The sequence below is a fragment of the Nomascus leucogenys genome, chromosome 3, assembly GCF_006542625.1.
Source record: "Nomascus leucogenys isolate Asia chromosome 3, Asia_NLE_v1, whole genome shotgun sequence".
In the NCBI taxonomy this organism is placed as follows: domain Eukaryota; kingdom Metazoa; phylum Chordata; class Mammalia; order Primates; family Hylobatidae; genus Nomascus; species Nomascus leucogenys.
In genome coordinates this window covers 25,448,714-25,737,071 of record NC_044383.1, presented here as the reverse complement: position 1 = coordinate 25,737,071, position 288,358 = coordinate 25,448,714, and the positions used below count along the sequence as shown (strand labels likewise).

The window sequence follows — 288,358 nt, the reverse complement described above, 5'->3', positions numbered from 1 at the left end:
AGCATTTGACCTTTCCTCCCTCAGGTGAAATGAGTACTGAGGAGAAGATAAATCTCCTCACATTCCATTTCCGGATGTATGTTCCTCCTCTCACCCACCACTCATACTCTCTCACCTTTTTGACTTGACACAAACTCCTATCTGGAGGATGTAATTTACTCTTAAGGAGTTGAGCGGCATGAGACTGGCAAAAAGTAAACAGTCTGATAAGTTCAAGAGTGGCAAGGATAAGTGGAAACAGATTTAGCCATAGATATACCTCTGTAGCATGACTTTGGATGGTCATAGCTAGAGATAGTCCAACAAGGCTAATTTCAGCAGTTCTACTTCTTGGAATATACCCTAGACAAGGAGGATACACATTTCATAAAGAAGTATGTATAAAGATGTTTACAGAGGCTCATAAAAGATAAAACAGTTTTATCTCCCCCAACTTATTTCCCCTTCTAAACCAGCACTCAGGTTTCCTTCAGTTCTTACTTCACACAGGGTACAGGCTTGTTGAGTTTGTGGGTTAGGAAGCCCAGTCCTTCAATGAGAATGCTGATGGGGTTCCTATGAGTTTCTGTAAAATCAAATTCCCATAGGTTCTTCTTTTCATTATGCTTGTCTGGTCAAGGATGAAGCTGGCTTAATCTTGGCCAGCAAACAGTATCTTCATTTGCAGGACTTTGACACTTCAGTGAAGTGAAGAATGAGCAAGTGAAAAAAATGGTTAAAATTTATTTTAATTTATGTAGGTGATATAATTGAGTTGTTCTTACTTTCCTCCTTCTGGTCTAATTTCTATTTTATTTTATTTTATTTTATTTTATTTTGAGACAAGATCTCACTCTCTCACCCAGGCTGGAGTGCAGTGGTGCCAATAGGGCTCACTGCCGCCTTGAACTACTTGGCTCAAGGGATCCTCCTGCTTCAGCTTCCTGTGTAGCTGGGACTAGAGCACACATTACCACACCTGACTAATTTTTTAATTTTTTTGTGGAAACAGTGTCTCACTTTGTTGCCTAGGCTGTTCTCGAACTCCTGGGCTCGAGCAATTCTCCTGCTTCAGCCTCCCAAAGTTCCGGGATTACAGGCATGAGCCAATGCACCTGGATTAATTTCCTTTTTAAATAAGAAAAATTACAATAGACTTTTGAGATACCAGAAGGCCATCTAAATAAATACTATAAAAAAATTGTTAGGATTGATTTCAGTTACTTATGTCTTGTGTTAGTCTGTTGTTGCATTGTTATAAAGAAATACCTGGCCGGGCTCGATGGATCACATCTGTAATGCCAGCATTTTGGGAGGCCAAGGTGGGTGGATCACTTGAGGCCGGGAGTTCGAGACCAGCCTGGCCAATGTGGTGAAACCCAATCTCTACTAAAAATACAAAAATTAGCCAGGTGTGGTGGTACACACCTGTAATCCCAGCTACCTTGGAGGCCGAGGCACGGGAATCACTTGAACCCAGAAGGTGGAGGTTGCTGTGAGCCAAGATAACACCACTGCACTCCAGCCTGGGAGACAGAGTGAGACTCTTTCCAAGCAAAAAACAAAAACAAAACAAAAAACAAAAATACCTTAGACTGGGTAATTTATAGAGCAAATATTTTAATTGACTCATGATTCTGCGGGCTATATAAGCATGGCTCCAGAATCTGCGTCTCGTTCTTTAATACTTTCAGTCAGCTGAACTCTCACATAACCATACTGAAGTCACTTGTTCCCTTGCCACAAATGTGAGCTGCACCAGCATCTGAACATGTTGTTTATGTCCAGAAAATGGGCCAAGCCCTCTTTATCTCTTTGTCTGTTTATTGAGACATGTTCATTGTCTGGGCTATCATGAAGACGGGACTATCCTGAAGCGAGCTATTGTGAAGGCTGGGAGCTTCCTGTTCCAATACCAGGTAGAGAATCTGCAGTGAAGCTATGTCTGAGGGCCATTATTTTCTGGGGACCTAAATATGTTCAGGTCCCTCTTACCTACTCCATTCAGGTGCTGTATAGCTCAGTTTCTATTTCCCACTGCCTTGAGAGCATTTCTTTCTTGTGTCAAGAAAAAAACTTTTATTTATCTATTTTTTTGCCAGCTTCCTTTAATTCACTTCACCTCTTTTCAGTCACTCTTCTGCTTGACAGATTTAGGCTTTCAAATACAAATGCTAGGATCTGTGGCACCCTGCTTCCTACATTCCCACAGGAAGAGAAAAAAAAAAAAAGGAAGAACATCAATATCCCAAAGTGATATGCAGTAACACACTGACATATACACACATACATATGCATAAGTACACATACATACACAAATACATACACTCTCTTTGGCAATTCTGAAATCATTTCATTCATTTGCTTACGTTACTTCAGAGGTCATATTTTGAACTCAAATGTTTATTGTTCAGATTTATAATGATGTTGGACTGCTCAGTGTTTACCCAGTAAACTTTCAAGAGAGTTAATAGTTAATCCCTTTTGTAGCTTCTTCAAAGTTATTTACTTGTTGATTTGGTGAAGATATCCTATTTACTTGTCTTTATGGCATTTCATATGAACAATTATATTTTGGCAATGGAAGAGTTTAAGTGTTCACAAAAGTAAGTGATTTGCCTGAAGTCACATAGCACTACATCTGGGCAACTTTTAAAACCTTCATACAGCTCCCATAGCACATTTTATTGTGATTAGTTCAGAACACACATGTACACAGGCACACACACACACATATACGTACACAACACAGAGTGATCCTTTTATCTTGTACTTAGCAATCTTAGGTTAAGTGACAGAATATAAGGGACTGAGCTGATACATCTATGAATCTCATTTTAGAAACACCCAAAATATCCTTGCTGCACCCTCCAAATAAACATTACCAGGATATTAACCACAGGGTTTTTGACTTGGCGATATTGATGCCTAATTTCAAGCTTGTCGAAGGAAAAAAAATGAATACATGTGATCACATTACTGAAAATGCATACATGAGAAATAGCTGGACTCGAGTTCAAATTATGTATTTAAGAAATAGAGAAATATATCTCTATGCATTCTCTCTCTCTCTCTCTGTCTCTCTACCTCCTGCTTTCCTTTGTGACATTTTCATTCTCTGGCAGGTCCTTTCCTCTTAGTGGGAAAGGCAGTGATCCTTCCATGTCTACATGACAACGAAAAGCGCTTGGGATCTCAGAAGAGCAGAGGTCCTGTCTCTCCTGGTATCTAAAACTAACTCCTAAAAGAGGGCTCTGATTGCCTTCTTTAGGAGACAGGCTCTTTGATTGACTGCATTTCCTCCTTCATTATATTACATCAGAGAGGAGCCTTTCCCAAAATGAAGGAATGCCAGAAAGATAAATGAGTAAAATGTATTTGACAATGACTGACATTCAGACTGGAGTTTGAATTACATTCTAATTCCTTCCACAAGTTTGGATTAAATCCACAGATTTAGATTAAAAACACACAAAGAAACAAGTGAAAAAAAAAACACGAGAAAGAGTGCACCCACTACTAACTAAAATTTTATACTACAGTGATAGCGGGAGTAAAGCAAGATTCTAGGAAACATGAGGATTCAGAGAAGCAAACAAAACCAGCTAATTCCTGTTTCAGGCCCTATATGTTCAATCTTCACAAACAACCCTTTGACATTCATCTTACATAAAAAGAAAACAGCCTTAGAAAATAGGTTTATGGTTCTCAATCCTCGTTTCTTTGCTTGTTTTTTTCCTTGACCCAAATATAAAGGATAGCAAGCATACCATCAGTCATTGAATATCTAGCAATAACTCTTAATGCTGTGTGTGTGTGTGTGTGTGTGTGCACCTCTGTGTGTGCACATGTATGTGAGTTTGAATGGGGAGGGTTAGATTAGTTTTTGTCATGCAACAAATCACCCGGAAGTCAACAGCTTAATGACAATGATTAACTTGATTCATGATTCTGTGGGTTGACTGCGATCCATTAGCTAGGGGTTGGGTTATCTGGATGTCTCACAGTTGCTGTGGACTGTTATATGGGAATCTCAATTCTTCACATGGCCTCTCATTCTTTTTAAGACTTCTCTGTGTGCTGGTCACAGGGCAGTGCCTTTCTTGTGTGCTGTTCACAGCACAGTGCCCAAGACCAGGAAGGTAAAACCTGTGAGTCCTCATAGGACTTAGCTTTGGAAGTCTCCTAACAACACACCAGCCAAAATCCACTCATCAAACAAGTCATGAGTCCAGATGGTTTCAAAGTTTAGCAAGTGGACTCTACCCCTTTGGCGTGGTGGCGGGCGCCTGTAGTCCCAGCTACTCGGAGAGGCTGATGCAGGAGAATGGCGTGAACCCGGGAGGCGGAGCTTGCAGTGAGCCGAGATTGCGCCACTGCACTCCAACCTGGGTGACAGAGCGAGACTCCATCTCAAAAAAAAAAAAAAAAAAAGCAAAGGTACATTGAAGATGGGGATCAACTAAGATGGGAAGAAAATGTGCTCATATTTTGCAATCTATCATACATCCTGAGGGTGGCTGCATCAGAATTCAAGATTCAGGCAAAAAGTGCTTTGAAAACACCCTCCTCATTTATGCTTATCATGTCTTAGACGTCTCCTAGATCTTTAAACCTATATATTTCTGAGATAAATGTCATGTTCCAGCCATCAAACAACACTGATATTCAGTTAGTAACCATCAATGAGCCACCCAGTGGTCAGCCATTCTGTAAATTATATTTGCAGAAACTCAGTTTTTAGCTTAACAATAAATCTATGTATCCATCTTATTTTAGACTCTTGGCACATCAATTAGCCTTGAGATTGAAAGAGTAAACACAAACATAATTTATCACTTTGTCAAGTTCAACAAACATCATGTTGTTTTGCTCAGAACTCCTAATGTAGATTCATGAATTTACAAATCTGACAATTATTTATTAAGTCTATTTGCTAGCCCAGCTGGCTTTGTTTTTTTACCCAGAGATGTTAAAGTGAATAAGACAGGAATATTTTTATTCTTGTTAATCTCACAGTCTAGTTGTAAGGTGAAATAAAGTTATTAATAAAGTACTATGGAAAATGAGGTTAACTATATGAGAGGTTAACTAGAGGGTTAGATGTAGGCAACATTTTTTGAAAGTTTATCAATTTAAAGCTTGTCACCCCAACCTGGGCAACATAGTAAGACCTCATCTCTACAAATTGAACCAATTTAAAGTTTGTAACCCCAACCTGGATGACAAAGTAAGACCTCATCTCTACAAAAAATAAAAAATTGGCTGGACATGATGGCATGCACCTATAGACCCAGATACTCACAAGGCTGAGGCAAGAGGTTCACTTAAGCCCAAGAGGTTGAGGCTGTAGTGAGTTATGATCATGCCACAGCACTCCAGCCTGGGCAACAGCACAGCACAATATCATCTCTCAAGAAAAAGAAAAAAAAAGAATTAAAGTTAAAGTGTGTAACCAGTTTGTCATTCTGTCATTTAAGCCCTAGGCTATGCTTTTTTAAATTCCCCCCAACCCACTCCTTTTTTTTTTTTCTACAGTTTAAAAAGTCTAAGTTAAGCTCACAGACATTAAATAAGGTTTTGAAGAACATACATAGCTAACAAAGTCTGCACCCAATATTCAAAATTTAGAGGATCTGACTGCAAACCCCTTATCTTATACAAATTGTATACATGTTAATAATCTGTTTATAATTTGGTGTTTTTGCATTAGTTATCTCTTGCTGCATAACAAATTACTGCCAACTTAACAGCTTAAAACAACACAGGTTTATTGCCTTGTATATTCTATGGATAAAGAGTTCAGCCAACATTTTAACTAGGTCCTCTACTTCAGGGTCTCACCAGACTGCACTCAAGACATTGGCCAGAATTCTCAAGATCACTCAGGTTATCAGCAGATTTTATTTTCTTGTGGCTGTAGAACTGAGAGCTTTAGTCTTTTGCGGTCAGCTGGAGGATGTCCCCAGGTCCTGAAGGCTGCCTACTATTGCCTCCTATGTAGCCCTCTTTATAGGAAGACCGTGGCAGCTTGCTTCTTTGAGGCAAGCAGGGAGCAAAAGTGAGTCAGCTAGCAAGAAGGTCTTATCCAATGGAACATAATCACAGAAATCACAGAAGCGAACTTCTATCACCTTTGCCATTTTCTATTCTAGAAACAAGAAACAGAGTGCCTACAATCAAAGGCAGGAGGTTTTACAAGATGTAAACCCCAAGATATAGGGTTCATGGGGCCACCCTGAAGTGTGTCCACCGCATTAGTGGCAAACATTAGCATTGAATGGGAACTCACTCATGGACTTATAAGCTTATGATTCTTCAGGTGCCACAGGGAATGCACACGCATGCACATGCACACACACACACATACACAAATACGTATATTCACATAAATGCACAGCCTTTCCTAAACTTCAGGAAAAGTATTTCAGTCCCAGCACCAAACTGTGTACTTTCAATCAAAAGGAAACAGTCTCTATCTTCACTCTCTTTAGTCAGCAGAAATGTAGTTGGGGGAAAAGAAGGCTGTTAAAACAGAAAAAAACAAACAAACAAAAAGCCCAGTTAATTATATTTTCCTTAAAATTGAAAAGCAGAAGGACACACCTTTTATCATGGATTTCTGCAGGCTGCAAAACAGTCCAAAATAGATACACAGCCAATGGCCCCTGACAGAATTCTATCAGGAAGGCAGCCCTGCAGCCCATTACAAGTTTAATTAGCTGGGCATGTTCCAGAAAATGGAAAACTAAGATGAAGACACCTCGATGGGCATCTCCAGGGTTTCAGTCACTCACCAGAGTTCTCTCTGGTCTCAGTATCTTTTTCCACCTAAGAAGAGAAGGCTACTCTTTGGAAGTAAGGAAATCTGTTCCTCTCTAGTGATTGGGCCACACCAGCACTAGGCTCCTTAAGAATAATAAAAAATATGATGAGACAATGGGGAAAAGAACAAGATCACTCAGCTACATGCCCAACACTGCTTCTGGATGACAGAAAAATCAGCATAGCAGTGAATCACAGTGTCTTGGAACATGGACTTTGGGTTCCGGCGTACCTGAGTGAAAAACTTGGTTTTCCACATTCTAGCTGTTTGATCTTGGGCATATTACTTAGCTTCTCTGAGTCTCAGTAACGTAATATTGGAAGTAAGAGACAAGTGAGTGCTTCATATATGTGAGATTTTATGCTAAGCACTTTTCATTTATTGCCTCATTTAGTATTCTCCATAACCCTATGAAGTAATCCTTAATCACAAATCTTCAAATTATCAACAAGTCTGATGACTCAAGGTAGACTAAGCAAAAATAAAGTAAAATATTAAAATTAAAGTTAAACATAAAAGTAAAAATAATGTTAGATCTACTGCCTGCTCCCTCTCTCCTCCCCTGACTTTTTGTGCCTTGGATGGGATTCAGTCTCCTGTTCCTTAGACATGTTCCTTCATATGATAAGGAAGATGGACAAACAAGGCTGCAAGAGTAGTGCCTATGACTCCAGTAGAGAAGCCCCAAGGAAGAGCATTGGTTGGTCTTTCTTGGGTCACATGTCCAGCATCACACCAGTTACTATATTCTTGGCAGGCTTGTCCTGAGTCACTTACAAAACCCTAATTTCTAGGAAGTGGAGTCCTTCGATTGAGAGATCCAAAATAATAGAACTGATTAGTGAAAGAGAAACATACAAAAATCCAATAACTACCACAGGAGGTATATTTATTTAGGTATTTTATGGATAAGAAAACTAAAGTTTAAAGCAATTCAGTAACTTATGGAAAGTCATCCATATAAGTGAGAGAGCAAAATTTGACTTGAGGCCTGATTATATTTACAACCTTTTGGAAGATCTAGCATTAATGTACTGTGTGTTGAATTCAGGACAACCTAAGAATAGTAAAGGTGTTTCAAACTCTTCTCACCAACTCCAGGAGTGAAACATATAAGGAGAATTTGAATGGAATGAGAAATCTTATAAGGATTTGAAGAAGGATGTAGGACCGGCTGAGTGGAAAGGGGAGGGAGATGCTATTTTTCTTAATCAGTTTTAACAACAACAACAACAACAACAACAAAACATTTTGTTCAGAGCTTTACTTCCAGTTGAAATGTTATGGAATTTAGGCTTAAAGACAAGTGAGTTGACATTTCTTCCAGTTGAACTAACACAAGGCTAAGAGCTAATGAGAAGTGGGTTTCAGTTCAGGCTCACCTGTCTCATCTAGAAAGTAAAAACACTAATGCCTGCTGTCCTACTTTCCAGAATCTTGGAAGATTCAAACTGGTGAAGATATTTCAGTGTACTGAAAATCTAAAAACACGATTCAAATGGAGGATGGTATTATCATAATATGTGCTTCCTTCCATGCATGATATGTGCCATTGTTTACTAATACCATTTCTAAAATCAGAGAGAAAACTATTCTTTGTCCCCATAGTAGTTTTATAACTTGACAACAGAAGAGGTGAATTTTGAACCAACAAATTTACCTATTGATTTGTATTCTGTTCCATTATTTTTATTTTTATTATCTATTCTGCTGAGCAAATCTGCCTTAACTAGTCCTATAGAACAGAATTCTTATAGATTAAATGCTGCACCCAATCAAAGGCTTTGCTTTAATCAAAATTAAATCCATTTTAAAAAATATTTATTACTCTTCAATAAACAGGGACATCCTGTTGGCCTTCTCCATGTGAGTTCTTAATTTGTATTCCTTGGCACCACTGAAGTTTTTTTAGCATTAGCTAAGCAGTCCTTTACACTTTTCCTGGTAAAAAATCTCTCTTTCTCCCAAACATCTCCAATCAACTTCAGAGCTCTCTCCCTATGTAATCCTAGATAAGCACAGGGCATTGATTTATACTGTGTCTTCATCCTCTGCCATGGAGAAACAAAACAAAATGCTATATCCTGTGAATAATTAACTTAGAAAACAAACCCAAAATGCAGCAGGATAAAGCAATGGAATTCTTGCTTCATCTTATTCATCTTGACAGTTTCAGGAATCCAGGTCTAATTGTGCTGCTATTTAAGCTGAAGGCAGAAGCTGGCACAAAAGAAAAGACATATCATTGTCAAAGCAACCCCCGCTGCAGCTGAAAGACTATTAAATTTAGAAGGGCACCAAGTCATCTTTCTTTATCTTGGCAAATTATTGATTGAAGGGGATTCCCCGAGTGACTTTGCTATATGTTGTATTACCATTGAATAAATCAATAACCCTCTCGCAGCTACCACACCAGGACCCAATGTTTCCATTAATGTCCCCTTGAGTGCATGCTCCAGGTTGACCTTTGGTCTCAGGTGAGTGCTCCCTCTGGGCAGAGTCAATGGTTATGTGGAGCTCAGGATGTAGAAAATGAAGGGGGAAGGTTGTCCTTTTCCTTTCACTCAGTCTCTTTTCTGGGCAGAAACTTGGGATAAAAAATAATTAGAAGTATTCTAAGAAGGTGAGATAGAAAAATATAGGAAATAAAAACAAAAGAGTCTAAGTAGTAAATGAAAAGATAGAGTTTGAAGAATACTGCTTAAGACCTATGAAGTAACGACCAACACACTAAAGACAGAAATTATTAAAATCAAAAGCCAGAAATTATTAAAATAAAAGCTTCCAGGGAGATGGTCTTCAGGCAAGGAACAATGAGGTAAAACATTGTCACTTTTCATTAAAATTTAACTGAATTTTTTAACCATGCCATGTATTACTTTGATACATGTAATTCATAAAGATACTATAAAATAAGGCTATAATTTAAATAATTGTATATAGAATGTGGATAAAGTTCATTAACAATATAGATTTCTACTCATTTTCTAACTGGGACACTGTAGTATTAGTTTAGTGCAAAAGTAATTGCAGTTTTTGCAATTGAATGTAATGATAAAAAACACAATTAGTTTTATAATAAGTACTATACATTATTTTATAATAATACAAGTATATTTTATAATATGATAATGTAATATAGTAATAAGGATAGATCAATGTTTATTTTAGCAATAATAAGGGGAGGTCAATGTTTATTGCTCCATTTGTCCCATGGAAAAAATGACATTCAAAAATATTAGGCATTCTCCCAAGATCACTCAGAAGTCAGGAGCTTGGGAATAGGAAGAGAATGCAGGTCCTTGACTCTGATGGTATTTTTCTTTCCATCCTTTCTTCACCAGATAAAAGGACTGTTCTCAAGGTACCACTCACAGGAGCTAAACAATTTTAAGCAAAGTGACAGAAATTAAGGAAATTGGCAGAAAGAGAAAGCCATCTTACTCAGGGAGATACTGACCTATAATTTGGAATAGTTTGAAAATACAATCTGATTCAAAATAATTTAAAATGATGTGTAAATATGCCATTGAGTCATACAGGTTAAGAGACATTAGATTTCAGTACGACACAGCCCTAACCCTGTATGGGTGACAAATGTGCCATTCCATTCATCATCTCTAACAGAAAGAGAACACTGGAACTAGTGAACCGTTGTTAGATGGTTAGGTAGTGAACCAGAGTTAGATGCATTGTGGTGACGGTGAGATTTAGGGAGCAACAGAGGCAACAAATATATATGTCTCTGTAAAGCGAGGTCAGAGGTAAGGAGTAAGAAGAATGCAGGCTGGTTCATAACTTGTGCAGATTAATAGCAGGGACAGACACTAGCAGTCACAACTGCACTCCTATCATTCATCTCAGCTCTTTTGCTGGGGAAAAGGAGGCATCTATTCCATTCAGGGCTTCCCTGATTGTCTTGGTTTCTGTGAAGTGTAAAGCAGGTTGCAAGGAGCTGTCTGCAGTGATGCGTGAATGCTGTTTTCTTGGAGATTAATTCAGAATGTGTTTGTGCATTAGTCTCTGTCTCTCTCTTTCTCTCTCTCTCTCTCTCTCTCTGTGTGTGTGTGTGTGTGTGTGTGTGTGTGTGTAAATGAGCCTTTTATGGAAAAAGTCAAGGTTTAAGAATTTTGTGCTGTGTGTCTGACCCCTACCTTCCTTCTGTGCATCTCTGCACCAGTCCTGTCCTGGATTTACTTCTATGCATGTTATACTTAATTATTTTTACGATGGCTTCTGATGAAAACATGATATAGAAGTAGAGGGTGACCTTGAATATGCCAAAGTTTGCCATCCTATTGTTTGATACAGTGAAAAGGAAGGAAGGAAGGAAGGAAGGAAGGAAGGAAGGAAGGAAGGAAGGAAGGTAGGGAGCTAAGATTACACAGGAGAAATAAGAAAAAAGCTAATGTCTTTATTATCAATATAGCACACGGACACACACAAACATATCACGTTCCATGTTTGAATCTCCACTCCCAAGAGAAGTGGTCTGACTCTCCTTTCCTGTGGAGGACTCAGTTAATCACCAGCCTATCAACCCATGTCTGGTATCCATAATCCGTGGTTCTAAATCATAAGAGGGACTGTGTGTGTGTGCATGTGTGTGTGTGTGCATGCATGCGTGCCTGCTTAAAGTAGCATTCCCCTATAAAATAAGTCACCACCCCTTTGTATTTTGGTAACTACTGTCATTGCTATTCACTTGGAACCAACACTAAAAACTAAAGAAGGCCAGGGAAAAGTTCAGTAGTTTTCAGGGAAAATGTCAGAGGTAATGAATAAAACAAGCAGCTGTGCACTTTTCATCAAGAATCTATCTGGAAGAAGGAAACACCACAATTATTCCACACAGACAGCCCCTTCCAGACTAGCAGCACTTTTCTCGCTTCTCCAGGGATGGTGTGGAAGACAGAGCTATGCAAAAGCAGTCTGAGATGCACCACATAGGGTGGAGAGATATGGAGGAGTGGACAGAGAGCATGAGCCAAAAGGAAAGAGAGGCAGTTAGAGAGTGCACGGAGAGACAGACACCAACTGCACTGCTGTAGACAAAGACAAACGCAGACCCAAGCCCAGGAATGCAGGGAGCCCAAGTTAGGACAGCTTCAGCTCCCTCAGTCATCTTTGTAACACCTTCCTGGTTTTGGCAATATCCACAGTCCCTCAGTATTATTATTATTGTCTTATAACATTTTCTTTAAATCAAATCCATTAAAATATTTTATGTGTTGTATTATAACCACCTATGAAAAGCCAGTATCACTTTTACATTTCAGTTTTATTAGGTCACATGCCTCATTCTTATAAATGCTTTTTCTGATCACCTATCTAAACCAACGTGATCGCCATTTGTTTCTAGTCTTTATCTTGTTTCATTTCTCTCCATAGCTTTTGGAGTCCATAGTCCATAGTGTGTGTGTGTGTGTGTGTGTGTGTGTGTGTGTGTGTATGTGTGTGTGTTCATCTCCCCCTTCGAATAAAAGCTCCACTAGGCAGGGACATCACTGCTGTACCCGAGGATCAAGAACAGCTGCACATAATAAGTCAGCTATAAATATCGATGACATTAATGAATGAATGATCAAGATAACAACATTACAAATTGTATGATTGCTTTCTAAGTGTTGCTACCCATGGGGGATGGGGAGATCTGAGCCTGAAGTTTCTTCTTTATGCTGAAAAGAAGAAAGAAAAGAAAGGGGGTTGCTGGGTGCAGTGGCTCACGCCTGTAATCCCAGAACTTTGGGAGGCCAAGGTGGGCGGATCGCCTGAGTTCTGGAGTTCGAGACCACCCTGGGCAATATGGTGAAGCCCCATCTCTACATAAACAATTAGCCAGGTGTGATAGCTCATGCCTATAATCCCAGCTACTCTGTAGTCTGAAGCATGAGAATCACTAAGGCCCTGGAGGCAGAGGTTGCGGTGAGCTGAGATGGCGCTCACTGAGCAACAGAGCAAGATTCTGTCTCAAAAAAATAAAAGTGGGGGCGGGGGTTACATAAAGGGAAGAAAAAAATAAAAGTTTAGCAAGTGTTACAAGAGCATTGAAGGATAACAAAAATGAGACTCAGTTTGATCTAAAAAACAGGAATTTTAAAAGTAGCAATAATCAAAGTCAGTCAAAACGTGTGTGTGTGTGTGTGTGTGTGTGTGTGTGTGTGTGTGTGTGTGTGTGAGATATAGTGCCGTGTTACATGGTGGTGATGTGGTGGCTCTGTTCCACCTAAAACCACTTTAAACTCCACCTTAAATCGCCTGCAAGATGCTTGCAAAAAACTCTGAAAAACACCTATGCAGTGGTTAAGTACATAGATGGGCCCCAAACATAAAGCTGAACTTAATATTGGCTCATTCATTCTGTAAACATGTGTTAAGCATCTGCTGTGTCTGTCAGGTACTGTTCAAGGTGCTAGGGATATAATTGTATAATTGTGAAAGAATAAAAGAAATTTCCTCCATGGGTCATTTTATATTGTGATAAAATATATCTTTAAAAATTACCACTTTAACCTTTTTAAGTGTATAATTAGTGGCATTAAATAAACTCACTATTTTGTATAACCACAGCTATGATTTATTTCCAGAACGTTATCATCATCCTAAGCAGAAACTCTGAACCCATTAAACAATTCCCCTTCCTCTCCCATCTTAACCTCTATTCTACTTTCTGTCTCTATGAATTTGCCTATTTTAGGTACCTCATATAAGTGGAATTATATGATTTTTGTCCTTTTGTGCCTGATTTATTTCATTTAGCATGTTTTTTTAAGTTGTATCCATGTTGTCACATGTATCAGCGTTTTGTCTCTTTATGGTTGAATGATATTATATTGTTTGTGTATAGCATACTTTGTTTGTTCATTCATCTGCTGATGGACACAGAGTTCTTTCCACCTTTTGGCTATTTTGCATAATGCTACTATGATCATTGGCATACATGCTTCTGCTTGAGTCTATGTTTTTCATTAATTTGGTATAACTACTTCTTTCATGGATCTTACAGTTTAACAGAAAATACAATCAGATAAATGGCAATTTGTGAATACTCTGCTACCAAGACACATACTCCATGGTATAGGAGCAGAAAATAGCCAGAAAAAAAACAAAACAAAACAAAAACCTATGTGAAGGGAATTTTAGCAGGAAAAAAAGGAATGGCACAGGTGAGAATTCTAAACTAAGAAGATGTACAGCCCATTAGGAAACAAAGAGAAAATCAGGAATGTTTAGAATGAGTGGTAGCATAGGAAAAAATAGGATTATAAGGCAGGCAAAAACTGATTATACAGGGACTTACAGATCATATAAAATTTCACATCTTCCAAATACCCACATCATCCATTGCTTCCAAACGTTCAGTTTTATTAGGTCACATGTCTCATTCTTATAAATGCTTTTTCTGATCACCTATCTAAACCAACGTGATCACCATTCGTTTCTAGTCTTTATCTTGTTTCATTTCTCTCCATAGCTTTTGGAGTCCATAGTGTGTGTGTGTTCATCTCCCCCTTCAAATAAAAGCTCCACTAGGCAGGGACATCACTGCTGCACCCGAGGATCAAGAACAGCTGCACATAATAAGCCAGCTATAAATACTGATGACATTAATGAATGAATGAACCAGTAAGTGACTAAGCTGGCCCTTTCATTTACTAGCTTTACGATGTTGAGTAACTTATTACCTTTTCTAAATTCAAGTACCTCTTCTGTATAGTTTTGTGAATGAAGTAAATGCCATAGTACAGGGCCTGTAATATACCAAGTGCCCAATAAACATTAGTTCATAGAATTTAGAGAGAGGGAGACAGGTGGCAAAAGAGGGAGGGGGATAGACAGAGAAAATAAAGCAAAACAAAGCTACCCATCCAGCATTTCCATTGTGGTGGGTGGCCCTCCCTCATTTTAGACTCACCTGTCACAAACAACAGGAAGCCAAACAAAACAAAATCCAAAAAAGCAAATTTTAGACTTTTGATTCTCCTTCCAGGAAAACAATAAAATCAAGAGAATGAAGCCGATACTGAAAAAATTATAATTTAGACTTTTATTTTATAGAATTAGTATCCATCAGTCTGGTTATGAATTTTGCTTTACCATGCTATCTACCAACTTCTATACAGAGTCAGTTATATGAGAGCATGCGTGTGTGTTTGTGTGTGCTCTGTAGTCAAAGACATATGTTCACTGAGACATGAAATATATGATACATGTAGAACAACTATAAACAATAGGGGCGAAGTGAGTTTTTTAGCCATTCTCTGGATCCCTCACAGTTCTCCCGGAGATTAGAATCATCAGGGAAATCAGAAAACAGAAAGGTATTTTTTATTCCCCAAACAAAACAAAACAAGACAAAATAAAGCTTCACTCCTGACTCTTGGTGGTTGAAAGCAAATGTATAGACAGTACTGATGCTTGTTCCTAATTTAATGAAAAACGAAAATCAATAATACAGCACTAGTCAACATGGAGCCTGAGTGTGAAAGCTAATCTCATCATGAGGTGTTAAACACATGGAAAAGTGGGAATAAGGGATAAGGCGTTTTAACTGTAAATTTCAGCTTGGCAGTGATAGGCGATAATGTTCACCCACAAGGAAAGGCTTTCATTTCATACCTGTTTTGTGGAGCTGGTGATAATTCTGAGGGAGGTTGAAAAGACTGTGACTTATTTTGCCAACTTCATAACTGCTCTTGGATCTGAGGAGCAGAGGCTCAAGGCTCCTTGTAGAGTCACGTGTTGATTTTCTAATTTATTTATTTATAAGTTATATATTTCTGTTTATAATAAGAATTTGCAATGGCTTAAAGCATGCCTTTACTTCTATACCTGCCAGGGCTGTGTTTTATCATTCTTCTGGCTTTGGGAAAAGAGAGCTGGTTCTGTTGGTGTTGCAGGGAAAAAAAAAAAAAAAAAAAGGTCTGAATATGGGTGTGGTGAGGGGAAGGAGGAAAGGATTGTCAGTTAATATATCAAAATGGAAAATGGAAAACCATTTACTTTGAGTATTTTGTTTATTTAGATCCCATTTAAAACTTCCATTACAGTGCACAACACTTACATGTGTGCTATGATCACATGGGAATCTTGTTCAAGAAGCAGCTTCCTAGGCCCCAACTCCAGACCTTCTTTTTCAGTGAGTCTTCTATCAGGTCCAGGAATTTAAATATTTAATTAGCAACCGAGGCAAGTTTGCTGGGTTAGAAAACATATTTTGAGAAATGACACAGTGATCACTCTCTCTGATTGATTTATTAATATTCTGTGCATGACTTGCTGATCAATTCCTATTCCTTTCTTCCAGTGACCTGACTCCCATTTCTACCCTCCTAAACCCATTTTTAGTTCATTCTGGGAAGTTAAACTGGTAACTAGTAGAGAAGTCTCCCTGTAAGACTACAGTCACCTCCCCTGGTTCTGCTAGTAATTAAGAGATAGTGGTAGAAGTAACAGACATAGACTTTGAGAATCATTACAATCTTGTTTATTCATCCCAATGATTTGAGAAGCTCCATATTACAACCTATTACAGACTCCCCTTAATGGTTGAAGGAACTAATGTGTAGAGAAGCGAAGGGACTGGGCCAGTGTTATAGACAGGAGTAGAAGAGGTAGGAAGAGTACAGTATGTGGGTACCGTTACATATGGTGTTTCTTGAGAAATCAGTGATCATTAGGAAGCTGACTGTGTTAAATCACATGCCCCTGGGGAAAAAATAACAACAAAAAAAGTCAAGTCTTGTCACCACCGTCAAAATAGGAAAGCCATTTCAATCTAAAGCATGAAACAATCAAAGTGAAAACATAAGCGTCTGGTTTCTCTTTTATCCAGTCAAGTTATGTGGGAGTGGTGTGTATGTGTAAGAGACTACAAGAAAAGGAGATTAAAGACTTTTCCCTGCAGAGAACAAGCTGAGTCAGTGCCGATCAAAGGCTGACATCAAACATACGGCCTCAATAATTGAACCTGCTGTCTGTAAACTCTCATTAGCAAGCAGGAAAGATGATTATTAATTTCTCAGGTAACATATTAACTTTGCCTCATCCTAATTTCTAGGCCTCAGACACTTTCTACCACGTCCTTTCGCTGCTTTTCAAAATCAATTTGCAATTTAATGGGGAGTGTGTGTGTGTGTGTGTGTGTGTGTTCATATAATAAAACTCGAGGAAAGGAGATCCATGTCTTTTCCATGAAAAGAACAAGCGGGGCAGGTGTTAATCAAAGGATGATATCAAACATATGGCCTCAGTAATAAAAACTGCGCTCTGTAAACCCCTTTTCAAGAGGAAGCTTCATTGTGAGTTTCTCAGGCCATGTGTGTTACCTCCATGTTATTCTAATTTCTAAGCCTCAACATATCCTTTCTTTGCCATCTCAAATTCAATTTGCAATTTAATGTCATGGGGTCTATCAAATGGTGAGGTCTTCCATGTCCTCAGTCACATAGAACAACAAAGAGCATTTTGTGCTGGAACCTTACCCATAAAATACAAATGACATTAAGTCATCAGAATGAAAGAAAATCACATTTCATAAATTTAAGTTTAATCTATATGCAAATTTAGCCAACATTCTTTAAAGAGTAATAATTCATAAGTATTGATGTTTACACTGCTTGGCAATTTTTTTATTAGTTTAAGTAATGATCTAGATACAAACCACATTCTTTTATTTTACAAAACAGGCATTTGGTTGTCTGAAGAGATACAGAAGAGAGACCAATCACTTACTTTCAGACAGACAAAACCACTGAATCCTTTCCTGCGCCATCGAAGAGCTTTGATACCAAGGAGAAAGCTACCAATTTTCGCTGATTTATAATACGTATTTACTCAGAAAAATTTAAGATTCCTCCTAATTCACACTTTTAGTAATTATTCTACTTTAAATAAAAAATAAAAAATAACAACCAGAAACAATGAAAAATTGGGATTGTTCAGATAGTTATATTCCAAGAACCAAACAAAATATCTTTTTATTCATTGTATCATAAGAGTCTAGCATATTGATTGTGATGGAGAGACCCTCGCCATCAATAGGTTTCGGATAAATATTGCCTTAGACAGAAGTCTCATGTTTAAAAGCACCTATCAGAGTAACACCAACTGCCATTACAAGTAATTTCCAATATTTCCCTAACATATTAGAAGCTTTTTTCCTCATTTGTGTGACAGCAGACTATCCTACCATCAGCAAGTCCATGCCCTCAATTCCTTTCACCTTATGGCTACGGCTCCCCCTAGTGCTCATTGTTCTCTGCTTCCATGAGCCAAAGGGGAAAAACAGGGTGGAAAGGACACCACTGCTTCTTAGAAGTCTTGGCCCAGAAGTAATAAACATCACTTCCGTTCATGTCCACTGCTGAGTGCTAGTCATGTGCTCACACCCCATACCCAGTGTGCTTTCTGGCTGGCCACCTGCTTCCCAGAAAAGTAACATCTTAAGGAGGACTGCACATTTTCATGAACAACCAGACCTGACACAACGAGAATCCCAGGATCTTGTCTAATAATAACCACCTTCAAGCCTGGCAGTGGATCAGCATCACCAGAACCTGGAGAGTTTATTCAGAAATATAGATTTGCTGTCCTCCGAACCAAGACATTGTGATTTAATAGGTGTGGTAGAGTCCAAGATTATCCTGCCCAGAGCCACTGAATGCTAATTAATCATCTATCTCCAGTCTGAAACACCACCAAATCCACACTGAAATGCTCACTTTGCTCTGTAACTCGATGTCAACATCAAAATCCTGTGTTTGCTGTTCCTGAATCTACATTTTAAAAAATTATCTGGAAAGCAATCATGGCTACACCAGCCTTTTTTGACTGTTTACTAAGTGCCACTAAGTGTTCCAAAGCCTTTATATGTGCTAGCTTACTTGGCTTAATTCCTTATGTCCCTATTTTTGTATTTAAGCTTCAAGAAACCCAGTTGAAGTAGGTATTATTATCCCCATTTTCTAGAGAAAGATATAGAGGCACAGAGGCACCAAGTTGTGCAAATTTATTCTAGAAAGTGTCAGAGCTGATTCAAACCGAAGCAAGCAAACTCTAGAGCTTTTGTCTTCCTCACTTCACTATAACCAGGTGATTCTGAGGGATGTTAAAGTCTGAGAACTATTGAGTCATGAGAGATATGCAAGTACTTCTGATATAAGTAGTGTTAAAAAAAACACTTGGAGAAACACTGAAATAAGATTTTTAAGTGTTCTTCATTTTTGCTTTCAAACTCAGTATAGATATCTACTCTGAACTCTGTATCTGTACATTCAAATACCTTTTCTACATGTCATAATTCAACTCTTCATGGCCTAGAACAAACTCAGAAACTCCCTGCTAATTTATCTTTCTCCAGCACTCTCTCCTTCAAAAAGGACACAACCTTTCCCACAGGTGAACAGGTCTGAAAATCTGGAAATCATCCTCACATGTCTTTCCTGCATCACCCATTTTGCTGGCATCATGAGTGATTCCTGACACTCTCACCTGCTAAATCTGTCACTACTCTGCTCTTCTCTTCTGCAGTCCTTGCTATTACCATCTCCCCAGGGCTTTGGCAGCAGCCTGGCATCTTGTCTCCCACTTTTTGTCCCCAAGCCATTCTTCATATTGTGGAAAGAGTGATCTTTTCAAACCATGAGAGATGAAACCCCAGATCCTTAATATTTCCTAGAAATAGTAAGTGGCTCTGATTACTACATGGGCCTTAGCTCAGGCCATGGTCCCCAGCCCCCATATTCCAGGCATGTTGATCTTCTTCCTTCAGTTCTAACTCCACTGTTTCTTTGTCTTCAGCTTTTCACATGGGTCCCTGTGCTTGGAATGCTCCCCTCAGGAGAGCATTGCATAAGTAACTTCAGGACTCTAAGCCTCAGTTGTCTCATCTATAAAATGGGTATAGAACTTTGGAACAGAATTGTTAAAATCATGAACTAAAATGTATATAGTCAATAAATTTTAGTTTTTCTGCATACGTTCAGGCCTTTTTTCATATCTTCCAATAATCTTCATATTAAAACATATCAAATGATGTTTCTTTTCACTCTTTTACTAGCAGCAATTTCATGAAATCTCAAGGTTAGATATGTCCCTTAAAGAATTTATCTTATTTCAGAAATTTATTAAAATAAAGTCATCACATATCTTGCTGGGGAGCGCTTTCCCTGCAGTTTTTAATTACTGTCTGGTTAACAATATCCTTTAGAATGTTGCATCTTTTACAAATGTAGGTGATGGATGGCTATAATTTTCCAAATTACTACTTTGGTCTACAACCCATTTAATGAGTTAGTAAAAACAATTAATGGAATTTATGTACTTACTTGGGCTCTGACAGGGAGGAAAAAAAGAGAAGATTCCAAATAAATGAGCAAGTAAAACAGCATTAATTAGCATCTAATTTGTAATGACAGAGTTCAGTGCTCAATACTTTAAAAATTAATTGAACTTTTATGTTGATGTGTAAGGTGAAAGCATACCCAACTTCTTAAGATTAATATTATCCTCATAAAAAAACTCTCAAGAATACTGATTATTGAAGGAACAAACATATAGCCAAGGGTTGTCAGCAGTATGAGCCAGCAAGAAGGAGGGATGGTATAGCATTAAATACATGCAAAAGATGGAAGGGCAGTGAGGTTCTGAATAAAATGTCCACAGAAATGAGGGTCCAACCAAACATATTGGTTATTGCATTATTATGTTAAGTCTAGGACTAATACAACTTTTGTTAGCATGTAAGTCATAATTTATTTAAGAAAATAAATGAATATTTGAAATAGGGATTGAAAAGCTTTTGGCATGTAATGGGTAAATTTGGACAAGACATCTTAAAAATAATTGGATAATAACTATTGAAACTCTACATTCTGGAGCATAGTAAATTCTTTTTGGGAGAGGTTGGAGTTTTATAATTCTCAGCTGCATGCACTATGTATAGTTATAGCCAGTCGATATTATAGTTTAGCACGAGGGGTATCATAGGCAGATGAAGTGACAAGGGAAGGATTTTAAGCAGCAGGAGAGGGCTTCAGCTGTCATCTATGCAAATCTGCATCCATCGCAGCTCTGCCTCTTGCTGTACAGATTTGGAAGGAAATTCAACCTTGCTCAGCCTCAGTTTCCTCATTCATAAATTGGAGATGTTATTACCTGACTTACAGGGTGGCTGTGAGGTTTATAGAAGGCAACTATGCAATATGGCAGAAGCGGGATTCAAACTTCAGCAATTTGAATCCAGAATCCACACTTTTAATGGGGTTAAGCTAAACTCATCCTTATTCTGTTCCTATGTGATTCTGATGCACAAAATGAGTGCTCAACTAATTGTAGTTATCAGCATACAAAATAAATATCTATTTGCATATTTTAATATTTGGTTAAAGCCAGTTGAGATGGTAAATGACAGACTTTGGCCTAACGAAGCTTACATGGGGGCTAAAGTCAGCCCGGGGGGCCAGGTGGGGAGCAGGTGAAGTTGTAGGGGAGGCAGGCATGGATTCCAGGTGGGGTAACATACCTGGGCTGTGGGCTTTTGTCTGTTAGCTGCTGCGTCTTTCACCAGCAATGGGCAGCCTTTCAAGCTGGCACTTGTAGTGGGGGAGTCACTGCCTCTCAGCACTGCCAGGCTTGTCCCACCTCCTGTGATGGAGGTAACTCTCCCTATCATGTACATCTTGAAAAGAAAGTATGTTTTAAAAACTTACTTTCCACATCTGTAGTCCCAGCTACCTGATGGGCTGAGGCAGGAGAATGGCGTGAACCCAGGAGGTGGAGGTTGCAGTGAGCTGAGATCGCGCCACTGCACTCCAGCCTGGGCTACAGAGCGAGACTCCGTCTCAAAAAAAGAAAAAACTTACTTTCCTTCTGATGTAAGTGTGAATAAGCTTGTGCCTAAAGAAAATTTTGGTAAAAAAAAATAAATTATATATATATATATATATATATACATATATATTATTTTAAATGCATTAAAGAGATTACTACTGCAAAAATTCCTCTAATAAAACTTTTATAACACAATCTATTGATTATTATAAAATATGTAGGAACTCTTCGGGGGAAGAATAATTGAAAAGATCTGCCTACTTTAAAAAGTTGTTGCATTTTGTCTATACAATAATCATTTCTTAGCACCTACTCTGTGCCAGGCCCAGAAGATGTAAGAATGACTGTGTCAGACCCTCTCACTGCCACAGAGAAGCCATCTGTGGAGCAGACAGATGGGGCTGGGGACAAGTAGGTGTCCTGAAATGTATTAGGTGATGAGGCTGAAGCCTGCACAGAAGGTTTTAGGGCACTAGGGGCAACATAGAAAAGATGAGCGCTCAATTGTATTCAGATGAAGGAGAATCAGAAGCAGTTTTACCTTAGAGTGATGATTGCTTGAAACTTTGAAGAGTATGTATTTTCTGGGGCAGCAGGAAAGGAGCAGGATTTCAGGCTAAAGACACTACACAGGGCAGCAGGTCATAAAATAACCTGGAAGTTCCTTATCCATTCTAACCTTCAGTTCTGCACTTCTCATTCTGCACAAATGAGAAAATACAGCACAGTGGCCAAGAATTAGTTCTATTGCTCACGTCTGATGGAAAGGCTCTACCACCTACTAGCTGGGTGAGTTTGCACAAATTAATCCTCTAAGCTTCAATGTCTACATCTGTATTTACAAATCCCACAGGCTTTTCCTTCCTATCTTTCTCTTTCCAGTCTTTTCCATTCCCTTCCTCTGGAGATTGGCAGCATGTTGACTAAGGAAATGAAGGGAATTGCAGAGGCAATAGTGTCAAGGTGGGGTCTTGAGAAGGCTGCAGAAGTGAATAGGTGAATAATCAGGGTCCTCAGAATGAACAGGCAGAAATAGTGTGCCCAGGAGCCAAGGTCAATTGGAATTACAGCATAGCTGGAAATTTGTTGAGGGTGGAGGAATTTGGGGAGAGAGAGAGAGAGATTAAAAGGTATAGGTTGTGAGCAAACACTGGCAAATGAAAAATTGACAATTCTAGATTAAGGAGATACATGACTTGTTTGTACTCTTCTTGTAACTTCTTTATAAGTTTAAATTTATTTCAGAATGACATTTGAGGAATACGGATAAAGAGTATTCCTTCAAGTTTTCCATAAGTATAAAATTATTTTACATAATTTTTAAAAATCACACCTTGCCCCTGCGGCACCTTCATTCCTATTCAAATTCCTTCTACAGGACTATATAATGCTTTAATTTCTCTTTAAGTTTCTGTTTTCTCCCACCAGAATGTAAGTTTGTGACGCTGGGGATATTTTTTTCAATTTTCTCGGCAGCCATGCTGTATACCCTACAATTTGAACAAAGCTTTGCAATAACCGGCATTTACAAAAGGCTTCTAATGAATGAATGATTGAATGAATAAATGGATAAATAAGTCTATGATAGGGTGATAATTAGGAGCTGAGCATATGTGTACACTATTTACACATGTGACACACTTAGCATTATATGTTAAATGCTCAATAAATGTTTTGTAATAAATAAATAATATAAATAGATATTAAATGCTCAGGAAATACTTAGTAAAATGTTTTCAGTAAGTAAACTATGGCTATAGTTTCTATTGGGCAATAGTAAGAGATTAGGCTGAGGTCAGGCCACATGAAGAAAGAATTCATGGGTCATAAAAAGAAATTTACATTTTATTCCATAACCAGTGGGAAGGGACTTAGCCAGATTTATTTCCATAAGTTTCCCCAAATTGTGTCCCTCAAAATTTATATGTTGGAGTCCTATTCCCAGTATCTCAGAATATGGCCTTATTTGGAGATAGGGTCTTTACAGAGGTATCTAATTAAAAAAGGGGGCCCTAATCCAATATGACTGGTCTCTCTATAAAAAGGGGATATTTTCAGACAGGCTCACATGCAGGGAGAATGCCATGTGAGTAGGAAGACAGCCATCTATAGGCCAAGGAGACAGGCCTGGAAGAGATTCTTCACTCACAGCCCTCAGAAGGAACAACATCACCAAAACCTTTATTTCAGACTCTTGCCTCCAAAACTGTCAGACTACATGTTTCTGTGATTTAAGCTACCCACTTCTTGGTAGCCCTCAGAAAGTAATACAATTCCTCTGCCAGTCATTTGGCAATAAAAGGAGGGATGATTAAAGCAGGGCAAGTCACTTTACCCTTCTGATCTCTCATTTTCTCATGTGTAAAATGGAGATAATATCCACTAAGCATATCTCAGGATCCCACATGAAAGAAAAAATGTCAAAATGTGTTAGGCAGAATGATGATAAATATAAAGGAATATGAAAATTAAGGCACAACAGGCACAATAAGGTAAATACATAGGAGTTCTTTCAGATTTAGGAAAGCTTCTTTGAATATTCATCACAAGTAAGCCTTTCTGATCCAAAGGAAAATGTTGTAAATAACAAATTATCACCCTGTTTCTAAAGAGAATTTCCATCCTGTGTGTCATTTCCAGTTGCTAATGGACCCATTGATGGAGTGTGAGGAGGGCAAAGAATGATAGCTCCATAGTCAAAATGGCGTTCGTCTTCCACAGAAACAATGAAATGAGAAAAAAGTCTATCCTGGAAAATAACTGGCAGTGAAAGTGGGGACTGATCATCTTACAGAACTGTGAACACAGATGACTGAAAGGTCAATGGATAAAAGAAACTGCCCAGGAGATGGTTTCCTGGAGAATACCCTAGTGGTAACAGCCCTAGACCTAGTGAACTTTGCTGTTCACAGAAATGAATGAACGTGGCACTTACAGACTAAGGTAGCTCTAACAGACCAGTGCTTTAATATCCATTTTTAAAATTAAAGTAATGGATAACTGCCCCTTTCCCAAATCTATAAGCACCTTACAATTAAGTCTTTAATGGAGGTTCAATAGCCAAATAATTTGTCTTTAAGGAAAATAAACTGTTGACAGTTCCCTTTAGGTTGTGTGTTGTTAGCTTTCACCTAAATTATCACCTTGCAGAAAGGGTAGGTCAGTTGGAAATTTTTAAAGGGGTTGTGCTTTACCAAGTTGTTCTGAGTCAAAGAAAAAAAAACATGGAATAATATACTTTGTCTTGAGGTTATTGTTGTAGTTGACTATTTTTAGTGAAAACATTGTAAGGCAGAAATAATCATCATGTCCAACTCACAGGCTACTTATGTGGAATAAATAAGGGTATGCACAAGCAATTCTTAGTACAGTGCTCCGCACAGCATAAGTTCTCAAAAAGTAAGTCAATAATAACAATGATAAATGGAACACCAAGATTTATTCAACAGATATTTTATTAGCATCTAAAGTTTGTAAGGCACGGTGATTAGCGTGGTCAGAAAGAATAAATCTCTGCCTTCGAAAAGCATGCACTAGTTTCCTGATTTTAGGAAGCAGGATTTAGAAGTTCATACCTGTTCATGTTTAGGCGCTTGCTTACTAACCCAATGTTTGCCATCTTGCTTTTTTCTTATGCACTTTTCAGTGGTCCCGTCATCTGTAATTAAAATAGCCCAGACTAACAGAAGGCATACACTGGCCTTACTACCAAGGGGATCAGCAGCAGCAAGACAGACGGCATTGAATTGGAGGGAGGTCAGAAAATGCATCCTGGAGGAGGTGGCATTCAAAGGAGGCAGGGCTTTCATAAAGAGGTATCAATGAAGAAATGGTCTAGGCAGAATAAGCAGCATGGAGGAAGCCATGAGACTGACCCATGCCTCCTACAGATGTTTGTATGACTGACTCTCATCTTACTGGTGTCAGCTGGGATTTCATCTCCCCAAGATAGCCTTCTTTGACCACCCTAATATCCTGAGTTACACTCCACCATATTTTTTGATTTACAGACTTCATAGCACTAACATCCTCTGAAATTCCCTATTTGTTTGTCAATATGTTTATGATCTGTTTCTACCTTGGTATATGAGCTACATGAGAACACTGCCTTTGTCATCTCACTCCCTCTACAATCGCCACTGCTCACAAAGTCCACAGCAAACATCCGTTGAAAGGAAGAGGTGGATAGGCAAAGAAAGGCAGAAAATAAAGCTAGAGTCAGAAGTTAGAGGCTTTAACTAACCCAAAATATGCTTCCTTTGTATACCAAAAACACAATCCATAAAAGAAATAATTGATATTATTTCTGGAGTATATTACCATTAAACATTTCTGCTCTTCAAAAGACACTATCAAGAGAATGAGAAGATGGGCCACAGTCTAAAAGAAAATATTTGCAAAATACATCCAGTGAAGAACTAGTACCAAAATATGTAGAATGCTTAAAACTCAAAAACAATAAAATGAACAACCTGATTAAAAAATGAGCAAAAGACCTGAATAGTTACTTCACCAAAGGCGACATACACATGGCAAGTAAGCATATGAAAAGATGCTCCACACATCATGTGTCATTAGGGAAATGTAAATTAAAGCAATAATAAGATACCATTACTTACCTACTAGAACGGCCCAAATACAGGACACTAACACCACCAAATGGTGACAAAGATGTCAAGCAACAGGAGCTCTCACTCCTTGTTAGTGGGAAGCAAAACGGTACAGTCACTTTAAAAAAGAGATTGACAGTTTCTTACAAAACTAAACATACTCTTACCATACAGCCTAGTAGTCTTGCTCCTTGATATTTTCCCAAACGAGTTAAAAACTTATGTCTACACAAAAATCTGCACACAGATGTGTATAAGCAGCTTTATTCATAATTGCCAAAACTTGGAAGTAGCCAAGATATCTTTCAGTAGGTGTGTAACTGAGTACCCTCATTTTTCTAAGAAAATGAAAATGAGTTATTTTTAAAATTATGTTTTCTTTTTTTCTCTTTCCTCCTTTCCTCACTTCCTACTTAACTCTTCAGAAGTTCAATTATAACCTTTATCTTCCCTTCACCAGATATTCCTTATAGGGCGAGCTTACCTAACTATTTGCTTACTTAGAAGCTCCAGAGCTGGAACTGTCTCTCACCAGAACATTGCCTCAAGAGACAACAATCAATGTACAACCTAAAGTATGGTCTCTGTGAAACTCTCTCCCACCTAGAGGGTATCTCAAGACAACAGCCACCTTACAACCCTGTTTCTACCCACGAAAGCTCCAGCTTGACCACCCAGTAGATAAGTCATGCAGACCCCCACTTGCTTGCCCCTTCCCTGCATGCTGTCCATGCCTTGTTTCCTTTTAAAAGGCCCTGCTTTCTGCCCCAAAGTGGAAGTGGTACCCTTAAGGCAGGAGGCTATACTTCTTCCTCTAAGCTAGCTTTAGGATAAAAAATCATTTTCTTCGTCTCAGACCATGCTCTTGTTGATTGGACTCTGTAAGCAAGGAGCAACCGAACATGTGATTTGGTTACAGGGGCAGTGAACAATAAATGATTGTACATCCAGACAATGGAATACTATTTATTGCTGTAAGGAAATGAGCAATCTAGCCATGAAAAGACATGGAGGAATATTAAATGCATATTAGTACTAAGTGAAAGAAGGCAATCTAAAAGTGCTACATACTGTATGATTTCAACTATATGATATTTGGAAAAAGTCAAAACTATGGACACTGTTAAAAGATATATGGTTGTCAGGGGACAGTGGGAAAGGAGTGATGAATAGGTGTAACATGGAAGATTTTCAGGGAGCGTTAACAAAAAGAGTCAAACTCTGTAAAATATTTGAGGGAAATTATTCTTAGCCAAATATGAGTGACCATGGCCTGTGACACAGCCCTCAGGAGGTCCTGAGAACTTGTGTCCAAGGTAGTCGAGGTGCAGCTTGGTTTTATACATTTTAGGGAGGCGTGAGACATCAATCAGATACATCTAAGAAATACTTTGGTTTGGGTTGAGAAAGGTAGGACAACTCAAAGCTGGAGTGTGGGGGGTGGTGCTTCCAGGCTATAGGTAAATTTAAACATTTTGTGACTGACAATTGGTTGAGTTTGTCTAAAGACCTGGGATCAATATATAAAGGAAATGTTCAGGTTAAGATAAGATTGTGGAGACCAAGGTTCTTTTGAAGTCTTATAGTAGCTGCCCTGAAAGACAATAGATGACAAACGTTTCTAATTTTCTTATCTTTAAAAGATGCTAGACTCTTACTTAATCTCTCCAGGATTGATAAGGCCTGGAAGAAAAAGATCTAACTATGTTAATGGAGATTCTTTACAGATGCACATTTTTCCCCACAAAGGACAGCTTTGCAGCACCGTTTCAATATACGGCAAAGAAACATGTTTTGGGGGTAAAATATTTTGATTTTCTTCCTTGTCTCGTTTGTAATGTTATTCTAGTGTCAGGTTGGAACGTAAGTCATATATAGGGTTAGATAAAACCCATCTGATGATAATTGATGGTTTGTAGGGCATGACTCCCCAGGCCCCTTGGATAGGAATTTGGGCAAGATGAAATAATCAGAGCTTAGTTAGTCCTCAGGAGGGAAACTATTCTGTATGACAGTGGGTATATATGTGATATGTTTTGGCTCTGGGTTCCTACCTAAATCTTATCTTGAATTGTAATTCAAGTTTCCCCATGTGTCAAGGGAGGAACCTAATGCGGGGTGACTGGATTGTGGGGGAGGTTTCCCCCATGCTGTTCTCCTGATGGTGAGTGAGTCTCAGGAGTGCTGATGGTTTTACAATGTGGCACTTCCTTCTGTCATTCACTCCCTCCTGCCACCTTGTGAAGACTATGCGTGCTTCCCATTTTCCTTGCGCCATGATTGTAAGTTTCCCAAGGCCTCCCCAGCCATGTGGAACTGTGAGTCAGTTAAACTCCTTTCCTTTATAAATTACCCAGTCTCGGGTATGTCTTTATAGCAGTGCAAGAATTGACTAATACGATACATCATTATATATTTGTCAAAACTCATAGAAGGTACAATACCAAGAGTGAACTCTAATATAACGATGGATGATGGTTGATAATGATGTGTCAATGTAGGTTCACTAATTGTAACAAATGTGGCACTCTGGTGAGGATGTGGATAGTGAAGGAGGCTGAGCCTAGGCATACAGGGTTTATAAAACCTCTATACTTTCTGCTCAATTTTTCTGTGAACCCAAAACTTCTGTAAAATATAAAGCCTATTTAAAAAGGAAAACACATAACACCACCACCTTAGAGGCTTCAGGACCGAGACTTGATTCAGAGAATAATAAGGATCTGGGGGTTTTGAGACAGGGAGTAGAATTTTCAAGCCTAGAAAAGACATAGCTTTGAGGAGATTTGAGCGTATGGAAGAGGCTGACTGTAGGCCTGGACAGAGGGTGGTGAGAACAGTAAGGTCATTGCAAGCATCTGAACATGGAGATCAAGTTTATCTAATTTAGTGCATGTTCTACGGGAGCCTAAGTCTTTCCTCCTACATGATGTCCACACCAAAGATAACAGCGACTGATTTATTTTTTTTTCTCTCAGGACTAGCTGCTCTGTAAAGACTCATTTTTTCAAATACAATTTTTAAAACTAGAAAATACTGTCTTCTACGTGAATCTACAATTGCGATTTTCCCCCAGGTAACAGCCTTGTGAAAAGATCTTGTCGATGGTTGCTTGATCAGACAATGAAAGCATAGCAACTTTCAAAGTTTTACAACAAACTGCAGCTTTCCACATGCTTTCCTACTCCAGGCCTCAAAATGCCCTGGGCCAGATCTTGGCAGCCTTATCTCCCCTTACACAGACTCATTTCTATTCCAAGTTCTGCTGCGATCATGTTATTCAGTTTTTTCTTTTACATGCTTTTATACTTAGTAAAATTATAACACTGTGTGTATTTCTGTACATTTTTATCCTTTCAAGGTTTTCAAGATTTAGCTAACTTGATGTGTTGTATGATATTTATTTTTCCCCGTTATTATTTTTAATTTTATGAATACATCACAATGTATCTTTTTTTTCTGTTGAGGATCATTTAAGATGTTTTCAAGTTTTTCCCCCAATCCTATACAATGATATCATGGACATTCAAGTTTTCATCCTGTTTTGCACACATGTGAAAATTCCTTCAAGATACATACCTAGTGGTAGACTTGCTTTGTCAAAAGGTATGTAAATAATACAATTTATTAAATATTGCCAGTTGTCCTCCAAAGAGAGCATCCCTGACTCAAACGCTGTGTGAAATTTACAAATTTGCAATGTCCTTGCCCAGCCCTTAGGAGTCATTTAGCTTTAGATTCCTGTAAGTACGATGCTTATGGAATGATGTCTTCCTAAGATTTTAATTTACATTTCCCCGACACTATGTTAGATTGAGCAGGCTCTCATGTATTTATTGGCTTTTAACTTTTGTAAATGGCATTTCCATACATTTGGCCCATTTTTTTCACCAGATTGTTTATCTCATTTTGATTTGTAGGCATTCTCTGTAAATTCTGGATACTCATCTTTTGTCAGTATTATGCATTGCAAACATCTCCTCAAAGTCTGTTCCTTGTCTTTTTACACTGTTTATGATATATTTGGATGAACAGATGTTTCTCCATTTAATGAATTCAAACTTACCTACTTTTTCCTTTATGGTTTGTCCTTTCCTGTGTCACTTAAAAAAGAAAATTCTTCCAAATCTAAGCTTGTAAATATAATGTCTTACATTGTATTCTAAAGGTTTAAAAGTTTCACTTTGAACAGTGAGTCTTTTGTGCATCAGAATTTAATTTTGTGTCAATCTTTTCCTCTTCTTATGGACCTTTCACTCAAGTATCCTTAAGTATCCTCTTTCACTGCCTTAGTCAATCTTGACTTGTTATAAGAAATCTTTATTTCCTTTATGAATCCATCATTTAACACTCAAATTCTTGCTGACTTCTTCCTCCCTAGACTGCTAACATATCTGTTGCTGAATTTGTAATTATTTTTTATCTGAATACTGAGAATGTACATAGATCCCTTCAGTGGCCAAACAGTTAACTTTCATGAGAGAAACAGGTCAGAATGGACATAATGAATTGCGAATGGTGGAATGGGGTGAACAACAGACACACAAGACCTCCCTAAAGGTGAGGCTGCTCCCCAGACCTGGCCAATTATTGCCGGAGGAACTATGGACCCAGATTTGCCAGATCTTTTTAATTTTGTTTTTAAACAAAAACCAGGAATTTACATTTTAAAATAAAATCTACTAATTTCTAAAGTTGGCAACAATTTGAAATGGTAATATGAACAACATGAAGATCTAAGATGTATAGCCTAACACAGTGCTTATTGACTTTTTTCATTATCACCTCCCTAAGAAACCTTAAACATCTTTTTATCCCAATCATTTACCCTTAGAATTAAATATTAAAAAATAAGATTGTATCAGGAAGGGTTGAAATTTGGAGAGAGAGCCACAAATCACTGTACCATCTAACAATCTGTTGCCCCTCCAAGAACCAATTCTTGCCTTACTGAGAATGTACAGCCTAATGGTTTCTAGTTATTACATAATATGTAATCATCATTTTTCTTCATAATTAAGGCATGAGCTCTTTGGAACAGGTCTCTCACTCTAATCCACAAAGAGCCAATCACAGAGCCGAGACTATGATGCATCCTCAAAAACCGTGGAACAACAGGGAAGTTCATAATCACACTCAGATTCTGGGAAAAGAATTTACAGGAAATTCTACAACATGATCAATATGATCTACAATGTGATCGTTTATCATTCTAGTCAAACCCCCACTTTAAGAAAATGGCAAACAGATGAAACTTCTCCTGGAGTCAAGGCTGTACCACTGCTCTTGGGATTGGGATATAGTCCCCTCCAAGAGCTTTCTGAGATACCACTAACCCCAATGCCAGAGAAGGAAGTGTCACAGTCCCCAGAGAAGGAATAAAGAAGTGGGAGAAGTAGGGAAGGCCTCTGAGCCCATTCCTTTCTAGGAGAATCCAGACTCCTTTTGAGTAAGCTCAACGCATGGCCACTGCAGTTTTAGCTCAGCCACATTTCTTAAGCTTCAGTTCCTTCACCGAGTCCAGTTTACGTATAGCCCATGGAATGGTTCAAAGGCTTATTTCTCGGGTCCAATCAATCCTAGAACAGGGATCAGAACATTAGATTCAAGATTTGTGTGTGCCCCCAGGAGCCTGGGACAAAATAGCCTCTCTGCTCTTCAGTTTTCTTGTATGCAAAGTAAGAATAGCCATAAGATCAATCCCAAGCTCAGTGTTTGCAGAGATCAGTGTCATACAGTTGCTGAAAGCACAGATTCGGAGTCCGTCAGACATGTATTTGACTTTAAAACATGTAACTTAGTAGCTGGATGACCTAAAAAATGTTATATAAACCCTCTCGGCATTAATTTTGTCAAATGTAAAATGTTGATAATCACAATTTTTATTCACTTGTTTGCTCTGAAGATCAAATGAGATTACAGGGAAAAACTTTGTCATATGATTAACTGAGTTAGTTACAAGAAAACTTACTATATTATAAAATACCAAAGATATATTATTCATTATCATTATTACAGACTGTTTTGTTCTGCTGTCTTGAGCTCTATCAGCATCCAAAACCAGTGAAATATTCTTAACCTGCTATGCAAATTTCGGGGTTCCCATGAGAGGCATATTTCAGCAGAATCTCCTTTTTCAATAAAATGTGTATAATTTCTCTCTTTGAAGGTTATAATTCCAACCCTGCCTTCTACATCGTTCTCCTGGGCAAGGAGCCAAGGAGGTTGCAAGCAAGCGTGACAAAAATATATCCACTGATAGGCAGCAAACAACACCACAATGCTACTCTAAGAGCCTAAAGACCCTAAAACTTCCAAAGAAGAGTTCCTGAGTGTGTGTGTCTCCTCTTATGTTTTTGTTTGTTAGATGTCTATCTCAGTGATACTTTTTCTTCTTACTTTTTCAACATCCTTATTTAGATATAATTTACAAATCACAACATTCATTCTATGATTATTTATCTTTTTGTAGAGTGTTTCAGATGGTCTGTGCGCATCAGACTAAGTTTATACAAATTTCCTTCAGAATGTGTACAAATATATATATGTTTGTTTCTCTGTATACCAGTACCTAAGTCTGTATGGACCTGTGTCTGTAGATCTCTGGATCTCTTTCCTATGTGTGATCTCTGTGTCTGTGCGGATGTGTATTACTATGAGCATGGTGTTTATTTCTTTGTGTCTTGTCTATGTTTGCATTTGTCAATGTCCATATTGGTTCTGAGTACTTGCATGAATGTTTGTGTTAAAAAAGACAAGGCCGAGCAACTTTAACTGGGACCATTACTGTTACTAAATTGTTTAAATAGGCCTGGTGGAAAACATGGACCAATAATTTTGAATTCTGATTTTTTTCACACTAAGACCCATACCTTACTTAACTGGGTTTAGGCCACCCTAGTCATTAGCATTTTTAAAACATTGCAGGTGATGAGTCTAATGCACAATTCTATACCAGTAAAATTACTAGAGCACTGCCGTCCTTTTGGAAATCCGCAACCTGCTTTCCTTAAATTTGGTATTAATTACATCACAGTGGGGAGAGAGGTTAATCTGAATTCTTTATTGGATGTAAAAGAGAACTTATCCTCTCCTTTCCTGTGGAGCAGGGTATTAGCCCAGGGGACTGAAGCCTGTAAGATAATGACCCCTAAATTAACCTATGAAAACAGCTGAAAAGGAATTCCCCTCCCAGCCCAATCCTTCCGTTCCAGCAGATACCTGTTTCCTTTTATGAGTACATCTGTCTAATTCTGTCTAATTAAGCAGATGTATTGCTGCCTTAATTTCCATATAAATTCTTTAGAGCCTCTGAGGGGGTTTGGTAAACCCAAAGAGGATTTATTAGTATAATAAACAAAATGTTTTATTTGCGGGGGAAAAAAGCACATTTGCAATATTCCTTCCACGGTGAGGGTCAGGCAAGAGAAACGATCTCAGTTAAATACAGAATCTAAAAAAGTGAAACTTATAGAAGCAGAGGGTAGAAAGGTGGTAGCCAGCAGCTGCAGGGGCACTGGTGGGATGGCCAAAAGGAACAAGCTTTCAGTTACAAGATGAGTAAGTTCTGGGGATCGAATGTACAGCATGAGTACCGGTACACTGGGTTAATTTCATTGTGATGATCATTGTACAATGTATATAATATCTAATCATCACATTGAATATACATAATCTTTGTCAATAAAATATTTTAAAATTTTTGAAAAAGAGAAAATGCAAAAGGTGGTGCAGATTAGAGATCTAAAGTTAAGGGAGGGGGAGAATCCAAGAAGAAGGAAAAAGAAAAATAAAACCTCAGATATGTAAAACTTGAAAGAAAGGGACACCCATGGACAATCAGGTAACTTTATAAGCATTAGCCGGGGAAATGGGCCCCTTCCTTCAGGCTGCAGACTCCATTTGCAGTACAGATAGGAGGAGTCTTTGGAGTGAGAGACTATCTGGGTGCTGACTTTTTACTAAACCTACCACCACCAATCACACTCCGTGGAGATCTCTCAGACACTGAGGATTTGAATTCTGACACTCATGGTGATGAAGAGTCAGTGGATAGCAGACTTTCACTTACTGAGGCAAGAAAAAAATTAAAATTCCCAATATTCTCACTATCCACTACAGCATCTAGAAGTTTACATGACACACAGTAAATGCTCAGTAAATATCTGAGAAATAAATTGGGGAGAGGTCTGGTTTCAACAATCTGCCCTATCTGAATAGGCTGCACAGAGGTATCTGTCTTTAGCAGAATGAAAGCGAAAGAATCAATGAGAAAATTCTCTTACGTCTCTAAATTTCTCACAAGGGGACTATTCTATGAAATAAAGTAATTCTAGAAAGATGAAAAACTTAATAAGATAGAGTTAGAAGTAGGGACTATGAGTCAGAGTTTATTAGCTTGATTTAATAATGCCCATTTTTATAGAAGAACAAAGTAAGGAAACAGCTTTATACCACAACTTACCTAGAAACATCAGCCATATTTTAAACAATACTTTATAGCTTCTAAAAATAGCTCAGATAAAGGGGTTTGGGTGGATAAAAATAACAACTATCACATATTGGATTGTCCTTATGTACTAGCACTATGATTAACACAGAAGGCCCATTTCACATTCCCATTTGGCTCAGTAGGTTGGTTTAGTAGAGTCATAATTTTATAGGTAAGAATGATTAAAATTCAAGAAGTTAAATTTACTTGCCTAAGGTCACATGACTAGTGAAAGATAACTGAGAATTCTAACTCAGGCCAGTTGACTCTAGAACCCATATAATTAACCACTACCCTCTGACTTTTCTTAACCTCAACAGTATCAGGTGCCAAACATGCTTACAATCACTGAGGTTCTGACTGACAAAACAATTACCAAATGTGGTGGAGAAACTTGAATGGAAACTACTTAACATGCATATGATCCATCTTCCTTAAACAACACACATTAAGATACTTCAGTACAGTGCAAGATATATACTGTCTCTGTATGTATCTTTGGGAATACCTTATAGGAAAGTTATGAAATTACTTTGCTTGGCAAGTTTTAAGATAGGAAAGAATGTCTGTCCCACAGAATTTTATAGCTGCCCTTGGGACTAGTAGGTTCTATTTCTGTCATTTTTTAATTGAGTGACCTATAGACCTGAATACATTTGTCCGGTAACAAAACTAGTCAATAAGATTAGGATGAGAATCGAGTTCTGCGAACTCCTTATCTACACATCTTTTGATGATATCAGCTGTTTAATCTTCCTGAGAACTCTTTAGAGGCAGGAAGACAGATTTGTTGACTTCACTGACTTTGACTGGACTAAAACATCCCTTGGATATTTCTGTCCATTGATCCACAATAAATCCTTAATAGGAAGACTATGTCTTCCTGAAATGGGAATTAAAAAGTTCCTTTTCTCTGTACCTTGGCATTGTTAACATGGAAGACAGAGGTACAACATTATTCAGTTTTATTACTTAGAATGAATCCTTTGGGATAGCTTTTGTTATTTTGACCTCTGACTTAGATTGATAAACTTCTGAGGCATTGGGAGGGATACTTGTACTCTAATAAAATCAAATCTGTGTATCACAGTCTGCAAGAATTCAAAACAAAAATCAAACAAAATTTTTTCTAATTTCGTTTTCCCCAAAACCTCCCTGAAGAAATCAAGATTTTAGAGTAGTATGTAGTATTATGCAGTCTATTAATCAATCATTAGAAATTAGCAAAAAGAAATTGCTAAATTGATTCTACTTTCAATGAGATCCAGCTTTCGTCTCAGCACCCCCTTGTTTAATATCACTGTGGCTACTTAGCTTTAAAATGGAACTTCAACTTATTGGTGCAAAATTTCCCTTGGAAAGAGGAAAATAGAATCTTAAGACAATGAGGATGAGAAACAGCAATTTCTAGGTTAAAACTTGGCAGGTTGTAGAAGATACTAATCTGAAAGTGACCATTTGATTAAAAAAATCAAGAACTTGTTCCAGAGGCTGGGGGGCACAGAGAATGAAGAAAGTACAGTAGAAATGAAGGAACAGAGGCAAGATCTAACAGAGAAATTTTTTGCAATTCAAGATACCTCATTTTTATGTTGCTTTTCATCTCCAACTACACTGTCAGGATTCACAGAAACTTGAAGTTTTTTATTCCAAATATTACTTTTTTTTTTTTGAGATGGAGTCTCCTCTGTCGCCTGGCTCATTGCAACCTCCACCTCCCGGGCTCTAGCAATTCTCCTGCCTCAGCCTCCCAAGTAGCTGAGATTACGGGTGCACACCACCATGCCCAGCTAATTTTGTATTTTTAGTAGAGACATAGTTTCTCCATGTTGGTCAGGCTGGTCTCAAACTCCCGACCTCAGGTGATCCGCCCACCTCGGCCTCCCAAAGTGCTGGGATTACAGGTTTCAGCCACCACGCCCAGCCCCAAATATTACTTTCTAATTATGTTTGTCACATTTCTACCAAGTAGTTCTTTAGCCTATGTTTAAATAGCTCCTGGAATGTTAAATATATGGCCTTGGTTAGCAGTTCAGTCCTTCTTTAAATGTGATGAAGTTTCTTCTTCATAAGTAAAAATGTTAAGTGGAAGTCTCAACTATTTAAACAAACATGAAACATTTTTACTACTAATCAGATATGTGCAAATTAATTAACAGCAAGATATAATTTTACAAGAGGCAAATTAGCAAACTATATTTCTCAGTGATGATACCCCATGCAAATTCACAACTTTTCTTGATCCTATCAGGAAGATGGAATTGCAAGGCAATAAGCTAAAAAAAATGTCTAAGGAGGGGAAAAAAACTGCAAGGAAAGACAAGATGCAAACACTGACTTCAGTAAGGTAGACACAAGCGGACACTGGTAATAAGAGTTTGGTTGAAAATTTGGTAGAGGACAGGTGTGTACTGGTGATAAAGTTTAATGTCCCTGAGGATGAAATTCAAGATGTCATACCCTCTTTGGGATTTTTTTATGTAGTTACCCCAACAAGAGCTTACAAAAAAGACTGTAGTGAGTCCTAACAAAATGTTTCTGGAGGCACAGGTTTGGGGAAGGGAATAGTAACCACTGCCAGAGAATCATGCAACTCCATTGGACACTGTTCTCCTATCTGTTATCTGAGTCGTAAAATATAATGGGTTGAATAGTGACCTCTCAAAAGATATATTCATACCTTAATTCCCAAACCTATGAAATTAAGTCATATGACAAAAGGTATAATTAAATTAAGGGTTTTGAAAACAGAACTTTATCTTGGATTATCTGGGTGGGTCCTAAATGCAATAACATGTTCTTATAAGATAGACACATAGAGGAGAAGATAGAAGAGAGGGTAATATCAAGACTGAGTTAGAGATAGAGCTACGAGCCTAGGAATGCCAGGGCCATCCCTAAACGTTGGAAGAGGTAAATAGTGGATTTTTTTTTTTAGAGTACCCACAGGGAGCACAACCTTGCTGGATTTTAGACTTCTAGCATCCAGAACTGAGAGTGATTATTTTGTCTTAAGCCACAAAGTCTTTGGTAATTTTTTAGAGCAGCCTCAGGATACTGATTCAGAGAGTAACAAACTGTGGCAGCTTAAGGACACTAGTGAAAACCTATTGCAGCTGGAGGAGGGAAACAGATTAAAAAAAAAAATCTATCCCTGGAGTAAGGTTGGGAAAATGCCAAATCTAGATCTATAGCCATGGAGTATCAGGGGTATTGACAAGACCACACACTCAGGGCCACTGTGCCTGCTAAAACCAAGATGTAATCAGAATAACAGGTAATATCCTGCATGCCTCTTGCTAGGCTAACAAGATTCAAATCGTAAGAAACTGGAAAATAATGTTGCACAGGGATAGGAAAGGGACATGAATATGAAGAAATATCCTTTCAGAGGCGGAATACAAAAGCTCAGTGTGATGCAGACTATGAGAAAAACTATCTGACAAATAAGCCCCTACTCTAAACACAAAGTTTTGCTAGAGGAATTTAAAGCCTGTGGCCCAGCGAAGATAATCACATTAATAAACTTCAAACCCAGCCCAAATCCCAACTAAAAAAACTCAAATGCTTACACTAAAGTCCTACCAGGAAGAATGCTTTGGCCATTTTTAGACATATAGCTAGTTACATAAGTCTCTACTATTCTTATCAAGATACTCACCTTTCCACAAAAATATGGTATATTAAAAATAACACACAAATATACAACATAATTCCAAAGACAAAGCAATCAGCATTAGCAGAATCAGATATGACATAGATGTTGGAACCATGCCACAGCTTCAAAACAACCATGACTAATATGCTAAAGGTTCTAAAGGAAAAGGTGAACCACACACAAAATCAGAAGAATTTCAGCAAGAACAAAAAGGAAACTATAAGAAACATTCAAATATGAACAATTCAAGTGAAAAATACAACTGAGAAGAGGACTGCTTTTGATAGGTCATCAGAGGACTCAGTAGGGCTGAGTAGAAAAAAATCAATGGCTGTAAAGTTAAAGACATTTAAGTAGCTTGAGGAGAAGCCTGGCTGCTCCACCCTAATCTTATTATGCAAATGAACTTTCCCCTTGGCCCATGCCATCTTGTCTGCTCCTTACTGTACACCTGGCTGGCAGAGAAGGGAAGATGGAGCTGCCATTTTGGACATGATTGGTGCAGCTGCTGGCATCTATGTCTGCAGCTCGACTTTACAGGCTGCTGTTTGTTAGAAAGGAAAATGATTTGGGGCTGCCTTTCATTAAAAGGAAAACCTTACCGAGGACTTCCATATCCTCACTATCAGCCAAAGTAATTTCTTCTTAACTCCTGTATCAATAATGATTGGAAACTTGGATCTGCACAATAAAATGGCCAGCATTGTAAATGAAATAAATGAAGATAATATAAAACTCATTTTTTTAAATTTGTAATTGCTCTAAAAGATAACTGGTTATTTAAAGCTAAAATAGGCCGGGCGCGGTGGCTCACGCTTGTAACCCCAGCACTTTGGGAGGCCGAGGCAGGCGGATCACGAGTTCAGGAGATCGAGACCACAGTGAAACCCCGTCTCTACTAAAAATACAAAACAATTAGTTGGGCGTGGTGGCGGGCACCTGTAGTCCCAGCTACTCGGAGAGGCTGAGGCAGGAGAATGGCGTGAACCCGGGAGGCGGAGCTTGCAGTGAGCCGAGATTGCGCCACTGCACTCCAGCCTGGGTGACAGAGCGAGACTCCGTCTCAAAAAAAGCTAAAATAATGGCAGTTAATTTTGTGTTTTTAATGTATGTAAATGTAAAATATGTAGTAATGATGGCACAATATATGAAACAGAGGACTGGGAATATACTGCTATGAGCTCTTAAACTATATGTAGAGTGGCACAATGTTATTTGGAGATTGATTCACATTATTTAGAAACATTAAAAATTTATTGAGCAGGAAGGATGTGTGTATTTATAACATGTTAAATATTTGACAGCAATGACACAAATATAGGAAGACTTGAGGCTACATAATTGTATGTTTCTAAAATTACATATTAAAACTATGTAACATTATATGAAGGTAATCTTCAATAATTTAAATCCTAGGAAAACCATTATAATTTTTAAAAAGGTTTTAATAAGTAAATAGCAGAGAAAAAATGGAATCATAATATATTAAATAATGCAAGAAAAGACAGAAAAAGAAGGAAATAGAAACAAAATTAAATGGAACACATACACAAATAAATGGCAGATTTTAGTTTAGTTTTTATCAATAATTATATTAAATGTGAATAGTCTAAACATACTATTGAAAGGGAGAAATCATAAAATTGGAAAGAAAAGCAAGACCACATAAATGTCATACACAATAATCCCGTTTTAAATATAAAGAAATGTTTTCCAATTGTATTTCTTACAAAAAACTTCAATCGAGAATATAGAAGGTTTCAACTCAAAATAAGACCAATAGCCCAATAAAACATGGGCAAAATATCTAAACAGACAGTCCACCAAAGATAATATATGAATAACAAGTAAGCATATAGTAATATGATCGACATCATTAGTCACTGGAGAAACACAAATAAAAACGACAATGAGAGGCCACTCTAAACCTACTAGAATGGCATAAATGAATAAATAAATAAATAAAATTTAAAAATGATAATAGCAAATACTGGGAGTAAAAGGAGCAACTGGAACTCTCATACATCACTGGTAGGAATATCAAGTGATACAGTCACTTTGGAAAATAAAATAGTTTGGCAGTTTTTCATAAAATATGAACATACCATGTGTCATAGATATTCTACTTTTAGTTATTAACAGGTGTGAACCCCAAAAGTCTGAGACACGTCTCAGTTAATTTGAAAGTTAATTTTGCCAAGGTTGAGGATACACACCCATGACACAGCTGCAGGGTGTCCTAAAGACATGTGTCCAAGGTGGTCAGAACCCAGTTTGGTTTTATACATTTTAGGGAGACATGAGACATCAAATCAACATATGTAAGATGAACATTGGTTCAGTCTGGAAAGGCAGGACAACTAGAAGCAGGGAAGGGGACGTCTAAGTCATACGCAGATAAGAGACAAATGGTTGCATTTTTCTGAGTTTCTGATTAGCCTCTCCAAAGGAGGCAATCAGATATGTATTTATCTCAGTGAGGAGAGGGGTGACTTTGAATAAAATAATTCAAAGCTTAGGCAGGTTTGGCCTAGGCAGTACCCAGCTTGACTTTTCCCTTTAGTTTAGTTTGGAGCCCCAAGATATTTTTCTTTCACATGGTAATCTACCCAAGATAAGAGAGAGGTATCTACACACACACACACACACACACACACACACACACACACACACAGACACAAATGCCTACAGCAGCTTTATTCAAAAGTGTCAAATTTTTAAAACACTTAGTATATTTCAAGCAGTGAAGTACCATTGTATACCCATATAATGAAACACTACTGAGCCATTTAATAAAAAGGAAAATAAATAAGAGAGATAGTTAAGTAAACAAAGAAGCAGTTCTTATACAATGATATGATAAATCTTTAAAACATTTTGCTAGGTTGTAAAAAGCAAGAAGCAATAGTCTACTTCATGTGATTTCTATTTGCAATGACCAAAATCACACAGAAAATAGATCAACAATTGCCAGAAGTGTGGGTATAGTGTGTTGTTGACTAAAACGGAGAAGCACAAAGAACTTCTTGGGATTATAGAACTGTTCTACATAAAATTGTGTTGGTAAATATCTAATTTCTGGTAGAGTTTTTTGGGTGTTTTCAAATGGTAGAACTATATACCACAAAGAATGAATTTAACTGTTTAAATTTTTAAAAAATTGACAGGGATATGGAGGGAACTCAAGATAGAATGTAGATTGTAACAAATGATTCTGAGTTATCAATGAATCATCTCACTCCTTTGAAGAGGATGGACCTAATAACCATTTTCAAGGCTATTTTGATTGGATGCTGTAAGACTTAAGACAAAGAAAAATCACAAACACTGCATGTGGTTGATAAACTTGTTTAAGAGCAGGCAAATCTATATGTACAATAGTGTTGTCAGAGAAACCATCAGAGAAAGAAGTTACAAATAAGAGTGAAGACTAGAGTAAATAAAACCTCCTTTGCTAGATCGGGATCAGATGTTATTATGGCCTATTTAAAATATATATGCAAAGAGACAAAAATAATTATATATATATATGTGTGTGTGTGTGTGTGTATGTGTGTGTTTGTATGGGTTATTATACATTCACGCATTTCCTAGCTCTGTTTGTTGAAAGAACGCAGGAACTGTGACACCACAGTAGCATTGAAAATACCAAACACCTAGGCCCTAGTTTATAAATACCATGCCCCAATAAAACAGCTTACTAGGAGAAGTGATTGTTTTCAGGACTGAGACAGGCAAAACCCAATGTGACATAGGAGCATCTTGCGGTACCTAAAAGAAAGCAAGCCTCTCCACCATGTGCCAAATAGAGTGGGTACATATTGAAAGGAGCTAATGTGCAAAAACTTCAATGGTCACAGCAAGAATAATATTAGCAACATAAATAATGATAGTATTGGATCATAATCAAAGAATAATATAAATATCCATGAGTCCATGCAAATGTAACTACATAACTGAATTAATAAGTGTGAGTGTGGGGAAACAGTTCTTTCTTACAAAATAATCTCAATTAATAAATGCACTAAAATGAAAAAACTAGAAAATCACCATTACAGCACCATAGAAATATTTGGTTTGGTTTTGAAATACATGGATTTAAGGTTTTTGAAACTGACAAGAAAGATGCAAAGGCTATTCATATAGTTTCGTACTATCCAGTGCCTCCAAAACACTCATTAATTACAGGAAAGTAGTTATTACAAAAGTGGGGTTAATACCCTCTCATATCATGCCCAGAGGTCTCATGACCTTTACATAATGAATCATTTCTATCTAATTTCAAAAAATATCAAACTCAAGTTGAAAAATATTCTACAAAATAGCTAACCAGTATTCTTCAAAATTTTGGGGCTTATGAAAAAGAAAAGTTTAAGAAAATGTTTCATATTGGGGGAGACTATGGAGACATGACAACTCTATACATTTGGAATTCTGAATTTTATCTTGGTACAGAAGAAGGATTTTCATGTAAAACTGGTGAAATCTGAGTAACTCTAGTTCAGTAAGTGGCATTTCTATCTGTTAACTTCTTAATTTTGATAATTGTAAGATGGTTATATGTAACACTAAAATTAGGAAATGTTGAATAAAGAACATCTGGGAATTTTTAGTACTATTTTGCAACTCCGCTCTAAGTCTAATGATCTCAACATAGAAAGTTAACAAATATATAAAGCACAGCCTTATCATTTTTAGAAATTTTTAAAAAATAACTTATGTAACACTCAATATATTATGAAAAGTTAGGAAAGTAGGTGGGTAAGTGGAAATGGAAAATAAGTAAGTAATTAGGTTAGGCAAGGTGAGTTGGTTTGAACAGGTAATTAGGAAGATAAGTCTGTAGATAGCTGGATTGAGCCTTTGGACCTTCATTCTACCACTCTCAAACCCCCTAACCACAGCCATAGTTCATCCATGTTTTAGACAAGATACAAAGTGGAGAGGGCCACAGTGAGACAGGTTAAGATTTGGGAACCTGAGTACATGATAACTACTGGAAGGCAGAGTTAAGAACATCGACTACTGTGTCAAAACTGTCCATAAATGAAAGCATGCCAATAACATGCCTTACAACACAGTTTTCTCAATAATACATCCCCATGATCCCTAATTCTAGAGCTCTGTATGGAACCCTTGACTTTACATAGTAATTCTTAGCCCCAAGGACTCTGTAATCTAGCTTCTAGAAATGTCCTTGTCAGCCGAGATGCTCAGTTGTTTCTATACAGAACTTAGTTAGCAGCAACCAGAATAAGAAGAGAGAGGGGGTTGTGGAAGGGAAGGAGGAAAGAAAGGGGAGAAAGAGAGAGATGGGGAGAGAGAGAGAGAAAGAGAGAGAATGAACAATCAACATAACTGAAATGTTCCTTCAAGGACTCTGAACAACTGATTTTAGCAATCCTATTTGAAATGATTCCAGGAAATTTAAAACTTTAGCCAACAATAATTACTTTTTAAAATGAGTAATGATCCTGATGTATTACCTGCATTTGTACAGTACATGTTGTCCAGTTTTTTCTTTTGCACAGCTTTATAGAGGTATGATTGACAAAATGATATATAAGGTGTACACTATAATAATTTGACCATGAAATAATTACCATAACCAAGCTAATTAACATATCCATCACCACATAGTTACCTATTCTTTTTTTTTTGGTGAGAATACTTATGATTTCTCTTAGCAAGTTTCAAGTGTACAGTAATTATTGACTGTAGTCACCATACTATGCATTAGATCTCTAAAAATTATTCATCTTTTAACTGAAACTTTGTACCCTTTGACTAAAATCTTCCCATTCCTCCCACTCCCCCAGACCCTGGTAACCACTATACTACTCTGTTTTTATGGGTTCAACATTTATAGATTCCTAATGTTGGTGATAATATGTAGTATATCTCTTTCTGCGTCTGGTTTATTTCACTTAACATAATGTCCTGTTTCACCCATGTTGTAGCAAGTGGTAGAATTTCCTTCTTTGTTAAGGCTGAATAATATTTCATTGCATGTTAAGGCTGAACAATATTTCATTGCATGTATACCCACGTTTTCCTTTTCCATTCAACCACTGATGGACACTTAGGTGGTTGTTGTATCTTGGCTATTGTGACTAATACTTCAGTGTACACAGAAGTGCAGACATAACTTTGAAATACTGACTTTATTTTTATTTTTGGATATACACCCAGGAGTAGGATTGTTTTATCATATAGTAATTCTATTTTTACATTTCTCAGTTACTTCCATACTGTTTCCCATAATGGGTGAACCAATTTGTATTCCCACTCAGAGTATAAAAGTTCTTTTTTTTTCGCTACATCCTTGTGAATACTTGCTGTCTGACTTTTTGATAATAGGCATTCTAGCAATTTTGAGGTAATATTTCATTGGAGTTTTGATTTGAATTTCCCTGATAATTCATTATATTGAAATTTTTTTTCATATACCTGCTGGTAATTTGTACATCTTCTTTGGGAAAAAATGTCTATTCAGATTCTTTGCTCGGTTTTTAATTAGGCTGTTTGTTGTCTTGTTTTGTTGCTATTGTGTTACATGAATTCCTTATGTGTTTTGTATATTAACCCCTTATCAGATATATCATTTGGAAATATTTTTCCTTTTCCATAGGTTGCCTTTTCCTTTTGCTGATTGTTTTAAGCCTTTAACTAGACTAAAATAAAAGAGTTGAGACCCAAGTAAATAAAATCAGATAATGGAAGAGGAGACAATACAATGAATTAGAAATAAAAAGGATTATATGAAAATATTATTAACAATTGTAGGCCAGTAAGTCAGATAAACTGCAAGAAATAGACAAATTTTTACTTACATACATCCTACCAAGACTGAATCATGAATAAATAGAAAATGTAAACAGACCAATAATGACTAAGATTTAATCAATAATCAAACATCCACCAACGAAGAAAAGCCCAGGACCATATGGCTTCACTGGTGAATTTTACCAAACATTTAAAGACAACTTAATGCCAATCCTCACACTTTTTCAAAAAATTAAAGAGGGGGTAACATATCCAAACTCATTTTATGAAGCCAACACTACCCTGATACCAAAGCCAGATGAAGATACTACAAAAATAATATTTTAGGCCAATATCTCTTGTGAACATAGATGCAAAATTTCTCAACAAAGTACTACCAAACAATTCAACAGCACATTAAAAGTTCATACATCATGATCATGTGGGATTTATCTTTAGGATACAAGGATGGTTCAACATACAAATCAATAGATGTGATTCACCATATTAACATAATATAAATCATATGATTATCTCAATAGATACAGATAAAGCTTTTTAACAAAATTCAGTACACTTTCACGATAAGAACTATCAACAATTTAGGTGTAGAAGGAATGCACCTCCACATCATAAGGAACTTTTTTTTATATTTCTTTTTGCTTTTATTTTTTTAAAACATCACAGGCCTTACTGTGGTGCCTTTGAGGAACATAGGTAAGTTTCTTATGAGCCGTTTACCTGTTTGATTATCATACAATAAAAAATAAGTCAAAGAGAAGTCACAAACTATTTGAATGTTGTATAAGTTAGTAGAAGTTATCAACTCACTGGCCATTTCTCTAAACATTCAAAGAAAGAGATTGGATAAAGAGAATGAAGTAAAGGTGCTTATATCAAAGAAAGAATGAAGTTAAATGTATACATTGAACATGTTGGCCTCACCTTTACAACGTGGTCACAAGCCATCTAAACACAATCAATGCAAGCAGAAATGGAAGATCTGGTACTCAAGAACTCTAGCTCCTCTCAGATGCACATCTTTTACTAACAGTATTTTCCTTTTGTGTCATTTACCATAACTGAGTCACCTGGAAACCCTTAGTTGCAAAGAAAACTATAAAAGGGGCAATAACATTATTGCAATTAACACTACCCACCCTGCCACCGTCTTCCCCAGAAAAAAAAAAAAATACTGTCAAGAAGAAGCACTGTTAGGTAGAAGGACTACTGTGTAGACTATAACCAAGAGTGTCTTCGAAAGCTATTTATTTTGGCTGAATCTTTTCATCCTTCTAAGACTGTTTCTGAAAGAGACACCAATATGCAAATTGTAGTCATGTCATGAACCCTCAATACCATCTCTCTTTAAAGATTAGGTATGTGCTCCCATCCTAGTTATCAGATTGAATCAATCAGCGTTAAAATAAGCTATCTGAGTCAGCTTTCCTAAATGTGCTTCACTGAAGATTAGTCCTAAAATAAAGCCTAAGAGAAAGACATTGTTGCTCTGAACTATATCGGGGATTCTCTTACACACAGTGATATGTCAAAGGCTCTGAACAAGTTCTGTTGTTAAAAATATTTAATACGATGTTTTCCAAATGACAAAACATAGTTTGTGTAATACATGTTACCATTTCCTGTAATTAATTTGGACAACATTGATTAAACGATTTTCCTTCTCTCATAAACTTGGAAAACCAATCCTGATTTTCTACACAGATGTTTTTCAATAAATCCACTGATATTTCAGCTTATTTCTAACAGTGCTGCTCTTCAAAATTGTTCATGTTTTTCATTATTTTTTAGTTCAGGCAATTGTATGAGGTTGGAATGAAAAAAGGAAATTGCTCTTTTCTAGTTAACAAGTCTCTGGCAGAAACCAATAGGTTTTTACCAGGTAAACAAATTTAAAAATATGACATCTTGAAAAATGGAAAAAGCAAATAATATGTGATGACATTTAGAGAGATTATAAAAAATTGGAAGCAATTTTTGGTGTGATTATTCAAATAAAAATTTCATTAATTCATTGTAAATACAGCCCTGCTTTATACCATAGCTCTGTTTCAAGAAAAGAGAGAAGCCATAGACTTAATGTTTATGATGCTATTTGTTTTATTTTATGCATTTCTCCCTCTTCCATCCTACTTCAACTTTTATTGCATAGTGGCCTCGAGTAGTTGAACCCAAGCTAAGTCAGAGTCTAAATCTAAAGATAGGCTACGTTTTGGCGTTCAGTAACATTGATCCTAGTGCTCATGACCTGACATGTTAGCCGACATAAACTGAACATTTCAAGGGGTGAAGGAGGTGGGTAATGTGATCATTAGATGGTGCACATAAGGAATGATCACAGTCAACACAGGCCAGTTAGACAAACACTTGGTCAAATGGGAAAATGAGAAAGTACTAAGAAACTAACACAATCACCACAAACATCCCCTCACACTCCAAAGACTCTGAAGAAGATATAACTTTGATATCTAATGAATTACCCAACAGTAACAGGTTTCAATAATTCACAATGAAATGCCAGAACTTTTCACCATGCTTGGTAACCTTCTCCCCACAAATACTAATTTCAAACCCATTGGCTGTCAAGAGAGTCAAAGTCTTAGGACCTAACACCATTTTACTGTAAATCCTGACTGTAAAAAGACAGGCATATCTGAGCTTTAGAGCTCATATTTCTATAACACACACACACACACATACACACAGAGATGCTTGCCTTGTTTTCCCTCTTTCTCTGATGGGGTGCATCCTCAGCTTAACACTGAATGTTCTAGGCTAAGAGGACAGCACAAACAAGGATAGAAAATGTGGAGCCTCAGAGAAGTCTAGTGAACATATGTCTGAAAGGGAAATCCTGCAAGTAATTTAATGTAATTCTTACTTAGAAGTGGCCGGCATTCTTGTTCAATTCTATTTTATGAGAATTTCCACATTCATGCAGATGCATCTAACTGTATATTATCAAATGCAGGCTTAGAGTATCGATATCTTGGTAGACTCCCTTCCGTATTTTAGGTCTTCCACATCTATTCCTTCCACAAAGTTTCCCCTTGCACTCTTAGTCCTTGCCTCAGAGAAGTTAACAGACTTACCTGAGAATTCACAGCTATTAATTAGTAGAGCTCAGATTTGAACAAAGGTCTAACTCCAAATTCATCAAAGCTCTGAACTCTCTCTAACAGCAGTTACATTCTGACTCACCCATAGTAGGAGGTGGACTTGCAAATCCTAATCCAGATAGTCTTAGTGTAGGGTCCACACCCTTAAAGACTTCATTTCTGTCATCTGCAGAGAGAATACCAGGATTGTTGGTCACACTCTGGTTAGAAAAATCAATGTACTTTCCTATAATCTCAACTTTTTAGCCTAGAATCACTGAAATATTGATGAAGTGGAAGAACACTGTGCAGAAGATTTGAAGAAAAAGGTAATTGAAGTATCTCACAGTAACATCTCCACAGACGACCAACTAGTGGCTTTATGTGCAGTTTCAAACCAACATTTTGGACATGCCCCAAGCAAGTGATTCTATAAAGTGAGATTCAAAGTCCAATCAAACGTATGAGGCAGCTTACATATTGACTTTACCGTGACATGTTTGTGTGAATAAAGCGTCAGGAAAATAACTCCTCTTGCATTCATTTCTGACAAGCGTTAGCTTTCTAACAAGTGCTAGCTATTTTCTGGAAGGCACAAGATGCTAGAAAATCTTTCTTCAAAAGAAATTGCAATTTCTTTTCTGCTTAGGGTGCCTAAGCCACTCCTCAGGCCTGACCTAGGGTCAAAACACACTTTAAATCAAAATCTACAGAGGACATTTTATCTTTTGCACATTCTAGGGAAGTTAGCTGTTAGATTTGCAAATTAAAACATAACTAAAGTGTGGATTTAAACATTTACTCAGAATTGTACTCAGGAATTTGATTCCGTTGCTGCCATCAAATTTGCTGTCTCTGCAATATCCAGAATCTTCAAAGAACTCAAATTTACAAGAAAAAAACAACCCCAACAAAAAGCGGGCAAAGGACATGAACAGACACTTCTCAAAAGAAGATATTTATGCAGCCAAAAAACACACGAAAAAATGCTCATCATCACTGGCCATCAGAGAAATACAAATCAAAACCACAGTGAGATACCATCTCACACCAGTTAGAATGGCCATCATTAAAAAGTCAGGAAACAACAGCTGCTGGAGAGGATGTGGAGAAATAGGAACACTTTTACACTGTTAGTGGGACTGTAAACTAGTTCAACCATTGTGGAAGTCAGTGTACAATTCCTCAGGGATCCAGAACTAGAAATACCATTTGACCCAGCCATCCCATTCCTGGGTATATACCCAAAGGACTATAAATCATGCTGCTATAAAGACACATGCACACATATGTTTATAGCGGCACTATTCACAATAGCAAAGACGTGGAACCAACCCAAATGTCCAACAACGATAGACTGGATTAAGAAAATGTGGCACACATATACCATGGAATACTATGCAGCCATAAAAAATGATGAGTTCATGTCCTTTGTAGGGACATGGATGAAACTGGAAATCATCATTCTCAGTAAACTATCGCAAGGACAAAAAACCAAACACCGCATGTTCTCACTCATAGGTGGGAATTGAACTATGAGAACTCATGGACACAGGAAGGGGAACATCACACTCTGGGGACTGTTATGGGGTTGGGGGAGGGGGGAGGGATAGCATTAGGAGATATACCTAATGCTAAATGACGAGTTAATGGGTGCAGCAAACCAACATGGCACATGGATACATATGTAACAAACCTGCACATTGTGTACATGTACCCTAAAACTTAAAGTACAATAATAAAAGCAAACAAACAAAAAAAAACAAAAAACACACAAGAAACCATTGCTGTTTCACAGAAAAATGACTTAGCAGAAAATTTCCATAATGCTTTCAATTATTCATCATCCCTCTGGCATCACCTCACTTAATCTTTACCATAACACTCGACGCATCCATTAATTAACTTTTAGAAGAATTGAAGTGCTCTGAGGATACTTTTAAACAAAAAAGAAACGTGTGGATCAAACCAGTCTTCTCAGTGGTGAATTGTAGCTCACTATTCCAACTGTGCTCTTTCGTGCTCATTTTGCTGTAAAGCTTTCTCACTGAACTTCAGAACCAGCTCACAAGTTCTCTTCCCCTATCCTGAAGGAACTCCTCTCACCTGTAAACTCACATAACCCTTTGTTTATTCTTGTCTTGCGTCGTTGTTAATCTGCCTTGCTTTAGAAAAACTTATTCTAACAGCCTACAGATTCCATGAAAACATACTGGACTATATTCATCTTTGTGACCTCCACCATATCTAGAAAGAACCTGATTCATAATTAATATATTCTTACTAAATACAAACATGTTTCCAAAACCCAGTACTTTGATAGCTAGTTCCATTTAAATGATCAAACACCACCTAAACATTCTGAATCGTTAAAAAAAAAAGGAATAATAAAAGTTTAAACTTCAGTACCAAATAGACTTAGACTTAGATTCAGCTCTGAAAATTACTACCTGAAACACAATGGGCAATGTTTGCAAGCTCATTAAATTTCATATTTTCCTTTTGTGAATGGGGGATATTAGTGCAACATAATTCTCAGGGTTATTGGGAAGAAACACAATGCCTTCCATTACAATAAATGACTAATACATGTTCACTATTTATATTTGGCTAAATGTATCAGGGCTTCCTCTCACTGTCCCCCCATCTCCTCTGCAAATTGAGCACTTTTGCTTCCAGTCGAGATTACTAATGTTCAGCAGCCACCCCTGCCTTCTTCAGTGACAACCACCTCTGTTGAATTCCTCCCAAGGTTACTAACAGCTCAAGCAAAAAATGTTTGGATATCTAATATTCTGCAAATACTCAAATCACCTCTTGAGTAAATCCCAGTCCCTGTGAATGAACCTCCCCTGGAGATTAAGCAGGCATTTATTTGAGGGAGAGGGCTGATTTGATCTTCCTTGGGGAGATACAAAATTGAGAGAATGGAAAGGGATTTTAATTGCAGAAAACACACGCAGAGCTTCAAAAACTGATGCCAGAGTCCTTCAAAGCTGTTTATGCTTCTTTACACATTCATTTACTTTACCAAAATTTTACTTTTGGCAAATCCAGGACTTTTCCACTGTACTGGGCAAGCATTTAAATCAACTGTTTCTACTGTAAGCAAAAGTCAGCAGAGGAGGAAAGAATGCAGAGGAAAAATTGCTGAACTCTTCCTACAAAATGGAGGATCAGGACCAATATATGCTGCTTATAAAAGCAGTGACCCACAGGGTTCATGCCTGGAACCCTTTAATGAGGCCATTGAAGACACATAATCCAGATATACAAAAGTAATTACAAACTGACTGGAGTCTCTTCATATATATATTTTAAAACCTACTACAATAACTCCTCCTGCACTCTCCTTAAAACCCCATTGAAAAGCTACTAGCCCTATAAAACTACATAGCTTTCATAACTCTAGTTACCAATGAAAAATATTAGACATGGAGACTGCTGTTATTTTACTTTATCCCTATTGTCATCTTCCCTTTCCCTTTCTCCAAATGCTTCCTAGGAACATGAGAGAAACAAAAAATTCCTCTGTAAACATCATGGGAAAATAGGAAAAGCAAATTCTGAAAATGTCATGTTAATAAATATTTTTCAGCACATACAATTAAAATGTAATACTTGACTAATATTGGGATATTTTTATTGCCTTGTTATCAACTTTCCTCTTAGTCCAGCAACAGATTACCTACAAAAAACACTCACATATATTAAGAATTCTTTGTCTTTTATTTTATCTCAACTTCCTTTCAAATAGTAGTACCTGAGACTTAGAAGTCTTTACCCTAATTTAATGTTGACCTACCAAGAAGGATATAAGAGTTTGAATTTAGAGAATGAACAAGTGGCGGGGGGGTGTAAAAGTTTTCCTTTTATCGAAGTGCTGATAGTTGTTTAAAGAACACTAGTGGACCATTTATTTTAATAGCTTTTCATTTCCTGTTTCGGTTTGTAATACCTGTGAGACTTAGAAAATAAGTGCTATTCTAGACAAGTTTCATTTGGTAAACATTGATCCATTTGCTTTTATTCTGATTAGAGCTAAAATAAACTGTTCTCTCTCCCTCTTTTCATTCTGTGTCATCCCAGTTGGAAGTCCTGAGCTGAGCCATGGCTTTCGTTCACAAAGTGCTTTCAGCACAAGCACCGCAAGATCCTTAGGTGCCCCACTTTCTTATTTCAGCAAAGAGCAAAAAGTGAAGGTTTGTGTTGCTTCCTCTTGCATGGAAAACAACAAGCCTATTTTAGAAAAGGAGAAAATCTAATCCTTTTGAGGGGCCATATAACTCATGGATAAAGTGTTCTTAACAGTTTTCTGACAGACCTCACTTCAAATCATGGGCTGATCATTTGAGCCTGAGCAACTGACCTCATTTCATCAGACCAGTTTCTCCATCAGTAAAATAAAATTAATAATAGTACTCTCTTTAGACCATCATTATGAGGATTCAATATAATAGTGTTTAATGAACAGAAGATCTAGGAAAAGTCATATTACCTCACTACCTATGGATTCATTTCACATATGGTACTAGGAAAAAAATACGACTGGGAGTTATTATATATACTTCCCCAGACCAATGTTATATTTCTTAGAGATGCATCAAATATAGTCTTCTGTGTGTGTTAGGGGTAGAGTGAGTGAAGGGTCTAGATAAAATACAAATGACTTGATAATTGTTGAAAAAGAGATAAGGTACATAGGAGTTCGTCATATTATCTTATTTTTGGATAAGTTTGAAATATTCCATAATCAAAATATTAAAACAAACAGAAGGAAAACAAAACTCTTGGGATGTTGGTCCCCAGGACTGTGGGAGAGGCAAAAAGATCACAAACTTGGTTTTTCTTGTATGCATACATTCCTTGTATTTTTGTCTAGAAATAGCTTATCCTCATTCTTGCCTGTATTTCTGCCAGAACATGTTGCTGCGTATGTGCTTTTTAAGCATCTCTAAGAATATACTTGGCAGTAATATTTCCCCTTAAAGAAGTGGGAGGCAGAGGGCGTAGAGGAATCTTGATTCCCCAAGGAAAAAATTGTCTCCTTGGTTATTAACATGAGAGCTGCCCCAGGTTGCCAGGAGATTACAAATCACCTCTCTGTTTTTTTGGGGCCCTTGAGGGAAAGGAGGCCAGGGAAACAAACTCACTGGGAATAGTACGTGGCATCCACAGAAGCCATCTGGAGATATACTCGTAAAAAAGGCTGTATTGAAAAGAATATGGCAGCAGCTTCTGCTCTTCTTCTGGAATTGGCTTCCAACCTTCTTCATTTAACCTCCTTTAGCCCAAAGGGCACCATAGGCTGAGAATCCCAAAGGCTTTGTTTTGACGTGAGGCATTAATCAGTGTTATGATATAGTTTCTGCATAATGGGGTGCTTTCATGTCAATCAACCACTGACTCAGACTTCTATGACTATGAAAAATCCAATATGTCTACATTTGTGTGGTTCATAGTTTGTTTGATGTCTGTCTTCACTGAGAAAAATTATGACAAAAAAAATTTTTACCCCTCCTCCCCTTTTTAAAGGGGTTTGGACAAGAACTTAAAGAAGACATACAAAAATAAGGCTGAACAAGTCTTGGTCCCAGCAAGTAATGGTGTATTCATTATCTACTTCTGCATAACAAATACCCCCAAACTAGCAACTTAAAACAACATTTGTTATTTTCTCACAGGGGCTATGGTCATCACTGGATCACCTGAGGGAGGTTTCCCTTCCAAGCTCTCACATGGCTGTTGTTAACATTGAATTCCTCAAAGGCTGTTAGACTGAGAACCTCAGTTCTTCACTGGCAGCCTACCCTAGATTGCTATAATAAGTCAGGTGATTGTTTTCATTAATTTTTATTTTTGTCTTTTCTTCTTGATAGGGTGAAAACCACAAGTTTATTGTAAAATTCAACTTACAATATTTCTACTTGGGAAACCTGCACACCCCAGCCTCAAAATGCCTCAGTGCTACACTGATATGAGTTGCCTGGCCAACCTCTACTGATCCATCAGATCTCAACTTAAAAGGCCTTCTCATAAGATTAGTTAGGGAGGAGTCCCTCCTTTTGAATTGTTTGAAATAGTCTCAGAAGGAATGGTACCATCTCCATCCTGATACCAAAACCGGGCAGACACAAAACAACAAAAAAAGAAAACTTCAAGCCCATATCCCTGATAAACATAGATGTGAAAATCCTCAATAAAATACTGGCAAACCGAATACAGCAGCACATCAAAAAATTTATCCACCACAATCAAACTGGCTTCATCCCTGGGATGCATGGCGGTTTAACATACACGAATTAATAAACGTAATCCATCACATAAACAAAACCAAAGATAAAAACCACATGATTAGCTCAATAGATGCAGAAAAGGCCTTTGATAAAATTCAACATCCCTTCATGTTAAAAACTCTCAATAAACATATATCGAAATAATAAGGGCTATTTATGACAAACCCACAGCCAAGCCAATATCATATTAAATGGGCAAAAGCAGGAAGCATTTGCTTTGAAAACTGGTATAAGACAAGGATGCGCTCTCTCACCACTCCTATTCAACATAGTATTGGAAGTTCTGGCCAGGGCAATCAGGCAAGAGAAAGAAATAAAGCGTATTCAAAATAGGAAGAGAGGAAGTCAAATTGTCTGTCTGCAGACGACATGATTTTATATTTAGAAAACCCCATCCCCATCATCTCAGCCCAAAAACTCCTTATGTTGATAAGCAACTTCAGCAAAGTCTCAGGATACAAAATCAATATGCAAAAAATATAAGCATTCATTTCCACCAACAATAGACAAGCAGAGAACCAAATCATGAATGAGCTCCCATTCACATTCACTGCAAAGTTAATAAAATACCCAGGAATACAGCTAACAAGGGATGTGAAGGACCTCTTAAAGGAGAACTACAAAACACTGCTCAAGGAAATTAGAGAGGACACAAACAAATGGAAAAACGTTCCATCCTAATGGATAGTAAGAATCAATATTGTGAAAATGGCCATAATGCCAAAAGTAATTTATAGGTTCAATGCTACTCCCCTCAAACTATCATTGACATTCTTCACAAAATTAGAAAAAAACTACCTTAAAATTCATACGGAATCAAAGAAGACCCCATATACCCAAGATAATCCTAAGCAAAAAGAACAAGCTGGAGGCATCACACTACCTGACTTCAAACTATACTACAAGGCTACAGTAACCAAAACAGCATGGTACTGACAAAAACAGATACACAGACCAATGGAAGAGGATAGAGAACTCAGAAATAGGACCACACATCTATAACCACCTGATCTTTGACAAGCCTGACAAAAACAAATAATGGGAAAAGGATCTCCTATGTAATAAATGTTACCAGGAAAACTGACTAGCCATATGAAGAAAATTGAAACTGGACCCTTTCCTTATACCTTATGCAAAAATTAACTCAAGATGAATTAAAGTCTTAAATGTAAAACCCAAAACCATAAAAATTCTAGAAGAAAACCTAGACAATACCATTCAGGATATAGGCAGGGGAAAAGACTTCATGATGAAAATGCCAAAAGCAATTGCAACAAAAGCCAAAATTGACAAATGGAATCTAATTAAACTAAAGAGCTTCTGCATAGCAAAAGAAACCATCATCACAGTGAACAGAAAACCTACAGAATGGGAGAAAATTTTTGCAATCTACCCATCTGACAAAGGTTTAATTTCCAGAATTTACAAGGAACTTAAATTTACAGGAAAAACACAAACCACCCCACCAAAAAGTAGGCAAAGGATATGAAAAGATGCTTCTCAAAAGACATTTATGCAGCCAATAAACATGAAAAAAAGTTCAACATCACTGGTCATTAGAGAAATGCAAATCAAAACCACAATGAGATGCCATCTCGTGGCAGTCAGAATGGTGATTATTAAAAAGTCAAGAAACAATAAATGCTGGTGAGGCTGTGGAGAAATAGAAACACTTTTACATTGCTGGTGGGAATGTAAATTAGTTCAACCATTGTGGAAGACAGTATGGTGATTCCTCAAGGATCTAGAACCAGAAATACTATTTGACCCAGAAATCCCATTACTGGATATATATCCAGAGGAATAGAAATCATTCTACTACAAAGGCCCATGCACATGTATGTTTATTGCAGCACTATTTACAATAGCAAAATAATGGAACCAACCCAAATTCCTGTCAATGATAGACTGGATAAAGAAAATGTGGTCCATATACACCATGGAATACTACACAGCCATAAAAAGGAATTAGATCATATCCTTTGCAGGGACATGGATGAAGCTGGAAGCCATCAACCTCAGCAAACCAACACAGGAACAGAAAACCAAACACTGCAAGTTCTCACTCATAAGTGGGAGTTGAGCAATGGAACACATGGACACAGGGAGGGGAACAACATAACACCAGTGTCTGTTAGGGGTTGGAAAGTGAGGGGAGGGAATTAGAGGTGGGGTCAATAGGTTCAGCAAACCACCATGACACACGTATACCTATGTAACAAACCTCCACGTTCTGCACATGTATCCTGGAATTTAAAGTAAAACAAAAATAAAATAATTTTCTAAATGCCTTTCTTGTGTGAAGATATTTTTGCCTCCCTAAACTAGGTTAGTGTCCCTGTGGTTCAATCTCATATTACCTTTACCTCAACAAGACACTGATCCACTATAATTGATCATTATTTAAGGTATCTACATCTGCAAAATTGTAAGCTAAATGTCAGGAGGACCATGTCTGTTTTGCTTTCTCTTATATTCTCATGGTGAAGTAGTGTGAGCATACAGTAAACTCTTTTTTATTGCTTCCCTGATAACTATTAGCACATATTGAGCACTTCCTATGTTCCAGGTAGAGTAGAGAAGGCCTAAGTTCCTTTCTGACTGTTATTGTCTATAACGGAAAATTTTGTTAGGTTTGTACCACTTTGATGAGCTTAAGAAGTATTTGCACATCCAAATGATGAAAAACAAACATTGCCAAAAGGTACGGTCTATCCAAAGAACTACAAAAGACGTTACGATTTACAGTCTTTGTTTCCTAAACCCAACACCATTGGTAGTCTGGTTCATTGACCTGTCTTCTGTACTGTTGAACAAATATCACCACCTTGGCCCCAGGAGCTGCTAAGTCTGGATGGGTGTAGGAAGCAATGGGCCTCTATCTGACTAGAGTGGGGAAGGGATAAATTAAGTGGTGGTTTTATAGCCCTGTTAGGATTCTGTCTTGCCTACCTATGGAGTGTCCTTAACAAAGAAGAGAGGATGCCTTGGGAAGAAGACCAGTCTCCTTGGGCTTCCTTAACCCTGGTTTATGGCCCATGGTCAGAACATGAACCTGGGACATTTTATTTTAGAAGCATGATAGAGGTGAAGCCTCTGGGTGGTAGAAAGACACAGCTAATATCTTCTCTTCCCAGGACTTCCTGTTTATGTGTGTCTATGAAAACAAGCATCGAACATGAAATTGGAGTATGTGAATTTTAATCTTCCTGCTGCTCTCTAACTGGCTGACTTAGATCAAGTAACCTTTCCTTTCTGAATCTCAGATTTTTCATCTCCCAGATAAAAAACTTGGGCTGGACAATTGTACATCCTCTTGTAGTTCAGGTGGTATAATTTCCTTTAATCCATGACATAAATGATTCCTGCTGTCTCCACTGCCTCCTCATCATGACGTACCCTTCTCAATACTTCCCAGTATTTGGCAGTCACATTCCAACCAGAGAACATCAAGGCAGAATAATCTTCTAGCACAGAAGGTGGTGTTCATATATGCCATCTGACCGCCAGGAAGCCTCTGGTAACTTTTCTAGCACAAGGGAATGATTTATCCACACTCTTTCCCTGGATCCTATATTGGGACACCAGCACTCACTTCTGTTGAGTCTCTGTTTCTCCAGAATCACGTACTTTCTATCCTGGAATCCAGAAATAAGGGAACACGGACAACTCCTCCTTCCACAAAGTAGATGCTCAGTAAATGCTTATATATGAATTTTAATAAAATAATACAGGATGAGTGGTAGAGGAACAAAGTTCCATTCACTGTCTCCTTCCCTCCTTGGCTCTGTGAGAACATTCCTCATCACGCTCTTATGATTTGAGAGGCAAGGTCTCCAGAGTTGTAGAATGATACCTTGCACCGGAATGCTTTGATAACAGATTTTAGTTTTAGCAAACTAAAAATGAGTATATGGATATGTTTTACTGATAAAAATTAAACATAAACTACTATGTACTTTTTGTGTTATCTAAATTGGCAACCTAAAGATATAAGGCTCAAGAATGCAGAGCTGAAACTTTCTCATATTCTCCCTTGTCTCCCTGTTCTGTCTTTCTTTCACTTTTTAAAACGGACTAAAGCCCTCGACCTGTTGGTTTTTCCTTATTTCCAAAAACGATCAAAGACTGATAAAAATGCTAGGGAAGGAATATTTGCATTTTACTGTAGAATTCTCCTTCCTCAGAATCTCTAAGCCTTTTGTCTGTACCTTTCTGAAGATGCAAAAAGTCACACTGTGGCATTGCCTTGCCCATGCCCTATTGGAGAGGAGAGGAAATCAAATCCACGCCTTAGAGTTGCACCAGCCCTCTCCAAAATGTACTTTTCCTGATTTTTAGAAAAAGAGAGAACCTTGAATTGCATGCATATTGTATAGAGAAAATGCCGTCTTTTTTTTGTTTTTTTTGAGACAAAGTCTGGTTCTGTGGCCCAGGCAGGAGTGCAGTGGCACAATCTTGGCTCACTGCAAGCTCTGCCTCCCGGGTTCACGCCATTCTCCTGCCTCAGCCTCCCAAATAGCTGGGACTACAAGCGCCCACCACTAAGCCCCGCTGATTTTTGTATTTTTAGTAGAGATGGGGTTTCACTATATTGGTCAGGCTGGTCTCGAGCTCCTGACCTCAGGTGATCTGCCCGCCTCAGCCTCCCAAAGTGCTGGGATTACAGGCGTGAGCCACTGTGCCTGGCTTGTCCTCCTTTTTAAAGAAACAAAAAAGTCAATAAACACCAATGCTCTGAAATTTTTTGAAGAAGGGAACAAGTTTAAACTTTTATATAACAGTGATTACCATAGACTAGAGGTTTGGTGTGAGGATTCTGGTCTAGAAGGTCCCTATTCCTTAAGACCATCTGTCCTCCTAAAGGAGAACAGCAGGGCTTGAGTTTTGATGGTGGCCCTCACAGAGACATGCAGCATGTTCAATGGCTGGGAGAAACATCGTCCTCTTCTCTAGGTGGCAGCTGCTCTAATGGAAAGAACACCGGATTGAATCTAACCAAACCAGCCATTCAACTTGCAAAAGTTGTGCAAAGGGAAACAAGAGTGCATGCTTATCTTAATTGAATGTTGAGTGTTGTGAAGATGAATTTGCATGATGTGAATGTGCTTTATAAATTATGCGTGGGAAGATAAATGGGGGTGTTTTAATTGCTTTCAATTTACATGATTATCAGCACTGAGAACTGACTATATGTCAGGTACCGTATTATTCACTGCATATATCTAAACCCACTTACTCTTCTCTGAAACATTGGGAGACATGTATTATGATGCTAATGCTACAAAGGGAGGCAAGGAGGACTCAAGCCCACAAAAGTTAAGTAACTTCACCACTATTCTATGTTGTCACATAGAAATTCTGCAGCTCACTCTCAACTCTCTGCCCCAATAGTTTAAATTGCAACAGCGATTCATCTCTTTTCCTTGTTTTCTTCTGTCTTCCATGTAACGCACATAGGACAAGGGACAACCTTTGACACAGAATCTTAACTTTCAGTAAAGTTTTAGCTAATACCCCTACCATATCATGCAGATTGACTACCAATGTCTCTCTCTTGGGTCTCAGCTGGCAATACACTGTCTGCCCCGTGAGATGGAAATCCAGGACTAGGAGTCATGAAGGGAGCAATGTGTTGAGCCAAAAGGTGACATTTTATGTGGTCCCTTTGTGGGTTGTAACTACATTCCCTTTAATGCCCTTTTATTTCTCACTCTTAGAGGTGTGGGGGCAAGAAGCGAATTAATTATAGTGAGCCACTATTCCTGCCTGCTGACAGAATGTTGCTCATAAACTATGGGCTGGGAATAGATGTCCCTATAAAAGCATAAAATGAGAGGCCACTCCTCCCATAGAAATGACTGAGGATGGGCAAGTCTCTACTTTTGTAGAAAAATGCTCAGACTCCTGAAAAGGCGCTTTCTTTCTCAATCTGTGGCCACAGTTCTTGAAATGACAAGGTCATCAGATGTTCTAAAGTACCTGCTCAGGTGCATATATAGACCCACCTTGTATACATGCCAGGCATAAATACATGTGTGTACACAGACATATGCATTCACACACACACACACACACACACACACACACACACACACACACACCTGAAACTCAAGGAGGAAAGAATCAGGACTTATTATATTGCTGGCCCTGAGTCTGACAGACTATTCTTCAAATTCCAAGTCCATTATAAGTTATCCACATTCTTTGTAAAACTTGTACATTAATAGCTTTAGAAAAATAAAATAGAAATAGATATGTATGTAAAAAGTGACATGTTTATAGTGTGTCCTTTTTTCAGCTTTACTGAAGTATAATTGACAAAAATTGTATATATTTAAGATGTACAACTTGATTTCTAACACATGTATACATGTGAAATCAGCCACACATTCATATCAGCATGATTCTAATTTCACACTTTCTCTTTGTAATAAATAAGCACTTTGGGGAACATAATTCAAAATTTTGTAAAAATCCAGTAAAGATTTAAAAGCCCTAAAAGACTCTTTTGAACATAAAGCGATGAACATGGGGATAACTTTTAAAATCTCTTCATGTGAATATAATATACAGCCACTTTGAGAACTATTATCCCAGATGAACTGACTTGGGAAAATGTCTATGCAAGAAAAGGAATTGTATGCAGACTATAATTGCATCACCAAAAAAAAAGAAAGAATGAAAACATTTGCCAACCCAGTCATGTATACAAACATAAAAAACATTTTAAAACTCTAAATTATAGGAATTTGATAATGCTGGGTATTTATAAACAAATAAGTGTTTATTGCATTCTTCCCTATTTTTTCTTGTATGCTTATATTACTTAATAATGATATTTTAAATAATATTTAAAATCTATATAAGAATTAAAATCTTAACACCGGATAGCTCCCAGTAGTAAAAATAGAAAATAATGATCATTTTTAAAATTTTCACACTTGTACATGTTTCAATTTATTTCAAAATGTGAGTACTCTTCTTGGAAAATGTTGAATGCTGAACGTAATACAATATTTAAAAAAAAACTGATAATGAAATTGTCTCATGCAGTTAGCTTATGAGCTTTCAGTCAATATGCTATTGCCCATTCCTACCTGGCTGCCTCATGCTAAAGTGACCCCTATGGGTCTTCTTAGTTTTTTAAACTTCTCTTAGTTGATTTTAATACAATATCTCATAGTTGTAAGGCTTAGGAAGGAAAGGATACAGGTAGTGGGACGAATGTATATCTCCTAGACGTAAAAGGAGTCTCTCTCACCGCTCCAGTATGAGGCCTGCTTTAGGGAACATCAGTGCTCCATTACTTTATCATTGTTCATACCACACGCAAAGAAATTCAGGAAGAATTCTTTAAACCTAGTCAATGGGAAGATGAAATAGAAGAGCTGAGTCCCAGGACAGATATCTGAAACAGATCTCAAGAGTCTTCATTATGCTACCTAGAGGGAAAAAGGAGACTGTATAGTAAATAAATACATTCAAATTTTATCAAAACGATTTCCCGATCTCAAAGAAATAGCAAAAACAATATATTTAAATTGGTTAAAAAATGAGCAAGATTGTGGGATACTGGTATACTCGGCAGCAAAGTAAATTGTTTCCATAATTCGAAAGGACAGTCTGACCAGGTTACAAGAGCCATAAAAATAGCTTCGACCCAGTAATCTACTGCTGGGAATTTTCATAAATAAAAATTAACATTAAAGCAAACAAAATAAGTCTAACATCTAGAAGTTGCTCAAATGCCAGTAGGAGTTTGTAAGGTAAATTTCAGTGTGTCGGCTCAATAGACCATTGTGTAACTGTAATAATTGAACTCTCTGAAGCACCATGATTATTTTTGGAGAAGTTGATATGAAATCATTGGGGCAGAAAAAGTTCTTAGAGAAAGATCTTCATGGTTTAGGATGCTCAGTATCAATTTTGGAGCTTCCCTATGCATATCTTAAGACCTGAAATCTCAATTGCTCTTTCAGACCGTGCTAGAATCCAGGCTTGGTTCTCATGCTTGCCTCTCCAAGGCGTGCTCTTCACCAGCTTATTATCAGCCTGAATTTCTGAGAAATCTTCCATGTTCCTGACCTGGAGAAATTCAAATAATCTAGAGCATAAATTGTTTTTGGAAGAGCCAGTCCCTGTCAATCCTAGCCACTTTTCTCCACCTGCTTTCCTGTTTGACAAAAATCACTAATAGATAAAATAAGTGTCAAAAAAATGCACTAGACAGAGCCAAGTCAGCAAGGAAAACTCTACCGAAGACAATTGCAATAGGCTAGAGAGATTGAAAACTTTCTGTTAAAATGAAAGGCAGGAAATTTTAGGGGCTGGGGTGAGCTAGTGGAAAACTACTAGAAGGCACTGGGGAGAAGGTTGTCCGATGCAATTAGACTTTCTCTGTTTGCTAATTTCTGCTTATTAAAGTTAGGCTCTTACTCTCCAACAAAGACTGGGAGATAGGGATTCTGTCTTTTCTTGATGAATATATTTTAAAGGGATAGCCTCCAGGTCCTTGAGAACGACATTCTTGGATTGTATGACTGGTGAAAGCCTGAAAGAAGAATTACATATCAAAGGGGAAGAGAAAGAATTTACAATTGCAAATTTTCTAAGGTAGTCCAAGAAAAGGGAGGTCAGGGGCTCATTGACAGGAGGATTATGCAGAAAATGAGGGAGAAACATGTCTAAAATTTAGTCGAGCTAAAAGAATGTTGAGCCAATCTTGGTCAGGAGAAAACCACCATGAGAGGGCAGCTGGCTGATATCACGCTTGTCTGGGAACCAGAAAAGAGTCCCATCTTTTTAGACTGCCTTGTATTCATAATGGTACCATGAATGACATCAATTTAATATTTTATCTTAATGTCTGGTCAACTTCTCACCAATTACGTCTGCCACAGGTCATGTGGAAGCAGAATCTGGGAAGCTGACAATTTTCTGGGGAGGTTTCTCAGAATCAAGTCCTGTAAGGGAAGTAAGGAGAAATAGAGAGGTACTGCAACCTCAATTAAAGTCTCAATCCATCAGCCAGGGGAGTTTTGGAGCTAGTAAGGCCCTGTAAGATTGCATCTTATTAGGAATTAGGTGCCTAGGCCTTTATATGGAAAGCGTAATGGAGTTAGGTGAGGCCACTCTACAGCCAAGGACAATTGCCAGAGGGAGAAACTCAACTGAAAGATATCAGCTGCCACCCCTTCTAGCAACTGACAGAATGAGTACCTTGGTCCTAAAATGGAAGAATCTGCATTCCATATCACAGTAACCTATATCTCAGCTCAAATACCCCTTCTTAGAAGAACTCTCTCTGATCATCCAATTTAAAACATCCCATTCAGACTCTTTTATCATAATTATGAATTATGCTTTATAATTTTTATACTTATCACCTGAAATTATATTTATTTTTATTAATGTTTACAACATTTTTATAAATGTTTCCTTTAGAATGTAATCTCCATATACACAGAGACCTTGTCTATTTTATCTCTGTATTCCCAACACTTAGCAAGGCTCATGACTTGTAGTAAACAGTAATATTTGCTAAATGAATAAATGTATTAAATATTTTCCATGCATTAACAATTAGGAACCTCTGTGAGAGATTTTTGACCTTGTCTTATTGGAAGCTCATCTCTGAAAAGCTCTGGTTTTGAATATGTCCATCTTCTGAAGATTGTCTCCTTTACAGCTTTCTATAGATCATTCCTATTCATTGGGGAACAAAATTTTATTTTATTTTTTTCACTGTAGCACTTACAACAATTCCTGGCATTTAGTTAATGCTCTGTAAAGATTTGCTGAATAAATAAATGAATGAGATAATAAATTAATCAGCCTTAGCTCTGCCCATTGAAGCTGTAGGAAATAAGTCTGAAGCTCTTTTACATAACAGCCAGGTTTTCCCTGAAGCTCCTGGCCAGTTCCTACTTCTCTCTCTACAAGACAGACATCTAAGGTATCTATTCATTCTTTAGAAAAATTGTTTCCACATTATTTCAACATTCTCTCTTCTCTGTGTTAAAATCAAGGTGTTCTGGTGGCATACTCAAGTTTTATGTATTTATTTTTTTCCTCCACTACTAAGACAGAAGATTCTTTGGAACAGATGCTGTGCCATATTCTAATCCCTGCTCTACCTAGTGCAACATTTCCCAACAGTAGGTGCTCAGTAAATATTTGCAAATGAAGTTTTAGCCACTTTCAAGATTGCAAATTGAAAAAGTAAATCTAACTTAGCTGACTGGTTAAGTTGTTGTGACTAAACCTCTTCTTCTCCCAGGGTCTAATTAAGGTTTCTGAAAATTATACTAATTCTCAGGAGACACAATGCCTTAAATTCTAATAGTAACCACTTTTTTATAAGGTGATTTATTTTTGCCCACAGATCTTTTAATTTGTATAGTAAGTAATAAGATCTATAAGAGAAAATTAGAAGAATCAATAGACAAAGTTAAAGAATGTGGGGGAAAGAGCATGAATTTGTTCTAAATGTGTAAATAAAACAAAAGAACATAGACTGGAGAAAGTTAAACTCTATAGCTTAATTACTAATACTCTGCATATTTAATGCAAATGGCCTCATTCCAACAACTCTAAAAATAATTTGAACAATGTATTACTCCATAAAAAAATTATGTCCCCATAGTCACCACTAAAACTTTTTTGTTCTAGGCTTTCCTGTTTATGCATTAATTTACCCTATATATCAGAAATTGTGTTTATTGCCAGATATTCAGTCACAGATGAGACAAACATATCTCTGAATTCTTGGAATTTCATTCTCACATAGAAGATAGACATTAAACACAAAATTACACAACCAACTGAACACAATGGTAATGCATGTTTGTTAACTTCAGGCATATAATGTCTTGGAATAGTATCAGTCTGTCATTTATTGAATGCCCACTGTATGGGCAGTATTTTGAATAATGGCTTATTAATTTCATGCAACCCTAGCAAGTGACTATTAGCTTTTTCATTTTATAGCTGAACATACTGATCATCAGAGTGTAATGAATAATATTGATAATATCATTTAAGACGTATTGATCTTTTTTGATAAGGCAGACCCCTATCTACACTATTTTATTTATCTTCAATGGACACCCATGAGAATGACAAAGCTCAGAGAAGTCAAAGTGCTTTTTCAAGATTATCTAACCAGCACTTAGAAAAGGAAAAATTTAATTACTGTCAGACCCTTGTTCTGAACCCCAAGCTGTGCTAAAGACAGTTGAGCAAAATGAGTATTAGAGAGGTAGAATCTCAGGCCCAGGATCATATATATAAAAGATGTAAATCCAGCATGCTTGACTCCAAAGTACATGCTCTTATTACTAAACATGAAGGATTAATTTCACTCATGTTGTAAATTGGGGCCTGAGGGTATTTTGATTTAGGCCAGTAATATACCTTCACTTTCCAAAACAGAGCTAGCCTTGGCCCTCAGGCATGGGAGAAAATGGACATCACTGCATCCTGCTCAGTCACTGCTACTCGCCAGGATAAATTCCCCTCTCTTTTCTGCTGATAGTTCTGCCTCCCTTCTCTCCAGTTTCTCTTTAAAACTCCTTACCTCCACTGAGCCTTCACTCTCATTATATCCCAAAGCTGCTGAGCTCTCTCTACTCTGCATCCTCTGAGCATTTACAAACTCCATGGGCACTGCATAAAGCTGCATCTATTTATGTGCTGCTCTGAGAATGTTCTTAAGTCATTTTCATGAGTGTGTGCTCTTTCGTCTCAATTCAGCTTTATGTTCCTGCAAGGCAGGAATAGAGGCCTTTACGGTTTTTGCAGTGGCTTCCACAGAGCCTGATTCAATTCTTGCTTATTGGGGTTAACTAAATCAAGCCACCCTCCTCACTCCCTTGAACATACTGATGCAAACTGTATGGTGAAGAACAGGATAGGGAAATCAGAAGAGAAAGTGAGCATTTGCAGAGCTGTTATTGTGGGGACAAAACAAGTATTTTCAGACAGAACACAAGATAGAAAATGTGGCATCAATTGGGAGGAGTCAGACATAGTCTCAGAGGGGTATATGGTAGTGAGATAATCCTTCCATTTGAAGGGTAGAGGACATACCAGGGCAGATATGGTGAAGATAGCATCTGTGTGGAACTGTAAAGGATGGTAACAATTGGGAATTTACAAAGGGGTGGACATTGAGATAGATGGAACAAAAGAAACAATGGTCTTCTTAGAGTAATTGTGGTCAGACACGAGAAAGAAGGTAATGGTCTATATAGCTGAGCTCTTGGGTGCAGTAGTATATGCAGAGGAGAAATAATATTTGAAAATGAAATAGAGTCTCAATAGAGGAGAGCTTGAATAGCAGGAGTTTAAAATCTAATCTGTAGACAATGGGGAACCATAGGAGTTCTTAGTGTCAAAGAGTGACATGAGCAGTGCTTTGCCATCAATAATAGATTTTGGGGGGCGTTTGCAGGCAAGGAAACTAGTTAGGAAATTATTCTAGTAGACCAGAAAGAAGGAACAAAGATATAAACTGAGGTAAGAGTGGTGTGGAGGGAAAGGAGAGGATTTGTGAGGGCTCCACAGAGGACAAACACACAGGACTAATCACAGATTCTTACGTGGGGGCCGGGAAGAGGGAAGAATAAATCCAGGGCTGAAATCTCTAATCTGGTGAATGAGAATAGTGATAATATTTTGTGGGTGCTCACTCTGTCCCAGGCACTGTGCCAAGCATAGGGTACATGCCTTAGCTCAATGAATCTTTGTAACAACTGCTTTAAAGTTGTTAGAAACTATGAAGGTACATACTTCTATAAATCTCATTTTATAGTTATAGTAACCAAGGCAAGAAAAGGTAAAACAACTTGTTCAAGTACACTCAGCTAGCATGTTAACAGAGCTGGAGTGATGAACCTATGAGGTCTGACTGCTCAGCACAGACCCATGAAGCTTAACCATTAGGCTCTACTGTAGTGCTGAACACAGAAAACATAAAAACACAGACCACAGTGAGTGTGGGTGAGCAAGTAAAGGGTAAGAGGATGAAAGTATCCCAAGAAACATCACTGGAAATAAGAAGAGACTGTGGGGAGAATGAGTTTGCATTAGACTCAACAAGGAAGACACAGGGAGGAAATAGATCCATTTATTGAATGGTAACTGCCAAAAACTGCTCAACACACTTTAGATACATTTTTGTTAAACCTTTCTAAGTATATCGTGTGGTAGATGCGATTATTACTGCGGCCTTTTAGAAGATGAAGGAATTGAAGATCAGAGTGATCAAGTAACTTGCCTAAGAACACACAGATCCTACACAAGAAAAGCAAGAGTTGAACCCAGGGATCTATGTTAAAGCCTACATACATCACCATTATACACACCATGCCCAATGTGACAAAGGGTCGATGTGAACAAGGACTCAGGAATGGCCATTTATGTGGTCACTAAAACATAAGGTTGACTAATTTATTCTTCAATCTGATAAACTGTTTAGAATTTAAAAACGGGCCTATTACTATGAGTGCCAGAATGACAGGCATATGCTGTCACCATCCCAGGTGAATTAAGATGTATGGATGCCCTACCAGGAGGACCTGGGCATCCTTCAAAAGTACAGTATTAGTAGAACCTTCAGAGTGGAGGCCGGATAGCAGTGGGTCCAGAAGACAATTGGAGATTAGTGAAAAAAATTAAGAATTACTTGGATTCATCAAACAATATGAAGAAATAAAGAAACTAAGTAGAGGGGAACCCTGGGCCTGTCCGACTGTGGGTTGGGCTGGCACAATGACACATTATGGGCACTCAATAAATACCTAATGATACACTAGCAGGGATGAGGAAAGAGGCTGCTCTGTTAGTTTTGCTTTGTGTTCATTTACCTTGTTCATTTTCTAAGACAGAGGGATATTGAGCATATTTGTAGGCAGAGAAGAGAGGAGGAACTAGTGAAAAGAAAAAGATAGCTGATGCAGTGAGGGGAAAATAAAACAAGAAGGGTTGGGGAGTTCCACATGTTCAAGAAGAGGAATTTGCCTTAGAAAAAGAAAAAAATTATTAAAGAAATAATGCAATGTCTTGGACATGCACAAGTATGAAGGAGACAATTATCCATTAAGAAGTGCTCAGATCCCTGGGTGAGGATGAAGTGATGGCAACATCCATCTAAGTCTTGCTCATTGAGTGTAAATTACATGTCTGCTGAGCACCCTGCACCTGGGTATGCATCTTAAGGTAAGTCAGGCCCTTCCTGGTAGGGACAACTCAAGCACAGTGACGATCTCAGGATGAGAAAGCCTGCAGCATGACAAGGTCCCAGGATGCAGCTGAGGAAGCCTGGACTCAGTTTCCAGTTGGATCCCTATTTGCTGCGTAACTTTGAACAAGGCAGTTTTCTTCTCAAGTCTTCAGTTTCCTCATCTATCAAAAGGGAAACTGAACCAGTTCAGTGGTTTACAAATGCCTGTAGGTCCATATGGGGCTGTGATGGCATATCTTTTTTAAAATTGTAATAAAATAGTATAGCAAAATGTACACCTAAAATAGTGTACAACTTGCTTAATTTACATAAAATGAAAAGATGTATGTAGTATCGTCTGTAACACACACACACACAAAATTACTGGGACCCTAGAAATGCCCCTTCCCTTACTTCCATACACCCTCCATCTACTACTTGGTAACATCCCACTACCCTGACTTCTATGAGCAGAAATTAGCTTCACCTCTTTATCTTATTTTTAGAAATTGAACCATACAGTTTGGGTCATCTTGTGTCTGACTTCTTTCACTCAGCATTGTTTGTGAGATTTATTCATATTGCAGAGTACAATGCTGTATATTATACTCTATTGTATAGTATTATGGAGTTCAATGACGTGTTTCGAAAATTAGGAAAAGTTTAAATTGAAGTGTATTTTATTTAAAGGTAAATTTATTCAAAATAAATTATTTTATTTTGATTTTAGATTATATTCTTTCATCCTTTTTGTGATAAAATGCTCTGTCTTTATTTGAAATCCCTTGTTAATTGTTGGAAGTTTCATTTCATCATTCTATTTACTTTTATTTTGTCTTAACTTTAATATGCTAACTTAGCAAATTCAGCTCCATATTTTATTATTCTAAAAAATTTGACTGGGCTGTGAAGTCCCCAAGCTTAGGTTCCATGGGACTAGAAGGTCTCTACATTTCTTGGCTCTTTTTATAAGACAGCTTAAGCTTCTGGCCTTTTGTTACAACCTCCTTTGATAAACAGCTCATGTGCACAAATTCTAAGAGGTGGCCAGAAAAGCCACAAAGACCAATTATTGATTCATCTTGAGGGGGATATTGGGAGGGGAAGGCTTTTTTTTAATGCTCACAATTAGCAAATAACCATATCAATTCTTTCAGTATTAAACTAGCTTAGGTCTTAGCAGAAGCCCTTGAGAATTGCCAGAAAGCCTGGACTAGAAGAGGACATGTGACCCCCACATAGGAAAGGACGAGAGAACAGAGATATCAAGCATAAGACTGTTCCTCAGACACTGTGCCCCAGTGGAATTCTAGAAAGGGGAAGATGTTCCGTGGGCTGGTGGTCCTCTAAGAAAGCCTCATTACCAGAAGTAGGCTTTAAAGAGGATGTAGGGACTCCTAGCAGGCACTCAACTAGCAAATATGATTTATTTAATCCTTTGGAAAACAGGATAAAATCAACCACTCTAGTCATGGTTGCAATACTATGTATTGTTGGAGAAAAAGATCATATACATGCTCACATACACCAAGAAAAGGGGGAAAAAAAAAAAAGAGGATTCCTCTTTCGGTTCTTGAGAGAGAACTGTCTGGTTGAAGTAATGGGATCTGTGATGGAATCTTTCATCAAGATCTATTGAAGAGAGGAGCTTCCTGCTGGCAGAATTCAGAATTTGCTTCCCCACAGGAGTGCAATTACATATTCAGCCTCTTTCGTAGAAGAAAGCAATTATGGGACAACTTCACTTTTAAACAAAATCGATTTGAGGTTCTATTTTGCATTAGTGGCTGTAAAAAGAAGCAGCACCTGAATTAGACAATACATAGTTACTCTTTTACAATTGATGTAAGACGCATTGTAAATGAAGGTTTGCAGAAACCTGTGTGTTATATAAGGCAACACACACACACAGTTGTTGTTTTTACATTTGCTTAAAGAAGAAAACTTTTGTTTCCGCCTGGTGAGCATTCAACACCTCCCTATCTCTGTTTTTATAGCATTTACATCCCCTGTTTTATTTTATTTTTTCAGCACTTTGCATCTTGAAGCTAAGACGTGTATGAATCATACTGTCCTTTTGTAGAATCTTAGCTGTGGCTCCTGCTGCCCCATTCCCTGGGGTAATAACTTTCTGTAAAAATCTTTTCCCACCATTAAAATATATGTATTTATATGTATATGTATTTATATATACATTATATATAAATATGTTGTACATATATACATAAAAATACATAAATATATGTATATGTACACATAAGATATGTGTATATAAACACATATTTAAATAGTGGGAAGAGATTTTTACAAAGTTATATCATTAGCCCAGGAGATGGGGCTAATATATACTTATATATATATTTTTAAATATAAATCATTATGTATTGATATATATTCACATGTAAATCTTTATGTATTGATATACATTTATTTATAGGTAAATCTTTACATATTGATAAGTATATATAAATCTATCTATTGATACATATTTATATATTTGTTTATATATGAATCTTTATATATTTTCACATATAAATTTTATATTGCTCAATTATTACTAATATTATTTTACTTTGAGGTATAATTGATGAATAATTCTATATTAAAGGTATACCATATATTTTCATGCACATATATATCACCATATAAAGGTAAACATACAAGGTGATGGGTATGCTAATTAGCTTGATTACACATTTTATTTTTGATAAAGATAAGTACAATTGGTTTCTGTGGCTTGCAAACAAGAACAGTTTCTGAGGCATATGGCATGGGACCAACATATACCAAATACATCCTAATTTTTCAATGACAAAGAACGCATTTTCTTTTTTAGATTTCCGTATTATAAATGGCATAAAGCAGACGTATAGCTTTAAAACAATGAGTTGTTCCTGCCTGACATTGCCAAAGGCAGGAAAAACAATTAGATGACCTCAGAGCCCCAGGGTTCAAAGCTAAGTATGATGTTTCCTGAGGAGAGACAGATGGAAACACCTTAAAAATCTCCTAGAGTGGGTATGGTTTCAAACAATAGAGTTTTGATATTGAAATACAAGAATAGAAGTTACTCTGATGTGTTTCTGCTGTAGAATTTTCTATTACCAATGTCACTATTGTAATTTCTACAACAAAGGAGAGAATGTTTTTTAACTAACGAACATTGTCTTCACATGGCAATAAGGGGACATATCTTCTAATTAGCTTCAGCTCTAACTCATATACACTTGCTCTCTAATCCCAAATGCCATAAAGGAGAGAGTGGAGCCCAAGAGAGGGAGAGAATACAGATGTGTGTTTCTTTTTATACTCCCAGAACATTTCATCCACTGGGGCCCAGACTTACCCCACCTTTTGCCATTGGACACTTGATGTCATGTACCTTAAACTCTACTGTCTCAACCCGAGAAACCCTAAACAACCTCCCGAATATGATTTTGTGTGACTGCACATAGTTTACTTCATAACAGAACCAAGATGCCCCTACCTCTTCTAACACCTCTAGCTCATCTGAAGAGTCTGTCTGAATCTGAAAATGACCAAAGCCCAGCTGAGGAAGGCTTCCACTGGACAGACGCAAAGAAGCCTGTGGAGTCAGACTGCTGGGAGTTGAATACTGTCTCTGCCACACAATAACTGTAAGGTCTCTGTGAGTCCCTTAATTTCTCTGTGTCTCCGGTTTCCCCAGCTCTAAATGTAAAACAGAGCTATTAACAGCACCCACATAATAGGTCTGATGTGAGTGGTAAATCAAATGCCAAATGCTCAGCCCTTAGAAGAGAGCTTGGCGCATTAAAAACTATTCAATAAATATTCACTAATATGTTGCTTTAACACATGACCTTTGTGATCCCAAAATCCACACTCTCTCACCCCGCTAGGTCAGTACCTCTGCCCTCCCAGGGAACCATAAGGTGTCTGGGCAGGAAATCAAAGCTGGATCTTAGGCAAAGAGGATAATTTAGTAGATTGGTTCCCAAGCCTGATCATTAATAAGGCAAAGGTCCTTTCTTAGACATGGACACAGAAGAGTAACAGGAATTTCTTGGCAAAAATAAAATTCAGAATAAGCTCATCACTCAACTATGGAAGGCGAATTCCTCTTGACTGAGAACTACCCCCTCGTGGCTTTCATTGTGTAAGTGACAATCCAGATCCCTGTGGTGTCATCATTGTCAAACACTTTGGGGACACTCATCTTTGCAGTGGCCTTCATCTAAAAAAGGTACTTTTGGGGATTTTAAGATGTAGAGTGTGTGTGTATATATATATATTTTCAGGTTAAGGTTATTTGGGGCCAAATATAGGTCTCAACTTGGAGATTATTTTTGGTTTAGAATGATGAATAGCAATGAAATGACATTATTTTCTTCTAATGCCTGTAAACTGCCATTAAAAGTATAAATGCCAAATATTAACCTCATTTTCCTCACCCTATTAAAAACTATGAAAGATTGAAATAATGGAATAAAATATTAACTTGTCTCTAGGTAGTGCACAAGCCCTGAAGAAACATAAAAAGCAAAACATGCAATGAATACGTTTAATTGTAGTATTTAAAATCTCACTGGCTGTGTCCATATCATTTATGGGCAGTATAATTAAACAATATCCTAATTCAGCATAAAGAGACTCTAGGGACCATATTTTATCCCTTCAAATTGCAAGTGTGAAAGGAAGGCTTGTTTCTCAAGCCTTTGTCCTTGTGATGTTTTGGCAACTTGGAAGCCTTCATGGGTGTCTCAAACTTCTTCTCTGGTCACCTAGGAGATCAAAGAGGACAGCACTTACCTGCTTTAACACAAGAGACCATTCACCATACACTATCTAGCAACCCTGTTTTTCATGGACCCCAAATTCTGATTTTGCATTGTATCAACGTGACAACTTTTATTTCTGTAGCACAATGGTTCCAAGGAGCCAGGTTTCAGCTACACTCACCAATCACAAGTATCTTGTGGAGTACTGATGAAATTTTCTATAAGCAGAATTTTTATATTGTAATGGCTTTTAATTCAGGATGCATCTGATAATTGATGGAATATAGCAGTCACTATTAGCTCTATGTTAGTTATAGTGCTATTGTATGAAAACTTTCTGTAGAAAGCTTCTGGGAAAAGCAGAATGGTACCATTGTCAAAGCTTCTTAGTTTCACTGAAATATGAGTGTATATAGCTAACATTTATTGATCACTTTCTATGGGATGGTGTAGCAGTTATCTAATGGCATGTTAATGATGTGCAACCAACTACCACAAAATCTGTGTCACACAATAGTCAATATTTATCATTTCTCATGAATCTATGGGATAATTGAGCAATTCTGCTAAACTAGGCCAGACTTAGCTGGGCTCACTATGGGTCTTCAGTCAGCTACAGGTTGCATAACTGTTTTTGCTGATCTTGGTTGGGCTCCAGCATGTTTGGAAGTTGGCTGGCTCTAGGCTGGTTGTATGGGACACCTTTGCTATCTTCTTGTGATCTTTAATTCTCAGGCAGGTTAGCCTAGGCTTGTACTTATGGTAGCAGAATTCCAAGAGAAGGTGGGCTGATACAAGTAGGCTTTTAAGCTTCTGCATGAATAATACCTATTAACATCCTACTATCCAAAGCAAGTCACTTGCTTGGGACCAGAGTGAGCTTTAGAAACAAAACTCAAAAGCTTTTCAGCTCTTTCTCTGAGCTTCCTTTGCCAGAGTATAACACTTGGCTGGAGATGAACATCCACTGCCCTCTTTAGGTAGGGCGATCATTTTGACCCTGCCTAACTTATGAACCTTACCTGCCTGACATTTGTGGCTTCATAGACTATGAATATTATTTAACTCTTAATATCTACACCTTTAACTATCATTGTAATTAACTATAGTAGAGCTTTGAAAATAGCCAAACATACCTTTCTGTCAAACCCACTCATCCTCCAAAGATTCAAAAATACTAGAGCTATTGTCAAAGGTCTGTCCAATTGCTCATGTAGAATCCACGTGGGAATTCCATTTCATTTCCCCCCAACACTGGAAACTTACCAATTGTTGAAGAACAAGACTGAAATCTTGCTTAAGATTGGTGATTACAATCTCAGTTCCATTTAAACAACACATCACAATTTTCTATTCTGAATCAATTTAATAAAGGATGGCTGATAATTGTTGGAAGAATTCTTAGTGCTACACACTAATTCTTGGTCTTGTACATAACACTTTAAGAGAAAGTTAAAGTGGTGAGACAAAGTAATAGAATCTACTAATCTGGATTTATTAATATTTTATGACACTAACCTAATGGCCATTTCTCCAAACACTTTAAAAATTATTTATATAGAAGTAAGGAAGGGGGCCGGGTGCAGTGGCTCACACTTGTAATCCCAGCACTCTGGGAGGCCAAGGCGGATGGATCACCTGAGGTCAAGAGTTCAAGAACAGCCTGACCAACATGGTGAAATAACGTCTCTTCTAAAAATACAAAAATTAGCTGGGAGTGGTGGCACACACCTGTAATCCCAGCTCCTCAAGAGGCTGAGGCAGAAGAATCACTTGAATCCCGGAGGTGGAGGCTGCAATGAGCCGAGATCGTGCCACTGCACTCCAGCCTGGGTGACAGAGCAAGACTAGCTCAAAAAAAAAAACAAAACAAAAAAAAACAAAAAAAAAACGGCTGGGCAGGGTGGCTCATGCCTGTAATCCCAGCACTTTGGGAGGCCAAGTTGGGCAGATCACGAGGTCAGGAGATCAAGACCATCCTGGCTAACACGGTGAAACCCCGTCTTTACTAAAAAATACCAAAAATTATTTGGGCGTGGTAGTAGGCAGGCGCCTGTAGTCCCAGCCACTCCTTAGGCTGAGGCAGGAGAATAGCGTGAACCCCGGAGGCGGAGCTTGCAGTAAGCCCAGATCGCGCCACTGCACTCCAGCCTGGGGGACAGAGCGAGACTCCGTCTCAAAAAAAATTCCTGAATCATCTCTTTGAGATCTTGAGTATTACAATTTTATTGTGATTTTCAGTCATCATTGGTTTGTCTCACCCAGATTGGTGGGGACCAGTTTGCTCCAGGTTTGCTGCAGCTATAGAATCCCGTGACTCCTGACAAAATGGTGGTCACAGATGAGATTTCTTCCCACATCAGGTTCCCAGATCTCTGCCTACAAAGTGTGGTCAAAGCAAGAGTAGTAGGAGTTTGTCTTTTTCCCTTTCTAAATTTGAACTAGCAGGAAAAAAACGTGTATGAACTAGTTCTTGTTCACACACATATATCAACGTGGTTTTTTTTTTTTTTTTTTTTTTTTTTTTTTTGGCGGGGGTATGAGTACTCTTGTTTTCTGACCCCTTCCCTCCCAGAGATGGTCATTTTTTTTCCTCTCCCTCTGAGGAGAATCAGAGGGTAAGAACACAGGCATAAGGCTTATATAAGCTTATTATTTGAGCTGGCCTCACAGCCAGGTAAGTTCACAGTTCTCACTAGAGTGATGTCTGTTTAGACAAACTTTGCTGTAGGTCTCTGAGACCACAAAAAAGTATGAGGTTCTCCTTTTATCTTGTTTTATGTCCTGAGAATCTGGCTATTTGACCAGTGAGAACACTGTCTTTGGTCTCTGCCAGCTGGCAGGCAAGTGTGCCGTCTTGCGTCGGACAGCCCGTTGAATAGGCTGGAAGTTGCAGACACAAAGTCACAACCAGCAGTATCTGTTTAATCGTGACAGTGCTCAGGTGAGTTTATCTTAATGAGAGGTCCCAATCCATAAGGGCCTTTGTTGTCTCAACCTTCAATTGCTTGGTAAGCACTGAGAAAGTTCAGTCCCAGTAGCGCCTTATTGGTGTCACCAATGACACATAATGGTTCAGTGACTGGAGGCATCCCAATTTTCTGTGGGAGACGAGACACCGTTTTCACAAATACTATTCTTACCACCTCTGGCAATGAAGGTCTTTGCTTTCTTAGTTTATCTCTGACAGTGAACTTTTTAGATCACGGGGACTGCATTTTCGGTACCTACTTTAGGAACACTATTTCCATCATGGTATTCTAAACCTGAAGTCTTTTCATGAAAAGTCTTATGGCTTTGAGTTGCTTCTAGAATAAATAAATTGGTTAAATTTGAAAAAAGTTGTAGAGAGCTCTCACCCTAAACAACTGTCTTATTGGTACATATGGAAAAATCAAATTGAAAAGACACAAAGAACCATAACAGATTGCCTTAGAGACTTCCTTAGCAATATTAAAAAGGAGAAATCAGATTTAGAACAAAGTTAAAATTCTTTAAACCGACCATAAATTCCCCTTCTCTGCCCTCATTACTTCCCGATGTCCATGTTCCCGACCCTCTAAAAGCTCATTTGGATCTTTGGGTCTCTAATTTAAAACTCATCTTCTCCAAATTCAGCTCAATTTCCTCAGTAAATTCCTTCAGCTCAAGAGAGAAACATTTGTAAGAATGTATTTGAATTATGACTCTTGGTTTTGGAGTACCCATTTGTTACGCATTCTCTTTCTCCAAAGGAGAGCTGAGATCTTGGCTTGGCCTTCTGCCTGCCAGGGGTATGTAGGTTGGGAGCTCCCAAGAATATGGTCAGAAAGAAATGTTGTTTGCACCCCATTTGCACGTAGTATACCAGCTGTTGCCAGCTCACAGAGACATTGTCTAAGTCTTTCTCTTGTATGTGTTTGAGTGACTAACTCTTGGAAGAACTGTATCATTTTACTTTTGCTTTGAAGATGGGTGTGTCTGTGGTTCAGGACCCATAAAAGGCTTATTAGTTTTAGAATTGAGTCACCTGTTAGGTATACCTTTGTTTTAGAACTTTGGTTTATATTCAGAGTGTAACAATTTTTTAAGGCTTTCTCTCCTAAGCTAAAATGGAACTATATGCATAGAAAGAAAAAAAGTTTACGAAAACATTTCAAAGATGAACAGTTCTAAATATAGAATAAAGGAATCTTTTGATTTCCATCTTAGTGAGAAATCTTCTCCCTGATGTAAAGAAGCAAGTTGAAGATAATGCAGGATGGATGAGTCAAACCCTTGATATTATTTAGGTTGCAACCCAATTCTCTGAAGAATTAAAAACAATTGTCCTTGTTTTACAAATTGAGTCTTTACAAAAATAGAAATGTGCCTCTAGAAGAAATTCAAAACTCACCTATCCTTCTTACTAATTCCCAAACCTCATCTATGTATCTCAAGATGCTTCTAGATACTTTAGAAAATCAAGACATTGAAAATGGAACTGTCCTGCAATTAAGAAGGAAAAGTTTAAATAGTAATTACCCTAGACATCTGATAATAGGCAAATATGCTTCCAGAAACTTCTTGGTAAATGTGCATTATTCCTCTGTGCCCTTGAGATGTCTTACCCAAGAACCATTACTTTTGAAATGCAAATTTAAGAAGGATAATTCTCAGATAAAAACAAAGGAAAGAAAATAAAAAACGGAAGAAAGAAGGAAGGAAGAAGGAAGGAGGGAAGGAGAAGACTATTTGGAAACCAGCAAATGAAAACTATTAAAAGCTTTAACCAACTGAGCAGGTAACCTTACTTGGTTCCATATGCCATATTCGTTAAGTTTTGAATTACTATAGCTGACATGGGGCTAAAGTTTAGAGTGAAAGCTGAGATATCTGTTCTGTCTGTGTTCATGGATGGCTACATATATATATCTATATATCTATATATATGTTATGTAATATATTTTTCTACCTCCAAATGACCTCTACTTAATTGCCTTAAGGAAAAATAAGGGTTTAAAAATTATTCTGGCAGAAAAATAGATCTCAAATGTTTCTCAAATTCATGTTAACTTAGTAAACTTTGGTCAATAAGAATGTCATTGGCTTAATTAAAACAACATGTCTTTAGAGTTGTTAGCATTAAATATGATGTGGATACACAACTTTTATTTTCATTAGATGTTTAAAATCCTAAGATAACTGGTTTAACCTAAGAACAAATGCACAAGAAAAAGTGCAGTGTCCATTACTTTATGTATATAAAGCACAGCCAAAAAACAAAAGCCCAATTATTTAAACTTTTTACATTCCTGATTTTGTGATACTTGCCTAAATGCAGGTGCTATAAAAATAGTCAACAGGGAAATACTTGAGATGATGACTAGCTTTGTCTAATGTATCATTTAAATTTCATAAGTAATCTAAGCATAATTGCAAGGAACAAGTGAATGAAATAGATGTAAGTAGAATAAAAGTTTATAAACTTTTAGACAATCATGTTATAATATGTCTACTTAAAATGGCTTCCCAATCTCTTTGGTAACTATACCCTTAGGTGATGGATATTAATTGAATGTGTATATCATTTCCAAATAAAATAAAATACTGAAATATTAATTGCTGAACACAAGTTTCAGTTTATTTTGGCTTCTTAGAGTTTATAAAAAGAAAAAAAATAGTTGAGTCTCTTAGTAAATATGCTCTGTTTCATATTAAAAAATTGTTCTGAGGAAGCATGTGTTCCTAGAAATTATAAAATGTGTGTATTCAGACCATTTAAAATTTCTTGTTCCTAGGTTTTCACAGGAAAATGGGTTACTAAGACTTAAAATTCTAATACGTAAGTCAAACTCCTAGTAATGAGGAAAACAAGTGTATACAAAATGTACAAGGGAAGTAAGATGTTGTAAGGTATGAGGATGAGATTTTTTGCTGAGAAAAAAATTTCTGTCTAGGTAAGAGATTTTGAAAGGTTGTTTAAGAATGAATAAGGAAGAATGAATAAAAACTGAATAGATATAGAAAATTTGAAGGGGTGATAAAGGGAAAGAAATTTGAGTGGTCAAACTGACTAAAATGGAAAGAATTTATTGTAAGTTTTTAAAAAATAGCAATTAAGGCTACTTTTATTACTTTGATATTAAATCAAAGTAGAGATGTAAAACTAGAATTTGTCATCCCTATTAAAAGCAAGATATTCTTGGAATACTGATAAAATATAGCAAGTAAAATTTCTTTTCCTTTTGATTGTTCTTAAGGAGGGTGGGGAAAATTCTGTGTTTTGTCAAAATAACTTTGCGTTTCATGTTTTAATTATTATATCTTTGATGATTTAAGACAATCAAATATTCAATATTAAAAGAGCTAAGGTTTTTTTCTACAACTGTTAATTTTCTGTATTTGCCTTTGAAATCTTGTGTCATTTTAATTTCATTTTATCTAAAACTACGTTAATTTTCTGTATTTGCCTTTGAAATCTTGTGTCTCTTTGATTTTATTTCAAAGTGTTCTGTGATCCTATTTCAAATATTTTAAACCTTTTGATATTTTTGAGAAACTCCCAATAATTCACTTTAAAATTAAGTCTTTTTTGACCTTGAATTAGTTTGAGATTTTGTAAACAGGCTTCTGAGATTTGTCAAGATAATTTTTTTCTTTTCTTGTAAAAGAGACATGTTAGGCTAATTAGGTTTATTTGATATGTTAAATTATATGGGAGGCATTGTCAAATAAGAAACGATGTTTAACTGATATTATATCTAGAAAACACCATTCTCTCAGCCCTAAGGCTTAAGCTGGCAATCAACTTCAGCAAAGTCTCAGGATACAAAATCAATGTGCAAAAATCACAAGCATTCATTTACACCAACAACAGACAAGCAGAGAACCAAACCATGCATGACCTCCCATTCACAGTTGCTACAAAGAGAATAAAATACCCAGGAATACGGCTAACGAGGGAAGTAAAGGACTTCTTCAGAGAGAACTACAAACCACTGCTCAAGGAAATCAGAGAGGACACAAACAAATAGAAAAACATTCCATCCTCATGGATAGAAAGAATCAATACTGAGAAAATGGCCATATTGGCTAAAGTAATTTACAGATTCAATGCTACTCCCATTAAACTACCACTGACATTCTTCACAGAATTAGAAAAAACTATTTTAAAATTCATATGGAACCAAAAAGGAGCCTGTATAGCCAAGACAATCCTAAGCAAAAAGAACAAAGCTGGAGGCATCAGCTACCTGACTTCAAACTATACTACAAGGCTACAGTAACCAAAACAGCATAGTGCTGGTACAGAAGCAGATGCATAGACCAATGGAACAGGATAGAGAACTCAGAAATAGGAACACACATCTACAACCATCTGATCTTCAACAAACCAGACAAAAACAAGCAATGGTGAAAGGATTCCCTATTTGATACATGGAACTGGGAGAAGTGACTAGCCATGTGAAGAAAATTGAAACTGGACCCCCTTCCTCATACTGCATACAAAAATTAACTCAAGATGGATTAAAGACTTAGATGTAAAACCCAAAACTATAAAAACTCTAGAAGAAAATCTAGGAAATACCATTCAGCACATAGGCACAAACAAAGATTTCATGACAAAAACATCAAAAGCAATTGCAACAAAAGAAAAAATTGACAAATGGCATCTAATTAAACTAAAGAGCTTCTTCACAGCAAAAGAAACTGTCATCACAGAGAACAGAAAACCTACAGAATGGGAGAATATTTTTCCAATCTACCCATCTGACAAAGGTCTAATATCCAGAGTCTACAAGAAACTTAAATTTACAAAAGAAAAAACTAACAACCCCATTAAAAAGTGGGCAAAGGACATGAACAGACATTTCTCAAAAGAAGATATTTATGCCACCAACAAACATGAAAAAAAGCTTGACATGATGGATCATTAGAGAAATGCAAATCAAAACCACAATGAGATATCATCTCACACCAGTTAGAATAGTGATTATTGTTTTTTTTGAGACAGAGTCTTGCCCTGTTGCCAGGTTGGAGTGCAGTGGTGCAGTCTTGGCTCACTGCGACCCTCCACCTCCCAGGTTCAAGTGATTCTCCTGCCTCAGCCTCCCAAGTAGCCTGGACTACAGGCACACATCACCATGCTTGGCTAATTTTTGTATTTTTAGTAGAGATGGGGTTTCACCATGTTGGCCAGGATGGTCTCTTGACCTTGTGATCCACCTGCCTTGGCCTCCCAAAGTGCTGGGATTACAGGCATGAGCCACCGTGCCTGGCCGGTGATTATTAAAAAGTCAAGAAACAACAGATGCTGGAGAGTCTGTGGAAAAATGGGAATGCTTTTACACTGTTGCTGGGAATGTAAATTAGTTCAACCATTGTGGAAGACAGTGTGGCGATTCCTCAAAGACCTAGAACCAGAAATACCATTTGACCCATTAATCTCATTACTGGGTGTATATATACCCAAAGAAATACAAATAATTCTATTATAAAGATACATGCACATGTGTGTTCATTGTAGCATTATTCACAATAGCAAAGACATGGAATCAATGCCCATCAATGATAGACTAGATAAAGAAAATGTGGTACATATACACCATGGACTACTGTGCAGCCATGAAAAAGAATGAGGTTATGTCCTTTGGGACATGGATATAGCTGGAAGCCATTTTTCTCAGCAAACTAATGCAGGAACAGAAAACCAAACACATGTTCTCATTTATAACTGGGAGCTGAACAGTGAGAACCCATGGTCACAGGGAGGAGAACACCACACACTGGGGCCTGTCAGTGGGAGGGGGTAGGCGGAAGGAGAGCATCAGGAAACATAGGTAATGCATGCTGGGCTTAATAACTAGGTGATGGGCTTATAGGTACAGAAAACCACCCATGGCACACATTTACCTATGTAAGAAACCTACACATCCTGCACATGTACCCCAGAATTTAAAATAACAAAATAGAAAATTAAAACTGGAAAAGAATGATATTTAACCTTCTTTGAGTTATATGTATATACATTATTAATATGTGTTCCAGAAATTTTGTAAAATTCCTAGAAAACTGATAAGTCCTGGTAAATCAATCATAATCGCAGTTATTATTTTTAAATATTATGTTACAGAGATAACCAAATTTTATTGTCAATTACATTTTAATAAACTCATCAGATCTTTAACCATGTCTATTTTTAAGTCTTTTGTCATCCACAGACATTAAGTATCTAAAATCCAAAAGTGCTTTATCTTCAAGAAAATTCATGGAAATGACTGACAAGTACAGATTCCTGATAATTTTAAGATCATACCATTGGACTGGGTATGACTATCCAGTGCTCTAGTGAAGACATCGACAGGTTCATGAAGCTGTTAACCCCACATCAAGTAGAACAAGAATTACATGGGTCTCAATGGACAGACAAAGATAATTGTTTAATGACTTTTGTTTGAAACATTGCTCATTCTTTAAATGTTTATTTTTCCAGATTTAAGAAAACCCTCCTTTTTTTCTTTCAAGCTATCTATACCATATAGCAATTTGGTAAAGTACAATTTTGTGTATAAAAATGGAAACATTTACTTTTCCCCCAACTTGATCTCTCCAGAATTTGGACACTCTTCATGAATATTTTTTTCTTCCCCCAATGGCAATACAGGCATTGCATAAGCTTAAAAAAAAAAAAAAAAAACAACAACAAAACTTGTTCTTCTTGTAACAAAACACAATTGGAAACAGTGGTTATACTACCAAGGCTTTGACTGTGATGTCTTACTTTCTGATATGAACAAACCACTTTAAGGAAGTAGGGTTGACTTCATGGGGCCAATAAAGCCTATGGGAAATAAATGGTGTGGTACCTTGAATACATGGTTCACGTGGTTGCTTGAGAGATGGGAAAGGAATGTCACTTACTGGCAGGCCCAGGAACCTCAGGATACTTGAGGAACTACAAAGAGAGGAATTCACCCCTATCTATAGGTATTACAGGCACAATTTGATGGTGAGTCCTTGGTTTGGCTTTTTAGTTCTGAGAAGCTTTTAAAAGCCCAATCGGAAATTTCTTATTAAAAGTTCTAGCAAAGCAGACTTAAAAGAGCCTAGGAAGAGGCAGAACAAGGTGACTGAATAGAACCCTGCAGTGATCATACCCTTGCAGAAACACCAAATTAAACAACTATCCACACAAGAAAGCATCTTCATAGGAACTAAAAAATCAGGTGAACAATCATAGAACTTGGATTTAACATCATAGCAAGGAAAGAGGCGCTGAAGAGGGTAGGAAGGACAGTCTTTAATTGTTAACACCACTCTTTCCCCATCCCCCAGCAGTGCAGCACGGCATGGAGAGAGAATCTGTGCACTTGGGGGAGGGAGAGCAAAGTGGTTATGGGATTTTGCATTGGAACTCAATGCTACCTTGTCACAGTGGAAAACATCACAGAGCAGAATTGGGCTTTACCCATGGAGGGACTATGTAGGCCAGCACTAACCAGAGAGGAATCATCCATCCCAGTGATCAAAACCTGAGTTTTATCATGCCCCACTAGCATGGACTAAAGTGATCTAAGGTCTTAAATAGGCTTGAAAAACAGTCCAGACCACAAGGCCAGAAATTCCTGGGCAAGTTTTGGTGCTATGCTGTACTCAGAGCCAGTTGACCTGGGGTACATATGACACAGTGAAACAACAACTGAGGTAACTAAGGAAGAGTTGTAATACCCCTCCCCCAACACCAGGTAACAGGGCTCACAGCTCCAGGAGGGAGTCCTTCTTGAGGAAAGGAGAGGAAGGAGTAAAGAGGACTTATTCCTGCAACTTGGATACCAGCTCAGCCACAGTCAAAGCACCAAAGCAGGGTCCTAAAGTTGTCATTCCAGGCCATAGCTCCTGGACAACATTTCTGGACCTATCTTGGCCAAAAGAGAACCCACTGCCCTGAAGATAAGCATGCAGTCCTGCCAGAATTTACTATCCGCTGACTAAAGAGCCCTTAGGCATTAAATAAATGGCAGTAACAGACAAGCAGCAGTTGCCACAGGCCTAGGGCAAGTCCCAGCATTGTGCTGGCTTCAGGTATGACCTAGCACATTGCCAGCTGTGGTGGCCATGGGGAGAGACTCCTGATTGATGAAAGGAGTGTATGAAAGACATTGTCTTGCAGCTTGGGTACCAGCTGAGCCACAGTAAAATAAAGCAACAAGCAGACTCCTAAAGTCCCAAGTTTCAGGCCTTAGCTCATTGGAGGGCATTTCTTGACCTACCCTGAGCCAGAAGGGAACTCATGCCCTGAATGGGGTGAATCAGGCCTGGAAGGACTTATCACTTGCTGATTAAGGGGTGCTTGGGCCTTCCAAAAAAAAAAAAAAAAAAAAACCCAGCAGTACCCTGATTGTAGTTACTATGGGCCTTGAGCAGTGGTAGTCATAAGCAGTGACTTCTGCTTGAGGAAGGGAGAGGGAAAAATAAAGAGGACTCTGTCTTGTAACCTGGATACCAGCTCTGCCTCAGTAAAACATAACAGGCTCCTAAAGCTCCTGATCCTGGCCCTAGGCTCCTGGATGCCATTTCTAGACCTACCCTGGGCCAGATGGGAACTGGCTGCACTAAAAAGAAAGACCCAGTGCTGGCAAGATACATTATTTGCTGACTACAGAGTCCTTGGGTCTTGGAGTAACATAGTGGCAGCCAAGAAATAGGCATGCCAGGCCTGGGGCAAGGACCAGTACTGTGCTGGCTTCAGGTGTTACCCAGCACAGTCCTAGTAGTAGTGGCCACAGGAATGCTTGTGTCACCCTTCCCTCAACTCCAGGCAACTCAGCACAGAAAGGAGAGATTCTGTTTGGGTGGAAAGTAAGGGAAAAGAACAAGAGAGAGACTCTTCCTGGAAATCCAGGGAATTCTCCACAATCTTACCCCAGACCACTAAGGCAATAACTCTACAAGTCTGTAAAAATTACAGCATTATGGGGCCTGCATGCAGTGCCCTCGAATGCACAAATGGATGCAGTGACCACAGATTTAGACCACAACACTCAATTCCCTTTAATACTTGGAAAGCCTACTCAAGAATGATGGGTATAAATAAGCCCAGACTGCAAAGGCCACAATAAATGCACGATTTTCAGTCCCAGACATCAATGAACATACACAAACATCAAGACCATACAGGAAAACAAGACCTCACCAAATGAACTAAATGAGACACTGATGATCAATTCCAGAGTAACAGAAGTACATGAATTTTCAGACAGATAATTAAAAGTAGCTTTATTGAGGAATTTCAATAAAATCCATGATAACACAGAGAAGGAATTCAGAATCATGAGATAAATTTCACAAAGACAGTGAAATAATTAAAAATAATTAAGCAGAAAATCTGGAGCTGAAAAATTCAATTGACAAACTGAAGAATACATCAGTGTCTCAACAGCAGAACTGAACGAGTGGAATAATTAGTGAGCCTGAAGACAAGTTATTTGAAAGTAGACAGAATAGTCAAAAGAAAAAAGAATAAAAATAAACCATGCATATAAGATATAGAGAATAGCCTCAAAAAGGCACATCTAAGAGTTATTGGCCTTAAAGAACAGGTAGAGAAAGAGACTGAGGTAGAAAGTTTATACAAAAAGATAATAACAGAACTTTCCAAGCCTAGAGAAAGATATCAATATTCAAGCACAAAATAATTATATAACATTCAGATTTAAGCCAAATAGACTACCTCAAAACATTTAATAATCAGACTATCAAGGTTAAAGAAAGAATCCTAAAAACAGCAAGAGAAAAGGAAAAAACCACATAAAGGAACTCCAATATGTCTGGCAGCAGATTTTTCACTGGATATTTTACAGTCCAGGAGAAAGTAGCATGATATACTTAAAATGTTGAAGTAAAATATATTTATCCTTGAATATTATATACAGTGAAAATATCCTTCAAACATGAAAGACAAAGATTTTCCCAAACAAAAGCTGAGGAATTTTGTCAATACCAGACCTATCCTACAAGAAATATTAGAGGTAGTTAATCAGAAAGAAAAGGACATTAAAAACCAATAAGATATCATCTGAAGGTACAAAACTCACAGGTAAAAGTAAGTACACATAACAAATACAGAATATTATAACACTGTAATTGTGGTTTTTAAACTACTCATATCTTGAGTAGGAAAAGAGGAGCCTATCAAAAATAAAAACTAAAACAACTTTTTAGACATAGACTGTATAATAAAATATAAATATTTTAAAAAATAGGGGTGGAGATAAAGTGTTGTTTTAGTTTTCTTGTTTGTATGTTTGTTTTGCAATTACATTTAAGTTGTCATCGGTTTAAAATAGGTTATAATGTGTTAATTGCAATCCTCATGGTAACCTTAAATGAAAAAACCAACAACAAATACACAAAAAAATATGAGGTAAGAAATTAAAACATATCACTAGAGAAAATCACTTTCACAATAAGGCAAACAGAAAGAATAGAAGGAAGAATGATAAGATCACAAAATAGCCAGAAAACAAACAGCAAAATAGCCAGAAAAGAAATAACAAAATGACAGTAGTTTACTTATCAATAGTAATGTTGAATGTAAATGGCATAAACTCTCCAATCAAAAGACAAAGAGTGATTGGATTAAAAAACAAGACGCAATGATTTCTTGCCAATAAGAAACACAATTCACCTATAAAGATACACATAGACTAAATATAAAGGGATGAAAAAAGATAATCCATGCACATGCAAACCAAAAAAGATCAGAAGTAGTTATATCAGACAAAATAGATCTCAAGACAAAAACTGTAAAAAGAGACAAAGATGGTAATTATTTAATGGTAAAAGAAATAAATTCAGCAAGAGGATATCACTATCGTAAATACATATGCACCCAACACTGGAGCACCCAGATATAAACAATAAATTTTATTGATACTAAAGAGAAATAAATCTGAACACATGGATAGTGGGAAATCTTAACACCACACTTCCATCACTAGACAGATGATCCAGACAGAAAAATCAACAAAGATCCATCAGACCTCATCTGCACTATAGACCAAATGAACGTAATCAATATTTACAGACTATTTCATCCAATGTCTGCAGAACACACATTCTTCTCAGCACAGGAACCATTTTCAAAGATAGACAATATGTTAGGCCACAGAACAAGTCTTAAAATATTCAAAAAATTGAAATAGTATCAAATATATTTTCTGATCACAATGGAATACGAGTAGAAATCAATAAGGAAATTTGGAAAGCATATGAACATATAGAAATTAAACCATAATAATCCTGAATAAACAGTAGGTCAGTAAAAACTTAAGAAATTTTAAAAATTTACTGAAACAAACGAAAGTGGAAACACAAATAGCAAAACCTACGGGATACAGCAAAACAGTACTAAGAGGGAAGTTTGTAGGAATAAGTGCCTACAACAAAAAGTAGAAAAACTTCAAATAAACAACATAATGATGGATCTTGAAGAACTATAAAAGCAAAAGCACAACCCCAGATTAGTACAAAAAATAAATGTAATAGCATAAATAAAATTCAAATGGAAAAATACAAAAGATCAAAACCTGCAAACCTTTATCAAGACTAACAAAAAAAAGAAAATCCAAATAAATAAAATCAAAAATGTAAAAAGACATTGCAAGTGATATCACAGAAACTCAAAGAATTATTAGAGACTATTATGAGCAACTATATGTCAGTAAGCTTGAAAACCTAGAAGAGATAAACTCCTAGACAGATACAGCCTACCAAGATTGAAACCCAAAATGTCAACGGACAAGTAATAAGTAAAGAGATTGAAACCATAATAGTCTTCTAACAAAGGAAATAACTTTACCTGATGACTTCACTCTGAATTCCACAAAACATTTAAAGAACTAATGCCAATCCTACTCAAATTATTCCAAAAATTAGTTTGAGAATATTCCATCCCAGGAGAAGGGAATACTTCCAAAATCATTCTGTGAGTCCAGTAATTCCCCTTATACCAAACTCAGACAGACATATTACAAAACAAGCAAACAAAAAACAACTATAGGCCAATATTGCTAATGAATATTGATGCAAAAATCCTCCATAAAATATTAGCACACCACATTCACCAACATACAAAAAGATTATTTATCATGCCCAAGTAGGACTCATCCCAGGGATGCAAGGATGTTTTGACATATGCAAACCAATCAATATGATACATCATTTCAAAAGAATAAAGGATAAAAGCCATATGATCATTCCAATCAACGCTGAAAAGGCATTTGATCAAATTCAGCATCACTTTATGAACAAAAAATGTCCCAGAAAACCAGGTGATATGGCTGGATTTTGTGTCCACACCCAAATCTAATTTTGAATTGTAATCCCCATAATTCCCACGTGTTAAGGGACAGAACACATGGAGATAATTTAATCATGGGAGTGGTTTCCCCTATGCTGTTCTTGTGATAGCGAGTGAGTTCTCATGAGATTTGATGGTTATGTAGGGGGCTCTTCCTGCTTTGTTCGTCACTTTTCCTTCCTGCCGCCTTGTGAAGAAGGTTCCACTTCACCTTCTGCCATGATTGTACGTTTCCTGAGGCCTCCCTAGCCATGCTGAATTGTGAGTCAATTGAACCTCTTTCCTTTATAAATTACTCAGTCTTGGGCAGTTCTTTATAATAGTGTGAAAATGGACTAATACACTGGGTATAGAAGAAACATAGTAAAAGCCATCTATGACCAACCCACAGCTAGTATCATATTGAATGGGGAAAAATTGAAAGCCTTTCCTCTAAGATCTGGAAGAAGAGAAGGATGCCCATTTTCACCACTGTTATTCAACACAGCATTGGAAGTCACGGCTACAGCAGTCAGACAAGAGAAATAAATGACTTTCAAATTGGGAAGGAAGAAGTAAAATTATCTTTGTTTGCAGATTATATGATCTTATATTTGAAAAAAACTGAAGATTCAATCAAAAATTATTAGAACTGACAAATTCAGTAAAGTTGCAGGATACAAAACCAACATACAAAAATCAGTAGCATTTCTATATGCCAACCGTGAAAAATCTAAAGAAATCAAGACAGTAAGCCCCTTTACAATAGCTACAAATAAAATAAAACACCTATAAATAAACTCAACCAAAGGAGTGAAAGTTCTCTACAATAAAATCTTTAAAACTTTGATGCAGGAAATTGAGGAGAGCACAAAAAAATGAAGATATTCCATGTTCATGTATTGGAAGAAATCAATATTGTTAGTGTCCATACTAACCAAAGCAAACTACAGACTCAGCGAAATCACTATCAAAATACCAATGGACATTCTTCACAGAAATATAAAAAACAATCCTAAAATTTATATGGAAACATAAAAGACCCAGAATAGCCAAAACCATTTTTAGCAAAATAAACAAAACTGGAGGAATCACTGTGTGTGACTTCCAATTATGCTACAGAACTATAGTCACCAAAACAGCATGGTACTGGCATAGAAAACACATACGGACACATAAGATAATGGAACAGAAAAGAAAATCCAGAAATAGATCCATATATCTGCAGTGAACTCATTTTGAACAAAGATGTCAACAATATACATTGAGGAAAGGACAGTCTCTAATAAATGTTGCTGCAAAAACTAAATGTTCATATGCAGAAGAATAAAACTATACCCCTATCTTTCACCATATAAAATTTAATCAAAATGGATTAAATATTTAAATCTAAGACTGGAGAGTATGAAATTACTAGACAAAATCCTTGGGAAAATTCTCCAGGACATTGGTCTGAGCAAATATTTCTTGAGTAATATCCCAAAAGCACATGCAAATAAAGCAAACATGGACAAATGGGATTAAATCACGTTAAAAAGCTTCTGCACAGTGAAGGAAACAGTCAATAGAGTGAAGAAACAACCCACATAATGGGAGAAAGTTTTTGCAAATTATCCATCTGACAAGGGATTAATAATCAGAATATACAAGGAGCCCAAACAACTCAATAGGAAAAAAATCTAATAATCCAGTTAAGCAATGGGTAAAAGATCTAATATACATTTCTCAAAAGAAGACACATAAATGGCAAATGGGTATATGAAAAGGTGCTAAACATCACTGATCATCAGAGAAATGCAAATCCAAACTACAATGAGTTATCTCACCCCAGTTAAATTGGCTTTTATCCAAAAGACAGGCAATAATGAATGCTAGCAAGGATATGGAGAAAAGAGAACACCTGTACACTGTTGGTGGGAATGTAAATTAATATAGACACTATGGAGCACAGTATGGAGGCTCCTCAAAAAGCTAAAAATAGAACAAAACCCACTTCTAGGTATATACCCAAAAGAAAGGAAGTCAGTGTATGGAAGAGATATGTGTACTCCCATGTTTACTGCAGCACAATTCACAATAGCCAAGATTTGGAAGCAACTTAGTGTCCATCAATAGAAGAATGGATAAAGAAAATGTGGCACATACACAAAATGGAGTGCTATTTAGTCATAAAAAGAATGAGATCCCGTCATTTGCAGCAACATAGATGGAACTGGATGACATTATAAGTGAAATAAGCCATGCATAGAAAGACAAACTTTGCATATTTTAACTCATTTGTGGGAACTAAAAATTAAAACAATTTAACAGATGGAGATAGAGAGTAGAATGATGGTTACCGGAGGCTGAGCATGGCAGATAGGGATGGTGGGGGAGTGGGGATGGTTGATAGGCACAAAAATATAGTTAAATACCGTGCATAAGATCTCATATTTGATAGCACAACAGGGTGACTACAGTCCAGAATAATTTGTTGCACATTTTAGAATTGAGGGAGTGCAAATGGAATGTTTGTAACACAAAGAAATAATGAAAGCTTGAAGTGATGGATATCCTATTTACCCTGATGGGTATATTATATATTGTATGCCTGTATTAAAATCCCACATACCTAAATACATAAACTTACTACGTACCCATAAAAATTAAAAATTTAAGGAGTAAAAAACTTTATATTGTTACATTAAAAAGCCTATATTAAACAATCACTATTCTTGCTTCTTTTATGTAAATAATAAGGCCAAGTTTCATGAGATTAAAGTTACCTTGCAAACAAACTAGTCTTACTGTGATTATCTTTGACAAAATTGGGGGTGACTATTGAGGGAAATTTTGCTTCAGTATAAGCCTACCTATATTGCAGCTATTAATATATTTTAATCCTGTTCTTTGAGGTTTTGTTCTTCAGCCTTTTAAAGTGGACTGGATCCTGAATTTCTCCAGTATTTGCCTAGAATTCTTCAAACATTTACGTTTTTCTCCCGCCTTTCTCACTTAGTATGACTAAGAACAAAAATCACCCTTTTCCTGAAGCCCTGCGTGCTGAAGTTGGATGACTTGATATGAACATTACAGAGATCACAACTTTTATATGGAAAACCTTTGTGCCTGTTGCCCTGTGGGCCAGTCAGACATCACCAGAGACATTTAGACACCAAAAGATACTTTTAACCTACAGTTCAGAAGTCTTGACTGGCTGCCCTTCAGACTCAGAAACATGATTTATAGTCTGCTCCAATTATTAACTTTCCTTTTTTGTTGTTGCCATAGAAATGCCTCTTCAATGGGTTATTAGATACTTTACCAACTCAGTTTCTGGATTTTAAAACTTCTTGGGGAAATTTCAGATGGAGTAATGCTGAGGCTCAGGAGACACCAAAGTATGAACATACCCCAAAATATGATGATAGGGGACCAGAATATGCCACCCCAAAATATACTTATTTGGCAATTTTGAGCTGCTTATTCTGGTAAATGGCAGGTAGAGGAGTATCCCTGAAAAGCTGTCCTATTTTAAAATAAATTTATATCCATAAAGGAAGTATATTTGTAAAAGTACCTGTATTAAAAAGAGGACTGCTGAAGATAACTTTTACTACCTGAAGGATTTTTTTAATTGCATAAAATGATAACCTTTATTCACCAAACATTTCCTTCCCTCACTCTATGACTTATGTCACCACTAACCATCCCTCAGAAGCCCAAAGCTCCTATCTGTTGCTCAGGATGCTGTAGAAGCTTCAATCGTGACTTTTAAGGCTCATGTTCTGTGGGACCCCTGTGCATACATACATAATTAAATACAGTTTTATTCTGGTTAATCTTTCTTATGTCAATTTAATTTGTAGCCCAAAGAACCTGGAAGGATAGAGGGAAGCCATTTTTCATTCCACTATACTGCTACAATTTCCCACTCTGAATCATGTGATGAAGGATAACTGATAATTGTCAAGGCCAGGCATGGTGGCTCATTCCTGTAATCCATGCACTTTGGTAGGCCAAGGAAGGTGGATAGCTTGAGTTCAGGAGTTTGAGAGCAGCCTGGGCAACATGGTGAAACCCCGTCTCTGCAAAAAGTGCAAAAATTAGCTGGGTTTGTGGCATGCATCTGTAGCCCCAGGTACTAGGGAAGCTGAGGTGGGGGGATCTCTTGAGTCTGGGAGGTGGAGGTTGCAGTGAGCTATGTTAGCCCACTGCACTCCAGCGGCAGCAACAGAGTGAGACTGTCAAAATAATTGAGAAGCCAGAACCCTCAGTGCTAGACAGGTACTAATTGCTGAACTTGTATATAAAACTTAGAAAGGAATAAAGTAATGAGTCAAAGAAATAGGATTTGCTCATCTGGATTTATTTTATGACTTTAATGACCATTTTCTCCTTTTTTTGGAAAAATTATTTATATAAAAATGAGGAAGAACATTTCTTTCATGTTACATTTTTATTCCTGAGTTATCCCTTTGAGATCTTGCTTATTAACAATTTTGTTGTGATCTTTCATCTTCATGGGGTCACGCCATTTAGTTTTTATTTCTCTGACTTAAATGTTAACTGATGGCAAGGTCCAGGCTGAAAGCTTCAGACAAGTAGGGTAACTGGACATTTTTTGTTTCTTGTGCTTAACCAGCCTGCCCTGCAGCCTGCCTTTGGAAATGGCAGGCTTAACAGCCTGGTGAGCGAACAGCAGAGTTGCTTTCACACTTGAATTATGATCTGTTTAAACTTCAAATCAACTACCATTCAGGGCTCACATTTCTTGAACATGTGGGATAGGAGGAGTTTCAGAATAAGAAAATTGCCCAAGCCCAAAGGGGAGGTTTCCAGGTTTCTGAAGGAAGTACAAACAAATTATGGATCAGTCTTTAAAAATGTTCGAGGAGAAGCCTCCCTTAGTGTAACCTAATGAAATAAATTAGAGGTATAAGCGAGTAAAAATAAAAAGTATTCTAAAAATGACCTATCATGTATTGAAATTTAGGCTGCTATTCTGAGACATAACTTTAAAAGCTTCCCCAGGTTGGCTACAGATATAGCCCCCAAACTGGTAAAGTTTTAGGGTTCTACTCTGCTATTTCACTATTTAGTACCTCCATAAAGGCTATAAGACCTAAACTGGTACTCCTGCTTTACTATTAATAGATAAACAAATGCTTCTGGAATGAATCAAGTGACTAACTCAGATTAAAAGAATTCCTTATTCCTGGACTCACCTGTTGGCTTGGCCCTGCCCTTTTGACTTCTGGGAGTTATTTCCTTTATATATGGAACTTATGACCACCTACCTTGCTCTGCCTTCAGAATTTTTGCCTCTGATCCCATCTTCCTATTTGAGTCCTTTTTTTCTGGTCTGTGCTGACTGTGACAGCCCTATATGGCTCTGTTCTTACTTGGAACGCCTACCTGTTCATGCAACTATGCCCCCCAGGTCACTGAGTGTTCCATCTCTTTGACACCAACACTCTTTACAGAATGGGTTTTTGAGACCTGTTACCCTCTGCACCTGACTGACATCCAGACTCTGGAGTGACCAGCTTTTTTTGTGAAGGGTTCCATGGATTTCTGGTGATGTGACAAGAGGTTAACTTACTTGCCTCTCTTCTCCTCCATGGGAAAACTGGGCAAATGATAAAACAATCTGTTTCTCTTTTCTTTCATGCTTCAGAAAACGAAGGAAACTACTGGATATTTGCAATAGGCTAATGGCCCTGAAGTCCATCTACAGGTCTTCAGTGGTGGGATGCTCAAACTTAATCCCTTCAATGGAGGGATGCTCAAACTTAGCTGTGGCTCCTGCTGATGAAAGCCTGGTTTCTTCATCTCCTACTCATAAAATCCAACAACTTCACAATACTTAGGGAACGAAGGATAGGAATGCCTCTTGCAGGTGTCCGAGCGAAGAAAAGAATAAAATGTTTTCCCTCCTTCCCCAGCTTTATTGAGATATAATTGACAAATAAGATTGTACATATTTAAAGTGTACAATGTACTAACTTATATGCATATACATTGTGAAATAATTGCAACGATCAAGGTAATTAACACATCTCTCTCCTAGTTATCTTTTTGGTGAGAATATTTAAGATCTTAGCAAATTTCAAGTATAATATTATCTGTAGTCACCATGCTATATGCTAGATCTTCAGAACTATTCATCTTATAATAATTGAAAGTTTGTACCCTTTCTCCTACATCTCTTTCCATTTCCGTCACCCTTTGTGCTTGGCAATCATCCTTCTATTCCACGCTGTTTTAAAGAGTTGGAGTTTTTTTGTTGTTGGTTTTTGGTTTTGTTTTGTTCTGTTTTTGATTCCACATACAAGTGATACTATATATTGTCTTTCTCTGGCTTCTATCTCTAAGAATAATGTCCTTCAGGTTTATTTATGTTGTCAAAAAATTACATATTTGCTTTTTATAAAAGTAATATTGCATTGGGGCGTATGTGTATAAAATAATTTTTTTTATCTATTCATCCATTGATGGAGACTAAGATTGTTTCAATATCTTGGCTGCTGTGAATAATGCTGCAATGAACATGGGAGTGCAGATGTCCATTAGGGAAATTAACTTCATTTCCTTTGGCTTTATATGAAGAATACAGAGAAGTGAGACTGTTGGATTTAATGGTGGTTTCTTTTTTTCCCCCCTATTTTTTTAAGGAATCTTCATGCTGTTTTCCAGAATGGCTATACCAATTTACATACCGAACAGTAACACAAAGTTTCCCTTTTCTCTACATCGTTGCTAACATCTGTGTTTGATAAAAGCCATCCACACAGATGTGAGACTATCTCATTATGGTTTTGATGTGTGTTTCTTTGAGTAGTAATGCTGAGCACCTTTTCATGTACTCATTGACCATTTGTATGTCTTCTTTTAGGCAATGTCTATTAGGTCCTTTGCTTAGTTTCTAATCAGATTGTATTTGCTATGGAATTGTATGAGTATCTTACATATTTTGGAAATTAACCCATTATTGGATATATAGTTTGCAAATATTCTCTCCCATTCCATAGGTTGCCTTTTCATTTTGTTGTTTCCTTTGCTATGCAGAAGCTTATTAGTTTGATAAAGTTCCACTTATTTATTTTTACATTTGCTTCCCTTGTCTTTGGTGTCATAATAAGTTATAAAAGGAAATAATTGACAAGACTAATGCCAAGGAATTTTTCCCCTATGTTTTCTCCTTGGAATTTCACATTTTTTCAGTCTTAAAGTGTTTAATCAGTCTCGAGTAAATCTTTGTAAGTGCTGTAATATAGGGGTCCAGTTATATTTTTGGTATGTGGAAATCCAGTTTTCTCAACACCATTTATTGAAGAGACTATCCTTACTACATTTTGCATTAGCTTCCTGTCAAAGATTAGCTGACTATATAATTGTGGGTTTATTTCTGAGGTCTCTGTCCTGTCTCAATGATCTTTGTGTCTGGTTTTATACCAGTACATACTTTTAAAGTTACTACAGCTTGGTAATATGGTTTGAAATCAATAAGTAAAAGATAACCAGCTTCCTTCTACTTTCTCATTACTGCCTTGGCTACTCAGGGTCGTTTGTGCTTCTATACAAATTTTCAGATTTTTTTTTTCTGTGAAAAATGCCATTGGGATTTTCATAGGGCTTGCATTGAATCTGTAGGTCCCTTGAGAAGCATGGACGTTTTAGTAATATTAATTCTTCCAATTCCTGTGCATGGGCTGTTGTTCTATTTACTTCTGTATTCTTCAATTCTTTTCATCATCACTTTATAGTTTTCAGTGTAAAGATATTTCACCCCCTTGATTATGTTTATTTCTACATATTTTGTGGTTTTTCGTGCTGCTGTAAATGGGATTGCTTTCTCAATTTTTCTTTCAGTAAGTTTGTTATTGTGTATAGAAATACAACTGATTTTTATGTTGATTTTATGTCTTATAACTTTACTGAATTTATTAGTATTAACAGTTTTTGTTTGTCTTTAGGGTTTTCTACCTTTAAGATCATGTCATCTGTAAACAGACAATATTACTTCTTCCTTTCCAATTTGGATGGCTTTTATTTCTTTTTCTTGCTTAATTTTCTAGGACTTACAAAACTATTTTGAATAGGAGTGGCAAGAGTGAGCATTCTGGTTTTGTTCCTCATTTGGGAGGAAAAGCTTTTAGTCTTTTACTATTGATGATGGTATTAGCTGTGGGTATGTCATACATGGCCTTCATTGTCTTGAGGTCCATTTATTTTAAGTCTAATTTATTTAGTGTTTTTATCATGAAAGGATGTTCAATTTGTCACGATTCTTCTTCATCTATTAAGGTGACCATATGATTTTTATAAATTGTTTGGTAAATATGGTGTATCATTTTATTGATTAGCATATGTTGAACAATTCTTGAATTCTAAAAATAAATTTCACTTGATCATAGTATAAGAAACTTTTAATGTGCTGTTGAGTTCTGTTCTCTAGTATTTTATTGAAGACTTTGGTATACATGTTCATCAGGGATATTGGCTTATACTTTTCAGGTAGTATCCTTGTTTGGCTTTGGCATCAGAGTAATGCTGGCCTTGTAAAGTAAGTTTGGAAGTGTCCCTCTTGAATTTTCATAAGGACTTGAGAGAAATTGATGTTAATTCTTCCTTAAAAGTTTGATAGAATTCAGCAGTGAAGCCATTAGGTCTCGGGCTTTTCTTTGTTGAGAGGTATATGATTATTGATTCAGTCTTGGTAGGATGAATATTTCTAGGAATTTATCTGTGTCTTCTAGGTTATCCAATTTGCTGGTGTAAAATTGTTCATAGTAGTCTTTTATGATCCTTTGTATTGTGATGGTATCAGTTGTAATATCTCCTTTTTCATATCTGATTTTGTCTCTTGTTTTTCTTGCTAAAGTTTAGTCAATTGTATTTTTTTTTAAATGCCATTTCTTAGTTCCATTTATCTTTCTATTTTTTTTCTAGTCTCTATCTTATTTGTGCTCTGAATTTTGTTATCACCTTCCTTCTCCTGGCTTTGTGCTTATTTTTGTTCCTTGTGGTATAAAGTTAGGTTGTTCATTGACTTTTTTTTTTTAGTGTAACTATTCATTGCTATGAATGTTTCTCCTAGAACTACTTTTGATACATTCTGTAGATTAGAACATTGTGTTTCCAATTTTGTTTGTCTAAAGGTATTTTTGATATCACTTTTGACTTATTCTTTGATTCACTGACTTTTTCAGGAGTATCTTGCTTAATTTCCACTTATTTGTGACAATTTCTATTTTCTTTCAGTTACTGATTTCTAGTTTTATGCCACTGTACCTGGAAAAGACACCAGATATGATTTCAGTCTTCTTAAATTTGCTAAGGTTTATTATGTGATGTAACATATAATCTATCTTGGAGAATATTCTGTGTGCAGAATATTCTATTGCATTGCTGTTTATTTCTGCCTTCCAACCCGCTAATATTTGCTTAATGTATTTAGTTGCTCCAGTGCTGAATGTATATATATTTATAATATCCTGGTAATTAATTGACCCCTTTAGTATTATATAATGATCTTTTTTGTCTCGTTATAGTTTGTGACTTAAAGTTTATTCTGTCTGAAGTATCTCTCTGCTCCCTTTTGCTTGCCATTTGCATGAGGTTTCTTTTTCCATTCCTTCATACTCAGTATATACTACTTTTCCTTATAGCTGAAGTAAGTTTCTTGAAGGCAACATATAGTTCAAAGTTTGGGCTTGTTTTTTTTTGTTGTTGTTTTGTTTAGTTTATCCATTTATCCACTCTGTTTTTTGATTGGAGAATTTAATCCATTTACATTCAAAGTACTTACTGATAGATACTATTACCATTTTGTTCATTGTTTATTCTCTATTTTGTAGTTCCTTTCTTGCTGTCTTACTATCTTCCCTTGTTACTTGATGATTTCCTTTAATGGTATGTGTCTTAGTCTGTTTGTGTTGCTATCAAGGAATTCCTGAGGCTGGGTAATTTATAAAGAAAATAAGTTTACTTTGTTCCTGGTTCTATAGGCTATACAACAAGCATGGTGTCAACATCTGCTTCTGGTGAAGGATTCAGGCTGCTTCCCCTCATGGTGGAAGGTGAAGGGGAGCTGGCATGTGAGATCACACAATGAAAGAGGAAGCAAGAGTTGGGGAGGTGGCAGATTCTTTTTAACAATCAGCTCTCATAGGAACTAATGGAGTGAGAATTTACTCATTGCCTTTAGGACGGCCCCATGCCTTTCTAAAGGGATCTGCCCCCATGACTTGCATATCTCCTCTTAGGCCCAGCCTCTAACACATGGGATCAGATTTCAACTTGAGATTTGGAGGGGACAGATATCCAAACCCTATCAAGTACATTTGGATTCCTTTATCTTTAGTGTATCCATTACAGAGTTTGTGTGTGTTTATGATGAGACGTACATAAAACATCTTATAGCTATAACAGCTTTACATAAGCTGTTTAAAACTTAAATTCCAACACATACAAAAATTGTATCTTTTACCTTCCACCCACATTTTATATTTTTGATGTCGAAATTCATATATTTTATATATTGTGTATCTATTAACAAGTTATTGTACCTATAATTACTTTCAATACTTTTGTCTTTTAATCTTTATGTGAGTTAGGTGATTTACACACAGCCATTATATAATATTCTGAAATTGACACTACGCTTTTACCAGTGAGTTTTGGAATTTTATATATTTTCTTGTTAAATAACATTTTTTTCATTTTAGCTTAATTTCCCTTTATTCCCTTTATTTTCAGCTTTCATTTGCCTTTAGTATTTCTCGTAAGTTAGGTCTAGTGGTGATCAACTTCCTCAGCTTTTGTCTGGAAATGTTCTTATCTCTCTTATTTCTGAAAGACAACTCTTCCAGATATAGAGTTCTTGGTTGATAGTTTTTCTTCCTGCTTTTTTCTTTCAGCACTTTATTCTCCCACTTTTTTCTAGCCTGCAAAGTTTCTGCTGAGAAATCCACTGATAGCATTATGGGAGTTTCCTTAGATGAGTTTCTCTTGCTGAGAAGCTTCTCTTGTTTTCAAATTGTCTACAACTTTGAGACTCAGGATGCCCATAATTCTTAATTTTGTAAAACATGAAGTGTAAAGATGACTAATCGTAAGTCTCCCCTACCTGTGCTCCACATACTTTCTCCTTTTCTGATTTTTAACAAGATAATTCTTACTATCCCTTTTGTCTGTGTTTGGACCAAAGTTAGTATTTTAATGGTCTGGCATTCCTGTTCATTAAAGTTATACTATGGGGAAAGGAATGATAAAGCACCTTCACTCCTTTTTATTAAGACATACCACCATGAGGATCTGCCTACCAGATATAGGCACTCTCACTACCAAGACCAGGGGGTCATCTTGGTAGGTTACTTTTCATCTTTCTTAATAGGCACATGAGGAACATGCTTAGCAGGTTCTCCTCTGCAAAAACAAACCTATGACATCAGAAAAGCCAGGAGACAAACAGTCTGCTGGAAACATCCCAGTGCATCAGGACCAATGAAGTTAACATTTTTTTTTTTTTTCTGGACTACAGATGAAGCACAGATGGACTGAGAATGCGTCTGGACTTCCCTTTTGTGTTGGCTTTTTGAGAACTCAACTGAGTCTAAGTAACCAGAACATTCTGTTTGGTTTTGTTTTGATTTGTTTTAAAAGTCAACTATATGCCATTATCTCAAATTAGCCACTCCCCAGAGGATATGGCAAAGTTTTTATCCATTCCACAAAGTTGGTATTGGCCATGATGAAAGAATGCAGCTGCTTCTCTGTTAGTGGTAATGCTTTTGGGGAGATACGAGAGGCCTCTTTCAAAAATGATCACTTCTGTGTTGAAAGGTCCCTTCTATCTGCCTTGTTACATAGGTTTATGGAGCTATTTCCAATTCTGTGATTTTTTGATAATTGTCAAAGATGAAGTAAAGCCCCACATCTAAGACCCTACAGGATGCCTTACAGTATCAGTGTGACAGCAGGATAAAGCAGTTGACAATTGTCTTTCACACTAAGTTAGCTGTCTAGACATCATTTATGTGAGTCACAATCTATTTACTAAATTTTCCTCATATATTTCACTTAGAGTGTTTGTAAAAAAAAATGAATTCTGATTCCTTCTATTTTGGCGATTGGTTCTGTAAGTCTGCTGAGGAGTAGGGGTACTGCCACTCTTAACGAGCACCACAAACAGCTGATCTAGTTGTATGAGCATGGAGCCTTTGTGCTGTCAGAGTTATGCACTAACAAACACTGGGGCCCAAATTATGTGACTGGAAGGCACACCTGGGACTCTGATTCTCAGCCCTGAGTTCAAGTGCATTAAAAATGTTCTTCCTGATATAGAAACTCAGTAATTTCCAGGAAAATTCCTGACATCAGAGGAAAGGGGCAGCTGAAGCCCTTGGTGGGCCCATTGTTCTACCAATAAGTGAAACAACCCAAAAACTTTTTGTTGGTCATAAAGATCACCAGTAAAACATGTTAAGTTTAAATTTGAAAGGTAGCATTTACATAAACATACACCAACTTTTGTTTTTTTTCCAGCTTTCCAGCTCTAACAGGATTGGATCCACTTGTCCTCATAACTATGCTCACTTATGCAAAGAAGAAATGGGTAAAGTTAACTACCCCCAAACACTTGGAAAATAATACCCTGCTGAAGGAATTTAGAGGTGTTGTATTCTCCTCCATTTCCATTTCTTAGAGAGAATAGACTTGATGTTACTGAAAACTTACCACAAGTTAGGGATTAAAATAGGGAGTTCATTGGGTAAATTATGGTGTATTCATTCAATAAGATATTGTGATGCAAGCATCATGATAATACTTATAATTGGTAGTGGCATGGGAAAATAAAATATTAAGAGCAAAATGCAGATTCACATATGTTGTATAATTCCAACAATCATACGTGTGCACATAATCATGTATGTGGAAACATGATCAAGATATAAGGTATTAAAATATAAAATTTTTTTTGAAATAGCTGGGTTACAAACAGCGTTTATTATTTAGATGTTTTCAAGGTCTCTTCTTTTACTAAAATTTAATGCATCTCCATTTTGTTCATAATAAAAAATAACATGCTTTCTAATCATGGTTCTAGGACTCAAACTATTGGTAATATTCAATGCCTCCCGAGATAATCAGGGAAGCTTTTAGAACCAATCCCACAAGGACCTTTGAGAACATTCAGAAACACCTAATCCCATGCCCTGTTTCATTCATGAATCCAAAGAAAAAGCAGGTAAAGGAGCTGAGACAATAACTTGACAACAACTTTAAAAAAAAGTGATGATATTTTTACAGTATTTGTCAATATGCAGAACAGTTTAGGAATGAAATCTATTGTTGAGTCCAGAAGCGAAACAGATAAAAGTTACTAGAGGGCCCAGGAAGAAGTTTCTAACAATCAGACCCTCCCTAGGGCAGCTCCCCAGGCATGTCAGCATTCCAACTGAATCAAGAGGATGATATTTGTCTAGGACGCTGGAGAAGGGAATGAATGCCTGCAGCAGATAATGGCTCCATTAGAAAACACGTAAACTCCCTCCCCAGCTCTTGAACACTAAGGTTTCAGAATTTAAAACTTGAGTTTTTATTTGGCCAAGCAGTCAAGACAGGCATGACTATCCACAACATATAAATGAGAAATTTAAGGCTCAGAGAGAATGAAGTGAATGCCCGAAGTGATACAACTGAAAAGTGGCAGAATCACTAATTCCCAAACCAATGCTCTGAGTGCTGGTACTCAATTAACACATACATGAGGCTAGGATATCAGTAATTCAGGGAGATAGACCCCTGAATGGCAGACAGAAGTAAGGGCCACTTTCCTTCCATCTTTGGCTTTTGTGCTAGCCTACCCTCCGCAAGGGGCATCCTTCATGTTTCATCCAGTGCCATAGTTTGCCAGGAAAAAGTGCCATAGTTTGCCAGCTGAGGCCACGGTCCTATCCCTAAGCTTTCTTCCATGACAGGCCCTTTGAGTTCCCTCAGGCGGCTCAAAGCGACTCACTCCATGTAGCACTGGCACTTGTGTTGGCTGGGTCTGAGGCCGACAGCAGGATCTGCTGGAACAGGAAGGGAAAGGCCATGTACTTCCCACATGGATGAAGCAACACCTGATTCCCTGAATGAGGAAATGAGTCTGCTGCATGAAAGCAGGAACTTTCTACCCCTCTGGTTTCAGGAAACCTCCTGTGCTCAGAGGTACGTGGCTCCTGAGGAAATATGTGAAGCATTCCTCCCAAAGAAAAGCCAGGGACACAGAGGACTAAGGAGGAAGGGCAGTCCTTTTTGACTTTGGTTTCTGCCAGTTTGGCCTTGCTGTAGTTGCTGCTGCTCTGCTACACAGAGAAATCCGAGGAAAGAACAAAAGAGGAAAACATTCAGGTAAGATAAAACTGGAAGCATTAGATAGATTTTCCTTTACTTTGGAGACCGTCATAGTGTTAACATTTGTATTAGCAGTGTACTCAGCATTCCAATTGTGATGATTGCTGATTTTACGCGAGTCTGGGTTTAAAAGAAATAAAAATCATGCTGATTAATATTTATTGAGCAACTACCATGTGACAGGCACTCTGCTAGAACACTTTTAGATGTGTTGATTTATGTCAGCCTCTTGAAAATCATATGAAATGGCTATTATTTTTGTGCTTATTTAAAGATAAGAAAATATACACAAAGAATTTTCAGTAACTTGCCCAGGTAAGCATTTAAGTAACTGGTAGGACTGAGAATCAAACTCAGGCAGTCTCACTCAGAGCCCACGCTACACTGGACGGCAGTATTACGCTTGCATCCCAGATGAGGAAACTAATGGTTGAGTGACTTGCCTAAAAGGGCATTAGTTTGCCCATTAGTTCATTTGCAAACTAATGAATCACAAATCAGAACTAAAACTAATTACCTGGATCAGGTCTGAGATCTTTCTCCACTCACCAACAGTGTCTCCTGGCACCTTACAAAACTCCTTGAGACTCAGAAATTTCCTGAACAAAGTCTCTAGACAAGATTGACAGATTGAACCAAACATTCACTGGACATCTGGAGTGAGCTAAGCCCTCCCTGTGCCAGCCGCTCTCATAACTTATGAATTCCTCATAACCAACCAAAATGGGTATTTTCATCTCCATATTTATGAGTAGTACCATATTTGAGGTTGTAGAATCGATTCACAGCAGAAAATGAACATGAAGTCCGTATCCTTAGTCCAAGTCTCTTTACCTCACATCTCAGTTTGCCTCCACAAATCAAGAGAGTTCTTGAAACACAGTGGTTAGAGCCATTTAAATTTCAATCTTTCTCACTTTGACCTTAATAGAATGTTGTTAAAAATTTCCTCTAAACATCTTAGCCTTTAGTAATTAATTAAATGGAGCTCGTAAACTAGGTGAGCCCCGCTCTATTGTAATGAGCTGCTTTACTCTCCCTCATATAATTTTACTGATGTCTGTAATCACTTTTGCAAAAGCAGTGTCCTTAAGGAAGCAAGTTGGCTTCTCTAAGGTTTAGCCCCCATGTGATCTCAGAACAAGGGATCCAAACACACAACTCAGGTCAAATGTGGAGGCAAGCATTTCCAAAAGGAACAGAATGGATTATTTTTAATCAGGATGAGCATTTGGTGTGGGGGGTGGGGAGAGAGAAAGAGCAAGTGAGAGACTATCACACAAGCAGTCAGTGTGTGTAGGAATGAACTCAGCCAGCTGCTGGCACTTAATGAATCCCAGGTTTTACACTGATGCTCTCAGTGAAGTACTAAAATCAGCAGCATGAGAATACTAGCATCAACAAAGCATAAAACAGTGGTCTGTTTTCAGAAGAAATGAAATTGAACTGGAACCCAACTACTCACATTAGAATGGCAATGGATTCACTGGACAGAGATCCTGAGTATACAGAGGTGCTAACTCTTGGAATAACTTCATTACATCCTGAAACAGAATAAAATAGTCCTGAGACTGTTTTACTATCCATCAGTGAAGGAAAGTCTTTGCCAAAAAGCCTTAAGACTTTTAGTAGTTTACTATTAATACCAACATGTCAATTTAATCAAAGGTTTTGCTTTCTACAGAGTCTGTTAAGCTGGTTTCTTAATTAGGTATTTCCATTAGCCACATTCACAATTTCCAGTAGCAATGGAGCATTAAACGTCATTGCTGTGAATCATTGGTCAACTGTCAGTCACACATTCTTATTGCTCTTTCTATATCACTTCTCGCATCCTATCAGTCTCTTACATCAAGCCCCAACTTAAATCATATGTTATTTCCTGAGATACTTGCATGAAGGATACATTTGAAGAAAGCAGGATGCAAGAGAAGAAAATTAATGGAGGAACATCCTTCATTTCTAATTCATTTATTCATTCCTAATTGAATAAATAAACCTTTTTCTTTATAAAAGTCCTCAGGAATTTGTTGGTATAGAGGACAGACTGATAATTTAATGGACTGGACAGAAAACTTTGAATGATTTTCACAATAAAATAATAAGTTGAGGGAAAGAAAACCTTCTTGTTATGGAACAAACATGTGGTCTTTTATGACAACAGAGCCATATTAAGATATTTCAAGAAAGGGTGGGTATGCATCAGAAATGATTTTGGTAGTAACCGACTTGGTGGATAGAATTGGCTTAGCAATTTTATCCAGTAATTCAGTTATTCACCAATTCTCTTGACTTAACTCATATAAAGTATATGGCAGCCATTGATTCACATACTTTTCTTGACCATCTGCATTAATAATGTACACCTCATTTAGGAAGCTTCAGAGAGATGGCCAGATGATACAAGGTTCAGGAGTAGCAGCTCATCTCTGTGTTACCATGAGATCATGAGTTTATTGTGGACCTCACCAACCTTGAGAATGGCTTTGCTCAAGAATATGCTGGCCCGTGTATCTGATCAACACGTTTTCCCTCAGGGAAAGATCATAACACAAGTCCTTACTCCTGTACTTCTGCTCAGAATGACTTGTAGGGTTAAGCATGGGATTTGTATTTGACATCTAGGGCAGACATTGCAGGGAACCCCAAGGAATTGTTATTGAGCACACAGGACTCAGTCAGGCAACAAGAGATTATTCATTATCAGGGGCTTCTGTATGGTCATCATTGATTTAAAATCCTGCAGTAAGGCCAGAAGCCAGATGCCATAGACTGAATGCTTTTGTTCCCCTCAATTTCACATATTGAAATTCTAACTCCCAACATGATTGTATTGCGGAGCGGCGCATTGGCAGTTGATTAGATCATGAAGGTAGAGCCCCCATAAATGGCATTAAGTGCCTTTATAAAAGAGACCCCAGAGGACTCTTCACCCCTTCTGCCATGTAAGGACAAAGAAAGATGATGATGTCTGTGAACCAGGAAGGGAACCCTCACCAAACACCAAATCTGCCAGCACTGTGATCTCAGACTTCCCGGCCTCCAGAACTCTAAAAAATGAATGTCTGTCATTTATAAGCCACTCTGTCTATGGTACTTTGTTATAGCAGACCAAATTGACTAAGATACCAAAAAAAAAAGGTAGACTATATTCTCATGAGCAAGTGTAGCCAAGCTGAAAGTAGGTGCATATGTGGACACACACAAACACATGCACACACAAAATTACCCTCAGTGGTCCTGGAGCTCCATCTACCTTGCAAAGTACAAACAAAAGCAGAGTCCAGCAGCATTTCCTCTTCCTTACTGGCAACCCCACATTCCGCATCCCTGACTTTCCCCTAGCATTATGCATAATGCCATTATCCACTCAACTGCCATTGCTGGAAACATGAGCATTTTCTTCCTTGACTGTTCTTTTCCCCACCTTCCTTTCTAGATTTCCCCAAGATCACTAAAATATATCCTACAATCTATATCAGATCTATCTTCTTAAATCTACATCAATGCATATTAATATTCCACTTGCTAATGCTGCCAACCACAATTTCTTACCTAGATTTTCCTTCTAAATGCTCTCTTCTTCACCTCCATTCTAGGATATCTGTATGTTCAGGTTGTTTCACAAGACATTTGCTGATTTCTGAGGATGCATAGGAGCACAGTCTCAGTAGATAGCACAAAATCATCTAAAATGTTTTAATAGTTTTATTGCACACACGCAGCAAAAATATTTCAAAATAGCACAGGCAAATATATAAATGGAACGGTTAAAAATTTCCTCCTCATGATCTAGGCGAGAGGTAAGCAAACTTCTCCTGTAAAGGGCCAGATAGCAAAGATTTTAGGCTTTGTAGAACATACAGTCACTATTACAGCTACTCAACACTGCTGTTACAGCCCAGAAACATCTATAGACAATATGTAAAAAACAAATGTGGCTGTGTTCCAATAAAACTTTATTTAAAAAAACCAAGTGGCAAACCAAATTTACCCCGCAGGACAGAGTTTGCCCACTCCTGTACTAGACCATCAGTCTTATGGCCCAAGTTAACAATTGTTAACAGTTTCTTGTAAAACATATTGCTGTTTGAGTAAGTCTTTTAAGCAGCCCCAGCTAAACAAAATGTAGCTTTTACAGACAGCAAAAATACACAATGGGTTACCTGTGCTATTTTGTTCAAAGAGGGAAAAATAACTAAATCACTTTATTTTTTCTATGAAGAAGTACAATGTGGCTTGGGTACATACCAATTACCTTTTGTTCAGTGGCTCTGGAGAGTCAAAAAAGGACAAAAACATTCAAGGTTTTGGCCACCACAACTATTCCTCAGCATGGGTTCTAAACTACAGTTTTTACCAGAAATGAAATTGCCAATACTAGTTTGATGCTTGGATGAGCATGTAAAGTATCTAACCCACCTGATGGCAAAATCACAGCATAAGCCCTAACGAGAACCCTGGCGTTCTGTGGTTTGACCTAGAAATTTAACCACTACAGTGAATACTGTTTCAAAGATAACATACATTCTGAGCCAAACAAGAAAAAAAGAAAAAAAAAAAGTTCGAAAATTCAGGAGCCACATGAATACACCTTTGCAAAAAAACTGGGTGGCCTGTGCCCTGCAATGCGGTGCACATTTCGTGGGTAATTGAGTAGTGCAATGTAGCATCTGTGAACCAAAAATTCAGAACTTCCAAATGTAGAAAAGTGTATTAGTATATTAGGAAAATGGATGATTATAAGTTTTCCATGGTCTTTGCCTTTCTTGTCTGTGATTTTCTTTGTATCTGAATCACCATGTTTCTGACTTAGTGTCTGTTTCTCTGACTTTGTCCTTCTCTTTCTCCATCTCTTGGTATCTCAGTATCTGTCTCTCACCTTCTCCTCCAATTTCCTTTGCCTTAAGATTTTTCCATTTAAGCAGAAGACTATTTAATACCTCACCTCCATGAGTGAAGAGTTATAGGAAGAGTAGAAGTGCTTGACTTACTATATATACCTGTGGCTAAGTGCATGTGTGTGTGTCTATATATTAATATCTATGCATAGATAGATGAATATCAAGATCAAGCTAATGTCAGATTTAAGTTGAAATATTTATATTTATCCATCTGTCTATGTATGTGTCTACCCATACATATATATTATTTGTTGGAAGCACAGGTCACCAGAATGTCTAAAAACTGTATATGGTCTTGTTGGTGCAAATACCTTCAAATATGTCTCTTCAGTAATTAAAAAGAAAAACAAAACTCAAGAAAGGAGTGAAAATATCTGCTATTACACATTAAGAGAAGAGAGTGATCTTCTTGCCATCTTTGTCATCAAAACTAGCTACCAACCCTAGAAATGGGACATTTTTTGTCAAATTCAGTTGCCTAAAATTATGTATAATGAGGCTAAGCTCACCATCCCTTTTTTCACTCTGCAATTAGTTTAAAAAAAATCATACAAGTAGTTTATGTTCATAAAACAAACAGAAAATACAGAAAATTTTAAGGATAATCAAAACCCTCAGTCATAATGTGGTAACATCTTTCCAGATTTTTTTACAGCTTCATTGTATTTTACAAAAACAAAAATGTATTCAACAAAATTGAGATCCTTTTATGTACCAGATGCCAATGAGATATTTGAGAGGCATAAGAACTCAGTAGACAAAAATTTTTATCTTAAAGTCTTAATGTTTTTCAAATTTATGATTTTACTTTGTTTTGCTGCATATATTTTACAAGCCATTACATATAGATAGATTCTATATTTAATGACTATAATATTCTCTCATTCTTGTACAAGGTCATAAGTCTTATTAACTTATGCTTTTCTGCACCGAGAAAAGTAAAAGAAAAACCAGCATAAATTTAGTATTTACTCTGGGCAAATAGTTACAAATGTTGTAAGGGTGATATAAACAACAAAACAAAAAACAATAACAAATACAATAAGAAATAGCTCCTGCCCTCAAAGAGGAAAAGGGGAAAAACAGAAAAGGGAGGGAGCACATTATAAAAAGATAGTAATATCACAAGTGATTTTACATATGTATTATATATATTCTAAAGTCGGTATTAGATACTGTGATTATCATGACTGTTGATAAAATGAAGACAATAAAGTAGTAACAATCAATATCTAACATGAGGGTTTATTATGTGCCAGTCACAATTTTAACTGCTAGATGTCTATCAACCTATGTAAATCTCATAACAAACTTGTAAGAAGGGTATTTTTTTACATATGATGGCACAGAGTCACAAAGTTGTCTTCATGAAGTCACTAGGCTAAGCTGGAGAAAGATTTCATATCTAAGGCACTTGTTTCCAGAGTCATTGCTACTAACCATTACGCTACAGCCAAAAGACTGTACCCCTTTTATCTTCACATATTATTCATGCGGATATCTAGGAATGATGGTTCCCTGTAACTCATTCCCACTACAAGAATTACCAAGCAAGGTGCTTATTTTAACAGTAGAAAGATCCCTTTCCAGGAAAGGGCATTGTCTCCTCTTGCTGAAGAGCCGGCAGGACATCCTACATGTGCAACAATAAAATCCTCCAGGGAATGGTTTTCAATCTTCAGTATTTACAAGAATCATCTGGAGAGTTATTAAAACATGAATGTACCTGCTCAGAATACTAATTTTGGAGTCTAAATTTAGGTAATGCAAATACAGGCAAGTGAAGTCCACACTGAATGCTGGTATAGTAGCCTACAAGAAAGCCCAGGACTCCCTAGTTCAAAATCCATCGACTCGGCCAAAGCCAGGCAAAGTCTTTGGCCGACTTTCCCAGAGGGACTGGAGACAGCATTTCCAAACCAGAGTGACAAATCCTCTAATGATTGTAATAAGTGCCAAGGAAATTTAAAAGTTCTTGTTGAGCTCTTTCCAAATAGGAGAGCCCTACTTTAGATGGCCCACGAGTTTGGGTTCTGTTATTCTGGTTAGGAAGTATGACCAGAACCATCAAACCTTTGGCTCAAGGGCACAATCTGATTAGCCAGTTACCCGATACCATGCCTCAGTAGCCCTGTCTTAAAACAAGTGCGCACAAGTCCATGCTGTCTCTCTCTAGCCTCAATGGCCAGCATGGAGAAGTCAAATGTCAAGACCCCACATTTTCTTCCTGGAAAACAGCTAAGAAATGATGTACATGAATAACGCTATATGAGTTACTCATAGGGATAGACGGAGGGCATGAAAGGAAGAAAATAGGTCAATAACAGAATAGGTGACACGGGAAAGGGGCACACTTAGATTTTTCCACTCACACCAAGAGTTCTCTCTACTATCCCTCTCAATGGGCTTAGGAAGTCTCTTTGTAATAAACTTCTAGATAAACCCATACCCAACTATCTGCTCTGCCACTTTTTAGATAGCTAATTTGGGGCAGATTTCTTAACTCCTCTGAGCTCCAGTTTCGACAGAGTTTGCATGGAGATAATACCTACTTTACAGGGTTGCTTTGAGGATTAAATTGACTAACGTAGTAATATTGTGTAATGTGCTTACAGAAAATTGCTCAAAAGATGTAATTTTTACCTTCTTTTATAACGTGAATAGCCTATGTGGCTACAGCAGAGTTGCTCTAGTGTTCAGCAAACTCCCCCAGCCCCATTGCCAACCCTCAGCCCCCATCAGGTACAAGAAAAGCTAAAAAAAAAAAAAACAACAACAACAACAAAAAAAAACAAAGGATAGCTTCAATATAATGGTGTCAGCATTTAAAATAACATTCGCATCAATAGGCAACGTATAAGTGGTTTGTACAGTGTTACTATGCATGTCATACCAGCTTGTTATCTGGGGAGGATGTGTGAGAGCTGGCATTTGATTTCTCTAAATGCTAATAATTTTAGGCAAGTGAAATCTAGTAAAGCCAGGTGAAGTTGGAGCATAAACATTGGAAGCACTAATTATAAAGAGGGTAGTCAGGGAAAACAGTCAACCTGGATAACTTAAAGCAATAAAGTTGTCCATGCTGTCCCTCCAGGGTCAGTAGCCAGCAAGGAGAAATCAAATGCCACCTCTCACACATCCTCCCCAGATAACAAGCTGGGGATGACATACATTCATAACACTGTGCAAATCACTTATTGTCTTCTCTCTATTGCCTTCCTCCTTCTCACCTTGCACTACACGTAAGTTGGATAAATAGGTGAGCAGGCACCTCGTTCGCAGTCTTATTAGTACCCTGTAAGGTCAGTTTTTAAAGGTGAATAAGAAACTCAGGGGTCACCCTAGACTAAGCAACTTGCTCTACAGCACAGCACATATAACTTGTATATGTTCTCCTTGAACTCTTCTTCCCAACGGTGATCACTTATGGGCAGGAGCACAGACTTCAGCCAAAATAAAACTATGAATACCACTGTGTCTCTCTCCCCAGATCATGTCAAAACAAAAAAACAAACTCCAAGCAAGTCCAGGTAGCAGTAGAATGCTGCATCCTAAGTTTCGGTCTCTTTTTCCAACAACTGATGTGTGTAAATCACACTGATAAATCAGCAGTTCTTCTGTTTCGTCTCCCATAGAATATAAATAATGATATCTGTCTTTCTTATCCCTTAGGACTATGATGAGAATAAAACTGAAGTAATGTGACAAAATTCTTCAGAAGTGAAGCATTTTAAAAAGCAAAAAGGTACCTTACTGATCTAAGGGTGGTATAGAAACATTCCAGAGATCTATAGAAATCTTTCATGTTCGTGTAGGATTTCCTACAGAGCATTCTGGTCTTTTTTTCCCTACCTGTACTTTAAATTAGGCTCTGTTCTTTCACTGTAAAACTTGCACAGTAAGCTTTCACCTTTGTTTCTTGCCAATCTTTGACTATTGCATCCATTTGATCTGAGCAGAGCCAGCTCATGTCAGAAGTGACCATTTCATGCCATACAGTCTGGTTCCCCTCACACTGTCCATGTGAGAAACCAGCATAAAGAAACATCCACGGTGAGATTTAAATATGCAAACCAAGGCAATCCTGTCTTTAAGGGCTAACAGATTTTTTTTTCCTGACATTGATTTTCAGTTTTTCATTGGGCATGAGATATACCTACATTCATTCTAAAGTGATCTTATAGATGAGTGAATCTTAATCTCTCTCCTCTCTAACATTTGTTCTTGTAGTTCTTTTATCTATCCTGTACTTACAGCCATTTCAAAACGCTCCTTTAAACTTATCCCTCCTATTCATGATCTAGGTTAAGCACCACTCTTGCGACAGCCTTCATAACCATCTGAGCCAGAAGGTTCCCATCTCATCTTTACTCTAGCACTTTTGTCATTCAGGTAACATACATCTTCTACTGTCTCATATGAATGATCATAACATTCTGTACCACTTCACACGCATCCCAAGATCAGTGACTGGAACATATCAGGTGCTCAGAAAATATCTGCACAATTTAAAGTTAATAAGAAAAAGTGTATAAGGTTGTTAGCATTTTCTCTGGTAGAGTTAATACTCCATAAATATTTGCAATTCTTAACACCATTAATAAAATACTGCATGGATTTTTTGTGCCTAATTCTATGTTTTCTTGTTGTTTTGTTTTTTGTTTTGAGACAGAGTCTCACTCTGTCGCCCAGGCAGTGCAGTGGTGTGATCTCAGCTCACTGCAACCTCCACCTCCCGGGCTCCAGTGATTCTTGTGTCTCACTCTGAGTAGCTAGGATTACAAGGCTTGTGCCACCATGCCCAGCTAATTTTTTTTGTATTTTTAGTAGAGACAGGATTTCCCCATGTTGGCCAGGCTGGTCTAGAACTCTTGATCTCAGGTGATCCACCTGCCTCGGCTTCCCAAAGGGCTGGGATTACAAGCATGAGCCACCGTGCTTGGCCCATTCTACGGTTTTGAGAGTCCTTTCTACGAAAGACGTAAATCATTCCCAGAGTCAATATTATCTTTACTAGGGGGTAATGGTAAATTTCAAAAAGATTTAAATTCTGTTCCTAGATTATGCATTTTGTAGCCAAATATTGCATGTTTGCCAACACAAAGATGACATAAATCAGACTAATATGCTTTTATATCTTACTGCAAATATCAATACCTGATTTAAGTAATGTCTTTCAAATTTCGAGGCTTCTATAAACATATGCATATGAATAACAGGAAAAGACCCAACATAAGGTTTTCACACTCTCAAGTCAAAGGCATAGATTAATGCGGTATCTTTGTTTCCCCAGAGGTTTACACATGCAAGGTGCTCAACACTTTCAGGTTGAAGACACTAATATATTGAGGGAAGCCTGGGCAGGGCTTCAGAAAAGCTACTGATTATGTTGTTAGAAAGCAGAATGCAGGTAGTCTCTCTACTTTTAAGATAGAAATTCTCTACTTCTAAGATATATATTAAGGCAGTATTATATTTGAACGTAGGTCTGTCTACCTTCATATCTTATACTATTTTCTTCTATAACACCTTGCCTTTCATGCCACATTGCACTTGCATTTTTGATTAGGATCAGAGCCCTGATCACAAAATATATAGGCCGGGCACAGTGGCTCATGCCTGTAATCCCAGCACTTTGGGAGGCTGAGGCAGGCAGATCATGAGGGCAAAAGAGACAGGCCTGGCCAACATGGTGAAACCCCATCTCTAATAAAAATATAAAAATTAGCCGGGTGTGGTGGTGCGATCCTGTAATCCCAGCTATTCGGAAAGCTGAGGCAGGAGAATCGCTTGAACCTGGGAGGTGGAGGTTGTAGTGAGCCGAGATCGTGCCACTGCATTCCAGCCTGGTGACAGAGTGAGACTCTGTCTAAAAAAAAAAAAAAATAAGTTTGCTAAAGAATGCCAATTATACTAAAATCTAAAAAGCCAGGTAAAAAATCTTATAATAAACACCAAACAATTTTCAGTCGATTTTGAAATAAAATCAGATTTAGTTGCTCATTCAGAATGTATTAACAAAGACCAGATCAGGATTTTCCGATGACCTAATGATCAAATAATCACCCAAGCACTGATTTCAAGACTCTAAAGATGAAGAGGACAGTGTGAAAACAATGCAATTAATACTGAAGGTAAAGAATAAAATGTGAGACATTTATTTTTCATAAGAAGATGAAGCTTCCATGACCAACATTTGCCTGCTTGCAGCTGCCGCTAAAATCCATGCAAGATGAATAATTTTACGGACAGTTCTTAAAAGGATCTGATTTCTAAGTTCTACATTAGAAGTCTATAAGGCAGATTTGGAGACAGATCAATGTGAATTCCAAATTGTGTTCTATCCCTGACCATTCACATCATCTTGGCCAAGTCAGTGATCGTTTTTTAACCTTAGTTTTGTGTAGTGAGAGTGATCATCCCCACCTTCACAAGATTATTGTGAAAATTTAAAAGATGCTAAATAAAAGCATTTCATTAAAACAAAACAAAACAAAAAACTTGGCCCAGTATAATTACCAAGGTTGTGTTGATACATAGTGTGCTTAAAAATAGCTGATGGCACACAAGCAGATGTCAAGCAGCCAGTCACGTAATTGAGAATGCAGCATTAATACCATCATAAATGATGTAATATATTGCAGATAACAGTCTTAGGTTAGTATCTCTTTGAACAACATTGCTAATGCTAAAGAGACCGACAGTGAAAAAGTGAAACATTTAAATTATGTTTAGCATAAAAATGTGAAGAGAAAATAGTTACCATCTACCTGATGAGAATTTTGTATGGATTAATTAGCTAATGCTGGTTAGCATTTGAGAATGAAATGGAAGACAGAATTATATACACATTCACAGACACACACAAAGCACTACATATTATATATAAAATTAGATCAGAGCACGTGACATGTATAAAATGAGTGGTGCAGAAGAAACATTCTTGCTCGCGACAAACTGTCCCTACTCAGCATCTTTCATGCCACAAGATTCCCCCCACTGGGTGTAGGCTCTAGCAAAGGTTTCCATCGAGAAAGGCAGTCCCATATGACAAGGCTGTATTAGTAAATGAATTTAAATAATGGCTTTCAAATTTTGGGAATTGCACTAAACACATTCACAACACAAAACATACAGAACACACACACACATGAAAGTACTAATCGTGTAATCATTTTAATATTTAGTGCTTTGTGAATGTGTGTATAATTCTGTCTTCCATTGCACTCTAAAATGCTAACCAGCATTAGCTAATTAATCCATACAAAATTCTGAGTACTAATCATGTGCAAGGCAAAAGTTACATCTTCAAAAGGCCTCCCCAAAAGCGTCAGAAAAAGGAACAGGATAGAGAGGAATGCTGCCAGGAAACCATCCAGAATTCTTGAAAAGTTAGATGGGCAGCTCATAATTACCATCAATTTGTACCTGTCATTTAGATGTTATTATAATCATTAGTCTCTCTTAAGCAGCAAGCAACTTTTAGATAAAGATCAGAGAACTCCAAAGATGTGTATTATGGTGTATGGTGCTTCTTTCTAGGGTAGGATATCTAAGTGGGAAATCATAAGTCTTCAATTTTATTATTAGATTTGGGGTTAATGAACTGTCTCCTTTATTAATCTGAGAGGAAGAAAAATATTGGAAGGGCAGTGACACACCCATGTACAGGACTTTACAGCAATAATGCCCTGTTGTATCAAATTATGTGATTCTGTGGATGAATTCTGAGTGGCACTGATCCCATTTTACAGATGAGAAAATTCAAACGCAGATTATTATTTACAACTTGTCAAGAGTACATAACAAATAAACAGGACTAGAAGTCAGGTCTCCAACTCTTTCATTTAATTCAGTTTCCTCCATCTAAGTTTCATCTGATCCTCCCTGCTCCAATTTACAAAAATAGCTTTAATGTTACCTCCTCCTTCATGATGCTGAAACAGATAAATGTGTTTAGATGAAATTAGTCATTTTTGAAAACATGAACATATATACTGAAAAAGTAGCGTGTGGCTGAGGAGGTTGGCGTTAGGAAATAGACTTCAGAGGTGAGAGATCTCACTAGTGTTTCAGCACCCAAAGTTTGCTAAGTCACTTCCCCTATTACTTACTACATTCAATAGCCTTAGTAGACATACTGCAAGCCACCTATCCAAAGCCTGACCCACATTCTCTACTGGGCTTGTAAGTGTGTGCACATGTACACACCCCCCCCACACACACAATCTGCCAAAACATTTCAGTCATTTCCTTAAGTGAACATTTGGTTTGCCAAAGATGCATAATCTCTCCTTCAGGCCAAAATATTTCAGGATTAAGAAATAATTTGCAGCTTAGTATAACAGTATCTATTTCTAGTCTAAAAGTTCTTTGTTTCACAGTGCTTATATATTTGATGCACTTAAATCCAGCAACTCTGAGTTAACTACCAAAAGAAGGGAAACATTTTGTAAGTTTAGATTTAAGTGAGATGAGTATTAGTGGTGATGTGTTAATAGTATTGAATATTTTACTGATATTAAAAGATATGATTGTTAAGGTAGGCAGTGAAGTCAAAGGTCTCCAGGAGCTGGATGAAATCTCTGCTGCAGTTACCTCAATAAAATTCTACAGAATGACATATAAAGCGGAACCCTTGTCCTAAGGCAAGATACTAGAGCAGTGTGGATGTTCTCAGGACAGGACTATCAATGCTAAATGCTGTTATCATGACTTGCCTCAATACAACCTATAAGGATGCACAAGAGAATTCCCAAGGGGTAAATCTGTGTTGTAAACTGTTCAAAACTGTTATTTTAAAAGCTAATAATGGGCATACAGTGCCATGTCTCTGGAAAGGTTTCTTGCAATTGCATTACAGATGAAGGTATGGTGACTGATACTGAGCTGGATAATCTGTGCATATTTCAAAGAGTAAACTCACAATTTCCAGATCTAACTTCATTTACTTATGTGTTCCATTTTTACCCACTCTTGATTACAGTGTTCTCATTGCCTGTTCTGTGGTATCCTCGACAATTTTAAATGGTCTTTAATCACCACCAAAGCTGTTGTTTTACTATTTCTGTCACTAAGTTTCCAGGTTCACTTTAAATAGACAGTTTTGATAGGTTAATAGAGTTTCAGATTTATTTCACCCAAACATAAAACTTCCTCTGACGTGGCCAAAAACATCACTAGCTTTCAGCCCTGCTAGTTTCTGTCTTGCAGAAGCTCACCACACACCCACTCTCTCTCCCCAGGCTCAGCCTGCTGGAATCTTACAATCCCATTCTTCATACGGAAAGGTCTTTATTTCTGGTTTCATTAGAGGTGATCAGGCAATGAAGAGTGAACAGGGAGTGATAATGCCTTGGATATAGGTGTTTCCAGGACTGAATCACATTGGAGATCAATTCACAAGCTGGAAAGCCCCAGCTTTAATCTCTCTCTCTCAGAAAGATGGTGCCTGCTCTCCATGTAACTTGCAACTCCTCAGTGCCAGAGACAGGGACCACACTAGAAGGCAGTGATTGTCCACTGAGATTTTGGCCCCTTTAAATTAACCTGTACATTTGTCATCACAGACAGGAGCCCCCAGTAAGCTTACAGCAAGTGAAGTGAGAATCCTTGAGGGCAATGTCAGCCTCCCCTACACCTTAACCCTTTCACCACCGCATAATACTATATACTTATAACACCCTACACTCTGCCTGGTCTTCAGCTTCACGAGCCATATTGACAGAAACCAGGGATTTCCGTTCTTACTTGAAAGCTGTTTTTTTCAGGTTTGGAGCTTAGAGATGAAGATGGAAGTTCCAGGAGGACTGAGGCACATCTTGGAGATGAAATCCTTACTGGAGAAGGCGGGCAAAGCCTTTATTTTGCACACTTCCCAAGTCAGAAGCCTCAAATCACCTTCTGCCCATGACCCTCCAAGCCCACTTTCACACTCACCTCCCCCTCGCTCCCCGCCCCCGCCCCATCACCGCTCCGCTACTCGCAACGCTGTCCTGGTAGCACCCAGGAGCCGTCTTTGTGGGCGGGGTTCCTCGTCTCCGCGGACAGGCTGCAAGTGAGCCTCAGCTCCTCCACCCGGAAGCCAGGGATCTTTCATCTTGCCGCGGAGTTCCAGGCTGCTGTCGCCCCCAGTCCTTAGGGACCTTTGCGCTCCCGCTGGCTCCTGCTCACCTCTCCCATCGTTGGGCGCTGGTGGCACCCCAGGAGGAAAGAGGGGCAGCAGGAGCCCGGCCTCGCAGTGCGGGGAAGGACAGCACTCTGGGGTCTGGGCCGCGTGCCACGAGGAGCAGAGGAGCCGCCAGAGCCGCTTCCGCAGACGCCCTGACGCGGAGGACCCAGAGCGCCGCGCTGCCGAGGAACGCGCTCACCGGCGCCAACTTTTCCCATCCCGGGAGCGAGAGCGGCGGAGAGGGGTCCGGGACCCGAGGTGGCGGCGGGGGGCTCTGCGCGGGCGGCTGTCGGGGCCGGAGCTCGGGACCCCAACTCCAGCCAAGTCGGGCCGCGGCGGGGCGGGCGGAGGCGGCGTGGGCAGGGGCTGCCGCAGGTGCGGAGCGAGGCGCCGCCACGCTGGCGGGGGCAGGAGTCTCAGGGACTCGGCAGCCGCCAGCAGAGCCCCGTGCGGGGCCGGGAGCTGCCGGGGCCTCAGCTCCGCTCTCCCCACCGCTCTCCCCACCGCTCTCCGCGGCTGCAGGTTGAGGTCGAACTGCAAGCGCCACTGACTCTCCCCGCTCTGCTGTTTACTGCCTTTCAGTGGAGACTCCAGCCAATGTCCTGGAGAGGAGAGGGATTCCTGCTCTGTCCATCTTAGTCATTGGCACCTTAGTGTAACCCACAGCACAGGCTGCGTGTCCTGGCTGAGAGACGCGGAATGGCAGCGGGGATGGAGGTGGGGCTGTGTGCGGATAAAAAACTATTTAAAAAGTACGTGATTGTGAGCGTGAGCGTGTGTGTGTTTAGGGTTTTTCCAGCTTTGCTCCCTTTTCTTGACCTTCTGTAGCACTCTGCCCAAAGCCAGTCTTGTGTAATCCCATTTGAAAGAGCACTTTGTTACTAGCCGTATTCCAAATGTTTTGTGAGCCTACACTATGGCTAAACAACACACACACACACACACACACACACACACACACACACACACACACTAGGGGAAAAGAAAAGAACTCAAAACTGTGGCTTGGGAACATTTTCGTTTGGAGCACACCAATGTAGTCCCAGGGTTTAGCTCTAAACCCAAGATTCCACAGGAAATCGGAAATCTATTGGAGACATTTTTCTACTATATTTGTTATGTAACTGTTAAACCAATTCATTGACCTGTATCATTCCTCACCTCAACCCTTGAAGCAGCTGGCATGCCTTCTGAAATCTTGGAATAAACTTTGCATATGGCTGGCAATTTTCTATTTGTATGAGGTGCTCACCACTAATATGCTGTGAGTTCCTGACAATCACCACACTTGGTTGCTTAAGTTTGAAAATGACCAAATTGTAACTGAGGAACCTTTCTACAAATTAAGGAAAAGTGTCAGCGTCAGGAAGTTCTCTTTCATGACTGAGGAACTGTCCCAGATTGAAGGAGATTTAGGAGTAAGAAAATACATCCTATGATCCTGAATTGGATCCTAGTCCAAGAAAAGGTCATTAGTAGGTCAGTTGGCAAAAGTTGAATAAGGTTTGTAGAATGGTCATGTAACTCTTAATTTCCTAGTTTTGAAGTTGAACTGTGGTTGTGTCAGATGTTTGTGGAAGCAGAATATATGGTATGTAAGGAATTTTTAGAAATTTTACTCTTAAAATGAAAATAGAAAATTTGGTCTGATAAAAATAACAGAAGGATTGGATTAAATGACCTTGAAAATCTTCTGAGCCTAAAATTCAATTGTATTACAAAAATACATGCCAAGCCAGCTCCCCTACTGCTGGCTAGTATGAAGTTCAAGTGGAGATTTTAGGAAGGAAAAGGAAATTTGAAAATTTCAAATTATTTTTTAAGCTTAAACCTTTTCCAGTAGACAGTTTGATTTTAGAAGGATGAAATGTCTTGATTCCTTTAGCAGTCTTTACAAAATTAATAACACTCTTGTATGTACACAGTCAACTGTCAATAAATATCCAAAAGGTAACAGCTGTAACAATAAAATAGTAAAAATTCTAGAGTGTGTGTGCGCGCATAACTCATTTCCTTCGTGGTAACTTCATTTAAAAAATCCGCAATCTGTGATCGGACCACTTTGAAGGTAACAGAGTAGCTGTTACTTAATAAGTCAGCTTTTACTAACTTGGGAAAGTTCTTATATGCAAGCTCTTTTATAAAATATGCTTTTGGAAGATACTTAAATTTCATTCCATAGACCATTCTAAGACAAGAGCAAATGCCGGCAGATCAACTATCTCAGCCTTTTAATTTCGGTGTTTCCATGAACAAGTGTCCTAAGTGGTAAGCTGGCTAGTTCAGTCATGAAAAGAACATGGACTATGCCTCCAAAAATACCTTTACTACCCAAGAGTAAGGGCTTATCCTTGGAAAATAAACCTGCACCCTACTAACAAAGCAGTATGTTGGCCAGTTGTGTTGTATAGATGGGAGAAAGTAATCCGGGATTCTCTTGGCATCCCAAATCACAAATGCTACTCATTAGCCCAGAAGAGCTGTTTTTCATTTCACAAAGGCTTCACAGATTTGCAGAATTACTTGTTAATGTCTTTGTAAGCCTTACTCCTTTTTAGTCAGGATAAGTGTGTGAGAATTATACCATGTGGAGTACTTTACTCCATGGGTAGGAATCCAGATTAATGTATCAAAGTACAAATAAGTCCCTATGCAAAAATAGAACTGGAAAAAAGGAATGAAATTTAAGGGTAATGGTTAATGTTGATTTTGAAATAATGTTAATATTTTAGGTCTACATTATTTATAATCATTGTAGCATGCTAGCAAAATGGATATCTAGACTAATTCCCAGAGAAAATTGGCAAAAAAATGCAGGCATTTTGCTTTGCTTCCCTCCACATAAATGCTACTTCATCCTGCCAAATATAACATCCCCACGCCTACACTAAAGAGGTAGTCCAAGAGACTCATTAATGGGAATTCACTGAAGTTGAGCATTTCTTTTACCTTGTTTTAAGAAATTTTAGAATAGGTGGAGTTATAGAAAAATTGTGATGATAAAATAGAGTGCTCAGACTCGAGGAGGTAGCTCCTCAGCCAGAGGACAATCTTAAGAGATCTGAGGCTGCTTCCCACCTTAAATCAATTGACGTTCGGCAACTCGAGGTCAAATTACGGCCTGTTGCTTTCCCTGCCTGGAGCACCAGAGCAGCAGCTCAAATATTTTGCCCAGAATGAGAAACAGGATATAGAACAGAGAACTCCTTTTCTACCCGTATACCCCAAAGGATGAGATTGAAAAGGAAGTTCAGCCCTGAGAACACTCTGCAAAACAGTGAAAGCGAGGGTGAAAAGCGACTGGGAAATTGATTCATTGCTAAATGGTAGGTTCACAGTTCAGTGGAGAGAAGAGGACAGTGTCAGCAGAAAGAGCACTACTAGTTCAAACAAATATAAACACTGACCTCAGCAACTATCCGTTTAAAGCAGCAGTTCCCAACATTTTTCGTACCAAGGACCGGTTTCGTGGAAGACAACTTTTCCACGGACAGCGGGGGATGGTTTCGGCATGAAACTGTTCCACCTCAGATCATCAAGCATTAGTTAGATTCTCATAAGGAGTGCACAACCTAGGCCCTTTGCATGCACAGTTCACAATAGGGTTCACACTCTTACTTGACTCTAATGCTGCTGCTGATCTGATAGGAGGCGGAACTCAGGCAATAAGCCCCCTCACCTGCCACTCACTTTCTGCTATGTGGCCCAGATCTTAACTGGCCACAGACTGGTAATGGTCTGTGGCCCAGGGGTTGGGGGCCCCTGCTTTAAAGGACTCTAGATTTGATTAACCTGTGATGGGCATGCCCCCCATCGCATCAGTGAAAACAACGGCACAATTGGTCAGAACTGGTCAGCAGCTCGAACTTAACAGCTGTGTATGATTAGGGAAAGACTTAATGAGGGCCTTATAATCACTATTATCCCACTAACCACTGGGATACCCAAATATGACAGTAACGTCGCTCTAAAAAGATATTGAAAAATAGGAATTATACAAAAAAGACCTATAGAAATTCTGGAGTTGAAAGATATATATGATTAAAATAAAAATTCATGGGGGGGGGTTTCAGTGACAGCTTTAAACTGATATAAGCCTTCAGAGAAATTATATAGGTCTATATACTTCCAAAGGGCAGAAAAATAAAAATGAACTTCAGGGGCTTACACAGAGGGGTGAGGAGAAGGGTTAGACTGCTGTAAAATAATCCAGACTATCACTAAATAAGCAAGCAAACATCAGTAATAAGCTATGGAGGGTTGAGGAAGTGCCTAGGGTTGCTACAGTACATTATTTTAAGTTTCCAATTACTGTAACCAAAAAAAACCTCAAGGAATGCAAAGCAGAAACAAAAACAGATTAAGTATGACCAATACACCAGAAAAAACAGTCCACAGAAACTTAAAGTGATAAAAAATAGTTGAGATTTAGCGGTAACCATTATAAATAGCTCAAAGAATTTAAAAAAAAATCATGATTAAAAATACGACAGTAATGTTGCTCTAAAAAGATAATATTGAAAAAGAAATGAGTTATACAAAAAAGACGAATAGAAATTCTGGAGTTGAAAGGTAAATTAAAAATTCACTGGGGGGTGGTTTCAATGACAGCTTTAAACTGATCTAAGGCTTTAGAGAAATTACATAGATCTACAGAGATTATACTTCCAAAGGGCAGAAAAAGAATAAAGAAAAATGAACAGAGCATCAGAGAAGTGTGGGGCACTATTAAATACACCTACTTATCTGTACTGGGAGTACTAGAACAAAGAAAGGAACAGATAAAGTATTCAAGAATATGATGGCTGAAAACTTCCCAAATTTGTTGAAAAGCTGTGATCTACAAACCTAGGAAGCACAACAAACAAGTAGGATAAGAGCAAAGAGAGTCACAAATATATATGTCATAGTGAAAATGCTGTAAGAAAAAGGCAAGAAGAAAATCTTGAAACAGTCCCCCAGCACTGCATAGCTGCTCTATGAAAACGTGATCAAATTGTCTTCATAAGTGGATCTCTGTTGGGGTGATCAGACCCAACACCACGTCATGGGGGTAACAAAGTCCAGTGGAGTCAAAGCATTGAGAAAAAGACAGTTCGAGAGAGAAAAAGCTGGGACCAGGGAGACCATCGCTAATGCATGGAGGCCCCAAACAGCCCTAGCTTTGGGAGCCCACGCTATTTATTGGTAATCCAACAGAGAAACAGGTGGTGAGAATGTGGAGGTCAAACGGGCACGTTGCATTAAGCACATGATTTACAGCTGTGATGGTTTAGCATTTGCTCTGCTACTTGAGATAATGGAGAGCAGGTTCTTTTAACTCAAGATATAATCAATCCTGGGAGAGCAAGGAGCAAGGAGCCAGCAAGTCTAGACATATTCCAGAGCCACGAGTCCTGGATTCTATCCAGGCCACGAGGGATATTATGCCCTGGGTTTAAATTATAGTGCGTCACGGTAGCCTCCCACTCTTTAGCACAGAGCTTGGTGTTCCAGAGGCCACAAGGGGTTTTAGACCCTGGACCTGTTCCAATACTCTTTTATGTTATGTCAGACATGCGAGCCCTGTCTCAGCTTCTCCCAACACTCAGCTTTTCCCAATAGATCTCTGATCCCATTCCTTCTTACTGGGCAGGACCTCCCAATCAGGGTTCTCAGCTACCCTGCCTGTGCTCTTCTACTGATGGAGATTTGAAACCTCCCTGGATGGAGGTCCCAGAGGTAGTGACAGGCTGCTATCTTTGCTGTTTGGATGACATAGCTATTCCGGCCTTCAGACTCTGGGTAGTCCAAGGCGACTGGGGACTGAAGTGCACCCCCAGCACAGAACAACTACCCTATAAAAACGTGGCCAGACTGCTTTTTTGAAGTAGGTCCCCAATCCCATTCCTCCTCACCAGGCAGGACCTTTCAACTGGGGTCTCCAGCCACCTCCTACAGGTGTATTTCAGCCATCAACAGGTCTGTACCTTCTTGGGACAGAAGTCTCAGAGAGGCAGGCTGCTATGTTTGCTGTTTTGCAGCTTTCGCTGGTGATACCCCTAAATACTGGAAAATCGGAGGTGACTAGGGACTGGAGTGGGCCCCTAGTCTATCACAGCAGCCCTAAAGAAAAGTGGCCAGACTGTCAGGTTGGTGCCCATCCCCATTCCTGTATCCCCTCACTGGGCAGGTCCTCCAGGCCTGGGCCTCCAGTCTCCTGCCACCAGAGCTATTGAGCCAGTAGCAACTTGGCAACTCCCTGAACAGAACCTCCAGGGGCAACTGAAAGCTTCTCTGCCACTGACTCTGCAGTGGAACTCTCCTTGCTACCCTCAGACTAACCAAAGAACAAAGACCCTAAGTGCCTTATCCACATCTCCAACAAGCTGTAGTCAAAATAAAGAGAGGAGACCAGTCCATCTCCCACAGGTCCCACATACCACACACTGCTTGTCACCAGACAGGGATCCTGTGGCTTGGGCTCATAGCACAGACCCTTTAACCTGGGATGATTACACTCAGCAATTGCTGACCTGCATCTCTTTGAGGTGGAGCCTCCAGAAGAAAAGCAAAAGACCCCTTGGCCACACCACTACTGAGGTCCCTTTGCTACCTCCAAGCTGGGGAAAGAACATAATTACTGAGATTGCCCCAGAGCTGCAGTGGCTACCCCAGGAGTACCAAGCCATGATCTACCGCCAACACTCAAGGAGGAGAGGAACCCACATTTTTGGAGCATTGAGAGGGAACACAGCTGCAACTGTGAGAAAATATAGGGGAGCCACACAACCAAGTAAGAGTCTACCAACTGACCAATAACCCTAAGAGCCCCTGCTGGATCACACTCCAGATCTTCAATACCAAAAATACCTTGATAAGATACCCCCTTCTGAAACCATAGACAAGAAGTCAGCTTCAAATAAAGACCCTGCAGAAAGCCTTGACCCTATGTGTACACCCAGAAAAGAAGTCTATTGACTGTACTCAATCTACACTGCAGGCAAGGAACACCCACATGCCGTGATGAAAAAGAATCAACACAAGAACTCTAGTAACCCATGTGGCCAGAGTGTCACATGTCCTCCAAATGAGCGCACCAGTTCTCCAACGAGAGTTCTTAACCAGGCTGAGCTGGCTGAAATGATAGAAATTAAATTTAAGATATAGATTGGAATGAAGATCATCAAGATTCAGGAGGGTGGCAAAACCCAATGCAAGGAAACTAAGAATCACAATAAAGCAATACGGGAGATGAAGGATGAAATATCTAGTATAAAAGAGACCCTAACTTACCTGACAAAGGTGAATAACAATATAAGCATTTCAGAATGGAATCACAAGTATTAACAGCAGGATAAACTAAGTTGAGGAAAGAATCTCTTAACTTGAAGACTTGCTCTCTGGAATAAGACAGTCAGAAAAAAAAAAAAAAGAATAAAGAATAGGAAAGAGTGAACAAAACCTCTGAGAAGTATGGGATTATGTAAAGAGGTCAAATCTACAAATCACTAGCATCCCTGAAAGGGAGGGGGAGAAATCAAGTCACTTGGAAAATATATTTTAGTATATTGTTCATGAAAATTCCCCAACCTTGCTAGAGATGCCAAAAGTCAAATTCAGGAAACGCAGAGAACTCCTGCAAGATTCTACACAAGAAGATCATCCCCAAGAAACATAATAATCAGATTTTCCAAGATTAAAATAAAAGAAAGACTGTTAAAGGCAGCTAGAGAGAAAGGGCAGGTCACCTACAAAGAGAATTCCATCAGGCTAACAGAAGATTGCTCAGCTGAAATCCTAGTCAGAAGAGATTGGGGGCCTTTATTGAACATCTTAAAGAAAAAAATATTCAACCAAGAATTTCATATCCAGCCAACTAAGCTTCCTAAGCAAAGGAGAAATAAGATTCTTTTCAGATAAGCAAATGTTGAGAAAGTTCATTACCACCAGACCTGCTTTACAAGAGATCTTGAAAGAAGCACTAAATATAGAAAGGAAAGATGGTACTAGCTAATACAGAACACACTTAAACACACAGACCAATGTCACTATAAAGCAACCACACAAACAAGCCAACATAAGAACCAGATAACAACACAATGACTGGATCGAATCCATGCATATCAATACTAATCTTGAATGTAAACAGGCTAAATGCCCCACTTAAAAGACACAGAGTGGCAAGCTGGATAAAAAAGCAAGACCTAATGGCATTCTGTCTTCAAGAGACCCATCTCACATGTAATGACACCCACAGTGTCAAAATAAAGGGATGGAGGAAAATCTACCAAGCAAATAGAAAACAGAAAAAAAAGCAGGGCTTGCAACGCTAATTTTGGACAAAACGGACTTCAAAAATAAAAAAGATAAAAAAATACAAAGAACAGCACTGCATATGGTAAAGGGTTCAATTCAACAAGGAGACCTAACTCTCCTAAATATATATGCTGCTATCACAGAAGCAGCCAGATTCATAAAGCAGGTTCTTAGAGAACTACAAAGAGACATAGACTACCATACAATAATAGTAGGAGACTTCAACACTCCACTAACAGTATTAGACAGATCAACCAGGCACAAAATTAACAAAGATACTCAGGACCTGAATTCAACATTCGACAAAATGAGTCTGATAGACCTATACAGAACTCTCTACCCAAAACAACAGAACATATATTTTCTCATTGCCACATGGCACATATTCTAAAATCTAAGAACTGCCCATGGTTACTGCATGTTCATGCTTGTAAGTGGCAGCTAAATGATGAGAACTTATGAACACAAAGAAGGAAACAACAGACACTGGGTGTCTTAAGGTGGAAGGGTGGGAGTGGGGAGAAGAGTAGAGAAGCTAATTTTAAGTACTGGGCTTAATACCTGGGTGATGAAGTAATTAGTCCAATGAACCCCTATGACACAAATTTACCTATATAACAAAACTTCACATGTACCCTTGAACCTAAAATAAAAGTTAAAAAATAAAAAATAAAATAAATTATGTTTGTAACATTTATAGCTACAATATACACAGCAATAATAGCAGAAAAAAGGGAAGGTGAGCTCCATGGAGTAGTTTTCTATATCTTACTGGAATTAAGTCTGTATAAATCTGAAGCTGTTTTGACAAATTAGAATAAAAATGATGAGCATTAGGGCAAACACTGAAAAAATAACACAAAATTAAATGAAAATATCATTAGAGAAATGTAATTACTATATTAAAAAATATTGACAATGCTAAATTATACACCAAAGAAGGAATAGAGGGGGAAAATGTGATACATATAGAAAACAAAACAAAACAAAAGGCAAATATAAACCCAACTATTTAAATAATAATATTAAATGAGAATGAATCAAACAGTCCAACTAAAAAACTGAGATCAAATTTTAAAAAACGATCCAACCTATATGATGGCTATAAGAAATGTACTTTAAATAAAGAAATAGATTGAAAGTAAAAGGATAAAAAAGATATAATAATAGTCACGACAACAAAGCTGGAGTTGGTATGTTAAATATTAGATTAAATAGACTATAAAACAAAAAAATTAAAGAATTCTTTATAAAGATAAAAGGGCCAATCCATGAGGAAGGTAAACAGTTATAAACGTATACTCATCTGATAACATATCACCAAAATACATGTAGCAAAAACTGACAGAAGTAAAGAGAGAAATAGACAATAGACAATGTGACAATAATAGTCAGATACTTCAATAACCCAGTTTTAGTAGTGAATAGAACACTTACGCAGAATATCCAACAGGAAATGGAAGACTCAAACAATACTATAAACCAACCAGCTCTGTCAGACAACTATCGAACACTCCACTCAACAGCGGCAGAATATGCATTTTCTTGAGTGCACATGGAACATTCTCAGCTTAGACCTGTTGCTAGTCTATAAAACAAACCTCAAAAAATTGTCAAGTATAGAAATAATACAGAGTATGTTCTTCAACAAATTAGAAATGAATAACGAAAATTTGTGAAGCTTTCAAATATGTGGATGTTAGACAGCATGCTCCTAAATAACCAACGAGTCATAAAAGAAACCACAGGTTTAGGTGAATGAAAATGAAAATGCGACATTATAAAATGTGTGGCATTCAGTTAAAGTAGTGCTTAGAGAAAAATGTATAACTTTAAATATCCATATTGAGAAGAAGAAATTTCTCAAATCAATAACTTTACTTTTCACCTTAAAATTCCAGAAAACGAAGAGCAAACTAAATCCGAAGCAAGCAAAAGAAGGAAATAATTGATTAGAGTAGAAATTAATGAAATACGGACTATACAAGCAATAGGAAAAATAAATAGAATGAAATAGGGTGTGCTTTATGGCTCAGTCTATCTTGGGGTTTATCTTGGTGGATGTTCCATATGAGCTTGAGAAGAATATGTATTCCGCTACTGTTAGATGGAATATTCTATAATTATCCATTAGATTAAACTGATCAATTTTGTTGTACAGATTAACTACATTCTTACTTATTTTTTGCCTGTTTGATGTATCAATTACTTATAAACCCATAGGCAGTTCTTAGAGAATATTTATAGACATAAATACCTATATTAGAAAAGACGAAATCTCTCAAACCATTAGTATTAGATTCTACCAAAAAAAAAAAAAAAACCTAGAAATTGGAGAGCAACTAAACAAAAATTAAGGAGAAGTAAGAAAATAATAAAGATTAGACACCAACAAATAGAAATAAGAAAAATAGAGAAAACAAATGGAACACCAAAACCAACAATTTACAAACTCTTTGATTAACTGACCAAAGAAATAGAATACATAAGATGTCAACCCTCGGAACAAAAGAGAGGACATTATTACCAATCCCAAAGAAACTAAAATAATTACATTATGAACACACTTGTGCTAACAAATTACACAGACAATTTAGATGAACTGGGAAAAGTGCCTGGAAAGACATAATATAAATGACTTCAGAAGAAATAAAATAATCTTAAATACATGTAACAAGTGAAATAACTGATTCAGCATTCTTAACAAATACCACAAAAAATTGGCCCAGATGGTTCCACTGGTGAATTTTATCAAATACTTAAATAATAAATAATAACAGTATGTTACACTTTCAAAAAATAGAAAAGAAGAAAAAATTTTCCAACTCGTTCTGCAAATAATATACTAACATAAAAGCCAGACAAAACCACAAATAAACAAAAAATTAACGTAGATACACAATCCTTAAAATTTTAGCAAACAGAATTTGACAACATATAAAAATGACTTTACACCATGACAAAAATAGGATTTATTTTTTTTTTTTTAAGACGAGGTCTTGCTCTGTGTCCCAGGCTGGAGTGCAGTGGCACGATCTCGGCTCACTGCAACGTCCACCTCCTCGGTTCAAGCGATTCTCCTGCCTCAGTCTCTGGAGTAGCTGGGATTACAGGCACCTGCCACCGCACCCGGCTAATTTTGGTCTTTTTAGTAGAGACCGGGTTTCACCATCTTGGCCAGGCTGCATGATCCACCTGCCTCGGCCTCCCAAAGTGCTGAGGTTACAGGCATGAGCTACTGTGCCCGGCCAAAAATAGGATTTTTACCAAGACTATAAGGTTTGTATACCATTCAAAAATAATGTAACACACAATAGTAATAAAGGCTAAAATAAAGGAACATTGTATCAATAGATGTACAAGTTCTAAATCATGTCATCATACAAAAGTTGGAAGTATTTTTTTCCTGAAATTCAAATACCGCATGCTCTAATTTATAAGTGGGAGCTAAATAATGAGAACACATAGACACAGAGAGGGGAAAAACACACACTGGGGCCTTTCAGAGGGTGGAAGGTGGGAGGAGGGAGAGTATCAGGAAAAACAACTAATGGGTAGTAGGCTTAACGCCTGGGTGATGAAATAATCTGTACAATAAATCCTCATGACTCAAGTTTACCTAGATAACAAACCCGCATCTATCTTTACCTCTGAACTTAAAAAAAGTAGGAAGTAAAAGAAAGTTTTTCCACCCAATAAAGGACATGCATGAAATACTAACAGTCAGCATTGTACTTAATGGTGATACACTGAAAACTTTCTCTTCAACATTAGAAACAAAGCAAGAGTGTCCACTCTCATCACCTCTATTAAATATTATGCTGGAGGTTCTAGCCAGCGCAATCAGGAAGTAAAATCAATGCCCCAAAATAAATTACATTTTTATTAGGGCAAGAAAAATCCTATAACAATATTTTACATTAGAAAATATACTAAAAGCACACTCCATAAAGGAAAAATAAAGGTATATTGGACTTTATCATTTTTTTAAATTGCAATTCAGAAGACATTATTAAAAACATGAAAAGGCAAGGCAAAGATAAGGAGAAAATGTTGATAATCACATATCTGATAATAAGAAATGTACCCAGAATATATAAAGAAACTTCATTACTCAATAATAATAAGACAACCAAATTAAAAACAGACATGTGATTTGAATATATATATATATATATTTCACTAAAGCAGCTATGCTATGCACATAAATAATAAGCACATAGAAGCATGGTCAACACCATTCAACACTAATTATTAAGGAAATGAATATTAAAGCCACAAAAACTATTACAAATGCATCAAACTTGCTATAATTCAAAAAAGAAAGGCAGGCAATGCCAGGTGTTGTTGAGAATGTGGAGAAATTAGAACTACCCATATATACTGCTGCTGGGAAAGTAAAATTCCACAGCCATTTTTAAACGAATTGGCAACTTTTAAAAAGTTAAAAATGAACTTTCTATACAACACAGCAATTATCCTCCTAGAGATTTATTCATGAGTAGTAAGATCTATGTCCACATAAAATGTGTATACACATATCCATAGCCACATTATTCATAATAGCTTAAATACTGGAAATCATCCAGATGTTGTTTAACTGGTGACTGGATAAACAAAATATGGTATATCCTTGCAACAGAAAAACATTTAGCTATAAAACATAAAATATTATAAAACTCTCAATAACATTGGAATCGAAGTTTTTTCCAGCTAATAATGGACATTTATGAAAAATCAACAGTTAACACCATATTTAATGGTGAAAGATTCAGTGCAACATGAGTAAACATAAAAATAATATGCTCACTAGAAGAAGTCAGGTGAAAAGGACTACATATTGTGTGGTTCCATTTATGTGGAATGTTTAAAAAAATAAATTATGGCAGAAAGGAGGTCAGTGATTGACCAGAGCTGGGTGTCAGAGTGGAGGGATAAACCACAATGAGGTAGGTGTAAACTTTTTGGAGCAATAGCAATGTTCAAAAACTTGAATGTGGCCACACATGGTGGCTCACGCCTGTAATCCCCGCACTTTGGGAGGCTGAGGCGGGCGGATCATGAGGTCAGGAGATCGAGACCATCCTGGCTAACACGGGGAAACCCCATCTCTACTAAAAGTACAAAAACAAAATTAGCTGGGCGTGGTGCGTGGTGGCAGGCACCTGTAGTCCCAGCTACTCGGGAGGCTGAGGCAGGAGAATGGCGTGAACTAGGGAGGCAGAGCTTCCAGTGAGCCGAGATCACGCCATTGTACTCCAACCTGGGTGACAGAGTGAGACTCCATCTCACCAACAAACAAACAAACAAACACACAAACAAAAACTTGAATGTGTTAATGGTTGCACAATTCTATAAATTTAGTAAAATAAATGTTTACTTTTAATGGATGGATTTATGGTATGCAAATTATATCTCAATAAAGTTCTTAAAAAATTCCTGCTCTTTCAAAAACACTATCATTTACAAGAAAAAAACAACCCCATCAAAAAGTGGGCGAAGGACATGAACAGACACTTCTCAAAAGAAGATATTTATGCAGCCAAAAAACACATGAAAAAATGCTCATCATCACTGGCCATCAGAGAAATGCAAACCAAAACCACAGTGAGATACCATCTCACACCAGTTAGAATGGCCATCATTAAAAAGTCAGGAAACAACAGGTGCTGGAGAGGATGTGGAGAAATAGGAACACTATTACACTGTTGGTGGGACTGTAAACTAGTTCAACCATTGTGGAAGTCAGTGTGGTGATTCCTCAGGGATCTAGAACTAGAAATACCATTTGACCCAGCCATCCCATTCCTGGGTATATACCCAAAGGACTATAAATCATGCTGCTATAAAGACACATGCACACGTATGTTTATTGTGGCACTATTCACAATAGCAAAGAGTTGGAACGAACCCAAATGTCCAACAACGATAGACTGGATTAAGAAAATGTGGCACATATACACCATGGAATACTATGCAGCCATAAAAAATGATGAGTTCATGTCTTTTGTAGGGACATGGATGAAACTGGAAACCATCATTCTCAGTAAATTATCGCAAGGACAAAAAACCAAACACTGCATGTTCTCACTCATAGGTGGGAATTGAACAATGAGAACTCATGGACACAGGAAAGGGAACATCATACTCCGGGGACTGTTGTGGGGTGGGGGGAGGGGGGAGGGACAGCATTAGGAGATATACCTAATGCTAAATGACGAGTTAATGGGTGCAGCAAAACAACATGGCACATGGATACATATGTAACAAACCTGCACATTGTGCACATGTACCCTAAAACCTGAAGTATAATAATAATAATAAAAAAAAACTATCAACAAAATGAAAAGGTACGACAGCCTAACACAGTCTGAGAAAAATATCCACAATGAATAGAAACGACAAAGGACCTGTAGAGGGCATACATGAGAAATATCTACAAATCAGTAATAAAAGTACAAACAATACAATCTAAAAAATTTATGAAAGACTTAAACAGCACATATAGCAAGGTACAAGAAATTAAAGAAGGTCAACATCATTAGCCACTAGAAAATGCGAACTAAAACTATTAAGAGATAATACTTCACTTCCACTTGAATATAAAGCTTGGAAAAAATGGCAAAAAATAAAAAAATGAGAGATGGATAATATTAAACATCAGTGAGGATGACAGTAAAAGGATTGATTTCATATTGTGGGTAGAGGAATAAATTGTTGCTGTCATTTGACAAATGTATCAGAGTACTAGCAAGGCCAAATGTATGTATAACCTACATTCCATCAATTATACTCCTGATTATATACTCAACATAAATGGGACTATGTACATTATCTTATATTTATTGGACATGTATCCCATCAAATCTATATACAGTTTTTCCATTTAGTTTCTCCGATTTTCTTAGTCTTACAAAAGGTTCGAATGATAAATAGGTGGCAGGGAATAAATACCTATTTATCATTTGAGCACATGACCTTTCTATGCAACACAGCAATCTAAAAGTAAATTTAGGTTTAGAGATAAAATAAAATTCAGAAATATTGTATACCTTTTTCCCTTAGATTAATCTTATTATCTTCTCACTCTTTTCACATACACAGAATCTACAGAATGCTTCCTAGCTTTATGTACTGCTTTCTCAATTATTTCAGGTTTCTAAAAAATCACTTGTGTAATAATGTTGCAAAAGAGAACAGTAAAATAATGTTATTGCCAATGTATGAATATATATGCATGCACATGTACATATTATATATATATTTATATATGTGTATATATACTTTAGGGGAAGTCATACTGAGTAGAATAACAATTAAATGAAATGTGTATCATATCTCAGTAGAGGCATTTACAAATCTTATTAGATTTCTTATTTTATGTCAAGGTCTTAAAATACATTAGCATTACATCAAAATAGTCTTGAAATGACCTAACATACCTTAGTCTTACTTCATACATTTAGTCTTGAAAAGAACCATCCTGAACCCCGTTAGCTCTCTAACATACTAGACCAGGTTAAAAATAACATGATTTATTATTTTCATTTAATTCACAAACCCAACTCTGAAAGGCGCAAATGAAAGCACAAGTCAGAGAGCCCCAACTGTCCTTTATAATTACCTTGGGATCACCAGCTAGAGGAAGAGCAGCAAGGGAGGTGAATATCTTTCTACACGTTTCTCTAAGGAATAGCAGCAGGCTATGTCGAGGGAAGAAGCCATTAGTTCTTTCCATGTATTTTCAAAGAACTTACTCAAAGATGAATGAGATTAACTGAAACTAAATCCAGTAGAATTGAGGGGTGAAATAGTCGAATAGCATATATCTGCCTAAACAAATAGTGGACATTGCAGAGGAAAGCGGCAGAAAATCACAACTCTCTTTCTCAAGTAGGTTTTGTGTGTGAAGTAGGCTCCAACTGGGGCATAGGGAGATTTCAATGCTGAATTAAGTTTCAACTTTTGATTAGTATCTTAGATTTGGAGATTCTAATTTCTGATTTGAGATGACTTTGTGACTTAAAGTAGAATTTTCTGTTACCAAAAAGTTAACATGAAAATCATGAATGTTGGGAATTTTTATTTAGGGTCAGAGAAAGACCTTCTCTTAAGCAAAATTTTAAAGAAATAGTGAGAGATAAAAATAAAGTGTGTTTTGATTACGTCATGAGTCATATTAATCCATGTACTAGTCTTACACATGTTGTATCTTAAGCAATTTGCTTTAAATTCAGGAAGTCTAATGAGCCAGAGCTGAACTAACAGCAAGTATATGCATTGACAAACACCAGATTTTCCAGGCAACACAAGCTGCGAGTTTAACTTTTAGAACCATTTGTAATGATATGGAATAATCTTGCAATGGCAATTCAGCATCATGAATGAAGATTTTCAGCCTTTCATTAGAGTTCTTTCTTGGGAGTTCTAGCTCTGCCACACAGTAGTTGTGTTACGTGGAACATCCTATACATTCCATAGGCCTGCAAAATGAATGGCTGGTCTGGGTGATTCTTAATATCGACAGGATGCCATTACGTAGAATTATCAAAGGATATTGGTAGCTAAATGGATTGTACATTCCTGTTTCTGTCCACTTACTTATAATGTAATTTTAGCAATTTGTTTACTTTCTCTAAACCTCTTTGTCGTATACTAAAATGACTGTCCTGCATTCCTATAAAGTATGTGTGGGTTCAAAAAAAAATCATACTGGATACTTTTGAAAACTTTAAAATTATTTGGAAATGTGGGGTTTGATAGTAATTTTAAAAGATACTCTAATACAATGTAATATGAACATCGACCCAAAACATTCCCGAGTATTTTCAATGGTGAGGAGGGAATTCTAAGGGTTATCAGACGTACCTGCTCCCACCTTCTTATTCCATTCTTATCTTGAACCATATGCTATTTTTTTTCCTTAACTATGACAGACACAGGTATTCACCAAACTATAGAGGTAACAATTCCAGGTTGTCAAAAATTTATTTCATTTTAAACAAGAGGGGTTTAAGAAGCAAACAACATTTGTTATTATCAGCTTCGCTGCCAAAAAGGAAAAGGATTGCTCTAGATATGACTGTGGTGAGAAATCCTCACATTAAACAAGCTGTCAGTTTATGTAAAAGGGCCTTGAATTCTTATTTTTAGTTAACGCTCATTATTTGATTGTCTAAATTTATTCAAATAATTCAGGTGAATGTCTACAAACTATAAAAAAGTTACTAAATATAGTATAAACAAATAAATGATTTGGCATGGACAAAAATATGTCATTGCAGATTGAGATATTGACAGTAAAACTCCATTTTTTCATATATAATTTCCTTTGGGAAATTGATTATTTTATAAATTCAGAATACCTATAATGGATTTATTACTACACATATGTTTACATACCTCTGAGTGTTTCTATACAGTAGAAATTTCAGTCAATTTGGAAATCTACACATTAGGTCTGCAAAATTTTGACACAACTGAAACTTTTAAATCTTGTGTCTGTGGCTTTGAATTCTTTTAGTCATTAGTTATAATATCTCCCATTGTATTTATCCCTCTATAGCTTCTATATAAAAAGAGATAAGCAAATTTTTATGTCATAGATCATCTTTCTCAGAATGTTTTGGTTATTATCATGCCCAGCTTATTAAAGAATTTCAGTGGGTGATGATAATAATATGTAGTCACTGATTTTTTTCAATTATTCTGGAGCGTGTGTTGGCATTACACTATTACTAGACTAATAGTTTGTTCAGCACTCCCAACATTTTATTATACAATACTAAATTATTTTTGGTTTTCTAGTTTTTAGATCCTCTGCCCTGGCTTTTCTTATGGCTTGCTTGCTTAGTTCTCAGTGAAGGACTTGAATCACATGCTAGAGAGGAGAGAGTCAGCAGAGCTACAGCTTCTCTCCCCCCCTTTCACTCAAGCTGGCCCTCCATGCTGAGAGCACCACTGTGCTTGCTTCTTCTCTGTTTCCCTCTACTGGTTAAATTTCTGGGTATAGTTTGAATTGACACCAGATGAAACAAAGTACATAATGACTCCCTGCCTCACAGAACTTTCCTCTTAAAGAACAAGATACATAGCTGACATTCCCAATTTTCTAAAAAGTTATTGTATTAGGGTAGTAGGGCTGCCATAAAAATACCACAGACAGCATGGTTTAAACAATAGAAATTTATTCTCTCACTAGTCTGGAGGCTAAACATCAGAGACTAAGTTGTTGGCAGGGTTAATTTATTCAGAGCCTTCTTTCCTTGGCTTGTGGATGGCTGCCTTCTCCCTGTGTCTTCTCAGGGTCTGCCTCTCATAGGTGTCTGTGTCCCAGTTTCTTCTTCGTATAAGGGCAGCTGTTATAGTGGATCAGGGCCCACCCTACTGATTTTAACTTAATTACTACTTTGAACACCCTTTCCAAGTATGGTCACATTCTGAGGTACTGGGGGTTAAGATTTCAGCATATAAATGGGGTGAGGATACAATTCAGCAGATAACACTTAAAAATACTCTCCAAACGTCTTTCACTGGAATTTTTATAAAAACATTAGTTATTTTCAAACGTATTTTAAATTTTAGACATTGGCAAGAGACAAATAGCTAGAATGTTTAGGAAAATCGTTTTCTGTATTTTTCACACAAAATCTATTTATTCATTCAGATTCTCAGGAATTACTTTGAACTTTTTATATCCTCACCCAAATAATGGCTGCGAAAGAAGAATTAAATTTCAAGTTGAGTGTTTTTTTTTTCTAGTGAGGATTTGAACTTCTTCCAATGTTAGAGAGCACATGCAATAATAGCAGCGCACAGAAATGCTCTCCACACCATGTTATTTAAGAAGGAAGAGTTTAGAGGTTAAGAGGTTGCATTCCAAACCCAGAAAGAGTACCCCAGAATTTCACCTTCACTACTTTCCAATTTTGTGACGTTAAGAAAGTCAATTGATCTCTGTGAAAATGTTTGATCTGTTTTATTTATTATAAGGAAAAAAAGAAATGATATATTTGTGTGTGTACCCCCCCACACACACACATAAATAAAACAAAATCTCTACAATGACTAATATACATGTCTTAAAATTTTTAGCAATTTTCACAATTGAGATTGAAATCATCTCAGCTAAATAAATTAAAAAAAAAAACTTTTCTCAGTTGTTAAGCTTGGATTCACATTTATCGGAATTTTGGCAGCAAAGAGATCCAGCTCAAGTGATGGAAAATGGTGGCTGCAACATAAGAAACATATTTTCACACATTGTCAATGAGGCTTTAGTGGAGCTGGGATTCAAGTTTCAATTTCCCTAGAATTTTTCTGTTGTTCAGTTAAGGCTAACCTCAATAAATGGTGAATCTATTATAAGCTGGGATAAGTAATTTAAAGGTTACAGAAGTGAATGTACAAACATGAGTCTTGTCCTTGAAGTCTTTCAATCGAGTGAGGGTGGGTGATAATTATGGAAGGCAAAATGCAATTGTTGGACAAATGAGATATGGAAGCTTTAGGAAGTTCAAAGGAGAAGAAAATTAAAACAAAACAAAACAAAACATTTTAGCCACTTGAGTGGCTAAATGCTCAATGATAGAGGTATTATGAAGATATAAACCTTAAAATTGTGTTCAATGGCGTAAGAGGGCAAAGGAAAGGTAAAGAGTTTTGCTTGGATTAATTAGGATGATTGATATGTCAATTAGATCACTTTTTAAAAATATAGTCTATTCATTATATTCTTAAATGAGGAAGAAAAAAATTGAGAGAAATAGTCTGAGTCACAATTAGAAGGCTTTTGGTATTTAGAGAATAGTCATAACAAACTGGCAATTCACACATTATTACTGCAATCCATCCAAGGATATTTCTTTATACATGAAGGTATGATTCTTATGTTTAATGCTATGAATCATATCAGATAGTTCCATAACTTAAAATGGTATTTAGTGTTCTGGTGAAATGTGATGTCATTAAAACATCCTAGATGATAAGCAAATGGAACATTCTGTCTTGGCAAAACCAATGGTATTGGTCAAGGTCAATAAATCACATCTGTTGGGTTTTTGCAAACATAAGAGTGGCACAACATCAGCTGATATCCTGGTGACCATGATATGTCTTAGAATAATGATTATCATAGATTGTAGTTTAGCTGGAGCTGGAGTATATTTGCAGCTGAGCAGCCTATATGACATAGAACTGTCGTATGGCATTGGGGTCTCTAAACTCTTACTGAATGAGTTAAATAGCCACTGGAATTTTCATCTCATTTCTTATACCTCATTTACTTGCATTTTTTCTTTATTATTTGTTTTTCATTAACTGCTTTGCAAATTAACACTGCTGAAAGCCCACTGTCCAGGACAGGATGTTGAGTTCCGGAGATTCTTCTTGGAGTTGACTTAAAGTGGACTATTACTTTAGGAACAGGTGTATCACTTTAGCAGAGGCTGGTACACAACAACAGCTCAATAGGTAAGAACCTAGTATTGTTCTCTGATTAATATTTTCTCTTCTGTCCATGCAGTCCTGCTACTTTTCTTCCTTTATCTATTTTAACAACATTCCATTGGATTCATTTGATGATTTGGATAAAGACACCCCATGAACTACAAAATCTGCAGTGGCAGAAACATGTTTATTTTTTTGTTTATTTTTAATTTTTAATTTTATGTACTTTTTTCAGAGATGAGCTCTCACTATGTTGCCCACCTGGCCTCAAATCCATGGACTCAAGTGATTATCCTGCCTCAGACTCCCAAGTAGCTGGGACTACAGGTGCATACCACCAAGTCCAGCTTATTTTCTAATATTCTATCTTTAGTTCCTAGTATTGTACCTAGCACCTAATAAAAACATTTGCTAGAATAATTTTCTTTCTATTAAAAATATTAATTGATCATCTACGACTGAATGCAGGAAATAATGATCAAAATGAAAGAAGAAAAATGGTAAGGATAATGGTTTCAGAAAAACAGTTAAAAAAAGAAGAGACAGAAAGAAAGAAATTGAAAAAAACAAATGAATAGAAGATAAAAGTAGAAAACAATTTCAGGAATAAATAAAGGAAAAGCTCCTGGCGTGTCCCTCTCTAAGTGATTGACACAGCCAGCACTTCCTCTTAAAAACCAAAACAATAGAGAAGAGTTATTTCAAATTCTGAAATTTAATGAAAAAATATTTTATTCATTTAGTAAATATGTACTGAGAAGTATTCTTTTAAGAGTTAGCTGTATTCTGTAAGGAACAGCCATACCAATATTATCTGTACAGAGATGATATAGCAAAAATACTGAATGTGCTTTAAGCTGTTAGTATATGTCACAGACGAGATTTAATTTTGTCTCTAAAGAGGTACAGAAAACAACACTTTTGAAGATCCAAATAAAAATATCCAGATGAGGAACTTTATTTTTTGTAACAGCATGATCATTTAAAAGCACCAGTCTGAGTCTTCATAGTCTAATAAACTATAGAGCAAGTAAAATATACCCTATCTACAACAGGCATAACATTGTAAATATTCTGTGCCTTGAAACATTTATGATGATTAAGAATATGGGTTAGCATTTAGCTGAATAATGTTTTAAAGCATCAAAATAAAAATTCTTCCATTCTGAACAACATATTTTGGACATTTTAAAATATATTACAACATTAATTCCATCATTTATACATTAGAAACAAGCCCAGATCCTCCTGGTAATACAAGGAATAAAAAATTACAAAGGCACCTTAGACTTTAATTGTTTTCTAGGAGGAAATTTTGCACGAATATGGATAGAAATTGCTCAGCTGTTCTATAAATTTGATTTGGTTTTAGAAGAGATTAATTCATTACATAGTGTCCTCAAAGAAAAGCAAATAAATAAACTTGTAGTCAGTATTCAGCAAATATTTTGATCATTTATGTCTAAAGCTTTTCAGCGTCCAAGAAAATTTGTGTAAAGCGGGAAGTCAGTCTGGATCTGCTGGAACCATGGTGATTTAGATAATGCTGGTTTAAACCTCTAATTTCATATCCTGTGGAAGGAGATATTTATCTGGTCCTAGATAAGTGTAACATTTAATATGAAAGAAGAGACAATATGGAAATAACCATAATACTGGAAAGAATTGAACTAATGTCAGGAGAAAGGCTAAGTATTTTGTAAAAGTATTTGAAAGAGAAGGAATACTTAACATCTATGAGAATCAGGACATAGGTCATAGAAAGGCATAAGGAGATAATGACATTAAACGTGGAAGAGGGAGTGTGAGTAAGGCAGTGTGGCAAGAAAGTATGGGGCAGTTCTGTTTCTGACACTAACAGACATATTGTTACTGGCTCTACCATAAAAAAATGAAAGGACCTGTGATTGGTCCCCTTCTGCAACCAATCAGCAATCAGACTGGTCTTACACCAAGACTTCGTGTAACAGACTTCGTAACTTCACTTCAGCCTCTGATTGGTCACCTTCTGCAACCAATCAGACTGATTGCAGGCCACTACTTCAGTTACATAGGGTGTAAACCAAGTAACCAATGGGAAACCTCTGGAGGGTATTTAAACCCTGGAAAATTCTGTAACCAGCACTCTTGAGCTGCTTGCTCAAGCCTGCTCCCAGTCTGTGGAGTGTACTTTCATTTCAGTAAATCTGTGCTTTCTTTGCTTCGTTCTTATCTTGAAAAAAAAAAAAAAAAAAAGCATAGAAAATAGCTAAGGTAATGGGATTCCCAATTTATTAACTTCCTTCTTTCTTAATAATAAAAATAATGTATTTAATAGCCACTTTCTTTCCTTAAAAGGGCCAAAGTGACAATGTGCAGATGTTCCAAATTGCCATTATTTTATTCAAACTGATAACAACGGAGCTGTCCTCTTGCTCTAGCAAAAGAGAATCATTGCCAAACCTGATGTAGAGGGTTGGGTAATAAGGACATGGTCAACACTAAAGATAACTGTTGCAAAGTAAAACTGCTCAAATTGTCATCAAATACCTCCATCCTCTTCAGTAGGGAAAAGATCCCTACTAACTTTTAGTCGACCACGGTGAAAACAATAAATGTTTCCCAAGTGCATTTTCTTTTCTGTAATATTTGATCATTCCGTGATGTTACCCAAAAATACATTAGACATGCATTATCACTAAAGGGAGATTTAGTATACTGCTCAGTCTGACAATAACCTGGCAAGTTTCATCTATTTGAATCCTACATATTGTTCTTCACATTGTAAAATACAGGAAGAACAGACATGTTCTGTTCTTCTAACTTACAAATGATAAAAGGTTGTCAGTTAGCAAGTAGCTCCTCATCTCAAGGAAAGTGAGAAAATAGTTAAAATAGCCAGCTCTGAGTAACTGGGAGATTTTAGCATGAAGTCAAAGTTTGGACTAGATCACATCTAAGAATCTTTTTCAAAGATTTTCTGCACAGTGCTTCCTAAACATCTTCCAATACCATTTTTTTTCATTCTTATAATTTATAAGAAAAGCAAGCTGGATCCCAGAAACAGAACTATCACCTGCTGATGATACCACTGCATGTGTCCTTCAGCGCAGTTAAACCTCCATTTACTCAACAGCAAAATGAATATAATAACATACGGTGTGGGTCCATTTGTGGGAGTCAAGACACATGGTGTTTTACAAGGCATATTACAAATATTGGGAATTTTTTGTGTAGGCATGTGCCATGTCCATGCAATTTTCAAGCTAGAAAGGATTTGGAAATCTAATGTTATTTCACGAATGAGAACACTACAGCTTAGAAAGGTTGAGTGACTTGTCCCAGGTCACATATGTAGTTAGGGGCAGAATAAGCAATACAATTCAGACTAAATCTTACTTAGCCTTTTGTTATCATATCACAACCAACCCAAATACTTAGGAACAATCAAATCCTTGTGTCTTTTGTCTTCTACTGGGATAGACAGTAGTAAAACATATACCAATCATTCATTGAAATGGGCGAGTTCAGATTTACATCCAAAATCTAATTTTTTTTTTTTTTTTTTTTTTGAGACGGAGTCTCACTCTGTCACCCAGGCTGGAGTGCAGTGGTGCCATCTCGGCTCACTGCCAGCTCCACCTCCCGGGTTCACGCCATTCTCCTGCCTTAACCTCCCGAGTAGCTGGGACTACATGCGCCCGCCACCACGCCTGGCTAATTTTTTGTATTTTTTAGTAGAGACGGGGTTTCACCGTGTTAGCCAGGATGGTCTCGATCTCCTGACCTCATGATCTGCCTGCCTCGGCCTCCCAAAGTGCTGGGATTACAGGCGTGAGCCACTGCACCTGGCCTGATTTGTTATTTTTAATCTTTCCCAAATTGTATTTTCTTTTTTTACAATTTTAGTTTTATTTCAATAGTTTCAGGGGAACATGTGGTGTTTGGTTGCATGGGAGAGTTCTTTAGTGGTGATTTCTGAGATTTTGGTGCCCCCATTACCTGAGCAGTGTACACTGCACCCAGTGTGTAGTCTTTTATCCCTTGCCCCCTTCCCTGCCTTCTCCCTGAGTTCCAAAAGTCCATTATATCATTCTTATGCCTTTGCATCCCCATAGCTTAGCTCCTGCTTGTAAGTGAGAAATACAATGTTTGGTTTTCCATTCCTGAGTTACTTCACCTAGAATAACGGTCTTAAACTCCACCCATTTTGCTGCAAATGCCATTATTTTGTTCTTTTTTATGGCTGAGTAGTATTCCATTGTGTGTGTGTGTGTGTGTGTGTGTGTGTGTGTGTGTGTATACATATATACACACTACATTCTCTTTATCTACTCATTGGTTGATGGACATTTAGGCTGGTTCCATATTTTTGTGATTGTGAATTGTGCTGCTATAAACATGCGTGCACATGTGTCTTTTTCATGTAATGACTTATTTTTCTTCAGGTAGATAACCACTAGTAGGATTACTGAATCAAACTGTAGTTCTACTTTTAGTTTTTTAAGGCATCTCATACTGTTTTTCATAGTGGTTGTACTAGTTTACATTCCCACCAGCAGTGTAAAAGTGTTCCCTTTTCACCACATCCATGCCAACATCTATTATTATTATTATTTAATTATGACCATTCTTGCAGGAGTAAGGTGGTATCTTATTGTGGTTTTGATTTGCATTTCCCTGATCATTAGTTACATTGAGCATTCTATTTTCTAGGGAAGGGAGGTAAGTCAGCATTTATCCACTCCTACTGGTTAATATAATTTAGAACCTTCTCATTTGTATTCCTGTCTGTGTCATATTTAATGAGTCAAAGGCTGCATTTAGGGTACACACAGGGATGAAGCTTATAAAATAAGAGATTGCTATCAGCCTCATAAAAACAAGCCAAAAAAAGTATATTTCTTATATCTTGTTATACCTTTAATTCCAGGAACCTTAGACTTGGTGGCTGTTGAATTAAAAAAGAGATGTTGCAATGACAAAAATAATACACTGACAAAAATAAAAACAATGATAGGAGATATTTTCTGAGACCTATATATTTTGTAATGTTTTTAGTTTCTATATTGATTTAACACCAAGGGAAGATTATACTTACCATTCTTCCCAGTTTACAAATACGTTTTCTACTTCTGAAGGAGGATTCTCCGTGTGGAGTGTAAATGTCACCATTGTTTAAATGCCACCTAGCTTGTTTATGCATTTGGCATTTGGCCACCTAAATGCATGGCAACCAATTACTGCATTTCTCATGGGAAAGGACACAATCAGGAGACGGAAGGAAGACTCGCCTTTTTGTAAAATATGACATTTCGTAAAGCTAATCAATTTACACATGTTTTTCTAGGAGTCTGTCCCATTTTTCACGTTGGACTACTGTTATTATTATTATTTTTTTTTGGCCAACAATTGGTACATGAACTTGTGACCAGTGTTGAGATCTGGCATCTAAGACTGAACATAATTTGTTATGAGTGAAACTTTCTACCCCTGTCTTCCATTATTCTCTTTTCCAAACCAGATGGACAGGCACAGTGGGCAAATTGTTCTTTCCTTTGCAGTTATTTTCACTTATTAAAATAGAACGAATACCAAGGACCAATGACATGTCATGCCTCATTCTAGTATGAGGGATGCAAGAGTTAATAATAAGAGACAATATTCCCGCTGTCACGTAGCTTATGTTCTGGCCAGGCAGTGTCAAATAATAAACAAGTAAACTGACAATTCAACAAAATAATATATGTAAAAAAGAGAGCATTTGGGTGGTAGAAAGAAGTGGTGATCAAGGTAGACTTCTGTGAGGAGATGTGATTTAGGCTGAGACAAGAACAATGGGGAAGGGGGCCGGGCACGGTGGCTTGTGCCTGTAATCCCAGCACTTTGTGAGGGCGAGGTGGGCGGATCACCTGAGGTCAGGGGTTCAGGACCAGCCTGGCCTACATGGTGAAACCCTGTCTCTACTAAAAATACAAAAATTAGCCGGGCTTGGTGGCATGCACCTGTAATCCCAGCTACTTGGGAGGCTGAGGCAGGAGAATCGGTTGAACCCGGGAGGCAGAGGTTACAGTGAGCTGCACCACTGCACACTCCAACCTGGGTGACAGAGTGAGACTCAGTCTAAAAAAAAAAAAAAAGGAACAATGGGGAAGGGAAACAATGTTAGTGTTCTCCATGTGAGAGGGAGGAGTGTTTCAGGAAGTGGAAGCAGCAAGTATAAAGAAGCTGAGAAAGGAATGGTTTTCACATGGTACAGAAGGGAGAACAGTGTGGATGGGACGCAGTAAAGAATGAGGGAGAAGGGTATGACACAATAGTAGAAAAATATTCAGGAGACAAATAATGTGAGTTGTATATTAAGGCAAGGACATAAATCCTACCTCGAAAAAACTTGAAATCTGGTAGTGGGTTTAATTTTAAGTATAGCAAAACACAAAAATTATATTATGGGAATTAGCTAGAGATTGAATCACTACAATTACCCTATTTAAGACATATTTAATTCTTGCAGTTCAACAATTTTTTATGGCTTACTTTGAGCCAGGTCATGTAATAGGCACAGTACTCTATATAAAAGGTAGCAGCATGGTTCCTTCTTTGAAGCACGTACAACCTAGTTGGTATATTACATTGTAAATATCATGGTGGAGAGGAGCCCAGGGACATATGGTTAGACATACCAGACCAGGTGTAATGGGATAGTTTCCAGGAGGAAGTCTTCAATTGACTCTTGAATATGGAAAAGAAGTGAAGGGAATTAAGGTCTGGGTGAATATATAGCTAGATTAATGGTATATGGAATTATAAAGTGGCACAATGCAACTGCACAACTCAGCAATGCTGAATAGAGTGAAAAGCATCGATTTCACTTCTGCTTTGGATGTTCTTCCACCCATCTTCCCAACCCCGAGTTCCATATGTGCATGTGTCTCCACCTATTCTTCCAGGCTCAACTCAAACATTACCTCATCCCTCCATGAAGTATTCCAGATGCCCACAGAAAGAAATGTTGTTCTTTATAGTTAAGACCCAAGTCTAATTTGGGTCTTATCTCTATTTCTACTCTGATGCCCAGGGGATTGCACATAGTAGGTGGTAAAAAAATTACTGAATAAATAAAATAACCTATCAACACAATAATCTCAAAGTTCATTACCAATTTCAGCTTCTATCTCAAAATTGTCTTTACTAGGTTGCTCTCAGTCTCAAAAATGGTTCCCAAATAATTAGGCTACCATAGTTTCTATTTGAAACATATCATTTTCATTGACCCCTTTCAGTTCCTCCAATAGTGGCCCTATTCTTTTTTCTTTCTGGTAATTATGTCCTGGTATCTAGAATCTTAGACATATACTAGATCTTAGAAACCGTCTATTTCAGTGATCTCAAACTTGGTTTCACATTTAAATCATTTTTGTACTCCTTAAAATTATCTGTGACTGAACCCCATGCTCCGGACATTCTCATTGAATTGGTCTGAAGTAGGTCTTAGACACTCAGGTGATTCTAATGTGAAGCCCTGGCTTAAAACCACTGAAATTCATCATATTACATATTTTGAAGCCACTTAATACAAGTGAAGAAAGTATAATCCAAAAAGATAAAGTGACTTGTCTAAGAGTCACAAAAATAATCTAATCATGGCAAAGCTATATCTGGAGCCTAATCCTTTCTTTCTTCACAAATTACCAAGTACAGGAATTCTTAGTCATGCTATCTGAATGCCTCCCCTGGTACATACACACACACACACGCACGCATGCACGCACGCACACACACACACACATTCTTTCTCTGAGAACAAACACAGGTTGGTCTGCAAGCAATGCTTAGTTTTCATTAAGCCTTTCCTAATTGCCTAGGTTTGAGGAACAGCATTTGTTTTCATGACAGAATCGAACTCTATTTCAGAGTTCAGAGACATTCTCACTTATCCAGAATTGATAGCAAAAGGAAGGAATTCCAGAGGTAAGCACAATGGAAAATCTTTACAAAGATAACCTTAAACTGGATTTGTTTTTCTTTCTTGAGACTAGTTGTGAGAATTTAATGAGATAAGGCACACAAAGTATTAATACTTAGTAAAGCTCTTAGGTCATATTCTGTCTCTATCAGTCATGACTTCTATTATCATTATTATAGTAGATTAGTGCTGAATTGGCATCAATGCAGATACTTAACAAACAGAGTAGGGAAGGAAGTCACATACATACGTTGTGCATCTTTCTAACATCATTATATATGAACAGTTTAATTCAAATATTAGTCTTGTGAATTAGGTATTATTGTCCCAAGTTTATACATGAGAAAATTGAAACTCAAACTCAGAGAGACTTAGTAATTTACTGAGTATCATCCAGCTGGTAAGTGATGCAGCTAGGAGTTGAGCCCTTATCTAACTGCTCTCAAAGCATATGTGATTTTTTTGTCCACACCAGATTTTCTCAATTTTTGTTATGACATTTTGCAGAAGGAGTTAGATTAAATGCATGGGTAACTGATCATAAATGGGAAATTAGGACTATTATTCTTGCAATCCTGACATTTTGAAGTTAACAATAAAATAAGTAAATGTTTTTACCTTTCAAATAATGAACATTGATGATATTCCAGTTTAAATATACCACAAACATATGATAGAAACCTACTGTGGAAACCAGGTTGGTCCCATGCTCTCCATATACAATGTCCCTTACTCTCTTTTTGCTTTTGGTCATACTGTTCATACCACTTGTGATTCCTTCTTTCTTCTTATGCATCTCCAAATATCCCTCATTCTTTCAGGACCAACAAAGTCCCACCTTGCCTGTTCTGATCTACTTAAACCTCCCCTTTCTCAGCATTCATATTGCAGGCATGGTTGGAACCATAAAGATTAGCGTTTTCCTTTGTGAGACAGCCTTTGTTCAAAAGTATCAGACACGAGTCAAACTAGCTTACACAAGTAAGAGGAAATAACTAGCAAAACAAAAAGACATATTTGGTAACCCATGGGCACATAATATATCTGGACTTTATGAGGGATTCAAACCAAAATGAGAAAACTTTTTTCTCTCACCCTCTCTCTCTCTACATCTGTTCCTTGTCTTCTCTCTTTACACGTGTTTTTCTGTGCCACATTATGGCTGAACGATCTAAATGTTACATGTCCTTTTAGGTCAAGTGCAGAGTAAAGACTCCTATAATTCAAATTTTGTGGGAAAGAGACTCTTATTATTCTAGCTTTGCTCATTCAAACTGAGATATAATCACAGCTTCAGTGGAGTTGGGGGTGATCTAATTTACTTCGCCATTTAATAAACTGCCCTGGATCCTTCTCTCCTTCTAAATATATAATAAATAGTATTAAAGTTGCAGAAAACTGTAAAGATCCCTATAGAAAAGATAGTGAGTTTTATCTCTTTTGTGCTCTTCACAATGCAGGTACTCAACATCCCATGGATGATTAATTTATCAACTGATAGGGGTAAGACAAAGAACACTATTGAGACATCTTGTGTTTCAATAAGTGAGAGGGTAGGAGAATAGGTGTTTAGCACCCTACAACCTTGCTAGAATGAAGACACTGCCAAGCCTACACTGAAGGAGCAAGAGAGATGCATTGGAATAACCAGGCTTAAACACAACAAAATGAGACAGAGTGGGCAGGAACTGGGCTAATGTGATCTCACTGCATGAGGAAACAGTCACTTAAAGTTATCATAAGACACTTCGGATAAACATAAAAACATGATCTTTATGTTTTATCCCCAGCTCAGGATGAACAGACTGGAGAAAGAGCATGGATTAGCTTCAGCATCTGTAGGAAATCAAATCTTTGGAGGACCGGACTACATAGGGTGATGCTATGGCCTAAGACACTTTTTTCAGCCCATTGTCTATTTTTCCAGCAGGCCTTTCTTTCTGCAACAGAGCAAAAAATTCCTTAGCTATGATCAATGTCTATTTTGGACAAAGGCTCTGAGAATGGCAATTACATCTTACTACAAATGAAAGCCTCTGTGTGGATCTCCCTAGGAAGTTAGGAATCTTTTACTCGTCTCTATAGAAAGTATTACTTTTATGTCAGTGTGTATTTCTCATAGTGACTAGTACATGCCTGAGCATATAGGGATCTTTACACAAAGTACACTCATTGAAGGACAAATGAACTCTGTAGGCTCAGCTAGGTTCAGGTGACCAGTCACTGTCTAGTGAATAAGGGGGTAAAAATGGAAGACTATGGATGACAAAATCAAACATTTATGTGATGTGAATACTTTCTTCCTTATCAAAAGACTGCCAACATTCAGCAGGCAAGAATAAAAGAACTCTTAAAGTGATGGGGCCTTCTTTTTGGCCAAGAACTAAGACTATCTAAGAAACCAAAACACCTGTGCAAATTTGGGTACATTAGCCTACATCTTCTGTGCCTTCGGGCAAAATAATAATTTTTACCTGTCCTACTGCCAAGAAAGACAGATTTTTAAAAATGTAGGAAATAGACTATGATATCTGATTCAAATCTGACCATGTCCAAAACAAGCCACATAAAATTCATATATAAATCAAATGCATATATCCTTAATCTTGATATGTGATAGATCCATCTCACTTGTAGTTGGCAGAATTCATAGATGGACCCACATTCCTACTCCATTGGATAGTCCTCTTCCCTTCTACAGGTAGAACCTGTGAATATGATAAGATAGTTACTCCTTTGATTAGGTTATGTTATATTTGACAAGTGATGATGGGATAACCACTTCTATTATTATTTTACATGATGTAAGACTTCCTTATAGTAGATTGGAGTGGAATTAAGAAGTCAGAGAGATGCACTCCTGCTGACTGGATGAAAGCAAATAAGTTTGTGTAAACTGCCATGGAGCCATGAGGGAAGGAATGGCGGTCACCTCTAGGAGCTGAGAGCTGCCCTGGCTGACAACTAGCAAGAAAATGAGACTGCAGTAAAATAGCTGCAAAAAAATGAATTTTGCAAAGAAAAAATTTCTGAGATTGGAAGAGGATCCTGAGCCTCAGGTGATAACTGGATCCCCGGACAATGCTTTGATTTCAGCCTGGTGATATTCTGAGTGGAGTACTCAGCTAACATGAACCTGGACTCCTGATCCATGGAAATTGTAAGGTAATAAGTGGGTGTTGTTTAAACTATCACACTTGTGGTAATTTTTACACAGCAATAGAAGACTATCAGACTGTTCAAGTAGTCAGTACACTCATTTACTAATTGAATAAATATTTAGTGGGAATCTACTTCATACTAAATAGCATAATATGAAAAGGAGAGCAAGAGTCAAACGTGACCACCACTACCCCTATGAAAATGACAAAATGTTTCTTAGAAACGCATGTACCTTTAAATAGAGAGATCGTTTCCAGAACTTCTCAGAATATGGTCTTGTTTTTATTAGGCATAAATAAATAGATTCACATAACAAAATAGACTAACTAGAATTGACACCCAGACTTCAAGGTTTTCACAGAATTGAAACTGATTCCTTCATATTGCAACTGTTTGCTTTCCCACCCATTTTTCTCTTTCCTGTCCAAGACAGAAACAAAGACAAAAATTCCAGTTTATGAGAAAAATATTTGTAGGGCAAAGGATTTTCCAAATTTCTGAGATACCTGGACTTGCAAAAGTATCCTTTCTTCTCCCGAAGGTTTTTAGCCCAACCAGGCACAGGTTGAGATACATGGCTGCAAAAACCATCTGTGGAGTCCTTGCTTCAGCCAAACTAAGCTAGGAGAGACAGTGAATGACATATGGATATAGAATACCAAGGGTTGATGAAATTCTTTATAACTTCTCTGACTATAACTCTTGCATAAAACAGCCCCTCCCAGCTACCATCTTTGCCACAACACCTACGCGCACAGAGCCTATTTTCGTTGTTTCACACCTCTTTCATTCCAGATGGCAAAACTGCAAGTATTTTTTCTTATATTAGAACTTTTAAAGTCCAATTTAATTTGTATAGCCTGAAATACAATTTGTCCCTTTGGAAGTTTGTTTTTCTTTAACTCTTTTAGCTTCTGTATTTGGGTAACAAAACTAGAGAGTTGGGGGCAGCAAGAGTGATTAGAAGCATTTTATATTTCTGTGAACTGACCAATGGCCCAAATTGAAAAATGAAAGAGAAAGAGAAATACAAATAAAAGAGGGAGAGGGAAAAAGAGAGATTAAGAGACGCAGAGAAAGGGAGACAGAAAGAGAGGCTCAAGGGATGGGGCTACTTGTATCATTGAACAACTAATGAATATGCAGGAGATTCTATGCTAAACATTTTGACAGATCAATGATAAATCTGACAAACTGTCTATCCTCTAAGCCTTCACATCTAACAAAGGAAAGGTACAAAAATCTAATTAATCACAATTTCCAGCAGGCCATGAAAAGCATTCTAACATAGGTGAAGGGGGCCAAAAAATGAGAGAGGGATTCTGCCTGGCCCTTGTGGGAAGACTGCCTGGTAGCTTAGGAATAAGGAATTGGAATGGATTTTGAAATGGATGGAGACCAAAGAACTTCTTCAAGGCAAATCCTCCCTCTAAGCACACCCCAGGGGCACATCTAGTAAAGACTTCAAGTTTTGTGGTTGTAGCCTTGTCATATACCAAATAAAATATGTTAAATGTTTATTTTCACTAATTATTACTTACTGATACTTAATTATAGTTGTAGTTCTGTCTTAGTCTATGTGTACAGCTATAACAAAATGCCTCCAAAAGGGTAATGTGTAAGTGGGAGAAATTTGTTTCTTAGAGTTCTGGAGCCTGGGAAGTCCAATATCAAGGCACTGGCAGATTTGGTGTTTGTTGAGAGCTCAGTCTCTGTGTTCAGTTTTGCTTGTTGCTGTGTCCTTGCATGAAAGAAGCAGAAGGGCAAAAAGGGTCTAGCTAGCTTTCTTCAGTGCTAATCCCATTCATGAGGGCAGAGACCTTGTAGCCTTATCACCTTCTAAAGGCCTCACCTCTTAATACTGTTGAATTGAGATTAAGTTTCAACATGAATTTTGAATGAGACACAAACACTGAAACCATAGAAGATATAATAGGCTGTTCTTACATTACTATAAAAAATACCTGAGACTGTGTAATTTATAAAGAAAGAAGGTTTAATTGGCTCATGGTGCTGCAGATTTTATAGGAAGCATGGTGGTGGTAAAGCTTTAGAAGGTTACAATCAGGGCAGAAGGTGACGGGGGATCAGATATGTCACATGGTCAGAGCAGGAGCAAGAGAGAGTCTGGTGGGAAGGTGTCACATACTTTCATATGACCAGATCTCATGAGAACTCACTATTGCAGAAACAGCACCATACCATGAGGACTCAAGTCCCAGCCTATGTCTTTCTCACATGATCACAACGTCCCACAATAGGCCATCTGCTGGCTGAGGAGCAATGAGATCCAGTCTGAGTTCCAAAACTGAAGACCTTGAGTCCGATATTTGAGGGCAGGAAGCATCCAGCATGGGAGAAAGATGTAGGCTGCGAGGCTAGGCCAGTCTCTCCACATTTTTCTGCCTGCTTATATTCTAGCTGTACTGGCAGCTGATTAGATTTTGCCCACCCAGATTAAGGGTGGATCTGCCTTTCCCAGCCAACTGACTCAAATGTTAGTCTTCTTTGGCAACACTATCACAGACACACCCAGCATCAAAACTTTGTATCCTTCAATCCAATCAAGTTGACACTCAGTATTAACCATCATGCTATCTATCTATTGTTAAGATATCTAACAGATATCTATATTTCTATAGATGGATACATACGAAGAAATTCACCATGAGGGATTGGCTCACAGGACTGTGGAGGTTGAAAAGTCCCATGATTTGCCATCTACAAGCTGGAAGTCCAGGAAAGCTAGCAGTGTAGTTCTAGTTTGAGTCTAAAGGCCCAATACCTGGGAGTATCAATCTCTTAGGAAAGGAGAAAATGAGTGTTCCAGCTCAAGCAGAAAGAATAAATTCACTCTTCATCCACCTTTTCATTCCATTCAGACCCTCAGTTGATTGGATGATGCCTGTACACATTGGTGAGACATCTCTTATTTGTCTTATTTGTTATCCTTACTGTTAGACCCTGACTTTCCTAACTTTATTGCCTTTCCCCCACCATGTGAATTCAAGTGTTCTGTCTTTACACAGTCTACTGATTCAAATGCTAATATCTTCCAGAAACAACCATATGGATACATCCAGAAATAATGTTTTACCAGCTATGTGAGCATTCCTTAGCCCAGTAAAGTCGACACATAAAATTAACCCTCAGAGTTGGCATGATATTTTATCCTTATTCTTAAACCATTTTATGAGTAAGCAATATGATTGTAAAATGATGAGGCTATTTTTTCCCTGTAGATACAAATATTATAGTTAATAGTATAAATAAGTGTTTTCCCTTGTAGAAGAAATTATTTAATCTCTCCTCATTGTTATGACATATACATTATAATAGATTCCCTGCCATAGAAATATTAGGGTTAATATAGGTAAAGTACCTATATTAATACTGATATTAAAGAACTGTCAATATATTATAGCTATAATTATTAAATATCAACACAATGTGAAGCATACTTGAGTTGAGGGACAGTTGCATATATTTTAAGGTAGATGTCTTAAAATGAAACAACTAAGATATATTTTTATTTTTCATAAATGATTCTTTTTTCCGTTCTCCAACTACTTAATTCACAACATGCAGTTATCCTTCCTGTTAGACTCAAACTTTCTAAAATTCAAGCTTAAAATATCTGACTTTCCTAACTTTATTGCCTTCCCCCACCATGTGAATTCCAGTGTTCTCTCTAAAGAATAGATCCTGCTCTCTCTGTTGAGTAAATGTAGCTTATAAAATTAACTACAAGATTGCAAGCTGCTGGCTGGGCATGGTGGCTCATGCCTCTAATCTCAGCACTTCGAGAGTCCAATGTGGGAGGATCACTTGAGCTCAGGAGTTTGAGACCAGCCTGGGCAACATGGCAAAACCTCATCTCTACAAAAAATACAAAAATTAGCAAGGTATGGTGGTGTACACTTGTAGTCCCAGCTACTAGGAAGGCTGAGATGGGAGGATGGTTTCACCTGGGACAGGGAGATTACAGCGAGCAGAGATCTCCCCACTGCACTCTAGCCTGGGAGGCAGTCAGACCACGTCTCAAAAACAAAACAAAACCAACTAACCAACCAACCAACCAACCAACCAACCAACCAACCAACCAACCAACCAACGAAAACATTGTAGTCTGCTGTGGTTTGGAGAATTGTTCCCCAGAGACTCTATTGAAATTTGATACTAATGTTGGAAATGGGAGCCTAATGGGAGGTGTTTGGGTCATAGGGATGGGCCCCACATGGATAGATTAATGCCTGCCCTCAGGGAAGATGAATGAGTTCTTGCTCTATTAGTTCCCCACAAAGCTGGTTTTTTAGAAAACCTGGAACCACCCCGCTCCTTCTCTTGCTCCTCTCTTGTCATGCGATTCCTGCATGTGCTGGCTCCCCTTTACTTTCTGCCATGAGTGGAAGCAGCCTGAGGCTTTCACCAGATTCCCAATCTTTCAGCCAGTGGAATCATGAGCCAAATAAACCTTTTTTCTTTATAAGTTACCCCTCCTCAGGTATTCCTTTATAGCAACACACATAGACTAGGACACAGTTCTTGCCTCAAAAATAAAGCTCAGATGTGGCATATAGCCTTTATCTCTTTCAGTAATATTAGGTCTCCTGCATCCATCAAAGTATTCGATGGATTGTAAACTGCACTCCTCTAAGTGGAGGAGACATGACCCCTTTATATGTACTGGCCACTTGTTGAGGTATCATTCTTGAGGACTGCATGAGTGGTGACATACAGAGGACACAGGGGCTACTTTGATCAATGGAAAGAGTAATTTTAGGGTTTTAAGCAGTAGCAAATAAATAAATCCACTTCAGCCTACTTTAAATGCTGAGACCATGGTAAAAAGCAAAATACAGCTTGAAATCTTGTCCAGAAGGGTTTCTGCTGGTTTCTTAATGTAACATCTAATAAAAAATATGTTGTAATATCTATTATATTCAACCCAGGCAACCTTGCCTGTCAGTCAAGCTGATATTCTTTTGCTTACAGTATTTAGAGAAATTAACCTGCCAGTCTTCATTTTTCCTGATGGTTATACCAACATGTCCCATTTTTATCTCAGATCTTATTTGAATTTAAAATCATACTAGTGCCTTCAGAGTCCTTACTTTCAGATTGCTATCTTCTGCGATGAAACCCAGTGTACTAGGGCCCAAGCCGTCAATTCAAATGAAGTCTGACCACCACATTAGAAGGGAAAAAATAACACATTTCTACTTCTCTGCCTTGAAATTCTCAAATTAGGAAGCTCAAGCTCAAAAATGATTTCAGGCTTAACAATGATCTCATTGCTGCTGAGTCAGGAGGGAAGAGGCTTGAGAACTGTGTCCTAAGATGACAGCAAATGGCTAAAAGGTGAGGAGAAATCTTCCCATCTATGAAGCTGTTAAGTACAACAACTCAGCCAGCCAGGTGATTACCCCCAAGCCTGAACCACTGAGGATGTCCCTGAAGGTGGCATTGGGTTAGATTTCTTACCATTTTAGAAACCTAAGCTACATCATGTGGGAGCTTTGGAGGTTCAGGACCTCAGACTGTAGTCACGTTAATGAGATTCACTAGCTAAAGCAACAGCAATGAAGAAACACTGGTCACTGGCCTCCATTTTCCTCCTCAACTTAAATCCAGCCTAACTCTAGGCTAAATCACCCAGTAGGCAAGTTTGACACTAAGGTCTGCCTATGCCCGTTTTGGGTAACACTACTTTTGCTGTTTATTTACACTACCTCTTAGCATTCTCACGTTACTTTCCATCACTCCAAACCCCCAGGCTATATCTAATTTTCACCCTACTTAGCAATGTTATTTAAGCCATGACCACTCATTTGCACATTTATATCAGCAAAATTTACATTTCTTCACTGCTCTTAGGAGGTGTGAAAACTATCAGTCACTCAACAATACATGGGAATCAATGTAATCAGCTAACAGAGCAGCAGAGCAGCAGCTTTCCATATTTATTCTGACCCAGCAGCATTAGCAACCCTAGGAAACTTGTCAGAGTTGTGAATTTCCAGGCAACACCTCAGATTTATTGAATCAAAAGGTAAAGTAGGGGGCACATAGTCCTGTAACCTGTGTCTAACAAGTCTTCTGGGTGATTCAGACGTACAGGAAAGTTTTTGAACCACTGAGCAAGAATAGCTCAATTTGAATAAAGTGGCCAGATCTGTAATTTACTGAACATCTATTTATTTTTAAATAGAACACTTTTTAACCCAAAATAAAGCTCCTTAGAACATGGCTATCTCTTATTTATGTTTCCATGTCCCAAATGCTACCAGAATGTGTTGAATACAATGAGAAGTTATAAAAAATGCTGACTATAAATGAACCAACAGAATTTCAAATGACAGTGTTAAACTAAATAGAACCTACACTCTTAGGAGACAGGTTGGCCTTGTGGTTAAAAGTAAAGGCTTTCCAATCAAATGGATCTTGGATCAAGTGCCAACTCAACCAATTCCTGGGCATACATTTCTTAGGCAGCTTATTATTTATCTCTAGATGTCAATTTTCTTATCTGTAAAATGTAGATAGCAGATCCTATGCAAAATAGTTGTTGTTTGGGTTTGGTGATGTCTTTTTAGAATGAAAAGATAAACCACAGACTGGGAGAAAAGCATTAGGCATAACTGATAAAGGACTATTATCTAAAATATACAAATAGCACTAAAGACTCAACAATGGAGAATGAACTACCCAATTAAAAAAAAATAAGCCAAAGACCTTAATAGACACTTCATCAAAGAAGACATACAGCTGGCAAATAAGCATATAAAAAGATGTTCCACATTATGTCATCAGAAAAATGCACATTAAAGCAACAAGATACCACTACCTACCTACTAGAATGGCCAAAATCCAGAACACTGACAATATCAAGTGTTGCTGAAGATGTGGGGCAACAGGAGCTCCCACTCATTGCTGGTGGGAAAACAAAGTACAGCCACTGTGGAAGACAGTTTAGTGGCCTCCCACCAAGCTAAACATACTGTTACTATATGATTCAGCAAACTTGCTCTTTGGTATCTTCTCAAACTTATGTCCATACAAAAACATGCACACAGATGTTTACAACTTTATCCGTAATTGCCAAACCATGGAAGCAACCAAGATATCCTTCGGTAGATAAATGGTAAATAAGCTGTGATATATCCAGATAAGGGAAGATTATTCACCAATAAAAAGAAATGAGTATTCAAGCCATGAAAAGACATGGAGGAACTTTAAATAAATTTTGCTAAGTGTAAGAAGTGTAAAAATCCAATTTGAAAACTCTCCATAGTTTTGACATTCTGGAAAAGTCAAAACTACGGAGACAGTAAAAATATCAGTGGTAGCCAAGTGTTGTGGGGAGGGAGAGATGAATAGGTGGAGCACAGAGAGAATATTTAAGGCAGTGAAATTCTACTCTGTACATTATAAGTTTGGATGCATGTTATTAGACATTTGTCCATAACCATAAAATGTATACTACCAAAAGTTACCCCTAGTATAAACTACGGTCTTACGGTGAGAATATTGTGCCAATGTAGGCTCATCAGTTACAACAACTGTCCCACTCTGATGGGGGATATTGACTGATACATGGGGAGTCTGTGGATGTGTGGGGGCAACAGGTATATGGGAGATCTCTGTACTTTTTTCTCAAATTTTTTGTAAGCCAAAAATTGCTGTAAAAAATAAAGTCTATTTTAAAAAGATGAACATTCAATTAGATGATGTTAATGAGGTGCTTTGTACAATTGTGGGCATAGTATAAATATGCTAATAGTTATTATTATTGGTGTTTACCATTTAAAAATATGGTTCTGAGGTTTGTTTTAATGAGTTAAAATATCCCATAAGGAATATTTATTTGTATTCCAGAAAGCTGCTAGAAAAATAAAATTCTTAACATTTAATTCTCAATGCTCATTCTATTTCTGTTAATTAACAGTCACTTGTTCAAAGTTGATTAGAATAAGAGCACATAGGCCACATCTAACTAGAACTCCAGTGGGTTTACTTTATTATCTATGTCAAAAACCCACCTAGAAGTAATCCTAGAAATGCATTTTCTTTCTTTCTCAGAGTTTCTTAGATTATATCACAGAACACATCATTGACCAGGAAGCTTATGACTCTTAAGTTACTGTTGTCAAGGCCATCTCATTACATGTACATACAGAGATCCGTAAATTCAATAGACAAATTTACTTTTCAGATTTGTTAATATATTGTTGTCTCTCGGTGTCAGTGGGAAGTTGGTTCCAGTACCCCTGAGGATAAGAAAACCCTTGGACGCTAACTTCCCTTATATAAAATGGTGATATTTGCATATAATCTGCATGCATTCTACTGTAGAATTTAAATCATCTCTAGACTACTTATAATAGCTAGTAAAATGTAACCACCATTTAAATAGCATTTACATTTTTATATTTGTTATTTTTTATTGTTATATCCTTATTTTGGGAGAGTTTCTTTTGTATATTCTTAATCTGCAGTTGGTTGAATCTGCAGACGCAAAAAAACCCTCAGATATGGAGGGCCAACTATAATAGTCTCAGATCCCTTCACTGGGGAAAACAGTTTACTAAAACATCTGTTACTACAGCAGGCTTGCAATTTTGCAAACAAACATCTGTCTATTCTGCACAGACACACAGAGTGCGTGAAGCCAGGAGGGAAACACTGGATCTGGTTGGTGTAAATTGTCACAAAAACGAAGTGTTGTCTCTTGGTGAGTTCTGTGTGGATGTATACACAGCTGCTCCATTACCGTGAGCAATCAACCACTGAGAAGGTTCACTGCGTTTACTGTGTGAGAGAAGGAAGCCTGGCCTCAACTCAGTGTTGTCACTATGGGTGACTTGGGAGATTTCCATTTGTATCACCCCAAGCTTTATTAGCTACATCCCCAGACATTTCAAGTAAATACACAACAACAACAATTCTGAATAGTCAAATGCAGCTAAAAAACAACTACTGTAGCCCCGTTCACACGTCTAGCAGATGCTGTCTCTAATAAAAAATATGTGAATTATCAAAATAGCTAGAATTAGACCATGAAGAAAAGGCAAGCGATTTTTCTATTTGTCCTGCTTCAAGAAAATGATAAAAAGACTAAATAATTGATTTTTATGTTAAATGAATGCTCGTTACAGGCTATTTTACAATAGTCCAATTTTGGCCCACCAGTGATAATGTTTTAAATGTATGTATTTCTAAATTGTTTATCTTCTGTTACTTTATACCTTATTTTGCATATGATCTGATTTCAGAAAGAAGGCTGTTTTCCCTTTATTTTGAAATTGGAAGTGGGGGTAAAGGGATTATTCAGTAAACCAGATTATATTCAGAGTGTAGTCCTTCTCATATTCCAGCTAATCACAAAACGCATTAAACTTAAATGCACATCGTAAGAGTGAAAGCCAGACTAAAGTGGTATATTTTCATTTCAATTCCACTTGTTATTTTTATAGTATTACTATAATAGAAACTGTTTAATTTTGCCATTATAGAAAGAAGTTCACTCGAGTAAGTGTGGCTTGAAATCAAGAATATCAAACATTATTTTTTTTCTAAGTACCCAGATGTAGGTGGCATTCCATTCAGGAAGCTCAGTGTATTAGGCAAAGCATAGACATGTAAAACTGGGGAGAAAGGAGCTCTGGAAAGAGCACTGACCTTGACCCTAAGCTCTGTTACTGAAGAGGTGCATGACCCTGAACAAGTCATATCACCCCCACAATAACGTGTCATGAGTGGCACCTTGCTGTAAACTATTCAATGTTGCCATGCCTTTGCACAAGCTCTTCCCTTTGCAAGAATATCATTCCTTCCTCCTCCCTAATTTCCAGTTAGTATGTTCTTTTACTTTCCTCAAGTTTTTGCCCAAGCAATGCCTCATTAGATTTTCTTTGGCTCTTTTTACATAGAGCTGGCTGTAAATGTTTTAAATATAAATATTATATACATCAATATATTGAAGCACAAATTCTAATATTGTGCATGTAAAATATTACGGTGATAATAGGGTTCCTGAATCACTCTCTATTGTGATTCCTTTTTGTCTACATGTTTCCTGGCCCTGTCAGATATATACGTCTTAAAAACAAAGTGTGCCTTGCTCAACTATATTTTTATATTAGCCAGTATTCACTAGTGTACATTTAGTAAATAATGGATGAATTGTTTCTCAATAAAGTAACATAATGTTGCTGTGCTCTCCACCTCACAGAATGTTGAATTTGTGAAATTATGACAATTAAAATGTCTTCAAACTTTACCAAAGTATACATGTCAAAAATTTTTATAATCTCCCAAAGAGACAAAGAGAATCATAATTGCTCATCAACAGAATACAAATTTCGGTGTTGTGAAACCACTAATGACCAACCTCAAGCTGTTCGTTGGGAAAGGAAAACCAACACTGGATATTGAGACAGAAAAGGAAAATGGATGGCCAGGCTATGTGTGTATGTTTCTTTGTTTTGTTTTGTTTATAATAAGATACAGAGCATATAGAGATGTAAGAAATTGCAATGGAGACATGCTTTGAAACAGAATCAAAATGTTAAGAATACTTAAAAACATTCTTCCACAAGCCTACATTGTATTTGGCAAGTCTGCTTCTGAAATCCAGTGCCTTTTCCTCCTTGAGAGCATCTTGGTTGATTTCTGCAGGGTACATGATCCTTCAGTACTATCCAGGATTATACGAAGCATCAGAAATACCAGAGAACTGGATGTGGCTCATGGAAAGAGCTCAGGGAGAAAGGCCATTATGGCCAGGAGAACACTGAGTCACCCTCTGTTGCTGCTGGTAGATGGTTATTCAGGTTACCACATCTTTAATTCTGAATTTATTGCAGAATTTATTTATGATTATTCGGATAACATGGAAGCAAGCACTGACTTTCTTTGATAGACTTGAGGAGGAATACAATGTATCCCAACTAGAGTGGCTGGAACATTTTCCCCTTGCTGTTAAAACTCCTGCTGGGGTGGGGATAGGGAAAGAGGAATGCAGGATACCTACCAACTGAGTATATTCATATTCATCTTTCTCTCCCGCTAGTCTAAATATAATAAACTCCATGAAACACCTCTCATCTAGCATGAAGCCTAACACCCTAACACATAACTGGTAATTAACAAATGTTTGTTTAATAAAAATGATTAAGTGGATAGATTCTTTTTTTTTCTTTTTCTTTTTTGAGACAGGGATCTGCTCCATCGCCCAGGCTGTACTGTAGTGATGCAGTCTCAGATCTCTGCAACCTCTGTCCCCCAGGGTCAAGGGATCCTTCCACCTCAGCCTCCTGGGTAGCTGGGACTACAGGCACGTGCCACAAAGCCTGGCTAATTTTTGTATTTTTCATAGAGATGGGGTTTCACCATGTTGCCCAGGCTGGTCTGGAACTCCTAGACTCAAGTTCTCTATTCACCTCGGCCTCCCCATGTGCTGAGATTACAAACGTTAGCCACCGTGCCTGGTGTAAGTGGATATTCTTAGTAGTGACATACTCAGAGATATTGGTGCCTCAAGTCTACTCAATGAAGAGAATGCTACAAGTGTGAAGAAACAGGGAGTTTAAAAGCTTAGTTATGCAACGTTAGCTCAGGTATTCATCTCCCCACAGAAAGAGCATTCAGGGGATGCGTTTCTACCTTGAAGCATAAGAGTGGGGCAGATATGGATATGTCTGTACCTCGATTCCAGTTTTACTCAACATCCTCTAAGAGCCACAGTAGGAGAAGAACCCTAGAGACAAAGAAATGAGAATCCAAGTCAGGCCCTGCCATTGTCAGCTATGTAACCTGGACATACCACTTCGGTTTTCTAGATCCCCCATTTTCTGAAAAAATGGTGAGGAATCTGGCAGGTGACTCTGTGCTTCTAATGAAATTTCTTCCAGATAAACCTGACAGCAAAGGTGAGTGAAGGTCTGAACCCAGGCTCAGACTAACAAGTCAACAAAAACAATCAATGCATTTCTATATTTCAATTTTCTTTATTTTTATTATTATTATTATTTTTTGAGATGGAGTCTCGTTCTGTTGCCAGGCTGGAGTGCAGTGGTGCAATCTCGGCTCACTGCAACCTCTGCCTCCCAGATTCAAGCAATTCTCCTGCCTCAGCCTCCTGAGTAGCTGGGATTATAGGCACATGCCACCATGCCTGGCTAATTTTTGTATTTTTACTAAAGAAAGGGTTTCACCATGTTGCTCAGGCTGGTCTTGAACTCCTGACCTCGTGATCCACCCGCCTCGGCCTCCCAAAATGCTGGGATTACAGGCATGATCCACCACACCTGGCCTCAATTTTCTTTTTTGAGATTCAAGCACATCCCTCACTGAACTTCAAAATCTGCCTGTGTTTGTTTGAATATAAAACAAGTTTTTGTGTATATAACCTTCTAATGGAAGAAAACACTTTCTGGAAGCTAAGACAGTTGTAGCCTTTGATTTCTAGTAGTGCTTAGTGTCCCACCTCATGCCCTCATGGGTACCACATCTCAGCTGCAAAAGCAAAGAGATATATGGTATCTCTTTTATATCCAAAGTCTAATTTGAAAATAATTTTGAAGATTACTCTCCCTCTTTTCCTCAAACTTACCACAATTTTTTCTTCTGCTATATGATATTCTGTATGATTTCTTCTGCTGTATGATAATCAAAATTTGCCTTTGATTAGTAAACTTAGGAAACAGTAAACTTTAAGGGTAACTGTTAGTAAATCCTTGAATTAATTATGCATCCTTTATTGATTGACTGGATTCACTGCCGCTGAGCTATTCTACTTCTCAGAAAGTCAAACCAAGTTAAATATAAAATGTCACCTTCTTTAAAAATGTGGCATAAATGTCATAATATTTTGTTAATATTCATACCAGCTGGCCCACTTGCTTCTTGATCATAAATTACCAAAATTTCTATAGTTAGAATATTTATTTCCTTGCTCTTATTTTTGGTGTTACTGTTGTCATTGTTTTACTAATCAGTTAAACAGTAAGTAGAACTTTATTCAGGGGTAAACTATTGTGTTTTGTGTTCAAAGAAAATGCCTGGGTTGCCTGGGTTGCTGAGGGTTAATATGTAATAAGGGGCCAGGAGCAGTGGCTCATACCTGTAATCCCAGCAATTTGGGAGGCCAAGGCGGATGGATCACTTGAGGTTGGGAGTTCGAGACCAGACTGGCCAACATGGTGAAACCCCATCTCTACTAAAAATACAAACATTAGCCAGGTGTGGTGGCTCAGGTCTGTAATTCCAGCTACTCAGGTGGCTGAGGCAGGAGAATTGCTTGCAGCCGGGAGGTGGAGGTTGCAGTGAGCCGAGATTGCGTCACTGCACTCCAGCCTCGGTGACAGAGTGGGACTCTGTTCCCCTGCCACCCCCTCAAATGTAATAAGGAGTTCCAAGCTTATTTCACAAGAAGAACACATTCTTCCTCTAAGTTGCCTGCAAAAAAAAAAAAAAAAAAAAAAAAAAAAAAAAGTACCAGCTTTTCTTCTACATGTCCTAAACTGAGTAAAGATCTGCTTCACTGCTAGAGACCGAAAAGAAAGTCTCTATTGGCAGTAGTTTTGGGGAGGTAAATGTCACCAAAAGGTTATCAAGGCCTTTAAATCAGAATGCCATCTTTGACCCTTGGGATAAAAAGGCAAAAACTTCAGCCTTACAAGGTGAAATATTAGCAATTATTTGCATCCAGGATACATGCCCAACTTTGAAAGACTCGCCCAAGAATATGTCCCTAAGCCATTACAGATGACAATTCATGTTGTGAAAAGAATTTTCCAGCATTCAGAACAACAACTCATCAGCAAGTCATCTTCAGGGAAACAATTAAAACTAATAATAGAATTTAATCTGAATGGAGAAAATGGTGTCATTACCATTGCACCTGACAATTTCTTTATGTTTAACAATCCATATTATTGTTAATCCACTTTGAAACAGATATCTAAAGGTAATTTGTAACAATATAAGCCAAACACATAGCTTATTGCTGACCTAGTAGTTGCAATTACATAAATAAAGCTTTTCTTGCTGTACAGAAACATTTCTTGGTATCAACATATTATATGATTCAAAAATATCTTCAGTCTGAGCCAAATGAAGTAGAAAAGAGAGAGTTAAATCACTTATTGAAGGCCCTCTAACTGCTGAGAACACTGCTCAAATATGATCAGAAATGACATTTGATGATCTTATCCTTTGCAAGATCAAGATTTTAATTACATACAGTTCTGGTTCAGAATCGAGGAATTTATATAAAAAGTTATCAAAAACGAAGGGCTATGGCTATTTGTTGGGTATAATAAACTGTAACTCATACTTTAATAACTTGTTAAACTTATTCTGATGTGACACCATATCAGAAGTTATATATATGTGTGTGTGTGTGTGTGTGTGTGTGTGTGTGTAAAACTCAATGCCACGAATCATGAGGGAAATGCAAACCAAAAATACAAGATACCACCTTACGTCTGTCAAGTTGACTATTATAGAAAAAGTAAAATAAAAAGACAAGAAGTGTTGACAGGAATGTGGAAAAATTGGAACCCGTGCACACCACTGGTCTATGTCTTAGTCAGTTTTGTGTTCCTGTGACAGAATACCAATGACTGAGTAATTTATACACAGCAGGCATTTATTTGGATGTTCTGGAGACTGGAAAACTCCAAGAGCGTAGCACTGACATCTAGCCAGGGTCTGTGTGCTGCATCATTTCATGGGAGAAAGTAGAAGGGCAAGAGACTGTGACAGCAAAAGAGCACAGGGAAGGCTGAACTCACTTTTATAAGAAAGCTACTCTCACAGTAACTAATCCACTCCCACAAGGTGAACACTAATTAATCACCTCTTATTAAGCCAATCTCCTAGTACTGTTGGAGATTTGGTTTCTGGCACATGAAATTTGGGGACACATTCCAATTATACCAGTGGGAATGCAAAAGGGTACAGCCACTATGGAATACAATATGATGGTTTATTAAAAATTAAAAGAACTGTCATATGAATCAGCAATCCTGCTACTAGGTATTTATCCAAAATAATTGAAATCAGGATCTCAAACAGATATTAGCACTCCTATATTCATTGCACACTATTCACAATAGCCTATGGAAACAACCTAAATATCTATTGATATGTGAATGGATAAGAAAATTATGATATCCACAAACAGTGGGATACTATTTAGCATTAATAAAGGATGTTTTGTAATGTGACAATGTGAATGAACCTTGAGGGCATTATGGTAAGGAAAATTAAAAATGTCACAGAAAGACAAATGCTGCATGATTCCACTTACATAAGGTATCTAAAATAGTTGAATTTATAGAATCAAAAAGTGGAATGGTATTTACAAGAGGCTGGAGAGAGGGAGATATGAGGAGTTACTTATCAACTGACATAAAGCTTCAGTCAAGCAAAATGAATAAGCTCTAGAGATCTGCTGTGTAACACTGCACCTTTCATCAACGATGTATGAGAAGCTTATAGATTTGTTGAGGATAGATCACCTGTTAACTGTCTTTAACACAGTAAAATACAATTAAAAAAAAAACTTGCTGTGCCAAGATGCCTTAAGAAAGAGATAAATATTTGGCTTTTATTGGTACTAGTGGTAATGGTAATTGAAGAAATGAAAAGCAAGAAAATGTTCACAAATTATTCACTCATTTTTGAGGGTGAGATCAGAAGGCAAAGCCTCAAGTCTTCTGTAGTGGACATTTAATGAAGGCTGCAAAATAATTGCTTTGGTAAGTGTATTGTTTTTATGTTTTAAATGTTATATATAAGCATATATCATGTATATTATATAAAATATAATTATAGGTAGATACAGTATGTGGACAACTTCAAAATCAGAAAAAATGAACACCCCATGTGACCAACATTCAAATCAATTAACACATCAACATTTTAAAAATTGCTACTCTCTTAAAGATAACCACTATTCTTTCTTGAAACAGCATAGATTAGTTGTGCCTGTTTGTTTTTTACTGAATATAAACAGAATGTTATAATATGTACCATTATGTTGGCTTCCTTTAATCAACATCGTGTTTGTCAGATTCATCTCTTTTTGCATACATTCCTAGATTGTTCATTCTCAGTACTGTATTGTTTGCTACTGAGTGAATATGCCATATTTTATTTATACATTCAAATTTTTATAGAGTTTCGAGTAGTTTGCTCAAGTTATCTTTAAATGATTTGGCACCAAATAGTTATAATTCTCATGTTATAAATTTGTTATTCAAAATACAAAATAATATATGTTATATACTAAAATATGTCTAGAAATAACCTGTAGCAGGTTTACTACACACCTCTTGTGAGCCTTGGATCATTTTTATATACCTTTGTTCTATTCTTTATTTTAAAACTTTTCTAGCAACATATTTTGGTAAATTATTTGGGGCAAAATAACTCATAAAATGGGTCAATCTCATCATGTTTTATTGGACTCTATTAATTATTTAAAAATGTACTAAGCAAGATTTTAACATAGGCGTAGAACAATTTTTTTTTCTCTGAACTGCATCCCAAAGGTGAAAAAAGGAGGTTAGTAAACAATAATGACTATTTGCTGACCTATGTGTGTGAAACTTACTAATTAGTTTGACTTCACCCTAGGGGATAACAGAGAAGATCATTAATCCTCAGATCCCCTGGCAGAATGTATTACAATCACAAAATCCTATAGGGTTGAGAGATGTGCTCTCATATTGACATATTCACATATTAATGGTGCAATCTTCATAATGTAACATACAGAGCACAATTTTTAAAAAATTAAGTAATAGCATGTTTACTTATTTGCAGGTTTCCAAAATTCTCATATTTGTCAAGATTCTAGTATACAGTTCCCTGTCTTTTATCATTCTTCATATGTACCTTCTTTCCATCTTTTCATCATTCCCAGATGATTTATTAAGTTTACCGAAGGCCCTAGTTGGCTGGGATGTATCTAAATCTAAACAATTAAAAATAGACAAAAACATACGTGATCTCTTTGACACCCCCTGTAGTACACATGTCCATGCTCAGCTTCTTTATCTTTCTGCTTACTAGTAAGCTCTCCACAGGAATAGGGCAGTTCATGGAATACTGACAGTTTCTAAGCTCTGTGTCTCTCTGCTTCTCTGGCTGAGGGTTTTTCCTAGTAACACAGGGCCTGCTCATCAATGTTCAGAGCATATCTGAAGCAAAGGACATATAACACACTCAGAGACAACCCTCAAATTCAAGTTTCTAACCATCCCAGCAAGATGGAACCCTGGTTAGGTGGTAAGTCACTCATCAATCTGCATAATGTCTTGGCTTTTTCCCCCACTCCTCCTTTATCCACTCCCTTATTGTGTTCTGCTCTCTGAAATTATCTCCTAAATAAATCACTTTATCCAAATATTTTTCTCAGATAGAGCGTTGGGAGAAACTGAACCCAGACAATTTCTTAGGAATTTAAACCCATCTAAAGCCGTATTAATAGACATCAACTGAATTCTAAAACTTCAAAGAGCTGTTATGTTAATATGTCTATTTATAGAGAAGGGTGATTTAAACAGGAATCTTTACTGAAGCATTTATCGGAACCTTAAGTGAATTAAAATGATCCCTGAGGAGGCAGAGATTATTAAAAATCACTTTCCAAATTTACTTGATCAAAGGACTTCTTTAGTTGTGTATTCATTTACCAAGCTGCTGTTTATTGTTAGTGCGTATTTTAGTAAATGATGAAAAAACTTCAAAACTCAGATATTTAAACTATCCAAGCTACTAATGGAAAGGAGAAATGTCAAGGTAGTAGAGATGCTTGCAAAGAGAAAGGTGAAAATCTTCTGTAAAGACATGGGGTTCTTACTGTGCTGTTCTGCAATCAGCTCCTACAAACCAGCCTCGTTCCTCGCTTAGAGAGAACCTTTCTTAATACATTACAGCCCTTAGTATTCTCAATTATGAAGGATGTTGGACTCAAAACCCAACACACTTTACCATTTTATAACTTTGTTATTCATTGACATATTTTTCTGTTGAGATTGAATCTAGCAAGAAGGCTTATCTGAGTTTATCACTAGCCTGTTTATCAAGTAAGGCACTTGCTGCTGCAAAGGACCAACCAAATGATTGTAAACCATAAAGGAATTTACCAGCTCACATAACTACAAAGGCAAAGCTTAAATAGTTTCAGAAATGACTTAAAGCAGGGCTCAGAAAATATCACCAGGACCACTTCATTCCACCTGTCTGCTCATCTTTGTTCTCTTACACTGTTGGTTTTGCTCTCAGGCAGGTATGATCCTTGTCCCAGAATGTGAACAGCTGCTCTGAATCATGTATTTTTAGCTTCATCTTCAGTTTGGAAGAGAGAGATTGTCTTTCTCTCAGAATGACACAAATGCCCAGGGTAAACCTCTGATTGGTTAGATTAGGTTGACTTCCTACACCTGAAGCAATCATTGCACGTGGTGGGGAGGGGAGAAGTACACTAAGTGGTTGGAAGTCATTACAACCAAGTGATGTTACAACAACAAATCTGTACATTAGGATCACCTGCATAGGTTTTAAAACTACTTATGATGGGGCCTACCTTATACTAAGTAAGCCAGTACATCTGTGAGTGGAATTCAAGCATTAGCATATTTTAAAGCTCTTGAGTGATTTCAGTGTCCGTCAAGAATTAAGAACCACTACTTTAGATTTGGGCTGCAATTATTCAAGTTTATACAACTCACCTGGGGAACCTGTCAAAAGGGAGACTTTGACTCAGTAGGCCTGTGCAGGGCTTAGCACACAGCGTTTCTAATAGGTTTCCAGGTGATCTTCCTCATGTGCTTAGTGATCCTTACTTTGAGAAATAAGGCATATGCTATTCAGTGTCTATCCTTACAGCTGTGAGTAAGGTCAATCGTAACTGAGACATACAGCTATGAGTAAAGAAGGTGTGATCCGCCAAGAGTAATGTTAGCTATTTTTTCCAAAGAAGAATTAAAATGATAAAAAATACAGGCTTACTATTCTAAGATAAACAAATATTAACCTCTTTATGATCCCTATATCTTTATTTCATCCTCAGTGTGGGCATACAGTATGGGCTTCTAAGGTCAGATGGTACAGGACGCAACCAGCTTAAGGGTGGGGAGTTCAAATCCAGAAGACAGCTAGACAGTCATATTCTCTCAAGAAGTTAGGGATCCTTCCTTGTCATCAGATGATGACGTGTGGTCTTTCCCTCTGAGTATTTTCCTGAAAACTTTCCCTTTCCTTAGATTTCCCAGGTTGTAAATATCAGCCTCAGGATGATCTCGCAAGATTACCGTGTTCTCTTAAAAATTCAATGGCTGTTACACTCAACTGATCTCTTTCTTTTTTTGTGCTCCCCCCAATACCCAATGCACCTCAAGGTTCACAAATTTTAAATGTAGTTATTAACTCCTGAACTATTGTCTTGGTCTCATTTGTACACAGTAAGACTTAACAAAGTAGCATAAAACATCAAGCATAAACAACCAGAGGCTAAAATAACACCCTGGGCCCTGACTGTATTGTCTAAAAGGTATACCTAAGATCCAGACTGTGTGCCTAAGATTCATGCTTAGTTCACTTGGTATTTCTGGACTTCTGAAATTGACATCAGTTCTAAAGAGTCTACCAAAGGTCCTATAGTAGTGACTCATGTTATTCCTTAGAGACAATTTCGATGAGCCAACATGTTTTCTCAGGTACTAAATCCCAGCTGAGTCCTCAATGTTAAATATTTTACATCTAAACCACAGCTCTGCCTGGCTTCTCTGGAATGTCTTACCCCCAGCTACTCTGATCACATCATAATTATCTGGTGCTCTGTCCTCTCATTACTATATTCTGCTAAGATCTTAGGAAAGAAATGCATCATTAGTAATTAGAGAGGAAACTGAGGCTCAGAGAGTTCAGTCATTCTTTTCAAGTCATACAAGTGGAAATATGGTAAGCTGTGATTTATATCCAGGCCTTTTTAACATACAAAACCTAATGTGTTAACATTTCCGATCAATTTTCCTTTCCTTTTTTTTTTTTTTTTTTTTGAGACAGAGTCTTGTTCTGTCGCCCAGGCTGGAGTACAGTGGTGTGACCTCGGCTCACTGCAAGCTCCGCCTCCTGGGTTCACGCCATTCTCCTGTCTCAGCCTCCCGAGTAGCTGGGACTACAGGCGCTCGTCACCAAGCCCGGATAATTTTTTTTGTATTTTTAAAAGAGACGAGGTTTCACCGTGTTAGCCAGGATGGTCTCGATCTCCTGACCTTGTGATCCGCCCACCTCAGCCTCCCAAAGTGCTGGGATTACAGGCGTGAGCCACCGCACCTGGCCCAATTTTCCTTTCTATAAGGATAGTCATTGCCTTAAATTTTGAATTCCTGGAAAGGAGTACTTGTGTCTCACTCACTCTGGAATCCCCTGCCCCAGGCACAATGTCTGGCCAAAATTGCTGCTAATTAAACATTCGTTAGATCAAAGACCTGGACAGTGAGGTAGGTTAATGTCTACTGAACTCTCTGAGCCTGTTTTCTATCTAGTTATTAATTATGCACTTCTTTCTTAAGACCTTAGTGGAATGTAGTAATGAGAGGACAGAGAACCAAAGAATTATGATCAGAGTAACTGAGAGGAGGGGATTCCAGAGAAACCAGGCATACCTCTGATTTAGACAAAAATATTTTGGTTTTCGAAGGAGATTTTAGATCCCTCTAATTTATACTCAAATTGACAATTTATTTACTGTTTCTATCTTCACAAAGGAAATAGAAGTACAGATGGTCCCAAACTTAATATGGTTCAATGATTCAAAGATATTTCGACTTTATGATGGGTTTATTGGGACATAAACCGATTGTAAGTCGAGGAGGTTATGGTTTCTATTGAATTTGTATCACTTTGGCACCATTGTAAAGTCAAAAAAATTTAAATTGAACCATTGTAAATCAGGAACTGTATGCTGTGTTGCCAGCACTAAATGCATTTTCAACTTACCATGAATTTATCTGGATGTAGCCCTACCGTAAGTCGAGGAGCTTCTGTACTTTTATTTTTGTGGGCAAATTGGACATACATGACCACTTCCTCCCTGTTTCTTTCGAGGGCAAGAAGCTGATAAAAAGATATATAACCAGAACAATTATTGCTGCCTTCCCTGTTCTCCTCTGACTGACTTTATCATGATGTCAGTATCCTACATACTCACTGAATGGGAGAATTTTACTTAACTTACCTCCAGACAGAAGCATTTACTTACTTTAAAAACCCATGGAATCTGTTATATAAGAGTTACTCAAACATAGTTTGAGTCATAATATTGGAAGATGACGCAATGGGAAATGTAAAGTGTTCCAATTCCTTTATATTACTATTTAAAAATGAGATTAAAAATGAGAAGATACTTCTCCATAGACATAAAACAATACATTACTTTTGTTGGTTTGACCACATTGAGATAAAAAATGGTTTTCCTTCTCTACAGTCTATTATCCAGATTGTGAACTTCAGCTTTGGCGAATGTCTGGAGCAGTTAACGTTCTGACACAAAGACACTTCAATCAAATATGAAAGTGGTGTTTTGACCCTTGTGGGAATAATTTTGCTGCAGTTCACACCCTGACTTACTAGTAACTAGCTGTTCATTGGATAATGCCCAGGGTCAAAAGTAAGAATGCATAACAGGATGGGCTATGGGAAATGCATTCTCCTCACGAACCAAAGTTAATGTGGCCTGTGAAAGGAGGTTCAGGTAGCCATTAGGAGTTGTGGTCATACGGACTGAGTTTTGCCACTTGCAAGAATAAATATTATATAATGAAATGGAACTTAACAGCTGAGACACTGATACATACCTTTCAGTTTTTGGGTTTTTTTGTTTGTTTGTTTTGTTTTGTTTTGTTGAGACGGAGTCTTGCTCTGTCGCCCAGGCTGGAGTGCAGTGGCGCAATCTCCGCTCACTACAAGCTCTGCCTCCCGGGTATACGCCATTCTCCTGCCTCAGCCTCCCGCATAGCTGGGACTACAGGCGCTTGCCACCAAGCCCGGCTAATGTTTTTTGTATTTTTTTAGTAGAAATGGGGTTTCACCAAATATAGATCTATGCAATAAATATTTTTTTAAAATAAATAAACCAATAACTGTCAAAGAATAGTAGTTACAACATTGGATCAAAAATTCTGGATTCCATCATCCTAAACATATATTTGTCAAGAATAACTTCTTGCATAGCATTTCATGACAAACATTAAAAGTCATTTATGTTATTGTCTATGCATGTTTGGGGATAAATATCATTAGTGTTTTCCAACGACTTCATATCTCTGAATCCTGAGTCAGACTAGTGAGGAAGAACAAATATTCATTTAACCTACGTTTGATGATAAGAATTGTATTTGAGGACTGGATAATTATTGATCTTATGGACTTTGCCAGCTTCAATACTAAGCAACAAAATAAAAATGTAGGCTCTTATGGATACTTAATACTGTCTAGGTACTGTGCTCCATTCTTCACATATATTATTTCACATAATTCTCATGCTACCCCAGGAACAGGTATAACTATCTTAATTTTAAAGTTGTGGGAATTGAGGCATAGAGAGGTTAAATTATTCAAGGACCTGCTCTGTGACATAACCTAGACTTGATTCCTTGATTTTCTAACACACGGTGCTGCACTATTCTGTTGGTCCCACGTGTCTGAGATTTGCTGACTTTAAGCACACAAATAAATCAATGACACATTAATAGGCATTAATAGGGAGGTTAAGCAGCTGTCATGTCACAGTAGTAGTGACACTGAAATTATGACAGCACATCCATATGAATGACACAGTCATATTTAAAGTGCCAATCTTCCTTGAGCAAAACTTCTGTGAGAAAAATTAAGTTTACGGATACTTATGCAATCAAAGGTTTATATATTTATATATGTTTAACATAAAAAAAACCTTTGAGATCTTTTAATTGAGCCCCTTCCTTTTACAGAGGAGGAAAATGATGTGCAGGGAGGAGAAGTGCTTTGCTCAAAGTCACAAAGCAAGGAAGACTAGGCCTCAAGATGACCTGATTACAATCCTAGTTCCTTTGCCACTCTTCCACGATTACTTAGTCACAGAATCTAGAGACAGTGAGAGGAATAAAAGCATTTTTGAGTAGCATTTTCTGATTTTGATTACATTAGTTAGGGAAAAAATATCAGGGCTATAAAGAGAGTCAGTAGCAAAGCAACTAAAGCCTGAAGTTTGAACAATGTCGGAGAAGCACAGGACAAATATCATTAGCGTGGGCCATCAATAAACTTCTTACTGGTTTTCCTTTTCCCTTAGTCGTGAGTCACATTAGTAAATAGGGGAATATGTCATGAGTTTTGTCTAGGGACTGACAACATTGAAAGCAAATAAAAACCTTGAAATGATTGCCAATTGTTGTGTCAAATATCTCACATTCATGAAGTTGGCATGTAGAGCTTTCTAGTATAGAAATTTTACCATATTCAACTATTCCATTAAGTACTGCAAAGGAACATTGACCTTCCTACAGTAATTTCTAATAGTAATAGTTGGATTTTTTAAAATGAGAAAATCCTTTTATATCCCCTCTGGAAAAGTAGTCAAAAGGGTGATACTACCTCTGTTTGGCAGATGTGGGGATTTTATGGTCAGAGTGTGGAGGTGTCCATGAAGTATCAGGTGCCTTTCACACCTACAGCCTTAAGTCCCAATGCATCCCAAAAGAAACCAACTCTTTTCATATGGTCACAGATGATCACATCAGGGCTCAAGCTCACCACATATGATCAAAGCAGAGAGAGACCAAGGGTCTCTCAGGTGACTAGGAATCAATCCTTGATCAATAGGGTTACTCCATATCTGAGTAGCAGTGTGACATAATCAAAACTTCTTAGTGGAAGGTATACATAATATGTATGCTCAAATATTTCACAGCAGTGAATAAAAGGGGATACACCATTTCTCAATGAAATAGTTGCAATAAAAAAATTTTAAGGCAACACACCCACCATGGACAACAAAATTTGAGTAGTAAATGATGATGAATCTCATGATCCTCTGTCGTATTATTTTTTCTTCAACTGAACTTTGGGCTCAAATACAGTTGCACAAGTCTGTCTTATATTCTAAAACCCACACTAAAAACATCATGGATCTGGTTTATAACCTTAACTTTTCAATTTCCAAATTTACTTGGGTAATTTTTACAATTTCTATGTCTCATCTCCCAATCCTGCCGATGTTCAAGATGTTCATTGCAGTCAGTTTCACCATCATGACTCACATTAACTATTTCACTTCTCTTCACTTGGAAGTATCTCCAATACACTAATGCCAAAATTCACTGTACATTATAAAATCTGTATACTACTTATATTTTGTAGATTTGATACCTTTGACCATTTAATCCTTACAAATTCTATGTTTTGACATTTGTAATCATCTAGATCTTTTACTCCTTGTATAGTATTTCCTATTTGTTTTCCTTCCTCACCTTCTACCTTCCATTTTTTTGCTCATTCTTCATATATATATATGTTTATATATATATGTTTATGTATATTTTATATATATGAAGAATGAACATGTATATATATATATATATATATATGTATGTCATATTCTCATTGTTCTTACTTTACTTTTCTAAGCAACAGCCCTGGCCAATCTTTAATATAACTATGGCTTAGAATATGTATACTATAATGACTCACAAGCTTATCTCAACACCCATGACATTCCTCTAATGAATTACGAACATACTTATTTGGACACCTCACAGTACATATAGTAAGAAGATGACTAGCTGTTCTTTGTTTTGGATGAGTCATTGGATCATTAAATTTGAATGACTAATATGGTTTGGCTGTGTCCTCATCCAAATTTTATCTTGAACTATAATCACCAGGTGTTATGGGAGGGAGCCAGTGAGAGGTAATTGAATCATGGGGATGGTTTCCACCATGCTGTTCTTGTGAAAGTGAGTGAGTTCTCATGAGATCTGATGGTTTTACAAACATCTGGCATTTTCCCTGCTGGCACTTATTCTCTCTCCTGCTGTCTTGTGAAGAGGTGACTTCAGTGATGATTGTAAATTTCCTGAGGCTTCCCCAGCCATGGAGTACTGTGAATCAATTAAACCTCTTCTCCTTATAAATTATCCAGTCTTGGGTATTTCCTTATAGCAATGTGAGAATGGACTAATAATGTAAATTGGTACCAAGGTGGTGGGGCATTTCTGTAAGATACCTGAGAATGTGGAAGCAACTTTGAAACTGGGTAATGGGCAGAGGTTGGAACAGTTTGAATGACTCAGAAGAAGACAGGAAGATGTGGGAAAGTTTGGGACTTCGTAGAGACTTGTTAAATGGCTTTAACCAAAATGCTGATAGTGATGTGGAAAATGAAGTCCAGGCTGAGTTGGTCTCAGATGGAGATGAAAAATTTGTTGGAAACTGGAGTGAAGGTTGAAACTGGCAGCTTTTTGCCCCTACCCTAGAGATCTGTGGAACTTTGAACTTGAAGAGATGATTTATTTAAGGTATCTAGTGGAAGAAATTTCTAAGTAGCAAAACATTCAAGAGGTGACAGAGCATAAAAGTTTGAAAAATTTCCAGCTTGATGATGGGGTAGAAAAGAAAAACCCATTTTCTGGGGAGAAATTCAAGCCAGCTGCAGGAAAGTAGGTAAATAAGGAGGAGCTGAATGCTAATTGCCAAGACAATGGGGAAATGTCTCCAGGACAAGTCAGAGACCTTCTTGGTAGGCCCTCTCATCACAGACCTGGAGACCTAAGAGGGAAAAATGGTTTCCTGGGCTGGGTCCAGGGACCCCTGCTGTGTGCAGGGTTAGGAACTGGTGCCCTGCATCCCAGCTGCTCCAGCCAAGGCTAAAAGGGGCTGAGGTACAGCTCAGGCTGTTGCTTCAGAGGGTGCAAGCCCCACACCTTGGCAGCTTCCATATAGTGTTGAGTCTGTGGGTGAGCAGAAGACAATAATTTAGGTTTGGGAACCTCCACCTAGATTTCAGAAGATGTATAGAAATGCCTGGATATCTAGTCAGAAATCTGCTGCAGGGGCAGAGCCCTCATGGAGAACCTCTGTTAGGGCAGTGCAGAAGGGAAAATGTGGGGTAGGAGCCCCCACACAGAGTCCCCACTGGGGCACTCCCTAGTGGAGCTGTGAGAATAGGGCCACCTTCCTTCAGACCCCAGAATGCTAGATCAACTGACAGCTTGCACTGTGAGCCTGGAAAAGCCACAGACACTCAACATCAGCCGTGAAAGCAGCTGGGAGGGATGATGTATACTGCAAAGCCACAGGGGCAGAGCTGCTCAAGGCTGTGGGAGTGCTCCTCTTGCATCAGCATGAGCTGGATGTGAGACATGGAGTCAACAAAAAAAAAAAATTTTGGAACTTTAAGGTATAATGACTGCCTTATTGGATTTCGGACTTGCATGGGGCCTGTAATCCCTTTGTTTTGGCCAGTTTCTCCCACTTGAGTGTATTTACCCAATGCCTGTACCCCCATTGTATCTAGGAAGTAATTAACTTGCTTTTGACTTTACAGGCTCATAGGCAGAGGGGGCTTGCCTTGTCTCAGGTGAGACTTTGGACTGTGGACTTTTGGGTTAATGCTGAAATGAGTTAAGACTTTGGGGGACTGCTGGAAAGGCATGATTGTGTTTTGAAATGTGAAGACATGATATTTGGGAGGGGCTAGGGGCAGAATGATATGGTTTGGCTGTGTCCTCACCAAAATATCTTGAATTGTAACCCCCATAATCCCCATGTGTTGTGGGAGGGACCCAGTGAGAGGTAACTGAATCATGGGGGTGGTTCCCCTATGCCGTTCTCATGATAGTGAGTGAATTCTCATGAGATCTGTCTTCTGTCATTCCCTGCTCTCACCACGTCTCACTTTGCGTAATTAAGTAGCCTCTGGACTAGGTTCCTGATTGCAGCTTCTCTACCCTTCCAATCACTACTCCAGATTTTGAACAAGTGGTCTTTCAAAAATACAAATTTAATTACTTTGTTACTTTGTTGCTTAATATATATTGGTGCTTTCCATTTTTTACAAAACAAAGTCCTAAGCATTGTATATATATGTGTGTGTGTGTGTTGTGTGTGTGTCTGTGTATACATATATACGTATACACAGACACACACACGTACACACACAAACACATCTGTATAAACACCCACACCAAGATATAGATTACTTACTTCCAGGACTCCATAATCCCCTCTAGGGCCCTGGCCCAGCCAGGATTCTTCCCATTCCAAATTTGAGAAATTGGCCAAAACGAAGGGGCTACAGACCCCAAGAAAGTCTGAAATCCAGCACAGCAGTCAAATCTTAAAGCTCTAAAATGATCTCCTTAGACCCCATGTCTCATATCCAGGTCATGCTGATGCAAGTGGTGGGCTCCCACAGTCTTGGGCAGCTCCACCCATGTGGCTTTGCAAGGTAGAGCCTCCCTCTTGGCTTGGGCCTTCACGGGCTGGTGTTGAGTGTCTGTGGCTTTTCCAGGTGGGCGGTGCAAGCTTTCAGTGGATTTACCATTCTGGGGTCTGGAGGACGGTGGCCCTCTTCTCACAGCTCCACACAGTCCACTGTAGGGACTCTGTGTGGGTTCTGCAACCCCACATTTCCCTGTCACACTGCCCTGGAAGCAGTTCTCCATGAGGGCCCCGCCCCTGCTGAAAACTTTCACTTGGGCATCCAAGCATTTCCATATATTTTCTGAAATCTAGATGGAAGTTCCCAAACCTCAATTCTTGACTTCTGTGCATCCGCAGGCTCAACACCATGTGGAATCTGCCAAGGTTTGGGGCTTGCAGTCTCTGAAACCATGGGCCAAGCTGTACCTTGGTCCCTTTTAGCAACAGGTGGAGCAGCTGGAACGCAGGGCACCAAGTCCCTAGGCTGCACACAGTGTGGAGACACTGGGCCTGGCCCATGAAACCATTCTTTCCTCCTAGGCTTCTGGGTCTGTGATGGGAGGGGCTCCTGTGAAGACCTATGACATGCCCTGGAGACATTTCCCCATTGTCTTGGGGATTAACATTCAGCTCCTTATTACTTAAGCAAAATTCTGCAGCCAGCTTGAATTTCTCCTCAAAAAATGGGTTTTTGTTTTCTACTGCATCATTAGGCTGCAAATTTTCTGAACTTTTATTCTCTGATTCTCTTTTAAAACAGAATGCTTTTAACAGCACTCAAGTCACCTTTTGAATGCTTTGCTACTTAGAAATTTCTTCTGCCAGTTACTGTAAATCATCTCTCTCAAGTTCAAAGTTCCACAAATCTCTAGGGCAGGGGAAAAATACCACAAGTCTCTTTGCTATAACATAACAAGAGTCACCTTTGCTCCACTTCCCAACAAGTTTCTCAACTCCATCTATGAACACCTTAGCCTGGACCTTATTGTCCGTATTGCTATCAGGCTTTTGGTTGAAGCCATTTAACAAGTGTCTAGGAAGTTCGAAACTTTCCCACATTTTCCTGTCTTCTTCTGAGCCTTCCAAACTGTTCCAACCTCTGCCTGCTATCTAGTTTCAAAGTCACTTCCATATTTTCTGGTATCTTTTCAGCAATGTCCTACTCTACTGGTCCCAATTTACTGTATTAGTCTTTTTTCATGCTGCCAATAAAGACATACCCGAGTCTGGGAAGAAAAAGAGGTTTAATTGGACTTACAGTCCCACATGGCTTGGGAGGCCTCAGAGTCATGGCGAGAGGCAAAAGGCACTTCCTTCATGGTGGTGGCAAGAGAAAATGAGAAGATGCAAAAGCAGGAACCCCTGATAAAACCGTCAGATCTAATGAGACTTACTCACTACCACTAGAACAGTATGGGGGAACTGGCCCCATGATTCAAATTATCTCCCACCAAGTCCCTCCCACAACACGTGGGAATAATGGGAGTACAATTCAAGATAAGATTTGGGTGGGGGCACAGAACCGAAGCATATCACAGGTGTGAGCCTCCATGCCTGGCCCTAAGGTCTTTATTAAGAAAAGTTTTTCTTCTGATTTATATTAAAATTAATTAAATCATTATGTATTTATTCACTAGTTTAGATCTTTGACTCTTTTTCATTTGTGTGGTTTTTTTTTTTTTTTTTTTTGAGACAGGTTCTTGCTCTGCCACCCAGGCTGTAGTGCAATGGTGTGATCATGGCTCACTGCAGCCTCAGCCTCCTGGGATCAAGTGATCCTTCTGCCTCGGCCTCCTGAGGAGCTGGGACTACAGGTGCTCGCTGCCATGCTTGGCTAGTGTTTTAATTTTTTTTTTTTTTGGAATGGAGGCCTCACTACATTGCCTAGGCTGATGTCCAACTCCTTGGCTCAAGCAATCTGCCTGCCTCCACCTCCTAACATGCTTGGATTACAGACATGAGCCACTGCCTGATTCTTCTTAAGATCAGCTTTGACTTTTTAGTAATAGCCATTCTGACTGGTATGAGATGGTATCTCATTGTGGTTTTGATTTGCATTTCTCTAATGATCAGTGATATTGAGCTTTTTTTCATATGCTTCTTGGTCACATATACATCTTCTTTAGAGAAGTGTTCATAACCTTTGCCCACTTTGTAATGAGGTTGTTCATTTTTTCTTGTAAATTCAAGTTTTTTGTAGATGATAGATACTAGACCTTTGTCATATGCATATTTTGCAAATTTTTATCCTAATTTTTAGGTTGTCTGTTTATGCTGTTGATAGTTTCTTTGGCTGTGCAGAAGATCGTTAGCTTAATTAGATCTCTTTTGTCAATTTTTGCTTTCATTGCAATTGCTTTTGGTGTCTTTGTCACGTTGCCCATTCTTATGTCCAGAGTGGTATTGCCTAGGTTGTCTTCCATGGTTTTTATTGTTTTGGGTTTTACATTTAAGTCTTTAATCCAGCTCGAGTTGATTTTTGTATATGGTATAAGGAAGGGATCCAGTTTCAATCTTCTGCATATGGATAGCCAGTTATCCCAGCACTGTTTATTGAATAAGAAGAGTCTTTTCTCCATTGTTCATTTTTTTTTTTTTTGGCTTTCTCAAATATCAGATGGTCATAGGTGTCCAGCCTTTTTTCTGGGCTCTCTGTTTTGTTTCTTTGGTCTATGTGTCTGTTTTTGTACTAGTACCATGCTGTTTTGGTAATTAGAGCCTTGTAGTATTGTTTGAAGTTGGGTAATGTGATGCCTCCAGCTTTGTTCTTTTTGCTTAAGATTACCTTGGCTATTCAGGCTCTTTTTTGGTTCTATATGAATTTTAAAATAGTTTTTCTACTTATGTGAAAAATGTCATTGGTAGTTTGATCGAAATAGAAGTGAATCTATAAATTGCTTTGGGCAGTATGGCTATTTTATATAACAGATGTTGGCAAAGTATTGAGAAAAGGAAGCTTATACACTGTTGGTGTGAGTGTAACCACCATTGTGGAAAGCAGTGTGGCAATTCCTCAAAGAGCTAAAAATATAACTACCATTAGAGCCAGCAATCCCATTATTGGGTATATATCCAGAGAAATATAAATCTTTCTCCCATAAAGACCCACGCACATGAATGTTCATTGCAGTATTATTTACAATAGCAAAGACATAGAATGAACCTAAATGCTAATCAGTGAGAGACTAGATAAAGAAAATGTGGTACATATTCACCATGGAATACTATGCAGCCATAAAAAACAACAAGATTATGTCTCTTGTGGGAACATGGATGGAGCCGGAGGCCATTATCCTTAGGAAACTAACACAGGAACAGAAAGCCAGATACCACATATTCTTACTTACAAGTGGGTGCTAAATGATGAGAACTCATAGACACAAAGAAGGCAGCAACAGACGCTAAGACTTCCTTGGGGGTGAAGGGTTGGAGGAGGGAGAGGATCAGAAAAACTATTGGGTACTAGGATTAGTTCCTGGATGACAAAGTAATCAGTACAACAAAACCCTGTGACACAAGTTTAGCTATGTAACAAACCTGCCCATGCACCTCTGAACCTAAAATAAAAGTAAAGAAAAAAAAAAGGATCAAAATTTAAAGCTATTGATGGTTAACAATGTGCCTAGTCAGATTCAAGAGACAGTAGTCTCTTTGTCACAACTTAGCGAAAATACAAATTACCATTCCCATCTGTTGAAACCATAGCTAAAATTGGTTGTTTTTTCACTTAAAATCTTTTCTCAAATCACATCAAAACATGGGTGGCTTGAAGTGGTTAAGGAGGAAAGGTGTTAGGGGGTTTTGCAGAGTGTACATGAACAGAGAATGGATGGATCCAGGTCTTGGGTGATAAGGAGAGAGGTTAATTACTTTAACCACGAAGTGTATAGTCCAAAAGAATTTGCATGATTGCTTCTTTGTCAATAAAAATAAAACAATTACAAACAAAAGCTTCTATTTATCTCAGGGCCATTAACTAATATACTGTATATATTTTATGTGTGTGGTTTTAGAACAAGAATTTGTGTCAGAGTAGAAGACAGAAAGAATAATTAGCACATAAAATTTGTCCTCTGAATATTTTTAGAGAATGAGGTCCCAAAAATGCTTGAGAAGGGCAGGTATATAGAATGGAAAGAGTGTCGAGATTTGGAATCTGAACGGGATTTGAGTTTGGACTTATTATCATTCTGAGCAAACCATTACTCTTTTTTTTTTATACATCAACTAAATTTAATAATAATACACACTATACAGGGTTGTCCTGAGGTTTAAATGAGATGGCGTTTGTGAATGTGCTCAAGAAGCTATGGGTTCCGTTTACATTGGGACCCATAAATTGCATTTATACTTTCATTATATTGAATTACGAAGCCATGGTGGTATTTTTATGAAAGGTTTATGATATTCTAAGAATTTTTTTTTATATTACAGTGAAAAGCCATGGTACTATTGTGGTAGAAACATAGTTATATCCTTAAATAGCAATGCAAGTGTTTTACATATATTGGTGAAGGGGGATCTTCTGTAATGTTCTTAAGGCTGATGTGTATTATAATCATAATCATAATTACCACCATAGCAGGTGGTAGTAGCAGTAGTAGTAGTAGTAAATGGATATTAGAAAAATCATCTTAATCTTTTAGTTTCTAAACAGATAATAATTTAGGAACAACTTTACTTTTTGATTCATGAAATTGATATATAGACACTGCAGAGGTCATATAGGCAAGTTTAGCCTAAGATGTTAACAGTATTATTGCATGTTCCCACAATTTGTTTTTCTTTGTTCAGAGAATCAGAAAGAGAAATTGACTTAGGACCCACTCTCTAAACACCACACTTAAGATTTTCATTCATGAGATTTGGATATTTCTTTATAGTTACAGGTTTTCCTTAGTACTCCCACCCTTCCTTTGTTCTAGTTCCTAATCAATATTATGACAGAAAAGCAGAGAATGTTGCTATTAATATAGCTGATTTCAGCAGAAATTACAGAATCCAGTTTAGAGAATAACTGAGCTAAAGAGAAAAAATATTTTGTGATGTTTTTGTCTTTTTAATTATTGCGTGGCTAAAAATAGGGAATTTCTGCCAACATATCCACTGTGACTTTTTCCATGTGAGTTTTAAATAAATCAGGTGATTGGTCTCTTACTATTGCTCCCGGGAACTTGTTCTGTCATGTAATAGAAGTGACTTTTAGGACTTTTATTTTTGCTATAATATCCCCAGGCTCAATTCTTGAGAAAATTTCCTCTGCACAATTTCACTTTCATAAAGAAATCAATGGGAATAATAATTAAAAAAAGAAACAGAAAAGAACGCACTTGGAAGATGGATTACGGTCAGGGGATCCTGGGGTGTAGGGGATGCAATACTGATAGAGCACATGCCAGGAAAGAAAAGAGCGGGGCAGAGCCAGGTGAGACCAAAAGACAGGACTAGCTGGAGAGAATAATAGCCTCTCCATTTGGACTTGAACCATCAATGAAATCAATGGAAACCCCCCACCTCTTTCTTCCTGGCAACCTCTGAGCTGAAATGAGCCTCCAGATGCTGTTTTAGTTACATCTATGGAGTTAATTCTCATGTTGTTAACTTCAAAATATTTACTTCACTAAAATCACCCATTTTTCTTCAGGTTAACAGGCTTAGCATGTTAAATATCAGCTGTGGGGCAACTGGAGGAGTGGGTAAAACAGCTCTCCTCTGGGTTATAATAAAAGGATTGTTTTCCCATAGACACCCACTCATCCCCACCTCCTGTGCTTATATCTCTGTGACTATCTGATTTGAACATTGGCTTCCTACAGTAGTGGATCTTTGAAAGTAATGACAGAAGGGCAGACCTACAGAACACACACAAAAAATCTCTTATGGAACTAGCTTCTTTTCTACATCTCTCATTTGGGTAGTCAAGAACAGAGTTTCCTGATGAATGTTATAAAGATAAAAGTGTCCGATAAATTTCTTAGGGTACCTTTGGCAAAGGGATCCAAGAACGAGAGAGATTTATAGTATCATTTTACCTCTTCCAGCCCAAATTAGGCATGCTTTAATTCAAATATAACCCTTTCTATATTTTATAAACATATAACTCTGCAATTTCCAGACCCTCCATAAAATTTGAATCCCCTGAGTCACATTGCTTTTGGGACAAAACTCAAAAGTTGTCAGTGTGACACACAGGAGACCGCATGAAGTGGCCCTTGTTTATCACTCCAGCCTTACCTCTGGCCAGTCTTTCCTGCTTTCTGGACACATCAGCCAATGTGGCTTGCTTAAACTGTGTTCTTCCTATGTCCTGCTCCATCTTGTTTTTTACTAACTTTCGGGAGCATTACTTAATTGTTACATTCTCAGAAAAACTTCTGTGGACTAATTTCACCCTCAGACTGTGTCATTTATTTTCAGGTAAGTTCTAATATAATCCAGCGCTATTCCTCTAAAATAGGTACTATACAGACATATATTCACACTAGTCAATATATAAAAATGTTCCTCACTGAAGTGTAGCTCCATGAGGACAGATACTTTATCTATTTTGTTCATAATCATCCGCCTAGCACCTGTTCAATGCCTGTTGCATTATGGACATCTTGCATCCTTTTGTTGAATAAATAACTGTCATGTTGTAGCTTATAATTTAAAAAGTGCTTATGTCTAGCAAGGTGTGACACCTGCTGGAAAAACTGAATAGAAACATTAACAACTACTCATTTTAATATGAGTAAACAAAACTTTTTGGAAATATAAACTAGTTTGCTACCTGCTTAACCCATCAAAGTGATGAATCTCTCAAAGACAAACACACACACACCCTCCACCACACAGCTAAAGCATCCCTACATAGTGATTTCACTCCTCCTCATCATTGTTTCCATTCATGCTGCGTTTTCTCTATTTCATATATATATGAAATATAATATATATATGAAATATAATATATATGAAATATAATATATATGAATTATATTTCATATATATTAGTTTAAATTGTAAACCTACCGAGAAAGGATCATAGATTCTTTTAAAAGCAGTCAGTGCACTATTAAATAATGCTTACAATACTACTTAAGAATAACAACTACAACATATGTCTTGGGAAATTTAAGAGGCTCTCACAGTGCTTTTATCTTGGTAGTGGGTAGATAACTGCGCTATGTAAATCCAACTTGACAGGTGTAGTATAAGAATGAAAAGATTCTCTGATATTCTGTAGACAGGAAAAAGTCATGTATCATTCAGAAGCTGTTTTATCGTAATATATGAATACAAGAATAAAGGTAAATATAAATTCCAATGGTTCATGGGCAGATAAAAAATGCTAGTTTTAGGGAGGAAAACAACTGTTTCAGAAACATTTATTAGGGGAAAAGCAAATTAAAATACCAAGAAGTGGGAAGGAATTAATAATGATAAGATTACTGAAAAGAAGACCAAAGGGCTTAGAATGCATCTATGTAGGAGCATAGCTATGATCATTGTGCTAAAGTTGAGTTGGAGAAGAGTTTTTAGGGCAGATGTTTGAACCCTCAGGAGGATCCAAGGACAGGAGCTCAAACTGTAACTATTTCCATTTTCCTAAGTTTAAATTTGAAGTCCAACAGTAGGTGATACACATATACCCTAAGCTGAAATGCCAAGAGTAATAGGGAAGGAGGAAGGGACCAAGAAGTGGGATCCAAGGAGAATGTGTGAATTTAATCCAGTTTATTAAGACCCCCTTCATTCTACCAATAAACAGTCATCTGTTTTCACCTGGATTCCTCTTTACTCATTACTTGTTTCTTTTTCTTTTAACAGCTTTATTGAGGTATAATCGATATACAAAATACAACACATATTTAATGTTGTATCATTTGATGAGTTTAGACAAAAGGGAACACCTGTTATACCATTACCACAATCAAGGTAATGGACATAACCAACATTTCCCAGAATTTCCTTGTGTTGTTTGTTTTATTTGTAGTAAGAACACTTAACATGAGATTTATCCTCTCCCCTGCAGTATAGGCAGTCTAGTGATTTGCTTCTAACCTATTGAGTATGAAAAAGGTTATGGCATGTCACTTTCATGATTAGCCTATATAAGATTATATAACTTGTTTTGCGGTATCAGAATCTCTCTATTGCCTACTAGGCTATACACTTTGATGAAGCAAGAATCCATGTTGCTGAAGTCCACATTTCAAGGGAATAAAGGCAGCCTCTAATCAAGAGCCAGCTAAGAACTGAGGCCCCTAGTCCAACCACCCTCATAGCACTTAATTCTGCCAACAACTACATGAGCTTGGAAGCCCCTATTCAAGTTTTCAGATGAGACCTCAGTTTTAAGTAACCTCCTCACTGCAGGCTGGTGAATGACTCATGCACAGGATTCAGCTAAGCCATGTCCAGACACCCGAGACACAAAAAATGTAAGGTAATAAATGTGTGATCTATTTTAAGCTGCTAAAAAAAAAATCCAGAACACTCTGTTAAGACATGGATCCAAGGCAAACACTCAGTCAAGAAGTAGCTGTCAGATTTTTACTAACATTTTTGAAAATATTAAAGTGGCATCTTGTGAACATTTCCGACGGACATAAGGATCCAACTGGGTCTCAGCAATATGGAAGACTTGGTCTTACAGAAGCCTGATATATGTCATGTTTATAGAGGCATATCTGAAAAGAATTGTATTTGTGGTTTTTGGCTAAAGAATAGACAAATTTAACCATGCAAATATAAAATGATTCCGGATGTCTAAATCTTATATATGAAAGTAATAGATGAATATCTTAATTTGTTTCAGCATAGTAACCAGTTTACTATCTATCTATCTATATATATATATATGTAGATAGATAGCTATAGATAGATTTTATAACATCATGTTATACACCTAAAATATACACAATAAAATTTATTTAGGAATTATTATATGCAGACAGACCTGGGAAACTTCAAAATGCAATTGGCTTAAGGGCTACAAATAAGAGATTATTCACAAATTTCTTCCAGATGTCTCACTTCTCAAAGTTTATCCCATGTCTGCTTTGTCCTCTCAAACCTGATATATTCTTTGCTTCAACTGGATTCCAATCCATGGGCCGCCTTGCATTGTCACCATTTTTACCTTCCATGATTCCAGCTTCTTTCAGGCCCATATACACATGGCAGAAAATAACATGATTAAGTTACAAGCTGCCAAAAGGAGTTTGTTATAAGACAGACATCGATTATCCTTTAATTGTGTCCATGTGAATTGTTGGCTACCCTGGAGAGCTTTAATTAAAAAAAAAATAGATTTTGGTTATCAAAGTGCAAAGAAAAGAAAACGTAATCATATATAATTTTTTCTTTTCTCTTTTTTCCAATTGTGATTATTAAATTAGAAAAGTATGGCACCACTGAGAAGAGTATCATCAATGCTTAATGTTTCCAGGTCATTTCACTGTTCATGAAGAAACTGCCCTGGACTTAGAGACCACAGCTGAGGTTGAGCATATAGAACAGATAAGCAAAAAAATTGTGACATTTTTTGCACTGATGCCTGGATGCTCAGTTTTTGTGACTTAGTCACTTGTATGGCCCTGTAAAACTTCATACTAATGAGGCTGTGCAGATTCAGCCCACTGACTTCAGGTAGATGTTATTGTACAGATTTTAGAGAAAGTAAGAGATGCTCTTTCTCAGAGGAAAGAAAAGGGCTGTAGGCAAGCAGGCAAAGTGAGGAGCTGGACTTGGAAACAAGAGGGGTGTGCTCTGGTTACTGACACATCTGGGCAAAGCACACACATTGTTAGTTTTCATTTCCTTCCATAAAATGGTGCTAAGGGAACATTAAACAAATGTGCTAGCATTAAACACAAGTGAAGTGTTTTTTCCTTCTCCTTCCTCTAATTTTGAGTCTAATCACTCAATACTTTACCCCTTATGCTTTTTATGAAGTCTGCCATATAGTCTTTTCTTGAACTGAGTCAATGGCAAACTGGAATCAGAATGAGACAATCTCAAGTATTATTAATCAATATACGAAGGGATAAGCATATGCTGGATGGGGGTAGGTATGAACTGCATTGCACATTCCAAAAAGAAGGAAAGAAAGAAGAAAAGAAAAAAAGAAAAAGAAAGAGAGAGAAAGAAAAAAGAAAAGAAAGGAAACGAAAGGAAGAAAGAAAAAGAATGAAAGAAAGAAAGAAAAAGGAAGAAAGAAAGAAAGAAGGAAAGAAAGAAAGAAGAAAGAAAGAAAGAAAGAAAGAAAGAAAGAAAGAAAGAAAGAAAGAAAAAAGAAAGAAAAAGAGAAACAAAGAAATCTGACATTCCTTTCCTTCGTGGACTTGCTATACTCCTAGGGAGGTTTGGGGCAACTTGATGAACTAGATTCCTCTCTCTGACTTTCTCCAGTGCAGCACCAAGTTTCTTCTTAGCGTCTTCAAATGGACATTAAAAACTTTTTCTTCCATTCTATTTTTTCACCCTTGCTCTGAGGATATACACATATTTTTGTGTGTTGTAGCACAGTGAACTCGGATGCTTCAGGTTTCAGCTCAGGTCTTACTGTTTATTCCAAGACACAGAACTCTAGTTAGATTAACTCATTCTTTGATTCATTATTCAATTCACTCTTAGATTTATAGTACATAAAATTATCACTGTTTTATTGCATTTAAACTCAACTTTAAGCAGTCTTCTTCTCAGCAGGCTCAGGAGAAAAAATATTTTCATACTCCTTCAAATTCCATGTCCTACTATCCCTTTGCTCACAAAAGGTCTTAGCAGGAACGAACATATCCTAAGCTTCAGGGCCCACGCCTGCAAGAGTCCCTTTCCAAGTCACACTGATTTCTCACTCAAAAAAAAAAAAAAAGTATTTATTTTCATTTTATCTAGTTTATCTAGTTTTTTATTCAAAGAAATATACGTAGATTTCCTTGAAGGCACCCTCCCAAATTGTTAAGATTCTGGTCCTACAAATCCTTGCCCTACTTTTATATGGTGCAGTGACCCTACTCCCATAAATTATTCTCTCCACCCCCAGGTTTCCTAACTCTTGCCAAGGATACTTAGGTATCACTTGGGTAAAGTGGCAGACATCAAAAAAAGATAAAATTAAACAACAAAGTTGTAAACTTGCCAGAGTCAAAAACAGACTATGAGTATAGGATAGAGTGGTAGCATGAAGGATAGAACGCTGGTGGAAGTAGGTCAGGATTAATATTTTAGCACTATCATGAAGCCTGTCATAGTCATTAGACCCTAATCATATGGTGGAAGTTGAGTAGTAGGCAAATTAGATTTATAGTGAAAAAAAGCAGATAAGGAAGATGGAGGATATTTTTAATGAACAGTGAAGCAAAACACACAGATTAAATTAACAGCCTTTCCTTTTATAATTACCCCAAAACTAAAATTATAAATTTTTATTTTGCTATCCAGAAAAGCAATTCACAAAGAACAGCTGACATAATAAAAAAAAAAACCCACAAAACTATTAATTTTAAGTGATGTGATGAGGCAAGAAGGGAGAGTCTCCTGATGCCCCATGAGATGGTATGACTATTCAGAATATAAATAGAACTATTAAAAAATACTTTTGGTTGTTTAGGAACATGAAAGAATTCAAAGAAAGTACCTGTTGTAAACTAGAATTGACTTCTAGATATTTCACTGCCTGCGATCCAAATCCAGCACATCCTATTGCCTCAACAAGAATTTATGAGGATGCCCCCTCCCTATGGATAAATTATGCAATCACAAATAACTGGACAAAGGGCAGGCAGCCTGACAATTTTCAGAACCTCTGTTTGCATTCTCATGTGTCTTCAATTTTCTTTATAAAAGTTCTAGAATGTTTTGAAGGGTTGTCCTTGCTACACTTCCCATGAATTTGGAAAATCGATGATAAAAGGAATTACGCATTTTATTTTCTTTGGCACCCTTAAGAATTCTGTTCAGTTCAATTCAATACAAATTTGTTGAGCATGAATTATCTTAGATCCTTTTACATTGTTATATTGAATTTTTATGTATCTCTTGTAATGTTGTTTAAATTTTTCATATATTTATTCTCTTACTTCTCAGCCAGATGATTCTTTTAATGATAGCTATTATAAAGTACTTGTGAATGTTAGATACTTTTAGAGATACAGAGATGTGGAGTTAAATACAATGCTGTGTGTGTGTGTGGTGCTTACTCTATATCCATACCAAATGATGCAGTGGAGAATCTGAATACATATATGACTCAAAACATGGCTTCATAGAAATTACCATCATTAGTCATATAAAATCAGCTCTAATGTATTTAAATGTCTTTATACCAGGTAACAAAAAAAAACAGAATGGAAAAATAATACTAGAAGATAGATATCTTTCTTTCATTTTTTTCTGATTTATTTGCTACAGTTTGAATGATTACAATAAAAGTATTAGATATTATATTGTACCATAAAGACAACATAAACCCAGCTCACCAAGCCATGCAACTAATATTAAAAGAAGGCTATATAAATAACTAGAAAGCAGGGATCATTCCTAGCCAAAGATTTGGAAGGGAAAATGAGGCTATACTTCAAACCCAGGGCCATGAAAATTAAAACAGATGTAGTTTTCATTTAAAGCAGCAACTTCTTTCATTTTATTATTTGGCTCACCAACAAAATCATAAACTAGGAATGGACTATGTACTCAACATTTGCTAAGAAAAAAGGCAAGGCCATTGTTTTTAGAAACATTAGACTCATTTATGTAGTGGAATATTTAGGAAAACTATCATCTGTAGTGACATGGAAAAGACAACACATACCTAGTCATTTTTGGATCTGGAAAAGAAAATTCTAGGCAAGATTTCAAAAGTGACAACTGGTTTCTGTATAAAACAAGATATGTATATGGAGAGATGAGATAAAAAGCCTAACAAACAAAAGAGGAAATAAAACCAAAAACCTGTTCAGTTTTCAAGAAATACTTACAGGAAATATAAAGAAGATAAGAATTCCTGGGCTTGAAAATATTTTTTTTTCTATTTTTTTTTTTTATCACAGCTCACTGCAACCTTCACCTCCCAGATTCAAGCAATTCTCCTGCTTCTGCCTCCTGAGTAGCTGGGACAGGCTCACACCACCACACCACAAAATTTTTTTTTTTTAAGACAGAGTCTCGCTCTGTCACCCAGGCCACAGTGCAGTCATGTGATCTCAGCGCGCTGCAACCTCCACCTCCTGGGTTCAATCGATTCTCCTGCCTCAGTCTCCTGAGTAGCTGGGATTACAGGTGTGTGCCACCCCACTTGGCTAATTTTTGTATTTTTTTAGTAGAGACAGAGTTTCACCATGTTGGTCAGGCTGGTCTCAAATTCCTGACCTTGTGATCCACACCCCCTCAGCCTCCCAAAGTGCTGGGGTTACAGGCATGAGCCACCGTGCCTGGCCCAAAATTTTTGTATTTTTAGTAGAGATGGCTTTTTGCCATGTTGGCCAGGCTGGTCTCAAACTCCTGGTCTCAAGTGATCCACTTTGGCCTCCAAAAGTGGTAGGATTACAGGCATGAGCCACCACACCTGGTGGTAAATAATTTTTCTTATTACTAGCTTCTAGGTGTCAAAGAAGTCTCAAATAAAAAAAATTAGAAAAAAATTAAAATTCTACAATAAATTTTATCTTTAGTGGAAGAATATGTAAATAATTATTTGTAATGGAGAATGAAAAAATAATGCCTGTTAACACTATCCTTATTGAACATTCTACCAACTAGCCAAGGCAGCTCAAAAAGATGAGAAAAAATACCCTTCATTCAAAAAACTCTCAATAAATTAGGTATTGATGGGACATATCTCAAAATAATAAGAGCTATCTATGACAAACCCACAGCCAATATCATACTGAATGGGCAAAAACTGGATGCATTCCCTTTGAAAACTGGCATAAGACAGGGATGCCCTCTCTCACCACACCTATTCGACATAGTGTTGGAAGCTCTGGCCAGGGCAATTAGGCAGGAGAAGGAAATAAAGGGTATTCAATTAGGAAAAGAGGAAGTCAAATTGTCCCTGTTTGCAGATGACATGATTGTATATCTAGAAAACCCCATTGTCTCAGCCCAAAATCTCCTTAAGCTGATAAACAACTTCAGCAAAGTCTCAGGATACAAAATCAATGTACGAAAATCACAAGCATTCTTATACACCAATAACAGACAAACAGAGAGCCAAATCATGAGTGAACTCCCATTCACAATTGCTTCAAAGAGAATAAAATACCTAGGAATCCAACTTACAAGGAATGTGAAGGACCTCTTCAAGGAGAACTACAAACCACTGCTCCATGAAATAAAAGAGGATACAAACAAATGGAAGAACATTCCATGCTCGTGGGTTGGAAGAATCAATATCGTGAAAATGGCCATACTGCCCAAGGTAATTTATAGATTCAATGCCATCCCCATCAAGCTACCAATGACTTTCTTCACAGAATTGGAAAAAACTACTTTAAAGTTCATATGGAACCAAAAAAGAGCCCGCATCACCAAGTCAATCCTAAGCCAAAAGAACAAAGCTGGAGGCATCATGCTACGTGACTTCAAAGTATACTACAAGGCTACAGTAACCAAAACAGCATGGTACTGGTACCAAAACAGAGATATAGATCAATGGAACAGAACAGAGACCTCGGAAATAATGCTGCATACCTACAACTATCTGATCTTTGACAAACCTGACAAAAACAAGCAGTGGGAAAAGGATTCCCTATTTAATAAATGGTGCTGGGAAAACTGGCTAGCCATATGTAGAAAGCTGAAACTGGATCCCTTCCTTACACCTTATACAAAAATTAATTCAAGATGGATTAAAGACTTACATGTTAGACCTAAAACCATAAAAACCCTAGAAGAAAACCTAGGCATTACCATTCAGGACATAGGCATGGGCAAGGACTTCATGTCTAAAACACCAAAAGCAATGGCAACAAAAGCCAAAATTGACAAATGGGATCTAATTAAACTAAAGAGCTTCTGCACAGCAAAAGAAACTACCATCAGAGTGAGCAGGCAACCTACAAAATGGGAGAAAATTTTTGCAACCTACTCATCTGACAAAGGGCTAATATCCAGAATCTACAATGAACTCAAACAAATTTACAAGAAAAAAACAAACAACCCCATCAAAAAGTGGGTGAAGGACATGGACACTTCTCAAAAGAAGACATTTATGGCCAAAAGACACATGAAAAAATGCTCATCATCACTGGCCATCAGAGAAATGCAAATCAAAACCACAATGAGATACCATCTCACACCAGTTAGAATGGCCATCATTAAAAAGTCAGGAAACAACAGGTGCTGGAGATGATGTAGAGAAATAGGAACACTTTTACACTGTTGGTGGGACTGTAAACTAGTTCAACCATTGTGGAAGTCAGTGTGGCAATTCCTCAGGGATCTAGAACTAGAAATACCATTTGACCCAGCCATTCCATTACTGGGTATATACCCAAAGGACTAGAAATCATGATGCTATAAAGACACATGCACACGTATGTTTATTGCGGCACTATTCACAATAGCAAAGACTTGGAACCAACCCAAATGTCCAACAACGATAGACTGAATTAAGAAAATGTGGCACATATACCCATGGAATACTATGCAGCCATAAAAATGATGAGTTCATGTCCTTTGTAGGGACATGGATGAAACTGGAAATCATCATCCTCAGTAAACTATCGCAAGGACAAAAAACCAAACACCGCATGTTCTCACTCATAGGTAGGAATTGAACAATGAGAACACATGGACACAGGAAGGGAGGGGAACATCACACTCCGGGGACTGTTGTGGGGTGGAGGGAGGGGGGAGGGACAGCATTAGGAGATATACCTAATGCTAAATGACGAGTTAATGGGCGCAGCACACCAACATGGCACATGGATACATATGTAACAAACCTGCACATTGTGCACATGTACCCTAAAACCTAAAGTATAATAATAAAATAAATAAATAAGTAAAAAGGTAAAAAATAAAAAAAAATATAATGTTTTCAAATACCTATGTCTGACTACTTCTAAATCTATAAATACCTACAAGTGAATAGAATTACATTTAAAAATAGGCAACCCAGTAGAAAAATGAAAAAAATTTCAACACTAAGTGAGCCAGCCTTTCTGCTCTGAGGTTGACCCACAATGATGCATGCCTATGTATACATTGTATACAAAATACCTGTATTAGAATGTTTATAACACTATTATTTTTAATGTCTATTGATAAGAAATTATCCAAATTCCTTTCAGGAGTGAAGTGAATAAGTTTATTTAGGTACACTTGTCTAGTAAAGTACTATATGACAGTACAAATGGATGATTTAAAACAACATAACAATAGAAATGCAATATTGAGAGATGAAGTACAAAAGCAGACAATTTATGCTTTTGGATAAGATAACCGTCATGTTTGGTGGGATAAAGACTGTTATTAAGATATATGGGCTTCTGAGGGAACTCAAATTTAGCTTTTTTATCTCAGTGCTGGCTATAAGTGAAAGTTCAGTTTCTTAAAACATTTGTGTTGTAAATTTATGAATGTATCCTCTTCCATATGTATATTATAACTTCAAAAAACTTTCCCGAATCTCCCTGGGCTTCATCAAACTGATTTTACCTCTGTGCAGTCCCTCTACATCCCTCCTTGACCCAGCTTGAAGCTCATCAGCTTTCCCTCTGCCTTTCATATCATCAGCTCTCTACAGATGTGACCTCTTTTTAATTTTTCCTTCTAGCACTAGCCTTCTGTAGCTTCTTTCCTAAATCCCTCATGCTGCTGCTTCTCTCATCTTAGCAAATACTGAAAGAAAGTGCATGATCCCCATATCACCTTGTTTCATTACATATAATGGTGCTTTCACCAACTCGGTGTTTTCCCACAAGGAAATATGGATTTACATGCAGGAAAAGCTAGATCCTACCCAGATTTTCAGGATGTTTATAAAGAAATATTTAACAGCAAGAGTTGCAGATCAGGACAAAAATCTAGTACACCACCATGAATTCTTTGAGCTCATGTCTCTTTTAACTGCTGGTAGAGATCGAATCCTATGACCTTTGTTTCTACCCTGCAACCTGAACAAAACACCCCACTGTCATTGGGGACCAAAATCTTCAGGAAATGTACCTTGAAGAAAGTTGTTTGTGTTTACAATGGCTAACAGGCAAAAGGAGGCAGTGGGGAGACCTTTTCCCAATCCTTCTCACTCACCATGTTCCTTTGGGTTAATGTGTTCTCAGGGGATGTGAATCCCACATTCTTTCATATGCATCCATTTCTTCAAACTCTTTAAGATACATCTAACTGGTATTGCTTCTGACAGTTCAGTTTATCTCAGCCGAACAATTTATTAATAACACAGTGTGTAACCCCTAAATGACCCGGATGACACTGCCCTGACTGGATCTTATTTCAAAGCATGCTTTGGTGGGAATGGTATGCCATATATTATGCCTCTCTTGCCATTTTAATTTTCTTTTATTGCATCTTGTCAGGAGCTTAATAACTATACATTGAATAAAAGAAGACATCACACACATATATTAATTACAACAATGTTAAGAAACATTGCATCTCTGCTATCAGAGATGGCAATTTTAAATTAATAGAATTTTAAAACATCATTTGCCAACTTTGCTTTTTTCAGGATACATGTTATAAATATAAATATGCTATAAATATTTTTTTTTATTCTCTAAGATGGTAGCTATTATTTTGGAGGAGGGGAACTGGTGACCTTCTGCCACGGAATTATGATGAATGCTAGGATGTGAGAAGTGTTCAAAGGGTTCTATCATCAAGTTTCACTTGCATGTCTAATCTAGTCCTTGGCAGATACCTTTTTAGATTCCTGCAGAGAAAGTGAGGCACTCAGTGGCTTTTTCGATTTATCTTTGTCATTTGTCCCACAATGCATTGTTTTCCTGCAAATGATCTCTCTATTCCTTCTCTGCTGAGCTACATACTCTGGGACCTTGGCCATGAGATCTCTCTTTTCTTAAACTTGAAATTTCATATATGCAAAATGGGATTAATCATAGCTATAAAACCAAGTGTGTCCCTTTAATTAAATAAATGATACATGTAAATGCTCAAAAGGTTATCAATTATTCTATTATTGTAAACTTATTTATTGCAGAGGTGTTGTCACTGAATTAAGACAGGCCCCCTGTACCATAAATCTCTCTGACCCCTGTTTCAATCAGAACATTGTACATCAGCTTATTTTAAGGGCAGTATGGCAAAGCTTTGATAAAACTGAAGTTGTTTCTCCAGTTCATTGTTGAATCCAAATACCCCCAGAGTGTTTCCTTGACCCTGAGGATTTACAACACACTGGTTCAATCACCACCAATTGAAGGAGGTATGCAAATTCTCCCAGTATTTTCTCATATTCCCATGGGGTTTGCATTTTCAGCAAGTGCTCCCATTCAGAGAGTCTGAATTGTCAAAACCATTGTCATAATAATATTTAGATGTTTTCCCTCCCCTTTTTGAATACTTTGTAATATCAATTAGGATTTCATATTTGGCCAATGAATTACTTAGAAATGTATTGTTGAATTACTAAATATTTGGGCTTTCCCCAGATATATTATTGCTATTAATTCTCACTTTTGTTATGATCATTCATAGTAACTTGGCATGTTTCCATCCATTTAAATATATTGACTCTTGTTTTCTTGCCTAAGAAATGGTCTATTAGGATCAAAATATCTTTTGCACTTAGAAAAATATATACTTTATAGTTGCAAGTACTATTCTCTAAATGAATATTAGATCGAGTTAATTAGCAGTGCTTTTCAGATCTTCTGCATTTGTATTTAATTTTTTGATGAATGTTTCTACAAATTGTGAGAGGGGCATTAAAATTTCCAACTATGGGGAAAGCCTTTTTCATTCTCTTTTTCTCTCTTGCTCTCATTTTCTTTTATTTTTATTTCTTTACACATTTTGCAGCTGTCTATTAAGCACTTGTACATAGTGGCTATATCTTTCAGATGAATAATTTTCTGTATCATTGTGAAACATCCCTGTATATCTCTGGTGACAATTTTTGTCTCGTAGTCCATATATCTGGTGTTAATAAAGCTATTGCAGCCATCTTTTGCTAATTGTTTTCATGGTTTATTGTTTTCATTTACTTATTTTCAAGCTACTTGTGCTTTATATGTTCCTCTTTTAAATACTAAGGATTGACTGTGTGCCTTTGTCCACTGATAGTCTCTGATTTTTAATTTGAACGTTGCAGAATATTAATATTTAATTTAATTACTGATATGGTTATATGTAGGCCTACCATCCTATTAATCATTTTCCGATTGTTCCTCCGTTTTTTGTTACTTTCTCTTTTGCCATATTGTGTATGTTTCTCTGAATATTTTAGTACACCATCTTAATACATCCATTGAATTTCTTTCCCCATTGTTCATATTTTATTTACAATATGAATTATAAATTACATAATAAATTTGAACAATTTATTTAGACTTAATGTTAATTGACTTCACCTAAGTTAGAGATAATTCATAACATTTGCTTAAATAGTGGTCATAATATAATAAATAAATTGAAGGGGAAAATAATTTTTTGCATTTACCTAGATATTATCGTTTGAGATACGGTTGCTTCATTTAAAGATACAAGTTTTCTTTGGATATCATTTTTTTCCATCCTGCAGAAATTATTATACAGCGAATCTGCTGGTGGCAATATCTGTTGGTATCCCCTTCTCTTAAATATATGTGTTTTACTTTTATTTCAAGGATATTTTTGCCATATATAGAATTCTTGATTTATAGTGTTTTATTTCGTTTTCTCTTTTCAGGCTTTTCTACATGTTGAGGCACATTAGTTTTTATCTCTATAATTGGTTTTTGGAAAATATCATCATTTGAATTATTACTTCACTGTATATAACGTGTTGCTTTTTTCTGTATGGGTCCTTGAGGCTTTGTTTATTTTATTATTTTATTTTTAATCTTTTTTGTCTGTTCTTCAACTTGGATAATTTGCATTTATATTTATTTACAATCACTGCTTATGCTTTTCTTTGCTATTTTCATCCTGCTATGGATGCCATCTGGTCATTTTTTTTTAATTTTTTGTTCTAAAACATACATTTTCATCTGAATTTTTTCTCTAATGAGATTTCCTATTGTTTCATTTAGTTTTGTCTGTCTTCCTTTATCTTATAGAATATAGTTAGAATAGCTGTCCTAAAATCTTTGACTCATAATTCCATCATTTGCATCATCTCAGGGAATACCATTTTTTTGTCTTTTATCTTGAGACCATGTCACATTTCCCTTGCTCTTTGTTGAGTACATTATGTCTATAATTATATATAATTATATAATAACATTACATTATAACATGATAGACATTATGATTTTTTTCTGTGTTCTGTGTTTTTAAAATTTCTGTGTACTTTGCTAAATAATAATATATTACCAGATCATCAATGCAAGTTCAGACAAGTCTGTCTCATCTCTGCGAGTGTTGTTCAAATCTCAATTCACTTCCAGGGTGTTTGCTATTTTGGTTTGAGTCTGTGCTATGTAGGCATAGTTCAGATATTTGCTTGCTATATATGAGAATTGTTTAGATCTCAATTCAGTTCTCACGCTTTTGCCATGATTTTTGGATTGAGTCTCCTCTGCGCATGCCTGTTTTAATAAGCTCACACTCGTGCAAGTGCGTCCACACTCAGTAAGCCTTTTCTCAGCTGATTTGCATGAATGCAGAACTACCCCATGAATGCAGAAATCAGAGGTTAGGCTGAGAGATATGTTGGTTCATACACAGAATTGGGAGTTCACTTCTCTGTCTCTCTCTTCTGAGATTTTCTCATCAAACACCTGGCTGCTTTCCAGCAGCTGGGGCTTAAACTTGGGGAAGTGTCTACAGAGAAAAGAAAAACCAAAATGAACAAGGAAAAACAAAACAGTAAAGGAGATTGTGCCTTGGGTAAGTCAGATCTCCACTATCCACTTGCTTTTGTTTAGTTTGCAGAGACCGCTCACCGTGGTCTGAATGCTGTGTCCCCCCACATATGTATGTTGAAATCCTAACGCCTAAAGTGACATTATCAGAAGGTGGTGCCATTTGGGAAGTTATTAGGTCCTGAGGGCAGCATCTTCAAAGAGGGAATTAGTGCCTTTACATAAGAGGCCCCAAAGATGACAAGGAGGATTGGGCCCCAACCAGATACTAAATCTGCTGGCACCTTCATTTTGAACTTTCCTGCCTCCAGAACTGCGAGAAATAAATTTCTGCTCTTTATAAGCGACCCAGTCTATGGTCTTTTGTTGTAGTAGCTCCAACAGATTAAGACACCTTATCACTTTTAAGTTTTATTTTCCAGAGACATTAACTGTAACCAGCAGAAGGAAAGGACTTGCTTGAGTCTTTCACTTGCGTAATGAAGTCAGAACCTTTAACTAATATCGTAACTAAGATTACAGTTTTAGAATATTTATGCTGTCCACAAAATTATTCCTAGTTTTCCCACCATTGCTTGGTCTTTCTAAATGCTTCATCCCTGTTTAACTGCTCCAATCACTTCACATTCTCAAAAGGGATAATTATTTCATGGCCCATGAATATTATTTTATTGTGACTTTGTTTTATGCTCATCTCACGCCTCTTACACATGGCGTGTTCCCCACTGGGGCCAGTGTACACTCTGAACACACTGATCTCAGTTGATCTGCATATGTATGCAATATGCTTATCTCTATGTCTCAGCACACAGGTAGGGAGCTAGAGTAATGTATGGCTTGGTCAACAGAACCATTAATACACTTTAATAGTCTGTGCATGCTGGGAGTATGCTCTTTATTGCAGAGCACGGTAAAGACCAGGAGGAAAAGGAAGGAAGGGAAAGAGAACGAATAACCTACCGAGTGCTTACTACGTATTACACCAACCCAGGAACTTTAAACGTGCTGTCTTATTTAATCTTCAAAATGACCCCAGTTAATACATTGTTAGACTCATTTATAAGCAGAAAAAAATTGGATCTCACTTGAGTGAAAAACTATTCCTAGGTAATATAATCAGAATATAAAGGATCTAAAATTCCGTTTAAAAGTATAAGATGCCAAACCTCAGCAGGGTGCAGTAGCTCACACCTGTAATCCCAGCACTTTGGGAGGCCGAGGTGGGCGGATCACAAGGTCAGGAGTTCGAGACCAGCCTGACCAACATGGTAAAAGCCTGTCTCTACTAAAAATACAAAAATTAACTGGGCGTGGTGGTGGGCGCCTGTAATCCTAGCTACTCAGGAGGCTGAGGCAAGAGAATCACTTGAACCTGGGAGGCAGAGGTTGCAGTGAGCTGAGATCATGCCACTGCAGTCCAGCCTGGGTGACAGAGCAGGACTCTGTCTCAAAAACAAACAAACAAACAAACAAAAAACAAATACCAACAAATATCCTTCAACAAAACATATATGAACAAATTGTGGTATAATCCAAACCTCACAGTCTTTATCTTAAAACGGTAGTCCATCCAGAGTATAATAAATAATATTTCCAAAAAAAAAAGTAAAGGTGTTGATTTTATCTCATGTTATGTCGCTTGTGTGTAAGTTATATAATAATGTGGCAGAATATTATCCTCCTGACAAGTGCATATTCCAATTTCAGATTAGGTGTTGTGATGCTGGTTGAACTTACTATCTGTAGAAAACTCAGTTAAATTTCTTAACCTTATATAGGGTTTCAGTGAAGACCAATTTAGAAAACGCATTTAACATAGTGTCAGGTGCATTACTAACATTAAATAAATGCATTTTATTTTGTATTATTATTGAATAAAGTTATGAATTGATCAGTGGTTCATTATTATGGATTGTTCAGGTACATCACCTGGATAATATATTTTACATTTATCCAGGTCCCAACCATAGCACTTGGCAGGCAGTGTACCTGGAATTCAGATTCCTGTATTTCAGAGGAAAACATATTTCTTTCAGGTGATTCTAATTATCAAACTTGCTTAAATTCCACTTAAATTAAGAGGACCAAAAAGTACCTTCTATCTTGGAAAGTCTATGATTTAAATGATTAGTGTGGGATGTTTGGGGGAGATTTCATGAAGATGTTAAATTGCTCTTTACTTTGAAATATAGACATAAAATTTCCATGTGTAGTATTAAATATAAAACTCATATTAATATTACGTTTTTATTTGTATAGAAAATTTAAAGGCACCTATAGATCATGATTATAAGAAAAAAACCCAAAACCTTTGAAAAGAGTCAAGGACTATAATTCAAAACAAAGTTTTCATGTATGAGCATTTTGAGTGTTTGCTTTTTTTTTTTTTTCTTATTTCAAACATCACATCCCTTTTCCACCTGCTCCACCTAGATAATGTCTGCAGTTCAGGAAGAGAGCACTTAACTATAGGGGACAAAGAGGTTACCCACTTAGAAAACCCACTTCACATATTTGCCTCTGAGGCAATATATTAGATTTTTCATAGGAAAACTTTAAGAATTAAAAATTAAGGAGTAAAAAATGCTCATTAATAAATCCCAACTGCCTATTTCTTAGAAGGCTTAAAATTAGCACAGTTTGAATTTTCTATTGTCTCCAAATTCTATTCCACTAAGCATCTCTAAAAAAAATTGGTGTAGGCAAGGTGGCTCATGCCAGTAATGCCAGCATTTTGGGAGGTCGAGGTGGGCGGATCACTTGAGGTCAGGAGTTCAAGACCAGCCTGGCCAACATGGTGAAACCCTGTATCTACTAAAAAATATGAAAACTAGCCAGGCGTGGTAGCAGGTGCCTGTAGTCCCAGCTACTTGGGAGGCTGAGGCAGGAGAATCGCTTAAACCCAGGAGGCGGAAGTTGCAGTGAGCTGAGATTGTGCCATTGCACTCCAGCCTGGGCAACACAGTGAGATTCAGTCTCGAAAAAAAGAAAAATTGTAGGAAGTTTTTCTGTGTTTTCTTTTTTTTCTTCTTCTTCTTTTTTCTTTTTTTTTTAATCCACCTCAAAAAATGCTGGGCAAAAGCAAACTAAAGTCTACCTGTTTGTCAGAAAATATAGCAAAGATAAGAAACCAAACACCTGAACTGTTTGTGGAAATTCCTCCTATGAAGTTTGACATGGCCAGGTACAGTGCCCCACACCTCAGCTGTAATCCCAGCACTTTGGGAGGCTGAGGCAGGCGGAACACTTAAAGTCAGGAGTTCGAGACCAGCCTGGCCAACATGGTGAAACCCCATCTCTACTAAAAATACAGAAATTAGCTGGGCATGGTGGTGCGTGCCTGTAATCCCAGGTACTTGGGAAGCTAAGAAGAAAAAATCACTTGAACCTGGGAGGCAGAGGTTGCTGTGAGCTGAGCTTGGGCCACTGCACTCCAGCCCAGGCAACAGAGTAAGACTCTGTCTAAAAAAAAAAGGAGTTTGACAAATGTGGGCATATAAACTTCGATTTTCCATTTTGTAAATATTTATTTTGAAGAAATTATTATATTTATATTTACTGCAAAATATATATATATGTATGTATTATAAATACTTAAACAAAGGGCATACAATTTATCACCAATTCAGAAAGTGGAGATTAAAAGGAAGTATATTTAAAACATGTGAAGCAAAATAGCTATCCTCAGACTACAAACACGGATACTATTCATTTTTTATTATGTAAATTTCCAAAACATGTATACTACCAGAAGCATTGCTAAGTTAAATGCTTAACAATTTTTCCTACTAAATCCGTTATACACGTACTTCAATTTTTTTAGACAAATGTACAAATGACATTGTAGTCTTGCTTATATTTTATCAAAACACCTAAATCTTTTAAAAAGTATTATCAATTATGATAGATTTTTACTATGGAATTCTAAATAAACATACAATTTATTCGTGGGAAAAAATATAGCGTTTAAGGAAAAGTCTTCCAACATATTATGTAGTGAAAAAGGCTTTACAATTATGTAAGGAAAGTGAAGTTGCCTTAAAAATTATTTTTAGTTGTTAACTCAATAGTTAATTGGCTATTAAAAATGGGCAAGCTATGTGAATAGACATGTCTCCAAAGTCATACAAAAGGCCATTACGCCCATGAAAAGATGCTCAACATCATGAATCCTTAAAAAATGCAAATCAAAACTATAATGAGATAGCATCCTTCCCATCCATTAGAATAGCCACTATCCAAACAAAACAAAACACAAAACCCAGAAAATAACGAAAGTTGACAAAGATGTAAAAACTTACCTGTGCATTATTGATGGGAATGGAAAATGCCACTGCCACTGTGGAAAACATGATGGCATGTCTTCAAAAACTTAAAAATAGAATTCCCATATGATCCAACATTTCAATTTGGGGTTATATATCCCCCAGCATTGAAAACAGGGTCTCAAACAAATATTTGTTCACCCCTGTTCATACCAGCATTATTCAATATCTAAAACTTGGAAACAACCCAAGCATCTATCAGTGTATGAATGGATAAGCAAAATGTGGTATAGATATACAATGACATGTTATTCAGCCTTAAAAAAAGAAGGCAGAAGTTTCTGGCCGGGTGTGGTGGCTCACGCCTAATATCCCAGCACTTTGGGAGGCCGAGGCGGGCAGATCACCTGAGGTTAGGAGTTCAAGACCAGCCTGGCCAACATGGTGAAACCCCCTCTCTACTAGAAATACAAAAATTAGCCGGGCATGGTGGCACATGACTGTAATCTCAGCTCCTCGAGAGGCTGAGGCAGGAGAATTGCTTGAAGCCGGGAAGCAGAGGTTGCAGTAAGCTGAGATCGTGCCATTGCACTCCAGCCTGGGTGACAAGGGTGAAACTCCATCTCAATTTAAAAAAAAAAAAAAAAAAGAACAGAAAAAAAAAAAGGCAGTTCTGATATATCCCACAACTTTGATGAGCCTTTAGGACATTATGCTATGTAAAATAAGCCATTTACTAAAAGACAAATGCTGTATGATTCTACTCACATGAAATACTCAGAGTAGTCAAAAACTACAGAGACAGAAAGTAGGTCTGGGAGAATGGGGTGTTAACGTCTGATGAATGTAGAGTTTCAGTTTTATAAGATAAAAAGCATATTATGGAGATGGGTGAGGGTGAGGGCAGCACAACATTATGAATGTATTTAATAACACTGAACTGTACACTTAAAATGCCTAAGATGGTATATTATTGTATGTGCATTTTACTATAATAATAAAATTTAAAAAATAAAGTTTATCTGAAACTATAAGATGACTCTTCCCTTGATTGTGATGAGTGAGTGCCAGACTCTGACTAATTTTTTTCCTTTGGTCTACTTTACTTTTGACCATTTCATAATGACTCTTAGGCATTTAAAGTTTATGATAAAGATAGATATTTAGGTAGATAGACAAAGAAATAAATTAGGATTTAGATGTATTTATATATTTAATGCTTTTCTGGTTCATTAAGGGAGACTCTCTTGGTTCCCACATTTTTGCAACAGGAAACTATCTCTTATTCAACTTAGAGGAATGACTTTAGTTTCACATGGAATTTGGAGAAATCTCTTAAGATGCACATGAAACTCAGAGAACTCAACTGCCATAACCAGACTTTCCAAAACAGTTAACAGGAAAGATGCTTAAAGCCTTTTCTCACTCAGCATATCCAAACCAACACAGCTGCCTGACATTTCTCTTTAACTATATACAACAGTATCTAAAGGGGGACTTTGGGAGAAATTACAGGCTTTGGAAACAGCAGAAGATAGGTGGTTCTGTTTTTTGTTTGTTTTGTTTTGAGACAGAGTCTCACTCTGTTGCCAAGGCTGGAGTGTAGTGGCGTGATCTTGGCTCACTGCAACCTCTGCCTCCCGGGTTCAAGCGATTCTCCTGCCTCAGCCTCCTTAGTAGCTGGGACTACAAGCACGCACCACCACACCCAGCTAATTGTTGTATTTTTAGTAGAGATGGGGTTTCATCATGTTGGCTAGGATGGTCTCGATCTCTTGACCTCGTGATCCATCCACCTCGGCCTCCCAAAGTGCTGAGATTACAGGCGTGAGCCACCGCGCCTGGCCGTGGTTCTGTTTTACAACCCCTATCACAAATAAAAATGTAATATTTGAATCACATTTTTAACAAAACAAAGTCACTTTCTCAAACATGATTTTTACAGTATAAAATTATACTGACACAAAAACAAATGTAGCCGCTTTTAAACTAATAATACAATCCCACGGATAATTTCCCCTAAATAGCTCAGACGTGTGAATGAATGAATCATACATCTTTGCAGAAAGCAATTTTCCTCAATGAGTTCTACCTGCTGGAATCTTAATACACCACAGATTGGGTAAAGGCTTTCAGCTGAAATAAAATGGTAAGACTTTCTCTAGAGCAAAACCTAAATCCTGAGGGAGAGATAACTATGAATATATTTAAGGCTTCCTATTTCTGAGAAGCTTTTCGTCCCAAACATATTTCTTATGCTCACAACAGTTTACTCTGTGAAGGAGTCAAGTGATATAGGCGGATTTTAACAATTCTTGACAAGTTCCATTTCCCTTTGTATTAGTGTTCTAGGGTTACTGTAACAAAGTACCACAAACTCGGTGGCTTAAACAATAAAAATGTATTATCACATAGTTCTGGAAACCAGGAAAATCCTAGATCAAGATGTTGATAGAACTTGTTCCTTCTCAGGACTGCAAGGACAAATCTGTTGCATGCCTCTCCCCCAGCTTCCACTGGGTGGCTGGCCATTTCTTGGCTTGTAGGAGTATCAACCTCCATCTTCAGATGACATTCTCCAAGTGTGGGTGTCTACATTCAAATTTCCCCTTTTATAAGTACACCAGTCATATTAGACTAGAGGCTCACCCTACTCCAGTATGATCCCATTTTACCTAATTACATCTATAATAACCCTATTCACAAATAAGGTCACATTCTGAGGTTCTGGGGGCTAGGACATCAATATAAGAATTTTAAGGGGACAAAATTCAACCCATAACACTCTTAATGTGGTTTACATTCCTTGATGGGGTGTCATCTTACAAATATCTTACAAGTATTTCCTTAAAAGTTACTCTCCCCCTGCCTTTCAATATTCACTGGTATATCATGATCATTGGGAAACTAAGGCACTTTAACCACACATCAGATCCAGGAAATAAATCATACACCCCGGCTCTGAACAGAAGCTGAACATTTTGATGTTAAAAATTAAAAAAAATAAATAAATAAATAAAAAATAAATAAAGAGTCTGGGTGTGGTGGCTCACGCCTGTAATCCCAGCACTTTGGGAGGCCAAGGCAGGCGGATTACGAGGTCAGGAGATGGAGACCATCCTAGCTAACACCGTGAAACCCCGTCTCTACTAAAAATGCAAAAAAAATTAGCCGGGCATGGTGGTGGCGCCTGTAGTCCCAGCTACTTAGGAGGCTGAGGCAGGAGAATGGCGTGAACCCGGGAGGCGGAGCTTGCAGTGAGCCGAGATTGTGCCACTGCACTCCCGCCTGGGCACAGAGCGAGACTCCGTCTCAAAAAAATAAATAAATAAATAAAAATAAAAATAAAAATAAATAAATAAATAAAAGTTACAGCTTTTTAACATCTAGAACATTTACTTAGATTTTTATTTACTTATATATTATTATTTAGTCATTCTGTTTAAACATTTGTTTTTATTTATTTGTTTTATTATGAAGCTCTTTTCCCCTATGCTGGAACAAGATTTCATCAGGCAAACCTACTCAGCTACACTTGCTTGGTATATTTATAAGTCTAAGGAACAAACCAAAGCCTTTTATAAGGAACTTGAAACTCAAGACAGAATTAATCATAGTTAAGTTAGACATCTGGTCCATAGAGAAGCACAAACCAATGCAAGAGCCAGATAGTTCCGACATTCCTTTCTTTTCATAATGGTTGCGCAGTTATATCTGTTCTTATGACGCTTTTATCATGAGTCCTATGCTTGTCCCTCAAATGAAACAAGAAGGTGCTTGTAGGTAGAAAGGATTTTTATTGGGCTTAGTGTCAGCTCCATTCCATGGCACTTTGCTGACCATGCTAACAACTGGCGCTTGATGCCCTACAGAATGGCTTTGTTCAAGACTGACTTATGAATTAAAAGAGTTGCAGATGATATTACTTCTGGTGAGGAGCAGTGGAGTCACAGATGAGGAGAATAAGAATATAGAGTAGACATAGGTTGTAATAGTGGAACCTGAAGTTATAGTGAGAAGCCAGACAATCTGGAGATTGGCTTCTTTGCTGATACTTTACTGCATAGATAGCCTAATTAACAAAGTGAAGCTGATGCTTGTTCAGACTATGCCACTGAGAAGTTGGAAGGATGCAAAAGATGAGCAATGTCAACAAGTTTAGTGTCACAGAAATGTTCAATCAGACCCTAGATTAACTATGCTGGTTTCTATAAGATATGAAACAGAAAGGGCTAAAGAGCAAATTTAAGTAGGTAAAAAATTAAGTTTACTACCATTTCTATTCTTCTATATATTTGTAAGGATATTAAGTGTAAGCTTGGAAAAAGCAAACATCCTTCCACAAACAAGTTGGTCCTAATATATGCCAGATAATTCTGCATGTTTTGATAATAGTAATAATAATACTAATACTGCTACTTCTAATCATTAGTATTATTATAATCCTGAGAGTTAATTATCATTTACTTAAAGCTTACTTTGTGCCAGGTGCTGCACTGAAAAATGTATTGTATGTTTTATCTTAATTAATCCTTGCTGAGCTAAAATGAACTTCATTATTTTCCTTTTTTAAATGATGAATCTGAGGCTCATATAAATTATGGAACTATGCTAGGCCACATAGCTAATGAGAAAGAGAGCAAAGACCATGAAGGCATGTGACCTGAGATTAGCAACTGTATCTGTTACACATAGCTGCATTTCTACTCTGGTAGCTTTATGTTATATGTGACCAAGTGTAATCTACACATTAAATTGTTTGGTTCTTTACAGCATGTGGCTCTATCGGCATCAGTTCAAACGTTCGGCTGGAGATTCTGATGTTATGTTAAATTAGAGCAGTTACATTCTCCAGTTGGTTCTCTGGAGGTTGTATGGCTTGTTGTGATGGGGCTAGGAAAACTGTCACCTAGGTCCAATTTGCCTTGAATAACCATGGTTTTTTTTGGTAATAAACGTATTATGCCCATGAATTATAGGTCACGCTAAAACACCTGCGTCATAGAGACATTATGGGGATTAAATCAGATACTAATGTAAAGAACTTACTACTTAGCAAAAACTTACAGAACTTACCAGGTACTTAGCAAGAACCACCCACATGCTAAGTACCTAGTAAACTATAATTAGCAAAGATAACCACATGTGCATTTACATCATCATTTACATTTATATAAAAAGATATTAAAAATGTAAAGTCCTTGAGGAAAGTCATCATGCTTTATATGTCAGTGTTGAATCCATTGAGTGTTTAACTCTCCTTAAAAGCGTAGTCACTGAACAGTGACAAGGCAAGTGCAGTCAGTTATTATGAAGCTAAGGGGATATCCAGGCCCTTTACCTCTGGAGTACCTGGACTGAAGGTACCCTTGGCCCACAAAAGCAGTAAGGAGTCCACAGCATCAGACATGTGCCTTCTGATGCAGGCCTGAAGTCTTGATCTGTGTTTCTAAGTCTTGAATAAAACCCTCCTCCCTCTACCAGGCTGCGTCATTACTTCTCTCCAATCTTTGGACAGAATGGAGATGTATATTCAGGAGGTACAAATATTACAGAGGCTGAGACTCCAAACTCTTGTTCTTTTGGTTGCCCTGTGAGTGCTATACAAGAGAAGAATGCAAAACCATGGCCTATTCTAAATATGTAATATGTTTTATTGTACATAATCTTTGAATAACCCTAAATGAGAACTGGGATTGCCTTTTGCTTAAACTCAAGGCAAACAGCTTTGTAAACTCAAGCAACTTATCTCAAGATAGACAGTCAGAAAGTCCTGGTTTGGAATCACATCATTTGAGCTAAACCACTATACTCTATAACTCACGCCATTCCTACCATCATCAACTTTCATTTTAAATAAGAATACCTATAATTTAAAGACTATATTTATAATTCTAAAAGTTCAGATTCATAGGACACTGATGGGAGATGTACTTCCGGAGATGTTGCCATTCTGGCATCTCATATTTCACCATGAACTTAGTTTAAGAGGGGTGGCTGGCTAGAAATGAGTCCCAGTCCCCCATTGCACAGAGCTGTTTTCTGAAACTTTGCCTCTTTACCCTGTTAGGTAAAAACAATATGTGTGGCTCCCCAGCAAGTCATCAATCACTTATTGGGGCTGGATATGTGTTGTATTAGTTGGTGTTGAATAGTTTGTTTTTTATGCCAGGCAACAAAAGTGTTCCTCCTGTCATCCTGAGATTAGAATGATCTCTGTACATCAACATGGTAGGTATGGACAATTAGATTCACAGGAGTATTGGAAGATTAGAAGGGTCCTCACTGCCTGGTCCAGACAGAGGAGCCAGGATATTCAGCATTCCTTTAGATTTTAAATGAAAGCCAAAGTAGAGGCATAGCTCCTGATTTTCATTTATACAGTCAATAACAAAGAAAAAAATGAATCTACCCTAGACATTCTTTTTTTTTTTTTTTTTTTTTTTTTTGAGACGGAGTCTCGCTCTGTCGCCCAGGCTGGAGTGCAGTGGCGCAATCTCGGCTCACTGCAAGCTCCACCTCCCGGGTTCATGCCATTCTCCTGCCTCAGCCTCTCCGAGTAGCTGGGACTACAGGCGCCCGCTATCATGCCCAGCTAATTTTTTGTATTTTTAGTAGAGACGGGGTTTCACCATGGTCTCGATCTTCTGACCTCATTATCCGCCCGCCTCGGCCTCCCAAAGTGCTGGGATTACAAGCGTGAGCCACCGCGCCTGGCCTACCCTAGACATTCTTAACCATGAAGCCATATCATTTTTTTCTTCTTGTGATTTTTCATGTACAGTGAGCTCATGTTATGTTTTGATATCTAAGGACTTAAATGACATAGAAGGAGCAATATATTTAGACATAGTCCCTATAGATTTGGATTCTAATAAATTACTCATTTATGGGGATAGAAAAATCATTAATAGCAGACATGCTGTGAAAATTTAGACCTGAGTTCCTATGGGGCCCACATATTCCTGATAGCTTCACAGCCCTGATACTGATCTCACCTCAGTGATTCATCAAACATTGCTTCTATTTTTAGCAGGTAAAAACAAAATAAAACTCATCTCTATAATGTTCAGTTAGCATACTTTGTTCTCAGAAATACTGATGTTTCCAAAATGGAGCTATCTCAGTGAAAACATCCTTTTGATACCCAGGTACCTATGTTCTCTAATGATGTCCTAAATCAGCTGAAACTACCCACAATTTACAGATGGGATGCTTATCAAAAATTCTGGCCATACTACAATAGAATTGGGCTAGCTACATATGGTAAGATGAAGAGTTGAAGTAACCTGGAGTAATCCAGTAGACACTGCAGGTCTGTCTCCAAACAAAAGTCCCAAATCCAGAGGTTTCCAGAGGACCAAAAGCAACAGATAAGAATGTAACTTAAAATGGAGAATGGAGATTAAACTCGAGAGGAGTAACGCAGGCCTTTTTTGGTCTTCTAGGTAGGATGGTACAGCCCTGCAGAGGAGCACATCAGGAATAGAAGCACTGACCAGTCAAAAGGGATGCTTATGGCAAACTCAGGCCCATGTTCACAGGCTGTTGATCCAACTCCAAGATTACTGCTTGTTTCTAGAGTGAGACAGGGGGTCAGAAGCCAATGGGTGAACCCTATGCAACATCATAGACAGAAACACTAAGCTCCAAGAAGAACTGTATTAGTTTGTTTCCACACTGCTGATAAAGACGTACCTGAGACTGGACAATTTACAAAGGAAAGAGGTTTAATAGAGAACTCACAGTTCCACATGGCTGGGGAAAGACTCACAATCATGGTGGAAGGCAAGGAGGAACAAGCCACACCTCATGTGGATGGCAGCAGGCAAAGAGCAAGTGCTTGTGCAGGGAAACTCCAGTTTTGTTTTTGTTTTTGTTTTATGAGATGGTGTCTCACTCTGTCGCCCATGCTGGAGTACAGTGGTACTATCTCAGCTCACTGCGGCCTCTGCCTCCTGGATTCCAGCAATTCTCCTGCCTCAGCCTCCCGGGTAGTTGGGATTACAGGCATGCACCACCACACCCAGCTAATTTTTGTATTTTTAGTAGAGACAGGGTTTCAATATGTTGGCCAGGCTGGTCTCGAGCTCCTGACCTCAGGTGATCTGCCCACCTCAGCCTCCCAAAGTGCTAGGATTACAGGCATGAGCCACCATGCCCAGACAGAAACTCATATTTTTAAAACCATCAGATCTCATGAGACTCATTCACTATCACAAGAACAGCACAGGAAAGACCCACCCACATAATTCAATCACCTCCCATTGGGTTCCTCCTACAACATGTAAGAATTATGGGAGTTACAATACAATATGAGATTTGGATGGGGACACAGCCAAACCATATCATTCTGCCCCAGCCTCCTCCCAAATCTCATGTCCTCACATTTCAAAACATAATCATTCCTTCTCAACAGTACCCTAAAGTCTTAACTCATTTCAGCACTAACTCAAAAGTCCTCAGTCCAACATTTCATCTGAGACAAGGCAAGTCCTTTCTGCCTATAAGCCTATAAAATCAAAACCAAATTAGTTACTTCCTAGATGCAATGCGGGTATGGGCATTGGGTAAATATAGCCATTCCAAATGGGAGAAATTGGCCAAAAAGAAGGGGCTGCAGAACCCATGAAAGTCTGAAATCCAGCAGGGCAGTCTAATCTTAAAGCTCTAAAATTATCTCCTTAGATTCCATGTCTCATATCCAGGTCATGCTGATGCAAAAGGTGGGTTCTCATAGTCTTGGGAAGCTCCACCCATGTGGCTTTGCAAGGTACAGCCTCCGTCCCGGCTGCCTTCATGGGCTGGTGTTGAGTGTCTGTGGCTTTTCCAGGTGCACGGTGCAAGCTTTCAGTGGATTTAGCATTCTGGGGTCTGGAGGATGGTGGCCCTCTTCTCACAGGTCCACTAGGCAGTGCCCCTTTAGGAACTCTGTGTGGTGGCTCCTACCCCACATTTCCCTTCTGCACTGCCCTAGCAGAGGTTCTCTATGAGGATCCTACCCCTACAGCAAACTTCTGCCTGGGCTTCCCGGCATTTCCATACATCTTCTAAAATCTAGGTGGAGGTTCCCAGATCTCAATTCATGACTTCTGTGCACTCACAGGCTCAACACCATGTGGAAGCGGCCAAGGCTGGAGGCTTGACTCCTCTGAAGCCACAGCCTGAGCTCCACGTTTGCCCCTTTCAGCCGTGGCTGGAACTGCTGGGACATGGCACAGACTAGGCTGCACACAGCACAGGGACACTGGGCCCAGCCCACAAAACTACTTTTTCCTCCTAGACCTCCAGGCCTGTGATGGGAGGGGCTGCTGTGAAGACCTCTGACATGCCCTGGTGACATTTCCCCATTGTCTTGGTGATTAACATTAGACTCCTTGTTACTTATGCACATTTCTTCAGCCGGCTTGAATCTCACCTCAGAAAATGGAATCTTTTTTTTCTTTTGCATTGTCAGGCTGCAAATTTTCTCAACCTTTATGCTCTATTTCTCTTTTGAAACTGAATGCCTTTAACAGCACCCAAGTCACCTCTTGAGTGCTTTGCTGCTTGGAATTTTTTTCCACCAGATAGCCTAAATCATCTCTCTCAAGTTCAAAGTTCCACAAATCTCTAGGGTAGGGGCAAAATGCCACCAGTCTGTCTGCTAAAACATAACAAGAGTGACCTTTGCTCCAGTTGCCAACAAGTTCCTCATCTCCATCTGATACCACCTCAGCCTGGATTTCATTGTCCATATCATTATCAACATTTTGGTCAAAGCCATTCAACAAGTCTCTAGGGAGTTCCAAACTTTCCCACATTTTCCTGTCTTCTTCTGAGCCCTCCAAACTGTTCCAACCTCTGCCTGTTACCCAGTTTCAAAGTCACTCTACATTTTCAGGTATCTTTTTAGCAGCACCCCACTCTACTAGTATCAATTTACTGTATTAGTTTGTTTTCATGCTGCTGATAAAGACGTACACGAGAATGGGCAATTTACAAAGGAAATAAGTTTAATGGAGAACTCACAGTTCCAAGTGGCTGGGGAAGCCTCAAAATCACAGTGGAAGGCAGCGGGGAGAAAGTCATATCTAATGTGGATGGCAGCAAGCAAAGACAGAGCTTGGGCAGGGAAACTTATGTTTTTAAAACCATCAGATTTTGTGAGGCTCATTCACTATCACAAGAATGGCACAGGAAAGACCCAACCCCACAATTCAATCACCTCCCATTGAATTTGGGTTCCTTCTATGGCATATGGGAATTGTGGGAGTTACAATTCAAGATGAGATTTGGGTGGGGACACAGCCAAACTATATCAAGAACATCATGAAGAGAGTTTGAAGTTATATATGCAGGTATTCGGCATTTCTATTACTAGATGGAAGTTTCTTAGACTCCAATGGGTTGGAGATACAGAGCAACCAGACATTCCATGGTCAAAAAATGATAAATGTCTGACGTGTGTGGTGAGATGCCAGATCCTTTATAATGACACGGAGCCTACCTGGAGACAAACTGCAAAGAGCAGCAAAAAGCAAGTAACTAACTGTTCTTTATTTTCATTATGTCTTTCAGGGGAAGTTAAAGATTTTTATTTTTAAGATTTTGGCCCTAGAGAAAACTGTATTTCTTGCATTCACTGCTCATACTTGTGCTTTGCAGCATGGACTTCATTTACAGACAAAAAAGAAGGGACATTCTTCTTGTGGATGGTGCACATTTCTAAATAAAGCAGGTGTTTCTAAATAATGAATTTTGCTTGAAAAAAGCAGCTATTTCAACCCCTCACCCTCCTCAGAGACAAAAACATGTCCTTATTCTGTTTTACCTAAAAAAGGAAATTATTCACTCAGAGATAAAAAGTCATCTAATTTCATAATTGTCCTCTATCCTACAAACCAAAATGAAAATTGAAATGAGAATGGAATGGGGTATCTTGTGAGCCATCTCCAGAAAGTTGTCATGGCTGTACATGTTTATACAAGACTGAAGCTCTGTTCTGTGAGAACACAGGATCTAGGGCACTATCTGCCAAAGCCCACAATGATGCCTTTGCTGTTCAAACCACCTGTGCCTCAGTTGACTTAAAATAAAAAGATTAGCTGAAATCATCTTGAAAATTCCATCTCCCTTAAACATCTGTGGACCTATGAAGCATATATTAACACGTTCCAGCATGTTATTGTTGGAGCATTTCTGTATGTGCAGGCAATGTTAGTGATTTAAAGCTCCCATTGATATTCTAGATATCTAGATGCATGATAGCTATTTAATCAATGAGCAGCAGTATTGCTACCCAAATAAAATTGTATGTCTTCTATATACTGTTTAATGATGATGAATGCCTTTTTAAGTGTGAAATAAATTGTATAAATATAACATAATTATATATATATATTTTATACATATGTATGTGTGTATCCATCTATCCATCCATCCACCCATCATCCCTATTTAGTTGTCTGGAGAATATATTTTTTCCATTAACTTTATATAGCCTATAAAATATTATCTCATGGCATTCACCATTTTGGGGGCAAAATGATGTTCAATGATCTTTCCCCATCTGCCTAGCTTAATTTTTTTTATCAAGATGTGTCTATCTTTGGTAAATCATTCCACCTCTCCACACCTTAATTTCCCCTTTGGTAAAATAAAAGGGCTGGACTAGTGCAACGTTTCCCCAAGACACTTTTGCAAGATACATAGTAAAAAATAGCGTTCTGTAGTCAAATGTTTGGAAAATGCTGCATTCTGTGTTCCATTTTAGAAATGCAGTTACAAATTAATACATTAAATGTTCTGAGATACGACAGGAAAGAAACTTGCTTACCTTTAATTCTCCCAGTTTATTTCAGACATTTGACTATGAAATCCTTTCTTTCTTGAATTATAGCAATTTATAAAACTCATCAAATGACATGATCTCTGGAGACTGACATTAAGGACACTTGAAAGTATATAATTTCTAAGGAGTATTGGATTCTTGGTTTGAATTAGAAGTATGATGTTGCTGCAATATGAGACAGTCTAATCATGTAACAGGATTTATAAACCCTCATTATGAAATATCCATCCCCTACACAAACCTTCCTTATTTTCATAGGAAAAACAGGTTTAATAATTAGTATACAGCCTCTTTTCTTATTCTAGGAGAAAAAAAACAGGTTTAATATTTAGTATACAGCCTCTTTTCCTCCACCCACCTTTAGTAGTGTGTGTGTGTGTGTGTGTGTGTGTGTCTTGGTGTGGGTGGGTAAGTGGGTGGTGGGTATGTGTATTTGTGTTTGTATAAAACTTGACTACATTTTAGGTTTAGATAGCAGAGAACATAAGGTTGGAAGCTAACTTCCCCAGGCTTGGGTCTGGTCATCATGATACTCTAGAAAAATTAACTTATTTCTGTGTTTGTTTCCTTGTCTGGAAAATGGATTCAATAGTAACTTCTAGACCTTACTTATAAGGACGTTGAAAACAAAATCTGTAAAACTTGACTCAGAACTAAGTGGCTTCTCTCATTCTAGAGAAATGAAAATAGTATGAGGAGCTGGATTGAGAGCTATAAAGGTTATAGCCTTTTGAGTAAAATACAAGAAGACAGTTTTTGCTCCCAAGCTTGCTCAAGGAGCTATGCCTCAAAGCACCTAAGAAACTTCATGTTTGTCCAATTCAAGGAAACGAACCCAATATGGTCAGAATGAATTTCAATTCCAATTCTCAACTTGAAGTTACTGTGGTGTTCAGATGATATAGACAAATAGACAGATGAGAAGAACTCAGCTCTAAATTTAAATAAATAAATAAATAACCTAATTTATGAAATACAAGACCTAGAGAGTCTAGCTGAATTTCAGAAGAGATAATTTTAAGACAGAAATAGATGATGTAATTGCATCAGGCTTGTTATTTTCAAAAATCATCCAAGCAGTTACTAGACTAAAATCTATGTTGATAAAATATAGGCACCAATAGATGACACTCCACAATGGTAGACTCTTAAAGATACAAAGTGATGTTTGAAGACATTTCTCACTTTTGAAAGCTGAAATTAGATAATCTCAGAGTTGAAGAAGATCCTTTCATTGATCTAGCCTAGTCTGTCCCTTAATATCCTCTGCATGATACCACACAAATATTGTCGAGAATGACCATAAATGTCTCTTATACCTTTGTTCTCTCTTGAGGGTAAAATTCTTCTACAGTCTGTTGCACTTTGTTCTTGTATAAAGGATTTTGTGGAAAATATGGTGTTGTTGAAATTAAAAAAAAATGACTAATTTATATGACACCTATCAGCGATCTGATTTAACAAAGAGAGCTTACATTTAAAAAAACATGTGCACACTCGATAGGACAAAAACCACTCTTTGTGCAGAACATCAGACTATTGTAAGAATTGCTTGAAAAGATGAGGTTTGAATGGGAGCATTTGTCAAGTCAATGGATTTCATTGCACCTTGAAAAGAAAAATTAAGAACTCAGTGAAAGGATTTATATTGTGTGCTTGCAGAGTTAGTTTTGCCTCACACTATTTCCCCCATCTACAGCCACATTGTGGAAGGCAGGGTTTGTGTATACTTTTGTTTCATGTTCTATCTTGATTTCAGTTTTATCCACTACTAAATACTTACACTATAGTGTAACTTCTACTGTGTGTCTTCCAGATAAACTATAATTCTATTGAGAAGAAGAACTACAGTCATGTGCCAAATAATATTTTGGTCATCAATACGCTACATATACAATGGTGGTCCTACATGATTATAATATTTTATTCTTACTATACCTTTTCTGTGTTTATTTTTAATTATTATTATGATTATTTTTTGAGACAGGGTATTGTTCTGTCCCCCAGGCTGTAGTGCAGTGGCATGATTATGGCAGCCTCAACCTCCTGGGCTCTCCCACCTCAGCCATCCTAGTAGATGGGACTACAGGTGTGTGCCACCATGCCCGGCTAATTTTTTTGTAGGGACAGAGTTTTGCCATGTTGCCCAGGCTGGTGTGGACTCCTAGATTCAAGTAATCCATCTGCCTTGGCCTTCCAAAGTGTTGGGATTACAGGCATGAGCTACTGCACCTGACCTTTTATACATTTAGATATGTTTAGATACACAAATACTTACTACTGTATTACAATTCCTGACAGTATTCAGTACAGTAACATGCTGTGTGGGTTTGTAGTAGGCCATGCCATCTAGATTTGTGTTACTACACTGTATATTGTTCACACAATGATGAAATCCTTAACAATATATTTCTCAGACCGTATATTGTAGTCTTCTTTTGTTGATCTCTTAGCTCTTAGATAAGGGTATACCACAAGAAGGAAGCTCTGTATTTATTGGATATATATATATCCAATATTTATCTATTTATATATATATATCTGTACTTATATATATCTGTATTTATTGGATATATATATACACACACTCACACACATACACACAATTATATATATATAAAAATATAAATTAGCATATGGATAAGTGAATGGAATATAAATCTAGTTTTAAATTTTTTACAAATATTTTCAGAAGTAGCCACCATAATAAATTTCAAATTATCATTCCTGTGTCTTATGTTTATTACTTTTACATAGATCCATAAAAAATATATAGTAGTATTTTTATACTTTCAAAATACGTTTTTCTTTTTTCTTCTGTGGCTTGCTTTTACTCAAGAGATTCTAATACATTTCTTCTTACTGTTCAGTAGTATTTTAATATATAAATATAACATATTTATACATTTTATATGACAGAAGTTGGAGTTTTGTTCTCTATTCTCTATTTTTTACTATTAACAACATGCTGCTATACATATTTTTATACATGTGTCAAATTACACAGGAAAGTGGGTTTCTCTAGAGAATATCCCTAGGAGTGAGATTGCTGTGCCATAGGGTGTACATATGCTCAATATGCTAGAGATTGCCAGATGCCCCTTCATAATGGTTATTCAAATTACATTCCTATGGATTCTCATTGTATAAAACTGCAGTTTTCCAACACGAATTCTTAGCCTTTTGAGTAAAATACAGGAAGATAGTCTTTCCTCCCGAGCTTGCTCAAGGAGCTACATCTCAAAGCACCCAAGAAACTTCGTATTTGTCCAATTGAAGGAAATGAACCCACCACAGTCAGAATGAATTTCAATTCCAATTCTCAACTTGAAGTTACTGTGGTGTTCAGTTGCCATAATCAAATATTTTCTTTTTCCTTTTCCTCAACTGTCTCTAGCTCATTCATTATATATACAGATTCTGGCATGATTGAAGGTTATCATTAATGACAAAAAATGGTTATATTTATCCAAATGTGATCAGCATTAGCAGGACTGATTGTGTCCCTATTCACCTGCTCCCAGTCTTCCTGTGTTCTAAGAGCCTTAGTATCCTTTTACATTATGCTGTGCATTAACAGCATTACAGGGTGGACAACATGGCTGCTGAGGTGCTAAGGTTTTTATAACCAGAGGTTTCAATTTACTGCCCCTATGTGCAATTTACTAAAAGCTATAACGTCTTAGAATAAAGCTTAATAAAACAAATCAAACCCTGTGTTTCCAAGCCATATTTTAAAGAGAAGCTTTTATTAGGCGGTCTTTTAATTAACCATTTGCTGTCAAAAATAAACCATACCATGCAGAAATGTGGTTTCTACTGGTATGTCTTTCTCTTTCAACAGTTACTTATTACCTCAGCCTTCCTCTGAAAATAATAACCTCTCAAAAGAGATGAGTATCACATGAGGTTTTGCATTTTTCTGTTGTCTGTCAATTGCTTATTTTTTAAAGTATTTATAACTGCATTTTTTAACAAATGGAAATTTTAGGTATGACTCTTTTATGTTGCTTGTTACCCTTTAAGGTAAATATTCTCGTTGGAATAAAACAGGAATATAACAAAGTGAATAAATCATTGATTTTTCATGAAATGAACGCAATTTATGACCAGAGAATAGATCAATAAATGCAATACTTACCCATACCTTTGAAGACTCTCTCATTTCCTTTATCAGGCACCTTTCAACCTCCAATACCTAACTGTGTAATACCTAACTGCTTGTTTAGGTTTTAAATACATGAAATGCATCAAATAAACCTTTTTCATATGAGATCAGTAAAACCCAGAAAGAAGAAATGACTCATTCAGGGTTGAACAATGAGTATAGGAATTAGCACCAGTACTGCATTCTCACATGCACCTTCAGACAGCAGGGCAGAACTAACAATCAACATTAAGCATGTACTGGGAATATGGCAGAGTAGGCAGCACCAGAAATCTGTCTTCCTATCTAGGCAATGTCAGAATCTGTCTGATATAACAGTTTTGTAAATCTGGAGTCTATTTAAGGCTTGCAACTTATAGGAGAAGACTTGAATAATACATTTCTGCTAATTTTGGTTAATTTGAAGGTTTTTTTTTTTCTTTTTCTTTCTCTTTTTCTTTTTTGAGACAAGGTCTTGCTTTGCCAACTAGACTGCAGTGCAGTAGTGAGACCTTGAATCACTGCAACCTCTGCCTCCCAGGCTCAAGCAATCCTCTTACTCAGCCTCTCAAGTAGCTGGGACTACAGACACGGGCCACCATGTCCAGCTAAATTTTTTTTGTATTTTTTGTAGAGACAGGGTTTTGCTGTGTTACCCAGGCTGATCTTGAACTCTTAGACTCAAGCAAACTGCCTGCCTTGGCCTCCCAATATGCTGGGATTTCAGATGTTCTGTTCTTATTCGAGTTTTTACCACAGTAGTAGTTAACTTACCCCACCCCTTAGCCCCATGGCATGCAGCCATATATTCCAGGAAGAACTTGAACATAGCTGCTGGGAGCCCAAGTGGGCAAAACAAAGGACCATTTTTTTGCTAATATGAGGGATTTGGGTTCTCATCACTGATCACTGCTTCTGATCACAAGAGATGCACATAAAGGTGGTAACCATTGGTGCATCTCCTTTTATTGTTTCAAGCCCCGCACTCCCTGGCTGAGGTGTCTCCTAGGAGACTTAAAGAACTGGTGCTGGTGCCACCCCCATCTCTCTTTTTCTTTTTCCTCTTTTTGGAACCATACATTGAAGACCAAGGCACTCAAAGGCATTCTTATATATGGGTAAAATTATAAAGTCACCACACATGCCCAGGGGAAAGCATGGACTAAGAAAAGACTTGAAAAGACCATAGGATTATACCTCACTCTAATACTTGGTACAGATACCATCCAAAAATAAAAGGAAGGAAGGAAGAAAGAAAGAAAGAAAGAAAGAAAGAAAGAAAGAAAGAAAGAAAGAAAGACTGAAAACAACAAATTCTGGGGAAGAAGAAGACCTCATTTCCAGAGCTACCACAGTATTAGATGGAAATGTCCATTTTCCAACAAAAGATTATAAAATATAAAAAGAAAAAGAAAAATATGGCTAATAAAAAGTAAAAAACAAAAACAACAGAAACTCAGCCTACAAATGAAATGCTTGGCAGAGCTACCAGACAAAGACTAGAACAACTGTCTTTATGGTGCTCCAAGAACTAATGTATGACATGAAAAAAGTCAAGAAAAATGATGTATAAACAAAACAGAAGTTTAAAAAGTTAGAGAACCAAAAAAACAATTCTAGAGCTGAAAAATACAATAACTAGGATAAAAAATTTATCTAGATGGATTCAGAGGCATATTTCATCAGGCAAAAGTAAGAATCAGAGGATTTGAAGATAAGACAACCAAAATTATCAAGCCTGAGGCACAGAAAAGAAACTGAAAAAAGTGAACAGAATTTAAAAGACCTGTGGGACACCATCAAACAGGCAAAGATACACACTGTGTGAGTTCCAAAAGAATAGGAAAAAATGAAGGGATAATATTTGAAGAAATAATGGCAGAAATTTTGCCAAATTTAATAAAAGACATGAATATAAATATTCCCAAAAGCTCAACTAACTTTACGTCGGATTAACTCAGAGACCCCCATGGAGAGACATAATCAAATTGTCAAAATCCAAAGACAAAGAGATTCTTGAAAGCAGAGAGAGAGAAGCAACTCATCCCACACAAGGGACCCTCAATAAAGTTACATGTAGATTTCTCATCAGAAATTTTTGAGGGGAGAAGGCAGCGGGTTGCTACATTCAAAGTGCTAAAAGACAACAACTGTCAACCAAGAATTTTATATCTGGCAAAATCATCCTTCAAAAGAGAGGGGGAAATGAACACTTTCCTAGTTAAATAAAAGCTGAGTGAGATTGTTACCATTCCACCTGCCCTGCAAAAAATGCTCAGGGAGACCTGCATGTTGAAATGGAAAAAACAAAACAAAACAAAACAAAACAAACAAGCAAAATCATTATAAAGTAACTCATAAAAAGAAATAAATATCTGAGTAAAATAAATGCATAGGCAATTATAAAAGCTAGCATTATTGCAATAATAGTGTACAATTCCATTTTTTGCATGATTTCGTAGACTAATACATCAAAACTTGTAAGTCTAAAAGCTAGTATTACTGTATCTTTGGTTTGTAACTTCACATTTTGTTGTCTATATAATTTAAGAGAATAAGGCATTAAAAGTTTTTAATGTATTTGAATACACACTCTATGAAGATGTATTTTTTATTAACACCTGAAAGAGGTATGGAAAGGGCTACTAAAGGTGCAGATTTTTAGTATATTATTGAAGTTAAATAGGTATGAATTCACATTTGTAATACATGTAATAACTCTAGGATGTGAAATGTAATCCCTCATTGTAACTACAAAGAAAATACCTACAAAATACAAATAAATGGAAAGTAAATGTTTCACTGAAAGAAAATCAACTAAACACATAAAAGACAGTAATACAGAAAATGAGGAATAAAAAGCTCTGAGACATGGATAAAACAAACAGCAAAGAACAGAATAAGTCTTTTGTTATCAGTTGTTGCTTAAAATATAAATGAATTACACTCTTCAATCAAAAGTCAGAGATTGGTAGAATGCATAAACACAGATGACCCAATAATATGTTATCTATAAGAGACTTAATTTATAGCCAAAAACCCAAATTGGTTGAAAGTGATTGTATGGAAAGGAATATTTCATCCCAATAGTAATACTACAATATTTCATGAAATAGATATTTCATGGCTATACTACTATCACATAAAATAAACTCTAAAGCAAAGACATTTATAAGAGACAAGGACATTTTATATAAGTAAAAGATTTAATATAGCAAGAATATATAAGAATAAAAATATGTATGCATCTTATATTAGACTATCAAAACATATTAAGCAAAAATTGACAAAATTGAAAGGAGAAATAGTCAGTTCTACAATAATAGTTGAAGACTTACAAACCTCTTTTTAAATATAAAATAGAACAACTAGACAGAAGATAAGGATATAGAGAACTTAAACAACACAACAAATTAACTAGATCCTAAAGACATATATGGAATAATTCTACCCAACAAAAATAAAATACACACTCTAGGGTACACATGAGGCATTTTCCAAGATAGACCATATGTTGGGCCTCAAATTAAGTTTCAACAGACTGAAAAAAAAAAGATATCAGACAAAGTATATTTTTCAATCACAAACAGAACCAGAAACCAGCAATAAAATATAAACTAGAAAATTTACAAATTTGTGGAATTTAACCACACACTTGAATAATCAGAGACTTAAGACACAAATTACAAGAGAAATTAAAAAACACTTAGAGACGAATAAAAACAGGAACACAGCACATCAAAACTTATGGAAAATAGAGAAATTTCTGCTAAGGGAGAACTTTATACTTATAAACATTTACAGTAGAAGAAAGATATCAAATCAATAACCACTTAAATAAATAGAAAAAATGCTTACTAAACCTAAAAATAGCATAAATAAAGAAATAATAAATATTAGGGCAGAGATAAAAGAAATATAGAGTAGAAATATTTTAGAGGAAATCAATGAAAGCAAAAGTTGGTTTTTGAAAATATTAAGATTGAGAAACATTTATCTCTCTGGACTAAGGAAGAAAGGAAAGACTGAGATTGCTTAAATAAGAAACGAAAGTGTAGGGGTGGCTGGCAAGATGGCTGAATAGGAACAGCTTCAGTAGGCAGCTCCCAGTGAGATCAATGCAGAAGGCAGGTGATTTCTGCATTTCCAACTGAGGCACCCAACTTGTCTCTTTGGGACTGGTAAGGCTGTAGGCGTAGCCCATGGAGGGCAAGCAGAAGCAGTGTTGGGCTTCGCCTCACCTGGGAAACACAAGGGGTCAGGGAACTCCCTCCCCTAGCCAAGGGAAGCTGTGAGGGACTGTGCCATGACAGACACTGCACTCCCGCCCCAGGTACTATGCTTTTCCCATGGTCTTCACAACCTGCAGACCAGGAGATTCCTCAGGTGCCTACACTACCAGGCACTTGGGTTTCAAGCACAAAACTGGGAGGCTGTTTGGGCAGATACCAAGCTAGCTGCAGCAGTTTTTTTTTTTTTTTAATACCCCAGTGGCACCTGGAATGCCAGTGAGACAGAATCGTTCACTGCCCTGGAAAGAGGGGACTGAAGCGAGGGAAACAAGTGGTCTAGCTTAGCGGATCTCAACCCCATGGAGCCCAGAAAGCTAAGATCCACTGGTTTGAAATACTCTTCGACAGCACAGCAGTCTGAAGTCCACCTGGGATGCTCGAGCTTGATGCGGGAAGGGGTGTTTGCCATTACTGAGGCTTAAGTAGGCAGTTTTCCCCTCACAGTGTAAACAAAGCTGCTGGGAAGGTCGGACTTGGCAGAGCCCACCGCAGCTCGGCAAAGCTGCTGTAGCTAGACTGCCTCTCTAGATTCCTCCTCTCTGGGAAGGGCATCTCTGAAAGAAAGGCAGCAGCCCCAGTCTGGGGCTTATAGATAAAACTCGCATCTCCCTGGGACAGAGCACCTGGCAGAAGGGGCGGCTGTGGGTGCAGCTTCAGCAGACTTAAATGTTCTTGCCTGCTGGCTCTGAAGGGAACAGCAGATCTCCCAACACAGTGCTTGAGCTCTGCTAAGGGACAGACTGCCTCCTCAAGTGGGTCCCTGACCCCAGTGCCTCCTGATGGGGAGACATCTCCCAACAGGGCTCAACAGACACCTCATACAGGAGAGCTCCGGTTGGCATCTGGCAGAGTGTCCCTCTGGGACAAAGCTTCCAGAGGAGGGAACAGGCAGAAATCTTTGAGGAGTCTAACTGTTAGAATGAAAACTAACAAACAGAAAGGAATAGCATCAACATCAACAAAAAGGACATCCACACAAAAACCCCATCTGAAGGTCACCAACATCAAAGACCAAAGGTAGACAAATCCACGAATATGAGGACAAACCAGCACAAAAAGGCTGAAAATTCCAAAAACCAGAATGCCTCTTTGCTTCCAAAGGATCACAACTTGCCAGCAAGGGAACAAAACGGAACAAACGGAGAATGAGTTTAACAAATTGACAGAAGTAGGTTTCAGAAGGTGGGTAATAAGAAACTCCTCTGAGCTAAAGGAGCATGTTCTAACCCAATGCAAGGAAGCTAAGAACCTTGAAAAAAGGTTAGAGGAATTGCTAGAATAACCAGTTTAGAGAAGAACATAAATGACCTGATGGAGCTGAAAAAGATAGCATGAGTATTTTGTGAAGCATACACAAGTATCAGTAGCCAAACTGACCAAGCAGAAGAAAGGATATCAGAGATTGAAGATCAACTTAATGAAATAAAGCATGAAGACAACATTACAGAAAAAAGAAAGAAAAGGAATGAACAAAACCTCCAAGAAATATGGGACTATGTGAAATGACTAAACCTACATTTGATTATTGTGCCTGAAAGTAATGGGGAGAATGGAACCAAGTTTGAAAACACTCGTCGGGATATTATCCAGGAAAGCTTCCCCAACCTAGCAAGACAGGCCAACATTCAAATTCAGGAAATACAGAGAACACCACAAAGATACTCCTCGAGAACAGCAACCCCAAGACACATAATCATCAGATTCACCAAGGTTGAAATGAAGGAAAAAATGTTAAGGGCAGCCAGAGAGAAAAGTCGGGTTACCTATAAAGGGAAGCCCATCAGACTAACAGTGGATCTCTTGGCAAAAACCTTACAAGCAAGAAGAGAGTGGGGTTCAATATTCAACCCTCTTAAAGAAAAGAATTTTCAAACCAGAATTTCATATCCAGCTAAATTAAGCTTCATAAGCTAAGGAGAAATAAAATCCTTTACAGACAAGCAAATGCTAAGAGATTTTTGTCACCACCAGGCATGTCTTACAAAAGAACTCCTGAAGAAAGCACTAAATATCAATATCAGCCAGTGCAAAAACATATCAAATTGCAAAGACCATCAACACTATGAAGAAACTGCATCAACTAATGGGCAAAATAGCAAGCTAACGTCATAATGACAGGATCAAATTCACACATAACAATATTAACCTTAAATGTAAATGGGCTAAATGCCCTAATTAAAATATACAGACTGGTGAATTTGATAAAGAGTCAAGACCCATCGGTGTGTTATATTCAGGAGACCCATCTCACATGCCAAAGACACACATAGGCTCAAAATAAAGGGATGGAGGAATATTTACCAAGCAAATGAAAAGCAAAAAAAGCAGGAGTTGCAATTCTAGTCTCTGATAAAACAGACTTTAAACCAACAAAGATCAAAAAAGACAAAGAAGGGCATTACATAATTGTAAAGGGATCAATGCAACAAGAAGAGCTAACAATCCTAAATATATATGCACCCAATACAGGAGCAGTCAGATTCATACAGCAAGTTGTTAGAGACCTACAAAGAGACTTAGGCTCCCATACAATAATAGTGGGAGACTTTAACACCCCACTGTTAATATCAGATAGATCCAATGAGACAGAAAATTAAGAAGGATATTGAAGACTTGAACTCAGTTCTGGACCAAGTGGACCTAATAGACATCTACAGAACTCTCCACTGCAAATCTTCTTAGCACCACATCGCATTTATTCTAAAATTGACCACATAATTGGAAATAAAGCACTCCTCAGCAAATGCAAAAGAAAGGAAATCATAACAGTCTCTCAGACCACAGTGCAATCAAATTAGAACTCAGGATTAAGAAACTCAGTATCTGCTGTTCTGCAGCCACCGCTGCAAAATCTCCTCAAGCTGATAAGCAACTTCAACAAAGTCTCAGAATACAAAATCAATATAAAAGAATCACAAGCATTCTTATACACCAATCACAGACAAACAGAGAGCCAAATCATGAGTGAACTCCCATTCACAATTGATTCAAAGAGAATAAAATACCTAGGAATCCAACTTACAAGGGATGTGAAGGACCTCTTCAAGGAGAACTACAAACCACTGCTCAATGAAATAAAAGAGGATACAAACAAATGGAAGAATATTCCATGCTCATGGGTAGGAAGAATCAATATCGTGAAAATGGCCATACTGCCCAACATAATTTATAGATTCAGTGCCATCCCCATCAAGCTACCAATGACTTTCTTCACAGAATTGGAAAAAACTACTTTAAAGTTCATATGGAACCAAAAAAGAGCCCGCATCGCCAAGGCAATCCTAAGCCAAAAGAACAAAGCTGGAGGCATCACGCTACCTGACTTCAAACTATACTACAAGGCTACAGTAACCAAAACAGCATGGTACTGGTACCAAAACAGAGATATAGACCAACGGAACAGAACAGAGACCTCAGAAATAATGCTGCATATCTACAACTATCTGATCTTTGACAAACCTGACAAAAACAAGCAATGGGGAAAGGATTCCCTATTTAATAAATGGTACTGGGAAAACTGGCTAGCCATATGTAGAAAGCTGAAACTGGATCCCTTCCTTACACCTTATACAAAAATTAATTCAAGATGGATTAAAGACTTACATGTTAGACCTAAAACCATAAAAACCCTAGAAGAAAACCTAGGCAATACCATTCAGGACATAGGCATGGGCAAGGACTTCATGTCTAAAACACCAAAAGCAATAGCAACAAAAGCCAAAATTGACAAATGGGATTTAATTAAACTCAAGAGCTTCTGCACAGCAAAAGAAACTACCATCATAGTGAACAGGCAACATACAGAATGGGAGAAAATTTCTGCAACCTACTCATCTGACAAAGGGCTAATATCCAGAAACTACAATGAACTCAAAAAAATTTACAAGAAAAAAACAACCCCATCAAAAAGTGGGCAAAAGATATGAACAGACACTTCTCGAAAGACATTTATGCGGCCAAAAAACACATGAAAAAATGCTCATCATCACTGGCCATCAGAGAAATGCAAATCAAAACCACAATGAGATACCATCTCACACCAGTTAGAATGGCCATCATTAAAAAGTCAGGAAACAACAGGTGCTGGAGAGGATGTGGAGAAATAGGAACACTTTTACACTGTTGGTGGGACTGTAAACTAGTTCAACCATTGAGGAAGTCAGTGTGGCGATTCCTCAGGGATCTAGAACTAGAAATATCATTTGACCCAGCCATCCCATTACTGGGTATATACCCAAAGGATTATAAATCATGCTGCTATAAAGACACATGCACATGTATGTTTATAGCGGCACTATTCACAATAGCAAAGACTTGGAACCAACCTAAATGTCCAACAACGATAGACTGGATTAAGAAAATGTGGCACATATACCCATGGAATACTATGCAGCCATAAAAAATGATAAGTTCATGTCCTTTGTAGGGACATGGATGAAACTGGAAACCATCATTCTCAGCAAACTATCGCAAGGACAAAAAACCAAACACTGCATGTTCTCACTCATAGGTGGGAACTGAACAATGAGAACACATGGACACAGGAAGGGGAACATCACACACCAGGGACTGCTGTGGGGTGGGGGGAGGGGGGAGGGACAGCATTAAGAGATATACCTAATGCTAAATGATGAGTTAATGGGTGCAGCACACCAACATGGCACATGTATACATATGTAACAAACCTGCGCATTGTGAACATGTACCATAACACTTAAAGTATAATAATAATAAAATGAAAAAAAAGAAACTCACTCAAAACTGCACAACGAAATGGAAAGTGAACAACCTGCTCCTGAATGACTACTGGGTAAATAAAAAGATTAAGGCAGAAATAAATAAGTTCTTTGAAACATATGAGAACAAAGATACAATGGATTAGAATCTCTGGGACACAGCTAAAGTAGTGTTTAGAGGGAAATTTATAGCACTAAATGCCCACAGGAGAAAGCAGGAAAGATCTAAAATTGGCACCCTAACATCACAATTAAAAGAACTAGAGAAGCAAGAGCAAACAAATTCAAAAGCTAGCAGAAGACAGGAAATAACTAAGATAAGAACAGAACTGAAGGAGATAGAGAAACCAAAAACTATTCAAAAAAATCAACGAATCCGGGAGCTGGTTTTATGAAAAGATTAATAAAATAGACATATGACTAGCCAGACTAATAAAGAAGAAAAGAGAGAAGAATCAAATAGATACAATAAAAAAATGATAAAGGGGATATCACCACTGATCACACAGAAATACCAACTACCATCAGAGAATACTATAAACACCTCTACACAAATAAACTAGAAAATCTAGAAGAAATGGATAAATTCCTGGACACCTACACCCTCCCAAGACTTAACCACGAATAAATCGAATCCCTGAATAGACCAATAACAAGTCTGAAATTGAGGCAGTAATTGATAGCCTACCAACCAAAAAAAAAAAAAAAAATCCCAGGACCAGATGGATTCACAGCCAAATTCTACCAGAGGTACAAAGAGGAGCTGGTACCATTCTTTCTGAAACTATTCCAAACAATAGAAAAAGAAGGACTCCTCCCTAACTCATTTTATAAGGCCAGCATCATCCTGATACCAAAACCTGGCAGAGACACACAAAAAAGAAAATTGTAGTCCAATACTCCTGATGAACATCGATTCAAAAATTCTCAATAAAATACTGGCAAACTGAATCTAGCACCACATAAAAAGCCTTATCCACTACAGGCAAGTCGGCTTCATCCCTGGGAAGCAAGGCTGGTTCAACACACACAAATTAATAAATGTATTCCATCCCATAAACAGAACCAATGACAAAAACCACATGATTACCTCAATAGATGCAGAAAAGGCCTTCAATAAAATTCAACACCCCTTCATGCTAAAAACTGTCAACAAACTAGGTGTTCATGGAATATATGTCAAAATAATAAGAGCTATTTATGACAAACCCACAGCCAATGTCATAATGAATGGTCAAAAGCTGGAAGCATTCCCTTTGAAAACTGGCGCAAGACAAGTACGCCCTCTCACACCACTACTATTCAACATACTATTGGAAGTTCTGGCCAAGGGAATCTGGGAAGAAAGAGAAATAAAAGGTATTCAAATAGGAAGACAGACAGTCACATTTCTCTGTTTGCAGACAACATGATTGTATATTTAGAAAACCCCATCGTCTCAGCCCAAAATTTCCTTAAGCTGATAAGCAACTTCAGCAAAGTCTCAGGATACAAAATCAATGTGCAAAAATCACAAGCATTCCTATACACCAATAATAGACAGAGAGCCAAATCATGCATGAACTCTCATTCACACTCAGTACAAAGAGAATAAAATACCTAGGAATACAACTTATAAGGGATGTGAAGGACCTCTGGAAGGATAACTACAAACCACTGCTCAAGGAAATAAGAGAGGACCCAAACAAATGGAAAAACATTCCATGCTCATGGATAGAAAGAATCAATATTGTGAAAATGGCATATTGCCCAAAGTAATTTATAGATTCAATGTTATCCCCATCAAGCTACCATTGACTTTCTTCACTGAATTAGAAAAAACTATTTAAAATTTCATATGGAACCAAAAAAGAGCCTGTATAGCCAAGACAATCTTAAGCAAAAAGAACAAAGCTGGAGGGATCATGCTACCTGACTTCAAACTATACTACAAGGCTACAGTAACCAAAAGAGCATGGTACTGATACCAAAACAGATATACAGACCAAGGAAACAGAACAGAGGCTTCAGAAGTAATGCCACACATCTACAACCATCTGATCTTTGACAAACCTGACAAAAACAAGCAATGGGGAAAGAATTCTCTATTTAATAAATGGTGTTGGGAAAACTGGCTAGCCATATGCAGAAAACTGAAACTGGGTCCCTTTCTTACACCTTATACAAAAATTAACTCAAGATGTATTAAAGACTTAAATGTAAGACTTAAAACCATAAAAATCCTAGAAGAAAACCTAGGCAATAACATTCAGGACACAGGCATAGACAAAGACTTCATGACTAAAACACCAGAAGCAATGTCAACAAAAGCCAAAATAGAAAAATGAGATCTAATTCAACTAAAGAGCTTCTGTGCAGCAACAGAAACAGTCATCAGAGTGAACAGGCAACCTACAGAAGGGGTGAAAATTTTTGCAGTCTATCCATCTGACAAAGGGCCAATGTCCAGAATCTACAAGAAACTAACAAATTTCTAAGAAAAAAAACAAACAACCCCATCAAAAAGAGGGCAAAGGATATGAACAGACAGTTCTCAAAAGAAGACATTTATGTGGCCATCAAACATATGAAAAAAAACTCATCATTACTGGTCATTAGACAAATGTAAATCAAAACCACAAGGAGATACCATCTCACTCCAGTTGGAATGGCAATCATTAAAAAGTCAGGAAACAACAGATGCTGGAGAGGATGTGGAGAGTTAGGAACCCTTTTACACTGTTGATGGAGTGTAAATTATTTTATTACTAGTTTTTTGAGACGGAGTCTTGCTCTGTCACCCAGGCTGGAGTACAGTGGCGTGATCTTGGCTCACTGCAACCTTCGTCTCCCAGGTTCAAGCAATTCTCCTGCGTCAGCCTCCCAAGTAGCTGGGGTTACAGGCACGTGCCACCACGCCAGGCTAATTTTCGTATTTTTAGTAGAGACGAGGTTTCAACATGTTGGCCAGGCTGGTCTCGAACTCCTGACCTCAGGTGATCTGCCTACCTCAGCCTCCCAAAGTGCTGGGATTACAGGCATGAGCCATTGCGCCTGACCGGGAGTGTAAATTTGTTCAACCATTGTGGAAGACAGTGTGGCAATTCCTCAAGGATCTAGAACCAAAAATACCATTTGACCCAGTAATCCCATTACTGGATATATACCCAAAGGATTATAAATCATTGTACTATGAAGACACATACAGATGTATGCTTATTGCAGCACTATTCACAATAGCAAAGACTTGAAATCAACACAAGTGGCCATCAATGATTGACTGGATAAAGAACATGTGGCACATATACCCCATGGAATACTATGCAGCCATATGAAAGGATGAGTTGATGGCCTTTGCAGGGACATGGATGAAGCTGGAAACCATCATTCTCAGCAAACTAACACAGGAACAGAAAACCAAACACCTCATGTTCTCACTCATAAGTGGGAGTTGAACGATGAGAACACATTGACACAGGGAGGGGAATATCACACACTGGGGCCTGTCAGGGGTGGGAGGTTAAGGGAGGTATAGCATTAGGAGAAATACCTAATGTAGATGATGGGTTGAAGGGTGCAGTAAACCACCATGGCACATGTTTACTTATGTAATGAACCTGCACATTCTGCACATATATCCAAGAATTTAAAGTATAATTTAAAAACAAAATATATATAATCAAATTCATTTTCTTAGAATGTAGGGCTCCAGTTGTAATAACCATTTTGTCCACGTTTGAAATGATTGGCAAAAAAATATCGCATGTATACTCCTCTTAAAAAAAAGGAATGAAAGTGTGAATATTACTAATAATTCTATAGAAATAAAAAGGATTAAAAGAGAGTACAATGAATAATTTTATACCAACATACTGGATAGCCTAGATGAAACTGACCAACTCCTCAAAACACAAATCCTACCTAACCTAAAATACAAAGAAATTAAAAAAAACCCTCAGTAGCCCTAAAGCTAGCAAAAATATAGAATTAGTGATAGAAAATCATTCAGCAAAAAAATCCCTGGACCTGACAGTTTCATAGGTGAATTCTGCCAAATATTTAAATAAGAATTAACACCAATCCTTCTCAAGACTTTCCAAAACTCTGAAGAGGAGGGACACTTTTTTTTTCTTCAGACAGGGTTTCACTCCCACTCCCCAGGCTGGAGTGCATTGGTGTGCTCTCAGCTCACTACACCCTGCACCTCCTGGGATCAAGTGATCCTCCTGCCTCAGGCTCTCAAGTATCTGGGACTATAAGTGCACGCCACCATGCCGGGCTAATTTTTGTATTTTTAGTAAAGACAGGTTTTCAACATGTTGTCCAGGCTGGTCTCAAACTCCTGATCTCAACTGACCTGCCTGCCTCAGCCACCCAAAGTGCTGGGATTACAGGCATGAACCACTGTGCACTTTCTAACTGATTCTATGAGAGCAGCATTACCATGGTACCAAAGCTATACAAAGACACTCCAAGAATAGATCTCAGACCAATATCCCTGATGAATATTATTGCAATATTCAAAAACAAAATTCAGCAGCATATCAAAAGGATTACATACCATGACCAAGCCAAATGTATCCATAGAATGTACTGAAGGTTCAGCATATGTAAGCCAATCAATGTGGGGGTGGGGGCTGCGGGAAAGGTGGGGGTAGTTAACGGGTACAAAACAATAGTTAGAAAGAGTGAATAAGACCTAGTATTTGGTGGCACAACAGGGTAACTATAGTCAATAACAATTTAATTGTAAATTTCAAGTAATGAAAAAAATATAACTGGATTGTTTATAACACAAAAATGCTTTAGGGGATGGATACCCATTTTACATGATGTAATTAGTACACATTACATGCTTGTATTGAAGCATTTCATGTACCCCACAAATCTATACACCTGTTATATACCCACAAAAATTAAAATTAAAGTTTTAAAAAATAAAAAGTAAGTCTATCAATGTAATATAGCATATTAATGGAATAAAAGTAAACAACCTCACATGGACATCTCAATTGGTGCACAAAAAGTGTTTGACAAAATTCAGTAAAACTCACGGATTGATGATAGAAAATATGCAACAAACTAGTAAAAAAGGAAAACTACCTCAATATAATAAAAGCTAAATATGAAAAACCCACAGTGAACGTCATGTTCAATGGAGAAAGACTGAAAGATTTTCCTCTAAGTTCAGGGACAAGGCAAAAATGCCTCTTTTGCCACTTGTATTCAACCTAGCACTGGAAGTCCCAGCCAGAGGAATTAGGTTAGAAAAAGAAAGAAAAGACATTCAAAATTGGAAAAAAAAAAAAAAGAAGTAAGTTTATCTCTGTTTACAGATAATACAATCTTAAATGTATAAAATGAGTATTTCACAAAAACCTATTAGAACTAGTAAATGAATTCAGCAAAGTATGTATAGTAGGAACAAAAACAACACACAAAAATTACTTGCAGTTATATACATTAACCGTGAACAATCCAAAAAAATCAAGGCAACAATTCCATTTATAATAACATTAAAATACTTAAAGGTAAACCTAACACAGATGAGGAAGACAATGAAAATGCAAAGCACTGCTAAAGAAATTAAAGAAGACATAAATAAATGTCAAGAAATCTTATGCTCATGAATTGAGAGACTAACGTTGTTAAGATGGCAATACTATTCAAAGTGATCTAGAGATTTAATCTAATTCCTATCAAAATCCAAATAACATTTTTTGCAGAAAGAGAAAATAACTTTCTGAAGTTCATATGAGATCTCAAGGAACTCTGACTAGCTAAAACAATTTGATAAAGGAGAACAAAGCTTGAGGGCTCATACTTGCTGATTTCAAAAGTTGCTCTAAAGGTGTAGTAACCAAAACATTTAGTGATTCAAGAAAAAAACACTTGCATGTATGGTCACAAGATTTTCAACAAGAGTGTCAAGATCATTTCATAGGAATACAGAAGTCTTTTCAACAAATAGTGCTGGGAAAGCTGATTATTTCAGTTCAAGAGATTGAAGTTGGACTCTTACTGTCTTAGTCAGTTTCGGCTGCTGCAACAAAATGCCACAAACTGAGTGGCTTATAAACAACATAAATTTACTTCTCATTTTACTGGAGGCTGAAAGTCTGAGATCAAGTTGCTAGCATGGTCGGCTTCTGGTGAGCGCCCTCTTTCAGGTTGCAGGCTACAAAGATATTATATCCACACATGATAAAAAGAGAACTAGTTAGCTCCTTGCTTGTTTGCTTCTTAATAAAGACACTAATTCATGAGGCCTCCACTGTCATGCCCTCATTACTTCTAAAAGGCCTCCCTTCTAAATATTCTCACATTGGGATTTAGGGTTTCAACATGTAAATTTTGAGGGGACAGAAACATGCAGTTCTTTGTAATTACCTAACACCATATACAAGTATTAACTCAAAATACATTCATGAGCTAAATATAAGACCTTAAACTATAAAAATCTTTAAAAACCATAGGCCAAAAGCTTCATTACATTAGATTTGGCAATGATTTATTGTATATGACACCGAACATACAGGCAATAATGACAACAAAAAAAGTAGACAAATTGGCCTTCATGAAATGCTTTTTTTAAATGTGCATCAAAATATACTAGCTAAAGAGTAAACAAACAATCCTCTGAATGGGAGAAACTATTTACTAATTATATATCTGATAAAAGATTAATATCCAGAATGCAGAGAAAACTCTAAAACACAACCACAAAAACAACAACTGAGTGCAAAAATGGGCAAAAAGCTTGAATAGACATTTCTCTAAAAGAGATTCACATATGGCCAAAAAGCACATGAAAAGATGTTCAACATTACTAATCATTAGGGAAATGCTAATCAAAAACTATAATAAGATATCACTTTAAACTCATTAGGATGGCTACTATAAACGAAAGAAAATAAAAAGTTTTGACAAGTATTTGGAGAAATGGGAATCCTTGTGCAGTATTGGTTGGAATGTAAAATAATACAGCTTCTGTGGGAAACAGTGTGGAATTTCCTCAAAAAATTAAAACTAGAATTACCATATAATCCAGTAATTCCACTTCTGGGTATATACCCCAAATAATTGACAATAGGGTCTAAAAAAGATATTCGAGCTGTTTCTACATTTATATTCATATCGCCCTTACTCACCATAGCTAAAATGTGTAGGCAACCAAAGTATCAATTGATAGATGACAAGCAAAATTGTACACACACACAAACGTGCACATGTGAGCACACATGTACACATGCATGCACACAACCCAGCACTTGAGCAATGGACTTCAGCCTCATTTCATAGCAATCAATGTTGAGTATTGCCTAATTTGTGCCAGGGAGATCAGGTCCAAAATTATACACTAGAATTTCTCAGTCCACATCACTTTCTCTACAATTCCTAAGTAATTATTTGAGAGAAAATTACAGTACACATTAAATAAAGTAATTTATTTCATAGATAAATCTCAGACTAAGCATTATTGAGATGGCAATTTTAAATAAAGTAATTGTGGAATTAGGAATACTTTTTTATAAGTCAGTAATTATTTTACTTAGAACATATAAAATGGCTTTTAAAGGAGGATTTTTTTAAAAAAAGGTTATAAAGAGTTTTACTGGGTCAAATGAAAGTTTCAAGTTTTATTAGCAAAGAATAGAAAGGCTAATTAGAATTGGTTTTATAGGTCTATATGCTTATTTTCAATAGGGATTTATAGTGAATTTTGAGGGGAAATCTGATTTGGCTGGATTCTCACTAACACATTTATGCAACACTGAGTTATGACTGGACTGAGACAAAACTGGTGCTTATTCTTTCTACTTCTCTCACATGATACCAACTCTCAGTTTGTCATCAAGAGTTTGCATCTCCTCAGTTTCACCAGCTGATTTCTGAAGAGTTTAACCACCTTTACAATTCTATAGTTATGAGATTTTAAAGGTCTGTCTGTTGAAAGCTAGAACTGTCTTAATATTAGTAACAGCAATAGATATTTGTTGAGCTCTTTAAAATTCCTATCATTAGTGCTAAGTGTTTTATATTGTTTGTCATATTCGATTATTTTCCCCCAGCTTTATTGAGGTATAATTGATAAGTAAGAATGTATTTAAGATGTATATCATGGTGTTTTGATATATGTATACACTGTAAAATTATTACCACAATCAAGCTAATTAACACATCTATCACCTCAAAGAGTTACGTAGTATATGTGTGTGTGGGAGGATAAGAATACTTAAGATTTACTAAAGTATGCAATACATTATTAGTAACTATAGTCTCTTGATGCCATATTTCAGATAGGAAGGAACTAAGAAGGATTTTTTTTTTCTAGTCACCTAGCCAGTGTCAGTGTCTCAAAATAGATCTGAGTGTAACTACAAAAGAAAGGGTATAGACTACTTCATTGCTGACTGGTGGGAGGTAGCTAGAAAAAGACGGGTGGACAACACATTAATGGGCTCAGTGGTTTCCATTTTTAGAGGCTTTAAATGAGTGATGGCTGCTAGCCCGTGCATAATTAATTATTAGATAATGTGGTGCATATCATTAAAAGAAAAATGCTAACTGTAATTTATGGACAAAAGATAATATTGCTCAAGAGACGGTTGTAATCACTTAAGTATCTGAGCTGACATAAGTTAGTTTTGGTCCTCTGAGAAGCAGATGCCAACATGGGGTGAGTTTTGTAAGAGATTTATCGGAGGAAACACCTGCGAAAGATAAACAGAGACAATGGGAATAGGTGAAGAGAACCTTCAAACCACAAAGACAATCTGACAGCTGTGAAAGGAGAGAAGGAAGGAAGACTCGGTAGAAATAGCTTCAAAATGTAGCATGATTTTTAGAAAGTCACCAACTAGCCAGGCTCCTATGATAACAAAAGAAATGGTGACTCTAACTAAAGGTGCCTAAGAGTCTACTGGCAGTGGTTCGAGATTGACTGAAACGTTTAGGGTCATTCAGAAAAGAGATAATCTCTCTATTCATCACCACACCTCTCCACTGTTTCAGACCTATATTCCAGTCGAGGAAAGAGGACAGGGAAAATAATCAGGATATTTTATTATATAAAAATATATTGATGAGTTGATCATCAAAAGGTCACTGGACTCTATGAAAGTTAGTTATGGCTGGGAGAACTTTAAGCATTAGGGTTTCTTGAGTATTGTTTCTAACTTCAACTTCTCACAGCCCCATCTCCACCATAATCAATCATAAGTCACTCCCATGAGGCCAGGGATCTGTCCTTAATGCCTCAGATTTGCTTCCCACATTTGTGCCTTAATAGAAATGATATACTTATGTCCTGAGTATGGAGAGAGTTAACTAAAACGCTTACATGAAGTGCTTCAAGGCTTCTTTTACTGAAGATACAAAACCCAAATGCAATATAATCACCACAAATACACTTGAAAAACCCACCAAATTATTCATTTATATATCTCTCCTAGAATGCTTCCAATTCTACAGTGATCACCAAAAAGGGCATTAAGATAAGCAATCTAGCATTCAAAAATTTAAAGATAAATTTAAATTTATCTTTATACTACTAGAACATTAGATGTTGAAATACACATAAACTTGCACTGTATCTTGCTGCACCTTGATTTGCACTGTATCTCATTTGTTGTAACTTTCAAATAGAAAAAAAGTGTCTTTATAGTAGAATGATTTATAATCCTTTGGGTATATACCCAGTAATTGGATTCCTGGGTCCCATTATTTATTTACATTTATTTATAGTAGAATAAATCATCTTACTATAAAGACATATGCACACGTATGTCTATTGCAGCACTGTTCACAATAGCAAAGATTTGGAACCAATCCAAATGCCTGTCAATGATAGACTGGATAAACAAAATGTGGCACATACACACGATGTAATACTATGCAGCCATAAAAAAGGATGCATTCACGTCCTTTGCAGGGACATGGATGAAGCTGGAAACCATCATTCTCAGCAAACTATCACAGGAACAGAAAACCAAATGCTGCATATTGTTACTCATAAGTGGGAGTTGAACAATGAGGACACATGGACACAGGGAGGGGAACATCACACACTGGGGCCTTTCAGGGGGTGGAGGGCTAGGAGAGGGATAGCATTAGGAGAAATACCTAATGTAGATGATGGGTTGATGGGTGCAGCAAACCACCATGGCATGTGTATACCTATGTAACAAACCTGCAAGTTCTGCACATGTATCCCAAAACTTAACGTACAATTAAAAAAAAAGAAAAAAAAGTGGAATGTACTCAAGAGTAAACACTCCATAATCAATAGCTATTATGGGAAAGCAGTAAAGCGTGGTGACTACAATGGTTGGTTTTGACTTAGACCATCTGGATACAAATTCACAGTGGGACACGTTAATTTCATGACCTTGGAAAAGTTATTTAATATCACTGCGCTCCTATTTTCTCATCTATAAAATGGGATAATGACATAAACTTTCTCATGTTGTTAAAGAAATTAAGTAAGATAATATATGTAAAAAACCTAGATGAGTGTCAGGCATGTATTAACCATTTAGTAAATGCCAGATAAAATTATCATTATTACTATAATTTCTGCCATAAAGATGAAAATGCATTTTGCTTACCAGTAAATATCAGTTTGGAAACTATAGACTTTGAAAAAATGAGATCTTTCAGTTGAAATGTCATAAAGGAAAAGACAAAAATTATTACTAGAGAGAAAATGTCTCTCTTCTAAATAAAAGTCACAAGACCCTCTTAAGCTATTTCCAATATTGTTATTGACACTCTGACCTCCAAATACCAAACAGAGTTTTCTTAATGTGCAATCCAATTGTTCTCTCTGGAGCCTTACTTTGAGGCAGAAGCAATCACCCCAAAGTTTAAGGGTGGGAGGACAATCTGGTTATGGCTTCGCATGTATCTATTGGATTTGCCATTTTTAAATATAAAAGTTTCTAAATTATTAACTTTCCCCAAAGTGATATTTGATGGCAAAAGTCATATCTGCATGAAGCATTAAGTGATTTTTGTGAAAAAAGCAAAGTAATTTGACAGAGCATAATAATTACACTGTCAAAGAATATAAATTTCTACTTTCTCAGAGATGTCTATATTACATGGTTTCAGTTTCACAGGCTGTCATTAAGACAGTACGATTTATTTCTCCTTTAATTGCACTATGGCAGTTTTTTTTTTATGGAAGATGTATATGCCATGACTCCTTCTCAGAAGGGTGAAGAACTAACTCATGGCTTCTCAGAATGGTGTAGAACCCATGGCATTACTTACATATTCACTCATGTGCACAATTAAGAGACTGGCTTGCATCCAATGGAACTGGAAAAGAACGGGCATGAAAGCCCTCTGGTGTTGTTGGTCAGATGTGGTAAGATATATAAGGATGATGATCTAGTAATAACGGGAAGGCCAGAAGTACTATTTTTCATGAGTGTTTACCCCTGAATTGAAGCTCAAAGCAACTTTTCACCAAAGAAAGTGAGTTTTATGGTTATTTCAAGTTTTGTAATCTCCCCTTTTAACCTCGGAAATTTCACACATAAATTATATAGAGGGAGAAAACAATCCAGAGCTGAGGATAAGGGGATAAAGTTAACATTGGCATTCATCCTTGGAGCAGAAGCTTGTCATTGTATGCCAATTTAATTTGTCTGCATTTATTTCAACTCCAAATCTATTCAATGTCATGCATTGAGAGGCATTCAGAAGTAATGAGGTTGATGTCTTGTTTCGTCCTAGGCCCTAAGAGCAGTAAGCAGTCATCCTGTGTCTCATTTTTCAGGAGCCTTGTATCTGCATTGGAGAATTAAAACTTGGGTTTATAAAAGTATTTTATAATTGGTTTAATTTTTTTAAGTGTGGTCATGTTCCAGATAATTACAGATATTTATTTTGCTTTAGATGTTTGGTAAAGTTGGGGAGTATTTTTTAAGTTGAGTTTAGATCTTGAAGGGCAAATAAATGAGAGACAGAAAGAGAGAGAGAGTGGTGGAGACTCAAGCCCCTTCCATCTTATGCCTCTACCGTTTGTTGTCTTTAAAGAAATGTCCAATACACCATCCAATGGAGAAAAAGAGTGGAGGATATGTATGATGTGTGGGATTGCTTCATGGGCTAAAGTAGAAGTGGCATGAACTATTTCCTCCCATACTGTGTGGAAGTGTGGAGAGACTGGGAAATAATATCCTTGTGCCTAACAGTGACAGTAAATTGTTTGGTGAAGTCTCTACCACTTACTCTATACCCCAAACTAGTAACTGAATCCTTCCTGGTTTATTTAATGAAAGATTACATGCTAGTGCTAGTAGCCAGTACCTGAAAACAGGGAACTGATTACTAAAAGAGAAGGATCCACTGGCTCTCTGGCTAACAAGCCCTAGTCCTGGGACCAATTGCCAGACACCCTCTTGCTGCCTACCTACTTGGACCCTGAGTACTTGCCCCACTCTGGGAGTCCTGACTCTGGATCAGGTGACAGTCTATTCTCAGTGACAAGCTTTATTCCAATTCCCACTTCCTATGTAACCACCATAGCTCTTACGCATTGTTGCTGTTTGCTGACTTATTTTAACTACAAAGGCCACTAAGCATTTACTCTCCTATGTTCAGCAATCCTTGTGAAAACATCCCCAGTGATGCGTTAGTTAACAGTCTGTCAACGCTCCATAATAATTTTGATTTATCACTCAGCTATAAAATTTTTCAAAAGGCAAAGCTCGCCTACATTGCCTGAGCTCTGAAGCAGTTTTATTTGTACTCACTTTCTAAATAAAACTTGGGAAACTCAAAGGGTGGATGAGCAAGACTGTCAACTCAAAAGAAAAAGTGTGAGAAAAAAATAGGCAAGCCTAAGGAGAGAAATGAGAGCTTTCCACAAAGGCACGGGGAGTTACCAAAGGTGGAGGGAAAAGGAGAGAGAGCACATGGAAGAGACTGAATGTAAGCAAAATACCAAATGAAGAGCCAAGAAAGAATCAACAATGAGAGATCCCATTGCCTTCTTTTTGGTAAGTATCAAATCTCCCTCTGCCTTATTCATATAAGGATACACTTAATTCAACTTAGAACCTCCCTGGATATTTCAGGATTATCTTCGCAGATCAAGATCCTTAACCATATCTATAATGTCCTTTTCACCATATAACTGCCCAGAATTAGCCAAACCATAAGGTCTGAAAGTATAATCCTCACAGAATGACACCAACTACAAGTTTGGGGTGGGGAGCTCCAAAAGTTGAAACTTTCAGTTTCAACAATTGGCTAGAAAGACTTACATAATTTATTGAAGGCTATTATACTCACAGCTTTGGATTATTACAGGGAAAGGATACCATTAAAATCAGCCAGAGGAAAAGACACACAGGTCAGAGTCTGGAAAGTTTCCAAATAGGAAGTTTCTATTGTCCTCAGGACACAATACCCTCCTGACATTGATGGGTAATAATATGCATGGAGTATTGCCAACTAGGCAAGCTCACACAAGTTTTGATGCCCAGAATTTTGGTGTCCAGTATTTTGGTATTCACAGATACTCAAGCTTTGGTGTCATTACATAGGTATGATCGATTGAACGAGTGAGTGATTGCCCATAGGGTTGAACTCAGTCTTTGGATCATTTGATATCATGACCTGAAGTCCTCATCTTTAGTCACATGACTGGAATTTCTTGCATGGTCTGCCTCTAATTTTTGACTGTCAGGTATGGATGGTTCTACCCTAAGATCTGCTGTGGCCCAGCTTCTGCTGTGAAAAAAGATACTCCTAGCAGGTATGAAACAGATTATCTCCCAAAAGCCAAAGGCAGAGGCCAAACTTTCCTCTAGGCAAAGTCAAACTCTTTCCTCTATAGTAATACTCACAGTTTTTAGGGAATAAGACACATCTATTTTGGGGCATAATTTAGTCTACCATATAAAGCTTTATTAATTCATCAAATTGTTATTGGTTGCCTATTATACACTAGGCTCTATACCCGGGGCTGGAGAAACCTAGATGGAGAGATCTCAGTAGAAGCTAAGAGATTAGTCAAGAGTTCATGGTGTTTTGGATATATAACAAGAAGGAAATGTTAAGGTTTATTTCTAAGTTTCTGGCTTCGAAAAAACAGATAGTGAAGCTGAAGAGGGACCAATTTGAGGAGAAAGTTCATGTATTTATTCCTGAATAAATTAAGTTTACAGTTCCTTTGAGATTTCTATATACTAATTTCTGTGTGACAACTGAGAGAGTCCCAAACTCAGTAGAGTTGACTAGGTCAACATGTTTCTTAATAATGTGTTGCTTTTCCCATCCAAATACACCCTTTATTGCATGTTCTGCAATAATGTAGATGAATTCTGTAATCATTTGCCAGTTAGATTCATGTCTTTGTCATTAGAGGGCTCTGGATGAAAACTGGAGGAGGAAAGAGTTTTTTCCCCTAGCTTGAGCATCCTCTCCCAAGTACCTACAATGGACAACTCTTGCAGTGCCATTCTGCAAAACCAGGGGGTCAGCAATACCCCCAGTAGCTTCCTCTGGTAGGCTACTAAGCAACTTTGAAATTATTTCTGAATGAAGCCATCTGCCTCAGACTATTTCCCTGGCATCTCAGAAGACAGATTTCTACCAGGGTTCTCAGCAAGTGTCTCTGGTGCTGCATCTCAGAAAACCACTTCTGCATTGTAAGCCACAGCTGAGCCTTCTCCAGCAAGATCTAGATCTCAGTCTTGGGGGAAAAATACTGTTGGTAGGTTAAGTAAGAGAAAGGGTTAAAATATTTATTTCATTTAGTTACAGAGAGATCATGAATAATTTTAAAGAGAGCTCTTTAGCAGAGAAGTGGACAGGAGCCAAATTGGAGCCAACTGAGGAGGAAGGGACAGGAGATAAAGTCAAGAAAATGCCGTAAATCAGTTTGACTGTAAAAGGAGGGAAGAGAAGGTAAAGAGCTGAATGACTTTCCCACCACGTAATGCAGCTTTACTTTTGGCTCTGCAAATCTAAGATTTTTACCTCTAAGATTCCCTATTCTATAGAATCTTTCAAGGTCAGATCTTAAGATGGCACCAAGGCAGCCATGGGGCACACCTCAGGCCATCCACCCTGTTTCTGAGGTGCAAATGAAATTACTACAAGAGGCAACTCATCACAGAAAGTGAGCACCCAGCAGTCCCTTAGATCCCAATCAGAAAACTCTCAGAAGGGTTCCAGGGATAGGAAGATAACAACCTGACAATCCAGAAGGGTCTTATTTTCATTAATGAAAGTGCAGCTTTGGGGTACATCTCAGTATAAACGAATGATATTTGTTAAAGTAGTTAGCATCCAAAAATAGTAAATGTACTGTTTTATGTGGCAAGCAATAGTGACAGCTCTATTTTCCTAGATAATCACTCTCATTAACAGCAGCTGATTACCTCCTTAGCATTAACTCACTTAATCCTCTGACTTGAATCAACACCACCTATATATACACATATACATTCCTTTTGATCTTCAAACCATTTCTCTATGCTTTGTTTGTTTTGGTAGAGTGAGTTTTATATGGTTAAACACTTGCCACTTTCTCATGATAGCAATTTAGCATCTAATGTCCAGAAATTGCAAGCACAAGGAAATACAGAGGCTTGATAGCTGATTATGGGGACACACACAGGAGTGACTTCAGAAAGAGGCAAAATGCAGCTCAGGATAGGGGCTGTCTTGAAGAAATATGACCCAAGTGTGTGGGGGAAGGAAATACAAGGCAGGAACTTTAAAAGCAGAATATTAATGGAAGCTGATGACACGGAAGAGGAGCAGCTGATAGTTTTATGTGTTAGGCTGGTGCAAAAGTAATTGTGTTTTTGTATTACTTTTGTTAGAAACAAGTGCTCGGCAGTGCAAAGAAAACCAGCACTTGGGCAAAAAATTCCTCAGCAAGGCAAACTTACTTCTGGAGAAGAGTGCTGCCTGCTTCAATCATGATCACAAGAGCACACCCAGTGGGATGGGGCAGGGGTTTTTATCTGTAATGCAATTCGTTCTTACTGCTGTGTCTTTTCCCCTTTGGCTGGGGTTGGACTGCACAATCTAAGCTAACCCGATTGGCTAAGGTTTAAAATTGAATAGGGTCAATTAGGCGGGAAGGTAGAGGCTGCCCGTTACTGGGTGGGAAGGCATGTCTGGACTTGTCTGGGCACAGCAAAGGCGAGAAGTGTTGTTTAACAGGCAGTTAGGAGACAAGGAAGTACAAAGTTGGTCTTGAAAAACAAAGAACGGGAAACTAAAGCTTTTTGAAGAGGAATTTATCATCTGTGACACTTTCAATGGTAAAAACCACAGTTACTTTTGCACCAAGCTAGTAGTGGTAGCAGTGCTATGGTTTGAATGTGTCTTCTCCAAAATTCAAGGGTTGCTAATGTGATAGTATTAAGAGGTGAAGCATTTAAGGGGTGATTGGGTCATGAGGACACAAGAATGGGATTATAAAAGAGGTTTCACGCAGCATTCAGTGCACTTACCTTTCTACCTTCTGTCATGTGAGGACCCAGCGTTCCTTCCCATTAGAGGATGCAGCAACAAGGTGCCACCTTGGAAGCAGAGAGCAGCTCTCACCAAACAACTGAATATCTTTGTGTTGCTCTTCCCAGTCTCCAGAACTGTGAGAAAATATTCAAGTTCTTTATAAATTATCCAGTCTGTGGCATTATGCTACAGCAGCACAAAATGGACACGTAATAATAGCAATAATTATCATAATGTTGTTATTAGCCCTCTTTCATCAAGTACCATGTATTGTGGTGTCACACATTGTGCCAAGGGCTTTGCAAGATGATCTCTTATCTAAGGACATAGAGAACCCATCAAATCCACAGAGCACACTCTATATACTAGGCAAATTATTTAACTTTCCACACCCTCAGTTTGCAAATATTTAAAATGTAACTAAGGTCACAAATCTGGTTTATATTGGTAGACATAGATTTTAAATGTAAATCCAACACGCTTTTAAGAGAAACTGTTAGCCATCTTGTAGGTTTTGGACTATTAATAATGGTATCTGTGAGCTCTCTTCATATGATCATAACAAATGAACTGTGTGCCTCAGATCCAGAAAAAAATTAAGCAACTTTCTGCAAGGTTTCCCACTTGTAAAATGAAGAGGTTGGACCAGGTAATTTCTTTGGTTCTCTTTAGACTTAACATTTTACCTTTCTCCTCACTGCAAGCTTTCGTAGAGAGGCCTCTTGGTTTTCTTCTGCTACCATCAGGCTAAGCAAACCCCAAATAGCCCTTCTCAGCTGTAAACCATAATGAATACGTGAAAGGATGAATGGCAACATCATTGCTTTCAGCCCTGTGTCACAGGAATAGAGGAATGTGTGAGATATAGACTGAGAATCAACCTTTCTCTGACACCCCTAAATTCTAGGGGTTCTGTCTAACGAGAGAATTCTTAGGCCTTGGAAGGGATGCACGGATATCAAACAGTATCAGTCCCCTAAATGCTCTTGCTACAACAATTTCTTGTTTTCCACCTTGATTTCCCAATATCAAATGAAGCAGAGTCCAGAATACCCTGTATTATCCCCAGGGATTATCAAACAACAATGTGAAAAGGGGGAGTGTTAGCAGGTCCCTCTACCCTTCCTCTCTGTGATCATGGTCTCTCAGAAAGGTGATGTAAACTGGAGGCAGTAGTGGATTTTGATGGGATCTACAATTTATTTTCATCTATCAACCACTGCCAAGGTGGGAACCCTACTATTTCCCAGGGAAATAGTTATTGCAGAAATACTGACTGGGAGAGTGGGGTGGAACTATGAGAATCCGATAGCACTGATTTACAGTGTTCTGTGACTAGGCCAGGGAAAAAGTAACCTGAGAAATTTTCAAACATACATACTTGGGTTTACATATTTACAGAAAACTTTATACTCTTTTGCATTTTTCACCCAGTGAGGCCAATCTTAATCTGATGCCAATCTTACCACCATCTAGGTAGTCCTGTTAGTGCTGTTCAACATCTCTAACACATTAGGACTGTAACTAATTTGTTGTATTATTGTGTCATTAAAATATGACAGTGGTTTGGAGTCTTAGGTGATCTCTATCCTTCTCTCACTATGACCCTAATGCTGCTTGGTTTTCTTTCGAATATGTGGAGATAAAATTTACTTTTGAGATAAAAATGACCAGATGTTCACTTTTCATTATATTTGAAAGTCACTAACCAAAATTTTCCTCACTGTCCTTGTACTTTTGTTTTAATATTTGCTTTCTTTTTTTTTTGGCCGTTTACTTCATTTTTATAAGCCTCTTTTCTACTTGTAAAGTTTGCTAATTTCAAAAATCTATTTGGACAATTCTTGAATTTTATTTTCCTCCTACTTAATAACTGCTCAATCATACAGGCAGTATGTATATTGTTGGTGAAATAAAAGTAAGGATTTAGAAACAGGGAATACTATACTTTGCAGCAAAAACATAATAGATCTTTTCCTCTATCATGAATGTATGTTAAAATATTTAAATATAAAGTCAAAGTTTTTCTTCTGTAAGTAGAAGCCCAACTTGTACAGCCTTGCCTTTTTTCATTCTATTTCAATAGATGGTTTGAGATTATATGAAAATATCCAGACTTGCTTTCGTTCTTGTTTTTCTCACAGAAGAAAAAATACAGTGCAATTTGACCAAGCTGAGGTTGGAATCTGGCAGATATTGAGCCAGATTCTCAGTTGCCTATTTGGTTTAGTTCATCAATTTTGTACAAATATTAATATAAAGCCACATCTTCTTCCTACAGAGTCATGGACCTCAGGTAGGCCATGGAGAAGCTGACAGCCCGGTGTGCCCCTTCTTATCAACTGCCTGTTTGTACACTGTGCCTAGAATTGCTCAGTCTGGGAGAGACTGCTGTGTATTGGAGCAGGAGTCCTCCCACAATGGCAGGTTGTTTATTTTCCCTCTTTTTCTGCTTTGTTCCTGCAATTTAAAGGATTTTTGTTTTTGTTTTTTCCATTGAAACATTTGTGGCAAGCTTTTGATTAGGCTGAAGACTAACACAGCTAATGCTAACAATTTAAACGGGATAATGCTCAGGGAACCTATATAGCTCTGTCCTCCTCCCCCTCCTCCCCCTCACCATCAATACCCACAACAGCCACTTGGCAAACCACATGCACCTTGCTAACCTTTTACAGAAGCAGATTCTTCCCTGGCTAGGAGCTGAAAATATATGGAATGTGAGTGTGTATTTAGACTTTGGACTAGTGACAACAATTTTACTTTCCTACAAAAGAGAATTCGTGATTTCATAAGCAAGGTCGTTTACTTACAGTCCAAGATCTTGGAATTTCTGAAAAGTCAACTGTGAATCGAATAATTCTTCCCCATCTGTTCCTTTTCAGAAACAAATTGACCCTGAAAGCATGGTGATTGAAGCTCTTTAACTTCTCTGCGATGGGGTCTTAACAGACAATGATCTGTAAAAAGAGGGGGTGATGGTGATATTTATTTTGATGATTGCTAACTAGCTCCTGTTGTGCGGTCTTCCATTCAATTGCATGTCTGTCATCTCTTCTAAATCTCACCAGCACTCCATAGTGCAGTCAGGCCTGCCTTAGAGGATTCGTTAAAAGTTCAGAGGCACTGGCCGGGCGCGGTGGCTCACGCTGGTAATCCCAGCACTTTGGGAGGCCGAGGCGGGCGGATCACGAGGTCAGGAGATTGAGACCACTGTGAAACCCCGTCTCTACTAAAAATACAAAAAATTAGCCGGGCGTGGTGTTGGGCGCCTGTAGTCCCAGCTACTCGGGAGGCTGAGGCAGGAGAATGGCGTGAACCCGGGAGGCGGAGCTTGCAGTGAGCCCAGATCGCGCCACTGCACTCCAGCCTGGGCGACAGAAGAGACTCCGTCTCAAAAAAAAAAAAAAAAAAGTTCAGAGGCATTAATTGCCCAAGGTTTCACCAGACGGTAATCCCCTGTCAATTAGGAGTGATGTTCCTGATATATCTGATATTATCTTTATTGAACAAAAAATAGTTGACTTGAACTAGTGACAAAACCTATACTTCCACCCAGGCTTGAGGTCACTGACTAGAAAGTCTAGATGAAGGATGAGAACTCTAGCTGCATTTTTTTTTTTTTTTTTTTTTTTTTTAGACGGAGTTTCGCTCTTGTCACCCAGTCTGGAGTGCAATGGTGTGATCTAGGCTCACTGCAATTAGTTGCATAATTGTAAAAGCTGGTATGAGATATTCCAACTTTGAGCTCAAAATCCATTTAGGACATCTGCCATGTGAAATCCCACCTGTAGTTTTGGCCATAAGCTATTTTTATTGTTAATTCTGACTTCAGGTTTACACTGAATTATTTTATGTTGATGTGCTACAGTTGCAGGACTTTTTCTTAGTTCAGCTAAAGATGGGCTTCTTTGTCCCATGGCCACGAAAATTCAGGCTGGCAGACAATTTCTATGGTGAGTAAGACAGGGTTTTATTGGGCGAAAAGGAAGAAAAGGGGGAAACAAGGACACCCCATAAGGCCAGAGGCCCTGTTAGCGTGCTTCCCACCCAGGTATCTCAGGTTCCACACAGGAAGAATAGGGGTCAGGTTCCTGTCTCCTGCCAGTGGGCAAACTCCCCAAGGCTCCACCCCAGTGCGCAGGCTGGCTAGAGATTTTCTGGGGACCCCCTCACACCTGCCTGTCTCACGACTATTTCCTAATAATGGGAGCCTGGGCATGGTGGCTCATGCCTGTAATTCCAGCACTTTGGGAGGCCGAGGTGGGCAGATCACCTGAGGTTGGGAGTTTGATACCAGCCTGACCAACATGGAGAAACCCTGTCTCTATTAAAAATACAAAATTAGCTGGGCGTGGTGGCACATGCCTGTAGTCCCAGCTACTGGGGAGGCTGAGGCAGGAGAATCACTTGAACGAGGAGGTGGAGGTTGCAGCGAGCTGAGATCATGCCATTGCACTCCAGTCTGAGCAATAAGAGCAAAACTCCGTCTCAATAAATAAATAAATAAATAAATAAATAAATACATAAATAAAGGGAGACTACTGGCCTGGCACTAAAATGTTTAGGACATTTTAAGTATTGAAATAATGCTAAGGCAGGGCATGGTGGCTCATGCCTGTGATTCCAGCATTTTGGGAGGCCAAGGCAGGTAGATCACCTGAGGTCAGGAGTTCCAGACCAGCCTGGCCAACATGGTGAAACCTCATCTCTACTAATAATACAAAAATTAGCCAGGCATGGTGGTGCCAGGCATGGCAGCCTGTAGTCCCAGCTGCTTAGGAGGCTGAGGCATGAGAATCGCTTGAACCCAGCAGGCAGAGGTTGTAGTGAGCTGAGATCATGCCACTGCACTCCCTCCTGGGCAACAGAGTGAGACTTGGTCTCAAAAATACATAATAACAATAAAATGAAATGAAATAAAATAAAATAATGCTAAACGAAGAAAAGTAGTAGTAATAATAATTTCTAGCCCCTTCTGAGTGTTTACGAGATGTCAAGAGCTTTAAAATCTTTCAACAGCCCTGAGAAGCAGATTCTACTGGCATGCCCCTCATTTTATAGATGAAAACACTGAGGCTTAGAGTTTGAGTTACCTAAGATTTTAGGCTTTGAGACATTAAAATAGTGAATTACTCAAGACTACCTGTTGATGGGTGATGGAATCACAATTTAATATAGGCATTTTGACTCCAGTGACAGCAGGCTTCATCACTCCACTAGGCTAGTTCTCTAGGCTTTACCCCCAGAAGACCAGTGGAAATCTATTTAAGAATAGTACATAGAGCATGTGGAGATGCACACATCTTTTTGTGAGCATGTGTGTAAGTGTGTAAGAAACTATCCCCAGAGTGTGTGGCTGAGACTATGCAAGAGTGACCCATCTTTGCTTCCCTATGGTGCTTGCAGATCTAGGACAAATTTGTCTGGATTTTCAGCAGATTCGGTGGTCTTTGGAGGAACTTTCTCTGAGCTTAGCCTAGCTTTCTGTCCCAAAAGCAACATTTTCAGTTCTGCATGTTAGGTTTCATGTGACATGTTTGTGCCACTAAAATAAACTCCCTCTTAAATATGAATCCAAATTTCTTGCCAATATATTTTAGTATAATACGGAATTAATGACATTTCTAATTTGCTCATCAGTACACTTTAGAATGATGTGGAATCAGTAATAGATAATATATCATATATATGTACATATATATATCTAAACATTAATCTATTTATCTATCTATACACATACTGTATATATATATATATATATATATATATACACACACACACACACACACACACACATATATATATATAATGTGTTATTTGGGAGGACAGTATACAAAAATGCTATTGAAAGCCATCTGCGCTGTGAAAGCCAATGTGTGCATGTAGCTATGTGTGTAGTCATTTTCTAAGATATAAGGTGTTTTAAGACTATATGTTATGAAAAAGTCTTTTTTCTCAAAAATGATCTTAATTTGGAAAACAGGATGGCAAAAGTAACTTTAACATATTATTAGACATGAAAATGTAATTAAGACATTAGTTCTTTACCTAATGTTTTGTGTGTATGTATATCTATCTTAGCATATTTATGGCATAAGTTATAGCTAAGGACAAAGGATGAAAAAGGCTAAATTGCCCTCTCTTTTCTCCTCATTTGCCAAGCAAATGAATGAAAATGTATATCTCTATCATTTGGCTTAAGAATCTCCCCTAAGAATTTAACCAAATAAATGATTTTAAAACTGTATAGAAATACAAATATATGAATATTCAGAAAAGCATTGTGTTGATAACATTAAAAAACTAAAAACATCATTTTGATAGTTGATTTTATGTGTCAACCTGACTGAGCTAAGGTATGTTCAGAGAGCTGGCAAAACATTACTTCTGGGCGTATCTGTGATGGTTTTTCTGGCAGAGATTAACATTTGAATTGATAGACTGAGTGAAGAAGATTGTCTTCAACAATGCTGGTAGGCATCATCCAATCACTTGAGGACCTAAATAGGACAAAAAGTGGATAAGGGGTTAATTTGGTCTTTGCTTGAGCTGGGACACCATCTCCTTTTTCACTCAGACATCAATGACCCTGGTTCTCAGTTCTTTGAACAAAGACCAGAACTTACTCCAGTATCCCTGCCAATTCTCAGGCCTTTAGACTTGGAATGAATTACACCATCAGCTTTCCTGGTGTTTCAGCTTACAGAGTGGGAGCTCTCAGCCTCTGCAATTGCATGAACCAATTCCTATTAGATATATGTAGATGGACAGATAGCATTTTAGGCTGTTCTTGCATTGCAATAAGGAAATATCTGAGACTAGATAATTTATAAGGAAAAGAGGTTTAATTGGCTCATGTGTCTGCAGGCTGTACAGGAAGCATGGCTCTGCCATCTGCTCAGCCCCTGGTGAGGCTTCAGGAAGCTTATAATCATGGCAGAAGGAAAAGGGGGAGCAAGCATTTCACATTGTGAGAGAGGGAGCAAAAGAAGCAAGAGAATCCGGGGGAGGTGCCACACAGTTTTAAACAACCAGATCTCACAAGCACTCACTCACTATTGCGAAGACAGCACCCAGACATGAGGGATCTATCCTCATGACCCAAACATCTCTCTTCAGGCCCCACATCCAACACTGGGGATTGTGTCCCAACAAGAGAATTGGAGGAGACATCCAAAATGTATTAGAGAGATAGATCTAAGATTGGCTAAGAACCAATACATTGATTTAATTTAATACAACCTAGCTTTCAACGTATCATGACAGAATGAATTTAAGAATATAGAAACATGAATAATGCAGAAGAATGTCAATGTTAAACTCTTAAGTTTAAAAAATAAGTTAATAATCCCAGCACTTTGTGGGGCCAAGGTGGATGGATCACGAGGTCAGGAGACCTAGACCATCCTGGCTAACATGGTGAAACCCTGTCTCTACTAAAAATACAAAAAATTAGCCGGGCGTGGTGGTTGGCACCTGTAGTCCCAGCTACTTGGGAGGCTGAGGCAGGAGAATGGTGTGAACCTGGGAGGAGGAGCTTGCAGTGAGCCAAGATCACGCCACTGCTCTCCAGTCTGGGCGACAGAGTGAGACTCCATCTCAAAAACAAACAAAAAAGTTAATAAAGATTAAAACATGAACTTGTTTTTGAACAGAGTATATAAAAACTGATAGGAAAAATGTGTGGAAGCACTTATGGAAACATGTTTAGATACTTCTTTTTAGAGAGTTTATAAATGATTTCATTTTTTCTTCATAGTGATATTAATGTTCATATTTTATTTAATCAATTCATAGAGAAATGGCTTTATACTTTCATGAGGGTTGGCTGTGCCCTTATGTAAACTTTAGTTGTCTTCTGATTTGCATGTTGCTTGAGAAGTTATTATATGATTGTCAAAAAATATATAAAATACTTAGGATTTCATGATTCTTCTATTTTAAAGCTGAATGAGAATTAGAGAAATTAATGTCTTTTAGAATAAAATATGTGGTTTGCTGCAGAATTCATATACTTCCTAATTGTCCTTCCATGACTGGAATACAAACCCACCCATGGGCTTACCGCAGTTTGAGAGATATAGATGGATTGTTCTCTTGAAGGGAGCTTCAGACCAACCTTCCTCCTCTTTCTAGTCTTCAAGCCTCTCTGCTGCCTCTAAACAAAGCCTTTTGGGCTCATGATGTGCTGTCCGGATTGCAGAAATAGTTCCACTATCAACCTGCTACATCATAAAATTCAGCCTGATCACATGGAGAAAATGTGACCTTCTGAGCAATTTGTCACTCTGGATAAAGTATCTCCTTATTAGAGAATAGACTGTCTGTCCTCAGGGCACTTTGGAACAGTCAATTGCTAACTCTATTTAGATGTTTTTCCTCATTGCAAGGTGAATAAAGGTAGAAACCTTGCTGTGAGTCATGATCCAGCTCATGCCATCTGGTTAATCTAAGACTCTAAATAAGATGTCACTATCATTTGCCTAGAGAATGTCATTGGCCCTGAGAATATCTCATTCTGTAGAGTCTGAGATAGTACATTAAGGCTACCTTTGTTCTTTACCCTAAACATTCTCTCTAGCCTTCTCTCTCATAATGCTTCTACATTTAATCTGAGAGAGCAATGCTTACACTAAAAGAGGGTCTCATGCACTATAGGAGGTAACGGTGGCATGTATATTGAAGGGGGCATATTCTCAGGCCAGCCTCCTGCCATGATGGTAAAGATGGGACATGAAGAGAGGGTATGGCCATTGCCCAAGACTCCAGCTGAACAGGCTCGGCTGCACTAGGGCTGGCTGCCAACTAGGTCCTCTGTACAGATCCAGGTGTCCATGCAGGGAAAAAGTCCAGCCCCACATTTGGGCCTTAAGCAAAAGACTATAGCATCAAAAGGCCATGATTCAGGCCAGTTGTTCACTCTGGAAATTCTGAGGTATGGCAGCAGAGAAGAATCCAGGCCCAGCAGTTTGGACAAGTGTAAGCAGACACACATTTGGCATCATAAAAATTTACAGGCTAGGTAGTTAGACCATGGCCCTAAGAGAGGTTGCAAAGATAAGATTCCAGAGCTTGGAGAGAAATCTAAAGAAAAATTGACAGGGCCTCAGTTTTATAGGGATTGGGATAATAGACAGGTTAAGAGAACCTAGGGATATGGCTCAAGTGCTGTGGTTTGAATGAGACCTCAGGCCAATGCTGGCTCACAAGCAAGTATGGGAATACTGAGCCCTTCTGTGCAAGGTTGGTCTAGGAGATGAAGACAGATGATCCTGCAGGTGACCATAGGGTAAAGAGATCAAGGCTGGGCACGGTGGCTCATCCCTGTAATCCTAGCACTTTGGGAGGCTGAGGCGGGTGGATCACGAGGTCAGGAGTTCGAGACCAGCCTGACCAACATGGTGAAACACCATCTCTACTAAAAATACAAAAATTAGCCAGGCATGGTGGTGCCCACCTGCAATCCCAGCTACTTGGAAGGCTGAGATAGGAGAATTGCTTGAACCCCGGAGGCGGAGGTTGCAGTGAGCCAAGATCATGCCACTACACTCCAGCCTGGGTGACAGAGTGAGACTCCATCTTAAAAAAATGAAAAAAAAGAAAAAATCAAGTGAGCAGCTCTAGTGCTGCTTTCAGATGAAACCCTCACAGGAAAACCTATCTTCTTTCTGAAGAGCTGTGCCCCTGGATCACATTTCAGCAGTGAGGAGAAAAAATGCTTCTATAAAGCTTCCTTAGTGATACCAACAAGCAAGTGTCAGCCCATCCTTGTCAGAGCATTGGGGAAAATCCCTGACTCACAGAAATAACTTTGTTTTGTGATCTGCACTAAGGTAACAAGGAAGAGAGACCCTGGTTTAACCTAAAGACTCTGTCCTCATGGTCTGGTCTCTCTGGTATTCTTGCTGCACCTCATGGGAAGAAAACAAAAGAATAAATGAGTCCTAGAAATAGAAGCATAATCTTTCTAGCCTGTTCATGGTGTATTTATTTTACTGTTTAATAGTAATTTTTCCAGCTAGAATATAAGCCCTGTGAAAGTAGGGATGGGGCCAGTCTTATTCACTGATGTGTCCCTGAAGTCTGATGTGTTCCTGGGTGAGTTTGAGTAGTCGTAGGAGGGAGTGATTTCAGGAAGATATAAGAGATTTTGTTTTTATTTTAGACTTACCAGACTGGCATATGGCTGCTGGATCTGGCTATTGTAGGAGAGAAGACAGATACTAGAGGCCTGAAATGCAGTGTGAGCTCATCAAGGAAGGACAGAGACCAAAATGGAAAAGTGAGTGGGACATGGGAAGCAGAATTGAAGCCTGAGAGAAAGAAGACTATAGAGCCAGGCACCCCAGAGTGAGGCCAGTCTCCAGAGAGGCCTGAGATGGGGAAGGGCTTGGAGGAAGAAAATTTCAAGTGTTCTCTTAGTAAAAGGAGCTTTCACCAATAAAGTGAGCCCTTCCAGAAATCCAGTTTCTCATCTCATCATCTCATCTCATCATCTCATCTCATCTCATCTCATCTCATCTCATCTCGTCTCATCTCATCATATGGTGATGTTGTTGATGGTAGGTACCCAACCCTGTCTCAGAGTAAGAATGCTGGTTATCAGGAGCTCAACTGAGGTGATATTTGAATGATCAGTTAAAGCAACAAGCCAAAAGCAAAAGTAATTGCCAAGGACTGAATCACTTACTGCAGTAGTATAATCAAGAGGCCAAACTAGAGTGGAGTCAAAGTATTGACTTCCCTCTTTCCATTTCCTTTCATGGAACAGCACACCTATAGCAGGGTGTCACTGCCTAGTGAGTCCTGAATGCAAAGCTCACACAGTTTATGGACCCTGGGACCTGGCAGAGAGAGAGGAGCCGCCACCAAAGTGGGAAAAGGATAGGAATGGATTCTCCCCAGAGCCTCCAGAAGGGGCTATCAATAGATGGGTACCTCGTTTTTGATCAGATGAAACTGATTTTGGATTTCTGGCCTCCAGAACTGTGATGGAATGTATTTCTGTTATTCAAGCCACCAAATGTGTGTAATTTGTTACAGCATTCATAGGAAAATAATACACCCTCTGCCACCAGCACCATTGTCCATGCTACCATGGTCTAAAAATGGTTTCTAGTAAAGTTTCAAGAGTCTCTGAACTGGTGTCTCTAATCCACATTATCACCCAAACCAACCAATTTCCTACATTACAGGTAAAAAGGACATTACATCTAAAAGTCATCTCATGATCTCTGATCATGTCATCCACTTTCCCTAGCTTCTACCACTTCTTCAAACGTTTCTCATTGTTCCTAAAATAGAAAAAAAATGTTATGACAGTTACATAATCTGCAGGCACCTTCATGGCCTAACTACTGGCTAACTCTCCAGCTTTATCTTACACTCCTCTTTCTCTTTTTTACTCAAGCAAACCAGCCACACGCATCTGCCTTGTGCACTCCTTACATTTCCTGCTTCATCATCTCTTCTCCCTCCTACCCAACCACATTTAACCCCAAATTATCCTTGATGTTACAGCTCATCTTTCTGTAATTCTTCTGTCATACTCCTACCTCCCAAAGTCAAAACAATCAATTTTATGGTCTCCTAACATAATATACCTCTGAAGTTATACTTTTAATTAGCGCGCGTGTGTGTGTGTGTGTGTGTGCTTGTGTGAATGTGTGTCTGTCTGCCTGTCTCCTCTCAGAGTACCAGCTTTCAGAATATAAACTCCATGATGGCAAAAATAATTTATGATTATTCTCTCCATTATATCCTCTAACCTATCATAGTTGATGCTCAGTTCATTGAATAAGTTGAACACACATAAATTAGGAGACTGCTGTCCCAATCATGGCTGTACCACTGACTAGGGTGCTTCCATTAAATAAACTTCTGTCTTTTGTTATTAAAATTTATGTGTACACAGTGCAATTCTCACCCACTAGGGAGCCTAACCATTTGGGAATAAATCATTTAAAGGGAGTTCTCAGTCTCTGGAAGTTTGAATAGAGAGAATTGTACATATTGCCTTTGTTCCCATATTCCAGATTAAATAATTGAGAATGAGAGAAGGCAGAGGTTCTACTCAGCATTGCCCTCTAGTGGGTCTAGTTTCAAACTCAGCTTTGTATACACTAAAACCACAACATTTCCTTAAATTCTTCCTGCTAATTCCATATATATATATATATACACACACATATAGTTTATATGTCTGTGTGTGTGTGTGTGTATTCAGATACACAGAGGCAGTAGACTATATATTGGGAGTGTGTATATATGTATGTATACATACAAACACATACACAGAGAATAAGATGATATAATATATATGTATATGAATATAAATATATATCTACATATGTATATATCTATACATATAGGTATAGATATTATGCACATATATTTTTATATACATATATAAATATGTGTATATGAATCTATACATAGATGTGAGTGTGTATATATGTGTATGTCTATGCATAAGTGTGTGTGTTTTTATATATGTGTGTGTGTGAGTGTACAGTCTCTCAGATAGACTATAATATACTCTTTGGGCAAAGGGGCAATGTTTTATAATTCCATGTGAAGTCTAACTGAAGCCCTAGACCGGTGATCTAATGCTTGGAGAGTGGATCAGGTATACAGCTGGTGATCCAGGCAGCCAGATCCAAAACTCCTGACATAGGAGAGTCAGACACTATAGGGCAGAGATTATTTGCTCACTGATGGGTGGAGAGGTTAACTGGATCACTAAGTTCCTGTGTTTTCTTTGTTTCCCACAACCCAGTATGCAGCACCTCTAAATAAATATGGCATTAAATTAGATTGGGCAGCTTTGCAATAAAGTTTTTTAAAATTGAAAATCTGCTTTTAATTCCAGTCTTAATTAAAGCCAAACTTTCCTTAGAAACTCAGGAGGAGAGATTTGCTCTCAGCTCACTCCCTTCCATTCTTAATAGACATAAGAAGAAAGACCTTCAGATGCATAGGCTGGAAGAATAGTTTAATCCTCTCTAAGCCATATCAGGTTGGGTTGTGAAAGAACCTTACCTATCCTGACATCCCCTTCAACTGGCTCCCCTAGTATGACCATACTGTTGTTTCCTGAGAGACTAATGCTGCTATGAAGAAACTCAATATTTGATGAGCAATTTCCTGAGAGACTAGTGCTGCTGTAAAGAAACTCAATATTTGATGAGCAATATTTGATGAGCAAATGAGAAAACCTCTATTATTTTCAAGAAGTAACAAATAAGCAACAAAAGTAAAGCCTAGAAATCTTCAGAAAACATATTGCTTGGGAGAGGAAAAAAAATGCACTTTCTGTATCTTGGTCTAGATCCTTTAGAGGCAAAATATCAGTTGTGTAAGGTCAGCTTCCAGGAGGGTCATGACAGAGAACCTCTCTTGGCCGAGACACTAACTTCAAACCTGAATTTCAAGTGATTACAAGCAATACTAAAACAAGGTATGGATCTTTTTTTTTTTTTTTTCTTTCTGGAGAAGAGTCCACACTGGGTTATAAGGGGTTCTAGAATCTGCCTACTTCCAATTTTGTTCATCCTGCCTTTATACAAGAGTAACAGCCCATTCTTGGATGGACAGTTTAGAACTTATGAACAATTTCATTTATAATGCTTTAAAGTAACTCTGTATTGAAGTTACCTTGCACTGAATCCTCTGGGAATTCAAATATTCCCTTTATTCTGTGAAGATCTATGACTCTCAAAACTATGCTAATTTATTGTATGAGTTTATACTGGTATACAATTACCTACAGCTTACCTGTAGTTCAACCCTACTCATCCTTATTTATGTGGGTGCTTCATTTAAAATGGTGAGTATTAATTTCATTTTAATACTCTGTGTCTTTTTGCTATTTGATCTGTGCCTTTTTGCTATCTATGTGTCTTCTTTTTTTGCTGAAATCGATTGCTTCATTTGTCACTTCTCATGTTGTCACTCTAAAAATAGGATATAGAAAATGTAGTTTCAAACCATGTAGCCAATTAGCACTGGAGCTATCACAGCCTGACAGCAGGCAAAAAGGAAAAAAAAAATCAGAACTATTTAAATCATGGCATTAGTAACATCCCAGGCCCAGCTGTGAGAAGAGAGGTTGTGCTAAGGCAGGAAGAAACACCAGAGTGGGGAATCCCAATTAACTGGGTAAGTGAAATTCAAAATTCATTATTTTCTTTTTCTTTTTTTTTCTTTTTGAGATGGAGTCTCACTCTGCCGCTCAGGCTGGAGTTCAACCCGCCTCCCAGGTTCAAGCAATTCTCTTGCCTCAGCCTCCCGAGTAGCTGGGCTTACAGACAAGTGCCACCATGCCCGGCTAATTTTTGTATTTTTAGTAGAGACGGGGTTTCGCGATGTTGGCCAGGCTGGTCTCAAACTCCTGACCTCAAATGATCCTCCTGCTTCAGCCTCCCAAAGTGCTGGGACTACAGGCCTGAGCCATCACACCTAGCCCAAAATTCAGTTTCTTAATGCATTTAGTTTGTCTTTTTATCACGTATTTTTGGTGGGGAAGATATAAAAATAAAACTTTTCAGTAAAATTATTTCTGAATTATTGTACATATATCTAGAATTCAAAATATTTTCAAAGGAAACTTCAAGACACAGGGCAAATATTTTCGTTCTTTATATTTTGTAGCTTAGCTGCCACACATTGAGGATTTCAATCCAAAATAGGCTATAAGTCCATTTGAGAGAAATGAAGGGCCTAAAATTAAAATAAAGCAAAACCAAACTTCAAGTAGTCTTAATAGGTGGAGGGCCTACCATTGCCTGTTCAGTTTCTACATTTAACTCAAGTAACACTGAGTTTTTCTAATTATTTGCTTTGAGGGATACTAAGATTGACATCTGTTAATTAACAAAATAAATCTGTAAATTAACAAAGCAGAAAATACTGTCTATTTAAAAACAAAATAGCCGAGTGCCGTGACTCACGCCTCTAATCCCAGGGCTTTGAGAGGCTGAAGTGGGCGGGTCACTTGAGGCCAGGAGTTTGAGACCAGCCTGGCCAACATGGTGAAATCCTGTCTCTACTAAAAATACAAAAATTAGCCAGGCATGGTGGCGCATGCCTGTAATCCTGGCTACTCAGGAGGATAATGTGGGAGAATCGCTTGAACCTGGGAGGCGGAGGTTGCAGTGAGTCGAGATCGTGCCACTGCACTCCAGCTCGGGCAACACAGCGAGGCTGTATCAAAAATAAATAAATAAATATAATAAAATAAAAATGAAAACAAAATAAAACAAACAAAATAAACAAAACAAAACAATAATACCCAGTCCAGTGAAATCTTTACTATGAATATGCAATCAATGTTGTCACTATAACAGCTGCATACAAGAAGAGGGAAGGTTAGGCTGTTGGCATTGGATATGGTTGCATACGAAGCACTGATAATGTGCTTTCTTCTCTTCTTTCATGGTATGCGTCTTCTGCTGCAAAGAAAGGATAAGATCTCAAAGCAAGAAACTTTCTTCTGTTCAATCTGTGCTACAAGCTGTTAGCCAGCTGGCTTGTCCAAAGTTATTCCTCCTGCTTGGGTGGATTGATAGTAAGCCTGACTTCCTAGCCTGGATAACAGCCACTTTTACAAATCCTATTATGCCATACACTTCTCTCTTTCTATATGCACAAAAGTTGTGAATATTCATCCAATGCCATCAGCATTTGATTTTTTCTATCTCACCTACTAGGCTATAAGCTCCATTAGTACAAGGATGTGTTTTTGTTTGTTTGTTGTTTGTTTCACTGTTACACATCCTAGAAGCTATTTCTTTTAGTTATCTATTATTGTGCAGCAATTTACCACAAAACCTAGTGACTATAAAGCAGTGTGATGATTACTCAAAAAAATTAGATATAAAATTACCACATAGGGTTGTAAATTTAAAACAACTGAAAGCAAGAACACAAACAGACATTTGTATGACCACGATCATAGCCACATTATTCACAGTGGTCAAAAGGTGAAAGCAATCCAAGTGTCTATTGATGGATGAATGGAGAAATAAATATTATTCAGTCTTAAAAAGGAAGGAAAGTCTGACACATGCTGCAAACTAGATGAAATTTGAAGACATAATGCTAAACAAAGTAAGCCAGTCACAAAGGAGCAAACACTGTATCATTCAACTTAGATGAGGTAACCTGCAGTAGTCAACATCATAGAGACAGAGAGTAGAATAGTGGTTGCCAGAGGCTGGGGAGAAAGTGTAATGGTGAGTTAGTATTTAATGATAAAGAACAACGGTTAGGGAAGATGAAAACGTTACGAAGATGGATGGTTGGTGATAGTTGCATGTTTTAGTCCTTCTACACACTGCTGATGAAGGCATACCTGAGACTGGGTAATTTATGAAGAAAAAGAAGTTTAATGGACTCACAATTTCATGTGGCTGGGGAGCCCTCACAGTCACGGCAGAAGGTGAAAGGCATGTCTTACATGGTGGCAGACAAGAAAGAATGAGAGCCAAGCAAAAGGGATTTCCCTTTATAAAACCATCAGATCTCATGAGACTTATTCACTACCACAAGAACAGTATGGGGGAAACCGCCCCCGTGATTCAGTTATCTCCCACTGGATCCCTTCCACAACATGTGGAAACTATGAGAGCTACAATTCAAGATGAGATTTGGGTGGAGACACAGCCAAACCATATTATTGCACAATGATGTAAATGTACTTATTATCACAGAAGTCCATACTTAAAAATGGTTAAAGTAGTAACTTTTATGTTTTGTGTATTTTACTACAATAACATACACACACACACACGCAAACATATTACTTGACAGTTTCTGTGGGTCAGAAATTTATGCATAACTTAACTGGGTCCCCTGTTTCAGAGTCCCTCACAAAACTGAATCCAGGTGGCACTGACTAAAGGTCTCATCTGATCTATGACTGAGGAAGGATCCACTTCTAAGGTTGTGTGGTTGTTTGCTGAGTCAGGACCTCAAAGTCTTTAGGACCAAAAGCCTCAGTTCCTAACTGGATATTGGTTCCAGGTTATTTTTCTGTTCATTGCTATATGGTCCTCTTCAAATGTCAACTGGCTTAATCAAGACGAACCAGCTAAGAAGGCAATAAAGAGAGCAGCAAGACAAATGTCACAATATTTTGTAATATAATCAGAGAAGTGCATCCCTTAATGCTGTCATATTTTTGGGTTATAGCCAAGTTGCTTAAGGAGAAGACATTACAAATAGCCATAAATAGCAGGAGGTTAGGTAGGACTTACTGGGACTGTTTTAGAAGTCTCTCTAAGAAGGTAGATAATAGGAATGGGTGAGAACTCCAAAGAGAAGTTGAATCCTCCCATAGACAGGAGGTCATTGCTGAGCAGCAGCTCCACCCTGAACTCTGAGTCTTTATTTTATTTTATTTTATTTTATTTTATTTTTTTTTGAGACGGAGTCTCGCTGTCGCCCAGGCTGGAGTGCAGTGGCGCCACCTCGGCTCACTGCAAGCTGCGCCTCCCGGGTTCACGCCATTCTCCTGCCTCAGCCTCTCCGAGTAGCTGGGACTACAGGCGCCGTGGTCTCGATCTCTGAGTCTTTATTAAGGATAGATGAAATTACAGGCTAGGGTCATGTCAGAGCCAGCCTCCAGAAGGAAGCCAATTTTGTTATTTTAGGAAAATAATGACCAGCTTTCTGGGTCAGAGAATGCATAGAGCCTAAGACTACTGCCAGGATGTAGCAATATTTAAGACTCAGTCCAGTTCAAATGCTCTACACCTTGCTGGATGGGTTATGCAGATATTTGTGGTTGAAGCCTAGGCCTTAGATTTTTCTAATTACTTCCTGTAATGGCTTTATAATTGGGATGAATTCCAAGTTAATTGTCTGATAGGCTTCTTTGGTTAAAAACTTTGACTGCAAAATATTTGCCAAGGCAACTCTACTTGCCATCTTTTCTGCCAATAAGATTTGAGAGTTACACTTCTGGGCCAAGGGCAAGGGAAGCTTCTCAAGAGCTCCAATGCAAGGTGATTTTTCTGATTCTTGAGCAAAGACATTTCCAGGTGATCAATGTAGCCTTTTTGAAAGAAACTTATTTGGGGATATGGGGAATAAAGGTGATAATACAGCTAGAGTGGAGAGACGGAGGAGAATGTTTTGTTTATTTTTATGAAGAGTTGTCATTGCTTTTTTGTTTGTTTTTTCAAAGTGGGATGCTCGATAAAGGCAGGGGGAAAGCATGTCACCTAGTGAAAGGACAAAAAGGCACATCAAATAAATAAAATGGACCCCAAAGAGCCTCTCCTCAACCTGAAGCTGTCTCCTCCAATGCTGTGCATGGCTATCATCTGTTCTAAGTGACAAGAACTTCAGATTCCAGAAAACAATTAGCTCTTAGTCCAACATTTTGTATAACAAAAAATGACGTCCTTTCTCTATCTGAATCAAATACCCTAACTATATGAATAGTTAATATGTAAATATTTATATGCATAATAATACTCACAAACTATATGCATGTATTTGCAAATTGCATATGTATTTACAAATACCAAGGACTTTCCATTTCATTTTTCATGAGGATTTTTTATCTCAATACGAAATCAATGTATAGAGTAGCCGTAGTTATCTTCCTGTAACTCCATCATAGGAGATTATTATTGTTAGGTAAAATGACACACAGATATGTTAACTTAGTCACAACATTTTTAGGGATGATAACGGGTAGACAAAAATGGGGAAGTTTCTAGTGGATTGCCTTCCTTGACTCAGTGGAGCCCTTTCACTTAATCAGCCTAAAAAATGCAGTTGGATATAGAATCCTGCCACTGAAGCTCTAAGTAACATGAAGAGGGTACCTTAGACATCCCATAAGGAATGTGAATCCAAAGAACTAGGAACTAGCCAAGCCTCACCTTCATCAACAAGTAGCTTGTTTCTAGTCTACTTTGCTGGCTGTAAATCTGCTGTAGTTCAAGTAACCAATCCTGTATGAATGAAAAAAAAAACATATCAATTAATAACGAAGGCTTTTATAGCAAAGAAGCCAATATTTTAGACGGATGTAAGATGTCTTCATCAAAAAGATGAAAACAATGTAAAAGGTTTGCCTTTACTGACTCTGCTTTTTTTAAAAATTCTGTCATTCCAAACAGTTCAAATGTAAAAGTGATACTATTTTCCATTTTTTCATCTAGGAATTCATACCACCTCCCACTCACTGGCTTGAATGTAATATCTTTAAAAAAATTCACTATTTCCAGTGTTACAAGTATCCTCTTTCAAATTATATTCAGTCTAAAAACTCATTCTCTATGATAAAGTAAGTTATCTTTCTTATTTCTTTTTGAAATACCCTGAACTTGCTTATCAATCTTGGAATGCACCTGAGATACCAAACCTCAAAAAATACATTGAGCTCTGAAATTTTCTAAGAGAATTTCTCAGCACAACAAGGCTCACTTTCTGAAACCATGCTCTTGAAACCAGGTAACTCCAAAGGCTCTTCCTCTTTTTCCTCAAATTTATTGTCAAAAATTTGTGAAATTCTTTGTAGAAACAAACAGCAAAAACCAGAATGTGTCCCTGTCAACATATAATTTTGCTTTAAAATCTAGTTTCTCCTTCCTTTTCCTTCTCATTTATCTGTCTTAAGCACCTACCTGAAAGATTCAGCTTTATATTTTGCATATACTCTAGAATGCACGAGTCATGTAGAATCCTTAAGTTTGGCAATAGCATGTCTGATTCCATTTACATCCTCTAGAGGAAGAATGGAATTACTGTTTATACAAAATTATATTATGTCCAGCAGGATATTTTTGATGACCCAACACAAGAAATGCAATAAAACACTCAAGTGAGAGGTCCAAAATGGCTTATTCTTTTATACATAGACAGTCAAATTGGAAGGCTTACTGTACTTCGGTTCCAACATACTGTAAATGATAAACACTTTGATAAAAAAAGATGTTTTGTTATAAATTTAAGTAAACTCCAATTTACCCACAGTTTTTTTTAACCTCTAATATGTTTTGTGTAATGATTTCTTATATTGTAGTGTATTATACTTACCTCTATAAAATAATTTTTCCCAAAACAGGGATAGAATTGGTTTAAGTAAATGTGTATTCAAGTTTAATTCTATGTTTAAGCTCAAACAATCTCTTTGGGTAAGAATTCAAACACACACACACACACACACACACACACACACACAGACATACACATAAATACACACTGAATTTTTCTTGATAGGTTTATGGAAAAGTAAAAATTTCTGACTTTTGCCTGTACTATGTTTACATTATTTCTCCCCCTCTATTATCTCCCCGCTCATGTTGATATAAATATAAACATCATATATATATATATATATACCCACATATTTCATGCTTGAGTTTCCATTTAGAGATTTAATCCCAATTCTATACATAAATATGCTCAAAACTTGAAACACATAAGCTTACTTTAAAGAATGACTCATTGCTGCCCATGAAGCTATGTCAATACTTATGCAATTCCTTTTCCTTTCAAATTTATCTTTCCGTACTCTGCTTCATGAGATTGCGCAAACAACTCTTCTCTGTCATTAGATGGCTTCCTCTTAAGTCCCATAGAAAAATGCACAAAAGGAAGACAAAGACAGGAGGAAGAGAAAAGGAAGGGCTCCTTTCCATTCTGTTCGCTGTTTCTGTCAGCAAGTTACTTACTTGAGGAGCAGCAGTGTTAAAGGATCTAGTTTCTTTTGATATTCCTAGAACTAGCTGCCTCTGAGGCAGCGGAACCATGTGAGCATGCTTTATGGGAATGGTTTGATGGTTTACTTGGCACTGAATATAGCAGTGAGTTCTTTACTAAAAGAAAATGGGAAAATGGCAATCCATGGCACTCAGTTTCATTACAATTAATGTCACTTGTGGTTGATTGTGACAAAGATCTTACTAGAGCAAGTGCTTTGGGCACTAAGTGGCAACTACACTTTACCTTACAGAAATAATAAAGGCTATAAAGCCTGTGAGTAAGATGGCCAATACTCACTGCTCTGGAGCTTTCAGAAAGAAATTATGAACTTAGTCTCTAATCTCTGAGATCAACTCAGTGGCTAAGTAACAGAAAACTTCAATGGTGGCCTGAAACTAAAATCTTATTTCTTGCAACTGTCTCTAAAAAATAAATCCAAATTTTATTGTGTGGGTTGCATGACTATATGATAATGTGATTTGCAGTCACAAAACCCCTCATGTGGTTGTTAGGACATTGGAAAGAAGTAGGAACCTCAACCTTGGAATAGAGACATCCGGATGGATTTAGAAGAAAATGAACGCCTTGAACACCTGAATCATTCAGTGCCTTTTCTAAAAAAAAAAAAAAAAAAAAAACCATAGTATATAAAAAGATATTTTTAACCTTTTTGCATATGCTTTGAATACAGAGCTTATCATTTGATATAAATACAGCTCATAATTCATAGTTTTTTGGCCTTCTTTTACATGTTTTTTCTTTCCCCCTTCAGTTTACAGTGATATCTACTCTTGGCAAAGCCAACAACTTTAAACTAAACATAACAGTTTCCACCTACCCCAAACCTGTATCTTTTCATGGGTCTCCTACTAGGTTAACTTCTATTTATCAGATTAATTACCAAATTCAGTTCAGGTCAGAAAAAATTTTGGAATTTACTACATGCCTATAATGATGCTAGACACAAACACTGATGTTGAAGAAAGCTTCACACCCATGCATCCCTTTTCATTTTTTTCCACTCCATCTTAATAATCTCCTTATTGATCCTCCTCCCTTATTTCTTCTTTTTCTCATAAAGATTCTATTTTTGGTCAGTATTCTAAGCTATTATCTCTAGGGAGTCTATATACAGTTTATGACATAAAGAAGATACTGACATAGCCCAAGACCATGGTAAAGAAAGAAGTTACACACACTGTCTTAGGTACCATCTGATTCACTTTGTTTTTAAAATTCCTGTAGTTGATTGACTCAAAATATCTAAGTAAGCAGAACTGTGTAACATAATTTTTCCAATCTTCTTTCTGGAAGTATTTTCCCTCTAGAGGTAATGGTTCGATACTTATCTTAATGAAATATATCTACTGTGCCATCACATCATATATGATGTTATATAATTTGTTTTCCCTTCAGTCTATATAATGCCATAATGTAATAAATGCATCACTGACCCCGTCTGATGGCATTGCCAAGCTCCCCTGTTTGGTAAAAGAGCCTGAAACAATAGTAGTTATATGCTGACTTATTGATAATGAAGAAAAATTCCCAACGCCAGGCTGATATTTAAATATCAAGAGCTCATTTGCATTGAGAAAAATTTTGTGTTCTTGACATGAAAACAAATGGTTTTCACATTTGTTTTCCTATCCTGGAAAAATCATTAAACCGAATAAGTGAGCAGAGTTGAGCTGCTTGATACCCCAACCTCTATGAAATTGAAATGTAGAACACCACAGGCGTTATTTCATTTCAGAGGCTTACTGGTTTCAGACATTTAAGGAAATCCTCCACAGGTGATTAGCTGACAACTAAGGTAACTTAACAGAGACCTCAGTAGCCATACCCAACAAAGAATAGGGATTTTTTCATATTTGGATTACAAAAGTAATTAAACGAACAACTATAACAAAAAAGTAAGTAACAACAACAACAAATCCAGCGAGGGGAAATCTGATTTCCAGAATTGTCATATTGCATTGTGTATTAATATAATGTCCTATTTTCCAAAGAAGATTATGAGACGTGTAAAAAAATAGAAAGTATGGCTCACATACAGAAAACCTAAAGCATTCAATAGACTTTGTTTCTGAAGAGGCATAGACATTGGACTTACTAGACAAATCAGTTATTTTAAATAAGTTCAAAGAACTCCAGGATACCACATCTAAGGAACTACAGGAAAGTATGAGAATGATGTGTTGCCAAATAGGGATGGTCATTACATAGACGGAAGTTTTAAAAATGTACCAAAGAGAAATACTGAAGTTGAAATTCAGTTATGAGGCTGGGCGTGTGGATCACGCCTGTAATCCCAGCACTTTGGAAGGGCAAGGTGGGTGGATCACCCGAGTTCAGGAATTTGAGACCAGCCTGGCTAACATGGTGAAACCCTGTCTCTAATAAAAATACAAAATTTAGTTGGGCGTGGTGGTGGGTGCCTGTAATCCCAGCTACTTTGGGAGGCTGAGGCAGGAGAATCGCTTGAACCCAGGAGGCAGAAGTTATTGCAGTGAGCTGAGGCCGCACCATTGCAGGGGCAAGAAGAGCCAAGAAGAGCGAAACTCCAACTCAAAAAAAAAAAAAAAAAATTCAGCAAGGAAATAAAAATGTCAGTAGAGGGGACTAAAGCAGATTTGAGCAGGTAGGAAATTAATACTCAGGGAGCTAGAATATAACTCAATTAAGACAATCCAGTCCCAGGGACAAAAAGAAACAATAATGAAGCCAAATTTAAAGAGCCTCAGCATCCTGCAGGGAATCAGCCAGCATCCCAATCTGTACCAGGAAATCCCAGGAGGAGAGGAGAGACACAATTGGAGGCAATTGGATGACACATTCCTAGTGACAAAAGAAAAAATACTCTCAGTGAAGAACTCTTATCTCCCGTGAAACTCCATCAAAAATGAAAGTGAAATTAAGATACTCCCACATAAAGAAAGACTGACACTCCATAGCTAGTAGGCTTGTCTTACAATAATTACTAAAATGAATCTTTAAAGACAAACTAGAGAATAACCAATTCTGTACAAAGAAATAAAAGAGCAGAAATAGAGATAACCACTTTAGTAGTCTGAATGACTCCATTATGGTAAACTCCTTCCCTCTTAGAGCCACCCTCCTGACATAACAATCTCTTGTTTACCTAATGCTTGTCAAATGTACTTCCACTACTAAAATACCCATGATTCGTGGAAAAAATGATGTCGAAAAGTCATTCCTTTTCTTTATGTCTGGCCTACTTTTGAATTTTTGCATTGCTTTTTCTAATTACTCTTTCTCTTGATCATAGGGGACAAAGATATTCTTGTCTAGACACTGCCATAAATCTAAAATTTTGGCTTTGGGGAACAGCTAAAAACATCAGAGCAACCTGCTGTCAGACCCACTTCATGCATAAGGCAACTAAGATCCCGCAAAGGTGATGTGATGTTTTCGAAGTTTATATAAATAATGCTATTCCCTGCCTTCTAGAGCAATAAGACTGCATTTTTGTAATGCAGCTATATCAAGCCAGCAGCTTATAGACTTTCTGGTGATGAGCATATTCTTTTTGAGACAATATTTTAAAATCAGAAGGCTTCACATAGAACTATGTAGAAACAATTGAGAGATACGGTGGATCTTAGTCCTGTGTTCCATGTGACACTTAAAAGGCTATTGCTTTGGGTTCCTGTCAATAGCTCGGTGGTACCTATTGTTTTGATGTCAGATAACTGCCCATACACCCTGTCTGACTCCCATACACCTGTCTGACATTTATCTTTGCAAGCCAACCTTGGTATCATACACTTTTACAAAAAATTCGGTATCTACTATAATACAAGTAAGGCAACACAGAACTGGAATATATATACACAAAAACATTTACATAGACATATACATGATTGCACACCCACATATAAAGTTACCTACGTTTATCAGATGGTTCAAGTGACGGCAGACAAGCATGAGGATTCAGAGGAGGCTTTGGAGTTAAACAGTCTGGCTTCAACTTTCACTTTTATCACTGAGTAACTATGTAGCACTGGGAAAGTCTCTTGAACTTACTGAGACATGGTTTCTTAATTTGCAAAATGAATATGATGGCATTTTTGGGAAAAAAATAAAGAAACTGAGTGAAACTTTTAGCAAAGTGCCCAATGTTCGTAGATTGAGATTTCTTGCAGGCTGGGAACTGGCACCAAGTTCTCCTGACTTCCAGGCAGAGATTTTTCCCATCATGTCACTTTTTTACACTCACCATCTCTTATGTGTCACCCTAGTCCCTAGTCTCTTCTGCTCTGTAATGTAAAAGATTCATGAGGTGGGAAGAGTCTGAAAGGTCTCATAACCAAGCACTTTATGAGTGACCGAGCATTTTTGACATTCTGTGCTAACAAAAGCCACCCTCAAAGATTTTTATATGGGGAAACTGAAGATTGCCCTGTGTGGGCAGTGGCTCACTGAGTCATATATTCAGTTTGATCCTGAATAGGACTACTGTAGATGGTTTTATGTCTAATTAGCCATGACTGTTAAAGACTTAAAAAAATGAGAATAATCAAATTTTATGCTTCACTAGGTCAATCAATGGCTATGGAAGTGCAGCTGCTCTCCTTTACAAATGCTTCCAAGAGTTTTTCACAATTCATTGGACACCTAAGTGGGTGATTTTACCTCTGTTGAACTAATGACTTGTAAAATTTATCTGAGCCCCAAATCCAGACCACTCAATTCAATGTCTAGACGCAACCAGGCTTCACATTCTCAATTTTCTTCCTTCTTTCTCCACTTTCAGGCATTTGCTCTGAATCTTACAATACCTTTGCTGATTATGTGACCAAATAGCACATAAGAAAACTCAGACTGAGGGAGCAGACATGCTTTTTGAGACAGTATTCCCTAAGCCTCTGGTACCTCATAAATGAAAGTATCTGAAGCTTGCATGACAACATTCCTCAAAGTTTGGTGCTTGGCTTACCTACCTCAGAATTACTTGTTGTCAATTATGAAAACTACAAAAATAACATGCAAAAAAGTAAAATAAACAACAAAATGAAATAGAGAAAGAGAGAATAAATCTTTCAAGCTCATACTGTAACAAACTTTGCAATCTCTAGAGGGAAGACACAGGAATATGCCTTGTAACACATGCATTTCTGATGTCACTGATGCACAGACAACTATGAGATTTCCTGAGCAATTTGCTCAATCAATGAATATTTAGAGTAGCATGACAGTTTGAGAATTACTTGAAATGTATGGAAACTATTGGAATTACTTCAGCAACACATCTTACAATGTAGGAGGTATCATGGAGCCTTTGAAGTTATAGGGCCAAGCCTCTAGGAGTACACAGTGCTCTTCAACTCCTTGCATACAATAAAACCAGAAAAGGGGTAAAGGAGGTGACATGATTTCAGATAGGCCGTTAAGTATAGTCAGGATTTTAAAGAAAGGACAGAAAAAGACAGAATTTTCCATATAGGGAGGGACAACATGGATAAATGGGAGGAGATACTAATAGTATGTTGTTTAGGGATAATGGAAAAAGACATGAATGAACAAAGATAAAGAAACTGCAAATGTGTACACTGTTTCCAAAAGTAGTAAATGCAGGAATACTTTTTGTGTTGCATTGTAGTATCTTGTATTGATGCAAATCTCTAGATCTAGTTTATGGTGTACCCAGTGTGAACCTGGCTGAGATATTTGACCCTCAAAGTCTCCTCCTCCAAAGTCAACCAGTTCCACTTTGGGCTTAAAGTGATGGGAAGCTGAGGCAAGACAGAATGAAGGTCCTGAGATGGCAACCAAAACCTCCACAAACAGCAGGAAAAAATGGAAAACAGAGAACAAAATAAAGGCAGAGACACATCCATCTCTGCTTGTCTTTCTACCTGGATCCCAAGGGGCTACCTCTCCACTCTGAAAACCAAGGAATCACCTCTGAAGAAATTTGTACATGTATGAGGATCAACCTATAAAACTTAGCATTGTAAAATATTGTTGAAGTGGAAACTGGAAACCACATTCATTTTATTTAAATCTAAAACAGAGAATTATATTTTTCTCAGGATTTTGTATTGGATTTAATAGGTTTTGTTTTTTGTTTGTTTGTTTGTTTTTTGGTAAATCCTAGATAGCTTGGAAGATCTACATATGATGAACATGTGCTTTTTTTCTGGTTTGTAAAATCGAAGAAATAACATTTTTATTCTTTCTCTTTCCATCCCCTGACTAGATTAGTATTGCTCATTAACACTATTCTGGAGCTGTAGTTAGTGGTGAGGTGGTATTTGAGTATGGTGTGTGGGCACTCATGTAGGTTTATCTGCTGAAGTTGCTTGAATTCCTAGTGGCAAGTGGAAGCAAGGCTTACATGGGAGAGTCTTCTGGTTGCTGTGCTCTGCCTACTTCTTTTTTTTTTTTTTTTTTTTTTTTTTTTTTTTTTGAGACGGAGTCTCGCTCTGTCGCCCAGGCTGGAGTGCAGTGGCGCGATCTCTGCTCACTGCAAGCTCCGCCTCCCGGGTTCACGCCATTCTCCTGCCTCAGCCTCTCAAAGTAGCTGGGACTACAGGCGCCCGCCACCACGCCTGGCTAATTTTTTTGTATTTTTAGTAGAGACGGGGTTTCACCATGGTCTCGATCTCCTGACCTCGTGATCCGCCCGCCTCGGCCTCCCAAAGTGCTGGGATTACAAGCGTGAGCCACCACGCCCGGCCTGCCTACTTCTTATAGTAAGGCCTCATTGCTATTGTCAGTGAAAGGTACTGCCAGACTTTATCCAAAATATTGGTCTAAGCATCGCAACTACACAGTTGCATGTACACAGTTGCATGTACACAATTAGTACAGTGGAAATACAGTTTTCTTAAATCACCCTATATAGATTTCTCCTACCTTTCATGAAAAGTACTTTAACTTCTCTCTGGGGCTCAGTAGCTTCCCTGCCCTCAGGCTGTGTTCTTACAATGGGGCCAATCCCACTCCAGTTCCAGACATGGGCATAAGACTTAAGCCCAAGCCAAGAAACACATTTCATTCCCTTGACTATAAACATTGAGGTGAGGGTAGTTATGAAATCACATTGGGGCTAGTTTGAACCAATCAGAGGAGAGATTGATCAGAAAAGAGAAAGATTTTTTTTAATTGCTATTTCTCTTCTTTTTTCCTGGATTTAATCCTGCATAGAGTAGGAGAACCTAACTGAGAATGAAGCCAGCACAAATAATGGGAGAAGAAGACTGGAGATAAATTTCATGGATGATATCATTTGACTCCTAAGTCAAGCTATGCATGAGGATAAATGTTATCTTGGATTTTTTAAGTTTTATTACAAAACATAGTCTTATTATACTTCTGGCATCAAGAACATTTATTTGTTTGCATGTTTTCATTTTCCACTTACGAGTGTCCTGATGCTAGTTTTTAATAATTAAAAGCATTTGCTTCTTCTGAAGTTTATTAGACATTTCAGCAATATGACATCATTCTTTTGGCTAGATATCAGTACACACTACCATTTTACTTTAGTTCTAAATCCTTTCCATCTCCTTCATTTATTTTTCTAGTGAATGACCTATAAACAAACATGTATAGTGAAAAGACTGCCACTTAAAGGGCTTCTTTGTTTAATCTCAACACAAAGATTGTCTTGAAAGTTGAGTTTTATCATCTAATACATTACTATGGTAAAATATGGCTTTCATATGCTTGATTTTCTAAAGCATGTATTCACCTATAAGATATTCTCATTTTTGTGTCCTACTTGGTCTACGGATGCTTGGTCCACTGGTTTTAGTATACTAAAATCATTAGGTATTATTAAAATATAATAACACCAACTTATTGAAAGATAAAAACTCTCCCCCTCCCCTCTCCTTCCTTCCTTCCTCCCTTCCTTCCTTCCTTCCTTCCTTCCTTCCTTCCTTCCTTCCTTCCTTCCTTCCTTCCTTCTTGTGGGGATGGGGTATTGAAGGGATTAAATGCCAGAGAAAAACTCCAAGATGGGATGGGAGACATAGGTCCAATATATAAAGAAGGTTAGTTTGAGTGGGCTTAAGACAGAAGCAGGAGAAAAGGAGGCTAGAGAGCCAATAAAACAAAGTTCATAGTGATAACTGGAACAGGATAGACCTCAAAGGCTTAAAGATGTCAGAGTCCCTGCATTTTTTCCTACCTTCAGAATCCACCACCTTCAGTCATGGAGAAGTCTTAATGAAGTTACCCAATCTATAACAATTCTATGCTGTGCACGCTGATTGGAATTATCTTCATCAATGCATTCTGTTTTGCTTTTGCCTTTTGCAGATGACTCACAGTTTCTCACTCACTGAAGCTCGTCCAACATTTCTAGAAATATGGAGTACAAAAAGAATACGTAGCTTTTGTTAATTCTATAGATTGAATTAGAACTCCCAAATGATTTTTCAAATGAATATCCCGTTTTAAATCATTTAACTTTTTAAAGATGTAATTTCACTCTCCAATTAGTATTTCCTAGTAATTATACTTAAATGTCTCATAAAGAGCTCAGTAAATGTTACTTCAGCTTTTACTACCTCTTGCTAGAAACAGTTTCTCTTCTTTCTTATTAGGAACCAGCATCCTAGCTAACCAGCTCCTTCAGAATGAGTTTACTAAAGGATATATTTTCTAAGGAATATGCACATTATATATTTAGGGTTCATGCCAAGCTGTTATTGTTGTACGCCTTAACTGATTACTAAGGATTTATTGCTGGCCACTTCAAACACATACTTGGTAGTGTCCTCTCCATTGGCCAACCTGTTTCTCCGACCTTCCATGTACTTGAAAACATCCATGACTGTACGTGACTCTATCAATTCCCTGGGCAGGGGTTGGGGGGATTTATTGATATATGTTCTGATGCTATTTATTGAATCCTCTCATTTTGTTAAGCACTGTCCTGGATGTTATGGAGGATGTAATGATTAACCACATAAGAATACTCTCCTCAAGAAATATACAGTCTAATAGAAAGAAATGAAGACCAATAATTTAGAATCCATTCTGGAAGGGAGAAAGTCAAAACAGGTCTTACAGTATAAATTGACGGTGTGAGCAGGGTTGGGTTCTGTCTGGAGATTCTAGGGTAGAACTGGTTCCTTGGCCTTTCTAGCTTTGAGAGGCTTCCCACATTCCCTGGTTCTCAATCTCACACTCTGACCTCCACTTATATTGTCACATCTCCTTTGCTAACTCGGACCCATACCTCTTATAAGGACCCCTGTGATTACACTGGGCCCACTGGCTAATCTGCAATAATCTCCCTGTCTCAAAATCTTTAATTTAATTACATCTGCAAAGCCTTTTTTTGCCATGTAAAGTAACATATTTATAAATTCTAAGATTAAGACATGAACATTTTCGTGGTGGGGACAATATTCTGCCTGTCATAGTTTCTATCTTGTTAGTGAAATAAAAATGCTCAAGGAGCCATTGAGAAAAGGCCTATCACCTCCAAACTTGCCTTTCCATCACTTTTGAACAGTAGGTGGACTCTACCACCTAAATGTTTCCTGGATTCATCCTATAAAAGTCACTTACTGGAAGCCACACACTGAAGAACAGAGTCAGAAGTTGAGTCATAAAACCAACATGCTTACTATGGAAAAGATGAAGCCCAAATCATGTTGTTACCAGCTGAAAATCACAAGGATATGTAGCTGTTACATGACATGGCCTTTTCACATGTGTGAATATAAATTGATGTGAATATAAATACATATAAAATCTTTCAGTGAAGAAATGAATCAATCAATAAATATGTTATCTTTGTCTTCTTCTTTTCCCCTGTTCTTTCCCAGTACATTAATCAAGCACCTACTTTGGGACAAGCACCGCTGAGAATACAATGGCAGAAGACCATCTTACCCTCAAGAAACATTGCAGTCACAGAGAAAAAATAAGACAATGTGCAGACTCTGTCTATGGCAAGACAGACAAAGAAAAACATGTTTTATGTGAGTTCAGAACAGAGAGAAATCACTTCATCATCTCATAATGTTACCGGTGAAGAGATCGGAGTTATGCCGAGTTACTGGCTGCAAATCCCTATGTATCTGCAGCAACTTGAATTCTTGCCTCCTCAGAAGAAAGATTTTGACTGAGGAGCATAAAGCAGAAAAAGAGACTGAGATGAGTTCCAGAGCAGGAGTGGAAGTTTGTTTAAAAGGCCTTAGAACAGAAAAGAAAGGAAAGTTCACTTGGAAGAGATCCAAGAGGGTTCGTGAAGGTTAAAGAGAGAGAAGTTCAAGTGCCCCATTGAACCATGATCCTAGGACTTTTATAGGTGCACCTCTTTCCCATGATTCTTCCCTTAGGGTGCGCTTTCCTCTTGTACAGTGTTCTCCTTACCCTTGGGAATGGAGCACCTGCGCTGTGTTTAGGGAGTTACATGCTTGCCAATCTGAGGCTTTCTTCCCTTTTTCCAAAGGGGAGTACCCAGAAGATCATACTTCACCATTTTTGTCTCTTAATGTTCACACCTAGAAAGTTGCTTCTTTCTGGGGTGTACATTCAGTTAATATTTTGATGTTAATAGGTGTGGACCATCAGGAAATGACCTCTCCATGGCACAGGCTGCCATATATCACCTCTAGAGAGGCAATGATATAACCGCCAAACCATCACCTGACATTTCTAGGGGGTGGGGGGAAGAGCCCTCTCTTGCCCTGCTCATGCCTGACTACCCGTAATAGTAAAATACTTACAGTGCCTCACACACACACACACACACACGCACACACACACACACCTCCCTCATGCAGACAGGGACAGTGTTTTGTCCCCACTCTTTTTGTTGTTATTGAGGCAGAGAAGCTATATCAATCATCTCAGATTATAAAACTAAAAAGTGATGAAATAGGATTAAAAACCTGTTACCTGAATTATAATTTATTATTTCACCTTCTCTCTCAAAAAAGAGAAAATGCAAAAATAAGAAAAAGAACACAGTAAACAAACAAATGCTAATATTTAAATCTCTTATAACATAGCAATAAAGAACTCACGCTGGCCCACATCCAATTACAAATTCAAAGCTGACCGAGTTCAATATGTGAATTATGAATCAAACAACTCTATTAATGCAAAGATAATTTAAACCTTAAAATTAAATATTAATTTCCCCGAAACATTACTCCTTCTTTCTTTTCTAGGTTCTATATCATCCTACATTTTTGCCAGAGGAGCAATTAGATATTTTACAAATATATCAACATTTTTCTACACTGAGAATGACATGACCAAGCGCCAGGTGCCGCCTCATGAGTCCAGCTCTAGGAAGAAGGGAGATTCCTTGCTTGGCTTTTTCAAATTCACATGGCGTTTCCTTTGTTTGATAACATAAGCCTTTAAAATAAATAACAAATAATGTACAAAAGAAAAATTAACTACATAATATATCGTAAACATCAATTATGTACAGTGAAGTGGAACATGATGCTCTCTGAGCATAAGGGAAGATAAATATAGCTCTGCCATACACATTCACATTCCGTGTACATTGAACTCTTTTTTTAAAATTTTACTAACATTTTCTGTCATTGGAAATGATAATGATCTTGCCTACTAGTTTCTACTGTTACATTGTCAAGAGTTAATCTAATTGTAAATATACTTATAAAAGATACTTGTGCTATGATAGTCCATTGACAATTACGATTTCAGAGTTTTAAAATATTTTCTAAATACCCTAAAAGTAAAGATTTAGTAAAAATCACAGCTAAGTTATAAGATTATTGTGAAGATTAAATAAGACAGTGTATGCAGAGGGCCCAGACTAAATTGAATAAAGGTAACTGTGAAACTGGCATAAAAGAGCAAGATAGGCAGCTAATGAGTGTGCCTATTCAGTGGCCCTTCCTTCTTGTCTCAATTATTTTTAGGTTCCCTACACATTGGAGACTCTGCAACACAGAAGTTAAGACTTGTGGAGTAGAACTGCTTGAATGCCAGCTCCATTTACTAGCTGTGTGGTTCAACACATTACTTAATTCTTCTAAGCCTCCGTTTTCTTAGGCTCACAAGGTATAATTACTGCACTTACGTCATAGGACTGCTGTGAGGATGAAAAAGAGAAAGCATATGTTTAAGGTGTTTAGAATAGTAGAACATAAACAGTGCTTAGTAAACTTTTAGCAGTAATACCAAGACTAGTGGTTTGCAGAAATGTCTGAATATATCTCTCCAGAGTGCCAAGGGTCTACCATTTATGTAGTAAATGACAGCATGGTAACAACAGTTTTCAGATGTTATGACATCTAATCTATATATTTGTTAAAACTTTTTTCCATCTCATAGTGTCTCATGAAATATGCAGAAATTAAACATATATGGCACAAATACTGTTACACTTCTTCCTAATCTATGACAATTAAAACCAATAAATTCACAAATTATTTCTGGGTTTTGGAAAACCCTTAGAATTATTCTAAACACAAATCCAGACCAGCAGCATGTTTGTTTACTATTGCTATTGTAACAAATTACCACATTTTTTTTAGATTAAAATAACAGTAATTTATTTGCTTGCAGTTACGGAGAAAAGAAGTTCAAAATTAACCTTATGAGTCTAAAAATCAAGGTTTCTGTAGAACTGTTAGCTCTGGAAGCTCCAAGGGAGAATTAATTTCCTGTCTCTTCCAGCTTCCTGTGTTGGCTGGCATGCCTTTGCTTGTAGTCAAACTACTTCAACTTCACGCCTCCATTGTCTTAAATCATACTCTCTTTTCTCTACTCAAATCTCTCTCTGCCTCTCTTCTAAAGACACTTGTGATTATATTTAGGACACACTCATATAATCCAGGAAAATATCCTTATCTCAAAACCTTTAATTTACTTACATCTGCAACACCTCTTTTTCCATATAAAGAAAACGTTCACAGATTCCAGAGAGTAGAACATGGATGTGTTGGGGAGCTATTATTCAGCCTACCAGGACCACAATTAGTGGGTAATAGCCTGCACATGAGATTCAGAAGGAACTGACTTGATGGAGTCAAGAAGACAAATTTGGGTTAGGGGAGAACAAAAAAATGACTGAAGTCTTCTGTAGCATCTGCTAACGTTATTCAGTCTTGTGAATACTCATCTGTATTATGCCAGCTAAATGATTTGTAGAAACATAAATCTAGCTCATTTTCAAAATTTGTCAATGAGAAACCTCAAATAATACAATATTTAGATATTTATATAATATTTAGGTGCTGAAGTAAAACTGACCGAAAAGTTTACCTTTGCAACTGGGTGGTGAAGGGAAGAATACAGAGAATGAGAATTGGCAGCTCTCTTTTAATATGTGGATAAATACTATCCCATTTCTTCAATCACTTATGAGGAGATCAATAACGTCTGAATGAAAGAGTACAGAACAAAAGAGAAATAACATCGAATTTTAGGCAACTTGATTTCAGGGCATAACCTTTGGGTTATATTACTATGATCTTTGAGATAAATTCTTACTCTAAATTCATAATTGGGTATTTTCAGGTTTGCAATGAAAATATGGAATAAATGACGGAAAGGTCTCTATTACTATGCCCTAATAAATGTGGAGGAAAACAGGACTTGGTGACTTCTTGATAATGACTATCTGCAGCATATTTCCCTATAGTCAGTTTTTCTTTATTATGTTAAAACAGTTTTAAAATAGTGACATACCTCCAATTGGCCCCTAATCCCAGCATTGAAGTTCTAGAAGTCATTGTTTCTATGCCGAACCTATTACAGTTAATTGGACCACAAATAGACACTGAATTTAAGTTAAAACAATAAACTTTTCTCATATAGGATTTTTGAAATCCATCTGATATTTTTACAGAGCAAGTCTGTACATCTGAACCTGTCTAAACTGGCAATATATATGTTTTAGAATTTAGAGGCAGCAATAAAATTTCATTTGGAAAGTTGGGAAGCAGGGCAGATTATGGATGAGAACGAAGAGAGGCTAAGTCTAAAAATGCTGAAAAGAATAAGTTTTTCCCCAGGATCCAGTTCTTTTCTTAGGTTTGACTATATTGTTCAGTAACATTGCTTACACTCAACTTTTGCATTCAAAGTCAATGGGAGGCATACAATTGACACATAATGTTATTGGGGACATCCTTCTTGAACTTTCCCACTTCTTCATGATGCTTACACTTTAAAGAACATTCTTATTAATCCTTACAATAACCATGAGATAGATATTAATATTTACATTTTACAGATGGACAGATGGATACTCAGAGAGATTGAAATAAGCTTAATGCTAAGTAGCTAGTAGAAGACAAGTTTGGAATGCTAACCCAGGATTACTGGTAGTCACAAAGTTATTTCCAGTAAACCATTCTTGTCTTCCCTCTCCTCCTCACAGAAAGTTGACTATCCTCAAATCCTTTGCTTATCCATGACTATGGCTACTGAATGTGGATTTACATTCTTCCATGCCAAGACTGTTTAAGTTTCTCTTCAGTTTTCTCGAGCCAGTGTGAAATGCTCTCAGATACACTCCAAAAACATATGGCATGATGAACCTTTATAGCTGGGAAAAAAGCCCTTAAAGATAAAGGGGTCTCTGTCAAATATAGATTTTGTGTGTAATACAAGAAATAGCTCTCTTTTCAGGTTTTCAAAGCTGTTTACTAATAATTTAATCTCCTCATATTGCTAAAATTAATATTTTTCTAGCTTTACTAGTACAAATCACTGTTCAGGAAGTAGAGAGCACTGTGTTTACGTAAATTTGGACAATAAGATTGAAAAATAAAAGATCCGTAGTGTCTAAACATAAGATCTCAAGCAGGGTCCATGATAGGAGCTACTGAAATGTGGTAGAGTTCTCAGATTATTTTCCGAAACGCTTTCCTGTCACTATTCTTTCAACAAATACTAACAACTAACATTTCTTGAGAATTTGACAATAACCATATTAAGAAATTTCATGTATTATTTAAGTTAATCATATTATCATTCTTGATATACTGTAATTACTCCTATTTACCATATTTTAAAGATAGACTTTCAGAGAAAGATTAAGAGATGCCTGAAAGTCAATGGCTTTATAAGTGGCTGGTTATCCTACCCAATTGTATATGATCGATGCACTTCACCACTGAATTCTTTCACACTAGTAAAAATTGTGGAAGGCTAGATGATTAGTTATAATAATTTGGGAGACAGTAAAAACAAAGAAAGAGAAAGAATACTTCCAAATAGGACCAAATGAGAACAGAGATGCATGCTATCAACAGTGACTTCAGCTCTTCAGCTATAGTCCTCACTTTGAGGAAGTTTATGGTAGGTGACTAAAGAGTAACATTTTTTCCCAGTTTACAAATTATCACATCCATAGACCATGAGTGGCCATTTTGTGGCACCTCTTTTTCTTTTTTCCCTTTTAAGTCACTTTTTCAACCTAATTTTTCCTGGAGAACTGATGCTCAAGATCTCATGCTTTTTTACGGTTCATAGTACTTCTGTTTACCCTCCCTTGGCTCTTCCAATTTCTTCTTCTTTTTTCCGTCTCTCACCATGAGAGACAATGTGTCATGAGACATAAAGTCATGAGAATGAAATAGGTTAAAAGAAATGATCTATTACATCTCAAGTCTTTCTTTAAAAAGAAACACACCTCAAATTTTGGTTTCGTGGTTAGGAGTTATCTTGTGGGAATACTGTAGATCTTTCAACCTCCACTGAGTGTCATTTCTGACAAAACCTTGAGAGATAGGAGCTTCAATAATAACCCTTGTTACTCATTCCACAGCATCTGATTCACTTTGTCAAAGGGGTGTTTCTATGGCTGAATCTAAGTCCAGATGCACAGCCAGCTCAAGAAATATTGAATGCTGATCACCAGTTTATATTGGAAAAGCCCTCTTCATTGAATCATTTTCTCACTTCTACTCTACTCTAGACTCTTAAACTTATCTGAATAACTAGTGTCTGATACCTTTCTTTAAAATTGATTCCTTAAGTTATATAATAATTGTGAGAATTCTCTTCAATCTTTCCCTACAATTCCAACAATGCTGAGAAGAGAGGTGCCCATAGGCAAGGGTAACCACCATCTCTTTTCACCTAACCTACATCTCCTTCTTATGACTTTGAGGAAATTGCTGTACAAAAAATTTTATCTGAGAAATCTAGGCTCGGTCTCAATCTTGTAGCAATAAAGATTTATTACTAGGAAGCTTATTTATGTGTCTATACATCTGGAGTCTTTGTTTCATTACTGCCCACACAGAGTTGGAAATCTGTGGAGAATGGGAAAGGATCATCTTTATTATAAACTCAGTTTCACCTATTTTCTACCCATCACCTTTTTTAGTATAATTTATGACCATCTGAACCCAGACCTAAAAAAGAAAGTTTTAATTTTAATAAAGATTTGAAAACAGGTGAGTTATTGTTTGCAGTTTCAGTGTGAGACAAGATCTGGAGAATGTGTCATTAAATGCATCATTACAAAAGCATATTATTCCTTCCAGAAGATAATCAGTTATGTCACTATATCTGGTTTTATGTCCATTCAGGGTGAGTGGATTCTTCTTTTGACATGAAAATTTGGATTGTAGGGAAAGTAAAAAACAGAAAAAAAAAAGAGGCTCACTGACTAGTTAATTAAAAAAAAGATAGAGATGCAGCTGCTGTTTTCAAAGTAGCAATATGTGAAGTGATATCCATAAAAGGAATCATAAAACAGCCATTGCAAGTTAAATGAATGATGTTTAATTATTGAAAAATACATCTCTTTGCATATTTTTCCAATTTTCACCACACTTTAATATCTCTAAATAAAACAAAGTGGAACACTTCAACTTTGGAAGCTTCATTATAAACATTAGTCTTAGACTATTTTAACTTCCTTTCATAGATATCAGTTCTTTTGCTTAACTTAGAACTTTGCAAGATCCCATTTATGGAGGTAAAACTTCAGATCTGTTCTATTGATTAGCTAATTAAAGACAAAGAGGTTGCTTCTCTGCAAATGAGAAGGGAAAAAATGGGCAATCCTTTCCATTGTTCCTCAAACTTCTCTGCTGATGAGCTGTCACCCTGACTTCAACCACATCATGGCCATTTTTTCATTTTTCAAGACTATGTTAGTTATGAATATCTTGTCTACTAACCAAAATAGCTTAAGCTAAAAAGCACAAAACATTATAAAATAGAAGACAGAAGTTATATGCAATACATAGTATGTGTGTGTGTGTGTGTGTGTGTGAGAGAGAGAGATACCTTTAGATGATACTTTCCTTGAGAAGAGAGCCTACACTGTCATTTCTTTATTAACACTGTGACCAGGTTTGTAAAGCCAAAGTTGGCACGTACTGACACTACGGAAGTATATATGACAGTCTACTTGGTGCTGATACTTGAATTTTGCTCCTTTTGCATTTCTAAGATAATTAGAACCATTGCTATTTTAAAAGTATCCTTTCAACATTTCTTTCCTTACAATTAATAGAAATGTAAAAGTTTCTGTTTTCATTTTTAAATGTGTAAACCTAAAGTCATAGAGAAGTGTTTGGAAGGAAATTAAATAAATACATGAAGGCAAGACAGCATATGGAAATTATTTCCAGTAGTCTTGCCTATGATTTTGATCTGTAAAAATCTCTGTGAGTTAACGTAAAGGAGCATGTTAGGCAGAATCAACTCAGGCACCTGTCAAAGACCTCCAGGCAACTGACTAAAGGTTATTTTTTTTTTTCCTTTTCTCTGAGTTGTGTTTATGGAAAAATGACCAGGCAAACCTTTTGGTAAAGAAATGGAAATAATAATGTTTTGTCCATCATTAAACATATTTGTCTCAAAAAATAATCCCATGTATTTTTTAAATTATTTGTCTTCAAGTGATTAACATAAGCTCATTTGTTTCCATAGTGCTTGTGCTTTCTATGCATGGATTGCTGAAGCTAAGTATTTTAGTGATTCGTATGAATAAATGGAACATTTAAAGTCCTGAAAGTTCTATAGATTAGGTAGCACACAGAGAAAGGAGAGAATTAGAAGCTTCTTAATAAGAAAAGTTTAAAGCACTTGAGCATCTAAGGAAAACATTTTGAAGATTAAATCCTGGATACAGAAACCTTATTATTAACAGGTTGCTAGACCTATTTTCATAGGGTGACTGAGATGTGAAAGATTAGTTTTAATGAGCACTGTGAATGCATATGAGGAGAGTAAGAGGAGATCATTAAAAAATCTTAGCTAGAAGTAGGACTACATTTTTATAAGGGCTGTAAAATGACCCAGTCATTATGATTATTATTGTGTTCATATGAAGGTAAGTGTATCACATTGCAAAGGAAACTTGGCTTTTAAATAAAAAAAAATCTGATGTTGAAAATTTGGTTTAATTACTTCCCAGCTTTGTAAAATTGGTAAACCTCTCTCTATGCTTCATTTTTTTTACAATGTATAAAACTAAGATTTTTAAAAGCTATCTTGCTTGTCAGAGAGTTACATGAAATAATGAATATAAAGCAGTAAGCACTGTGTCTAGCATATAGTGAGTTCTAAATAAATGTGGTGATAATGTTCAAGATAATATTAGATGTTATATCCTCAACATGGCCTCTCCTTCCAAAATTTTTTTGGAAAAATATAAATTTCATATATATATTTCCCCCCACCCAGGCTGGTCTTGAACTCCTGAACTCAAGCAATCCTTCCTCCTCGACCTCCTGAGTAGCTCTGACTATATATGCATACCACGACACTTGGCTTGAAACTTTCTAAAACTAAAAAAAATCAATGAGAATTTTATGAGATTTTCTTAATTCGTTAAATGTTATGAAAAACCTTGTAAATTCCACCAAAGTTTGTAGAACAAATTTTAATGAGGCACAAAATTCCAAGAGCAACTCATATTAGAATTGAAAGGAAGTAAGGAGACACATTAGAGACTTTGTACTTAAGGTACCCAGAGGTGATTATTAGCATTCTTCACTCAAGACTTTCCAATCACTTCTGGAACTCCACCTCACTGAAAAGAGCCATAACATTTTTGTTTACCTTATTCTTAACCTCTGAGGAATCTGTGTAATAAGATTACACAGAAAAATTCAACACGAGAGAAACAGCAAGGACAAGACAGAATTGCACCGTATGAAAGCCATAAAATAGTTTAGCCCCCTCTCAATCCTGACCAAAGAGTAACGATAGCCTACAGGGCCTTATCCTTCCCCATAGCTTGGATAAACTGTAGATAGGTTTCTTCCTTACTGTAGGCCCCTGCCATTCATTTTCTAAAGCATTTACTTAGAAAACTTGCAATTTTAATTTAAACTTTATGCAACACAGGGATGTCTTTCTCAAAGACCTGGGACCAGTGAAGGATTCACCTACTAATTAATTTAAAAATGTTTCCGTTCTTACTAGACTCAGTCATTATGCTAGATATCCTAAAGCTCACCCTCATGGAGTTCCAGTCCAATGAACTTCGTCAACTTTTAGGATTACAGAAAGGAATTTTAAGACACAAATATGACACTCGTAGCTCTATAGAAATGAAAGGTTTATAAATATTTTTGTATCAGTTCTGTGGCAGGCATATAAGCTTCATGGGAAAAACTGTACCTATTTCTTTTCATGGTCTAAGGAATTAGTGTTAGATAATAAATTGCCCATTACACTATTCAGAGAATTATGACAAAGAGGAATCATTTTTTAAGTATCATTTACCAAAGGGTCATGTGGTACATATAACGGGTGAATAAGGGAAGCCCTTCTAGGAAGTAAATACAAAAAATAATAATAAAATAGAAAAACAAAGATAATCTATCAAAGTCCTTTAGAGAGTGAGACATTCTGGCCAGTTACTAGGACTTGGTCCAGGCTGACCATCTGCTCATACTGAATTTTAATCCACTAGCTATTTGACAATGTCTCTCCAAGCTCATCTTCATAGAATATCCTTTCTGAGTAATTTTCTCACCATAGGAGGTCCTGTTGCCCTGATTTCAATATATTCTAGTCTTCCTTTTTTGGGATGACAGTGTTACACCAGATAGAAAGCTAAATAATAAGGATTTGAAGTAAATCCAGGGGTCAAGCAATAAGCCAAAAAGTTAATTAGACCACTCCCAAGTTACTATTCAGTAGCACTGTTCAACCTAATTTTTAATATTGTTTTGATTTGCAATTTCTTTGGCATGAGTCGGTGGAAAATTGCCTGAGACAAGTAATGTTATATGAAATATAACCATGGCACAGTTGGAAAACTACAAAATCAGCCCTCTAGGTTTTTATTCTTTTTCTTAACTTGAAGTCCAAGCTAAAATGATTACACAAGTTCCTAAGCGGGAACTTGATGGTCTTTTATAAAGATAATGAGACAGTAAGGTCCATATCTCCAAAAACTTGTTCTTTTCCTCTTACCACAATGTCTATTCCATCATCCTGCCATATCTATCTTGATAGCCCTGATAAACTACACTGTCAAAATGTCACATCTTACTCTTTTGTTTATCACAAATTCTCCCTAGGAAGTGAAACACAGCAAGGAGAGTATGATGACTTCAATAGGTTCCTTTCAGTGCTTGAATACACACAATAAAGACAACCATTAAAAAAGAATATTGATGATGTGTGTGCATTCTTAAGAGTGATGGTCCCGTAGGAAAATGGAGAAATCCTGCAGTGAGCACTTAGATGTCATCAGACTTGAGAGAAACCCTTCAAATATACCAAAGCGCTGAGCCAAACATCAACACTAATAGAATGCTTGTAAAATGATGCCTGTTAGCCAGACACAGTAAATAAAGCAAGAGAAAAAGCTGGAGATTTGTGGGTGGTTTTTAGTGAATGTGGGCAGGGTTAGAGAGGTACAAACTCACAGCATTCTGTTGGTCAAATGGGCTGTGAAGTATAAACGAGATGATAAAGCCATGTAGTGTCTTTTGTTGTTTTTGTCTGCCCATCATTCGTCTTCACTTCTGATGGCAATAACCTTCTGATTTTACTTGTTTGAACAACTACTTTTATACTCTCAAACCATATTAAGATGGGGAAGCCTTGGTTCTTTTTAGCTATAAAGATTGACATGTGGTTCGGGAATATCTAACTGGAGCATCACATCTCACTGACCACAGTATAAGACATGAAGAGAGTAAGGCCAAACTGAGGAAAAGATACTCAATTGTATACCTTCTGTTGAAAATACTGAAAAGAGAACATACTTTTCCACTAGATTTAGAAATTAACAAAGTACAAACCTGTGGCCATGGGAGATTACCTGTGGTTGAGGGATTTGTTTTAGAACGAAGCCAACACAAATACACACACACAAAGCAAGTCTGAAAGATCAAGAGAGGCCAATATTAATAAATTCATCTGAGTTCCTAGCCAGCTTTCCTCAGTTATTATTATATGTGAGCAAATAGTAATGCTTATTGTGTTTTGCTTGAAATTAGTTTGAGTTATATTTCTGTTACTTGTACTCCTCAAAACAGTTGTGAAATATGCAAATCATTAAACATCTGCCTTACTTAGTTTCTCTTAAAACATAAAGCCTGACTAATAGCGTCTTGTGTGTAGCTAATTTATTTCAGGAAATAATCCCAAGGAATGGGTGTGGGAATTGGGTAGTAATGCAGTAATAGGGAAAGCCAGTCCAAGGTTATGTGATCAAGTTTACCACTACTTTGAAGCACTGGTAATCAATGCTGCTAGAGGCATTTTCAGGATTGCTCATCCAAGGAATGAATGAGAGAGTAGCCACTGTCACACACGCAATATACAGTGCATGGCAGACACAGGATAATCACCACTAAACCCTTCTTTCAAAAATTTGAAAACAGGAGGGTTACTGTTCAATGGTTCCAATGATTCTGAACTCAAATGTCAGATTCAGTGGTGGAGCAGAAACTTAGCAGCAAGACTTAACTTGGCCATGATTTTTCTTGAATACCTTTCATTGGTAGGTTTATGTAATTTGCACGTTCAACATTTCTGTTTTCATCTACTTTTCTTTAACTCATGGTTAAATACCGATTATAGTTATGCTGAGGTATAGATTTCTTTCCTATTATTTCCACAAGATTAGCATAAGAAGGGTCAGTAAGTACATAAGCAAGCCCAGCTTCCTCACCCGCCTCCACGTCACAGCCACGATTGTACTGCCTATTACATATGTGAAGCCTTAGTTCTTCAGGTGTTTATAGGAATCAGTGATTACAGAATGAAAGACAGAGTCTATGATTAACTCTGAATTTAATTTTTATTAGAACTCTGCGAAATGAGTTCAGGCAAAGAGACTAATTCCAATTACTTGACAATACCTGCTGAGAACATTGTTTCACGTGAATTTCTGAGGCCATGTGTGAAAATAAACTTCTTTAATGATGAATAAGAGAATTGAAAGGATTAGCAAACAAGCCCTCCCTTTGCTATTCCTGATAAAGGGGTGAGAGGGATATTGTCTCAGGGGATGAGAGGCGGAAGCAATTATTCAGTGGCTCTCATCACAGATTTGTCAAGAGTAACCGTAGGGTACCACTCCTGCATTGCCAGATTATACCTCCAGATTTTACATGTATAAATGTTCAGAAGTTTTCTGTCATCATCCTATATCTTGGCATAGGAGTTGCTCCAGAGCAAGAAGTGAAAAATACAGGGCACAAGGCCTTTGGAAAGGCATTATCGAGTTGCACCAGTGGAAAGCATAGAAGACATAAAGAAGTAGACAAGAGATATCCAATAAAGATATTCTTCCACTGACTCTTTATGACACTATACTGTAACAGCCTGTGCTGATGAATGAAAAAATTCCCTAGAGTTTTACCAATATGAGGAGTGGCATTCTTGCTGTGACATTTTAAGAATTATATTTTCTGGATCCACAGTCTAACCATTTATTAAAAATCAGATTTAGTCTTTGAGCAGTAAATTATGTCATTTGAGCTTAGGGTACAGCTGCTGGATGTGAATATCAATAGAAATAAAAATTAACAGTGCAACATGCTAATAAAATAGAGAAATTTTATTTCCTAATAGCATTCCTCCTAAAAGTGCTAATAGCCTGACCCATATTTATTCTTACTTTCTGCAGAAGATGCTGTTTTCAATAAGTTTTTGGAAATAACACTGACAGTAATGAAGCAGAAAAAAAAATGATGAATGTTAAGAAATTAAGGTGGTACATAATAAGCTATAAAATTGTACCTCTTTGTTGTCCATGCACTATTGGTGAGCTTGCACAGTTTTAGACCTCTTTAATTTATGATTAAATAGTTTTATTTCTTTCAGCAAC

At 37.5% G+C, this 288,358-nt stretch overlaps 1 long non-coding RNA gene across 1 annotated transcript; it reads right to left on the bottom strand.

Annotated features, from left to right (window-relative positions):
- Nucleotides 1-75,764: 75,764 nt before the first annotated feature.
- Nucleotides 75,765-272,104, bottom strand: LOC115832297. Its single transcript, XR_004027706.1, has 5 exons — nucleotides 271,993-272,104; nucleotides 247,194-247,340; nucleotides 245,067-245,212; nucleotides 244,377-244,514; nucleotides 75,765-75,942 (listed from the first exon to the last, which is right to left on the bottom strand). It is a non-coding gene; the product is annotated as an uncharacterized LOC115832297 (long non-coding RNA).
- Between the last annotated feature and the right edge of the window lie 16,254 nt (nucleotides 272,105-288,358).